Genomic DNA, 288,358 nt, shown 5'->3' with positions numbered 1-288,358 from the left:
TTGTGAGCCTGGGAAAGACACAAGGAACTCCATGGAGGCAGCCAGTAGCTGTTGGAGAAGCGCTGACAACGTTGAGCGGAATTGAAAAGACGCGCCATTATTGCTGAGGGGAAGCCGCGGCTCTAAATCAGCCGCGGCGCATCCCAAAATGGTGGCGTTCCGATATCAGGTCAGAAACGAGGAGTATTATGCTGCCGAAATGAACCCACGGCTCACCGCGAGTTCCAGAGCGCAGGGACAGCAAAACCACACAGAAACCGCTCCCGTAGCATGAAGACAGCTGTGAGGAGGTTTGTTGGTGCGGTGGAGCTCCGCTGCTAGCCGGCCATCTTGCGCGGCATCCAAGCCACGCCCCCCAGGGTCAATTGCTATTTCTAATAAAGGGTTTTGTCACTAGGGGCCATATGTAGGTAATAAGTGTTTTGCGATTCTTAAATTGCAATTTTTAGGGAATCGCAACTAGAGAATCGCAAAACGCAATGTAGGTAGGATTAGCAAAATATTTAGCGAATCCCACCTATTCCTTATTTGCGAATCGCAAATTGCGATTTGCAAATAAGGAACCCCTTCCCATTCATTCCTATGGGCTAGAAGGCCCATAGGAATGAATGGGAAGACATTCTCAATTTGTGATTCTCAATTGAAGAATCGCAAATTGAGAATGCAATTACAAGATTGCAAGGTGCCCCTGAAATAAACATGTGTGCACATGTGGCACACATACATGTGCTAAGGGCATGTATGTGCGCCACATGGCACTTTGAAAAATGCAAACAAGTGCATTTTTCAAAGAAATCACAAATTAACACCAACCTGAAGTAATTTGAGATTCCATAGGCCAAAATCCCACAACTTGGGTGCTTCCTACATTGCATTTAAGGAATCGTAATTTGGGATTCCTTAAATGCATTTGCAAAATAAGGAATCGCAAATTGTGCGATTCCTTATTTTGTGTGCGGGTTTATGTGTGCTACATAGCACACTGCCCTAATTGCGATCGCAAACGCTGAAATTCTGTGAATTTCTGCATTTTCAATCGCAATTGGGCTACCTACATATGGCACAAGGTTTGTTGAGTCTTTGCTATCTCAAATTGCTTGGCGATGGCACTTTGTTATTCAGGTTGAGCAGATGTTTTGAGGGTGGAGGCCAGCGATGTCCAGTCAGCTCGCATATCTTGCATAATGTCCAATATCACATTTATAAGTGAAAGAAATCATAGTTTAGTTGCATTGGTGAAGACTGAGGGCGTAGTGTAAATCCTGTTTTTTTAACCAAGCGTGGTTCCACATGAAAAATAATTGTATCTTTTTTCGAGTACTCACAGTAGCAGTTACAAAGGTATTTGTGACCCTAGGGTTGCACAAAGGATGGTAGCAAATTTTGATTCCCTCAGGTAGCAGAACATAACATTGATAGACATCGCACAATCTGTCCAAGCAATCACTAGCTGCCACTCTCGCACACAAATAGCACTTGCCCAACCCATTTATGTAAAATACATTTACATATCTAGGTACAGTGGCGAGTGCTTGTGGGCGGAGATGTGATTGTAAACAGAATTAACGATTGAGAGACACAAGAAGCAGTTCATCTTTGTCATCAAGGTGCGCATATGCTCAAAATGTGCGCCTCCTGCCCCACATACAGTAGCAGTTCCACTGACAGCCAGATACAGTCTGTAATTGGTATTCTCTGGAGGGATGTCTTCTTAAGCCAGATCCCCTCTGGTTACAGGCACCCTCCCCCTGCACCTCAAAAGAACCTATATTTCCATAATCCCTAGACGATCATTCTCTAGTGCGGCATATTATAAAGGCTCCCCGGGCCTGCCCCCGTAGACGCAAGCAGTCATTAGAATCAGTTTCAAGCCTGGTTTCTGCTGAAGGCAGCCCACACTCTCCAGAGCTCCAAGCTACTCTGATGACAGCACTTACTGAGGTAAGCAAGGAGGAAGCTAGGCATCGATAGGGCTTAACGTGCTCTCTGGGCCCCGGGTCAAGCCACTAGCCTTCGTCTGGAGCAGATGCACGGTATATACCACGCTGGGTTTGAAAGCTGGGGGTTTACACACCTCACTGCTAGGCAAAGCTGGACATGGTTTAGTATTCAAGTAGGTGGAACTTCGCAGTATCTTGCCGAGTTGTTATATAACTCCATGGAGTAATACTGCGCGAGTTCCACCCACCCATACTGATAATATACCAAGAGTCTCACTTCACATCACACTTTTGGACGAAGCTGTGTGAATCCCTGAATATAGATGCTAGATTATCAACCATACCAATTGTCGTGTTCTTGTGGTGGGGCGATACATACACGACACATCACTCAGGTTAGTTGCTTTATTGTCTTAGTTACAATAGACCTCTGAGATGGCGTCCTTGCTCCTCCTGGTCACCCCATGTTCTGTGTGTTCCCCCGCCCCGATGACCGGATGTCCTGAATCTCTGGATTAGGCTTAGAAGCAGAATAGGGCTTCAATGTTTGAAACGGGCTAGCGAGGTTTACTTGTATTTCCCCTTACTAGTGGTGTAGATCTTAAACCAACCGCAAAAAACTCCTTGCTACACCTCGAAAGCTTTCATCCTAGACCATTGAGGGGAAACTTACCTTATGAGCAACTGCAGCGAAGTAAAGGTTTTTAAATCACAATCCTAATCACTCACTTCAAAACTTAGAAATAGAGGTTACCCCAATCATATCATCAAAAGAGCCAGAAATCAGAATCGGAAAGCCTACTAGAAAGCGGAGAGCAAACAGAATCCATGCCCCATCGAACTTGTGTGACTACATACAACTCTATTTCAGACTAAGTCGCCAAATTGATCCTGAGCAATTGGAAAAATGTAACATCTGGTAAACTCCAATGAGAAAAACCACTATTCTCTTACAGAAGGTCACAAAACTTAAGAGATAGTTTGGTATCCACACGCCCCAAAATGCAGACTCCACAAATAACACTGTGCTGAATGCCTGGGGTCTACCAAATGTCACCAGCCATTTTCCATGTGGCAACTGCAGCGTCTGCCACTCAACCAAAACTACCAAAGTCCTACACCTGGAACAAGGAAAAATATGGAGAATCAGAAGACACACCAATTGCAATTCAGAAAAAGTGGTCTATCTAATCACATGCCCATGTCAACTGAGAAATGTAGGCACGACTAGCCGGAAAATAAAGACCAGAATATGCGAACATCATAGCAACATCCCCTGTCAGCGTAACACCACAAAACTGACAGACCATTTTCTAACTGCAGGACACGCCACCAATGACATGACCTGGGTGGTTATTGAACAACTAGACGCACAAACAAGAAACATGAAAGATTTATTGCTGGAAAAGGAGCAAAGTTGGGTATGCAGACTGTCAACACACACCAATGGGCTACGTGATAATGTGCCATGAAAGAGCATACAGCGGAGATAGTCACGTTATTTTACATGAAAAATAACAGGTTATTTATGAGTTAGATCTAACTGTTGGTCCCCAAAAAATACTTTTGTCTTAAAAATCAGGATTCACCAGATATTACGTAGAAACATCACTACATTTAATACAAACTATGGAGGTGGTGCTGAGAGATAACTACTCTGGAAGCACCTGTTGCCATTACATTATAACCCAAGGTGCCCAAATACAAAAACACCCTAGTAACACCAACCACTATTTACTGCTATTATATGACTTACTGTAGGGAGTGCTTAAAACACTTCTCTTAAGAACACTCAGCTCCCATACCCCCACAAGAACCCCTTCTGAATATTAGCCTTGAAAAGAAGCGCTATCGCGTCCACAGGCTTAGCAGTATGGTCTACTTCGATAAACGGAAATGCACATGTGCGTCCAGTCACAAGGCGATTAAGGTCAGCATACCAGTTCCAAAGCAAGCCTGCCACACAGCCTTGACATAATGATTACCGAAATACGCATGTAACCCTTTTTCTCACTAGGCCATTGAGAGAGGGAGGTTAGCGCACTAGTTCCCGGGAACGTGACCACAACTTCCTGCTTGTATCATTCAGACCAGCCGCATCCCACAAGCGGCGAGATCCAGTCTACAACATAGGTGACAATGCTTTATAGCCCAAGACAAACGTGAGTAAAATCAAGCGCAAGCCACAGGCAGAAAACAGCGAATCCTTGTTGTCCTTTTTTCTGATTCCCACTACCTCTTCCTTGGCATTCTATTCTTTTTCGTCTCTTAGGGTCAGAAATGGACATAACATTGTAAAATCGGATCCATGAGGCAGCTTGCTAACAGAGTCAAAGTGAGACCGCTTATTTTTCTGTTGTCAGTCAGTGCGTCCTGTGTGTCTCTCCTTGTTAAGCGTGTTCTTGGGATATACAACTCGCAACCACAAGAAACTTAATTTCAATTTTAACAATCACCTGATGTGCCTTAACAGTAACACATTATGTGAGTCACAACGCGAATGCAGTTTGATAAAATATTGACAAAGAAAGACGGTTTACCACTGCACAATCCGCATACCGTCTAAAATATATTTCAAATGCCAGTATGATAGTCTTACATTCAACTAGACACTACTGGGGCACATTCTAGCCACGATTGGTTATTTTTAGATAGCCATTATGCATGTACTCACGAAGGCACATGCATGATGCTTTCTTCCAGTTAGTCTTCACTACTCTATGCACCGAGGAGCGCTACTAAGTAAAACATGCATGATATACATGTAGATAAATGAAAATGTGACAATGTAGTTGTACTATGTATTTTCTCCTTCACAGGTACTCGCTGCATAGGATCTGTAAGTAACAAGATCCCAGCACACTCACAGCACACTTTAAGGTGTGTGCTGATATTCACACTTAAGAGGCCACTTTTTTGGTCACGTACTTTAATTTGGTCATGAAGAAAGCCTCTTGAACATTTCTGAAGGCTGAAACTAGTTGACCTATAATTTTAAAAGAGATACAGAGCTTCATTGCAAAACCTCAAAGGTATCCCAATGATGTTTTTACCCTTATCCTAGGACCCTTCCATTAAAACTTTCACAAGGGTGTTTCCTAGAGATATTTTTAGCTCATAATTGCACTTCACATAGCACTTTGCAGTTTCCACATGACAACCCGCTCCGCTGTAGTTCAGGTGTTGAAGCACATCTGGAATGTACTCGGTAATCCAGCTGGGCCCCGATGATGAAGCATGCCACCTACTAGGTAGGTGGTTGAGGGGTTTCCTTAAACAACAAGTGTTTGTTTGTGCTCCTTCTGCGTAGGTACAGGTCAAGAATTACGACCGTTACACCTACCAAGGACTTGTCCACTTTGTTTATTTGATTACTACCCAGGGAAAAGGACAAGTAGCCTTTCGATTTTATCCTTACTCTCTAATTGTTCTGAGATCTTAGAGTATGCTCAGGATGATGCTAAAGAGATGCAGAACTCAGTTTTACAGAGATCCTATCAGTAGAAGTCACATAAGACGAGGATATTTCGGTGGCCACTGAAACTCAGGAGGTAATAAAAACCACTCCCTTTGACTGCACCCTTTCTAAGCAATGTGTGCCTTCATCAAAGACGGTCCATTGTGTCTCTTATAACGACGCCTAGCAAAGCTAAAGAGACTCAGCTTACTTGAATGTTCCTGATGGAGCAATAACACACCATGGTCCCGTCTACCGTGAATCTCTGACACAGTGGCTGTTGGCTCTTGAACCTGAAGGAAAGAACAAACAAAGCAAAGTACAAAAGCCTGAAAAAGCATGCACACACATGGACAAATGTTTGCTAACGTGTGCCTTTGTACTTCAATAATGGTGCTTTAACGCTAGCTGGCAAGAGCTCGAAAGCCTCACATATGGTTTGGCAATCTGGATAACAGACTTGGATCTTATTCAGCAGTGTTGAGAAGTTATGCGATCCAAAGTGAACTGGGTATATTGAGCAAGCGTCTAACCCACAGAAACTGTTGCTTAATACTTTCAGTTCTTTATCCCATTGAACTGTTGAACTCCACCCTCTGAGAATTAAAGAGACTGATTTGCTAGAACTGAAGTCAAGCAAAAACAGGCCTTAAGTTTGAGTGAGTTGATGTGTTGGATGAGTGTCATAAACTGGTTGTAGGTGGGAGTGTTAATTATGTGGAAGTTCTTAAAACCCTTATCTTTGTGCAGAATACAGATGGTAATCCTCCTGACTCTGACCCTACCAGTCCCAAGTTGCTTTCCGGAGGAGAATCTTGTTGGAAAATCCAGGAGAGATCTAAACCAGTTTGCGGATTACCAGTCGGCTGTTTTATTATTTTATCTACACCACCATGCCCTTGGGTGACCTCCCTGAAGAGCAGTATTCCTGTTCCTATGTGAAAAACCTTAGGGAAGTGGATGGACTGTCATCAACCATCGCTCCTCCTGGGCTGGAAACACAGGTTAGTGAAAATGTGTGTGCCTTGGTTTCTGACAGAAGGCCCCAGGGATATACTCCCACCAGTGCACTCACCTGTAATAAATAGAGGCCCTGTGGGATGGGGTCTCCGGGCCTGAGATGTTTTGAAGTGGGGGCCGAGCAGCCACACTCCACTTTTTTATTTGAATTTAGCCCTGAGGTATGAGGTCACAAGGGCCTATTAAGGCTTGCGGAGTGAACTGCATGCCATCTCCCCTTAATATTTGTGTTTTGGCCCCAGAGAATGGGGTCCCTGGGGACCGAAGACCAACTCTAATCCACACATGCCAAAGGCTGTGCATGACGCGAGGTTGGCAGCCTACAGGGGGGTTGGGCACAGGGCCTTCTGCATGGCCCTCTGGATCGGATCCCTGGGGACTGATAAAGGCTGTGGGAGGTGGGTGAAGCATGGAGAGGCTAAAGGTCATGCGCATTGTGGGGTTTGCTGCATGCTGGCCTGTGACCAGCCCCTTGTTGTGCATGGTCAAAGGCTGTGCACATTATGGGTTTGACATTCTACAGCCAGCCCCACGCTGTGAATGACCAGAGGATTTGCGTAGCATGGGGATGGCCGAACTGATGCTGGCAGGGAAACAGAACTTAAGTCTGCTTCTAGCTGGTGGAAGCATTTTTTAAAACCCTGCCGGATGGGAACAAACACATGTTTCCCTCCCTACAGTAGTCTGGGTAGGGATCAACAGGACACAATAAATGAGCCAGCCTCAAGGGATGGCATCCCTGGGTCCAGTAAAGGCTTAGGAAGGGAAATTGCATGCCCCAACTCCTCTTTTTTTTAAAGTAATCCGCCCCTGGGATAGAGTCTTGGGGTACTTTAAAGACTCAGGGGGGCTTGTGACCGCTATCGCATTTATTAAACATTTCAGTCCAGCAAGATGGGCACCTCAGGATCTATAATGGCCCAGGAATGGGGCCAGTGTGCCCCATCCCCTTAATAAAAAAGTGCATAAATGAAACCCGAGCAAAAAGGCTTAAGTTAGGAGAGAGGTATGTAAAGCATTTAAAAACAGAGCTACGGTAAATAAGTAAGACACAGCACACAATAAAAATCTCACGCCAATATATAAAAGAAGAAAACATTTTTATTGGTAAAAATTACACCAAAACCATAACAGTCCAATGTAGGGAACTGAAGATATGAATTTTTAATGAATAAACACTCTCTAGTGCTTAGAAACCAACATCACTATTCTGGACATCTGGTAGCGCTTAACCGGGACAAAGTCAGAGTTTGAGGCTCACTGTGATAGAGGCCTGCTTGGATATCTCAAGCAGTAGGCTTCGGTCAAAATTTAATTTCTAACTTAAAAACTTTTCTGGAGCTTTTTCCGCCGAGGACCCTTACTTCTCTCCACCATTTAAGATTCAGTGAGGGTTTGCCGGGTTGCATTTCAGAAAGCTCTTGATGAAACTCTGGAAGTCAGACCTCTGTTGCTCTTCAGGTGGATGAACCTAGAATTCGGGCCGTGTTGCGGTTGAAGGTGGCCGGATTGGCTCTCGCAAAGGGTTGGTCACTTCCTGGAGCTTTTTCCAAAAAGGTTTCCAAACATCTGGAGGTCGTTCCAGAAGGGTCCCGGTGGGTTCCAAAGGTCTAAAACACAAATCCAAGGGTGTTGAATCTCCTAGATGGTCCTTGGCAGACCTGGACTTCACTTCTCACAATGCATTGGTCTACCCCTTAAAACTCCACTGGACGCACTACAGGGGGGGGACTCCGGCTGGAGCAGAGTCTGTTAAGCTTGCAGCTGTAGGGAGTCTGCTCCTTTCTCCTTCTTGAAACAAGGCAAAGTCCTTAGAGCTTGAGTCCCAGATAGTGCAGCAGGCACAGTCTTCACCAGTCACACCCTTGGGTGCAGATCAGGATTCCAGCAGGACAATCCTCCTTCTTCTTGTACTTTCAGGCAGCAGAACTGAAAGCCTCTGCACCTCTCACATATTTATCCAGTGTTCTTTGGTGACAAGCAGGGGAGCACACCTGCGCAATGAGTTTCCAGGGCAATACCTCAAAGCATGACAACTTCCTCCAAAGTGTGGCATAGTCTTGCCCTAGAAAGGGGTATTCTCTCAAAATCCATCATGGCTGAAATTTCAGCAGAACAGCAAGCACTAACTAAACCAAACTCAGTGTAAGGCTTATTTCCATAACCTCTTCCTATTCAAGTCTGTGAATTCTATCCTTAAGCCTCTCAACTGGCTGGAAGAGGAGGTGGCCCTGGCTGACAGGCTTGTTTGACCTGTTCTTCCTTTGTAGCTGATGCTTTATTGCTCAACCCCCTGCTCTGGAATTCCTGTGCCCCACAGAACTCTCTCCATCAGATAGCCTTATCAACTAATCAAGGCAACCTGACTAATTGCCACTGGGTTGACCAATCAGTTATGAGTGCTAGATTTTGGCTTAAAAAAAGAAAGTCATATAACGTCTTTTCTGTACAAGTTATGATAAATACAACAATGACAAGTTGCTGGATTTATCAATACTATTTTGTTCAGTCTTTGAATTATACTTTCTCACTCTCCTAGCAATAGTTATGCATCCATAACATATTGCCATGTTCGCCTATAAGGCCAGCTATCTTCAAGGGTAAAACATTAAATCTGCAATTTCATCCTCACCAGGGTTTATAAAAACTTTTTTATAAAGCCCCTGCTCATAATTACAGCCCGCCGCCCCTGGAAGACCTAGAGGAGACCAGAGGGGTACTTCATATGCAAAAACAATTGTGGGTATTATTTCACAGTGACCACAGCACTAAAGTTGAATTTGTTGTGAATTTACTACACTGGTGAAAAATAAAATGGGCAGCTTTTACTCACCAGGGTTTCTAAAGCCTCATTTATATGGACCCTGCCTAAAGTTACATCCCTCACTCCTCCCCGGAGCACTTAGTGGAGACCTTTGGGGTACCCACAATGTACAAATAAGGTAGATTATCACTTTTAGAGGGCCCATACCAACAAAGTCGAGTTTGCAGTGCAACACAGCTCTGCTTTTAAAATGACCTCAGGTTCTTAGCAGTGCGCACATGCAAGTGCAGCAAAGGCTGCTGGCCTCTAATCTGCCATGTCTTATTATATACTAGGGACGTATGGGTAGTTTCCATCCCCTGGCCCTATTATCTACTAGGGACTTGTAGGGTTAGTCATGCCAATCATAAGTGTACCTCAATGTATGTGTTTGTATTTAACATAGCACTGGCCCTGGGCCTGACTAGCAGAGCCCAAGACACAGTCGGAGTCAGCTACCACCAGTCCCCCTCAGTACCAAAAAATGGGGGTGAACAGGTCAAAAAGGGTAACTTTCAAACAACCACCCTGCGCACAAAGGAGGACACAGGAAGAGGTGGCATGAACTGAGGAAGAGGGTGAAAAACCGGGCCTCCAGGCACCACCTGGCGGCTGAGAAGACTAGTGGTGGTCCTCCAGCCCACCATTATTACTCACACCCTGGGAGGAGAAGGCGCATGCCATCCTGCATTGACAGGAATTCCTGGGAGAAAGAAGAGACTGGTAAGTAACACCTCACCAACTATCACAACATATCAATGTTCTGTTTGCCACATCTCAGATCTTGGAATGGTGTTTCTCATCCACTTTCCCCATATGCAGTAGCCAAAGTATTAAAGAAGTGTGATTGCCAGTTATAATCAGTAGCACTGCACATACGATCAAATGTATCAACCTCCATTACATCGCACATGTGGTAATGCTGTCTGTAAGTACATTACCATCAAATCATCAATCCCAGGACACATAATATGTGCAAATATCTAATAGTATGGCCCAGCACGACTGCATTTTGCAAACAGTAATATTACATAAGCTAGTGTTGCTAATGTTGACAATTGGAAACTGTACCAACTACAACTAGCATGAGGCTCTGTTGCTTTAACACATAACAGGAGGCCAGTGTTGTTAGTCCATAACCACTTGTCAGCCATGTGACTACTGAGGTTCACCTCACATGCAGTTAGCCATTCATTAAGTGTGGGGTATGAGAGAATGAAATGACTGCAACTACCATGAGGACCTGTACCTCTAATTCTGAACAAGAGGCCCCACTATTGTTTGTCTATACTCACTTGTCAGCCATGTCACTATTGATGTTTACCTCATATGCAATTAGCCATTCATCAAGTGTGAAGTATGAGAGAATGAAATGATTAAAACTACAATGGGGCCCTGTACTTCTTATTCTGAACAAGAGGCACCAGTGTTGTTTGGCCATACTCACTGTCAGCGATGTGACTACTATTAATCACCAAACTTGCAGTTAGCCATTCATCAAGTGTGTGGTGAGAGAGATTGAAACAATTAAACTACCATGAGGCCCTATATGTACCTCTAACTCTGAACAAGAGGCACTACTGTTGTTTATCCATACTCACTTGTCAGTCATGTGACTACTGATGTTCAACTCACATGCACTTAGCCAATGGTCAATTGTGGGGTATGAGACCACTACGACTACCATAGGGCATTGTACCTCTAACTCTGAACAAGAGGGAACAGTGGTGTTTGCCCTTGCTCACCTGCCAGCCATGTGACCACTGATGTTCACCTCACATTCAGTTAGCAATTCATTAAATATGGGGTACGAGAGAGTGAAATGCCTACTGCTACCATGAGGTCCTGCTCTTCAAACTATGAACAAGAGGCACTAGTGTTGTTTGCCCATATTCACTTGACTATTGAAGTTCACCTCACATGCAGTTAGCCATTGGTCAAGATTGAGGTATGAGATAATGCAATGAATACAACTACCATGAGGTTTTGTACCTCTAGCTCTGAACATGAGGTACCACTGTCTGTTGTCAGCCATGTCACCGCTGATCCCTAGGTCACATGGACTGAGCACTTTACACACAATGCTCTGCTCAGACACATGTCTGCAAACTCAACCTTAAATGCCCCTGTCTCCATAACTGAAAAGAATGAGACCATGAGTGACGCCATATCAAGTGTGTACCTAAAATATCAGTAACACATGAAAGTAGGCAAGCTAGTTTGAAATGGCTGGTGACCCATTGACACTGCACAGCACACATGATAATCAATGCTAAATGTACTTCCAAGTTGTGTGTATGCCTGTATTGGACATACCTAGGACTTTAAATGTACTAATACACATGTAACGTCTACCCTGTGTTGGGTTCAAGTTGTTTGGAGATGACATGTCCAGTTCTCATATCAACATGAAGGGGCAGATTTACAAGGACTGGCGCATCCCTGCATATCAGCAGGGATGCACCAGTAAAGATGCAACACACAATTCTACCCTTGCGCCACCACATATGCGCCACATTTACAATGCAGTGTACTGTGGAGCAGGCATAGACAGATGCTTGTCCCATCTGATGGTGTAAGGGCAACGCATTACTGGAGTCGTGTCGCAAGAGTCATACAACTCTAGCAATTGTCAGGGGCACCCTATGTCGAACATGCTGCGTCACTCCGTACACCTGCTTCAAGCAGGCGCAGGGTTTTCATGCAGCATGGATGTAAACGTGACTCAGTGAAATCTTTTAGATTTCACTGCGTCACATTTATGGGGAATCCTTGCGACTGAAGCCCCACCCTGCATACATTAAGCATGACACAGGTTTAATGTGGCGCAGATCTTTACAACGCAACACATCTCCCTAGATGCGTCACTTTGTAAATAAGTCGCAACGTGGCCCATGATTTACGCCGCCGCTGCATCACAGAAGTGACACAATGGCAGCGTAAATGTGTCGCAAGGGGCTTTTAAATCTTCCCCTCAGTATATCAGTACAGAAAATGATCAGGTCAATACCACATTATGTAATGAATGTCTCCTAATGTCTTGCAAACAAGTCAAACTCAACAATGATAGTTCACAATGTTAATATACCCCCTTTTGTGCCTCTCAGGCCTGAATTCACTGTGTACCAAATGATATGGATTTACATACCACACTTACAGCAAAAACAATCTACTCTATGTCTGAACAGGTTAATCGGGCACAACATCTGTCCAGAGTCAGGACACCGCCCATAGTCCTCCTCTTCCCCTAGATTATGCCTCCAGGGATGCAGAATCTACTGGACACATGGACGTGAAGGACCAGCCTAGCACATCTTGTCAGCCTCGGTAGACGGCAAAAATGAGTCTCACTGTGCCCACAACTACACCTCCCACCTCAGCTGCAAAATCTCTGCTGACCTCCGACCCAACAACAGATGGACCTAGCACAGGCAGCAACATCTCCTGTACACCGGTCCCACTTCTGGAGGGAAAGAAAAGTCAACCCTCTTACTGAGGATGGAGGGGGCAGGATGGCCCAAGGACACTGGCCCATGGGGTCAGGGGTGGTGGAAGGGTAACTGTGGGCCCACAAAGTGAGGCCACTGGTGTCACTGACACTCAGGCCAACATTGCCCGAGTCAAGAGAGCCTATGATGGCTCCAAAGGAGTGATGGTCAGGTACTTGAGGAACTCCGGGAGAAGAAGCAGATGTAGATATCCATAGACCAGACATAGGACACTCACAATGACAACATGGCCCAGCTCATAGGGGTGCTGAAGGACATGAACAGCGTAGTCTGCTGGGCTTACCCCCCCAACTACCCCTTCATGTGGTCCAGGGTGAGCCTGTTCGAGGATAGCTCCTCAGACACCCCTGACCCAGCAGAGGCAAATCACCCCTCACCTGTTGGGAAATCCAGGAGGTTTGGTTGGCAAGGCACGCACCACGCCCAGGAAGAAATGTTGCTCCTGATGTTATCCTTTGTGTGCAACATGTTAACTTTGTGACGTTGACTATTCCTGTACACTTTGCCATTTTTACTAGGAGTACGGTGGACTTGGACTTCAGACAATGTGGCTCCTAGAACAAGGGGTTTATCCACCAAAACTAACTACACTACACTCAATTTCAATTTATAGTCTTTATTCGGTACTTAAAAAGACACCATAAAAGCACATATACAATATACACACAATAATACATATAAATTTAGTTTAAAAGAAGATATCAATAAAATTTAGCTAAAAATATATTTCATTAGACTAGTGGGAAAGGAGTACATTTTAAGGGGTTGAGTGATATTAAGGTCCATTTTCTCTGGTGTCCCTTAGCCGCATTGCTACCCGGATAAAGTTTACAGTGCAAAATAGAGTGTGGGCATCTTCAGCGTCCTGTAAAAACTTTAGAGCCAGTTTTGCATGTCTAAGTTTTGATTCTTTCAAAATCCCCACTAAGAACTTACGTCTTGGGACAGAGTAAAAAGGGCATAATAAAACAAAGTGAAGGGTATCCTGCGGAGACCTAGAGTCGCAGCCGCAGGTACCCTTCGCCTCCACTGTAAGGGTGAACCCTGAAGGAACCGCAAGTAAGTGATGAAGCATATTGAGTCTGAAGCGGGTCATGTAGTAGCGATCCTGCGCATTATACATGACCCTCAGATATGGTTCCATTCCTTGCTTTGCTGTAAGTTGACAGTAGGATGAAACAGTGGGCTTATGTCTTTCACTCTCTGCCCTAATCGTCCGTAACCATTCTAAGAAAAGTCTTTTTACCATCGTTTTACTCTCAACAGTTATGGATTCTGGGGATGTGAAGAAGTTTATACAGTCAATCTCTTCTAACGAGTCCTTGATATACTTCAACCACGGAATATGGTGTCCTTTATCCCGTTTGAGGCAGTCTGTTATGATTTGTCTCGTTAGATCCGCCTCGGGGTTAGTCCATATTTTAACCCAGGCCAGAAGGGGTTTAACTTTAATCCGGTCTTCGATAAAGAGCTCTCCCGTTTCCTCGTGGATAATGTAGGCCGGGACACTCTGCGGTAGTTTCAGGATTCTTCTCAGGAATTTGTTTTCTTCCACCTGTATTTGTTGTAGTTTATTGTCTATACAACCCCATACTTCCGCACCGTAGGTGACCTTCGCACAGCAAATCGATCTGTACAGATTTAATATTTGTTCTGGAGACCACCTTCCCAGTCTTTGACCATACCCCATGATGGCTCCTGATGACGCCGCCAGTTTAGTTGCATGTTTCTCCACCAGGGGTTTAAAGTTCAAGTGGTTATCAAAGAGTACACCCAGATATGAGAAGGTCTTAACCTGGCCAATCTTGTGTGATCCGATGGTATAAGTGAAGTTCCCCTTTTTCTTTGCTCCTGTTGCCATGATATAAGATTTTTCAAGGTTTGTCGATAGATCAAGTTTGGCCATGAAATCGACAAAGCCATCAATCAACTTTTGTAGGCCTATGGGAGTTCTGGCCAAAAGTACCGCGTCATCGGCATAAAGTAATACCGGCACTGCGCGTTGGCCAATTTGCGGGGAGTCCACCCTTAGCTTTAATAGCTCTTTTTCCAGGAGATTAATATATATGGAGAAAAGGAAGGGCGCTAGGATGCAGCCCTGCCTCACTCCACTGGTGCAGCAAAAGGGGTCGGTCTTACTTCCCTCTTGGTTATACCTCACACTTGCATATGTATTCCAGTGTAGGGTTTGTAGGGTGTCCACAAGGGGTTGATCCACTCCTAGATTTATCAATAATGACCAAAGTTTTCCTCTGTTTACGCGGTCAAAAGCCGCCGATAGGTCCATGAATCCCATAAATACATTCCCATTGCCAGCGATGGTATATTTTGCTGCCAGAAGATACAGGTTCAAACATTGATCAGTGGTGGATCTACCTTCCCTGAAACCGTATTGGACGTCTGAAAAAACCTGATGCTCCTCGGCCCAATCCTGCAGACGGTGTAAGATGACTCGCCCCAGTACTTTCACTGTCACATCTATGAGAGAAATGGGGCGATAGCATTGAGGGTCGTCACGGTTCCCCTTCTTGTAAATCGGTACTATGGTTGCTGTTGACCAAGAACGGGGCAATCCTGCCACCACTGCCTCGTTCAAAACCCTCGTTAGTAGCGGGGCCCACAGTTCAATTTTACTCAGGTAGAGATCAGGTGGTATTCCGTCCGGGCCTGGTGCTTTGTTTTTACTGAGCCCTACTATTCCCAAATCCACTTCTTTCAGGGAAAAGTCCAGTTTTGAGGGCTGTGTTGGTCTTATCTCTTCCCCCTGGATTAAATGTCCTATGTGGTTGTAAAGGCTCTTGAAGTGATTCTGCCATTGGTCGGGTAAAATAGTGTTCATTATTTTTGGTGCTCCTTGATCCTGGAAGCATGGGGTGTTAATGACCTTCCAGAAGCCTGATATGTCTCGCCTTTCTGCAGCGTCCCTTAAATCCTCCCAGGCTTGATTTTGTAAGCTCTTTTTACGATTGTTCAGTGCTTTTTTATATTCAGCTCTATTCTGTGCGATCATGAGCTTATCCCTGGGTACGGCATGAAGGCTAAGTTTCAGTTTTTTATGCGCCTTAGTACAAAGGTAGTCGAGCCAGCGAGGGGTAGAGGGCACTTTACTTGATTTGGAGGTCGTCAGCAGATTGTTTACATGGCATGCGATTTCTTCGAATGCGCTAACCACTAGAGCTCCCTCCACCCTAAGATCAAGGCATGTGTTTATTGCGTTTAGACCCTCTGCGATCAATTTTTTGTAAAATCTATCCCCGTCAGTCTTAGCCCACTTAATTCTCCTTCCTTGATCCACTGCCTTTTCTATCACATCTGTTCTGTTTGGGACTGTTTTAAAATCAAACCCTTTTAGTGTGAGTGTCACAGGGTTGTGATCACTAAAGATGCTTGCATCTATGGCCATATTACTGATGTTTCTTTTTAAAAGAGGCGAGACTAGAATATAGTCAAAGTAGGACTGGCAACCTCTGCCTCTAAATGTTGGGTTGAGGTCTCCGTTGTCACCCAGTTTGGCAAGGTCCAAGGTGTGGACCAAGTTATGCCTTTTGGTTAATTTCTCGAGATCCCATCCCTCTCTTACATGAGCAAAATGTGGCCCTTTCATTATGGTGCATCTAGACCAGTCTATATTAAATGGTTTTAATTTGTCACAAAGGTGACAGTTAAAATCCCCTAAAAGTATTAAACTTAGAAGATTTGGTGTCTTATTTAAAGAAAGCAATTTTTCTAGACAGGAGTCCAATTCATTAACAGCGGCTCCCGTTGCCATCGCGCTGACAGCGTTATACCAATTGAGTAAGAAGAGGTTTAATCTTTTAGAACGAAACCTTACAACTTGTAAGTTATGTGAGTCCTTATTAAATTTTGACCATACTACCTGGATATGTAAATTTACGTAAATTGTAAGTCCCCCACTAGCTCTCCCAGATGATACCTTTGTGGCCGGGACAGAAAAAGATTTGTATCCCTCAAGACTATAGTCATTTGGCTCAACCACCCATGTTTCTTGCAAGCATACAATTTGAAATTTATTTATATAGTCGTGCCACTCTTGAGATTCAAATTTGGCTGCTAAGCCTGCGATATTCCAGGATACAATGCGAAGATTTTCGTGGGTATCCACTCTAGGTTGTTCTGATAAACCTCTTAATGGGGGAGCCTCCTGGACTACTTCTATGGTTGGTGTATTAGTGCGGGGTTGTGGGCTGATGTTGCTAGTCGGTGTACTTTGTTCGGTGGTTATCCTATGATCTAGGTGTTTTGACAATTTGCATCTTCGCTTTTGAGTTTTTAAACTCTTTTTACCACCCCCTTTCATGTCTATGAGTCCTATACTATTCTTAGTACCCATTTCTGTTGTCTTCGGCCCTTCCTCCCTTGATCTTATGGGTGTATAGAAAAGGTATCCCCGTGCATGTCAATCCACCTCTTCGAGTGTACTGAACCTATTCCAATGTGCATGCTGCATTAAAAAAGAATCATAATTTGGGGTCGCATGGTATGGCATTTGCCACTGGGCCGATCTATATTGGGGTTCCATCTGATAGAACCTGTTCATCGGGATTTTATTTCTCTGCACAGGTCTTTGAGGGGCGTAAGGGTAAAAATATGATAAGTGTACAGGGTGGATTTGTGAGTGAGCAGTGCTAGGGGGTGCATTGCAAATAAAGTTTACTGCTGCAATGTCTCTATAGTTCACTGTTATTATGTCCCCTGCTATTGTTTTTGTTCCTCTCCCAATCCAATCCCCCCTTCTTACTGAGAGAATTTCTCCATGGATGTTAGGGGGTAGCGGTCTATGTATTTGTAGCCACTGTGCACATATATTTTTTTAATTCCACTTGTGTTTCCCTTTTGCCCTCTATTAGGGGTGGCACTCCTGTCAACACGACTACAAAGGGCAGAGCTTCAGGGGGTAGATTAATAGTCCTGAATCGAGATGAAGTTTTGTTTTCTGTAGCCTTTGCTGGTGGGGTGGGATTTTCCTTAGATTTATCTTTTGAGTTTTGATCTTTGTTTCCGTGTGGTGTTTGGGCAGTTCCTTGGCATGATTGTTTTGTTTGGGCGTTTGATTGCCCACTATTATTGCCAGTACTTTGTGATGTTGTGACGTTTTGTGCATCTTTTATATTTGTTTGTGGGGCTTTCGGGGGGTTGTTTGATGCCAGTTCAGTTGTTGGGCTTGCCTTGTCTTTTGTTGATTTTTTGGTTGGACCCCCGTCCTGTCTAGCTTTTGTAGAAGCATTATCTTGTGCAAGTTGGCTTTTTGGGCTAACACCCTTATTATTTATCAGGGAGGTTAGCCTATCAATTTTGGCCATGAGGGGTTTAATCGATGCAGTGATGGTCTCTTCTAGATCCGCTTTTAAGTCAGCTACCATATTGGTAATCCAACAGGGTATTCCAGGTGTGGGTGGATTTGTAGGTGTCACCAAGTTGTGATTTTTGGTGTTACTTTGGCTTTTTTTCCCCCCGCGTTTTGAGCATTCTTTAGGCCATTTGTTCTCCATGGTGTTTGACATCGTCTTTTTTGTGTGTGTGTCCATTGACTCCCTCCTGTTTTCGGTGGGGGCCTGGGCGCACGGAAGATCAACAAAGGAAGAAGAGGTGACAGCCAGACTAGTATCGAGATCCTCTGTGGGGTCTATGGTGACTACCGAGAGGTTGATAGCGGCTTCCTGTGTATCTTGAACAATAGTCATGGGAGGTAAAGACATCCTTCTCTCCGTATTAGCTATAGCGTTAGTTACAGCCCCTATTGTTTGCTTCAACATAATGTCAATGGCAGTTAGTGTAGGTACTGGTTGTGGGGGGTCTGATTTAGGTTTTGTGCTTGATCTTAATGTGGGCATCTTTGACTTTTTAGCCGGTTTCCTCATACTATAGCACTAGGCAATGCAATATGAATAGTTTTAATGCACAATGAATTTTGTTGCACAAGCAGTTACCTTGTGAGCTTGATGGTTTGATGGTTGTGCTGCCTTTAGGGGGGTGGCCCAGCCCAGCCTCTTCTGGCCACTGAGGGCCGTAGGGGGCCCGCCCTTTGCCCGGGCTTCGCCCGGTGTCCCGCTCGCGTCCCGCTGCGCGTTGGACTAAGCGTTATATAGGCGGCGTTGCAAGCGTGGGGCGTGTCTCCCAGGGGGCGCGTCCAACAGCAACACCTGGTCAGGCGCAGGGACTCCTGGTCTAGAGAGTCCCTGCTCGCGCTCCGCCTCCCAGGCTCCTCCGGTCTTCCTTACACCACGAAGGCAGCGTCTGCCCCTCACCGCTAGCCGCGAATTTTGGCCATGAGGGGTTTAATCGATGCAGTGATGGTCTCTTCTAGATCCGCTTTTAAGTTAGCTACCATATTGGTAATCCAACAGGGTATTCCAGGTGTGGGTGGATTTGTAGGTGTCACCAAGTTGTGATTTTTGGTGTTACTTTGGCTTTTTTTCCCCCCGCGTTTCGAGCATTCTTTAGGCCATTTGTTCTCCATGGTGTTTGACATCTTTTTTGTGTGTGTGTCCATTGACTCCCTCCTGTTTTCGGTGGGGGCCTGGGCGCACGGAAGATCAACAAAGGAAGAAGAGGTGACAGCCAGACTAGTATCGAGATCCTCTGTGGGGTCTATGGTGACTACCGAGAGGTTGATAGCGGCTTCCTGTGTATCTTGAACAATAGTCATGGGAGGTAAAAACATCCTTCTCTCCGTATTAGCTATAGCGTTAGTTACAGCCCCTATTGTTTGCTTCAACATAATGTCAATGGCAGTTAGTGTAGGTACTGGTTGTGGGGGGTCTGATTTAGGTTTTGTGCTTGATCTTAATGTGGGCATCTTTGACTTTTTAGGCGGTTTCCTCATACTATAGCACTAGGCAATGCAATATGAATAGTTTTAATGCACAATGAATTTTGTTGCACAAGCAGTTACCTTGTGAGCTCGATGGTTTGATGGTTGTGCTGCCTTTAGGGGGGTGGCCCAGCCCAGCCTCTTCTGGCCACTGAGGGCCGTAGGGGGCCCGCCCTTTGCCCGGGCTTCGCCCGGCGTCCCGCTGCGCGTTGGACTAAGCGTTATATAGGCGGCGTTGCAAGCGTGGGTCGTGTCTCCCAGGGGGCGCGTCCAACAGCAACACCTGGTCAGGCGCAGGGACTCCTGGTCTAGAGAGTCCCTGCTCGCGCTCCGCCTCCCAGGCTCCTCCGGTCTTCCTTACACTACGAAGGCAGCGTCTGCCCCTCACCGCTAGCCGCGAAGCAGCACCCGCGAAGCGGGTGCTGCGAGTTGTAGCGCGGAAGCGGCGGTGTCCCCCAGCAAGGGGGAGAGGGCAGGCTGCAAATATTCAGTTCCTCCAACTGCAAAAAGGTATCAGCGTCTCAGCGTTTGGTCGTTTAGTGTCCCGCTGAGCTCTGAGTGCTCCCGCCTTTTGGTCAAGCGTGGGGCGTGTCTCCCAGGGGGCGCGTCCAACAGCAACACCTGGTCAGGCGCAGGGACTCCTGGTCTAGAGAGTCCCTGCTCGCGCTCCGCCTCCCAGGCTCCTCCGGTCTTCCTTACACTACGAAGGCAGCGTCTGCCCCTCACCGCTAGCCGCGAAGCAGCACCCGCGAAGCGGGTGCTGCGAGTTGTAGCGCGGAAGCGGCGGTGTCCCCCAGCAAGGGGGAGAGGGCAGGCTGCAAGGATTCAGTTCCTCCAACTGCAAAAAGGTATCAGCGTCTCAGCGTTTGGTCGTTTAGTGTCGTATGTTGTCACTGTTTGTCTGTATATTTTTTTCTTCACACTGTGCACTGCATTAAATTCAATTCTCACAAACTCATTAGCTCATGTAGTATCATTCACATCTAGCAAGTTATGAAAGTATCCCCTTCTGAAAGACCAAATGTAGGTAGAAGCTACTTGTATAAGCATGGACATGTGAAATGTCAACAATGTGCAACTGTGTATAACAACCATGTCACCCCAAAGCACATTGATCATTTATTTTAACCGTTGCTCTTTTTTCTACTTTTTGTAATGTTTTTACTAACTATACAATAAAGTCTATTCATATTCATGTCACCCCAAAGCAGACATACAAGTGTAAAGTCTCAATACATCTTTATTCCATAGTTCAAACCTTAGGCTGGCAAAATGCCAAAGAAAGAGATAATTAATACATCACTGCAATGATCTGTGTCAGAGACCACAAATGTCAAGTTCAGACCTGAACAACATGGTTGGAGGGGATACATCTGACATTGCCAAATAGAACCAACAAATGACACTTGGTTCATGGAATCAGCTGGAGCCATATCGACACCCTCAGAAAAGGAATCCCACATTATTGAAAATAAGAAACCAAAACATGGCAGTACAACAGTTTCTGAGCACAGATTCATTTTAATTCAGTGTTTTTGTTTCTGGTGGAATGTCACACACATATGAGTGATGTGCCACAAGCAATGTGGCATCCATTGATGAGACAATTCAACAGCTACAACCAGTTCATATACAACGTGAAGGGAGGTTAGCATGATTTGACCCATCAACAACTTTGTGTTGGAAAACATGATGGCTCACAAATTGCAAAAGGACCACCACATGATAGGGAACAAGTCTAATGGAGTCTTAGCAACTTCCATTCTATCGCTGTGCAAGCTGGCTTAGTACCAGAGAAGTGCACCCAACGTCTGTGCCAGACATTCCCAGGAACAAATCATGCCCACTTCGTACTTCAAAACAACATCATATACCAGCTGATGTTACCACTCTGAAATGTCCAAATGAAGATGGTATGGTGAAGATACCTACAACAGACTAATACAGATGAGCTAGGAAGCCATATATATGACACCAGTCACAGTCAACCTCTGGAGTACGCAATACATGGCTAAATGTCACCTACACAAAGCAAAATCAACAAAGTATGCCTGCGTTAAGACCTTCCTCCACAAACAGTCGTGCATAGAGTTACCCACAGCTGTACATACCTAATGTGTATCCATGAACTTCCTCCTCACGGCATCACAACGGTCAATGTAACAGTCAAAGTCATGACATCTTCCAGTATACCTACACTCATGAGATGTTGTTGCTGAGCTATTGACACATGTCATGTCCCTCCTCTTCACCACTTTCATCATCATTTGGCATTTCAGGATCCTCACCCAGCGGCTCCTGCAAGTCTCCATCCTTTGGGATGTAAGGGATGTTTTGTTGCAGTGACAGGTTGTGGGGCATGCATCAGGCTACAGTGATCTGACACACCTACCCAGTTGAGGAGGGGAGGGCTCCCCCAGTCCTCTCCAGACATTTGATTCTGGCCTTCAGGAGCCCAAAAGTCTGCTTCACTGTCCACCTTATTCTTCAATGGGCCTCATTGAAGCGGATGTCCCGTGGTGTTGTTGAATTCCGCAACAATGGCAACAACCTTAGGTGATTGAGATACGTTGAGTCATGGAAGACAGACAGAAGTGCAATAATGAGTCACAAACTGTCAGAAGAGACAACCTGCTATCACACACACAAAGGTTGGATGCATCATATTCACCAACAATTCAGTCCCTCTGCAGTAGTAGTTGTGACATCATCTGGGGTATGGTGCTGTTCTATGGTATGAAGGAGTCATGGACAGATCCTGGGATTCTGGCACAGATTTATGGATTGTATAAATCCAGTAAACAAACCACTTGTGCGTTGATAGGTTGGAAGTGCCTCCTGTTCCTGTAAACCTGTTCTCTGAATTACGTTGGTACTAAGGCAATATGTGTGCTATCAATTACTCCAACCACATGTGGGATGCAACCTGGTCAGGGGAGGAGACAAGATGGCGGATTGACGCCGTCTCTGAGCACCAGCAAACGGAGGAGCTCCTGAGGCTCATGAACTAGAGACTGGCGTTGACACGCAAAAATACAAGAAATACACAAAAACACGAGAAGTACTATGAATTGAAAACGCTATTGAAAAAGAAAACCGGAGATGTTTTCAGCAAATGAGCAAAGGAGCAAAGGAGCAAAGGAACAAAGGAAAGCACTTAATTCCAGGGTTACTGGCTATCCGTTACTACCTGCTATCAGCTGATGGTTATTGGTGGTCATTGCCACATTGTTGTACTGAATGCAGGCAGTTACACGAATTGGCCTCCAGGGCTTGCCGTCCACAGGGGTGGCTGTGTGTTTGGCAGCTCGGCTGACTTTTCCGGGATCATATTATCGGCCCACACCCCGCCTGCAATCGTGTGGTATCCTGGCACCGCCAAAGAGCATGGTAAGGAACACTCAGGCAACAAATCGCCTGTTGGTAAGTGCTGCTGGCAGTATGGAGGGTGACTCAGGTGCAGAGGGTCAGAAGGAGGATGTCTCAGGACAAACTATAGGCACAGGGAGGCTCGGAAAACCAATAATGCGCTTCCTGCAATCAAAGCAATCAGCTGAGTTATTTACAACAGAAGGCGCAATTGAAGCACATGCTGGCAACAGATTAGCAGAGATTGTGACATACGCTATAGGAGAGCAACAAAGTATCGCAGCACCCACGCGTTCTGGCCTCAGCAAAATAAATAGCCTGATGGGAGCTCATCGGGCTACGTACCAGCTTTAGGATCCACAAATAAACAGCCTTGGCGGTTATGGGAACCGAGACGGGGCACTCAAGGACTGGGTGATTAGTGCTCCTAATAACCCTAGAGATAGTCCTGGAAACAGCCCTAGAAAGCTTAATGAGAAGTTGGAAACAGTAATAGAGTCTGTACCAGATTCCGTACCAGATTCAGAGCCCGAAGAAGCTAATAAAGCGAACCAACATTTGGTGTCCTTAGAGGGAGACTTGCTGGGACTGTGTCATACGAATAATCAATCATCTACCGCTACATTATTAAAATCAACAGCCGCAGCATTTAACTTAATAACAGACGTGACAGAAGGGCTGAGTTTAACAGGGAGCAGCGCATATGCTGTAGAGGGCAGCATTTTATCTACTTCAGAGGCAAATGGTATTGTCTCTACCACTCCCATTAATGACTCCCTCAGTGATTCTGTATTGGATAAGTACGATGTGACTCCTATATCAGGGAGGCCGGAGGTGGACCAGATATATAAAAAAGTGCAAAGAACGGTTACACCGCAAAACCCAATGGCGACAAAGCAAAAGTAAACTTCAAGCTTAGTGGATGGCAGGAAGAAAAACTCAAAGTTCAAGTCTAATATTCCGAGGAGTGCGGGGAAAAAAGTATCAATTGGATCAGGCCAGCAGTCTAGTAGCCAGAGATTGACTCAGAAGTTGTCAGCCCTATACCACGATGGGTACAAGCAAAGGGGGGGGGTAAAAACCCTGATCTCTAGGCTATCGGATGCCGGCTTGGTGGATGATGTTTGTAGGACACTCAGACTATCAAAGGGTGTGTCGCCTGAGGAAATTCCTGAGGAAACATGCTTCCATCAAGCTCCCTGTACACCAGTAGAGGAGGGAGATCTTCATGGTAAAGATGCCCAAGTGGGCGAAGCATCAATGCATTCATTAATTTTGCAATTCCTCAAAGATCAAAGAGAGGAAACACAGGAGCTTTTTGCCCAAGTCAGGGCAGACAACCAGGGTATACAGCAAAGTCTGAAGGAAGTAACCTTCGATAGTTGAGACTCTCACAAATGAAATAACAGATTTACAGTCAAGAGTCGCCGGCACTGAAGAAAAAAAGACTAAAAAACTGGGATGGTTCCACAGCGTGATGATCTGCTTGGGAAAATGCAACTTAAAATAGAGGATTTGGAAAATTGTCAGAGGAGACAGAACCGGAAATTGTTTGGTATTCCAGAAGGGCAAGAAGGGCCAGACCCTAGGGCTTATGTAGTACATGTATTGAAGAAAGCTTTTCCGGACTTAGGGGACTAGGACAGGGATTGTCAGATACAAAGAGCTCATAGACTACCATATGTGCAACGTAGGCAAGATGCACATTATCCATGTCCTTTCCTCATCAATTTCGGAAACCTTTTACTCCGACAAGCTGGTTCTCTGAATGCAGGACCCAGATCATCCGTTTCGGTTGAATCTTTCTCCATTTTTTTGATCAGATTTTTGTAAAGCAACAATGGACAGGTGCTGGCAGCTCAGACAACTGATTGATCCACTTAAAAGTTGAGGGGCACAAGTGTATTTGCAGGAACTGGCACGCTTAAAAGCAGTGCAAGAGGGGCAGTCATGTTTTTTTTTTTTTTTGTCCGAACGTGAAGCGAAGAAAGCACTTCACATATGGCAGAAGGTGGGGGGCACTGACTAAAGGGGGGAGCCCTGGGGGGATGATGCAGACATGGCTAACACCAATCTATGTAAGCGCATCAATGAGGCGCTAGATTGCACAGCCCCACTTTCAAAAGCCAAATGGCGAGGCCGTATTAAAAAAACTGCTCCATGGTTCAGTGATGAACTACGAGTCATGAAAGCCGCACTGAAGTGAGTCAAAAGACAGTGGCATGGGGCTCTTTCCAAAGAAACCAGAGAGGCCTACTTGATTGAGAGGCACATTTATCATGGGCTAATTAGGAAGTCCAAAGCAGCATATTACAGTACTAGAATTAGCGAAGCTGGTAACTCGATGAAGGAGCTTTTTTCGCTCTACAAAACTCTCTCGAGTGGAAAGCCAGCCATTGCTCCAGATGACTGCTTGGCCGAATCCTGTAATAGGATCGCAGACTTCTTTGCCGATAAGATAGCCAAAATTTACTCGGCATTTCCGATTCAACCCATTAATGGGACAGAATTTGTGGAAAGCCCCAGGGAATGGGGGGATAGACATAGATTGTCCAACTTTGTCACCCCGCCCCCAGAAGACCTCCTAAAAATCTGAAGATCTGTGAAGTCGGGATCTCCGTGGGACCCTACTACACCAAAATGTCTAGCTGATAGCTTAGTGGTGCTGGAACCATATATCAGACACCTACTAGACGTGTCTTTCAGCACTAAGGCCGTGCCCAAAGACTGGAAAAAGGCGGGGGTTCTACCACTCAGGAAGAAACTTAACATCGGCTTTGATAAGCTAGAGAATCTCCGGCCTATCTCCCTTCTCCCCTACCTGGCCAAAGTGGCTGAAAAAACGGTCAATTTGCAATTGATGGATTTCGTGGAAGAGGCTGCCCTACTACACGATACCCAGTTTGGCTTCCGCCCCCACCACTCAACGGAATCTGCGCTCCTAATGGCGGTGGAGACCCTACGTCAGGGGGTGGATGAGGGTCATACTATGGCCCTCATCCTATTGGACCTGAGTGCAGCATTCAACACTGTAGCTCATACCACCTTGCTGCAGTGTCTGAACAGTGGAGGAATATCTGGAGCTGCACTCGAATGGATCCAATCCTTCCTGACTGGGAGAAGCTTCCAGGTCCGCCAGGGCGATTATTATTCCAGGGATATCGGATTGGGCCAGGGCGTTACCCAGGGATCGTCCCTGAGCCCCACCCTATTTAATCTTTATGTTTCCCCAGCGGCCCTGATCGCTGAGGGCCATGGTTTGCAAATTGTGTCCTACGCTGATGACACGCAGCTGGTTATCTCCCTTTCACGTGCGCCCGGTCTTGCTATGGACAGTTTCAGAGCTTGCATGCAAGACATTGCAGCCTGGATGTCCATTAACTGCCTCAAATTAAATGGCAGCAAGACCGAGGTGCTCGTGGTGGGGGGGAACCCATCTGTCTGGTCGTCGGCGTGGTGGCCCCCATGCTTAAGTGAGGTTCCAACACCTCGTCAGGAAGTTAGGAACCTTGGAGTCTGGCTTGACATTGACCTGTCCTTTGGACCCCAGATAGGCCGTGGGGCGGGTGTCTGTTTCAGCGTTCTAAAAAACCAACCCAAGGTTCTAGATCTCCTTCCTACGTCTGTGCTTAGAACGTTGGTACATGCCCTCGTCACATCGTGCCTAGACTACGGCAATTTGCTGTATCTGGGAGCAACCTGTAAAGCAATAAATCGCCTCCAGGTGTTGCAGAATGGGGCAGCTCGCCTCATTTTATAATTTCCCAAAAGATCGGCCTCCAAGGCTGCCCTGCAGACCCTCCACTGGCTGCCAGTAAGGAGCAGAGTCGAATTCAAGGCCCTTTGTACTTGTCATCGCATCCTTGCTGGGAAGACACCAGCACCACTCCAGAATCTAGTCACCAGGTACGTACCCACACGCGCTCTGCGCTTCTCCCATGGAGGCCTATTAAAGCTACCTAGGATAAGGAGGGCTCGCATGGGAGGAAGATCATTCCACTACCTGGTGGCGAAGAGCTGGAATGCCCTACCTCTTAACCTTCGCCTGGAGTCATCTGAATCCAGCTTCCGGAAGAAGCTAAAAACATATCTATTTTCACGATAATCGGGCATACTCCACACTCCTGTCCATTTGAGTTCTTCGGTTTCAGCGGGGGGACACGCCACCTGAGCGTACCAGGCGCTTTATAAAATTCCCTTATTATTATTATATATTACATAGTACATGGATGAAGGGATAGGCTCGTTTGTTGTTAAGGATAAATCAGGGTTAATATTTTTTCTTTAAAGAGGCATTTTCTTGATTCATGTTTAAACTAATGAAGGGAAAAGTAGTCTTGGGAGTTGCTGTGGAGACTGGATCTCAGGTGGCTGCCAAAACAAACAGCAGCTTTGGAAGAGGATGATTCCTCCTTCTAGATGCAGGGGGGTAGGCCAGCCTCCAGTGGAGGTAAGGGCTGTGGGTGAGGGTGGTGGTGAATGGGGGCCAAAAATGTAAGAACTCAAAGGGAGGCTAATAAAAAATAACAAAGATAATAAAGTAAATGAAAGAAATATTGAAACAATAAAGTTAGACGTTACAGGTAGCAGAGTATTATTTTTGACATGGAATGGTTTAAGTCTCTAGAATGGATTGTGGCTGGGTTGAACACTAATATAAAGAGGCAATTAGTGGCAGGAGAATTGAAAAAGTATAACCCTCAAATAGTTATGTTAACGGAAACGCACCTCGCTTATAAGGATCGTGGCTTGTTAAAGCAATTGGGATTTGAAGTAATAATCTGTATATCACAAAGTGTCTCTATAAGGGGTGTTCGCCATTATAAAGCATAAAAGGTTTATGGGGGTAATATGTAAGACAATGGTTGATAAAAATGGGAGGTGGGCTATAGCTCAGACGATGATTGAAAGGGAAGAAATATGTACTTTGTGCAGTGTATGGCCTAACACAGATGACCCCTCTATTTTTGATGTGATAAATATTGAAATGCTGAACTGGGAGTGGGAACAGGTGGTAATGGCTGATTTTAATTGTGTTATGGATTATGGAATTGACACAACTCGACGGGGAGCATTTCATAGAATGCAAAGTATAAGAGCTGCAATCAAGGAGTTAGGGCGACTACAGGCTCTGAGGGATATGTGGAGGACATTATACCCAAATATTCCAGGTTATACTTACTATCGTGCTCCACACAAATCATATTCATGAATAGACATGGCTTGGGCTACAGTTCCTATTCTATGGTCAATGGATATGGAATTTTGCCCGAAAGTTACCTCAGATCATAACACTATCCTTTTACCACTTAAAATCCCTGATGACAACAAGGTACCTGGGGGCATATTATCAAGGGGGTTTATCTCCGCTTTTTTGCTTTAAAAGCCAAGAAAGCGGAGATAAAATTATCTCCCTATTACCTAGCTGTCGCTACCACCAGTTAGCGACAGCTAGTAGGAGATAGCGACCATCTTGGGCCCCACTTTGCATGTCAGTGATATTTATCAGTAATGACATGCAAAGTGGGCGTGCCAAGATGTTAGCGACTGAAAACCAACTTTTGGAGATATTCGCGCTAAGCGCGAATATCTCCAAAAGCAAACACCTGCCCTGAGCAGTTCTTAACCATGTTATCCAATGGGAGGTGGATAACTTGGCTAAGAGCATTAGCTCGGTAATGCATGAATATCGCTGACTTTTCAGCGATTTTCATGCTTTGCGGCGATTTTTATCGCATTTGCGATAAACCTTGGTAATACCAAGGTTTATTTGCGGTAAAAATCGCCGCACCTCAGCGGTAAATGTTTGTCTCTAACCAAGCAATAGCGATAATTATCGCTTTTGCTTGGTAATATGCCCCCAGGAATCTTCTTGTTTCCTAGGTATCAATTATCAGATGATGAGTATGTGGTTAGGACCAGAGGGCAATTGGAAGCTTTTTTTAGGGAAAATGCAGGATCTGCCTCTCCCATAGCGATATGGGACACATGCATGGCCGTTATCAGAGGCCATATACAACAGTATATTTGGCGGCAAAATAAGGACCAAAGAAATGCAATTAACGAGACTATCCAAGCAATACGCAGAGGCTCCTTTGAAGGTGGCCAACGATTTGGAACAACTAGAACAACTGGGGTATGTTTTAATAGATCTCAGATCACAGTTGAAGAGTAAATTCAGGGAGAAAAGTATGGGAATCTATAATAAATATCGTCTGTCGTAATACGAATTTGGGGAAAAAAATGGTAAGATTCTTGCTTTCAAAGTTGCAGACAACAGGGCTAATACTCATATAAAGTCAGTTAAGGGGAAGAATTGTAACTTGTATGAGCAGCCACAACAGATACTCAAACAGTTTGTTTTGTATTATCAAGCGTTGTACACTCCAACGATTCGACCAAAGCAAGAAGACATTCTTAGTTTTATCCAGAATAGCTCTCTGAAAAATATGGTGAGTGAGATATCTGATATTCTGGATGAGGGCATTTCAGGTGAAGAGCTAGAAATGGCAATTTGTGCTCTACCATCGGGCAAGGCTGCAGAGGAAGATTCTGTTCCCCTGGAATTTGATTAAACTTTTTAAAGATGTCTCGTTGAAGCCCCTTAGCTAGGTAATAGAGTTTGTTGGAATTAGCCGTGAAATCCCTGAATCATGGAATAAAACACAAATTATTTGTTTTTTAAAAACAGCAGAGGAGTGTGGGTTGTATTAGCCAATTTTACTCATAAACACTGATGCAAAAATATATGAAAAAAGTCTTGCAAATCACCTATAATGCCTAGTTTGGTCTCACTGAATCAGCATGGGTTCATCCAAGGAAGGGATACAACAGCCCATGTTAGGCTGGCAGTGACAGCCTTTGATTTGTCAGATATAAGATCTACCTCACTCTGTATGATAGTGTTAGACGCAGAGAAAGAGTTTGACCAAGTGGGGTGGAAATGTCTTTGGGTCTCACATTCAGCTTTTGGGATTAAGGGTCAATTTAAAAGGCAAATACAAGCTCTTATGATAAACCTTGTGGTAAATTAACATTCTCAGGACTGCAATCCTCAATCTTTCCAGTACTCTGTGGCACTTGTCAGGTGTGCCCTCTTTCACCTTTCTTATTTGCTCTTTATATAGAGCCATTCATTCAAGCTTTGCAAAATATTCCCCAAATATGTCTTTTTATGTCTGGAACAAAATGTCTTGCTTAACGTATAACGCGCCACCACAGATCTCCATTGGACAGACCACTGTTGTGTTCACTTCAGCTACAAAACCACCTCGACCCACAATCCCCCAAAACCTATTCCCCGAAGAAAATGGAACAAAATCACCACCGACCAACTCCTCACATCGCTCAACCAAAACCCACCCGAACTCTCATCGGACCCAAACCAAGCTGCCATCAAATTCAAACAATGGATCACTCACAGCGCTGACGAATTAGCACCCTTGAAAAACCATCACACCAAACAAGACCGCAAAAAGGCCCCCTGGTTCAACGATGACCTTAAGAAATCCAAGAAGCTATGCCATACTCTCGAAGAAACATGGAGAAAAAACCCAACCACCGACAACATGACCACCTTCAAGGCAGCCACCCGCAAACACCACCAGCTGATTCGATCCACCAAGAAATCAGCATTCAAGAATCGACGCGACAACAATGCCCATAACAGCAAGGAACTATTCAACATCGTCAAAGAATTGACCAACCCCACCGCAGCCTCAAACCACATCACTCCCTCCCAGGACCTCTGTGATTCGTTATCCTCCTTCTTCTACAACAAAATTGGCGACATACATAACAGCTTCGAAAACAGTTCCAACGAACAATCCTCTCCACCCCCCTCAGAACCTAAACCGCCCTCTAACAACCTCAGCGCCTGGAACCCAATCACCACTGAAGACACCATCCGCCTAATGAATTCCATCCACTCTGGCTCGCCAACCGACCCATGTCCCCACCACATCTTCAACAAAGCAGACTCCATCATCGCACCCCATCTCCGTGATGTCATCAACTGCTCCTTCAACTCTGCTACCTTCCCAGAAAGCTGGAAACATGCCGAAGTCAGCGCCCTCCTGAAGAAACCCACAGCAGACCCCTCTGAACTTAAAAACTACCGCCCCATATCCCTCCTCCCATTCCCGGCCAAAGTCATTGAGAAAGCCGTCAATAGCCAACTCGCCGCCTTCCTCGAATCCAACAACTCCCTCGATCCCTCACAGTCTGGCTTTCGAGCCAAACACAGCACCGAAACTGCCCTCATCGCAGCAACAGACGACAGCCGAACACTACTGGACAACGGAGAAACAGTGGCCCGCATTCTACTCGACCTTTCCGCCGCCTTCGACACGGTCTGTCACAGCACCCTCATACAACGCCTCAGCAACATCGGCATATAAGGAAAAGCCTTGGACTGAATCATCTCGTTCCTAGCTGGGAGAACTCAGAGAGTCCGACTTCCCCCATTTAAATCAGAGGCCACCGAAGTCATCTGCGGTGTACCACAAGGATCATCACTCAGTCCCACCCTCTTCAACGTTTACATGAGTCCACTCGGTTCCATCGCGCGTCAACAGAACCTTAACATCATCTCCTACGCTGACGACACCCAGCTGATCCTTTCCCTCACCAAAGACCCCAACACCGCCAAAACCAATCTTCACGAAGGCATGAAAGAAGTAGCCATATGGATGAAAAACAGCCGCCTAAAACTTAACTCAGACAAAACGGAAGTGCTTATCCTAGGATCATCCCCCTCTGCCTGGGACAACTCATGGTGGCCTTCGGATCTGGGCTCAGCACCCACGCACTGGTTACGAGTCAACTAGACTACGGAAACACCCTCTACGCCGGAATTACAGCCAAATTACAGAAAAAACTCCAACGCATCCAAAACGCATCAGCAAGACTCATTTTGGACATCCCTCGCCAAGATCACATTACCGGCCACCTGAAAAACCTCCACTGGCTTCCCGTCAACAAGAGAATAACATTCCGTCTCCTCACCCACGCACACAAGGCCCTCTACAAACTAGAGCCCGAATGCCTCAACACTCGACTATCCTTCTACACACCCACCCGCCAACTAAGATCCTCCAATCAAGGCCTCGCCGCAGTTCCGCGTATCCAAAGATCCACCATGGGAGGTAGATCCTTCTCCTACTTGGCGACCAAGACCTGGAACTCACTCCCCACTCACCTCCGCCTTACACAGAACCACATCTCCTTCAGAAAAAAACTTAAAACCAGGCTATTCGATAAATAATGAACCCCCTCCCCAAGCGCCTTGAGACCCTCTGGGTGAGTAGTGCGCTATACAAATTCTTGAACTTGAACTTGAACTTGAACAGATGACATAGCGTTTTTTTCACCAGAACCAGGAGAAGAGCTAAAAGTGATAACAGATATAGCTGGTAAGTTCGGTTCGAACTCAGCCTAACGTTAAATGTCAATAAGACCAGAGTCCTTCCAAATTACGAATCCTCTGCTGCTGTACAGGGAGTTTGTTCAGTGGTCACTTATTTAGGGGTCAGGATAACAGCACAAATAGACAGAATGTTTTCATTAAATTATGAAGCCTTGTTGAAGGAGGTGGCTAAGTCTTTAAAACAAGTTGCCTGTTGGTATCATTGGTTGAATTAATATTATAAAAGTGAAGATCCTGCCCAAGTTTCTTTATCTTTTTCGTTCTATTCCGCTATGTGTTCCGAATTTATCTTTTAAGCGGTTAGACAGAACGTTAAGCAGTTTTATATGGGGATATAAGAAAGCAAGGCGAGCGATAGATCAGTTGAAAATTCCTTCAGCCAAGGGGGTCTAGAGTTTCCAAATTTTAAAACATATTTCTGGTCAGCCTGTTTTATCCGTTTCCATAGTCTTATTAATCCTGCCAGTACCCTCTTTTGTCATGAGTTTATGCTAGCAGCCGAGAGCAAGATGTTTCTGTATAGAATCCACGACCCATATTACTTCAAAAGGGTTACATTTAAGACTATACGGGATGATATATATACATGGCATGCTATTTTGCTTAGCAATAATATCTCTCTTTATCATGATAAATTCCTGTTATGGCATAATCTAGGATTTCCAGAGATATTTCAGGATGATGTGGGTAATAAATGGGCAAGCTGTGGAGTTACAAGTTTAGGGGATCTGTATGACTACAGCGGTTTTGTCTCATTTGGGAGACTACAGATTAAGCATAAATTGCCCAACTATATGCTATTTAAATACTACCAGATTCAGGATTATTTTCTAATAGACATAAACTTGGTAAATATAACTAATTCTGAGATATGTGATTTCCTGTATGCAGTAGAATTGAAAAAAACGGATCAGTAGGGTGTACAAATGATTAAGTTGCTACAGAACAGATGACTGTGGAAGATTAGTGGATCGATGGAGCAAGGTGTTGGGGCACCAGTAGGGGCTAAAACCATATAACAAGCTCTTAGCACAAAAGATAAGGTTGTCCACTCTACTAACTTGCGACTGCAGCAACATCTTATGTTGTGTCTCTTATGTTACACTCCCGAAAGAATAGCTAAGTGGTCATCTGACAATACCATGACTAGTGATCGGACAAAATGCCCCAGATGTAACATATACGGGGCTGACATAAAACATATGTTTGCAACATGTCCGGTATTGGCCATATTCTGGCAGGATGTTGGGAGCGTCCTCTCTCAGAAGTTGGGAATAGGGGCACCTTTGTCAATTAATGTAATCATGATGGAAAATAGTTCTGAGCACCTTAAGAGCAATAGTTTGCTTGCTATTTTATTAGTCTCCGCAAGATTAACTATAGCCAGGGAGTGGATACTCCCAAACCCCCATCTGTTATAGATTGGTGGCTGTTAGTAAGGCAAGCATACAATATGGAACAGGCACTGGCTAAGGCAAGCGGTATCCGCTCAATAGCTACATTTACTGCAATCTGGGGATTTTTGTTTTGGCGGAATAAATGCTATGTGTTTAAGTGTATAATTACAAAATTAGGTAATGTTATCTGCATATTTTCAATATTGTGTATATTATTTTGTATATGTGTATTAACCTCCAGTTGACAAATAAAACAAAAAAAGGGATGCAACCTGATCCATAGAAGTCACCCTTCACATTGCCAAATCTTCACGTCTGGGGAACTGAATGTAGCTGTGCATGTTTATTTTGATTGCCGAAAGCACGTCACATAGTATGCCACTGAGTATAGGTTGTCACATACCATCAGATATTGCCACAGTGTACTGAAAGGTGGGATTGTTTCTTCAAGGACATAAAGGAGGCTTCAAACAGCCATATACATCTTTTAATGTCTGCCTATTAAGGCAAAACTTCCTGATAATGTCTCTTTCTTCTATAGCTTGAAGTTCTGGAAGTGGCCAGTATATCGGAGTCTGTCGTCTACTCCCTCTGCCAAGGTACCTGTGTGTGTAGTGCACAGGCATATGGATATTGGTCACAGTGAACACGCTAACATTTACCAAGAAACACCCAAAAGTCATGTGACCACACATATCACCATATGTTAGAAGTACACAGCAATTCAGATCATGATTGCATAAGAAACAATTGCATACATATCAACTTTTGGGATGAGGAAAGTCGAAGAGATGCCGGACAATGATCTGCAGGAGAGATTTCCCTACCTTGACCACTGTTGTAGGAGAGGCAAATCCAAGCGGAATATAGCCAAAAGTAAGACATTAATTGTCCTAAGAAATACGGGAGTCACCCACATGAATCTGATCAATTGTCATTACTGACATTTCCATCTAATATCCCCAATCTGGACTCCACATGTGTCTGTAACAGCACTGTGCACATCATACAAAGTACCATTGTATGATGGACACCGTCATATGGTGGACTCAACACACATTACTACCACACTGCTGGTGTAGAGTGCACAATGGTAATTTGGTGTTCATGCACAGTAATGCTCTACACTGATGTTTGAGGATGGTTATAGGCAGATGAATGGTGTAATACATAAGGTGGCATGTTCCAACATATTTTTAGTAATGGAGACGTACTTAGTAGATCATTTGTTAATGTGATTTTAAGAACAAACATGGCGGATGCCTGACCTCACTAATGGGACATGCACAGTTGCCCACTGCCTACGGAAGTCTACCGTGCGGTAGGTGGCTTCATCCACAGCAGTCACAGCCGTAGGTTAACATAGGATAATGTGACAGTCGTGGTCCAATGGTTGTGTCTATGACCCCCTATGTGGCTGAAGTGTACGTTGCTGTTTGAAAATCAACCTCACTTGTGTCCACACACTGATGCTTACACTACCTCCTCAACTGTAGCTGCTGTTTGCTCTATGAGCAGTAATGGCATGTACAGGGAGTAAGGCTCCTACCTTCACTCCAGAGGAGCTGGTGATCCTGGTGAATGAGGTCCCTTCCCTGTATCGCCAGCACTATGGCTCACCAGAGGAGCAGGTGAGCACCTGTCCAATCCCATAGGCCTCAATGTTCCTCTGAGTCCCCGAATGACATCACAGTTATGTATTTCAGATAGTGTGGCCCCTATATAGGACAATTATGACATGGTTCATGTCGCACTGTGCTTTGTGGACTACACATCACAATAGAGATGCGTAATTAGTCCTATATCCTACACCGGTTGTATGCATATATCTATGCATGTTTAGATTTGATGTTGCCTATGATGCATTTGCTATTCAGTTCATGGCAAATATGCTAACAAATGTATAGCCTTACACCCTAACTTGTGTATGTTTCCTGTAAGTAGCATTTGAGGCTAATTAGAAATATGTGTACAGTCCCACATATCACTCAGCACACATGAGGCCTCACCAAACTATTGTCTGTGAGATACCAACACCTCACAGGCCTCTTCAGAGTGACACACAATTGTCATATCATATATAGGATGGCCACAAGATGTACTGTTGGGTATGGAAAATGTAGGCATATGATGGTCATGTGGAAACTGTATGCTCAGCCTGCAGAGACCAAAAACTGACACTGAGTTGTGCCCGGTAAACATCGTTTACCACAATGTTTTTACAACGCGGTACCTTTACCACGCGGCCGTGACAACGCAAGTCGTTACCACGACTTGCGCTGGAGGGCGCTAAAGGATTACAAATAGTTAATTTACTATCCCAACACCTTCCCTAGGGTCCATGGGGACTGGTGTTAGAATAGTAAATTATACTATTTGAAATCTGCGCCCCCAACGCAAGTCGTGGTAATGACTTGCGTTGTCACGGCCACGTGGTAAAGGTATGCGTTGTGACGGTACGCGTTGTACCGTCATACATCCGTTGTGCCCAGTATGGTCCATGGCCCAGGCTGTAGTAGAGTTACTGTGGCTATGGAACTGATGCACAAAGTACTTTCCCTGTTGATCTGCTGATCCTCAGATGCAACCTAAATTAGTGCAACAGGACCATGAGTTTACCTAAATGCACCTACTATTATTAAATTTTGAATAGTGCATGATGAGACCCCCAGACACGAGACAACTGTCCATATTGCCAGGGTGTGTCGTTGCCCCTTACTCCCACATGTCTAGGTTTATACTGTCATATGAGTGATGCTAGTATTGTACAGCAACATTGCTCATGTGAAACATGTACACTGCAGAAAGTTGGTTACCTCTGCAGTTCAGAAGTGCATCACCAGCTAAATAAGAATGACCAATATAATCATGCAGTATGTACAACAGTATGTTGATGTCGTCCCATATACACTGCCACATATGGCATACTGTGTGTCCTGTGATGCCGGGACTTCCCACACAAACACTTTCAGACAACGTATGACGTCCAAATGAGTAAATAACATGAACACTGATCCTCAGAGGGGGAGCTCTCAGTGATACACATGCCAGCCCTTTCAATGTGACCCAAACCCTAGAACCATGAATGCAAAAGTAGCAGTGATGTCTTGGACTGTATGAATCAAGTCACTTGTCCAGACTGTTCAGGTATCTGTACTGTGATGAACTAGTAATGTACCCTTCAGGAGGACACAATGGTGTTCTGTGTTGCATGTTACATTTCAGAGCATATGTGGTATGGTCCAGGGCTACATGATGTCAGTGGGCTGGCCTAATCAGTATAGGCATGATGAGGATTGTCAGTGGTCCTCAGATGACTTCAACTGTGTAAGGTAATGTTTTGTATTACTCTGCATGAGCACATTACACCGTAGTGTGTACACTATTGATTGATGGTTATGATAGCTGTCTACAACCTCTGTGTCACCCAACCAGATAACCTATATCTTGCATGTCTGGCCAATCTCTTCATCCATTGCATCTATACAGGTCAACAGCCATCAGAAGGTGTCTACGTGGAAAGTCATTGCCCAGAAGGTGCGAACCCTGGGGTTTTCTCATCGGCGCAGTGTTCACTGCAGGTAAAGGTGGGAGGATCTGAGACGCTGGAACTAGAAGATCATGGCGGTCCAGTTGGGGGCGTCCTCCCAAGGCAAAAGGGGCATGCACTGGACCATGACCTCCCCTAATGGCCTGCATACTGGTGGTGGCCTACCCAGAGCTTGCTGGACAGTTGAGAACCCAACAGCAGCTAGGAGGTGGTGAGTATTGGCCTGAGTAAAATATTCTGCATGACCATCTATCTTTTGTTATAGGCAGCTATTTTCCCATCCAGCTTGAAGGTGACTCTTCTCACGCAATATGAGAGCTGTTGCATGTGTAGATCTGTCAATAGTTGCACGGTGATAACCATAGACTAGTGTTCGTGTGACCAGGAAATAAGCAGGGTCCAGTCAAATGTCAGTTTCCAGAGTTGAACAGCCACTTACCTTCCTAATGTCACAGATAACCTACATTATGTTTTGATGTCATGTGTGACAGTGGTCCCAAACAGGTAACTTGTCATTCTTTGGTCTGCAGTTAGGCTGCCTCACTACTGTGTCTCATGTTATGGGGGACCGCATACTTGTTGCACGGCTTACAATGCAGTCTGGATGCAGAAATTGTACACTACTTCTCCTTGGTAAGTGGGAAATGTACAGTATCATGAGGTGGCTAACACTGCTGGTACCACTTGTATTGATGTCTACATGCTGGCATGTGTACCTTTATTTATTGTATTGCCATATGTACAAATGTTCCATATATGATATGAGGGTCTACAAGGTTTCCATTCTGATTCAGTCATATTTACATGTGTTGCCTAATGTGTACATGACAATAGTATTCTGTGATGGGTTTACAGAGTAGATGTAACCACATACAGGGGTGTGTAGACATGGGTGGGTGAGCCACACATACCCATTGACATTGATGGATGAAATGAATGAAATGAAAACAGATTTATATAGCGCTACTAAGCCCAATGGGCATCAAGGCGCCTAACCAAAAGAAACTAGCTATTACAAATATACTCTCACTGTGGGTAGGCCTTGATAAAGCACCAGGTTTTGAGCGCATTTTTAAAAAGGGACAAAGAAGGTTGGATCTTGATCTCCAGAGGGAGAGAGTTCCACAGTCTAGGGGCAACAATGGAAAATGCTCTACTACCCCAGCGTACCTTTCTAGCAAGAGGGACCACAAGCAGATTCATCTCCGATGATCTGAGGGATCTACTAGGCATGTAGCGAGTTAGAAGGGTGCCTAGGGGGTCCAAAGGACCATCTGAAAGAGCTCTGTAGGCCAAGCATAAGATCGCAAAAGATATCCTCAGTTGTATGGGGAGCCAATGCAGGCTCCTTCTGGCCATTGTGGCAGAGGATGCATTAGGAAGAGCCAGAACAAATCGAGCAGCCGCATTCTGTACGACCTGAAGGCGTTGAATGAGTCCCTTGTTGGAGTCTGCATAAAGTGCATTGCAGTAGTCCAACCTGGAACCCACTAATGCAACCACCGTCTGCTTGCGTGCTATAGGAGAGAGATAGTGAAGAATTCTTTTGAGGATTTTAATGACCGCCCCAACAAGTGGCCACTGTTCGATTGACCTGTAGAGTCATGGACAATGATGTGTCAAATATTACGCTGAGGTTTCTGGCTGACTGGGAAGGAGATGGACAAGTTCCCAAAGCTGAGGGCCACCACTCACTGGACCAAACATCCTGGTCTTTCCCAAAGACAAGAATCTCAGTTTTATCGCCATTCAACTTTAGGGAGTTCTGGATCATCCATTCCGAGACTGTCTGCATGCAGATCCTAAAGTTGGTGGCGGAGGTGGAAACAGAGTGGGCCAGAGACACCATGATATGGGTGTCATCGGCGTATGAGACAACCTCCAACCCCTGCGATTTTACTAGCCTCGCAAGGGGGGCCACATAGATGTTAAATAGGGTTGGACTCAAGGCTGACCCTTGTGACACCCCATACTGCAAGGATTTAGCAGGGGAGAGGAACTTGCCAAGCATGACTCTCTGCTCTCTAAGATGTAAAAAAGAGTGCAGAAGGTTCAAGGCCGGACCCGCAATCCCTGCCTCCCTCAAGCGTGATGTTAGCGTAGAGGGAGACAGGGTGTCAAACGTGGTTTGACCCGAATCCACTTTCAGGCGGATATTGTTCACCACCATAGTGAGTGCTGACTCCGTACTATGGGCCTTTCTGAATCCATGCTGGGAACTATCTAGGAAGCCAGACGAGTCCAGAAAGGTAGAGAGATGTAAATTTAGGTGAGATTCGAGCATTTTGCGGGAGCGGGTAACAGGGAAATGGGTCTAAAGTTCTTCAGCTGTTCCGGGTCCAGGGTGGGCTTCTTCAGAAGAGGCTTCACTAGTGCCCTTTTCCAAGCTGAAGGAAAGATGCCTTGAGTAAGCATGGGCGAATTTTGCAAATCTCGCGTTCACAAATTTTGCGGATTTGCGAACTCGCAATCCGCAAAATCCGCGAATTCTCGCGAATTTGCAGATTTTTTTTTTGTGTTCGCGCGGGTTTCTGCCAGTTCGCAAGGGTTTTGTACAATTTCGCAAACGCGAACTTACCTGTCGGGTCGCAAGTTTTGCGAACTTGTTGTTTCTACGTGTCCAGCCTGTTTGGGACACTCTTCTTCATCACTGCCACTCTCTGTCACCACTGCCACTCTCTGACTACTCATGCCACCCTCTGGCCTACCCATGCCACCCTCTGTTTCATCACAGCACCCTCTGGTTGTCCAGTGTACATTATTGTGGCAAAGCAAAGCACACCTTCCCTGCCTCAAGTGACCTGAATTAATTTGGGGCTGATTAATGTGTCACAGAATATTTTTTTAGCTGGCACCTGCTTCCTTAGTGCTTCCTGATTAGTGATCTTTTGCACTTGCTAAGTGCTTTCATTGTTGCAAAATTAGTTACAACACCTGCCCTGCCCCAACTGACAATAATGAATTAGGGGCTGATTAATGTGTCACTGGATTTGAACTTCCAGCCTGGCTCCTGCTTGTCTGCCTTAGCTATAATTCAGGACCTTTGTGTAACTATTCTGAGGGTCAGAGCAGGGTCACATAATAGTTGCAAGTAGGCAACTGAACTCTGGAGGGGCCCCTCAGGAAGCACTACAGGAAATGGCTACTAATGATGAGCTTGAACTTTTGAACCTGGTAAGTAGTTTCAGTTTTGCTAAGATCGTATTTCTGCAATTTAGCGCTTATTCGCGGCGCGCGAAGTTGAACTGGGAAGCCGCAAACTCACGCGAACAGTGCGAGCAAGCCATAAAATCCGCTGCTCGCGGATTTGCGGATTTTGCGGGAAATTCGCGAATCTCGCGGATTGCGAATTTACCGAAAATCCGCAAAATCCGCGAGCGGAACGGATTTTCCGCCCATACTTAGCCTTGAGTTATGGCCCCGTTCATCAATTCAAGGAGGGGCGGAAGAAGTGTAAGCCTACAGTCCTTCAGAGTCTTCAGAGGACATGGGTCAAGAGGCGATGACAATTTAGTCCGATCCAACAGGAGCTCAAGCCCTTCAAGGATAAGTAGCGGGAAATAAGTAAGACTCTTGGAAGGGTCTCTCGGCCAAGATTCTAGATTGACCAGAGTTTGTAGAGCGAGATCCCCCAGGGTGTTCCTCTGAGTTTCCAAAGCACGATATACATCTTCAATTTTCTTATGGAAAAACTCCCAGATATTGTTACATAGCTCCTGCGAGCCCACAACTGGATCAGGCACCTGAAGGGAGCAGAGGGAGTCAACGATCTTAAAGAGCTCCCTAGAAGAGGTAAGGGAGGTGGTGAGATTAGAGAAATACTCCTGTTTTCCCTGATGACACTGGCTTTGTAATCTCTTAACAGACACTTGTGTGCCTCCCTTTCAGTAGGATCCCAGGTCTTCCTCCATCTTCTTTCTTGTCTTCTATAACTTTGTCTCAGAAGTCTTAGTGATTCTGTGAACCATGGGGCAGAGGGTTTGCGACGAGCTGAGTATCGATAAGATAAAGGGGCCAGTTCATCAACAGCTTTGGTGATGGACTTAGCAAGCCCATCGGCGGCCTCGTCCAGATCTCTCAAAGGAGAGTGCTTACTGGTCTCTATATATGGAACAAGGGCTTCATTGGTAATGTTTCTGAAACTCCTTTTCGGACCACTGGTGCTGGTGGTTAGGACAGATAGTTCTGCCGGGCCATATACTAGTGAAAGAGGTAGGGCCATATGATCTGACCAAACTAGAGGCACCGTAGTACCCACTGAAAGTCTAGAATCATTAGTGAATACGCCGTCTAAGATGTGACCCGCCCGGTGGGTCGGGCTATTCACCAGTTGGGTACACTCACAGGCTCCAAGGGAGTCCACCAACATAGCGGTGTCAGTGTCCCTTGAGTTTTCCAAATGAAAATTAAAATCCCCTAGTATTGTCAGATGGGGTTTACCAAAATAAGGTTCAAGAATCCTCAGAAGGTCCCAGCTGAAGGCAGCTCTAGGACCAGGAGGTCTATAGATAAGGATTCCAGAAAAAGAAACCGAGGGGGCACATAAAATGGAAAAATAAAGTGCCTCAAAAGGATCCAAGGCCACTGACAAGGATTTTATCGTACAGGGCAAAGAAGATTTACATAGAACGGCAAGTCCCCCCCCTCTACGTTTAAATCTATCCTGTCTGAGCAATTTGAAGCCTTCGGGAATGGCCAGCAGTAAATCGTGACCCGACGACTCAGAAGCCCATGTTTCCTTCACAAACATCCATTCCGGTTGTCTGTCTGACACGAACTCATGAAATGCGATATTGTTTTTGATGAGAGACCTAGCGTTAACCAGGGATCCTGTCCCCAGATGATATTGAGGCATTCAAAGAACTCCTTTTAGAAGAAACAGATGGTAGAAGAACCGATTTACAGGTGTGACAGAGAGGGGAGTGTATTACACCCTCCGGAGAGAACCTGTGGGTACAGGGCAAGTGAGATGGTTTAAGAGATAATATCTCCTATAGTAATGATAGGTTACCTGCGGTAGTATACGAGAGTGTCCAGCGTCCAGTCCGTCCTCAGCGCGGACGGGCGCAGACGGGCTGAACTCAGGCGTAACTCCGGCGGAAATCCGGCGTCCCCGCTGCGCGTGACCGCTGCGCGTCAGCATGACCTCCTTTTAAAGCCAATTAATCAAAAATTGGGGAGTAGGGTAAATGGTCCATTCATCACCCCGGTAACAGTTATTAGGTAATCAAAAAGAAGAATGGACACTTGTTACCACTTTAACCATTGGTTAAAATTGGACACTCTCATAAACGCGGTGTTATTCGTGCGGTGTATGTTTTTCTTCCGCCCCTCACACGCGTTATGGCATTTATCATCGAGTGCACCAATGACGTGCTGTATGCCTAGCCTCAACCCGAGGCAACCTCTGGCATTAGTGGCAGTGTCCAGAGATAAGGGAGGTAGGGCACCCAAAAAAATGAAGGAAGTTAAGAAACTAATACTACACCGGTGAAAGTTTTATTAAAAGGGGAAGGTGAAGTATTGCTAATAAAAATAGATTGCGGTATAATGGGAGACCGAGTTATTGGATCTCTTTATACCTTTATGATAGCGTCAACATGTTTCTGCTCCATATCGCCCAGCCGGGTCTACGGAGCATTCGTCAGGACAAGTACACAATACAAACAACAATTAAAAAGTTTACTTGCACTATTTGTGTAGTAACGTTATATATCGAATTCTCGCCTTTTCAGGAATTTCTATGGAAAAAGAAATAATTCTGCATTTAGAAATTAATTCTCGTGGGTGCAACTATAGCATACAAACAAATCTCTCACCAATTTGTGGAGAATGGCTTGAATTAAACTGAAAGCCAAATTTTTTAAAAAGAAAAAGGTGAACTGGTATAGTGCTTAGAGGCAGAACGTGGTGTTTATGGCTTTTTAGGCGAATCTTTAGTTAATTGCTGCATGGTGCCTCGCATGTTTGTAAAGAACTGGCAATGTGGTTAGCTCAGTTTAACACACTCAAGGCTGAAGAAATAGGTGCAGCGTTCAATTTAAAAGTATCACACGGAAGGTGTGGGTTTTACAAAGCAAGGCGTGCGCATATTAGGAAACGCAGCGGTCTTACCTAATGTATTTGCTGAATAAAGCTCCAGTCAGGTGGCAACGGGACTCTCTGGTCCCAGACTGAAACGGAAAGATAGAAGGGGCCTTCAGGTGGAGTTCTTAGCTCATGATCCTTACAAGTTTGCCTGGAAGCGGCCACCATTCTTACCAGCGTGTGGGGAGTTCCCGGCGCTTGTGCTGTCTCTGCCCCCGGATGTTAGATGCCGGTTTCCTGTTCCAATTGTAGGTTGGGGATGTAATAGAGCTAGAGGACAGACTTCCCATTTATTAGAGCAATCGGCAAGTTCAAATTAGAGAACCCCCATCGAATAATACAAATCTTTATGTTGGAAGGCAATATTCGTAAATAAATGAACATACTGCAAGTTACAATGTAATTATGTAATTATTAATGTTTTGGGTTTTCTGCCAAAAGCAAGGAAAAAACGGCTTATCTGATTTTTTGGGGAGAGGTTTTGACAACATCACAAATTAATGATTAATCAAGCATGGATGTTCTGGGTTATTTTACGAGAACTGGCACCAGGGAATATTATCATTGAGCCCAAAGAGGTGGGTTTTCAATCGATCTACCCATCGTTGCTCTTTTTCGAATAGGATCCGTGTGGCATTCCACGGTCTATCTGTTAGCTTTTCAAGGACTGTCCACCTCATTTCTTCGCAATCATGGTTTTGGTCAACGAAGTGGGAACACAGTTTCGTGTTGTTCTTTTTTAATCGGATATTACTTTTGTGTTCCCCTATGCGGGTCTTGACTTTTCTACAGGTCATACCGATATATTTCTTTTCACATGGGCACTGGATCATATAGACCACATGGGTCGAATTACAATTTGTATGTTGTTTTTGTGTCCAGGTGATGGAATCGGTAAGTTGTAGTGATTGTGTGATGGTTGTTAATTTGCACACTTGACAGGAGCCGCAAGGATAGTGTCCTGTGACTGGTGACATTTCTAGACTTCTTAGATCGGTGGGTTTGATTTTGGGTGCGATTGGGCGGGTGTGGACAAGTAGATCTTTTAAATTCTTTGTCCGTTTGTTTGCAAAGCGGGGCTTTGGCCAGGTTTGTTTTCCCGTACACAGAATAGACAATTTGATAATTTGAACTTGCCGATTGCTCTAATAAATGGGAAGTCTGTCCTCTAGCTCTATTACATCCCCAACCTACAATTGGAACAGGAAACCGGCATCTAACATCCGGGGGCAGAGACAGCACAAGCGCCGGGAACTCCCCACACGCTGGTAAGAATGGTGGCCGCTTCCAGGCAAACTTGTAAGGATCATGAGGTAAGAACTCCACCTGAAGGCCCCTTCTATCTTTCCGTTTCAGTCTGGGACCAGAGAGTCCCGTTGCCACCTGACTGGAGCTTTATTCAGCAAATACATTAGGTAAGACCGCTGCGTTTCCTAATATGCGCACGCCTTGCTTTGTAAAACCCACACCTTCCGTGTGATACTTTTAAATTGAACGCTGCACCTATTTCTTCAGCCTTGAGTGTGTTAAACTGAGCTAACCACATTGCCAGTTCTTTACAAACATGCGAGGCACCATGCAGCAATTAACTAAAGATTCGCCTAAAAAGCCATAAACACCACGTTCTGCCTCTAAGCACTATACCAGTTCACCTTTTTCTTTTTAAAAAATTTGGCTTTCAGTTTAATTCAAGCCATTCTCCACAAATTGGTGAGAGATTTGTTTGTATGCTATAGTTGCACCCACGAGAATTAATTTCTAAATGCAGAATTATTTCTTTTTCCATAGAAATTCCTGAAAAGGCGAGAATTCGATATATAACGTTACTACACAAATAGTGCAAGTAAACTTTTTAATTGTTGTTTGTATTGTGTACTTGTCCTGACGAATGCTCCGTAGACCCGGCTGGGCGATATGGAGCAGAAACATGTTGACGCTATCATAAAGGTATAAAGAGATCCAATAACTCGGTCTCCCATTATACCGCAATCTATTTTTATTAGCAATACTTCACCTTCCCCTTTTAATAAAACTTTCACCGGTGTAGTATTAGTTTCTTAACTTCCTTCATTTTTTTGGGTGCCCTACCTCCCTTATCTCTGGACACTGCCACTAATGCCAGAGGTTGCCTCGGGTTGAGGCTAGGCATACAGCACGTCATTGGTGCACTCGATGATAAATGCCATAACGCGTGTGAGGGGCGGAAGAAAAACATACACCGCACGAATAACACCGCGTTTATGAGAGTGTCCAATTTTAACCAATGGTTAAAGTGGTAACAAGTGTCCATTCTTCTTTTTGATTACCTAATAACTGTTACCGGGGTGATGAATGGACCATTTACCCTACTCCCCAATTTTTGATTAATTGTCTCTGAAGCAGCGCACAGCTGCGGGAGTCCTTGACTAACAGTGTGACACTCAGCATAGTGTAACTCCACTGTTGTAGAACTGGTATATCAAAAAACGAAATGGAGGATAACGTGGGATTGAGCTTTACTGGAGAAGACATCAACGAAATACTGGCAGGCCAATCCTTACTGCAAAACACAGACCTAACGCAAGCCTTGGCTCAAACAGACGACTGGGAAAGCCTGAGTGAAAAGAAGAGAGAACAGATTCGCACTGCCATCCATGGCATAATTATGACAGAGTATCTGAGGTCCAAATCAGCCCCAAGAGGACTATGGGTTAATAATGCCCCGAGAATTTTCCTGCACGACTTAGCATTTCGTCGTGATTGGTCATCAATTTCTTGGAAATGTACTCTAGATTACCTGGTTTTAATAGTAAAAACGGCAAAGAGACTGTCTGATGCTCTATTGATTCAGATACAAGCATGCGAGGATGAACTGAAAAAAGCAATCAACCCAGCGATATATCAAAAGAGGTTGGAGGAGATAACGAAAGAAATGAATGACACCCATGAATACCTCATGCAAAATAAACTTCAAAAACTCGCTAAAGATCTTAAAAAGTTCAGCCAAGAACGCATGCATCCATACACAAAAGAGGAATACACAGGCCCTAATACAGGATCAGATAACGAATCTTCAGATAGAAACACCTCAGAAGGTTCAGAATCAGGATCTGAAGATTCCATACCCAGAAGAGGGCGTTACAATTACCGGAATCAGAGACCCAGGAGAAGCAATAGATGGCAGAGACCTTACTATCAGGGGAACCAAATGCCATACTTTCAACCGTTCATCCCCCCATATGGAGGCTGGATGAACCCCTATAATCACAGCATGCAACCATTGCCTCAACAAATGGGAAATCAACATCCTGCCGGAAATGAAAACCCTCATCCTCAACAGCCTTTTTTAGGGAGAGGCCAGAATCAATCCCGCGGAAGAAAAAAGAACATAAATTGGCAAGACCAGCAACGCAACATACAAACGAGGAGCATGGCAACGGCCAAACCGAGTACGAGCAAGAACAACTGATCGTCAACTTGACCAATGTAGTCTTAACAGATGACCTAACAAGAGTCTTGAACAAAGGCCTGGGATTTGTCCCTACCCCCCCATTAGACACTTTCAAACTCAAGTGCGAACTCTCTGAGTTCTGTAGAACCCTAAAATTGAAATCATATTTCATGGGCACAGAATACCGGAATGAGGGAGACACATCCTTACGGAACAAATCCAAATTTAATCCACCAAATAGTGCAATACCTGTAGAAATACAGACCTTTGAACAAGCGTTGCTAAAAGGCATAGACGACCTTGACAAAACCAAAAAACACACTTTTCAAAACCTGTCTAAAAAAGAACGTCTAGCCTTAGAAGAACTGCAACAGAATACAGAAATTATCTTGAAACCTGCAGATAAAGGGGGAGGAATCGTTATCCTAAGCAAACAAGGATATGACGAACAATGTCTAAACCTCTTGGCAGATACAAAATTCTACCAACGTATACTATCGGACCCTACCCCGAGACTCCAGAATACAATTTCAATAATGGTCTATGAGGCTGAAATCAACTCTTGGATATCCAAAAAAGAAGCAGAATACTTGATAACCAAAGAACCAAAAATACCGTTCTTTTACTCCCTTCCCAAGACTCATAAAAACAGAGTCCCTCCTCCAGGACGCCCCATAGTTTCGGGGATTGGTTCTCTATTAGAACCATTATCTAAATTCGCTGATGAGTACTTAAAACCCATGGTACAAAAGACACCCACCTACCTTAAAGACACCCGGGATTTACTCATCCAATTATCCAACAAAACATTTGACCCAGACACTATGGTACTGGTAGGACTGGATGTGGAACAACTATACACCAGCCTCCCACAGAAGGAAACCCTCCAAATGTTAGAAGACCAACTATATATGGAGGAGTGGACCCACAGGACACCCAGACATTTTGTCTTGGAGTGCTGTCGTTTAGCACTCACGGAAATTTTTTTTGAATATAACGGTGACTTATACCTCCAATCCCATGGAACATCTATGGGCAGTTCCTTTGCCCCCTCGGTGGCGGGTCTTTATGTGAGCCAGTTTGAGAACAACTTTGTCCTCAATGAAATTAACCCATACGTTTCCAGTATTTTATACTGGAAACGTTATATAGATGACATTCTATTGATCTGGCACACCAACCAAGACCTAAAACTCTTTATGAATTGGCTTAACGAGAGGGACAAGTGGTTGAACTTCACCTACACCGTGAGCAAAACCCATTTGGATTTCCTAGATCTCACGATCTTTGTAGAAAACGGAAAGCTGGAAACAAAAACATACACGAAACCCACAGCAAAAAACAGCCTTTTATCCTACAAAAGCTATCACCCAAAAGCCCTCAGGGACAATCTACCTTACAGCCAATTTTTAAGACTCAAAAGAAATTGTAGTAAAAAAACGGACTACGAAACACAATCAAAGGAACTGTGCAGAAAACTGAAATCAAGAGATTATACCCCAGCAACCATCACAAAGTGCTGCAAAAGAGCTAAAAACCAGCCAAGGGATTGCCTCCTTCAAATCAACAACAAAGAACCCAACCAGGATCTATTAACATGTGTGACAACCTTCTGTCCTGCGACATATGATGTGCAAAAACTCATCAATAAAAACTGGTCTATTCTGTGTACGGGAAAACAAACCTGGCCAAAGCCCCGCTTTGCAAACAAACGGACAAAGAATTTAAAAGATCTACTTGTCCACACCCGCCCAATCGCACCCAAAATCAAACCCACCGATCTAAGAAGTCTAGAAATGTCACCAGTCACAGGACACTATCCTTGCGGCTCCTGTCAAGTGTGCAAATTAACAACCATCACACAATCACTACAACTTACCGATTCCATCACCTGGACACAAAAACAACATACAAATTGTAATTCGACCCATGTGGTCTATATGATCCAGTGCCCATGTGAAAAGAAATATATCGGTATGACCTGTAGAAAAGTCAAGACCCGCATAGGGGAACACAAAAGTAATATCCGATTAAAAAAGAACAACACGAAACTGTGTTCCCACTTCGTTGACCAAAACCATGATTGCGAAGAAATGAGGTGGACAGTCCTTGAAAAGCTAACAGATAGACCGTGGAATGCCACACGGATCCTATTCGAAAAAGAGCAACGATGGGTAGATCGATTGAAAACCCACCTCTTTGGGCTCAATGATAATATTCCCTGGTGCCAGTTCTCGTAAAATAACCCAGAACATCCATGCTTGATTAATCATTAATTTGTGATGTTGTCAAAACCTCTCCCCAAAAAATCAGATAAGCCGTTTTTTCCTTGCTTTTGGCAGAAAACCCAAAACATTAATAATTACATAATTACATTGTAACTTGCAGTATGTTCATTTATTTACGAATATTGCCTTCCAACATAAAGATTTGTATTATTCGATGGGGGTTCTCTAATTTGAACTTGCCGATTGCTCTAATAAATGGGAAGTCTGTCCTCTAGCTCTATTACATCCCCAACCTACAATTGGAACAGGAAACCGGCATCTAACATCCGGGGGCAGAGACAGCACAAGCGCCGGGAACTCCCCACACGCTGGTAAGAATGGTGGCCGCTTCCAGGCAAACTTGTAAGGATCATGAGGTAAGAACTCCACCTGAAGGCCCCTTCTATCTTTCCGTTTCAGTCTGGGACCAGAGAGTCCCGTTGCCACCTGACTGGAGCTTTATTCAGCAAATACATTAGGTAAGACCGCTGCGTTTCCTAATATGCGCACGCCTTGCTTTGTAAAACCCACACCTTCCGTGTGATACTTTTAAATTGAACGCTGCACCTATTTCTTCAGCCTTGAGTGTGTTAAACTGAGCTAACCACATTGCCAGTTCTTTACAAACATGCGAGGCACCATGCAGCAATTAACTAAAGATTCGCCTAAAAAGCCATAAACACCACGTTCTGCCTCTAAGCACTATACCAGTTCACCTTTTTCTTTTTAAAAAATTTGGCTTTCAGTTTAATTCAAGCCATTCTCCACAAATTGGTGAGAGATTTGTTTGTATGCTATAGTTGCACCCACGAGAATTAATTTCTAAATGCAGAATTATTTCTTTTTCCATAGAAATTCCTGAAAAGGCGAGAATTCGATATATAACGTTACTACACAAATAGTGCAAGTAAACTTTTTAATTGTTGTTTGTATTGTGTACTTGTCCTGACGAATGCTCCGTAGACCCGGCTGGGCGATATGGAGCAGAAACATGTTGACGCTATCATAAAGGTATAAAGAGATCCAATAACTCGGTCTCCCATTATACCGCAATCTATTTTTATTAGCAATACTTCACCTTCCCCTTTTAATAAAACTTTCACCGGTGTAGTATTAGTTTCTTAACTTCCTTCATTTTTTTGGGTGCCCTACCTCCCTTATCTCTGGACACTGCCACTAATGCCAGAGGTTGCCTCGGGTTGAGGCTAGGCATACAGCACGTCATTGGTGCACTCGATGATAAATGCCATAACGCGTGTGAGGGGCGGAAGAAAAACATACACCGCACGAATAACACCGCGTTTATGAGAGTGTCCAATTTTAACCAATGGTTAAAGTGGTAACAAGTGTCCATTCTTCTTTTTGATCTCCTTTTAAAGCCTTCTAGCGTCCTTATGACGACTAGAACGAGCGAGGTCCCAAATGGCACCGGCAGGCGTCCCCAGGTTCGCCCAATATGGCCGCCACGGAACGATCAGAAGCCGGGAAGAGGGCCCGCTCAACAGCGGTGGGTTTCAAACATTTAGGCAGACTTGTGTATAATGTTTTTTAGCTGAAATTATACACCACTTAGATCCACATTGTCTCCATTGAAATCTTCTGTACTACATGTAACACCTAGCTATGCTACACATGTGCAGCTTTCAACTGCATCATCTGGCAGTGGACCGATGGGAAAGTGCCACTTGGGACGTGTGAACAGTGTGGAATGGGCACTTCCATGTCACCTTATTTATGGTAGTCACATATTGCTGCAACTTCTCTGTAACAGCTACCCAGCAGTTCCACATGCTGTGGGTTAGGGACACTTGGCCATTTTCTGATTGCTTGTGTGGATAGGTAGGAAAGCATTCCATGTGGACATCCCATTTCATGGCATCAGGTAACTATGGTATACTACAAGGACCGAGGTTGACAGGGTGATGATATATCCTGCTACACGCATGGGGTGGATTTAGGACATGGTCACACATGCAGTTGGAGCAACATGTTGTTATGACACCATTATGTGTGACTATGCACAGGTCATGTAGCATTCATGCGTGTGCTCATGCCAATGTTGGAGCCAATGTAGTCATCCATGTACGTGTTGGCATCTGTGCAATCATGTAATATGTTGTGCTAGGATCTGTTTGCCTAGTGTGTTCACGCAATTGCAACAAACCGATTTCTCCAATTATTTCAGCATCACCCCAGGCAGAGGAGGAGACATAGCCGAGACTGTTGGGGAAGCAGCTGGCCAGAGTGGTTCCTGTTGTGGCAGTGACACAGAGGGACCGGTGGCCCAAAGGGTGACAGGAGTGCCATGGAGGAGCCAGACGACACATCATCATCATCAGAGTTGAACTGCAGTGGCCTCTCCCTGGTGTTGGTGGACCTTCCTTTATCTGCATTTGCAATATGCCTGTCCACCCCCCGTTTCATCTCCACCATCCCTGCCCTTCCCGAACCAGCTGTCTGGACCAGCACCCCTAAGAAGGAAGGAATTAGTGTGGCTGGAGTGAAGTAGTGTGGCTCACTGGTTAGAGGCGGCAGACCCGAGAGCAAAGGACGGCCCGGGACCAGGGTTCGATTCCCGGCGCGGCAGGTTTCTGGACCAGGGTCAGCGGACTCGATAATTCTCTCGCCTCGGTGCCCACTCTGATCAGCGATCACACTCGGCAACTCTGGGCATTAGCTTGCCTCATCTTCACTAACGGCCCCACCAGACCGCCGGGGATGCCTGGTCTCACCCTGGAGATACCCATTAAGGGACCATCTCTCAGGGAAGCCAGGAAGGGTTTCGCAGCGGTCGAAGCGCCTTGGGACCCTCCGGGTAAGTAGTGCGCTATATAAATGCCTATACATTTACATACATTTACATTTACAATCTCCTTTGCCCCAGGCACCTCACCCCCTACCAATGTCTCCTCTGCTGCCCTGAGTGCAGTGGCAATTCATATCTTGAGACAAATCTATGTGTGTTAGACTACAGTTTTGAATACCATCCGGGTGCAAAGTCCCCAGCTAGAGCAGATGATATTGTACCTGGAAGACATTCAGGCTGATATGTCTGCCCTACAAAGATCTTTTCAGGCTCTGGCTTCCACACTCATGTCAGCCTTCCACCAATTCCAGCTTTCCATCCTCCTGCCTCTTCCCCATCCAGAATCCTACCTGCCCAATGCACATGCATGCATCCACCTCAACATCCACATGCAGCACCTAAAAACAGAAACATATGACAAAAGACAGGTCCAAAACAACTCACCAGGCACTCAAGTCCCACACCACTGAATCCAATGTCATACACCTAGACACCACATATATCCACTAACTATACCCATAGATCCAGACACCAATCCAGAAGACACAGCCACTACCCACATACAAAAAGACAGCGCACAAACAGACACAGCCAGTACACACAGACATTCAGATACCACACCTCCAGACCCAACCACTATGGACATCACACACCCAGACACCATACCCACACCACCAGACAAATCACACATTGACAATGAACAGAAACATTAATCAACCAAACACCATCAGACACAAAGAGACATGTATGAACAGCACACTTCTCACACTTCTCATCACTCTATCTTCGACCGCCCAACACCTTGTCTTATCTTCTTTTCAGTCTCCCAAAGAACTTACCCTGTTTGCCCATGACCTCTTCCTTGCCAAAGCTGTCTGCCCTCATCCAAAGCCAAAAGGTCTTCTTTTCTACCCTTTCCCATTACTTCCACTTCAGAGTCCACCTAAAAAAACACCAGTCTCCCCTCCTAAACCATTCACTACCCCTGTCAAAACACAAGGCTGTTAAAAAAAGAAAAAAAAAACATCCAGGAACTCACCCAGCCCCTCCCAAAACCCAAAGGACCTCTTCCCCACCCAACCCAGATTTTCTCAGGCTAAAAAAACCCTGCAAAATCTGAAGTACCGTGCAGCCCCTAACCGATCAATGAGCTAATCAGCTCTGGGGATGGGGTGTTTGTCAGTCCTGTTGACTGAATTGAGTCATCTGTATTCCACTCAGAACCGCAGTTCAGGTGTGGCATCCGGTGTGGCAGCCTTGGGGACCAAAACCACTGGGCTTGCCCAAGGACTGTTTGAGCACTCAATTACCCCTAAAGCAAAAATCTTAGAGATGTCCCCTCAATGTAAGCCCTGACCTTGTCAATCACACTGTAAGCCTTGTGCTTCACAGGAGGACTGTCTCCAGTGTCCACATCATGGACGCACAACTCTGTGACAACAGGAACCAAGGAAAATAGATCATAGAATGTACCCAACAGTTGGCGACAATCTTGCTGATGATCAGGGATCAGTGTGGCAGAGAGGCTGACACCATCCACTGACCCATCTTGCTCTGTTGCAGACAGGAGGTCAGGAAGAGGCTCTGTCTCCTCTTCCATTCCATCATCTGTTGCTAGGAGCATGCCCACTTCGAACCTATCTAAGTGGGGCTTCAAGCGCCCGCAAGGGGTTCCTGGTAGACTGCAAGTTCACCAAATAGGTGACATCCCTCTTGCGCTCCACCACCTCATATGGACCGGTCCACCTGTCCTGGAGCGCAAAAGCCTCCAGGACATGGGGCCATGACCAAAATTTTCTGTCCAGGCTGAAGCTCAATCAGAGTGGCATTCTGATCGTACCACCGCTTCATTTTTTCCTGGTTGGCTTCCAGATTCGCCTGAGCGAGATCTCTGAATCGCCGAGTCTGGTTCCTGAAGGCCAGCATGTTAATATATACATCCTGGAAGGTTTCCTGGGATATTGCTCCCAGCCTTCCTTGACCAAACTCAAAGGTCCTCTTACCGGGTGTCCATACAAAAGTTCAAAGGGGCTGAACACTAGGGACTTTTGTGGCACCTCATGGTAGGCAAACAAAAGGCATGGCAAGAGGACATCCCACTTACACCTCATTGGTTCCTCAAGACCCATGCTCATGCCTTTGAGGGTCCGGTTCAATTGTTCTACCAGCCCATTACCTTGTGGGTTGTAAGGAGTGGTGAACTTGTAGGTAACACCACACTCATTCCACAGAGACTTCATATAATTAGAAATTAAGTTTGTACCTCGGTCAGACACTGGGTAAACCCACACGGGACAAGATCACCATCAGTGCGCGTCCCACCACGGGGCCGCCACTGTCCTGAGCAGAATGGCTCCAGGGTACCGGGTAGCATGGTCCACCAAGAACAGGATAAACCTGTTGCCCATGGCTGTCTTGGGGTCCAGTTGCCCCACAAAGTCAATTCCCACCCGTTTAAAGGGGGTACTGACTACAGGGAAAGGTTGGAAAGGGGCCTGGTGCCTCCTTCCACTTTTCCCACTTGCCTGGCAAGTTTGACAGGTCCTATAATGAGTATCTGAACTCTTCCACATCTGGGACCAATAAAAGTGGGAGACAAGCCTTTCAATGGTCTTGTTCCGCCCCAGATGACCAGCTAAAGGAACATCATGACCCAAACCCAGTAGGAAGGTTCTGAAGCGCTGTGGTACAATCAGCATACGGGCTGACCGAGGCTCAGCAACCTCAGGCTCGCTATACAGGAGACCGTTCTCCCAGTAGATCCAATGTGATCCAGACTGATCACCATCTGCCTGGTTTGTGGCCTGTTGCCCAAAATAGAAGGGCACTTTTGCTGCTATTCACAAAATTCCTCCCTGGTGGGACCCTCTTCTTGCTGCCAATGGTCAGCTCAGATAGGTTCCCCTGTTCAGAAACTTGCTCCTCTGTAAGTTCCAGGGCATCCCCCTCAAGGTCTGCCTCCTTCTGGACCGTGAGAACAATGGGGGCTGGTGTCCCGTGCCCCCTACCTCTTCTCTTTAAGGCAAGTCTCTGGGCCATTCTTTCAGGCTCCAGGGTCTCTTGAACACCCTTAGCTGCCATAGACCGAGTGGTCACACACGCCCACTCAGGCAGACCCAACATCTCTAAATGAGCCTTATTCTCCACCTTAACCAAAGGGGATCTTTCCAAATCCTTTCCCAACAGACAATCAACAGGCATGGCTGGCCTCACTGCTACATGAAGAGTACCAGAGACACCCCCCCCCTCAAAGGAAACTTGAGCCACTTTGCAATGGCTCTCTGTGTTGTCAGCGGCAACAACTGGGAAGAATGCATTGGGGACCACCTGCTCTTCAGACACCAAGTGACACTTGACAGCTGTCACAATTGCTCCGGTGTCTCTCGGAGTCTCCACTCTATGGTCATTGATGGTCACCCACTGCCTGTATTTTTTAGTGTTATCAGGCAGCTGAGTTCTAGGGACCATCTCAAATTATCCTAATGAGACAAGGGACATTTCTGCGGACCCCGCCCACCTTGGGCACCCATCTCCTCCTCACCCAGGGCTACACTGGCCATCTGATGGGGTGGTGCACAGGGTGGCACATATTGACCCTTTCTGGGACACTGGGGATCCTACCAACAGTGTCCCACCTGCTTACACTGAAAGCAGGTAACAGGTCCCCTATGAACAGGTTTACCTGTCGGGGGCCCTGACTTCTTCTCAGGGGATGGCTTGGAACCCTTACCTTAATTCCCTTGGGAATTATTTTGGGGCCCTTTCCTGAACTCCCTCTGTTTACACTTGCCCCCCACTCTTCTGCTGGGGACCCTGCCCACGTTTGGCAGAGTCTCCCACAAGACCCTTGTGGACCCTGGTACTGACACAGCGGTCCGCCTCTTCAGCAAGCTTTCTAGGGTTAGTCAACGTGCTATCACTAAGGTGCTGGTGTAGCTCTGGAAAACAATTAGCAGACAAGTGCTCCCTAGCAATCAAATCATCGAGCACTTGAAAATTATTCACATTGCTACCCCTCACCCAACCATCCATAGCTCTGCAAAAGAAAGACACATATTCTACACAAGACGTTCCCTCCAACTTCTTACAATTCCTGAACATCTTTCTATAGAGTTCTGGAGTTAAACCATACCTTGTCATCAGTGCTTCTTTCATGTGGATGGGTATAAGACATCATATGATCACTGGGCATGTCCAACAAAGTATCCCTACCTTCAGTTAACAAGCGTCCCCACAACCCCGCTCCCCAATCCTTCTCAGGGACCCAGTGGGCCAACATTGCTATCTCATAGGCTGCAAACCACTGCCCAATATCTTCACTTTTGGAGAAATATTTGATGACATCCTTGGGAATATGTACCCTGGCTTCTGAAGGCACAGATGGTGTGCTGCCACCAGAGGGATTGATCTCTAAGCCCTTGGCCTTGATTTCTAACTCCCTTAACAACGTTACATGTTCCATTCTCATTCTCTCTCTTCCCTTCGACAACCGGTTATTCTCTGTTTCCCTCTGACTCTACATCTTTAGCTTAGCCAACTCCAGCTTGAGTGCCCTATTTCTCTCCCCGCCTTCCAATTCTCTGGGGGACAGATCTTTGGAAGAAATACTACTACCAGGTGGAGAGAGTCCCCCTCCCCAGCTGAAAAAACTGGCCTCTCAATGGGCCCATCTGCATCCACAACTGGCTCCACCACAAGCTCAGGGGCATTTTTTGCTTCTACCCAGGCCCTCAGCGCCTTCTGGTAGTCATCCTTTTTAGAAATGCCTGGGGTAGCAACTTTCAATTTCCTGCACAGATGTTTGAGCTGTTTCACAGTGTAGGTATCCAACCTCTCTTCCTCAAATTCAAGACCCATAGATGCAACAGATGCCGGTTTTCTCATGGTATTAAAAATTGGGAGTTATCAGGAAAAACTAACAGTCCAAGGAAAAAGATTCTAAAAAAAAGTATGTGGCCGCATTTGGTCTGCACTCACTAGTAGTGTACACCAATCACTGTATAGGAAACATGAATGCAAAGTCCAGATCCTCACCGCTGACCACCAATGTTAGTTCTGGGTGTCTCTAGTTGGCATGTTATTCACCTTTGTCCAAATAGAGACCCTTCCTTCTAAGTCAGGATAAGGGGATTACACTCCTTAATACCCCTGCTCACCCCCTTGGTAGCTTGGCACGAACAGACAGGCTTATCTCCGTGGCAGTGTGTTAAGCATTTGTGAATATACACAATAATACAGTGAAAACACTACAGATGGACACAACACAGGTTTTATAAAAATAAGTATTCTTTGGATAGTCTTAAACACAAGACCACAAATGACAAAAATCCACAATACTACACTTAAGATTGCTTTAAAGATGATCAAAGTTACTTAGTTCAAGTTGAGGATAAATGCGACAAAGTTCTCAACAAAGTACCTGGATGCGTAATTCAAAGTAAATAAATGGCTTGCAAAAGGGAAGTTGCGTTGGTTCAGTGATCCGGGGGAGATGATATGTCGTGCCTCAATGCTTCCGCAGAGTAGGGGATACATCGTAATCCTTACCGGTGAGGAGGTCATGCGTAGATTCTCGGCCTGCGGGCCCGTGGCTGTGCACAAGATGATGCTTTAATGCAATGCGATGATCCGGTTGCGATGCAAGAAGATGGAGTTTTTGATATGATGATGCAATGACAATGCGTAGATGCCCTGGCAGGATTGCGACGACTCTGTATGTTGGAGCCGCGACAGGCCCTGTGACACGCTTCTACGGTGATGCGATGGAGACTCTCTCAATGGCGTCATGCTTCTCCGGTGATGCGACAGCAGGCAGCTTCGATGAACACATGCTTCCAGGGAGATGCAGCGAAGGCTCGCTTCTACAGCGATGCGATGATTTCAGCTGCGGCAGCGACACGCTTCCTCTTGAAGCATCGCGCTCCCAGTGACACGCAAATGTCTGTAGTCAGAATTCCCAGCAAGGAAATTCAGAGGGGAGCTGGAGATTAAGTCTTTTGTCCCTGAGACTTCAGCAGGAGGCAAGCACAGTTCAAGCCCTTGGAGAATATTCTGTAAATGATGAAAGTCCTTCTCCTTTCCTTGACACTGAAGCAACCACTGCAGGCCAACCCAGCGAACAGCACACTGGTAGAGGGGCAGTCAAATTCCTGCAGCTTTCTTGGTTCTTCTCCTTGGCAAAAGGTTCTTTGTTCCAGAAGCGATCTAATTTCTTGGGATCAGGGTCCAAATATTTATAACACAAAATACTTTGTTTTCTGAAGGCAGAGAGGCCTCTGCCTAGTCCAAACCAGTTCCTGAGCAGTTTGTTTACATGACTCCTTCCTTCCTTTCACTGTTCCGGGCAGAGACATCGGATGCCCCACAGGAGGTGGAGCCAGCACAGGGGAGGGAAGATACAGCTCAGGAGCACTTTGTTGACATGATTGCTCCTCTCCTTTCACAGTGTAAGGCAGATACATCAGACAAGCCACAGGAGGTGGAGACAGCATTGTAAAGGAAAGGTCTAGCCCTATGCAAGTCCCAGGTGCAACTCCCTCCCATCAAGATTCAGATCCCTCTATTCACCACTGGGCTGCCCCAGACTGTCTCCTGGGATCCCCCAGCCCTGTCACTCACAAACCCAGACAAGGATAACACAACCTAGCAGAGGCAGGCCTGGACAGTTAGGCAAGAAAATACCTACTTTCTAAAAGTGGTATTTTCAAACACAGAATATTCAAACCAACTTTACTAAAAGATGTATTTTATTATTCTGCGTTCAGGCGTAATACATTCCAATTTCTACCATGTTCCCTGAGGCAGTTAGGATTATAAGAATGTAATAATCTAAGTGCTCATTCTAGCCTATGGAGAACAGGTAGCCTTAAATAGTGAAAAACAAAAATGGCTTGGGATTACAATTAGGACATGTTACACACACCAGAGCATGTCCTACCTTGTACTTACAAGGCACCCTGCCCTTGGGCCTACCATAGGGGTGTCTAACATGAAGCAAAGGGAAGGTTTAGGGACTGGCAAGTGGGTGCACTAGCCAAGTTGACATGGCTGTACTAGACTGCACACAGGCCTTGCAATGGCAGGCCTGAGACACACTTTACAAGCCGCTTCTGTGGGTGGCACAACCAGTGCTGCAAGCCCACCCGCAGCATTTGATTTACAAGCCCTGGGCACACATGGTGAACTGTACTAGAGGCTGACAGGTAAATCAAATAACCCAATCATGGAATCATCAATTAGTACATCAATTTAACATAGGGAGCACTTACACTGTAGCACTGAATAGTAGTGGCACAGTGTCTAAAGCATAAAACCAGCAAAAACATATCAAAACAGAGGAGGCAATCTGTCAAAATGGAAAGGAGACTCACGGCAATGATGCCAGGTCTAACACATATGCTCTCTGTCTTCTATATTGTGGTGGACTTGTACAGTGTTGTGATTTCTGTGTTTCATTGTGTTTTTCCTGGTCCCCACATTAGGACTTTTAGTGGGATGACTGTACTGGGAGGGTCTCTCACAGGGGCATGGCTGATGTACATGAGGGGCTGGCTTACAAAAATGTAAGCTATACATCTGTGCTCTCCACACCACTGGAGTCAAGCTATCCTGGCTGATGATGGCTGATAGCCAGAAACCGGTCCTAGGATGCTTGATTCTGGTCCAGGAAAGACATGGCTTGGCAGTTCGGACTGGACTGTTCCCATGAGGCACAGGGTCAAGGCAGATTTGCACATCGCCATGTATGAACTGGGGTGGTGTGGAGTGCAAAAGAACTATGGATTTAGGCCCAGATTTCTGTACTGGGGTGAATGTAGGACATTGTTCTGCATTCTGTCCATCAATTGTTGTTTTTACATCTGTGAGTGGCACATTATCCCACACTAATGATAGATTACTACTTCTGTCATTGGACAACATCTATTTATCTGATACGAGTTACTTTGCACCTACAAAAAGCCAGAACTATTGGATTTACCAATGGTTGTTAGGTGCATTAGATATTGGAGCTATCACTGTGGCTTCATTGCATAGGATTAAGACAATGCTTCAGTTCTCTCTGGAAAAAACTGTGAGTACACTATTAAGAGTACAGTATTACGAGTCTCTTTGCAGTTACATCTGTGGTTGTATAAGGTAGTACTGCTGCAGAGCTGAATTTAATTCACACCCTGAGGGTGAGGGAACATATGGAGAGTCCAAGGGGACCTGCCTCTGCATCTGCTTTTTCAAACTGCCAGTGGTAACCACCCGCAGACTCCAGACCACTTCAATCCATGCTACACAACTTGCATTACTCATTCTTTTCACTGTCCCTTAAGACCCCCTCATGCCCTGCTTTTTCATTAACTATGTATTGGCAAGATGTTCCAGCGTAATTACTTGGAAATACGTTGCTCACACACCGCTACTTATACTGACCAAGCTATGCCCCTGCTTTTCCATGGTAGTGCATCGATTTGCAGAGCTGCCCAGGTACAGGTGAGAGACTTAAAGGTGTTGGCGTCATCGAGCAGGTAGAGCTGCGGCAGGATGTGTGTGATTAGCTCCATGTCAGCACCGAATGTGAGGAGCTGTGTATAGCTGCTTTTCAGCCTTATAATGAGGTATTTGGACCATCATGATCAACTCGTCGAAAGGGGCAACGTATTTGGATGGGCAGCTCATAAGGTGGTCCCCTCTCCGACGAGCTCCATTGGTCCTTTTTGACACCACAGCACTCAAAATTTCTTGGTGGAGTTAGAGGGATCACAGCGGTCATAATTCTATGTATGAGCATGCATTGTAATCTGGCAATTGAAGCAATCACCTCAGATTGTAGCTCAGCAGTTTGACTGCCTCTGACAGGAACACGGAAACCGGTAAACCAACATCGTAAGGAGGACAAAGTCTTTAGGCCTCTTCTGATGAGAAGACAGCAGGGATTCAACTCAAAGGTATATTGGCAGTGAGTCCCTGGTTTTAACTGCTGCAACCAGGGAGGTACTACCATGCTTAATTTGTAAGAAAAACTAAGTCCCAGGTCCTCATCACAAGGCCACTGTAGCTTGCACCACCCATTGCCCCAGACAGCACTGCCAATGACAGCACCAACACAACTACCAACAACCACACTCCTACAAGTGTGAAAATACGGACTATTCCAGGCTCCTAAAGGTATGAGCATGGCTTGGGCAGAATGTATTAGTCATTTTTAAAGTACAAGGAGAAGGTCCTCTCTCCTTAAAGGAAGCAAGGCACACTTCAAGCAGCAGGGTAGTCCCAGGGCCGGACTGGCCATAGTGGGCACCGGGCGATTCCCCGGTGCGCAGCACGGGAGGGGGATGGTTTTGGGCCCCTGGGGACCGTTTTTGTCACAGGTCCGTTTTTTCAGCATAGCTGCAAAATCGGCCCTGTACCAAAATCGGCCAAAAACCGGCCCCGGCAAAGAGCTCGGTGGCACCTCCAACCCCCCCGAGTGGGGATGGTAGGGGGGCGGGAGGGTGCGGCCGAGCACTTTGCCAGGGCCGGTTGTGGTCCCAGTCCGGCCCTAGTTCCAGCCTTTGAAGTGGGGGATACTAACCCAACATCTGGTTCTATAAATGTCCTTCCTCCCCCTGTCCAGGCTCCAAGTGGTCTAGTTGACAGAAAGCTGGTGTCAAGTTCCTTTGTGAGGGTGCTGTAGGTAGGCCTTTGAAATATAAGTCGGACAGGTAGTAGTTCGACCCCACCCATCCTGGCTAGATGGCCCATCCATCCATCATCTAGTCCCCCTTTGTATCACTGTCTTTGAGGAATACACAAAGACCAAATGCCAATTGTTCATAGTAAGACACAGACACTGGCTGCAGGCTCCAAATGGTTAGGACAAGAAAATTCAACTTTCTAACAATTTCAGTTTCAGAATTGTGACCTAAATCCGACTTGGTCATTTAAAATTATTATAAATTACAATTGTTTTGAGACCAAACATGACATTTCTACCTGTTCTCAATCAGACATTGGCATTTAATGAATGTAAGAATGTAGACCTCACAGTAGTGAAAAACGAATGTGGTTTTTTCTCACTACAAGGACATATGAAACTTAAAAATGCATGTCCTGCCTATTAAATTCAATGCACTCTGCCTTATGGGCTGTTTGATGCCTACCTTAGGGGTGACATATGTATTTAAAAGGAGCTTTAGGCCTGGCAAAAGGTTTATTTTTCCAGATCTAATTGGCCGTTTATGAGTGCTCACAGGCTGCAATGGCAGGCCTGAGACATTTTTAAAGAGCTACTTCAGTAAATGTTCTACTCCAATAGGGACGAATAATTAAAGTAAATGTGTCAATCAGGTTTAGGCTATTTTTATCATGTTTTAAGGTGTGAGCACTGCCTCTTCAGCACTCGTTAGCAGTAGTAAAATGCACAGATTCCTAACCCCAACAAAAATTACATTTCAGCATACAGGAATGAAGAACAGGAAAAGTGTGGGGAAGACCGCACCAAATGCTGTCAGCTCTAACAGTTATCAGAAGCTGTTTTTACACGTATTAAATAAATGTGTTTAACCCCTTAATTTTTACATTATTATTGGCCCTTTTCTTGCTCATTGCACTTAACTTCTAATCTTCCTACTTGCCCTCAATCGCCTGTCCATTGTATGCAAAACATACACACAAGATGTGTAACACAATAGGACAAAATATTTAGTAAAGTCTTTAGTCAACATTAAACGTATGTTCCAAAACATTTCAAACCAACCAACTACACATTGGCTGGAAAAAGAAATATTAAAAGATAAATAATACTTCTATGTCCTATTTCAGTTTACTGTCTCGGACTCGAAAAAATATTAGCTTAACAGTATAAATAATGGTTGAGATTCACTGTATCCATCTCAGCATGTATTATTTCCATTCCAGTGTATACAATATAAGATATAATATTGATATAAATATAGACTTAATTTAAATTCTTAATGGGTTTCAATTCACGTGCTACTGTATTTCAATAAACTATATGCTAGCAGAATGCATTTACAATATGAGACTGTCTCTTTTTCAAGTCATCCATATAATAGCAAAATTTATGATCATTATTTTAGAAGCCTGCTGAGCTATTTACATATTGTAGGATTTCTATTTTTCTCGGCTCTTATTACTTGCCAGGTAAGGCCCAGAATATGACAAATTAATTCTGCTCTTCAACTTTGTGAAAAGGGTAACCAGGCAGGGAAAGAAAGCAATTCCTTTCGCATTTCTTGCCAATTTGCTTCATTCTGTGACCTGGGGAGACTGATATCTAACAGGTTTCATTTTTCATGTTTATGCACCCTTGCACAGAACACATTTACCAGATAAACTGAATGATATGAGGCACTGGGCCGTTGTAGAAATGTATGTGCAGCTCAGAAAAGTGCAATAATATAAGCTGCACATTGTAAGCCAAGACAGAAGTAATGTATTGCCTTATGCTCTTTTTCGATGTGCGACTCATGAAACGAAAGAATATATAAGATATACTACAGACAAGGTTGGATAGCATTTTTTAGATAACAAGCCTTTATTTTTTTTAAATTAGACTCGCGTCATTCTGCAGTGATAGTACTGTAAATACAAAAGCGCCAATCCCCCAAATGATTTATTGAGAGCCTGAACAAGGAGGGGGTTTACGCAAGTCACTGCAGCTCTACTACTGCCAGAGGCTCTGATCATCCCTGCTACGCCCCTCCTATGTCTCTAAAAGTAACAAGGAAGGGGCTAGCATACACACCATTAGGTTGCAACAGTCCTTCTTTTATTTCCAATGTGATTTGTGGAAATAGAAGTAGGGTTGTCAATATACTGAGTGGTGATACTTAACTGTTATATTGAAAAGGAATTATAGACTTGAATTAGATATGGTTTGATTTCTAGATCTCATATCTTGTGTGTAGCCCTCTGAACAACCCCATTCCACTTTGATTGACAGATAATATTCCTACCTGCAGAAATAATATCAAACCTGGTAAGACTTAGGAAATGTCAGGGGATGATACTTAATCTGCGTTACTCCTCTCATTTATGTGAAACTTAGTGGCAAAAGTAACGGCCACACTAAACACCTCCCAGGGCTCGGCGCCAACTGCAGTCAGACCAAAATGTGGCAAAACTAGATAATGATTCACCCCTGGAGCGTGTAGCGTCTTCCCTAGCCCGGGTACCCAACACTGACTACATCACACATGGAGCTTAGTGCAAGTCTTTATTCTTCTGCGTGTGACTGCGAACTCAGCATTCTAAACATGTCTTTAATTCATTACGTTCTAATGGTTACATCACAGTTCTACTGAGTCCATCAGGAGCCACAAAGGTTCCATCATTACAGACTCACAAGAATCTACATCTCCCGCTTTGTAGAATAGTTCCTTTTTTACAAATATATATGGCACATGGATCACACATCCCAACCGTGTCTGCGGACACTGGAGACTGGCAGGTGAAATTCCATGACTGGTGTTAGTGATGGAGAGATAGCAGCAGTCAGGGGCTCTTCACTTCTGTTTTCAGACCCACTCTCTTCAATGACATGAGTGCCTAATGAGGGATGAGCCACACATCTTAAATACAAGGAATCTTATGTAATGGACTTTCCAGGTGTTGGGCAGTCACCATGTGTCCTTTGCTAGTCACAATATGAAATGGATCAGCATCCAAAGGAGCATCAGACTTTTATTTTCTTTGCTGACTAACAAGAACTCAATCTCCTTTCATAAAGGTGACATCTCCTGCATGTTGACGCTTGCCTGCGTAAGCTTTCATTTTCCTCTTACAACCCATGTCTTTTATGTCCGTTTCTTTCTCAATATTAGCTATTCTGTTGGTCCATTGAGGTAACTTAGTCGTAATGACTCTCCAGAATATCAAGGAAGCAGAGCTTTCACCTGTGGTCGTGTGAGGGGTTGAGCGGTAAGCTCAAAGAAAGGAATTTAGAACATCTTTAAATTTGAGTTTTTCTAGTACAGCACGCTAGACAACTTTATTTAGAGTACTAATGAAACATTAAACAAGGCCTTTGGACTGTGAGAGGAGTACTCTTCTGATGCTCACATTAGATGACTAAGAAAGTCTTTGAATTCCAAGTTGTTGAAAGGTGGACTATTGTCAGACTTTCAAATCACAGGAACACCTCTGGTCATGAAGATGCATGATCTCTAATTGACACGTTCTTAAGTGAAAGACAAAAGAACTTCGACCAAGGGAAAACGGGAATGTTCAGCAATGATCATCATCAGGTGATGTCAGTTGCCAAAGGGGACAGAAGAAGCCCACTGCAGTTCTTTGCCATGCATGCCTTGGCAACTCCTCCGCTAAGGTGGAGGAACGATGCTCCACTGCTCTTAGAGCAGTGAAAAGGGAAAAAATAAAACAATAATAACAAGGTTATTATTGTTTTATTTTTGGTTGCTTTGGGCTAGGTTAGAATGGGGTGCTGGTGGCTCAAGGTGGGAAGAGGAGTGGACAGTGCACACTAAGGGACTCATTATGATTGCGGATGGACTTGCGTCCGTCTGCGACCTCTGAGTACGAGGAAACGTCCGCATCGGCTGCGGTGTTGACTCGAGTGCAATTAAGATGTGACCGCCACCCTGGCCCGGGGAATGTGGAAAATCCTCCATCATAATCAACCCCATAGTGCGCATGACTGCTTGACCGGCAGTTTTGGATAGCCAAGTAGTCATGCGCACTTTGTATATTCTCCACCAAGCTGTAATGGACAGCCTGCTGGGGAATATTCATAGGCTCCCTGTCCTGAAGTTAGTGCTGATCCACGGGGCTCAGACCAATCACAACACTGCATTACAGCATTGTGATTTGCTTGGGGAGCCTGTGTGCTGGGTCCTTCCTGCAGCCTCTGCCACACTGGAGTCAGGAAGAGCAGAGAAGTGGAGGAGAGGCATGCTCATTGGAAAAGGTAAGTGTTCTTTTTCAAAAAAAGTCAACTGCCTTCTGCTCCGCACCCGTTTCCTACAAACCGCCACTGGTTTAATTCCCTTTCAACCCTCGCGTTGAGAAGTGGAAACCACACTTGATCTTGGAAAGCTTGTTTGTTGGCAATAATGCCACAATGTCCTCATGGGCCACTTCAATTTTCTGTTGGCGCAGACTCTCCAGAATGACAAATCTCAACCCTTGTAGAAGAATACCTTGCAGAATAATGGACACTTCATATTTGATATTCTTAAAACTTTGATATTTACTGTTGCTGGTTGGAAGTCAAGAGTGCTGGCATCAAGACTGATGTGTAATAATGTCTTTCAGTTTCAGCATGTCAGTATCTTGATTTGTGGCAGTGACAACTTGTTCTATTGAAATGGCAGCTGGGGTTCATGATTTCATTAGGTAATTTATGTAGACTTCAGCCATCTTAGAATGGGTGCCAGGGCTTTGTAGACGCATTTGTTAAAAGTGGTCTGCAGGGTTCAGATTTTTTCTTGGATGGTGTAGTTGAACTATTGCAATCGCTGACCCCTACGTCCAGTTCAGGACCTCCAAGGATAGTTAATAATGATTGAAAATCGGCCACAAGCATGAAGGGCTTCCCATACAATAATTCATGAACATTTTCTCAGGTCCACTACACAGCTAAGTTCTCTTTTTAAGTTTGTGGGTAAGCACTTTCAGTTTGGGAAGCCCTTCAGCTGGCATGCACCACAATAAGTCTTTGTTATTGAAAGTGCAGGTACCCCTATATCATCGATCTTGGGTGTTTTTTCACACAGATATGTTAACCAACCATTTCTCCTATTATAACTAAAGACCTCTGTAAATGTATACCTTTTAGCAGGGTCGCGTGTACGGGATGTTTCATTTGTATCATCATGGGGGATGTCTTTATGGCACCCGAGAAAGATGTGAGAACCACTTGTTGTGGGGACCGGCATACACGAAAGACATAGAGACATCCCCCATTGATGAGGAACTGAACCTAAAGAACCCGAGGAAAACACTCCCTGAAAACTTCAATCTGCCAGACAACTAAAGCAGCCATATGCAGAGAGATGTGGGTTAGGTCTGGAGTAGTGTGGCTCACTGATTAGAGCGGCAGACCCTGATGTAGCGGTCTGGCCCGGGACCAGGGTTCAATTCCAGACGCGGCAGGGTCCTGAGCCCAATAATGTCCACGGACTCGATAATTCTCGCCTCGGTGCCTACTCTAATCATGGGGTCCCACGCTGCAACTCTGGGCAATAGCTTGCTTAATCTCCACTACGGCGGCCCACCCGCTGCGGGATGCCTGGCTTTCACCTTGGGGATGCCCAGTAGGGGTTATCTCACAGGAAAAAGCCAGGACGGGTTCCCAAGGCAAGCGCCTTGATGCCTTCGGGTGATGCGTGCGCTATATAAGTCGCAATACATTTACATTTACCTCCCCACTGGATTAAAGGCACCACAATGGGATCTATTCACCAGACAAAATATTTCCTGTACACGCAATACTACTAGCCCTGAAGTAGACCTTACTTTTTAAAAATGTAATTCTCTGACCCCAGAAGAATTATTTAAAGAAACTATATACTATTTGCCTGTAACAAGCAACTGAGTGTTGATGTTTTGAAGAGTATAAAACAAGACAGATGACAAACAGAACAAGTAAATGTCATGTCTTCTCTCTATTTTGTGATATACACTGGGTGCATAAACTAATTTCAATAATAAACATGTGGTAACTGTATGCTTAAGGATAAAAGGTATAAATGTATAGAGGTCATTTATTTTATTTATTTATTTATTTGCTTATATAGTGCAGGAATTCGACCCCCGAAGGGGTATCTCCGCGCTTGTGTTCTTACCAAATCTATATCCAGAAAGAAAAACCATCAGGCACTGAAAAGATATCTACATGGTCAGGAACAGGTAAGTCTTTAAGCATTTCCTAAAGGTGGCCAAATTAGGATTTTGCCTAGGGGTAAGAGGCAGGGAGTTCCAGAGGGTGGGGCCTCGGTAGGAGAGGGCTCGGCCTCCCTGTCTTTCCTTTTTAATCCGTGGTACTTGGAGCAGAGATTGGGTCTGAGAGCGCAGAGAACGACCAGGCTCATAAGGTCTGAAAATTTCTGATAGGTACTTAGGACCAGCACCAGACAGGCATTTGTGAATTGTACAGCATATCTTGAACTTCACCCTCTGGCGAATAGGCAGCCAGTGTAATTTGTTAAATAGAGGGTGTGAGGGGGATCTGGATGGAACATTCAAGATCAGTCTAGCCGCTGTATTTTGGGCTACCTGTAGTCTACCAAGTTGTTCCTCATTGGCAGAGATGAGCAGCCCATTACAGTAGTCTAGTCCACTGATTACCAATTCCTGGACTAAAGTTTTCCTATGGCAGTCCGCTAGATAAGGGAAAACCCTTCTCAGAAGTCCAATGACCCTAAAGCAAGATCCAGTCACCTGATTGACCTGATCTTTAAGTGTCAAGGATTGATCAAGTCGAACCCCCAAGTTTTTTACTACCTCTTTGGGAGTAGGGACAGAGCCTAGTTCGAGAGGCCACCATTCAGGTGACCATAGGAGCGGGGCCTCTCCAAAGAGCATGACCTCCGTCTTGCCTACGTTACATTGCAGGCAATTAGAGGTCATCCAGTGGGCTACAGCTCTCATCCCAGCAGCAAAGGAGTTTTTAACTGCTGGCATCATTGTCTGAAAGGGAAACAGCAGCTTAGTGTCATCTGGGTATGATATTGGTGTGAACCCATATTCTCTCACAATTTCAGCCAAAGGGGCCACATACACATTAAACAATGTGGGGCTTAGGTGGGAGCCCTGTGGAACCCCCTTGGGGTGCATCAAGGTAGAATTTTGCAAGTCCCTCATTGCGATAATTAAGGACTCGCAAAAGCCTGTGCATGTATGAATCGCTGTAAAAAGAGCAATTCCAACAAATTCCTTATTTGCGAGTCTCAAATAAGGAATAGCTTCCCATTCATTCCCATGGGCCTACAGGCCTACAAGCCCATAGGAATGAATGGGAAATTGCATGCACAATTTGCGAGTACCAATGGGTCCTTGCAAATTGTGCATGAAATATCAGGGTGCAAGGGTGTCAAAAGGACACCCTGTTGAACCCCTAAAATTGATCTGTGGACATATGTTGTGCACACACATGCCCTTAGGGCATGTGTTTGCGCGACATGAAACTTTGAAAAATGCACAAAAGTTAATTTTTCAAAGTTTTTGCAAATTACCATGAAGTTCAACTTCATGGTAATTTGCGCACCCTATTAGCGAAATTGCTATTTTTTTTTACTGTAATGCATTGCATTTAAGGAATCTCAATTTGCGATTCTTTAAATGCAATCGCATTTTAAGTAATCATCATTTAGAGATTACTTAAATTGCAATTTTTGCATTTGGCTGATGCATCCCAAATGCAAAAATACTGGTCGCAAAGGAGCAGATTCTGAGAATCTGTCCATTTGCGACTGGTTTTTCTTTTGATGCATGTGCCTGTATAAGAGATACAATTAGTTAATGTATCTTTGTGTGAAAAAACACCCAAGAATAATGGTATAGGGGGTCCTCTCCCTTTTCAATAACAATTGACTGATCCCAGACCCCTAGCTCCATAGCAGGATCACTCCCCATTTTGACAAACACAATACGTCTTTGAGAATTTTGGTGTCTGCCATGCTATGCAAGGATGACGCCTAACTCAACAGTGGTAGCATCAATGACAAGCTCAATATGAAACTTCCGAGCAAAATATGCCATTTCAGTATGGTTCTGAATAGCTTTCTTGATTTTCCAGGAGCTCTGCTTGCATTCATTTGACCAAAGAATACAAACATTCTTATTAGTCAAATCTCTTAATGGCACACTGACAGTGGCAACTTCTTGTATGTATCTAGAGCAATAGCTGGCCCTGCCAAGGAATGAACGCAATATGGAAACATCTTGTGAAGGAATGGCAGTTGACAACTCTTGCACTTTAGCAGGATTAGGTGTCATGCCCAATCAGAAAATATATGGCCAAAGAATTTTAACATCTGTCTTATGGAACTCACATGTCTCAGCTTCAAACTTTAACTGGCATCTGTAAGCAACTGACACACTTGATTGAGAGCTTTGTCATGCTGCTTTTGTGCAGCTCCAAAAACCAATATGTCATTGGTGGAATTGAAAGCAATCATGACAGGCTGTATGATACATCAAATGACATCTAAAATGTAAAATCTAAATCAGTTATTTGTAAAGCGTGAACTACTTGCCCCTAAGGGTCTTACTGTGCTAGGGGCCATTGAGGAGATTAAGTGGGCTATGCCCAGAGTCACATGGTGCTCAGCTTAGATGCTGCCAGTGATCGATTTATGAGCCCTGCTCTCCAGAGACAGCCACCCTTGCAGCTGCTCCACACCTCTCCCCATCCTGGAATAGCTCTGCAGCCGATGACACATTAAAACCTAGGGACAGATTTAGGTCTTGGCAGATGGGATATCCATCACCGTTGTGATGGAGTAAACCATCTGTCAAGATCTAAATTAGGCCCTTAGACTCTTGTAACCGAACAGACTAACATGTGTAGAAAAGGTTGTGATGTACCTGCACCTCTCCCGAGTTCCAACTGATGATATTGTTTCTTCAGATCCAGGTAAGAGAATGCCTGTGCTCCATTTAATTGAGTTATCATATTAACAATGTGTGGATCTGGATGTTGTTCTGTTTCAATGGCCTTGTTCTTTTTATGCATATCCACACCACTGTGTAGAGGTCCTTCACTGTCCTTTTTGGGTACTATCACTATGGGAGAAAGCCATGAGTTTGGACCCGTAGAACGCACAGGGATATTGTGCTTGAGTAAAGAATCAAGCTCCTTTTCAACAGCTTCTTGTAAGTGAAAGGCAATTCGTCTGTGTCTTTGAGCAATAGGTCGGACGTTCTCATTAATGTGCAAATGGACTTTCATAGTCTTGAGTTTTCCCAACCCATGAAACAAGGAAGGGAATTGACTTAGTATTTCGTGATGAGCATTCAGGTTATAGTTCACAGATATCAGTCCCAAATCTGCGGCTGTGCTGCAGCTAAATAAACAGGTGCTTGATGCCGTACTCTGAAGTACATAAATAGGTGCTTTTACTTTTGTTTTCCTATGCTTCATCAATGCCACAAATTAACTTTGACTGTTTAGTTGCATTGATGCAGTCCACGTACACACATTAATTTTCAAGGGTGTAAGTTGGGACACTGGAGGCAGTTCATTATATTTCTCCTCAGGCATAGTATTTATTGATGCACCATTATCGATAATGAAAGGTATTGAATAACCATTGACCTTTATTGTGATCTTCAGACAATGTTTGAAGAACTTTGGTGCTTTGTCATGTCACTTTCTCTTGGACCAATGTTTTTCTTCACAGGCAGCCAGTCCCACATGTGCATGCTTCTCTGAGGTGAACATCGACATGGCACAACCATCTTCTTCTCTTTCACTTGATATTGATGAAGATTTAGATGTCAATTAACTTCTTTTGGTGTTGATTTGCCTCAGCTGATGTGATTGCTTGGCCTTATGGGCGTATGTCGAACGTCGCTTCTGGAACATTCAATCAGCCATTTTGTCTTTGCGGCATGACACACCTACTTTTTCTTTCCCCCAATCACTAAATGGTTCTCCTTTCCACAACCATTGCAGACCTGCAAAAAGGTGGGTCATTTACTTTTGTGTGGGAAGAAAAATCCACACCTGACACACACCTTATTTTTTCTGTGAGAATTTACTTTGTGTCCTTCAGCCTTGTGTTTTGGCTTCTTTCTCATATTTGTGACTGACTCATTCTAGCACCTCCGGCCTCCAGTCTCGAAGAATGTGTCAATGGTCTCACCAGCTTTCTGTCTTTCTTGACTGAAGATGTATCTTTAGTAATCTACATCTGGGATTGGATTGTACTTGAGATACTAGGCTGCTTTGATTTGACTGCATGTAAAATGCATCAGCTCAAGGCATTTTCTCTATGAATTCCTGACATCTGCACAAGGAGGATTTTTAAGGTACTTTATAATTTTCTTGTTATCTGCTTCTTCAATCACATCAATGAAATCATCAAATGACACTATCCAGGAAGTTTACCTGATGCCAATATTCAACTTTTTTGCGGTATCGAATAGCGGTGGTGGTTTCAAGAAAACGACAGCATTGTAACCATTGGTGGAACTTACTGACGTGGAGAGTATAGTTCTTGCCACTGCTGCATGGTAATCGTGTCCATGTGAACCAACGCTGCGGACTTCCAACATACTGGCCTCTGGACCATCTTTGATAATGCTAGGAAACAGGACCCCTTTCTTAGTCTCCATTGGAGAAGCAAACAGTCACAATTCTGCTCTCAGCTCTGTGCACTTCAGAAAACTTTGGAGTTATTCTGAGCCCCAATCAACAACTTTGTTGGGGTGCCGCTTTGGATTTGGGCAGCTCTGCAAGCACAACTCCGGGTTCTTTCTTTGGGGCACTCACTCCAGCTCTGTGGGAAGATGACTCTCTTCACTCAGAAATGGTAAGCAGATGACTATTGCTGGTGTCACTTTGTTTTTAAGTATCTTTTTGTGTTGTCTGACATCTGGTTGACCTCTGCTTCGAAGGGCTTCTGTTCACAATGTTATATTGCACTTTACTGCTCTTGCAAACCCTCCTTGCAACTTTGCAGAGCTATGGTTATTAGATTGGGCACGCTGGGCCAAGCAGATAGACAGACGCTGTCCTGCTCCATAGCTGTCCAGATGCAGGCACATTTGTACTGGTGATCAAACGAGACCCTCTACTGGAATAAAATAATTACTTGCAAGATTTACAGCCGCCCAGCGTGCCTAATCTAATCATCGTAGCTCTGCAAAGTTGCAAGGAGCCTACTGACTCGGTGAGCAAACACACCCATTGGGAATACACTTACCATTCCTTCCAAATCCTAGACGAGGAACCTTTCCAGTTGTGCCAAATTGAAACTTGCCAGCCTTCCTCTACCCTCACAGGGTGCCCAGCTGGGTACCATGTGAGTACTACTTTCTTCACTACACGCACGCTGTCACACTATCTTCACCAGGCTGCACGAACTATCCTTCAGGTGTCCCCTCATTCTAAGGTCCTGAAGAAACCTTGTATTGCACACAGGGTCGAAACGCTGTCAACAGTTTTCAAAAGCGAACCATCAAACACCAGCACTTATTACTGTATTAAGTTTGGTTCATACAATATAAACCTGCAAATGGTAATTTTTTATGAAGTAAGTCACGAATATGTCACTAGTATTTTAGGTTCCGCTGTTTCACTGGGACACCACTCACTAAAGAATGATGATTATTTAATTATCATTTATGTATATTTTTGTCTAAAACTATATAAATAATTGTTTTTGAAATACTATGTGTATTTGACTCCTCATTTGGACATCAAATTAACCCATTGCATTGCCATTGTGCATTGATACATTGAGATTATTTCGCCATTAGTCCACAGGAGCCATTGTAAAGAGAGTGATAGCACAAGGGGTCGAAGGGAGTGGGGCTGGATTGTGCATTTTTTGCTAGACCTGGTTTTTTGTTCTCCAGTCCACCCATAGTCCGGCCCTGCAGTGCGGGATCAATGAAACCGAGGACAAGCACCACAATTTGCCTAAAAAATACATTTGAACAGTGGTAGAGTGTCTGCTGAGGACCCGATTCAGTGAGTGGGTGCGGTACGTCCTGCAGGGTAATAAGACTGTGTTGGTGCATTCTGTAGAACCTCTCAGAAGGTTACAAGACTGCTGTGGTGAATTTATTACAAACAACGTTGATGGAGTGGCTTCTACTCGAAGATCCTAAAAAGAAACAGAATGAAAACATGTACATGGTGTTAAACCAGAAAGTGCCAGCTTACGAATAATATTAATGAAATACTGTCAGTGCAAGAGTGCAAGTAACAAGTGACAAGCATAATCAGACAATATAAGGGCAGGTACTAAATGGCAAAAAGAGCAAGGCTCTGACAGAGGCAGTAAAACGAGAAAAGTGCAAGAACATGTGTAGAGGCAGTCATTTTATGTGTTTTTGTTTTATTGCTCTAACGCAGTCATGAAGTACAACGTTCACCCAAAGTTTTTCTTCACAGGAAAGGTGTAGAAAATAAGGCAATTTGTGGAGCGGCCGTGAAAATGCAAATTACATAATCCTTAAAAAAAATGGGCCTTTTCACAAACCGTATTCTGGAGTACGTTTAGTAGTAGTATAATAGTACTACCAGGGACAGTTGGGGAACTTTGAACTAGAGGGGGGGGGGTGTCGTAAACAAATAGTGCCTTGCTCACAAGCCTGACCAGCTAGCTGGGTGGGACATTGCTAATTTATTCTGATTATATGAACGATCAGCTTATCGTGTTCAAGTTTCTGTTTGCATTTTTATATTCCTGTTGGTGAATTATAAAATATCCCCTACAAGTCCCCGAATGAAAAGAACTACATGTATTCAATTAACTACTCACGCATAAACCCAGAATACCTATAGTTTTCCCTATGGGTGGTGGAAGTGCTGTAGACTCTAGTTAGGCACTCAGAGGCAACTTTACGAGAAAGTGACTCAGTGCATCCGGCAAGCCATTTGGCTGCGCAGCACTGAGTCACTTTCAGAGCACAGGAATGCAACACATTTACAATGATATGTCATATTCCTGTGCTCTCCCCTGCGCTGGTGCACAAACAGCTGCCATGCCCCGGCGCAGGCACCCTTGCACCGTGGTCATGGGGACATTGTTTTCGTGAAGGAAGGGACACATTGCTGCACTAAAACAATCACTACAGGCATTTTCCACTTTTAATGCGTGCTGTAGAATGCAGCATGCATTGAGAGAGTAAACAACGAGGAGAAATGAAAACATTTCTCCTCATTGCGTTTTCCTACGCATTCACATACATTTCCAGATTTAAGATTCCTTGTAAAACTGGAAATGTGTCTGGCTCCATGGGTGTTGCGTGGGAAAACCCATGCAAAGTGCTGCATGTAAAGGAACCATATTTACAAGGACAGGAAAAGCCACGCCATGGACCAGTGAAAGACGCCACCAGTACGTCACAAAAAGGACCTACTGGTGGCGCAGGGGGCTTGTAAATCTGCCCCTCAGTTCTTTCATTTTATTGCCACTACCAACATTCTAAAATATGCTTGACCGCTGTGAATTATTTGTATAAAATGTTTTATGATCTGGCATGGAGACAGCGTTAGCTGTGTTGTCAGCTTCATGCTTTTTTAAAAGAATCCTAATAATACATTTATTATATGCACAAATGCAGGGGTTTTCAGTAGCACTCTTCAGCCAATAGCCTGTTCAATAGTCATTCACATGGAGCTCCCTCCCTCTACAGCATAGCACGCAGGGCTGTGGGGCAGCCCACTCCAGCCATTGGTTTTCTTAGCTAATGGTATTTTGTTTGTGCACATCTGCCTAAAAGGTACTTCAGTGCCAGTGCTGATGGGCCAATCTCTGTTATGAGTTCATGGGTATTTGTGTAATGGGTCATTTTTTTTTGGGGGGGGGGGGGGCAAACATTGATGTCATCTTTAGACAGCATATATATATATATATATATATATATATATATATATATATATATATATTTTTTTTTTTTTTTTTTATTCATAATGCCTACAGCATCTGTTCTCAAACAGCTATGTACATAAAAACGTGCATGCTTGTGAAGGTCAATCTATTGGCTTTGCCACTGCTTGCTCAAAACTGCTTTTAGTGAACATTGGTACGATTCACAATTTGAAATGCTTTATACATGGAAGAAGAATTTCATGTAGTAGTTATTTCTAGATATTTCAAGTTTCAACTTATGCTACGTTCTACAACATTCCCAGACTATGGGTCTGAACAAGGTTTTGCATCTTAATATGACAATAGAAGTTGTAATGACACGCATAATGATTTCATATGCATATAACAATGCAAGGTTGTTCACAAACGAGACGTGGTCAGTAGCAGCAGTGCTGGTGTGCAGTGTCCTTAGATTTGGTAGGCAGCAATGTGTACTGGTGAACACTATTGAACGTTGATTAGCAGTGCACAAACACTGGTGGACAGTGCACTTGGCATCGGTGGACAGTTTTAAGCATTGGAGGGTAATGCACATAGCAGTGGTGAGCAAAGTACTATGCACAGGTGAACAGTATTGAACAGTGAAGAGCACCAAACTTAGAAATAGTGAGCAGTGCAATCATCAAAGGTGGAAACTGCACGTCTCTCTGGACCGGTGAGTAAGGGACCACCCCGCATACACCAACATTTGGTAAAAGTGCTGATTCATAGCTAACAGAACTAGATAAGGTGAAGAAATGTGGAAGGTCATAAAGCCGTTCCAACCCCGGAGGTAATGAGACAATCTCAGGGTCACAAAGCCTTCTGGAGCTTCCAGTTTTAAGTTAGCTGGCACCTTTGGCTCCAAGTCTATTGTGGTGTTTAAACTGCAGGTATAACGTTATAAGAGCAATATGAGTCAGAGGGAACAATTCCAAGGTATCAGCACCCTCCACGCAACAGACATGTCAAATACCACGATCTTGTGGACAGAATAGGGAGGTAGACAAAAATAAACTGAAAATGCCTCTGTTAACAATAGGCTTAACCTAAAAGAGCTAAACCTGTAGCTAAACCCCACCTTCTCCTTTTCTGCTCGGGTTTACTTTCACAGTCGGAAATAGGATTATATTAGAACAAAAACAACATTCAACCACCAACCTTTCACTTTACAACGTCAAAACACAGACACTTAAAAAGAAAAAAAATGAACATTAATTTTGCAAGTTTTTGGAGCCCTTGGTGAATTATGGAAACACACTATTGAAAATTTACTAATTACATTTTTCATTTGTCATAGCCAAACTCTGTATTTGACATTACTTTTTACAAGGTCATTTCTAGGGATGGGCAGAGTAAGCGGAATTCCGCAGAGTCGAAAAAAAGTCAGCCGCGATACGTGGAATTCCGCTTGCGGGAGGAGATGGCTGGCACAACTGTTCGCATTGTGTTGAGAATGCAGACTGCATCCTTGTGCACCAAATCACGTGAGAATGTCACGTTATGGTACTCAAGGGTGCTCTTGTATTCTGAATCATGCACAAACTGCGCTACATAGTCGGCATGGGTGCAGGCATCTTGATTTTCTGCTCTCTGTTATGGTGCTGGGCCTAAATGATCTCTCTTTAATATCGCTAATCCCCCCTCCTTTATTACTTATCTACTCCTAATTTTGATTTTTTATAATAGTGTGTGTCTCTGTGTTTGTGGATTTTATATATTTGGGAAACATTGTTCGTGTTTTTTATGACTTTTTTACTTTATTTCCCCATACTCCCTTATTTCTTTCTTCTTTACTTTACTTACCCTTCCTTTTCCTTCTTTTAGTCTACCCCACACATGTCCAAGACAGAGGGACGATGGTGGGTTGCAGCCTTGGGAAATCCTTGGAGAGGAGGAGGTGGCAGCACCAGATTTTTTTGTGCAGCCCCATCTCCCATCTATGCTGGCAGCAGGCGGCAGGCCCGGTAGCAGATTCCCAATGCGGCATCGTCAGTGGTGCAGGAGGGGCGGTGCGCTGGTTCATGCGGTGCAGCAGCCAGATTCGGCACACCACCCAGCAGCTGAGGCACCACTGGGCAGTCATTCTGGACTGCAAACAGGACTTTCTTGACCTGCTAGGCAGCGAGATTCCAAGGCTCAGTGAGTAATAATTATTTGTTGTGTTTGTGTTCGACAATGCTATTTTGTTTCCAAAGAGCATTCAGCTAACACTCAGAGGTAAGTTACATTTGGTGTACGCTGATATATTATTGTGTGATCCAGTTTCTAGTTTCTGCTAGGTAGGTGCTCAGAGTTACCTAACCATTGGTGCTCGCTTTGGCCTAATAATTAAGAAGCCATTGCAGACTGTTCTCCGGTGACCCTATTGAGTAATGCATTCTCTGTGACAGTGTTTATATAGAACTTACAGTTCCAAGTTAGTTATTTTTTTCACAGCGATGTATAGTATGCATCTACGTATTGCAAAAAAGGGACACTAAGTTGGTCAATCAAGGGCATTAAGAAACGGAAATAGAATCAAAGGTCATTCAATGAAAAGCATTTGTTCCAAATTTAGTTTTTATTAAGGCAATTTGGAATGAGAATGTATGGGCACCTCAATGACTGTCGATAGATTTGAATCAAAACTAGTAGTACTATAGGCGATCTGTATTAGTGAACTACAATGCGACTGTGATTGCTTGTCATATTAAAAGTTTGTGGATCATATTAACTGAGTCATTAATCTATTTTTTTTAATCTGTTCACTTCTTTCACCATCAACCAAGGGCAAGAAGAGGGACATTTCTGAGGGTCTTGTTGAAGCTGCTCAGCCGGCGCCGACCACCAGCGCTGCTGCCGCGGACTCTGCTGATCTCAATAAGTCCTTTTATGATTGTTGTGTACTTCTTAGGGTAGGATACTGGGGTACCGGAATGTTTGCGCTTCATAACATGAGGATTCAGATAGCAGTCCCAAGTAAGCTAGTATTATCAATTAAATTTGCCATGTATGTTTGTTGAGAAGACTTTCCTTTTCCTATTCAAGCCTAACTCTAATACAGTTTAGCTCATGAGAGAATGTCCATGGTCAATATGGACCACACCCACCCCCCAATGCAGTGTGCCGCTATCTCATTCATTTATATTTACAGTATACCAGCAGTTTCCCATGACAGTGGAGAGAGGCTGGAAAAAAATATGAGGTCCCAATCCCATTTGATTTGCCTACCAACACCATATGTCTTTCATTGACCATTATTCCACCTCTGGCTAGTCTAACATTGTGAACCAAAAAATCAAATGCCCAGAGTGAAGATACTGCAGTGCTAACTGAGCTGTAGTGCTGTATTGAGGTTGTATTTGGGGTTGTGTATGTGGCATCTAAATTGTGCATAATGTTTTATTCTAGCCACACAGAACATCGGTGATGCCTGCTCCATTGTCGCTGCTGGAGGAGATGGGTAAGTGCGAGGGGGAGAAGCAACAGCAGGGACGGGAACTGGTAAGTCATATACTTTCTTACAATTACTATGCTCACTAGCTACTGCCATGATGTTGTCATCAAAATATGACCAAGAAGTGCATTCCCCCAGTCCCAGCTTTTCTAGCCACAGTGATGGTTGAGTTATTATTATAGTCTCTTCTATCTGCAACTCAGCAAAAGTTCATATAATAAGTGTTGCTGACTTGAGGGAGACATAAAGAATGGATGGTTAAAAGAAAGTAAATGTTATATGAGTGAAGGGGTGCTGGGTAATTTAAAGTGATGGATGGACAAAAGGATGGTTGAAAGACAGGGTGGCTTTTGAATGGATGGCTAATGGATTGGAATTTTGGTGAAAGACTGGAGGAGAGAAAGTAAAGCTTAATCATGGTGGCTGTGGGTGAATTCGAATGAAAGAATGAATAAATATTTGGATTGTTTGAATGAATAAGCAAAGCAGCTGTTCTCATGAGGAGCATGCAGCTAACCTACTTTGCTTACTTGGGTTATGTAGGGTTATCATCATTGAAAGCTATGGTTGTAACTGGGGGGTATTTTATATTTGTTGTTCTACTTCCTTGACTCACTGCATTTAAGTCAGCCAGATGAATACCATCCATCATTCATCATCTCCCTCTCCACCCATCGCATTTTTGCCAAATATGACCAAAGTGGGTCAATTTGTGACTGCAGTTTTGGCTGGACAATGTCCGTCTGCATCAGGTAATGCGTCATTTCAAATGTTTTCAAAGCATTTCAAAATTTCAAATCGAACACACAAGGTGTGTTGTTTCCCTTCACCCACGTACTTAGTCACCTCTTAGTACTTCACTTGTTTATTTTTGCCAAAGTTCTACCATCCCAGTCTACCAAATTGGAAAATCCATTCTGGGCATCTGCCACATTTGATTCTATAACCATGTGAAGTGACTTACTGCCCAGCGAGTGAATATGTTGGAAATTCATGGTGGTGGGCAAGGCCACAAAATAAAGTGGGAGTAAGTGCATGATTGGATGTCAAGATTGGTGTATGAGATACACAGTGACAAGTGTGCCAAACAAAATCTATAAAGTTTGTTCTTTTCCCTGTAGTGCAGTCCATTAGATTAATTTTCCTCAATGTCTACTTATGGCAGGATAATATATTAATATCCCGTTTCATACATGAGGACCGGTTTGGAGACCCTTGATGTAGACCTATCACACACAGATACATATGGTCATAATTAACCTTTAACTGTATCTACACATCATTTTTAACAGTGTCCAGTAGTCTTAAAATAACATTTTTTGCATAAGTCATACCAGAAATTTTTTTAACATTTTTTGCACCACTCACATGAATACCAGCTCCACTGTAATCCAGGTGTTGAAGCACACCCTGATGGCACTCGGCTATCAGGGTGGACCCCGATGATGAAGCACGTCAACAACCAGGCTGGTGAGTGAGGGGTTTATAAAAACAAAAGAAAGACTTTTTCCAGTTGTAGTCATCCTACTAAGATCGCTCTTTGAGCTCATTCTGGTGGTACTCCTTACATGTTATTTTGATTCATTATTTTAGCACAATACACAACTTGTACTCAATATAGTGAATAATGTCGTACTCATTATTGAGAGGTATTTCATTTTTCAACTCAAAGTGTCTGACTCAGTCTGTTTAGAGTTGCTAGAAAATTTTTAGAAGAAAACAATAATCAAATCACAGTGTTTTTTTTAATTTACTGATGTGATTCTGCCATTTAATACTTTTCTGCCACATGGTCAGTGCGTTTTTATATGCTGGCATGGGTGGGTAAAAAATAGCATTGGCGTTGTGACTCTCCTAATCATAATCCCATCAAAATATTCTAATGGCCCCAGGTACCAGCAATATACTGCTAATGTGCCATCAGTAATTAAAAAAATTATTTTGCAGAGAGAATAATTTACAATATGTCTTTTTTGTTTTTCTCAATAAAGCTGCTCCTGCTACTCCAGTCAGACAACCCACCAGGCGGGAGATAGCTGGAGTACTGGTGGCAGGTGGTCCTGGAAGAGGAGGAAATTAAAGCACAACTGCTGGGACCCAGTGCAGCCAGTCCAGCTAGTCCCCCTCAGCCTTCAGCCTCCCGGACATCCCATGTCCGCCAGTCAACTGATTCCATCCCTACCACATCGATAACAAGCCATTGCTACGCCACAGCCTGCAGCATCTGAACACCACTGAAGGCCCGCTCACCACGATGGAGCAGAGTCGGGACAAGCCCTGGACTGATAGCCATAATGCCCTCTCCTAATCCTTTTTCAAATGTTTTTTTTTTTGGTGGGAGAGACCTGTTTGTTGGTGCAGAGTGGAGAGAGTGGTAAGCTAGTTGGGACAGGTGAGACTTTTTCATTGTACATTTTGAGTTTTGCGACTTGGGTCAGGTTTGTTTGGCGAGAGCGGTGGGCATGTTGTTTTGGTGGACTGGGTGGGTTTCTGTCAGGAAGGCTATTGCCCAAGATGCACAGAAACAGAATGACAACAGTTCCCAATGCCCCACTACAGTTTCCTTGCCAACATGTTTACCAAGCATGTGAATCGCTAGGACCCCACAGGGTGAAAAGGGGATGGAACAGAGATGAGACAGTCACACCTTGTAACTCTGGTTCCTCTTTTGATTCTACTCCTCAATTGACATCTTCAGTTCTTACAAGGTTGAATATTTACATTGGAACTGCAATAAATGTTAGTATTATACCTATCACCTTTATTCACTGAACATGGTTATTCGTATTATCTTTATTAACTACATTCACATACAACTACCCACGTTGGGGGTGACTTATTCCTCTCTTCTTTTTTCTTATTAAGTTGTCTGTCTTGTCTGTAACTGAAAAAGCAATGTATAGTCATGTAAGCTCAACTAGGTTTATCTCTTATTGTATGTAAATATTCCTTCTTTTTCTCTCACCGTAAGCTGGTACAGGAGGCACATAGTAAATATCAATCTTTTACTGGTAAGTATAAACTTCTTTCTGTCCTATATGTCTTTCTTTTTTATGATTCTTAAGTGAGTGTAACTTCCAACTAATTGCTGTGCACCCTTGCGCCTAAAAGCGCCTTCTTAATAGGAAGAGTATAGGGAAGCTCTTCCCAATGTAAATAACTAAAATATTGTAGCGATTCTGTGGTAGTATTAACAATACTGAGCGTAGACTTGTCTGCAAAAAACAAAGTTATGTGCTTCAAAAAAGTTGAGTGATCCTCATCTGAGAACCAAAGCAAATAGCTACTCCAAATATTTACTAAACTCCTTGTGCTTGTTCTGGCGCACTACTCTTTGAAGCATGAGCATAAATGCAAGTTAGAGAGCATGCACAAGTCGAAATACCCAGCCACTACTTCAAAACTCCATGCCTCCTAAATTCCAAGAGAAAACAAAACTAAGCTTTTTGACCTGCACAAAGCTAAATACTTCTCCGCCCGACAGAAATCAGTGATTGGGACCAGAGCAACGTCGAAGAAAGGTGCGACGAAGAGTCCCTGTCTAACGTTCGCTCTGCAATCCTCTGCAGCTGCTACCTCCTCGAATTCTTCAAGTGAAGTGCGTTCTTTGGCAGGCACTTCACCTGGACCTTCCTGATTGTTTTCGATCTCAGAAACACTGGTCTGCTGATTCAAAGGTCGCTCCTGAGTGGCCATCTTGGATTTCTTCAGTACGGTAATCCTACTTAAATAACAACCATTGCTCCTTCTTGCTGGACCCCTTAACCTAATCAAATCAATGGGAAGGCTCTTAATTCTAGGGGGGGGGGGAAGTTATTGGTTCTGACATTTTCTTTTTAAATATGGGGAAAACTATTTTATTCAATCTAAATGTATGCCTGAAGTACTTTCTTTTACTTTTAGTTTGCACTGCTGACTTCAAATAGTTTTACACAGCCAGTTTATATGCTTGTAACTTTAGAGAAAGCGTAGCACTTAGTTATAGAATTCAAGTATTTGGCATAGGATTTTGCTTGTTAACTAAAGTGACTGTTCTGTTCTCTGAAGAATCAGAAAAAAGAGAGCACCCTGCAATTAAATCTGGCAAAGTGTGAAAGGGCTGATCACCTTCAGGGAAAAATACATGATTGCACATCACTCAAGCCCCAAACATTGTAAATCAATGATCATCTCAAGAAATTCCCCATATTTCAGTTCAACACACCCTCCCTCACGGTCAGCCTCCGTATCAATCATCACTCACAGTCACTGGATAATCTGATCACTAACTGCTGCAATAGTTGCCAGTGCCACTCAAAGCACGATGATAGGTGTACTATCTCCCCTTAAATGCAAGCAAAAAATTGGAATTTGGAAGTCTTGTAAATTAAACAATTGACTGGGGCAGCCTTTACAGATGATGAAATAAATTGAAGGATTATAGGAGTGGATGATACAGGTTAATTTATATTCGCTAAGTAAGTTTGTGAAAGCCAATCTCCTCCAAGGAAAAAATGATTGCCCATCACTCAGGCCCCAAACATTGCAAATCAGTCATCTCAGGCAAGTTCCCACATTACAGTTCAACAGCCTCCCTCGAAGTCTGCCACCATATGAATCATCAATGATCATCATCACTCACCCAACTAGTCACTCACTGTTGCAATAGTTGAAGTTATCTCTTCCAATCTAAGAACAAGTAGTTTAGATATTAGGTATTCAATCATCTTTGATGCAGGCAGCACATTGGAATTTTGGTATAGGCAGGCAGTCTTGTAGATAATAAATTATTTTATGAGGCAGGCCTAGTGCTAAGTGATGCAAGAATGGATAGGCATTAGGCAGTAGGCATGTGTGGGGGCAGGCATTATCCCCAATGTCATGAAGGAATAGTGGAGGTTTCTTCAATGCAGACTGGTCCAAATGCAATCTGGCAATATATGAGACTAAACAAAAGGTGGGGCAGCGTAAATCTGTCAAAAAATATTAATGTTCCTCTGGCAACTTTTTTTTTGCAAAGAAAGAACAAAGTTTCCCCAGGATATTGTTGAAAGTTCTTTGTGGCACTGGCATATTTAGTCCGGAAAATAGAGTTCATCCTCAAACTCAGGTGGTTCACCCAGAAGTTCATCAGCTACACATTTGATTCAGTTTCGGACCAATCCCCCTCCTCCTCCTCCTGTGCTACTGTTTCAGGAACTGTGTAATTCTGTGATATAAAATGTTGTTAATTTTCATCATAGTCAATCTCTCCATGTTTTGAAGTGAGAGACTGTTCCTTATCAATGTAACAACTGCACCAGCTGCACTGAACACATAATCAGCAGACACACTGGTGACAGGGCAAGCCAGAAACCGTATTTCCAGCCTCTGAGCTCTGGCCATTGGCGTATCTTTCCATGCCAATACATCAATGTATTTTGATTCACATAGACTACTTTTGGATTATCCAGATACTCTGGTAACATCCCATGGATGGTCACTGGTGCTGCCTATTGCTCAACCTGTTTTGCCATTGCCTCTGCACTAGACTTGAGCCCTGCCAATTGAAACCAATACAATGTAGAGGTTGGGTCCGGTCCTTCTGTTGCTGCTGTTGCCTGTGTTCTAGTTGATGGTATTGTTGGCTGCTGTGAGATAAGACTGCAACCTCTGGAAGTTAAAGGTGGCACCCGAGAACTGTCGGGTGGAATCAAAGGTCCCGTCATTTTTTTTTCAAGTCTCTGGCTTGCTCTACAATCCACCTCATGTATTTTAAAACATCCCCTTCAGAAAAAGAAATTAAAGTGGGTAGCATTGTTTTGTACCATGGATCAAGCAGTGTGGCACATATGTATTCTTTAGACTCATGTTGCAGCCTTGTATTACTAGCCAAGCGAAGGACTAAGATCTCAACTAAGGCATGTGCTTCTCTGTTTTCATTCACGCCCGCAGGGGCAAACCTTTCAGACACTTTCTTAACCTGGTCTTGTAGGAGATGCAACAATGGGATAGCTTGGCCCATCATACTATCCTCGTTGTTAACGTTCAGTGAAAAAATCTCAAAAGGGATTAGTATCTGTGTCAGGCATTTGACTAGGCCCAATTTGCTCGCATCCATGGTCATAGTTTTTCCAACTGCATCACCTCCTCCTTGAATGACTTAGTCATTGAGCTGTTTGTACTGCTCAAACAGATGTTGCAACATGTAAAGGGTGGAGTTCTAGCGTGTTGGCACCTCCTGTATCAGGACTTTAACTGATTCTCTATTATTACACTGAATAATCCTCAACTGCTTCCAGGATTTAAAAGAATGTCTGAAATGAATGCAGATTCTTCTTCAAGTGGTCAGTATGTTGCTGACTATGTCTTCATTTTTGGGGAATTCTTGCACCACCAGCTTGGTGCAATGGGCCAAACCCAGGTCCCTAAAATAAAATCCATCGGACATGGCCTTGACTATGTTACTCCCATTGTCCATTGCAACAAATCCAATTTTGAGACCTCTGGGTCTCAGCCATTGATACACCTTGCTGTTACATTCCTCCAAGATGTTTACAGCTCTATGTGATTTCCCCATGGCGAACATGACCACTGTTGAATGCAGCTATACGCTATAAAACTTTCTTCAGGGCCAAGACTTGAAGATGTATTTTACTTTACCCCAGCAAAAGAGGTTCAGTGTGTTGTGATGTAAATGTCATCAGTTGCCTGACAACTGGTACACATGTCTGTCTTCAGGTGGATGGTTTAAACAATACTTTGCTTCAAAGCTTGTCTAACCAACTGCAGCACACCACAATGCAGCGCTGTAACAGCAACTCTGGCAAAATAGGTCCTACTTAATACCTTCTATTTTGGGCAGATGGCTGCCAGAAATAGTAAGAATCCCACTCCTTCCCCAAAAGAAAAAGGGAGGCTGTCCAGTGCAAACATATTTTCCGGCTTCCCCTTGGACAAACGTGCAGTTGGTTGGTTTCTCTCATAGGGCCTCTTCTGCCTAAACATGCCCCATAATACTAGCCTGGATTTTCTTCTTTTCTTGGGGCACTGACACAGGTTTATTTTGAGAAGTAGATGGAAGTGGTAGACTCAATGTGCATCGTGATGGGGCTCCCACTGTACGCCATAGTGTCTCCATCTCACTCCAAGTCTTCTTGTGCCATTATGAAGTCGCTGAGGTGGGTGAATCTGCTGGCACACTGCTGGGGACAGGGCTGCTTTGCATGAAGATGTCACCCTTTTCTTCCTCATCTTCATCCTCACCTTCCACCTTGAGTAGACTTGTAGCTGATCTTCCCCAACTCTCCTCAACCCCACAACTACGTTCAGCAAATTTTTTAAGGTGCTCCTCCCACTTGATTTTGTGGTGTTTTTTTGATTTGAGTTGTCTGCCCCCTCTAGTACCATAATGTGTACCATGCTTACCTCGATGAACATTTTGTGGTTAATGGTGTATACTGCAATGTGCTCCCCCTCTTTGTTAACCATAAAAACATTCCAAACTGGGGAGGAGTACTTTTTAGGTCGAGCCTGAACAGTGCAGCTGTCAGGTGATCTATTGTATGTATTTTGTGGGGTCTGACCCATCCCACTGGTTTGATTGGCTTACGTCTGTGTCATTCCAAAATCATAGCCTGTAAATCGCTAAAAGTTGACGCATGCCCACCTTTTTCTTATGCTAACTCTCATGGAGTATTGCCTACCACGTTGCTTGTTTTCCTTCCCTTGCCCTTAAAGCACACCCCTCCCACCTCAGAAACTGCATTGAACAGACTTGCTGTGCACCTTTATTTATTTGCTTATTTACAGAGCCCTTATGTTATGGTTACTATTTTCTTGTATTGCCTCTAAAGTGGACGCCTCCCACCTATCACACAATCAAACAGCACTGACAATGAGCCTTTATTTATTTATTAACATCACCCATCTGCTTTCATGGCATAGTAACCATGTGGCACAGAGACACAGCATGAAGCTGATTCCAGGTGCAGCAAGGCAGCATGAGAGCTGAGTCCAGCATGCATGTTGGCAGAGCAGGGAAGTACTTAAACCATTGCTGATGTAATTGGTTCAATATGTGATTTCACCTGCTGAACATTTCAATGTGTGTCCCTTATTTAACTCCTTTATGTGTTTTGCCTTTTGTTAAAGTTTCTGTTTCTTTTCATGCACAGTCGGAATAAGCTTCGTGCCCCAGGGGATTTAAAATCAGCTCCACAGCAATATGGGCACATTGTGGGCCATTTGTGAAACCAGAAGCATACTGCATATCCTCTTTAACGCATGCTTTACTGTGTTGCCAGCTCATGAGAATTATTGAGTTGCAGTGTTGGAGCAGAGAATTGGATGCACAGCTTCTGGACCTCTCTGTAGGGTGGTGGGAGTGATAGGTGGTTCGGCTCAATACTTCACTTCTTGCAGCCATGTCAAATCACGGGTCTGGCGAGGGGAACCTGAGGAATGGCTGAAGGTAAAAAATAAATTAGATTCTGTTGTACTTTTTTTGTTTTTTAAACATGTCGCAGGATGGCAGAAATAGCCAAGGCCTAAAGATAAGGCTTGGCATTTGTGGTTGTTCAGGGACAGGTGTGTGGGCAGAGAAGGAAAAGGACTCTGTCTGTTCCTTCTTGCCCATAGAAGGTAAGGACAGTGTCCACTTCTGCTCTGCTACTGGCAGCTGCCCCCTCTCTTTCTTCCACTTATTCCCTCTCTTTATGACTAGCTCCTCCTCACTTACTGCAAACTATGCCTTCAAGAAATAGTTCTCACCCTCTCTTTCCTCCTTTTGTTTATTTGTTCCCCTGTGAAACTGCTCCAAAAAATAAAAACACTTTGTTGTCTTTTTCTGACATTTTTCTTTTCCACAGTGCAGTCTCGGGAATATAGGGTTCAAAATATGAAAAATTTTAAAAAATGAAATAAAGCAAGACAAGTGGTCGCAAAGTGGCCAGATTGATTTTTTTTCACCCCAAATACATTAGTGCCGCTTTAGAGAGTTTGCCACAGAAGCCCTACTTTTTTTTCAAGTCTTTCTTTGAACAGTCTTGTTTTCCCCAAGTGGGGAAGTGCACTGATCCTGGAGGCACTACAATGCCTGATTGATGGGTGGATTGGTAAACAAAATGTTTACCACAGCTCTGTGTTCACTGATGTGGTCATTTTAAACCATACTGTAAGGATATAAGCAATGGACTTTGAAATGAAATGGGTATCTTCCGGGCCCTGTAGACTTGTTCTTAACTTTTCAGGCAAAAACACTCACTAATTTCTGAATAGTGAGTGTAAAAGTGTTAAGGTAACCATGTTGTTCCTGCCTACATTTCACGTGCCTATAAGTGCTTGCTATTTCCAGGATGTTGGTACTTTTTTTTTAGGCAGCATATTGTTCTTGTCTAGTACGTAATTGGAATTGAGTCTCATCCAGTTGAAGGCAGTGCGAGTTTCTTCCAGTGGGTCAGTATGGTATTCAGTGGGGGAGAGGAAGTGGCACTACAGTCAGAGCTGCCGAATTTGGAACTGGGGAACCAGGTTCAGCCTTCATGACCAGTCGCCCAGACCACTCTCCTGAGGGAGTACATTCCCATGCTAAACCTTAGAAGGCCCCGCAAGACCTCAGAAGCCCTGGTGTCTTAGCACCAGCAGGTGAACCTTATCAATGGCAAGTGTGGGATATCCTTAAAGGCCTGTCCACCGCAATCCATGCTGAAGTTCACCTCCATTGTCGCGGGCAGCCTTACGAAGCAGCACACCCTAGAGCGACAGTGACTCTATCACTGAGTTTACAGGAACCTTGAGCAGGGTGGCTCTCTTTAGGGCGGTGCGGCTGGTGTGACCACACCGGTAGCTGACTTTGGGTGGGGGCGTCGTATTTGCACGTATATTATGGTTTTACAAGCACTTGCTGCCCCCTTCCTGGCCTCCAGGAATTTTCGGAAACAATAGAAATGTCATGATAATTCTGGCTATTAATGTTCAACCTAGAGAGAGAGAGAGATCAGAGTTTTGTCTAGTGGAAGTTTTGACTCATGGAAAGGTAGCGCAGAGGGATAATGTGCCAGCTGCATAGAACATGTAAAATGCAGAAAACAAAGTGCACATAATGTAAACAGGTCAGTGGGTTGCGAAACTTAACCCCTTCCCTGCTGGGAGGGGGGTCGCGCGCAGCGCCTCATGCAGCACAGTGCTCGTGTGCTCATGAAGAGCTCAGCTCGTCATAACCACACCTGTTTCTTTAGAATGTTCGCACAGCAGAGAAATTTGCCCAGCGTGCGAGTGTTCTAAAGGTCATGACGAGCTGAGCTTGTCATGAGGACACGAGAACCGTGGCTCATTACGAGCTGAGCTCGTCATGAGCATGGGAGGGCTTAACACCATCACAGGGTAAATGCAAGGCTGCAACATATCCTTGAGAATAAGGTGCAGCTTCGCGTTTCCCTAGGAGGCTAACGCCTGCCTCAGCCACTACCTAGAGAATATGGCCCTAAGTTTACAAACTTCACAGTCTCTCTGCTTCATGCACAAGTACTTTTAACATGTGCTACCTGCTTTGGGGCCACTGGAATTATGCAGCAAAGGAGGACATAATTATGCCGCAGTTTTGACTAAATTATGTAGCAAAAAAAAGGCTGCAGCATATGCGTTTCCCAAGGAGGCTTCGCGTTTAGCCAAGGAGGCTAACGCCTGTCTCAGCCACTACCTAGAGAATATGGCCCTAAGTTTACAAACTTCACAGTCTCTCTGCTTCATGCACAAGTACTTTTAACATGTGCTACCTGCTTTGGGGCCACTGGAATTATGCAGCAAAGGAGGACATAATTATGCCGCAGTTTTGACTAAATTATGTAGCAAACAAAAGGCTGCAGCATAATGCAGTATATTTTCTGATACTTTATTATTTTGGCATTTTACAAATGGTACCAGTCTCTGGAAAGATTTTCCCTTATTAGTACCAGTGTAACACACAAATACAGAAATAAGAAACGTTTTCAGTCAACCTTTGGGAAGGGCTGTCCACTTCGCAGCAACACAAGGCACATTATTTTTGTAACTTTTGTTCCGTTTGAGCTTTGACATTTGACAATAAAGTCACATAAATTGACATCTGAGACTGGCATGGTTGGCGTGCCTGGGACCTGGTGATGTCGACCTTGTGGAACCCGTATCATGGAGATGGTGTTAATGTATCTGATCACCATCCTACAACACGGTGGGTGAGATGGCACAGTCATTGATGGAAATATATTCCCCGGTGGCCGTATGCATATTAAATTGATGACAAGAAGGACTGAACCCCGTAGGTCCGTGTAGCACTATTCAGGCATTTAGATGGGGATGGGTACAGGGTTTGAAGATCATCCCTGTAGAGCCTCTTAGTTTTGAAATAATATGTGTCCATTAAGCTCTGGAAATGTGGCCCCAGCTAATGTTTGATAACTTATACACGAGGAAGTATTGCCAGTGATAATCCTGTAGAAACTAAATGTGGTGAAGCTTTGCAATAATAAAGCACTGAACTGTAGAGGGCAAGTACAGATCCCCGTCGATGTTATATAGATGTGCTATGGGTAATAAACAGTATGTAAAGGGAGAACATCAGCATATCCAGGGTCGAGGTATACACATTAGACCAGTCTAAGATGGCCGGCACAGTAGCTGACCTATTGACTGGAGGTTATGCGAACTGGAAGGGTGTTCCCAGCCTCCCCTGGCATAGTTTCAAATATGCCGTGGAGGAGGAGGAGAGATAGCGGTGAGCTTTTACATCGAATGGCAGCGTCAGAGGTCTGGTAAGCAACAGCATGAGTATCAGGGCGGCTGTGGGCAGATAGAGGTAATCGTTGTTCCCTTAAAAAAATACTCCAGTACAGCAATTGAGCAGCTGAGGGAAGCAGACTAATGTGGGGAACAGGGTAGAGAAAAATCTCCAAGAACAGAGTGAAGCAATGCACCAGACCGAGAATGACCGGTTACTCACCGGTAATATTCATTACTCCGAGTCGTAGCCCTCCCCGTCCCAGTCCTAACTACATGAGCATAGCTCCTCCCACCAGAAACTCCCAAGCAACTTGAAACCCATCCCTTCCCTCCAGGCCACACCCATACCCTGAGGCATATAACCCCAAGACCTGCCAATCAACAACCTGTACCCAACAAGCACAAGAAGCCGAAACAGGGAGGGAGGGATGGGAACCTGGACTGGGACGGGGAGGGCTACGACTCGGAGTAATGAATATTACCGGTGAGTATCCGGTCATTACCTCCTCGTCAGCCCTCCCCGTCCCAGTCCTAACTACATGAGCAGATACCAAAGCAATAATCGGCTTCACTCAGTAGCAAAAACAGACTTTATTAAAGCACAGAAAGTCACACCACCGGAATAGAACGCAACACAGCGTCCCCAAACCCAGCAGAATCAGTCCCCCCAACCACCAAACGATAATGGGACATAAAGGTGTGCAGAGAACTCCAGGTAGCAGCCCTGCAGATTTCAGCCATGGAAGCCCCCTGAAAACAAGCCCAGGAAGCCGCCACCCCCCGAGTCGACCTTCCCTGAACAGACCCCGGAGCCAACACACCACAGGCCTCATACGCAGCACCCACAGCCCATCGTAGCCAACGACTGAGGGTAGCCCCCGAAGGCTTAAGACCCTGACCAGCCAGGCCAAAGGTCACAAAAAGGGATTCCACCTTAAGAAACGGCCCAGTACGCAACAAATAGATCTCAAGAGCCCTCCGAACGTCCAAACAGTGCAGCCGCACCTCAACCTCTGAAAGAGGATCAGGACATAAAACAGGCAAAACCAGATCCGCAGAGCAGTGAAAAGAGGAAGGGACCTTGGGAACAAAGGAAGGATCAGGCCGCAGTACCACCCGATCAGGAAAGAAACGTAAAAAAGGAGCCGAACAAAGCAAGGAGCCCAACTCCCCAATCCGCCTAGCCGACGTAATAGCCACCAGGAACAGCACCTTGATCATCAGAAACCTCAAAGACACCTCCAGTAGAGGCTCAAAAGGAGCCCCCTGCAAAGCCCCCAAAACCAGAGGCAGATCCCAACTAGGAGCAAAGGACCGAATGACAGGCTTCTGAAGGAAGCAACTCCGCAACAAACGGGACACCAGGGGAACCACCGGGTCACAGACCGAACCCCGAAAGGCCCGAACAGCAGCCCACTGAGCCCTCAGGGAGGACACAGCCAGACCCAAGTCAAAGCCGTCCTTCAAAAAGTCCAAGACCAGTACCCGATCCACCTCCAATGCAGACCACCCACGCGCCGTACACCAAGACTGAAAAGAAACCCAATGCCGGGCATAGGATTTGAGAGTCGAAGGGCGCCTGGACCTCTGAATAAATTCCGCCACAGAAGGAGAACACCCCAACGCCACAAGGTTCATCCTCTCAACAGCCAACCCGCCAGTCTCAGGCGGACCAGACACTCCAGAGACAGAGGGGGAAATGACAAGGGACAAGGGACCACCGGCAACCTCCAGCAAGGCCCCACTGCCAACTTCAATAACAGAGGGAACCAAGGCCGCCTGGACCAATCCGGAGCCACCAGGATCACCGAAGCCCGATCCAATTTGACCTTCAGCAGAACACGCGGCAGCAGGGCAATAGGGGGAAAGGCATACATCAGGCCCCCCTCCCACCGGAAGGACAGGGCATCCACCCTCCAAACCTCGGCAGAGCGAACCAGAGAACAAAACGTCTCCCTCAAGGTGTTCCCCGGGGCCGCAAAAAGGTCCACCACCGGGACCCCGAACCGGGCCATCAAGCAACGAAAGACTTCCTGAGACAGGCACATGTCCGACAGGGAGGGAAACACCCTGCTCAGGCGATCCGCCTCCGAGTTCAAAATCCCAGGCAGATGTAAAGCCCTCAGAGACAACAAGTGAGACTCCGCCCACAGGCCTATACTTTGAGCCAACAAATTGAGGGAAGCCATCCTCGCGCTCCCCTGGCGGTTGATATAACACACCACCACCGTGTTGTCCGACCGCACCATCACATCCCTCTGGAGGACCCAAGGCAGAAAATGAGACAACGCCAACTGAAACGCCTTCAATTCCCGCCAATTTGAGGACATCTCCGCTTCCGGCACAGACCAAACGCCCTGCACAGTCTCCTGACCCAAGACCGCACCCCAACCCAGTTCGCTGGCGTCGGTCGTCAGGACCAACCTCACTTGGGACACAAAGGGCGAGCCCTGTAAGAGGTTCCGATCCACCAGCCACCAGGACAACTCCCGGGCGATGGACACACTCCCCGGAACCAACAGCTCGTAATTCAGAGAGACCGGATCCCAATGGTCCAGAAGATGATTCACAAGGGGGTATAAGTGTAAGCGGGCCCAAGGAACAATCATCAAAGTTGCTGACATCAGCCCCTGAACACGCAACCACTGGCGAGCCGTGGAAGACCGAGCCCCCAACACCTTCTTCAGTTCGTGCACAAGAGTCAGTCTGCGGGGCTCCGACAGGAAGACCTTCCCCAACCTGGTGTTGAACACCCCCCCCAATGAACAACAGTTCCTGAGTGGGGCGAAGATGGGATTTCTCCAAGTTCAGAATCCACCCGAACCGTTGAAGGAGACTGCACACCTCCCGGGAATGTGACTGAGCCTGAAGGAAAGAAGAGGCAGAAATCAACCAATCGTCCAAGTAAGGGAAAACCTGTATACCCTTAGAATGCAACAAACCCACCAAGGGCGCCAACACTTTAGTAAACACCCTTGGAGAGGCAGACAGGCCAAAGGGCAATACCTGGAACAGGTAGTGATCCACCCCTACACAGAAACGCAGGAACCTCTGTGAATCTGCGTGCACTGGTACATGAAAATAGGCGTCCCGTAGATCGAGAGAAGCCAGGAAATCTCCCACGGACAGGAAGGGAAGAATCAACTGCAGAGTCACCATTTTGAAGGACCGATGAGGGATACACAAGTTCACCGCCTTCAGATCCAGGACCGGACGGAAGTCCCCATTTTGCTTTTGGATCAAAAACAGGATTGAGTAAACCCCCCGACCCTGTTGACTCACAGGCACCCTCACCACAGCACCCTTTGACACCAAGTCCCGAACTCCGTCCAATAGAGCACGACATCTTGCCAGAGACCTGGGAACAGGGGTAGCTTTGAACACATCCACCGGAGGAGTCCCAAATTCTATTCTGTAGCCCAGCCGTACAACCTGTAGAACCCACAGATCCCGAACGAACTCCTCCCAGACAGGTAAAAAAGAGGTGAGGCGACCCCCAACCGGCACCTCCAAGGAATCCATCACATAGTCACGACTTGGAGGGACCTGCAGAAGAGGAAGCACCTTGTTGACCCCGGGACTTGTGGAAGGAAGGGACACCCCGGCCACGTCCCCTACCACGAAAGGGCTGAGCAGCCATCTTAGATTGAAACGCCTGCCCAAAAGCCCGCTTATAACCCGCAAACTTCCCTTTCTGAGAAGAGCGGACCGGAGCCAACTATTTTTTGTCCTCAGCTGTCTTTTTAATCAAAGCTTCCAACGGCTCCCCAAACAGCTTAGAGCTCGTGAAGGGAATCTTCATCACGGCCGCCTTCTGAGCAGCTTCCGCCTTCCAAGACTTAAGCCACAACTGCCTCCTAGCAGCAACCGAGGCACCAGCAGCTGCCGCCGCAGCACTAAGGGAGTCGAAGGACAAGTCAGCCATGAAACGCAACTGCTGTTCCAACATGGACAAAGACTCTGCGCAGAAATACCCTGACAGTCCTTAAGAAGCGACTGAACAAGATAGCTGGTGTAAGCAGCAGACCGAACAGCCAGATTGGAGGCTGCAAAGGACCGCTTCAAGGCCCCCTCGACAGGCTTGTCCCCAGGATCAGAAGGCACCGCATCTTCAGATACCACCAGGCTCTGAGACGCCATACCAGCCAGCAGAGAATCTACTTTCACCACAGCCGGAAACTCCACCGCGAAGCCCTGCAAGGGATACCTCTTAGCCAGAAACCGGGGAAAGGCATGTCTGTCAACATCCTTCCACTCCCCCTCCAGCACTTTCCTCACAGACGTATGAATGGGGAGGCTTTCTGGATCTTTCTTCAGGTAATTGGCGAAGAAGTCTTCAGACTCTCCACCCTCCACAGGATCAGGGAATCCCATATTGTCTCGAACATGCTGCATAACACAGCGAAGGTCAGCCCCTTGGACAAAATGACCCTTCACCTCCTCATCAGAGTCAACGTCCGGATCTACCTCAGCTGAGGCATCCAATTTCTGTCTCTTAGGACCCTTGGGATCACGAGCCACAAAGGCCGCCGCCACAGCAGCCTCAATCATTTTCTGAATATCCGCCATGGAAGGAGAAGTGGAAGAACCAGCGACCACCTCCCCATCCTCACAGCCGAGCTCACGCACGTCTGCACCTCTACCCTCCATGCTGCAAACAGGAGAACAGACACCCAGACCCCAAGATATACCCAGACCAATCAAAGCAAAAATCCCCAAGGGCCAACCAGGGAATGCCACCTAGATCGGGAGCCAATCCCTACACAGGACCGAAGGCTATCAGAGAAGACTACCATCCCAGGAGTCAAAGTCGGACTGAACCTAAACATCGGGCCCCCACGGACCAAACAAAGGCAGTCCCCCCCCCCACCCCGCAACCCCAGACTCCACCAAGGATTGCAGGAAGCAAATAAAAAGGGGGGAAACACGGGCTCGAAGAAACGAGCACCGAGAGTAAAGAGACAGAGAAGCCAAACCGGCACGCCCTCGGCGCGCAGAAAAAGCCAGCCACACACCCCCCCTCCCTCCCCGGGTGTACCCGCTAGAGCAGGGAACGAAACCGGAAGAGGGGAGGCTGCAGCAGGGAGTCACCACCCCACACCAGGCAGTCCGGACCCCCAACCCCACAGTCCCGCTACAGCAGGGACTCAAAGCAAATGCCCACAAGGTAAAATAAAAACGGGCACAATAGGGGTTAAAAACGGGCGCTTAACATCCCGTCTCACACTTACCAGACAGGAGGCCAATTCCAGTGCCCCCCTCGATGAAGTCCGCTCGGAAGTGATTCCGCAGAAAAAACAAACAGGTTGTTGATTGGCAGGTCTTGGGGTTATATGCCTCAGGGTATGGGTGTGGCCTGGAGGGAAGGGATGGGTTTCAAGTTGCTTGGGAGTTTCTGGTGGGAGGAGCTATGCTCATGTAGTTAGGACTGGGACGGGGAGGGCTGACGAGGAGGTAATGGCTGATTTCACACATACGGGAGGTGACATGGGTTTCTTCTGCCATATTTAGAGAGAAATATAAGGGCAGTGAAGTGGCCATACATTTACTGTGGCAGGTGGTAGTTAAACTGATGATGAGAGAAACATTATTTGTTGCTAATGGACTAATAAAGGTGTATTTTTGCTTGAAGGTTGACGTAGAGCAATTGAGACTTAAAGACCTGGGAAACGTGGATGCACACGCGTTCTCAGCACTGGTGGCTGTAGGGATGCCAGTAGTCGGCAACCACCAGGTAAATGAAAATGTCCCATGAGTAGTTACTTAAGGAATGGATGGCTGTTCATAGAGCAATTGCTGATAGATGTCACTCTGTGTGTGTTTATGTTTGTGTTGTCTGTGTCTGTGTTCTACAGGGAATAAGCTGTGAAGTCACAGTGTGGTGCGGATTGACCCTGAGCCCTGAAGAAGTTGCCGTTAAAGAGTGTTAGGCAATGAAACCTGTTGGATTCAAAAAAATGTAAACGAAGTATGACAGTAGTTCTTTGTTTTTAATGTGAGCAACAGACACCCAGCAGTGAATAAAACTGATTGTAGTGTAAGGGTTTGGTCTAGCTCGTTATTAGCAGGTTAGAACCATACAATTCATGTAGGGAGTTCCAATCGTAGGGGTTGAGTTTTTCAGTTTTTTCTAGATTGTTGTACTAATTTAGTTGGGCACATTATCCGCACATTTGTTTTTTAAGTGGATTGGTACCAATGAAGATTAGTGGAACACACTGAAGAGTACCTGTCAGTAGTTCCCTGGCGGGTGTTTCTCTGAGGCACCTTCCCACTTCGCACACACTTTTTATGTTGAAACGGTGTTAGTAATTGGTGGTGGCACTACAGTCACAGACAGTATTGTGTTTTTTTAGGAAAGAGATAGGAACACACTGGGAGTACAGCAGAAGTACCGTGTGTACTATAAGTATCCTCACCAGGAAGGGAGGCAGTTGATGTTCAGGACACTCTATCTAACAGATATAGAGCAGGTTTTTTGTGATAAATAAGTGTGAGTGGAGGGCAACCTGCGTCTTTACCCTCTGAGCTCCTGTTTGTAATGGCCGTTTGAGCTACAAACAATTCTTAAGTTAAAATTGTCAGAATATGTAGCAGATGTTGTGTTATGTGTCAAATATGGCAGAACCATTGTTGTATTTAGCCTGTCTCTTTTCTGCCTGTGGGATGCCATGATTGTATAAAAAAACATTTGCAAACTAAGATATGTTGCTATTCATGTTTGAACTGCTCTTGTGGAAAAAAGAGGATAAGTGCTAATGACAGAAACGCCATGGCTAGTAGACAAATGGCTTATGCTTCCACTTTTAAGCGTATTTGGGACATTCTGGATTGGACACATTTGTGTATTTATTTTAATGTAAATAACTCACATTAAACCTTAAATAATCATGTGTATCCATTGGTTGAATTACATCACATAATAAGCTGTAACTGCTCAGAGGAATGTTACAAAAATGCAAAAAATTGGGATGTTTTGTGCATTCAGGTCACACCTCTGACTTTGCCCGCTGACCCAATACTCAGATTATTCCTCTCCTCTGATTCTCTGCCCCCAGTTCCCCTACTTTTTTCCCCCACTTCAACAACTGCTCCTTTCCATTGTTGCCTGCTGTTGGTTCTTTCTAATGGGGGCTCCGCTAAAGAACTGGACAGATTGCACATGAAGAGTGCTTCTTTACTGATAAAATGGGTCAGCTCTCTGACCCTCTCTAGACCCCGGGAATGCTCTGGTCTAACTAGTGGCACTTCTTTGGGCATTTTTTTGCCCATTTCCTTTTTTTTATGGGATTGCATGTTCACTGAGCATGGCAGCTCAATTGACTAAATGCACTTGCATCCATCATCAGTGTTTTACCCCGAGGGCACAGTTTTGAATCCTGGGTTCCTCTCACCTTTCAGTAAAATGGGTACCATTGAATGGGATAGCACTGAACGGCTGTTATATTGTGCCAAGAGGCTCCATTAGGGTGAAGATATTTTCTTTTTTTTTTTTTTAAATACACAGGTTCAGTTTAAATGTGGTTCCTTTTAGATGCATTGATAAAACACACAATTGCGATCACTTCAGTCTAAAACACCGACGTTAAAAACATTTACATTACAATGCCAATATCGCTAATTCTAATAAATGCGAGACCTACTGCTTGGCAAGTTTACTATGCCACTGCCAATGCCTGAAGAAGAACTGGAGTAAGGTGGGTGTGCCGTTGATTGCCTCTCTGCTTCCCCCGAGGAAGGAGTTGGTGCAGGTCTCAGCTAGGGCTTTGCAAATATACTAGCTGGTGGCAGTGCTATCTCTTCCACATCCCTAGGAGCACGTTAAATAGCAATGTCAGACTCCTCTGTGTCACCGTCCACCATGACTACCTTGTCATCGTCATCCTCCTCATTATCCCCTTCCATAGGTTTAAGTATTTTGGGAACTTTTTTTTTCCTTTGCCTCCCCTGTCTATTCTGGGATCTGCTCCATGTACCTGTAATCATCATCAGAAGTGGTGCTTGGAGAGGATGGCCCAGTAGTACCATTACTTTTCCTTGCCGGAGTTCTGGGAGCCAATTATTCTAAAAGAGGAAGTTCAACTTCTTGTTGGGAAGGAAGCTCAACCTCCTGTTCTGTTCCAACATCAGGCGAATGTACTATTGCTGACTGTGTCTGCTATCCACTTTGCTCTGTTTTCTGAAAGGTTTGTGCACTACTTTATGAAAGGGACACATCCAATTTGACAACACTACTCGTTGGCAACGACATGATTGCACTGACTGCTTCACTATGGGCATGGGCCTGGGTTTAGGTTTGGGGGTGGTGCTGTTGATGCAGGAGTGCTGTTCTCAGCTTGGTCGCCCAAGGCCAGTGCGGAAAGCACAATTATGCTGAAGAAGGTTCTGGTCATCACGCCATTGGTAGAAATCTGCTTTTTCTCCACCCCGCTAGTCACTTTGTCCAGGGCACTTTTCTTTGGGGCCATCTTAAAGCTGTCAGTTGGTGTGAGACTTAGCTTCACAAGCTGAATAGATGCCCGTGTTTAGTTGTCACATGTCACGCTGTGCACAGGCCTTCTGTCTGGCAGTACTGTGGGTGATTTATTTTATTTATTCATTTATTTTAAAGTTTTGTAGAGCCCAAACCAAACCCGTGAGGGTATCAGAGCGCTTTACAGTATTAAGGGTGGTGTACAGAGCGTACTGAAGGGAGGGATCAATTAGGTAAAAAAAGGGGATACATAATGCAAGGAAACAAGTAGTCAAAGTCCCAGCTACATTTGGAAAGGAAATTGCAACAGGTAGATACATTGTACAGGAAAGTACATAGTCTCAAAACTTGGGGGAATGCCCAGTATCCATAGAAGGATAATAATGTAACGTGCTCGTTAGGTGAGGTATTTACCCATTAAGAAGGCTTTTGTCTCCTTCTTAAAATTTGCCAAGGACGGAAGTCTTCTGATTACAGGTGGGCGAGAGTTCCAACTCCTTGGCGCAGCCCCAGTGAAGGCCCGATTGTAGGTTTTCTTTTTCCGGTAGCGTGCAGGTTGCAGCAGTAGGTCATTGGCAGAGCGGGAATTTCTGGGTCTACCTGATACCACGAGTTTTTGTGCCAGTAATTCAGGGGAGTTGTTATAAAGAGCTTTGTGAGTAATGCAGGCCAGTTTAAATTGGATTCTGGCCTCTACGGGAAGCCAGTTCAGCGCTTTGAGGTGGGGAGAGATGTGGTTGAATTTCTTTGAGCCGGTTAGTAATCTGGCAGCGGTTTTGAGGCAGGCTTTCAATGGGGCCAGAGATTTTTGGGTAGCCCTTGCCCTGCAAGGGTATAGCATCCATATTCTAATCTAGAAATGACTAGTGCCTGTACTGCCATTTTAAGGTTGGACACATAGAGGAAGGGTTTCAGGTTTCTTAGGTAGTTCAGGTGGAATCTAGCCATTTTGGCCATCGAGTTTATATAGCAAGGATTTTCTGGCTGCCGTCTATGGTTATTTCAAGGGATTTCGCCAAGTTAACAATGGTAAGAGGGCAGTTTTAGTGCTGAGATGGCTTCGATCCATCCCTGGATGTCTGGATTGGGTTTCAGTGGAGAGATCAAAAGGAATTTAGTTTTATTTGTGTTGAGTTTAAGCTGGTTGGCGGTGAGCCAGTGGACTGTTAGCTTCAAGGCCTCATTCAGGGAAAAAATTTCGTCAGGGGAAGAGATTGTTATGTAGATTTGAGTATCGTCGGTGTATATATGGTAGAAGATGTTAGAGGCACGTTGAACCTCAGTGAGAGGTTCAAGGTAAAGGTTGAAGAGGGTAGGTGAGAGGATTGATCCTTGGGGAACTCCAACTGTGACCAGAGATGGGGCGGATAGATTACCATTGATGAGGACTCTCTGTGTGCGTTTTAGAGGAAGGATCTAAACCATTCAAGGACGGTGCCCTCCATCCCCATCCTGAACTTGAGGCGTTCCAGGAGAAATTGATGGTTAACCATGTCGAAGTCAGAGGAAAGGTCTAGGAGGATTAGGGGACCGGTTTTGCCTTGGTCGAGGGCTTAGAGAGCGTCATCTACAATGTGGAAGAGGGTGGTTTCTGTGCTGTGGCCTTTGGAAGTCATCTAACAAGTAATATTTGTTGATGTGTAGGCTCAGTTGCTGTTGTATGTTTTAGGAAGAGTTGGGGGCCCCTGCCTCAAAGAATGAACCCTGGCAAGGAAAAATCGTTTTTTATAAGAAAAGCACCCGGTGCTAACTGTGCTTTTCTTATAAAAATCAGTTGCTGTTGTACACATTTTTCCAGAACTTTGGCCAGGAGTGGGATGTTACAAATGCGTCTATAGTTCTCAGCAGGAGCAGGGTCCAACATGGGCTTTTTTAGGATGGGGACAACTTGGCCAGTCTTGAGTGAGTCAGGAATTGAACCTTGGAGGAGGGAGGCGTTGATTACTGCGGATCTGGAAGGGATGATGGCTTGAGAGGCTGCAGCTAGGCAGTTAGATGGGAGAGGATCGTTGAAGTGATTGTGGGGATTTAAGGAGGCAAGAATTCTTTAGATAGAGTGTTTGTCATAGATTTTAAAAATGGACCATTGTGCTAGGTTTTTGGGTGAGTTTTGGGAGGACAACGTGGGGAGAAGAGGTAGAGCTGGCAGATTTTGATTTTGGTGTTGAGTTGCGGATTTGAGTTTGTTACCTAGGGCAGAGATTTTGTCGCAGAAGAAGGAAGAAAATTCTTCACTTGTTATTAGGGGTTTAGGTATTTCTTTGGAGGTTTTCGCTTGTTTGTTGAATTGGTGTTTGACCAAGTCGAACAGCTTGCAAGGTCGATTTTTGGCGTTCTTCAGTTCCATTCTGAAGAATTCTTTTTTGGAGTTGAGAATTTTCTTATTGTAGGCATTTCTAGCCTGGCGGAGGATGTCTCTTCGCTTGTGCACCTAAAATCAAATAAGCAAGAAAAAATCAGTTAAACATGGCATTTTTGTAGTTTAAGTAGTAGTACAAACAAACAATATAATGTATTGTGGCTACTTAAGTTATTTTGAATAACTAGCAATACAGTCTAACAATTCATTTGTAAAACCACACTAACAGAAGTTATTATTCTGTGCAGTACACTCAGGCAGGATCATAAAGAACAACAACAACATACAGATGTAACTTTTTGATTTATGTGCATCACGTTGGGATGTGACACTCAGGAAGGTGCAGATGACAATGAAATAATCCTATAACAATGAATGTTGCTGTGCAGTGCACCTATAGCAGTCATGACGTTAAATTAAAACTTTTAAAAACATTTTTTTAAATGTTTTTAACAAATATTTCTTTTTTTAACATAAATGTTAATAAAAAATAATATTTTAAAAATGTTACATTAAAAAACTAAAATTAAAAATCGCAATAAAAAAATTAGAGATAAGTGAATTTATCTACAAGCATATTAATTTATTAAAGTGTTATCTTTCTCAACCATCCATGCACAATGGCTGCCAGCCAGTGCCACATGGTCAACAACAACTCATTCTGAGCAAGGAGGCATGGCCATAACCAAATAAAACATGCAGGCCTATGGAAAAAAGCACACTCGCTCGCTACACAAAATGGCCACAAACCACATGGTCAGAATAACAACAACCAGCAAGAAGGCATGGCCCCTCAAAGAGGACATGCAGGCCTATGGCAAAAGCACACTGGTTGGCTACAAAAATAGCCACCAGCCAGATGGCAATATAACAAGCAGGAGGTCTGGAATACAAAGAACACATGCAGGCCTTTGAACACTGACATATTCAAAATGGCTCCTGGCCACCTGCCATTGGGAACACACAGCTAGATTCATCAAAGACCCGTTTTGCGAGTCTTTTATAGCGAATCATAAGGAATCGCTTTTAAGGACTTGCAAAACGGGATTCATGTAGGAATTGCAAAAAATATTGCGATTCCTACATCTTCCTTATTTGCGATTAGCAAATTGCTAATCGCAAATAAGGAATAACTCCCTAAAGGCCCATAGGAATGAATGGGGAGTTATTCCTTATTTGCGATTAGCAATTTGCTAATCGCAAATAAGGATGCGATTTCAAGGGTGCCATGGGTGTCCAAAGGACACCCATGTAGCACCCCTGAAATGCAAATTTACACAGGTGTTGCGCACACACATGCCCAAAGGACATATGTGTGTGTAACTGAGAAAAATGCACTAAAGTGCTTTTTTCTACTTTTTTCACTATTTACCACGAAGTCTGACTTCGTGGTAAGTAGCGGCCAGAAATTGCGAATTCGCAATTTAAAATTGGTTAATGAATTGCATTTAAGGAATCTCAAATAGAGATTCCTTAAATGCAATTCCTCGCAAATATGCAATTTCGCAAATAGCGATTTTTGCATTTGGGATGATGAATCCCAAATGCAAAAATTGCGCTCACAATGGGCCAGATTCTCAGAATCTGGCCCTTTGCAAGCGCAATTACCTTTCATGAATCACAGCATTAATTCAGCAATGCTGAAAATGAAAAATAACAGGTCTACAAATGTTCACCACAACACATATCCTCCAAAGGCATTACTCCACCTATACAATGTTTGCAGGGAAAAAAGGCATGACATACCACAAAAACTGACTTTGTATTTTAATACAATGCCATCAATGGCCTAAATGACATATTTAAATTTAACAGACACGACAGAAACAGTTGTTTCATACACCCATGACTGGTACAGGGCCTACAGGCTGGAAGGCCATTTGGCAGACTAGGCCACATAGTGAATGAAATCAATATTGCAAATGTATTTTGAAATGTGAAGAAAATGTAGTAAACTGTGCACCACTTCTCCTTTACAAAAGGAGAAACATTTAATGCAAAAAAATAACCAGGCCCTTACTGAAACTGCAGGCCACGAACCACAACAATTTAAAAAAATCGACTAAAACTTCAAATAAATCCAGGCGAATTCTCCTAATCAAACACACAACAACGTTATACACCAGTTTTCAACTAACTAGTGAAATCTCAAACATGAAGTCCTGAAATCTAGTGGTATATATGCAGCAGCCAAGGTGAGTGATCCTTCCAGCTCCAAATCCCTATGAAAAATTACCAGGAGAATGGCAAAGCACTGAGAGGAACCTGCTGGAAACAATTAGAACGTTGGAAGTCTCTAGGGCACTTCCATCCTGTTTGAAAAGAAAAGTTTTAAAAATGGCTTCTCGCACACCCAAAAAAATTTTAGCGCCCAATTTGAGAAGAAAATCCACTCCAAATGCTTCTCAGCTGCATCTCCAGCAGAAAAGCTGCTCAACCAATCTGTTTGTGATCGGCACTAAGAATAATACTAAATTGGTGCCGTCACAGCTAGGAGGTGTAAGAGTGAGCTCAAAGTCATGCGGTTGTGCGCCAAAAAAAAATGTGAGCACACAAATAAAAAAAAAATCTCACTTTCGAGCCCAAATGGAGAAATTCAGGAACTCTGCACTCCTCCACAGAGTGCCTGAATTCTGCAAACTCTGTGAGCAGAGCAGAGTTTACCGCCCGGGCTTAGTCATTTCAAATGATTTGAATCAAGGCACATCACAATTCCAGGCTTTCCTTTCATGAAACACTCTACTTTTATGTAGCACTTTACACTGTTTGGTAGCTTTTAGATGGTATTAAGAGTTCTAACTCTATCCATCCTTTCCTTTCAGCTAACCGCCCCAAGTGCATCAGTACTCCAGTTTGTCTGAATTCAGCTGGGGTGAACCTTTCTTTACCTATTCCGATGTCCCTTCTAATAGGTGCTGAGGAGAGTTTACAAAAAAACTGTTAGTGCCTGAGGAGCTCCTTTCCTCAGGCATGCTGCACTCTTGTGTGCACCGTGTGTATGCTGTGTTAATGTGAGAGGTGGCTGTAAAAGAATAATGTCTCCTGAACATGAGCTATCCACGGAGCTAAGCACTAACCAACTACCCCGGCCCCATGGTGCCTTCTGTACAAAGACCTAGGACAGAAACAGCTGAACTGGCAACCATGTTACTTTGTCTCTATACATCATTTCTGCTGCTGGAAGAGCAGCTTTCCAGTCTTTGCTTGCTGCTGGCTCAACAATAACCCAGTGCCCTCTACGCACCAGCTGTCTCTGAGTACCAGTGATGTATTACAAAATGCTATTCACTAACCTAGGTGAAGATGTCTCAGCCTCTCTTACGATTTACGTTCGGAGATTATTTGAAAGGTACGTCTAATTGGTAGGATGAATTTTAAATGCAGTTTTTTTCACAAAGCTGACCCAATAATCAACAATGGGACAACCAAGTAACATTGAATACCTGAAATAGCCTTTGTTGTAGCATCCTCCTTTTGTGCCTATTGCAACTGCACCAACAATTTACATGAGAAATCGAGTTGCATTCTTGCTCCATTACGTCTTTTACCCAAGAAGTGTTTCTAATCTTTTGAAGTTTAGGGATATGGCAAAGATTAGACTGTTTCTGCATATTGCTGAGTTTACAGAATCACCCACAATTCTTCTGGTACAATGTTATGTTATGTTATGTTCTGTTATGTTATGTTACATTTGATTTCTATAGCGCACGGCTACTCCACTGGAGTGTCCCGGCGCTTTATATTGGCAGCTCATAAGACAGAAGAACATAACAACTAAAAACATCCTAAACAGCAGAGTGACATAAACTAAAGGGTAAAAAGCCAAGTTTTCACTCCCTTCCTGAACAGCAGAAGATTAGCAGTACTCCGTAAGGCCAGAGGCAGAGTGTTCCAGAGCTGTGGTGCCCTCAAACTAAAGGAGCGCCCCCCAATACGTGCCCTCTTCACTCGGGGAACCACCGCGAGAGCCAGAGATTCAGATCGCAGAGATCTGGCCGGTCGGTAAAAAGCAAGCCTGCGCTGAAGATATTTTGCTCCCGAGCCAAAAAGCGCTTTATGAGCCAGGGTCAGCGCCTTGAAAACTATCCGCTTCCAGATAGGCAGCCAATGGAGCGACTGCAGAAGGCCGGACACTCTGACTCGCCTGCGAAGGCCAAAAATTGCACGTGCAGCAGAATTCTGCACGACCTGCAGCCGCTGTACAAGATAGTCCGGAAGGCCCAGATAAAGGACGTTGGCATAGTTCAATCTGGAGCCAATCAAGGCTTGTACCGTGATCCTCCTGTGCTCTTCTGTAAGCAGAGGAAGAAACTTCCGGAGCATCTTAAGAATGCCGAAACATGTGCCTATAAGACCGAAGATCTAGGATCTCAGTGTCAGACCATTGTCGATCTTGACTCCCAGATTTTTTTGCCAACTGGGATGCCTGTGCTGGGGGGAACATGTCAATCGGCCACCATGCCTGCCAGTCAAGGTCTGAGGTACAGCCAAAGAACAGCACCTCCGACTTGTCAGAGTTACATTTGAGGCTGTTCTGCTGAAACCAGTTGAAGACAGCCCGAGATATTCCCGAATGCTCTATCCATCGAAATCCTCACCTTTCCTACACGTGAAGAGGAGCTGGGTGTCATCAGCATAAGAAACGATCTGGGCCCCAAAAGACTCCACCAGTGCCGCCAAAGGGGTCATAAACATGTTAAAGAGAGTCGGGCTCAACACAGAGCCCTGTGGAACACCGACTCCCAATGGTGGCATCTCAGCGGAGCTAGCGGGGGCCCAGATCGTTTGTCGGCGGCCAGCTAAAAAAGATGTAAACCAGCTGAGCACCGTCCCCCTCAGACCGATGTTATAAAGTCTGGCGAGGAGCCCCTCATGGGGGACGGTGTCAAAGGCTGCCGACAGATCAAGCATGACCAGCATGGCTTTGCCTCCAGAGTCCAGAACCTCCTTGATGGCCTCAGACACCTCCAGCAGCGCCGTTTCGGTACTCAAATTAGGGCGAAAGCCAGATTGAGTGAAGTGGAGCAGGTCGTTGGTTTCTAAAAAAGCGGAGAGCACGCTATGCACGTGCTTCTCTGTAATTTTAGCCAGCGCTGGAAGGAGCGATATAGGCTTATAATTGGCCAGCACCTCGGGGTCTAGGCTGGCTTCTTAAGGAGAGGGATCAACATTGCCCGCTTCCAAGCCTGCGGGACCGTCCCCTCCCTCAAAGAGAGGTTCAAGAGTGGATTAACCAAAGGGTTTACCACATCCGCCATCCTCGCTGGAAATTTGGCTGGGCAAGGGTCTAACGGCGACCCCGATTTCAGGTTGGCCAGAAGCGCCAGTGACGCCGAAGGAGAGATAGGCGGAAAACAGACAAAACAGAATCCAGGGTAGGCGATGGAACTGACCCAACCCCACTGCAGGGAGGCGCTTCAACCGACCTCCCCGGGAAGGAGTCCTGGATCAGTTTAATCTTGTCCGTAAAAAACTTAGCAAGATCACAGGCCCACGACTCAGAGGGAGCAGTTTGAGAGAGATTAGATCTGGGCGCCGTGATCTCCCTCACAACAGTAAAGATCTCCTTGCAAGAATTGGAGGCTGCCTCTATCCTCCTAGCCAGGTAATCCTTTTTCTTGCGAAGGATATCACGATGATAAGCTTTGATTGCGGTCCTGTATGCGAGTCTGGCCATCGGGTCATACTGAGTGCGCCAGGCCCTCTCCGCCACCTTACACTGGCGACCAGAGGCAGACAGCGCCTCCGTAAACCACGGAGCGGAAACCCGCTTTGATGTCCCCCGGGAAGCCAACACAGGGGCTAGATCATTCAGCCTCTCCGTTAGCCACAGCTGCAGAGAGTCCACATCCTGCTCAAGGTCACCTGAGAGGGGACACAGATGGTCAAGAGAAAGCCTGAGCTAGCATCTCAGGAGTCACACGATGGAGTGCCCTAGAAACAGGTCCATGCTGTCTAGACGCATTGCTAGACAGTTTCTCCCTGCCTGGAAATTAGAACCTGGCCAGCCTGTGGTCTGACCAGAGCACCGGAACGAGCTCTATGTCCTCTAGAGGGGCCGTGGAAAAAACTTGATCCAGCGTGTGACCCTTGTCGTGTGTGGGGCCAGAGAGAAAAGGCACAAGGCAGAGGGGAGCCGTAATATCGAGTAACTTGTTCATATCTGGATCCTCACCGTCATCCATGTGGAAGTTGAAGTTTCCCGCCAACACACAGTGCTCAGCCCTCAAAGCTAACCCTGCAATAGCTGCCTGAAGTTCATCAAAAAAGGATCCCGCCGGTCCAGGAGGTCTATAGACCAGCAGCCCTTTAAGAGCTTGATGGGCAGCCAAAGTAATGGAGAAGGCTAGGGACTCCGAACCCGTGATCATGTCCAATGGGATAATAGAACAAGCAACACGCTTATCCACCACAATAGCCACCCCTCCTCCCCTCCCTTTCACTCTATCCTGCCGAAAGATATTATATTCTGGTGGAATGGCCGTCATGATGTTGGGATTGGACAATTCCCCCAACCATGTTTCTGTCAGCATCAGACATAATGGTTTTTCCGCAACAAGGAGATCAAAGATCTCCAGGGCATGTCTGCACACTGATCTGGTATTTAGGAACAGACAGAGATGTTTCGCCCTAGCCTCTCCCCTCTGCGATGAAGCAGCAGGGGTATAACCGGGTATCCATCCGCAACCAGGACATTGCCTCTTACCCTTATAGCGACCAGGAAAAACAGTCCGACAGGCACAAGATACCTTTTGCAAGGAGCGAAGTTCCAGCGACGAATAAAACACCATCCTCCCAACAGCAACAGAAAGCGCTACAGAGCCGAGCCCACCTGCCACTCCGCCACCTCCGGGACGCTGATGGGCGCAGACGGGCAGGACTCTGGCAAGACTCAGGCACAGTGAAGGCATGACCGCTGCGCGTTACCGCTGCACGGTCGGGGGAGATTTAAGTAGGCGTCCCTCTGGCTGTCCGGAGCGCTAGAGCGCTCTCAACTGGCGTCCCCTGCAACTCTGCACCACTCCAACATGGCGCCCGAACTTCCCCACCACCACCCAGAAACCGGACCCGCCAAACAGCGGTGCTAGAGCGATTAAAGTGCAGGTAAGGGGCCACGAAAGTTCCAGTTAAAAACAAGGGCTAAAGATTGAAAATAAAACTAAATATCCAAAAGGGTACAGTTTAAAATAGTAGCACGATGGTCAGAGCGCCCAGCGCAATAAGGTCTGCAAAATCTTACAATGCAGTGCTGCCGTATTTGCATCATTATTATACCATTCTAATACCTTACATGTTCTCAGTCATCCAGCTAAGAGCATTTTTAATACCTACGCAGACTGACACTGCATTAATGCAAGAATCTCACACGGGCCATTAAGAAGCCAATGTAATGCAGAAAGAGTAGGCATAGAGAGAATACATTGCTAAGGTTGGGATTAAAATGAATGAATGAATCAATCAATCAATAAATCCGTTTTTATTAAGCGCTGCGCTGTCACCCCTAGGGCTATCCTAGGGGTGCTGAGGATGCCAGAGCTCAGTCAGAAGCCAGGTTTTGAGTCTCTTCCTGAAGGCTTTCAGGGTGGGTGCTTCCAGGTAGTGGAGAGGCAGGCCATTCCAAGTCTTGGAGACAATGTAGGAGAATGAGTGCTCCCCGCAGCAGCAGATGCGGGTATGTGTCCAAGGGCGAGTGAAGTGGAGCGAAAGTGTCTTGTGTGTTGGTGGAAGTTCAGATGATGGTTGATGTAGGATGGTCCCTGATTGTGTAGGGCTTTGTAGGCATGTGTGAGGATCTTGAACTGGCATCTTTTCTGGATCGGGAGCCAGTGGAGGTTTCTGAGGTGGGGATGTTATGGGTCCATTTGGGGAGGTCCAGGAGGAGGCTGGCTGCTATGTTCTGTATGGTCTGAAGTCATCTGAAGAGATGGGTGAAAATTCCAGCATAAAGGGGGTTGCCATAGCTGAGGCTGGTGGTGAGGAGTGCCTAAGTGAAAGACTTTCCGGTGTTGAGTGGGATCCACCTGAAGATTCTGCTGGGCATGCAGAGGGTGTGGCAGCAGGAGGAGGCGACTGCGCTGACTTGGCCTTTAATGGTCAGTTGGCTGTTGGTGATGATGTACAGAGTGCCAGCATTGGTCTGTCTGTGTGGGTTTTGGTCCAAGTTGAGTTTGAGGCAGTTGTCACTCATCCATTTAGCTACATTGTGTTGCAGTTGTTTCTGGCATTGCAGAGGTCTTCGGAGAGTGAGAGGATTAGCTGGGTGTCATCTGCATAGGAGATTATGGTAGGTCCATGAGATCTGACAATGTCTGCAAGGGGGTCATGTAGATGTTGAAGAGGGTGGGCCTGAGGGAGGATCCTTGGGGTACGCCGTTGATTGCGTACTTGAGGGCAGAGGTGAAGAGTCATCTTTATTTCACATAAAGGCAGTATCTAAGTTTACAAATATTTAGTTTACCATCTTAGTTTTGCTTTCTAATTTTCTTTTCTCTTACTCATTTAATAAGGTATTCATTTAATTGATTTTGTGCAACACTGGACCAGGCTACCCACACCTTCCACAGTCTTCTGGATACAATGCAGGAATTATCTCCCCTTTGTCCAGAATTTAGGCGTTTATACTAAGGGCTCCATTATGATGTCGGGCGAATCGCCACCGCCATGGTGGCGGTGGCGATCCGCCCGACAGAAATGCCCGCCCGCCACCCTTTTCCCCCCCGCCACATTACAATGGTGGGGGGGACCGCTGCGAAGCCAAACACCGCCCGGCACTTTTCCGCCCCGGTCGCCTTGCGGCCGGGGCGGAAAACGAGTAACATGCAGGCGGTGTCTGGCAGACACCGCCCGCAATATTACAATGGGCTTCTGTCAATGCCTTTCTGTGGCGGCAATGCCGCCACGGAAAGGCATGCGGTATTCACTCTGGGGGCCCCCTGTGGGCCCCCAAAGTGAAGGCCAAAGGGGGGTGGCACACAGGGGGTTTCTGTGGTAGCCCCCTGCCTTTGCATACTCGAAGAGGCAGGCAACGCGCGGTGCCTGCCGCTTCGAATATGCAAATGCGTGCTTCTGTTTTTAACATTGTGGCGGGCGGAGCAGTGAGCACCGCCCGCCACAATGTTAAATTGAGGAATGCGCCCGCCACTGTGGCGGGCGCATCCTAATGGCAATGTTGGGACCCCCGCCCTTTAGGTCCCGAGTTCCACTAGGGTGGCGGGAGGGTAAAGCCCGCCCGCCATCCTAATGAGCCCCTAAGTGCATTGCTATTGTAAGTGTGTACCATGCTTGACACTCGGAGCTGACTAGTTCCTTTCATAGTAGGATTTAAAAAAAACTGTGAAATATTTGACGCCACATTAGATTATGAGTCACATTAACATCATTCTACATTGCACAAAGATCTACTTGATCCAAGTTGATTAGACAGCAGACCTTGAAGATTCATTAGGAGATAGAGGCTTCACAGTTGAGTATTGATAAATACAGAGAACTATACAGCAAGTTACACTGTAATATTAAGCAGTGGAATGCAAAAAGCATTGAGGGGCATATTTACGAGTCCCTTGCGGGTCAGTTGTGTCAGTTCTTGTGATGCAACGATGACACAAATCATGTTTAGGAGGCAACGCAAAGCCATTTGCGTGGCTTTGAATGGGCTCATACATTTGAAGTAAGGCAAGGCAGCACAAATTGCTGCGTTGCCTTACTCTGTGCCAGGGTGTGGTTTCATGGGTGTTGCATTGGTTGTTCACATGCAACACCCCTGGATTTTGACACATCCCCAGATATACAAGATCATGTAAACCTGAGGATGCAACAAAATCTTATGCCTTCGTGTGGAGATGTAACGAGTTGAAATAACTTTACCTCTCCTCGTTTTGGCCTCTCTATATGTGTGCTGTATTCTGCAATACACATAGAAAGAGGAAAAAGTCTCCTAGGATTGTTTTTGTGCAGGAAGGTGCCCCTTCCTCCACAAAAAGAATCCTGCAAGCAGGCACCCTTGCACCATAGTGCAAGGGTGCCCGCCTTGGTGCTAAGCTGCGGAGATGAGAGCAGCACAGGGGGAAAGTTCAGGAATGTGCTGTATGACATAGATACAGAACATTCCTGCCCTTTCACTTTGACGCAGAGCAGCGCAGCAAGGTGACTTGCTGCACTGCCCTGCACCAAATTTCGATAAAAATTCTCCTAAGTATATTTGGAAGCAAGTACTCTCTCAGTTACAGTAACTATTTGCTAGATTCCTGGTGTGAGTGTACCTTTTATTCATGCCATCCTGACAAAATACAAGCTATTTAAGTCATATATATATCAAATGATTTCTGCAGACATCCATTAAGTGTCAATGTGGTCCTCAGATGGATTCAATTTTGATCTATTCCTGTTCCATCCTATAGGCCTACCCACACATGTGTGGTAACATTTTCATTGGAAGAAATGTGGGAAAGCAGGATGGTAGAAATTGTGTCATTGCCTGGAAGTTCAAGAGCTTCTGTTACATAAAAATCAAGAAATGAATATGTCTTATCCATACCGGTGTTGCTGTTATGGAAAAGTGATGGAATTTATGCAAATCAAACCAAACCTGGGTTTTCTTGGGTCTTTAGTTTTTCAAAATGCATGAGTTTGGCATGGGTCTCTTGATGCCAGCCAACTTTGTGATGAACATTGCAATGATTTCCCTTTGAAAATGAGGGTTCATTTTTTGATACTTAGGCGATGTTCTAGTAAACATGCTAGGATCCAGACAAGTATGTATATATGTATGTATGTATTGGTATATTTATATAGCGCAATGACTGTCACCCGACGGGTATCCTGGCGCTTAGACTTTGATGATACAAACACGGTGTTTAAGCAGCTGCACAGCTTACATAATTCTTGGAAAAAGATATGTTTTCAGAGCTTTCTTGAAGGAAGTAAGATCTCCCATGCTTCGTGAGCATAGTGGTAAGGAATTCTACAGTCTCGCTGCGCTACACGACACCGAATTTCCCTGGAGCTCTACCTTTTTAAAGGGTTCGGTGTTGACAAGTCTCCTGAATGCTGGTTGAACCCTCACCCCGATTTTGCAGCTGTGTCCATAAAAGTCAAGAGAAATTAGTTTTTCCGGCACCATTTTGAGGTTTGAGGGGCACTCTGAATGAGGAAATGTCCTGGCATGTATGCATGCCACTCATAAATGCATGGAAACTTATCAATCTCAGTTTGCCCTGCAGTCATTACAATTCGGTGGTAGTAATATATTTTTCTCAAACCTTTATGTCAGAAAGTTTCAACATTTGTAAAAAATGGCAAGCACCCTACAATACAGAATTCCCGCATGTCTCTAGATGTGTTGGTAGGTCATTCTCACATGACAGGAAAGGTCCAAGAAAGGGAGCAATGAAAAGCCTTCAAAGTTCCTTTTCAGAAACGTTCTTTCAGGATATGGCTAAATGCCATATTTGGGCAAGGAGTTGGCCGCACAGACGAAAACCTACAAATCCAGATAATTCAGAAAAGAGGATCTCTGGGGGAGTGCAGGATCACGTGGAGGCCATCACATTTTCTTTTCTATAGTGTCAAGAAATCATCACACTTTATTGACAACAATAATGTACTCTCACTTCTGTGATAAAAAGATTCGGATGTTGTTGGAGTGGCAAAGTCCTATTGTCCACACCTCTTACAAAAAAATATTATCCCATAAGTAAGGGAAGCCATTTATCTAGGACAGAAACTGCTAAAAAATATGAGCATGGGAAGGCCTTTAAAGTTTCCTTTGAAAAGCCTTATTATTGGATATGGCTATCTGCATTATTTGGGTCCTTTGTTGTCTGGTGTATATAAAAATCCACATTTGTAAAGCGCAAACAATCCCCTGTAAGGGTCTCTAGGCGCTGTCGGGAAGATTAAGCAAGCTATTACACACAGTCACGTGGTGCTGGGTTAATCTGCCTCCAGAGCAGGGGATCGAACCGTGAGCCCCCAGGTTCTGGAATCAGTCACCCTGGCCGCTGTGCCACACCTCTTCCTCACAATCAGGGGAGTCCAACCGTGGACATTTCTGTAAACTAGTGATATAGGTAATTAGGAGTCCTGTATAAATCCAACCACCTTGCATTACCTAGAATTCCCTGCAAATGCCAAAGTGGAAAAGCTATAGTTACATAAGGACAACTCCATAACCTCCACCCAACAACACATATTTTACCATTTCATATTTCTATGCTTTACCCAATAAAAACAATTAACTCACAAGTGTGAGTGGGCTCGCCCTAACAGGTCATAATTTGGACTTTAAAAAGCTGAGTGTGTGAATGTGATCTTTAGGTCACATTTTGGTCGATTCCTGGTATGTTTAATGAGCTCTTTCACACACGTGAGATATTGTTTTTTTAGAAACACTAAGGGATGATATAAATTTTGAAATTTCCTGTCGCATAAACAGGAGGAAAGTTAGTTTCTTCATCATTCTATGATGTTTGTTAGGTATCCTGGGTTTAGAAAACAGGCTGGGATCCAGAATTAGGGTTCTCAGAGTGTGGGCAGACCCTTTCTCTGAATATTGCTGCCATAGACCATGTAAAAAGAGAGAACATTTGATTTTCCAAGCACAATTTTTATATTTGATTTTAAAATGTATATAGCGCACATATGCCCAAGGGCGTCTAGGCGCTGTGGGGAAAGGTTTGCCGGTATTTAAAGTAACTAGTGACTTTAGTTGGAAAACAGACAGGTTTTTACTGATTTTCTAAAGGAGAGTAATGTGGGGCTGTTTTTGATGTCTATCGGAGTGAGTTCCATAGTTTCACTGTGCCCAGAACAAAGCTTCTACCTCCCCAACGAGCTTGATTAAATTTGGGGGTTTGGAGGAGTTTGCTCTGCGATGATCTTAAGTTTCTAGCAGGATGGTACCAAGTGAAGTGTTGTTTCAGGAACAAGCGACTGGTCCCGTATATAGCTTTGTAAGCTAAGCATAGGGATTTGAAATCTATTCTCTTTTTCACTGGGAGCCAGTGAAGTTTTCTTAAGCCTTGGGAAATAGAATGGAATTTGGGAATGTCTAACAGCAATCTGGCAGCAGCGTTCTGCACCCGCTGGAGTTTGAGCGTATGCTGTTTTTGAAGGCCTGCATACAAGGCATTTCCGTAATCGAGTCTAGCCAAGGCTAGAATGATCACCAGTGTTTTTATTGCTTTTGGGGGGACAAAAGTGCAAACTTTCCTGATTGTCTTTAGCCTCAGGAAGACCAAAGATAAGACCTTATTAATTTGATGATGAAAAGTCAGTTTATCATCAAAGATGATACCCAAATTCCTTACCTTACTAACTGAGACTGGAAGAACGCCCATACTGGGAGGCCACAAGTTCTACAACCAAAAAGATGTATCAGATCCCAGCAGGAGAACCTCAGTTTACCTCCGTTTAGCTTTAGGCAGTTCGCACTCATCCATTGGTCTACACATGACATGCATTGGCTAAAACGGTCCGCAGTTTTTGGAGGGCATTATGGATTATTTAATTTGCTCGGATTCAGGCAAGCCACATCAACATGGATCTCTGCAAGGGGCAGATTTACAAAGTTGCTGCGCTGCATTGTCTGAGAGGGGCAGAGCAGGGCAGTGCTGCACCTAGAGAGATAGGGTGCTTCTGCTTTCTTTCCTAGCTCAGGTGCTCAATTAGGTTGCCTAGCTCCATTTGCACATCTATGCACCAAGGTGCAAAGATGTCTGCATGATGCCTAGTATTCTTTTTGTTGTATGGGAAGGATACCATTCAAATACTAAATACTATGCTTAGATAAACTGTATTAGTTTTCCCACTTTGGATGTGTGATGTAGAGTTATTGAAATAATAAACAACTGTTGTTGTACGCATCTCTCAAATAAACTGAACCACCATTTGGCAGACTGGCATAAGTGCCTGTGTTAACAATTAAGGATCAGAGCTGAGCACCAGAAAACACAGGCACAAATTAAGCACTGGTAAGAAAAGGCTTAAGCAGTGGGAGACAATTTTAAGGGACAATGGATAGAGGAATACAAGACTGATATTAGAGAATCAAGAAAATAAGAAAAAAAGAGCAATATTCACGATGGGATTGGATAAGAAATGCAGTAAGACAGTAGGTGACCTGGAAATCTTTCAAAATTGCATAGTTAAAAACAAATGAGAAATGGTATATATACGTGAGAAGAATAATAGCATGGATAGTACATGGCATGTCAAGATCCACCACTCAGTTCCCTGTGAAGATGGCAAATTACATATTTAGAAGTTAGTCTATATAAAGGTTATCTATTATTCATTTTTTATTGTTGGTTATTTTAACAAGATTGTGTAGTTACAAACAACTGCCTAAAAACGTACCAATGTTTGTTTGTAAAGAATTAGGGGCAGATTTACAAGCCCCTTGCGCCACTGTTGCGTCACTTTTCCCATGTTAAAACTGACGCAAAAGTGGCACAAGGGCCATGTAAATCTGGCCCTTAGTATTCATATGGTTTAGCAGAGATATGCTTTACCAAAATGTAGACTACGTTTTGTCTGAGTAGCTTTAAAATAGACATCTGGTAACTGATCACTGTGTATAAAACAAAAAAATAGTGTCCGGGCACACAGTTAAAAGACTGGCTAAATAAATGTGATTCAATCTTTTTTATATAAGTATACTAGGAAGTCTTCATTATTTATAAGACTTTTACATTAAACAAGTTCTATTGTTGCCGTCTTAGAATTCAGCTCAACTGAATCTTTACTGGAGGTCAGCTAAAATTGTCGTAAAAGATAAATGAGTGGCTTTCTATTCACATGAAATACAATTGGCTACGTAACATAAGAAACTTACTGTAGTAGTTCTGGTAAATTAATATATTTGATAAAACACATGCATTGATTTCACATTTTTAGGACCTGGCCTTCTTGCTTTTATTTTCAGTAAATATATTGTAAATTGATCATGTTAAGCATTTGCTGCTTGTTAAATTATTTACAACGAAGTAGGTTACATTTGACTCGAATTCGATGTCCATTACTGCTTTTAGTTTATTGGAAAAGGAAAGAGAGCTTCTATGGAGATTAGAAATATTAATATTGCACAATTAAAGTTGTGCAATTGGAGGTAGAATTACGCAGCCAAGGTCACAAAACTATCCAGAGTGTACATTGAATATGGCAACAACCACACTGAAAAATAGAAGAAACAGGGCCAATTGAACAGCCTGCTGTTGTCATATAGTGGTTTTATCTAGTGCCATATTAAATTGTAATACATCATGAACAGTCCACCTGATAACAGTGGCCGCTTTTCTGCTAAAGCAGAGTAGCACAGCCCCACTGCTTTAAAGCAGTGCAATGGGAAAAAAAAATATGATAATAATGGAAGGTATAATTATTTTTTTTAGTATTCCAGTTGCCGTCTGGTTAGGGTGGGGTGGGCGGGGCTGGGCTCCCTGCGTCACAGGGAGGAGGAGTGGCTGGTGCTGCACCTAAAGTGCGCATGACTATTTGGCCGGCCATCTCGGGTCTGCCAAACAGTCATGGGCACTTTGCATGTTCTCCACTCAGGCATGGGTGGAGAACATGCCCAGACTCCCACGCCTTCTCTGAGCGCCAAACCTGTCACAAGTGCAGTGAAATTTGCCAGTAGTAAATCCCACGCAAATAGTGATAAAGGTTCACTCAAGGGATTCAAGTTTGGAAATGCAAACGTTATATGTTCTGAATTCCCAAAAATCAACTTGATCTTTTAATATCCTTGAAATGTTTGAAGATGTACTCAACCTTCAGAAGGGATGTGAAACGGATCATCCCAGATTTCCATGGGATGTAAGGGAATACCTTTCTCCATGTGGAACAATGCTTTTTCTGTGGAGAAACAAATATAATGTTCATATGAGCTTCATTTCCCTACTAATCTGCTCAATGTAAATGTGTGTGTCTTGTAAAGCGCACTGCTACCCGGAGGCATCCTGGTGCAATAGACCTCTGGGGAACCTGTCCTGGCTTTCCCTGTGAGATGTTCCCTCCTGGGTATCTCCAAGGTGAAACCAGACATCCCCGGTGTTGGTGGGGGGCCGTTGTGGAGATGAGGCAAGCTAATGCCCAGAGTTGCCAAGTGTGATCCCTGGTTAGAGTAGGCACAGAGAGTGAGAATTATCAAGGGTGAGAATTATCGAGCCGCTGACCCTGGTTCACGACCCTGCCGCGTCAGGAATGAACCCTGGTCCTGAGCCATCCTCTGCTTCCAGGTATGCCGACTCTAACCAGTGAGCCACACCACTCATAGGAACAGGCCCCTTTATGAAATGGCATATGACGTTCCCAGTAATTGACATGGAAACTGGAAACCTGTGTCTGACGCAGCTTTCCAAGTATGCTGCTGAGAATCAGAAGAAAGTAAAATATAAGTACCCACCCTGATTTTTGCTTTTTTTAAAAAAAATATAGGCTCTTACCTTTTCAAAACATCTGCAGTATCCTAAGACACTAGTTAGAAAAAAGTTAGAAACACCTTGTTTTTCTCTGTCTTATTTTTTCTGCTTTTCTATTTTTAGGGTATAAGTGTGATGAATTAAAAAACCATATGTATTTCACAAAAGTAAGTACTGGCTGCTATCTAGTCAAGAGTATTCAGTTTTGAAGGGAAATATATGTTTTAACCCATCACACAAACATCTACTAAAAAAATATAACTCACAGAAAAGAAAATAGTGAGCTCACTACTCAAGAGCTTAAATCAATGTACTATTCTATTTTATACGCATTCAAGAAGTTTCAAATCAAAGTTTATAATTTAAAAGTATTTAAATGAACGTGTCTTGTGCTCACCCTTCGTGAGAGTAAGTAGTTACATTTCATTTACATTTTATTGAGTATTCCTTTATTGTTAATGAACTGAACAAATGGAATTTTACACGCGTATGCAACACTTTAACTGGAGGTGTTTATATTGCACTCCCTGTCCTGTGAAATCTGCATAAGAACTGCGCGAGAGATAAATATAGGAAGACACATTACAGTTCGCATGGGTTCCCCATCAGGAACCCTGTCAGGAATTGCCTGAAGGCAGGCTTGTCATGGTTTGAGAAGCTTGTGACTCTAAAATAGTCGAAACAGATAATAAACATAAGTTTACACAAGCTTTGCTATTCGGATTAAGCTTGCAGCCTCCTGCGTACGCCTTAAGGTAAAATCCTACATATTTTCAAGTGGCATTGATTGAAAAGAAGAGAAGTAAATGAAAACATACATTAATAATGCATGCAGATTTCATAAAACCTAGATTCCACACGTGAATAAACCCTCAGGTAGACACTAGTATTGCTAGAGAACACAGAGAAACAGCAGATGTAAGAGCAATAGCCTCAGAGTGAGGCAGAAGCAATATCACTGTACAACAGAGCACCAGGCAGAGAAAGGATCCCTAGTACAATCCCCTTTTTAATAGAGTCTGGATGTTGAATCATCCTTTGAACTTTTATCATAATTCCCGGTTACCATCTTTTGAATAGCTTAAATTCTGAAATTTCTGAATTCATTACTTCAACAAGAAGAATGAACTAAAGAGTACAGAAAGAGAAATGGAGCAAGACGGTGGAAGGAGAGAAATTGAGAGGAATTGGATTGAAAGAGCACGTGTTGAACTTTGATACAGCACATTTTGAAGTCGACTTCATCTAAAACAATGCACTTGTAGACTGGTAATATTCAGAAAGTATATTAGTTTTTAAATGCATGCTGCTAAGAATACACGATATGTTTAGTGATAACATCATTAAATAAGTCACACTATATGTGGCTCATCCAAGAATGAACACTTAAACACACACACACACACACACACACAGACACATACACAAACTCATCCTGTGCACCTTTAAGTCATTTCTACTGATTAATATATACACTGCAAAAATATCTCTGTACCTCTATGAACCGAGATTTTTGTGGTGTATATATTGATCAGTAGAAATGTCTTAAAGGTGTACATGATGGGTTTGTGTGTGTGTGTGTTCATGCTGTAGCCTTAGCCCATCACAGCATCAAAAACCCTTTGCCTGTGAACTATCTGCCACAGGACCTCTGACCTTTGAGCGTATGAGACCCACACAGTTTAGAGTGACAGCCTTGAGGTGTATGGTGTTTGTGAACACTAAAACATTTCGTTTCGTGATAATTTTATTTCGGTCAACGACCATAAAAGCCCAAGCAAAGTATGTAAATACAATAAAATACATAAATAATGAAGAACCAGCAGTTAAAACATTATTAAACAATCAGTTATCCACGAAAAATGGCTATCATTAAAAATTAGTCACAATTAATCAAAGTGGACCTTCTGCGCCACATACCGTACAAAAAGCGGGAGACCGAGAACACAATAAGGGGGGATGTATCATATTTTAAAATTCTAACGGCTTGAGCACAATGTTTTAGTCCCAGATTTCTACATAGTGGTACCGGCCAGGCTCTCCGGATTACGCTATAAGTAGGGCAAAAAAACAAAACATGGGCAATGTCTTCTTTGCCATTGTTGCAGACAGGGCAGATTCCCTCCTCTTGACCTGCCCATTTGCAGGTCAGTGTCCCAAGTGACAGGCAGGCGTGCCTTAATTGTGTATATAGTTTTCTTGCAGGGTGAGGTTCTATTTGATGCAGAAATTCCTCCCTACTGGGCACGAGTTTTACCTGCAAAAATTCCGAAGACAACCCGCCCATACTTGGCGAACGGTGCAGCAGACTTAGGTTGTAGTGCCTCAGAGAGACCAGCAGCACAGTTCTCCTCAGCACTGGACAACTCTCCGCCGGGGTCTCCCATATTTGGGGCATTCTTATTCGATAGGCAATAGTTTTAATATGGAGCAACCAGGGTATTTTCTTGCTCTTCAACGTCCCCCAGACAGCAGCGAACTTAGCTCTATAATCTGCAAGCTCCGGTACTGTCCAGAGCCTTCTCCAGTACAGGAGGGGCCGGGCCGATAATAGTTCAGAGATGGGCTCCACACCTAGGTCAAATCTCAGTATGAGCAGGGTGCTTTGGGGTAGACCAATCAAATTCCTCATAAAGGCCCGTTCAACCCTGAGAAGGCTTGCTGTACTCGAATGTCCCCAAAGTTCTGCACCATAAGTTACAGCAGGTCTAACTTGAACACTGTAGATTTCAAGCGCTGGGGAGACTGGCTTAAATTGCGTTGTCCGCTGAAACTTGCCTATGCCCTCTAAAATCTGTGAGAGCTTTAGGGTACATTTGGATACCTGAGGGCCCCAACCAAAGGCCTCAGTCAAAGTGACCCCCAGGTATACAAAAGTTCTCACTCTTTCGAGCGGGATGCCGTTTAATGTGGGGTTAGGGCGAGTGCGTTTCGGGGGACCGAAGATCATAAATTTAGTTTTCTCTAAATTGATCTCGAGTTCCCCGAGGCGCAGAATGAAACAAAACCGTCCAGAACCCGCTGGATGCCTGTTGATGTTCGCGACAACAATAGAGTGTCGTCTGCGAACATTAGAGCAGGCACCCGACCTGACGCCAACCAAGGGGCATTGCTATCCCTGGCTCTCTCAAGTTCCCCCACCAGGCCATTTATATAGAGACTAAAGAGCGTGGGAGCCAGGGCGCAGCCCTAGCGTACGCCTCTAGTTACAGGGAAACGTGCAGATAGTTCCCCGTTCTTCCCGCTCCTCACCCGGGCATAGTTCACTGCATGAAACCGCTTCAAGACCTCCAATAGATAGGGAGGAATGCCAAGATCTTTTAAGACCCTCCATAAACTCTCCCTCGGCACAAGGTCGAAAGCGGCCCGCAGGTCTACGAAGACCAGGTAGAGGCTGCCACCCTCGACACTTACGGTCTTCCAGAAAAGGACCTGCAGCCTAAAGAGTTGGTCCGTGGTCGAGATCCCTGATCTAAAACCGGCCTGGAGGGTAGTCATTACTTAATGCTCCTCCGCCCATCCCAGTAGTCTATCCAGGAGTATCCGGCCCATCAGTTTCTGGGTAGTATCCAAGAGACTGATTGGTCTATAGTTTGACGGCTCCAAAAGGCACCCCTTCTTGAAAATGGGGACGATTTTGGCCCCCGCCCAGGTGTCAGGTATCTTTGCCCCCAGTAAGACCGCATTAAACAATACGGTTAGGTACGGAGCCCAGATCTTTGGCTGAGAACGAAAAAGGTCACCCGGTACCCTATCCAGGCCTGGTGCTTTGTTAGGGAGTTGTCTGGTAATTGCAGTCTCCACCTCCTTTGCTGAAATACTCTCACCACTTCTCGGGGCCATCCTCACCTCGATGTCCCTATGGTCTACCTGGTGTTACATGCTCGAGGCCCCCCGCAGTCGATACTCGTGCGGGGGGTCTTGGGCAGGAGAGACCCAGGAGGGACCTTCTAACTCTGGCATCCCAGACCTATCTAAATGGTCACTGTAGCTGGGCACAGGGCTAGTATAGAGTGCAGAGAAATGCGCCTCCCACACTGAGGGGGGGTATTTGGTAGAGGGGTCCCCCACCATCATTTGTACTGGAATTTACTAATGCCTAGAATAGTTTGGCATCTTTTGTCACAAAGGCACCTCTGAGTTCCTCCCACCTGGCTTCTTCCCACTCTCTTTTGCCCCTGGTCAGCTCCTTTTTATAGATCAGTCTAGCTGCCCTAATGTTCTCTCTGTCTTTTGCATTGATTGCCGCAAGGAGCTCCTTTTTTGAGTTCCTGCATGCAATATTAAACCAGGGGTGAGTTTTTGGAGCATGCTTCTTAATTCTACTTATGGGGTAGAACACATCCCCTAGTACCTCAACTAGCTGTTTATGCGTATCTAATGCCTGCTGCCAGCCAGGCGAGTCACCCATCTGCGCTATAAAAGGGATAGCGAGTTGGTAGATTTTGGCAAGCTTCGAGGTTGAATCTACAAGGTGGGGCCCCTTAACCCTCCTTCTGATATTAGTCAGCCTGAGGGGAAGTGTCATCGTGGCAGGTATGTGGTCAGGGGTGGTTAGTCCAAATGACCCTGGTTTGAAAGTTACTACCAGGGCATTGTGATCACTGTCCTGTCTTTGGATGACCCTAAATTCTTTCAGCTTATGCCAGTTTTTGGCATCCACCATTAGGTAGTCAATGATGGTTGTTTTATTTGCCCGATTAAAGGTTGCCATTGCTGGGCGGTCAGGGTCCAATCTCCCATTGCATGCCCGCAGGGATGTTGCAAGGGAGAAACATTTTATTTGGAGCACAAGGGGTGTTCATGCCCTGACGGGGGTAATATTCGGGTCCGGGATATGCCATAGTGCATCTACCTCGTCTTGGTCACCCAGTTCTAGACTACCCAGAAGTTCAAATTGGCAGTTGAAATCCCCTCTGAGGATTATTTAGATAGAGGGGTCTAGCCCTTGAATGAAGGAATTCAGGGCTCTAACTGTAGCTGATTCCTGACCATTCCTTGATGGTCTTGAGTAGGTGTTTATTATTGCTACGGTTGGCTTGGGGGTTCTATTAAGACACACCGGATGTCCGGGGAATTTGTTTGAATCTTGGTTGCTTGGATTCCCAGGTGAGTTCCTATCCAAATTGATAGCCCGCCCGACGGGCGCCCTCTACCTGTGGATACTGCCAAGATATCAAACATTGCAAAGGTCGCACTTGAGGTCTCTTCTAGTGCCCAGGTCTCTTGCTTCAGGCAGATGTCGTATGCTGCCATAAAGGTGGCCCACTCGGGAGTAAGCAGCTTGTTTTTTAGCCCGGCTATATTCCAGGAAACCAATTTTAGGCATCCTTCTTCTGAGCTATCTGATCCTTCGACTTCCCTAATCCCCCTATTGCTAGTCCTTTCCCTAACTATATTGACAGCTTTTGGAACCTCCCTCGGCATTGGTGTCAGGATATTTTCCTCTATTGCCCCTGAACTTCTGTGTACTACATTTGTGGCTTCTGAGGGTGACATTCCTCCTTGACTAAGTCAATCTACATTTTCCAAAACACTGAACCAATTCCAATGTGGCTGTATCGGGAGTAGTGGACCGTAGGAAGACATGCCCTCCCTAAATACCCCCCCATTTAAAGTTCTATGTGATGTGTGAATCTAGGGCGACATGGTTCCAAGCTAGGAGTGGGGTAAAAATATGAGAGGTGCAGCGGACATATTTGCGTGTCTGAACAATAGTGCAGGGCATTACAAATATACCCTACAGCAGAGGCATCCCTAAAATTCTGAATTATCACGTCACCAGCCACTGTTTTTGGGCTCCTCCCAATCCAACCCACTCTTCTGGCTGACAGGATTTCCCCTGAGACATTCCCCGGGAGGGGTCTATTTACACTAAGCCACTGGATGCACTTATTTTTCAGCTCAGTCTCCCTTTCTCTTTTCCGCTCAGTTAACGGAGGAACTCCTGCGAGTGCCACCACATAGGATTGGGGTTTGGGGGGTAGGTTAATTGTTGGTGGCTGTCGAGAAAAGGATCTTGATGTTTGGCTTTGTTTTGGTGGCGAACTAGTTTTGTTAATTCCCTTATCTCCCTCTTTTGTCTTTGGCATATCTTTCGCTATGGCATTTGCCAAGTTTCCTGCTGCTTGACAGATCTGCTCCTGAGTGTTGGTCCTTGGCAAGTATTGTGGTGGATCGTGCGTGGGCTTTTGGGAAGTAGGTGTAGCTACGACATTAGCGGTCTGTACTAGATGTTTTTTGCTTTCTACTACTCTAGTTCTTGGAACACTTTGGGATGGAGTATCAATAAAATGGGGTGCAGAGTTTCTCACTTGTTTGGCTTGTTCAATTTTCCCTCCCCCCTTTGTATTTGTGGCAGCAATGAGTTTATCAAGTTTTGAAAGCAGAGGCTTAAGTTGGGCAACAATAGTCCGCTCCAAGGATGCTTGTAAATCGGCAACCATGTTTGTGACCCAGCATGGTATTCCTAGCGTTGGGCCAGTTGTACTGGTAGTTGGTGTCACAAGGTCATGGTTTGCCAATTTATTATTACCCAATTTATTTAGGATATTTCCTTTCTTTTTCCTCATACATGGTTTACGTACTGCTGTCCTTTTCTCCGGGGAAGGGGAAGACAGGGTGATTGGATGCTCCTGCACGTCTGTAGAAGTCTCAACGGGCTTCTGACTGCAGGGCAAGTCTACATATGATGGCGCCAAAAATGAGCTAGTGTCCAAGACATCAGTCGTGGTAGCTGAGATGTCTCTTCCCGGGTTTTGCATACCTAGTGTTGGGGTTATCGATAGCCTTCTCTCGGTATTCTCAATAGCATTAACCACAACATCGATAGTCTGTTGCAGCATCTTATCGATAGCCGTCAAAGTTGGTAGGGGTTGTGGTTCGGCTGCCAACAGCTTGGTGTGAGATCGTGTCGCGGGGGTTATGGTTTTATTTCCCCATTTGTTCATTTTGGAAGAGGGATGTTACGAGGTCAGTAGCTGGTAGAATATATCTAACAGTCAGATGCCCCACCTCAGGGTCTCCCACTACGTTGCTAGGGCGCTATATACATCTAAGAACTTTAATCCAAATGGAAACAGTACCTTTGTAACTTCAATGGATGAAAGGGGGTGGCCCAGCCCAGCCACCTTCAGCCCCTGATAGCCACAGACGGCCCGCCCTCTGCCCGGCGGCGCCCGCGCGCGTCCCGCGGGGTGGTAGTCTCCTCTCTCTTTTCTGCATCTCCGGGCGCGCTTGCCGGTGGGCGTGTCACCGCCGAGCCTCCTAGGGGCTGTAGTCTCCTGCCGCGTGATGGACAAAGCGGCACTCAGGGAGACAACAGCGGGAGACCAGCGAGAGCCCCCAAATGTCCATCGTTTCGCAAGAGGCCCCCGCTTGTCAGGAGTCTCCTCTCCCTTTTCTGCACCCCCGGGCGCGCTTGCCGGTGGGTGTGTCACCGCCGAGCCTCCTGGGGGCTGTAGTCTCCTGCCGCGTGATGGACAAAGCGGCGCTCAGGGAGACAACAGCGGGAGACCAGCGAGAGCCCCCAAATGTCCGTCGTTTCGCAAGAGGCCCCCACTTGTCAGGAGTCTCCTCTCCCTTTTCTGCGCCTCCGGGCGCACTTGCCGGTGGGCGTGTCACCGCCGAGCCTCCTGGGGGCTGTAGTCTCCTGCCGCGTGATGGACAAAGCGGCGCTCAGGGAGACAACTGCGGGAGACCAGCGAGAGCCCCCAAAAGTCCGTTGTTTCGCAAGACATTTCACATTTCTTGTTTGGATTTTCAGAGACAGCCTCCCAGTGTTCCTCTGCACATAGATAGGAAAATTAACATCTACGGAAGTATTTTTTACATCCACTTCAAAGTCTTCTTTTCGTTTGAATCTGTTTATTAAAGTTTTCCATTTACACATTACTGTGTCAGAACAAGCAACGGGTAGTAGTGTAGACAGTGGATAATGCAAGGGCATATAGGGCAAGAAGGGTATTTCAATAACCATGGTTTATCCACATCACAGTTCAGTCAAAATATGAGCTGACATCAGGGATCACATATTATTTGACAAGCTGTAGGGCTGAGCACCACACCGGAATTGCTATTTTGCCGGTGCACAGCTGTGAAGGACGCTTGCTTCTAGAGAACATCTCTTGCATTGGAGTGGTGGAGTAGGCGATACACCAGGTCAATCACAACTAGCAGTAGATTCGGATTCATGCATTATGATCAACAGGTAACAAAACATCCAAAAACAGGGAATTACATGTATCATTATACTGAATCACATGTGTATCCATAAGGTAGAGAGAGTACATAATAACAGTAAACGATTAAGCAAGCACTTCACCACCCGCCAGCCTCATTGGCACCGTCCAGATTATCATGTAACTTTATATCCCCCAGCACAGAAGAAAATAGAGCCAGCAAGAACAATGCACAAATGTAAATGCCAGCATTTGTAAAGCACACAGCTACCTCCGACTGAGTTGTCCCGGCGCTAGGGGCCGTCGGGAAGATTAAGCAAGCTATTGCCCAGAGTCACATGGTGCTGGGCTAACCTGCCGCTGAAGCCGGGGTTTGAATCGTGAACCCTGTGGTCCGGAGTCAGGCACCTTGGCCGCTGCGCCACACCTCTTCGGTGTGGGTGGGGAGCGACTCAGGAGATGGCAGGTGAATCCATGTGCCGGTAAGTAACCGGGAGAAGCGGCCCGCCAATAGCGGCTCATTAAGTAGACCCTCATGCACAAAAGTGATATGTCGTCTATCCCATTAACTGTATAAAGTTCGGGAAGTGGATGGGAGAAGGTGTAGGACAAATCATAAACAGAAGGACATATCTTGCCCCTATCCACGTTTGCCCACCTATTTGCCAGATGACTAGATTATCTGCCAACAGATGGCAACTGACCCCTTCTGACTGATGAGGCGCGCAAAGCTCACCTGGCTGATGAAGCATGCAAAATCCACGTCTCCACTGGGGTTCTGCCCGTGCGGATAAGCCACTGGGGGAGGGGTCCCCATCACACCCACCACCCATCTCTGCCAACCACTCTGCACCACTCGAGGGACTCTGCTCCACCGAGGATTCCTCCTAAAAGTCCATCAGTATTTGTGCCCTAGACAAATAGGGTTCCTTCTCTGTGTAGGGCGATGCTCTCAGCTTTAGCCCATACCACGAGCAAGTGTTGCCAAATACTAGTGGAGGAGGATCAGGAGACTTCCACTGCCTCGTGACCAGGTGCTTAGCTATTAGCAGCCCGTGATCCATGAAGCGTGAGGTTACCCTTTGTCGTTTACACCTGGAGAAAAGGTGTAATGTACATTCTTCCCAGGTATGGGCCATGCTGCGCTCATTACACGGTCCCAATGAGGCTGTGACTAACCGCCAGTACGACTCAAGCCGGGAACAGGACCACACCATGTGGAGTAAATCCACAACTACAAAATGACATTTGGGGCAAACTGCATCAGTGCAATGGAAATATTAGATAATCTTCTCTGGGTAAGGTATGCTTTCTGTGGAATAAAGTATTGGATTAGATGAAAACTGGCATTGCGGGAAATTGTGGTAGGACTTTCCAGGATTGCAGCCCACTCCTTGTCGGAGCAAGGGTGAGTCACATTTGATCCCAGCATCTCCTCAGGCAAGGCTGCAAACCACCTGGTTTCCAACATGTGCAAATATTGAATGATAAGGAGGGTTTGTTGTTCGCCTGACATGTCACTCACCCTGCCTCCCAAGGTAGCAAGCACGGAGGTCTACAGTAAGAATTGCCCAGGGTGCAGCCCATCCTCCTCAATTAATGTATCCAAAGGTATCAGGGCTTCATCTCAGTAAAGATCGCCTACTGTGTGGAGGTCAGCTTTCCACCACACGGACAGTTCAGGCAGCAAAGTGACCACTATGCCCCAAGAGGTGCGCTATAGGGGTAGTGGAAGAGTTTAAGGGAACATCTGCCAAGTGAGATACAAGCTCCTGTGATAGGTACGGTATGCAACCCAAAGAAATAGGGAGGGTCAGCGGACAACCACGAGCGCAAGGACAAAACAATGTATGCAACGCCTGGAGCAACCAAGGAGGTGAGTTTGTATCTGTGTCTGGAAGGTGCAATCCCACCAACGACCTAGCCACTCACTATAGTTGAGAAGCAAGATAATAACAGTTCTGTATTGAGAACAGCCAGGCCTCCCTGATCCGTGGGTAGATAGAACTGGGAGAGCGCCACTCTGCAGCGGGAGCCTTTCGAAAGAAACTCACTCAGGGTGCGCTCAAATGCATGAAAAAATGGGGTGCAACATAGTGCAGAAGGTTAGTGAAATAGTACAACAACCGTGGTAGGACCACTATTTTCAGCAGTGCTACTAATCCCATGTCCTTAGAGGGAGTGTGCCCCAGAAAATCACCTGAGAGCGAATGGCCGACACAGCCCTGACAAGATTACCATTGAACAGGTTGGCAGGTGTACGGTAGATCCTAATCCCAAGGTATCCGAATTGGTCTTGTTGCCATGCAATGGGAACACCGCAGAGCATCAGGGCAGGATCAGGACTTGTGGGCTGGAATGGAAACAAAGAGGACTTCACCCAGTTCCCTCTCAAACCAGAGACATCAGCAAATTCAGTGAGTATGCGAGTATGCGAGTCACCCTATCGGAAGTCAACCTCACATCCTGAAGGTAAGGGGATGCCCCAATCAACGTCCCACACATGAAGCATAGCTGCCCATGACTCCATGGCCAGGGAGAAAAGAAAGCAGGGGGGATAACAGACATCCCTGACAAGTGCCATGACACACGAAGATTGGATCCGATATGTAAGGGTCAGCCTTCTTCACCCTGGCCACTGATGCAGTGTAGAGTAGACGCACCAGGTGAATGAACCGGGCCCTACGGCCATTGCGGGTCAGGTTTGCGAAAAGGAAATCCCACTCCAGAGAGACAAAAGCCTTCTCCAGGTCTTGGACAAGACAACCCAAGGAATGCTAGAGAAGTGTGGAGTAAGCGACAACACAGAAGAAGTGTTGCAGATTAAGGGGTGTGCTTCAGGCTGGGACAAACCCATTCCGATCATAGTGTATCTGCGACGGGACTATATGCACCCGCCAGTCAGAGAGTAATTTAGCCAAAATCTTGTAGTCTGTGTTGAGTAAAGCTAAAGGGCGATAGGAGCCTAGGACATTGGGACCCTGTCTGGCTTAGTAAGTGAAATAAAGAGCACCTGCCATATTGACGTGGGGAGAATAGAAGCCTCTGGAGCATCCGTAAATAAAGTGTGAAAGTATGGAATCAAGACCGAAAGGTATGCTTCCTAGTATTCAATGGGGTGCGTGCCTGACCCGGGGGTTTGGCCCGACCCTTGAGACTTATTGACCTCAGTGACCTCCGAGAGCGAAACAGGCACATTGGAGAAACAGTGAGCAAAGTGCTCTAAGGTAAGTGAAACAGCAGATTTATACAGCATTGTGTATGAAGGAGATTACCCTCTTGGGCTCGTAGGTAGAGAATCGGGTGTCAGGGTTGTTCCTGATGTATTAGCCACACAAACAGCCTCGCAGCATGGTCTAAAACAGCATGAAATCTCACAGAATGTGTATGGTAATTGAGGCAGTGCAGCTGCTCCAACAGTCTGACATGCTTGCAGCGGACCCTGTCGAAGTAGGCTTGTAGAGTCAGGGCATGTAACAGAGCACAGCTCAAGAGACAGAAGTGGGTTCCTTGCTCACTTTGCCACTGGATTCAAGCTAGTCTGGCTGATGACGGCTGATTAGCCGGAAACCGGTCCCAGGATGCTTGTTTCAGGTCCAAGGAAGACATGGCTTGGCAGTTCGGGCTGGACTGTTCCCATGAGGCACAGGGTCAGAGTGATTTACATATGATCATGTCTGAACTGGGGTGGTGGAGTGAGCTAAAGAATGATGATGGATTAAACCCAGATCAGTTGACTGGGGGGGGGGGAGTGTTTGATTTGCTCCAACCCTCCATCCATCTTCCCCTTTGGTATCGCTTTGTTCGCCCTAAGTCGGCAGGGTATGCCCCGGCATGGGTCCCTTGCTCACTTTGCCACTGGATTCCAGCTAGCCTGGCTGATGATGGCTGATTAGCCAGAAACCCGTCCCAAGCTGCTTGTTTCCGTTTCAGGGAAGACATGGCTTGGCAGTTTGGGGCTGGAATGTTCCCATGAGGCACAGGGTCAGACTGATTTGCATATGCATATGCTTGTTTCAGGTCCAGGGAAGACATGACTTGGCAGTTCGGGCTGGACTGTTCCCATGAGGCACAGGTCAGACTGATTTACATATGGTCATATCTGAACTGGGGTGGTGGAGTGAGCTAAAGAATGCTGATGGATTATTCCCAGATCAGTTGAATGGGGGTGAGTGATTGATTTGATCCATCATCCCCTTTGGCATCGCTTTGTTGGCCCTAAATTGGCAGGGTATGCCCAGATGTGGATCCCTTGCTCACTTTGCCACAGGATTCAAGCTAGCCTTGCTGATGATGTTAGTATATGTGTGAAAAGTGTATATTTTTTTGTAATTTATTTTAAGTAATGAATTTTATGTCATTTAATTGTTGCGTAATTTAATTCTGTAGCGGGTTGTGGGTTTATAGGGGAATAGGGTGGGAAGTATTTTAATTATATTAAATAAAATATAAAGTTTTAGAAATTATTAAATATTTTTAATTTAAATTTGAGTTTTAGTTATGCAGCGGGTTGTGGGTCTATATAGGGGAATAGGGTGGGAAGTAATTTAATTGTAATAATAAATATTTGTATTTATTCATTGGTATTTATGTTAAATACATTGGTAATTAATTTTTAGTTGATAATTAATTAATTTTTTATTAGTAATTCATTTTTATTATTTGATTGATTGATAATTATGTGAATTTTAATAATTTATTTTCCATAGCGGGTTGTGGGTTTGTAGGGGAATAGGGTGGAAAGTTACTTAATTGTAATTAATTAAATGTTTTTATTAATTATTGGGATTTATTTTGAATTAATTGGTAAATAAATTGTATTTGTTAATTAATTAATTGTAAATTGGTAATTACTTTGTTTTAATAGTTAATTAATTTTCATAAATAATATATTTTTTAATTGATTAATTATTATATTATATTGAATTGGTATTTACTTTTAATTCATTTTTTATTGGTATTGGTATTTAATTTATTTTTATTAATATATTTAATATTTACTTTCCCTACTGTTAAGCTCACTAGAGTGGGAATAGTAATTTTTAACCCTACGCTATCCAACGCTTTCCCTACTGTTGCATTCTCTTAAGTGTGAAAAGTAATTTTAACCCCTACGCTATCCAACGCTTTCCCTACTGTTGAACTCTCTGGAGTGGGAATAGTAATTTTTACCCTCCAGCTATCCAACGCTTTCCATACTGTTGCACTCACTGGAGTGGGAATAGTAATTGTTACCCCTACGCTATCAAACTCTTTCCCTACTGTTGCACACTCTGGAGTGGGAATAGTAATTTTTACCTGGACGCTATCCAAGGCTTTCCCTACTGTTGCACTCTCTGGACTGGGAATAGTAATTTTTACCCCTACGCTATCCAACACATTCCCTACTGTTGCACTCTCTGGAGTGGAAATAGTAATTTTTACCCTCCCGCTATTTAACGCTTTCCCTACTGTTGCACTCACTGGAGTGGGAATAGTAATTTTTACCCCTATGCTATCCAACTCTTTCCCTACTGTTGCACTCTCTGGATTGGGAATAGTAAATTTTACCCCTACGCTATCCAACGCTTTCCCTACTGTTGCACTCACTGGAGTGGGAATAGTAATTTTAAACCCTACGCTATCCAACTCTTTCCTTACTGTTGTACTCTCTGGAGTGAAAATAGTAATTTTTTCCCCTACGCTATCCAAGGCTTTCCCTACTGTTGCACTCACTGGAGTGGGAATAGTAATTTTTACCCCTATGCTATCCAACGCTTTCCCTACTGTTGCACTCACTGGAATGGTAATATTAAATTTTACACTCCCGCTATTCTATGGTAAAAATGTTGTATTTTTTTTTATTGATATCATGTGAATATATATATATATATATAAACAGCTTCCAGACACCAACCGGCTGCACACACGAGTGGGTGCACACAAAACGGGGGTGTACCCGTGTATTCAATAACGCTCCAAACATTCCAGGATCATCGGTCCTTCAGGAAAGTAGCACACACAGGGGAGGTTCCACAGAGATTTTATTGTAGGAACCAACAGCAACGACGCGTTTCGCCTTGGGGCTTCGTCAAGTTGGCACAACTCTGTGGAACCTCCCCTGTGTGTGCTACTTTCCTGAAGGACCGATGATCCTGGAATGTTTGGAGCATTATTATATATATATATATGTTTAAAAAAATAAAATGTTATCTTTTTTTTAGCTTAAATTAATTATTTTATAATTTTAAGGCTATTTAAGTATTTTTAAGTATTTTTTGGGAAATTATTTTTAATATTTCATTTATTTTAAATTAATTGTAAGACATTTACAAAAATTCGATATTTTGACTAACTATATTATTTTTAAACAATATTTTTGATTCGATATTTTTGTACTTACCTGTTTGAAGATAGGATTTCGATATTTTTGTAGTCGATATTTTATCCTCGATATTTTTGTATGTCTATATTTTTGTATTCGATAATATTTCAGTGATCCAGGTTTAATGTCTCTTGCATGGGTAGAGTCTGCTGGTGACGGATAAGAGATCTGAAAAAGTGGCTGGAAGGGTTAGGTTGGGGACAGCAGGCCCGGCTCTTCTGATAAGAGAAGTAAATAGGTCCAGTGAAAGGGGTCGTCTCTTCAAACAAGTGTTAGCTGCCATCTCTTATTGGCTCTTCAGTTAAAGGACAGACCCCCACCTCATAACAAAGTTAACAGCCTCCTTATATTTATTTATGTAATATCTTTTGTAGCATCGACTCCACCCAGCGGGGCTTCATAGCGCAGTACGACGCACTCTTAAAGATGGCCGATCAATCATTTTGTGACAGCTGTAAACACGCTCCTACTGCAGTTAAAATCTGTTTTGCCTTTCTTTTAAGAAATACGTCCTAAACGCTGGCAGTGTGCTCGTTTTTTTATGTCTCAAAACTATATCTAAATACCTTTAAAGTGTATATGAGAGCAAGCGATAATCTAAAATATTTTAAACATTTATATATTTCTAACTGTAATGAACTTATATAATGGTAAATATATTTTCTCAAAATCGTGTTGGGTGCCGCCTTCTTGCGCGCTGGGTGCGCGATTGCGATGTGACCTTTAAAAAAAGCATTTGATTAGTTCATAACATTTCCCATTGTAGCAGTTGGAGAACACCACCCATTTTAGTCATTCTCTCTACAGCATTTGATGAGACACACCTCTTCTCCTTAAAGAGCTTTTTTGAAAACTTTTTGCTATGTTCACATATCTTACACTACACACAACATGCAACCATCATCTTCATCAATATTCATGGTCTGTAAAGTAGCCTTCCACCTGTGATAGCCATGCACCTAAAAGTTACATAACCAAAGTTTTCCCCACTGCCAGAGGTAACATGGTTGGATATGCTGTCCACAGCACAATTTAATGTGGTACGGCCCAGGGGCAGTATCATGCATAGATAATAAACACACAGACACAGATAGATAGTGGAAGTGGGTATGTGCACGTGCGCTCAACTCCTTTTTGTTACCAGGGTCACATATCCAGTGACGTCTGTGCTGAATGCGTGTGGGGTGAGTGTAAACCAGCCCTCAGGGAATGGTTGCTGCTAGCATCAACTACAACAGTAATCATTGGATCACATACAGAGATTCAATATTGAAAGGGTCAATAGTTTGTGATGCAATAAGGTAGGGACAGTAGATGTGAAATAATACACAAAAGATTCTATCGTAAAAGAACCATAAGTTGTGGTACACTGAGATACAGGCTGTAGATCTGAAATAATACACAAAAAGATTGTATCATAAAAGGACTATAAGTTGTAGTGCACTCAGATAGCCACATCAAAAGTATTCATCATGTGCACAGCCACGATGATACGTGCTGCGGGGGCCATACTAGGAGCAATGTCTGTTGCCTACAGGACTGCATCATCTGCAATAGTGACTTGATCTGACTCGTGAACACTGCTATCTGCAGAGTAGGCCAGAGAGAGCGGTCAGCAAGGGCCCACTGCCACATTGCGTTTACTTGAGCTGCCCAGTTTGCAATACACAAAGCAACTAAAAATGTGTGAGGAGCCTGCCATGATGAGTATGCGTGGTGCGGACAGGGCGCACTGGAGCAATGTCTTTTGCCTACAGGACTGCGTCATCTACAACAGGAACAGGTTACCACAGAGGCCCTGAATGAATTGGCCCCAGTACAGACCCGCCGCCGAGCCAGAAAGAGACCATCTGCCCCATGGTTCTCTGATTCCCTTAGACTCCTCAGGCAAGAAGTGAGGAGGAAGGAGAGGCTCTGGCACGCTAGCTGGGACCTTAAGAACAAGGAAGCCCATAAACTCCTTGTCAGGAAATATAAAGCTGAGATTGTGCAGGCCAAACAAGACTACTATGTAGCCCTGACAACCTCGCTCTCCTCGCCGAAGGAGCTCTTTAAAATCGTTGACTCTTTAGTCAACCTGCAAGCCCCTGATCCTGTTATTTCATCTCAAGTCCTATGTGATAAGATTGCCTCCTTTTTCCACACTAAAATACAGTATATTCACTTGGCTCTTGAGGAACAAAGAGCTTGTATTAGTGAGCCCACTGTTCGGGTTGAGATGAATTTGACCACTACTGACACCTCCCCATTGTGCACCCTGGACTCCTTTCCCCCGCTGGCCTTGCATGATCTGGAGATCTTGCTTAACAAGACCAAGTCTGGCTCTCCCCTGGATACCTGCCCACTGAAAATCATCAAGCAGTGTAGGGAGACCCTCCTACTACCGCTGTTAGAAATAATGAATCTAGCCATCAGAGACGGCACCTTCCCTCTGGAGTGGAAGAAGGCAGTAGTGAAACCCCTGTTAAAGAAGGCCTCTCTAGATCCAGAGGTCCTAAAAAACTTCCGCCCTATCTCGCTGCTTCCGGCTCCAGCGAAGATGCTTGAGGCACAATTTAAAACAAGCATCTCGCTGTCTTTGTGGAGAGCTCGGGCTGCTTGGACTCCTCCCAGCATGGATTCAGGAGGGAACACAGCACCGAGTCAGCCCTCACCATCGTGCTCGATAAGATCCGCACAACAGTGGATGGGGGCCAGACCACCCTCCTGGTCCTACTAGACCTAACTGCTGCCTTCGATACCCTCTCTCCCTCAGTACTTACATCGCGTCTGAGAGATGTGGGGGTGAAGGACGCAGCCCTAGATCTACTGACCTCTTTCCTTGAGGGGAGGGAACAAAGAGTCAAGCTGGGGGAGTTCCTATCTCCATCCCGACCTGTGCTATGTGGGGTTCCCCAAGGGTCGGCGCTTAGCCCGACCCTATTCAACATCTATGTGACCCCACCAGCCAGACTAATAAGAACTTTCGGGATGGAGGTAGTCTCTTATGCAGATGACACCCAAATACTCGTCTCTCTCTCCCATTCAGATGTGCAAATCGCCTCCAAGTTTAGATCTTGTATGGAGGCGGTTGGTCACTGGATGATTCAGAACTCTCTTAAACTGAATGGGGAGAAGACTAAGGTGATGGTGTTTGGGGGGAAAGAAAACATCTGGTCAGCCAATTGGTGGCCTGACTCGCTGGGAATGTGTCCTTCCCCCACAACTTCTGCTAAGAATCTCGGGGTGATGATAGACCCTGCCCTTGACATGGGCTGTCAGGTGAGTAGAACCATCTCCACCTGCTGGGGCCTGATCCACACTCTGCGAAGGATCAGGAAATACCTCTCCTTGCAGTCCAGAAAGCAAATAGCTGTCGCACTCATTGGTTCACGCTTGGACTACTGTAATGCGCTGTATGTGGGGCTAAACAGGAGCCTCCTGCAGCGCTTACAGGTAGTTCAAAATGCCACAGCCAGATTTGTTCTGGATATTCCCAGACGCTCCTCGGCCACGGCGGCCAGGAAAACGCTGCATTGGCTACCGGTAGAACACCGAATACGGTTCAAAGTCTTATGCATGATATACAGAGCCATTGCAAAAAACAGCGACACAGGAGTTGGTTCCATCATCTCTCACTATACTCCTGGAAGGAACTTGCGTTCCTCCGGGAAATCGTTTCTGACAGCCCCCCGCATACGAAGAGCTAAGTGGGGTGGCAGGGCCTTCTCCACTTTGGCCCCCAAATGGTGGAATGATCTTCCTTTAGACCTTAGATCCCTACCCTCCCTACAGAAATTCCGCAGTGCCCTCAAAACTCGCCTCTTTCGGCAAGCCTATATGTAAGGATGTGAGCTTCAATTTTTGATCGTATTGTTAGGCGCCTTGATACCTGCGGGTTATTGTCTTTTTTGCGTTATAAATTTTTATCAATCAATCAGTCAATCAACAGCGACTCAATCTGAGTTGTGAACACTGCTGTCTGCAGTGTAAATTTAAGGCAGTATTCAGCACAGACATCTGTGAATACTTTTTCTCACTTTCTCTTCACAAAATACAACAACATGAATTACGAAAAACTCTGCAAAAAGTAAATCAAAAAATTCGAATTGCGATCCCTGCTGTCCACAGTGTAGACTGTTATTCAGTGTTCTTTTCCAATATCCAAGAAGATTTTGGTCATTGTACTAAACCTATAAATCATCTAAAAAAAGTTCTTTAAGCAAGTATACTAAAAGGATATTGTGTATATTTCAATAGACGTTGTAGTTAGTTTCTTACTGCATTCTGTAATTAAACAATCACCACTCAATCTCAATTGTAAGCCCAGCTGACTGCAGTTTAGGCCAGAGGCAGTGGTCATTAACGCCTCACAGCCACGTGCCGTTTGATTCAGAAGCACGGAGTTGGTTGCACCTGATCGTATCATCCTCAATCATAGAATCAAGACCCCGTTTCACTGTTTGGACCTGCTGTACCGTGGTGTACTCCACCGACTGCTATCAAACAAGCACAATAATCATGTGTAGCTGTTAGTTACGGAAGCACAGAGTCTGATTCACCTCAATGGAGGGAGTTGTGCAAAACCAGCAGCAAGTAATATCGGACAGCACCCATTGTGGGATCAAGACACCGTTCCACTGTTGGCACCTAGAGTTGGTTGCACCTGGTTGAAAAGAGTACCTTCATATCGACTCTCAGATGCAGTTCTAACATCGTTCATTGTGGGATCAAGACACCGTTCCACTGTTGGAACCTAGAGTTGGTTGCACCTGGTCGAAGGGCCTACCTTTTATTCACACCATACGCTAGCCTTGCGTATGCCGAGCCAGCCCACTACGCTAAAGATTTGGGGGAGGGGGCACGTTCGAATCTTCCCTACTCACTGTACTATCATGGTTGCGCCCACTGTCCAATTCACTCAATAAATCATCAGTGTATGTTGACATGTACATGCCTGTGCTCTGCATACTCAAGTCTGTTCGGCACATCCCCTCAACACTTTGCATTGTATATTTTTATAATCGAGAATCACTTGCCTTATTTGCACATACTTTGCTCCCATCTCTCCCATCTCTCCCTGTATTCTGCATTGTGTGGCACAGGTGCCATGCCATGTTTGGTTTGTGTACATGGCTAGCCATGGTTCCCACAGTATGTAGTGTTGTTGTGTCTGCTAGGTGCACATGTTGTTTGTCATGCTGTATGTGATTATTCCCACCCACACAAAGTAACTCCCAAAGTTCAACTTGGCCTTCAATACCTACTTTGAAAACAGATTTCAATAAACTGAGCAAACTGAAAGCCCTTTTGTTTCAAAATAAATGTATCGACTGCAGATAGCACAAACTTCAAGTAAAATACAGTCCCTTTTAAATACGAACCTCCCACTACACTTTCTGAATTGTTAGAGAAGGCTACAGGTCCAAAGGGTAAACAAAATTACCCCAGATTTGGCAGGGAGGAGGGTTGCAGTGCTCCTGCCCCCTTCTTTCCTACTTTTTCACCCTTTTTTACCCTAACTCGCTTCAACAGCTTTTTTAAATACGAACCTCCCAATACACTTTGAGAATTCATAGACAAGGCTACACGTCGAATGGGTGAATGGAATTACCCCACATTTGGCAGGGAGAAGGGTTACAGTGCTCCTACCCTCCTCTTTCCTACTTTTTTGCCCTTTCCCCCCCCCCCCTCACTTGCTTCAACTGAATCACAAAATGGCTGCCAACACTTCCTAGTTGCAACCGCTTGCACCGCTTGCAGCCAATTTGCAGCAAGCTCTTGCTCGTAACACCTCAGCCAATCAGATGACAGAATTCCCAGTTGACTAACTCTCACAACAATTTCAAATCTAGTTAGCCACCCACTTCAGCTACTGTCTTGAACATTTTGGGGAGATCTGTGAAGCAGGGACAGAGCAAAAAAGGGGTCCCAAAACACATTTTTTCCCTGTTGATTTAGACAAGGCTACAGCCCGAACTGCTGAACCGAATTACACCAGATCTGGCAGAAAGGTAGATATTGGTCCAGGGAAGTGCCTTTTTGTTTGGTGCAAATCTGTTTGGTAGTTACAGAGTTATTTGAAAACATTTCCAATTGTATATATAGGGATGTGGAGGATCCGCAACCCCTCCCAATCTCGTGCTAAGATCAGATTGACAGCCAAAACGTCAAACCAGGAAGTGTTGACAGCTATCTTGGAACTCTGCTTGAGCCGAGTTCCAGAAAAAAAGTTTTTTTTAAAAAGAAAAGGGGGCAAGGTAGAAATATCCTGAACCTTAGACCTCTTGGGGGGTTGGGTTCTAAAGGGCCCAAAAAGCATTTTTTAAAAAAAAAAATTCAGCATGAGTTTTGCTTGATCTACAATCCTGCCAAAAAAAACAGAAGTGCAGTCTCCTCCACTTCTGTAATCTTGAGCCCCCAGGTGGGTCAGGTCTCGGGACATGCATATTATATGTAGGAAGGGACACACAGAGATTATACTAGTTTCTATTTTATGGTGTTGGTTGCTTGCTTGGCAACCTCATGCCCTGTAGACTGCCAACTCCCCAGAGCAAATGCGCAATTAATGTGGGGGGCGTGCGTGGCCCCCACGTAGACCCAGGAACAGCTATCTCGCAGGGCTGAATATAACATTAATGCTGGGGTACAGCATGGCCCCCTCTGCCCAGGGACCACCACCTCCTCGTGGCTAAAAGGAAATTAATGCGGCGTGCCCTTTGGGTACCCCTGCAGCCCCAGGGACCACCACTTTCACGGGGCAAATGCTGACAAGTCAAGGGGGCCGCCCAGCCTGCCCCAGCCCTGGGGACCACCAACTCCATGGGGCTGGTAACACAGTAGAGCGGGCTGTGTGGCTCCCATATTGGAGCCATGGTTAGCCCTGGGGACACCACCCTGAGGGCCGGCTCCTGCTTTTCTCTGACTTTGTGGGAGCTATAATGCTCCTGACAAGCCATATTATACATTCTGCTTCCAGCAAGTGAGAGCATTAAAAATGCTCTCACATGCTGGAAGGGGAGCAGAATTGCTTTCACAGAGAGCGCGCTCCCTCTCTGTGAAAGCAGTGCCGGCTCCATCAGGAGGTTAGGAGCTGGCAGGGACTGTTGGGACCTTCAGGCTCCCCGAGGTCCCACTGGAGAGTGGGTGCCCTGAGTGTACCCACAACAAATGGACAGGCCTGAGTGTTGGTGTTCCCAGGGCCAAAATTACCCCATGGAGTGGGGCGTGCGGCCCCCTCCCCTAGTATTATTCTCCCAAAATAGTTTAAGAAGAAGGGCCCTGTGGGATGTGGTCCCTGGGACCAAAATCAGCCCAGGAAAGGGGGCCACATGGGGTCCCCAGGGTCTGAAATGGGGGGTGTCTATGGATAAATGAGTGGTTGTGTAAGTACTTGTGTAGGCCTGAGAATGGATATGTGCGTGGTATGGTGTTTGGGTATAGGTATGAGAGGTTGTATTTGGGTGTGAGTGGGTGTGTGAGTGGTTCCGTGGATGATTTCATCAATGATGTCTTCAGCGATGTCATTTGAGATGTCATCAATGCTGACCATGTCATGAGTGATGAAATATGTTAGTGCATAAGCAATGTATTGTGGGGACAAAATTTATAGTTTGCTCAGGTAACTATAACTGCTGGATTTCACTGGTTTTGTATGAGTGAAATCTGAGCCTAACTATAACATCCCTGTAACCTTTGCATTGTTTCATGAATTTCTAAGTTAAAAAAAAATTATTTCCTAAATATAACATCCCTGTAACCTTTGTTTTTTATTTCCTGACTGTAACCACTAACCTTTGATTACGCTGTTGGTCGGAAAGCATTCCGACTGAATTAGTCTCGGAATGATTTCCCACCAAATCGGAACCGGGGAGTCCGGCCAAGGGATTGATATTCATTCGGATGATTCCGGATATGATTCGGTCAGACTTCCGTTGACTTCAATGGGAGCCTGTGCCCCACCGAATACATAGGCTGCCATTGAAGAAAGGCGTGGCTGGGGAAAATCATGCATCCTGTGCCGGGCCCCCTTTGGTGCCTTCCACACTGTGCATGGTTGAAAAAGAGGGTCCATTGGGTTCCCCCCAGGCCCTATTCCGAAGGTCCCGGTGGAACAAGGGCCGCTACGGGCCCCCTAAAGTCAGTTTCCGACAGCTAATCTGAATCGAACAACCGATTTAGAATGGCAGTCCAAATCTAACATCGTAATCGCTCGGTTGGAAAGCTTCCAAGTTGTTCAGAAATATGGCACATAGACACACATGATTCGGCTCTGAAAGACTTGGACCTTCCGAATGCCGTTCACTTTGGATTCTGATCCGATTCGGAGAGTCTCACATCGTTATAGGTAATTCAGAAAGGTTTCTGAATTGGTCGGAAACAAGGCTTCCAAATCCTATTCAGCAGACCCAAATCTGATTCAGAGCCTTTCCGAACGGTATAGTAATCGACCACTAAGTGTGTGAGTGAGTGCCTGAGAGTGTCAGAGTGGGTGTATGAGTGTCTGAGTAGAGTTATAAGTGGTTGTGAGAGACTTTGAGTGGGGCTGCAAGTGGTTATATGAGTGTCTGGGTAGGCCTGTGAGTGGGTGTGTCCGTCTCTGATAGGGGTGGGCATTAAACTCCACTTTGCTGGAAGAGTTTGAGAGTTTTCCATTCTACTTTGCTTTGAAACACAGAGTTTGTTGAAAGCTCCTCCAACTGCTAGTGAAGTGGTGGTTACCTGCATGCTCATCCCCCAACCAGTAGTGCATCAGAAGGCACCTTTCAAGAGTGGTTGAGGAAGAGGGTGTTGCCTTAATGAAGGTCAGAAAAATCCTGCTGTGGGGGACTTACCTGTGGAAACAATAGAGGTTCTTGGCCATACCATTACCATAATACAGCCAAGTAGCCACCCCCAGTCACATCCAGTCTTCTCATTTGCCACTGCCAGTCAAGCAAAAGAGTGGGGAGAAGTTAGTTCTACGACTAGTATGGAGACTGGAGAAGTGATAAGACACGGGACCGGAGGAGATGCCTGGTAAGATTTATTTATTTTATTCATTAAAATAAATGCCTCCCCCACGCGTACACCCCCCGGGCAGAGGTTGAAGGGTCAGTCAGTCCACATACAAGGAGGGTGAGTTTTAGAGCAGTTTCTGAAATGAAGCCCTTGCTGGGCAGTAGTTATTGTATAAAATGCACGCTGTTGTATTTCCCTTCTAACTTTGCGACCTCTTAGTCACTTTTTTGCAGAAGCTCGTCGTGGTCACGCCTGTTTCCTCCATGAACATGATTCTGCTACTAGAAAGCGTGGCTGTGGGAACTTGGGGGGGCACTTTCTGGTAGAATGTCGTATAGTATCTCATTGGATGCTGTCTGGCAGACACGGCCAGGGTGCTCAGACAAATCTCTGCTACTTTCGAAGGGCTGGGGTCACAATACCTCCATTAGTGTCTGAGACTCCCTCCCCTGCTATGTGCGCTGCCTTTAGGGGCGTCCATGGCCAAAGCACTTTCACCAGGAGTCATGCACTTTCCAAAACTCTATTCACAAGAGTTCACTCTGAGCCTAGCTCTCCCCTCCCCCACACAAACAAGGAGGAGGGGCTTGAGCGTGTCTGCTGCCTCCGATTCCTTGCTGACCCCTCCCAACCCTTACTCTGGCTGACCTCGTCCTTCTCTCCAAGTGTCTCTGCCCTCCACCCTCATTGTTTCACTCTACCCATTCACTCTCCCCTGCTACACGAAAGTCCGTCTTTAGCTCCCACCTCTTATACTCTGGTAACAGGGCTCGAGTCGGGGTACCACGCAGGTGGACGGCGTCCCCCCATTTATTTTACTGGGGGGACGCCGTCCCCCTTGCCAAAGAGCTGGACGTCACTTCCGGTAACAGCGTCCCCCCACTTCTTTTTTTAGGAATTGTGCCCTGTCTGGTAACCCACCCCATGCACTCTCTCTGGGGATCTGCCCTCTCCACGCCCAAACAACTGCCCGGGCACTTGTGGCACACTCTGCCGTCTCCAGTATTTCTCTCAGGCTCATCTTTATACCCAAAGCTCCTGGGTCTTTCTCTATTTTCCCTGGCTTACATTTTGTCCTGTTACTTTATCTCTCCATTGTCTACACCTCTCTTGCCCTTTATACTCTGTACCCCCACCCAGTTCTGCCGTCTCTCCTATCACTTTATCCTCATGCCCTTCTCCTCGGCTGTCCCCCCGCCTCCCCCCTCACTGGACCATCTCACCTGTGTTCAGTCACTGGCTTTCTGGGGATCAGCCTATGAGGAGAGTTAGCTACATCGTTTGGATTAGGCTGAGTTGTTGTCAGTGCTCTGTGCATTGTGCTCTATCTACTATCTGTGATGTTAAGTAACACAACTTATGTACTGCACTCATACTAGGCCAGTATTGGTAATGCCCTTGCATGGAAAGCAACAACTCCGGCTCAGTGTACAAAAAGCACCAGTATGTAAGACCTATCCCCAGGTGAGGATGCTACCCCATCAACATATGGAGCCAGCCTGTCGCACTAGCGTTTGCGAAAATAACAATGGTGTTGGGTTGGTATTTGCTTCACAATGTTTCTAATAATGTGTTTGGCACTAGTCTTTATTGCTGCTCCCTATTAGAGGTATGGGTAATTCCCAATACACCAAAAACAAGCATGTATTAGCCTTTCCTCCTCTGGATTTAAGTTTTAATCAGTAGGTGTATTGCAGCCTTTTATGCTGCCTTAGTATTTCTCTTGTTAGCTGATCCCATTTGCTAGGTACGGGGTGCTTATTACTAACATATTTAAACATCCTATATCTTTACTTAAAACGGATATGGTCCTTTGCCTGCAACCTGTCAGTGCCTCTCGTGCATACTAGAAGATTTTTTTTCACTCAGCCCTAGCATAAATGTCTTCTTTATTTAATTAGTTCCTATATTTCTGTACTAAGATCCTGTTTGTAGTTTGTAATTCGTTTTTTTGTAACTATAGACAGTCTTAAACAAGTGTTAATGTGGTACCACAAAACATTTGTTGACTTTTGTAAAGGTTAATGGATGCATTTGGAAACATTGGAACTTGTAAACCTTGTTTGTACAGCAACTCTTTGGTAATTTTAATAGTGTTTTTGAATATCGGCAAGAACCTGCAATGGCTGCTGTGGAGGTGCACAATACGGGTTTGTTGCAATCCCTGTATGTATAGTTCCTATTCACTGTAATGTTTTGGATTATTTAACGTTTTCAAATAATGGAAATATTTTTGTTGTATAATAAAATCAGTGTGTCATACATTTATGTTTCTAAATGTTATTAGGCAACTCCCCACCACAATTTAGGTACCCCATAGGTATTTATTAGAATAACATGATTATTTACATGGTGGTCTGAAAGGTGTCTGTCTTGGTGGTTTTGCGTTTGTGCAGGGCCACTGGCATGTGACTTCTTCACTTGCCTTTACCGTCTCACAATTACCCCTGGCATTATACTATTAAAGGAAATAGGGTAGACATTTACACCAAAGGCTCAGTGATCATCTCTGAGGGTTCAGAATTGTTCCCTTTCCTTACTTGACCTGTGCTTGGTGTCATCGTTGAAACTCAATAGATTTTCTGTTTCATTATCATCTCCTTCAATAGGGAGCAGAGATGACTTAGAACCATCTACCCCGCTCTGGATTCAATCAAAGCCATGAACCATTCTGTGGAGGCCTTGAGAAGAAGCACAAATTACCCTCTGGGGCATCTGCTATTTTAACAACAAAGGCTTGTGTCTAGTGTGACAGGTAAAATACTGTCAAATCTAAGGCCAAATCGAGTAGGCAAATTATTTTAAAAGAACAAAGGGCAAGCTTTGGTCTTGCATTTCACTTTCTATCAGATATTGAAAGAGGATGAGGAAAGTCATCATGATATGCTGGTAGAGTTAAAGAAACCCAGGTAATTTGTCCTTTGATTTAGGGAAAAACCTACTACTTTCAAGTGAAGGGCAATTTTTTTATCCAGTGTATCCCAATATTAATTTGGTAAATTCCTCTGTACAATTTTCTGAATGTAGCTTGGACCCAAAGAGTTTTTTTAACAGTCAAATAATTCAACAACTGCAAGTGTTGTAGTATGAATCTCTACCCTGGAAGAAACCTTGCACTTATTTATTTATGCAGGTATATATTTAGCTAATGAAGCACTGGTTGTTCTCACCGCTGGAGGCTGACAGGGCAGCCTCATGGAATGGATTCCCTGCAAGACGGATTGTCCAAGGCTGGCACAAGCTGTGATTTTTGTGAACACATCAGAGACCAGCTTATGGGAAGAGCCGGCCTTAACCTAAGCATCCACTTAAGTTACTGGTTAACGGAACTTCACGTGCCCCCCTCACATGCCCTTGCCTTCGCCTTGGGCCTATAGCGGCAGAGGAGGCAACAGTTACAGGTGTTAACACCCTAATTATAAGCTCCGAAAACAGTTTCCCCCACAAATTGGCATCAGAATATTGAAAACAGAAGAAGTCTAACAAGTAAGTAGCAAAATTAAAAGTGTTGAAGTCAGGTCCCGTAAATTCCCACTCACTTCTTCATTTTTGTGAATGAACCTGCCTCTGGGTAGGTGTTGGCACTACACTGGAGTGGCAGACATGGTTTGAGAGGGGTACGACTTCCTCCAGTTGCAGACAAGGGAACGGTGGGAAGAGAGGTAAAGAAACCTCCATCTCCACTGAGAAACAAAAGAAGCTATGAGACCCGAACAGTCGCCTTCACTACGAGACACATGCAGCTGTGGGATGGAAAGGAAAGCTCCAGTCACCTTCTGTGTCAGACACAGGAAGCTCTGCTATGGAAAGAGAAGAAATCACCACCTTAAGTGTCAGACAAACGGAGCTCTGTGATGGGAGAAATTGAGACCGTCACCTACAGTGTTAGGCGACTGGTTTTAATGACTGATTGAATAAAAGAAGTACTTTTGGAATTACTATTTATGTGTCTGACTTTGCTACAAGTGCACCTTCCACCTTCTCTTGAAAAAATGTGACCATGACTTGCATCTCTGGACGACGGGTGCAGGAAGTGTGTTGCACCACTCCGAAATTGATTGTATATGTGTATTAGTTGAGCTGGACCTTGGTATGTTGTTCCTTTTTGCTAAATAATTGTCATATAATTGATTTACTGGCAAGCCCCTAGTAAAGTGCACTGAGTGTGCCAGGGCCTGTAAATCAAATACTACTAGTGGGACTGCAGCACTGATTGTGCCTCCCACATGAGTAACCCTGAAAATGTATCTCAGACCTGCCACTGTAGTGTCTGTGCACAGTTTGTAAACTGCCATGACGATGTGGGAAGTGCACCCACTTGCCAAGCCCTAACATTCCCTTTACTTACATGTAAGGCACCCCTCTGGTAGGCCCAAGGTACCCCAATGGGCAGGGTGCAGTGTATACGAAAGGTAGGACATGCACTGACGTCTATGGCATGTCCGGATAGTGAAATACTGCCAATTTCGTTTTTCACTTTTGAAAGGCTATCTTGCCCCATAGAATAGAATGGGAAATACTTTGTAACATCTTACAAGTATAACTTCCCATTGGGACAAGATAGAGAAATGCATTTTAGGCTCTGTTAACTCAGAATTTAATACATTTGATACATATTTTAGTAAAGATGTTTTTTAAACTGTGTGTTTGAAAATGCCACTTTTATAAAGTAGACATTTTCTTGATTAACAATTCAGTCTACCTCGGCCTGTTTGCGGATTGACTGTCTGGTTTTGGAGTGACAGGGGTTGGGGCTGTGCATTTAATGTAATGCCACTGAGGGGGTTGAGGTGTGCCTGGCCCTTCCCGTATGACTCAGAGCAGAGCTGAATGGGGCTTGGCTGTATTTAGAGTAGTGGGAGGAGATTTCCTTGCACCTACATAGGGCCTGTCTCCCTTGTACACTGCTGTCTCCAACTGTGGACATTCTGCACCAGTGAGGACAGAACTGGTTTGGACTGGGCTCAGAGACTCTTGAACAAAGAGAACAAAGACATTTTGGGGTATAAGTATTAGACCTAAAACCCAAGAACTTTAGATTACTTCTGGGCTCAAGAGGAACCTTTGCAGGGGAGGTGGAGTACTGGTGGAGTACTGCCCCTTTGTTGTGTGCTGTGTGGGGTTGGCCTGCCGTTGCTGTTTCTGTCAAGGAGAGGACAAAGACTGGAATATTTGCTTTGAGACTGCTTGAAGAAGATCTCCAAGGGCCTGCGTGTGCTAGCCTTCTGCTCTGAAGTCTCAGGGACACAAAGACTTCACCCTCAGCTCCACTGAACTCTGCTGCTAAGAGGTCTGAACGGTTAGGAGGTGCATGTTCCAGTTATGGGCCTCTGGAAGTTTTTCCTGCTGTTGAGAGCTGGAAGAAACCTAAAGAACTGAAGAAATCGCTGCATCAATTTACTTGCGGCTGCTTTTCCTATGTAGCACCACTGTCCGAGAAGAATGTCCATGCATTACCGCGGCAGCTTCCGAACCAATGCAATGCCTGTTGCCATTGCAAGAAACTGGCGCATCGCCGCTTAATGCCACTGCATCGATCGCCGACGCATCCCGGATTTCCACGCATCGTACCTGTGCATGAACTTTTACAAACGCATCAATCGTGGACTAGAATCCTCTTGGAGTCGACTCATCACTTCCCCCTACAGACCAGATTTGATGCACCACTTCTCCTGTATGCAGCAGAACTGTTGAATTGTCTCCCTAAGGTCTCAGGAACTTTGTTTCCCAATGCTTCCCATCTATGCAGCTGTTTGGTATTGTGAATTCTGACACATCTACAGGTACTGTGTGAGAAATCTCACATCCAAAGTTTTCAATAGACCCAGTTATTTGAAACCTTTGAAAAGTCATATTCTTATTACATGTATGTTGGATTTTTGTCATTTTGGTCTTGTTGAGTTTAGATAAAGAAAGTGTATTTTTCTAAATTAATGCGGTGTTCATTTGTGGTGTTATCACTATATTACTGTGTGTTTTGAGTGTAAATACTTTGCACATTGCTTTTGGGATAAGTCTGAATGCTGGTGCCAAGCAACCCATGGGGCGAGCAGCGGTTATCTAAAGTGTGTACACCCCTTACCCTGACTAGAAGCAACGGCCCTTATTTGGACAACTGTACCTACCTCTGCCAACAAGAGACCCCCATTTCTAACAATTAGTGTTAGAAATTTTGCACAAATACTTTACATATTGCCTTTAACTTAAGTTTGACTGTTCTGTGCCAAACTACCAGGGGACTGAGCAAAGTTTAATGTGGGCTTTGCTTATGACTTCACCCTGGAATGAATTATGGTTTCTGCTTCACTCAGTTTTTTAGTAACTTACCCGGAGTTGTGCAAAATTCACAAACTTTGCATTCACCATCAAATATCTGCAATGCAGCTTTCTGTATCCAACTTACTGTTTGTGATTTCCTGTGTGTTATCTTTGGGGTTTGGCTCAAGTGCAGTGTCTCCCCCTGAGTGCGGAGGATCTGCACTCGAGGAGGAAAAACTTAAAAGACACAGGAAGTCACATACAGCAAAGAAAATACAGGAAGTTGAATACAAAAAGTTCTGGGCAGCATTTTATGGTCATTATGTTCCATCTTCACCTCAAAGCAACATCCTGCTGGTATGTGTCTCAAACCTGCCTCCAAAATGGCTGAGGGACTTGAAGACAAGGCAGCTCCATTTATTAAGACTGAATTGAGCATCCAAATTAAGGGTGGGCGGAGCTCGTGGAGTTGAACATCACAGAACTTCGCTTAGTCACTTAAAAACTCTGAGAGACTCCACAGAGTTCTGCCCACTAGCGGAATAACATGTGGCTAGGGAGCATCAATCAGATAATTAAATGCACAGACAGACCTGTAAAAGTGGAGACCAGAGCCCCAGCCTTAACTTGGTGGTGGTAGGCTACGTGAATCATTCCAGGATGGGGCCTGGAGCTGTGCAGCTGAGGGCCTGAGGCTTCATGTGTAGCTCAGCCTCGGTGGAAGCGCCAGCACACTAACTCTATCTGAGGAAGAGAGCCTTCACCCTTCCTCACAGGAGATGGCAGGTGTAGACTGCAATCCCAATAATTCTCTACATAATGACGCTACCAGGAATGCAAGCATGAGGCTATGATCAAATCTAACTTGCTGAACCAATCGGCATGAATTGAAATTATAGTTCATTCATAATTGGTTCAGCAAGTACAAGTTATCTTTGATTAGGCTATTATCAAAGCTAACTTGTAATTGCTGAACCAATCATGTATGAACTACAATTTCAATTCATGCTGATTGGTTGAGCAAGTACAGGTTAGCTTGATCATAGCCTCACGTTTGCATTTCCAGCGCCGCTTATATTTTTAATTTTGGAGAAGAAGGTACTGGGGTAAAGCCGTTATAGTGTGGCGGTGACTTGGGACTTCAATTTCATTGCCAGGAGTTGACCCTTCTTTGTATTTCATTGGGTGGGTGGTAAACTCTGCCTCACTGCTGAATTAGTGGAGTCTTTGGCCAACTTCACACTCCAAATGGGGAGCAGAGTGGGGAAAACTCTGAACTCCACTGGCAGAGCGGAGTTCACCACCCATGCTTAATCTTAACCGATGGGGTTTAAAATAAGTACCATCAATTTTATAGTGGCCCTGATGACCAGCTGAGTAATGCAAAAAGAAAAATTGATGGACAGGATGCTGCACAGTGGCAATCATTCACTCCAGTACAGAGATCTGGGCCTAGACCCATCTTTTTTTTGCTCCCCGTGCCATTCCAGTTCAGTCCCAGTCATATGCAAATCAGTCTTGACCCTGTTCCCCATGGGAACAGTCCAGCCCGAACTGCCATGCCGATTCCTTCACGTGTGTGTCTTTTGATTTCTCGCCCTAAGTTTGCCGGGTATGCCCAAACGTGGGTCCCGGGCTCACCAGGCCACTGGATTCAAGCAGCCTGGCTGATGAGGGATGAAACCCTGAAACCAGTCCTATGATGCTTGTTTCCGGTCCAGGGAGGACCTGGCTTGGCAACTCAGGCTTGGCTCTTCCCATGAGGAACTTGGGCAAGACTGATTTGCATATAGCTGGGTCTAAACTGGGGTGGCGTGGTGAGCAAAAGAACGATGGATTTAACCCAGATCTCTTGACTGGCAGCAAATGTTTTGCTCTGCATTTCTTCCATCACTTGTGAATTTTATTGCTTTCTTGCCCTAAGTGTGCCGGATATGCCCAGAAATAGGTCCCGGGCTCACTGTGCCACTGGATCCAAGCTAGCCTGGCTGATGAGGGTTTCTGCATTCTGTCCATCACTTGTTTGTCCTCAGCTGAGTAATGCAGCGTTCACCCATATTTGGTGAGATATTGCTGTGTGCTGCATTGAAGTGGGTGTCTTTCAGCGGCGGGGCAAGATGTGTTGTAAGCATTGGGAGTATGCTTTATTTCACCATTAGCATCTCAAACAGTGCCAGCCACTCCTTCCCAAATATCTCACATGGTATTTTAAAGTATAATAATAGGTGAACATTTGACCTGTGTATGTGATGCATTCAGTATTACGCACACAAAACTAAATTAAATACTGTTTAGTTGAACACATACAGGGGTCTCTTTTTGATCACAAACAATCCAGGTCGTTACACAGGTTCATTTGAACCATGGTGTATGTATGACAGACATACACACATATAGCCACACTGCCACATAAGTAGCAGAATGCACAAATAGAAGGTATTTTCAATACCTGTACATTCATATGTTTAATGTTACACATTATAAACACAGCTAAACAGCTGCTTACCATTATGCATTCAGTAATTTCCTATTACATATGGTAATCTTCATTACTCCGGGTCCCGTAGTCCTCGACACCTTCATAATAAACATGTGGAGATGTCCATCTCCCGACAGAAAAAAACAACAAGAGGCATGCTGGGACACTAATACTGCCCCTCCCCCCGGGAGTACATAAGCAGTACTTACCCAGCAGACCTCCTGTACTAACAAGCCCAGACAGGAAGGCCGGCCGCCCGGGAGGTAGGGAGGGGCGTATGAAGGTGTCGAGGACTATGGGACCCGGAGTAATGAAGATTACCATATGTAATAGGACATTACCCCCAGGTCCCTCCGTCCTCGACACCTTCATAATAAACATGTGGAAAATACCAAAGCAGAAACCCGGCCTTCCGCACGCAAAAGCACACCCAGGAAACCACAACAAAGCAGCCACCCAAGGGAGCACCGAGAAGGAGGAAAGGAAGACCGCAGGCAACACCCGGCCCGCAACCCCGAACAAGACAGCAGGGACAAGGACCGGGGAGAAAGAAACAAGGCCAGGGCACCAAAGAAAGGAGGCCGCCAACCCGAGAAACAGGCAACCGGCACCGGGACCAGGACTAGGACACCAAGACCAGCCAAAACAACCCACCGGAGAAGACCGCCCAGGACAGAACCAGTAGGAAGGACACACAGGGCCAGGCAGACCCACCAGGAAGACGAGACAACCCGGAAGAAGCCAAAGAAGGAACGGCCAACAGAGCGCAGGCACAAGCACCCAGCCCAAAAAGGAAGGAGAAGCACAGGCTAGAAATACGGCCAAACTCGGAAAAGAAAGGACTCGAGCCCAAGAGAACCGATGAGGAAACCCCCCCCCGAGGAGGCCCAGGAGGCAACAAGCACCCAGGAGCCGAACAGGACCGATAACCTGACCCAAAGACAGGGACAGGACGGAACCCCAGAACCCAGCAGAAAGCCCACCAAACAAGGAGAGGCCAACAAGACCGGAAACCAGCAACAAAGAAAACACAACCAGGTCGGGAACAAAGAAACCGACCTCTAGCCCAGAAAACACCAACCCCAAAGGGAAGGAACACAAGGCAGGAGGGGAGCACAGAGCAACCGGGAAACCCCAGCAGCCGGCCAACGAGGCACAGAGGGCAGCACAAAGAAGGCGCCCAAAAGACACAGGAATCCCACACCCAGGCCAGGCAAGCAGCAAGGGCAGGAGCAGTGGAAAAAAGAAAGCCCAGGGAGCACAGCACCCAGACCACAACCACAAGGCCCCAACCCAGCAATGCCGGAGAGGAGCCAAGCAAACCGCAAAAGAGGCCAACAAAGCCCAACAGAACCGTGAAGCCAGGACCAGAGCCAAGCAACCCGACCACGCAGGAGGAACAGCAGGCCCAAGCAAACTCCAGAAGAAGAGCAGAGGACCAAGCAGCAGGAAACCACAGACAACCCGCAGCCAGGAGGGAGGGACCCGCAGAGGCACGAGCACCACAGAACAGCACCCCAACCACAGAAGGAGGGGCAACCAAACAGACCCACACCGGGAATAAAGCCCGGGAAAGCAAGGGAGGAAGGAGCGAGCCAGGACCACAGAACCAGGAAACAACCCGGAAAGGCCGGCAACAAACCCCCAGAGCAGGCCAAAAAGGGACAGCACAGCCCGAAAACCCAGAAGGCACAGCCCGAAACCACACACAACCAGCAAGAAGCCGGCAGAACTGTAGCCACAGAACCCCACACAGGCTCACAACACCGGGAAAACAAGCCCGGGAAGAGAACCAACAGCAGGAGAAGGGCCAGAAGGAACCACCAGGAAGCGAACCCAACGCAGAACACCCCGCCAGGACCCAAAGGGGCACCAGCAGGGAAGCAGAGCCCAAAAAGGATCCCAACAAGCAGGAGCGGCACGCCCCAGCCAAAACCTCAGCCAGGCACCCACCAAGGGAACCAGACGAGACCAGAACAACACAGGGAGCAAAGACCCCCAACAGGAGACGGACCTGGAAGCCAAACGCCCCCAGCAGCCCCAGAAGACCAGGCAGGGACCAACCCGGCCTGACCAAGCCAACACAGAGCAGACAGCGGAGCACGGGGACAGCACACCAACCCGGAGAACAGGAGGCATGACAGGAACCGGCAGCAGCCCGGAGGCCCCAAACAGGAACAAACCCGTCAGGCACCCCGGCAGAAACAGGAGGGGCAGACAGCCAAAAGCCAGCCCAGGGGGAGCCAGCGCAGAAGCATCCAGGCCAAGTACACAGAAAAGCCCCCGGACAACACCAGAAGCCCCAAGCGGGAGCAAGGGAAGCCCACACCAACAGGAAGACCCAGGCAGGCACCACAAACAGGCACCAAGCAGGGAACAGACGAGGACAGGAGCAGGCAGGGCCGAATCAGAACAGTCGCGCCCAAGGCAGCACAAGCCACCCAATCGCGGGCAGAGGGGACAGACCACCCCAAAGAGCCCCCAGCAAGACACAGGCAAGCACCAGGAACGGAACCAGGCACAGCCCTAGGGACGGGAGGAACAGGACCAGGAACCAGGAGCCCCAAAGGCGACCAACCACACAGAGGCCAGGAAGCGAAGAACCAGGACACCCAAGCAGAGCAGAGGCACCACACCCCCGCAGTGGTCCGAGGAGCCGGAACACCGGCTCACCACCAGGTGGGGCAGGCAGCCCGAAGAAGAGGGGGAACAGAACGCACCCCTCACAGGCCGTCGCCGAAGAAGAGAGGAACGCCATACAGAAGAGAGCAAGGCGCAAGCAAGCACGCAGGAAAAACCCCAACAACACAGGGAACCCCAGGAGCAAGCAAAAGCAGAGCAGCGAAAAGGAACCAGCCATCACAGAGGCGACAGGAACCCACGCCAACCCCAGGCAGACCACAAACAGAAGAGCGAAAGCCAACAGCACAGGGAACCAGCAAACAACTCACTGGAGAGGAAACCCCTCAACAGAGCCCGAAAGGAAATCACAGGCACGAGCGGCCAAGAGCAGGGGTACCACCCGAAGGGCACCAAAAGGGAGAAGACCCCGGCAAGCCCCAACCCAGAAACAGACGAGAGCCGGGGCAAGCGGCAAGGCAGCAGGCCCGGAACAGAAATCCGAACCACACAGGCCAAGAAGAGGAGCACAGGAACCACAGCGCCCGACCGCCCAGCACCAACCAGACACCCCCGCATCACAGGTGGGGAGGGCGCGGACTGGGAGCCCCAGAGAGCACCAGGACGTCCGAGCGACCAAAGGCACACAGAAGCATCCGCCCCCCATTCCAGACAGGAAGCAAGCAGCGCGGGGCACCCAGAGGCAGCAGGACACCCCTAAGGAAGAAGGGACGAAGCACAGCATGAACACAGGCACCCCAAGCAAGAGGCCCCAGCACAAACCTCGGCACCCCCAGGAGGCACCCGACGCAGGAACAAGGCATGGAACAGAAGGTTTGCCCGTCACCACTCCGGGACAGACACCAGCAGGCCAACAGGGTCCACCGAGAAGAAAAAAAGGGGTGAAAACAACCAGAGCGGGGGGCAATCAGCTCAACAAGGCCCCCGCCGCAACATGGAGGGAAAAAACAAGACATACACCACAGACCCCACAAGACACTGCAGTAAAGAAACAGGGCACCCAGCGCACAAGACTACAGCACGCCAGAAAAATGTAGAAACAACATTGCACCAAAACAAATGCAAGTGGAAAGCGCACGTTCACTCCAGCACCGGGGAACTAGGCGCCGAAAAACAAATGCATCATGTTACCCAAGGACACCAAACCGAGGGAACAGGCACAAACACTCAGCAATCTCCAACCACACAGACAGAAAGCGAAAAACACGAGCACATCTGCAAGGCGGGGAAAAGAACAGCCAACAGTGGGCAGGGAACAGGTAATGGCCCAGCACATCGAACCAGATGGATGAAAGGCCGAGTGGAGCCGCTGGGAATTGAACCTGAGACCAAGAACCCAACACAGGACCCAGCAGTGGAAGCATCAGTCCACTGAGTCATCAGACCCCGAAAAAAAGGAACGTCCCCCACACAGCTCCCATGGATCCACAGGGAATGAAGAAACACAGCCCCGGACCCCAGGCACAATCCCTACATCGAGATGACAGGAATGAAGCAGAGGACACCAGAGGCGGCCCCCGAACCAGACAGCAGAGGCCCCCGCATGCCAGCAACAGGAAACACACCAGCGCTGCCACCTGCGCTGTGTGGGAAGCCTTAATAGGCCTGTGGGCGTCAACAATCCACAAAGTTAAAGCACGTTCTGGTAGCGCATTGAACCGAATGCAGGGCACTCTCGCAAGTGAGGACAGTAAATCAACACAGACATCCACATGCCAATTACGTCACTGTCTCAATGAGAAATCACCGTCTTGGAACGAGACTCCCAGAGTAAGAATCGCAAACACCGCAGATGACACCAGAGGCAGAGCGGGGGACCCCGCAGCCCCCCCCCGCCCTCCTGGGCAGGAAGAGAAGTGCAGCGAACTGAGAGCCCAAGAAGCGAGGCAAGGAGCCTGCTGCAGCCAGCGCCGGGCCCCTGAAAAAGAAAGAAAACAGGACAAGAGCGCCAGGCAGAAGAAAAAAGGGATCCCGAAATCGGGACTCACCAGGAGTGGGGGCCAACCCCAGGAACAAGGCCCCCACAGCACCGCCGAGCAGAAGTCCATCAGGAGCCCATCCAGCAAGGCAGGGCTCCCCGGCCAGGCTCGGGAAGCCCAGCCCGCGACCCGGAAGCAACCGGGAACTCCAGCACCAGCCACAAAGGGCCGGCAGGTGCAGGGTCACACAGCAAAGCACCGGCTCCAGAGAAAGACTGACTCCAAGCAAGCCCGGCAGGCCAGGAGGCAGTCCAGGGAACACCACGCCCACACAGCCAGGCAGCAGGGCAGGGGGGAAGAATAGAAGCCACTCAAGCCCAGCAGGAGCAGCACCAGCACACCATCCATTCTGTCGACAGACAGAAAAAAAGAACAGGAGGTCTGCTGGGTAAGTACTGCTTATGTACTCCCGGGGGGAGGGGCAGTATTAGTGTCCCAGCATGCCTCTTGTTGTTTTTTTCTGTCGGGAGATGGACATCTCCACATGTTTATTATGAAGGTGTCGAGGACGGAGGGACCTGGGGGTAATGTCTGAGTATGTCACATATGCAACATGGAGCTAGAAGGAGTGAGTTGTATGTTACTAAGGCATCTTGCTAACCATCATGATACAACATGAGTAAACAGTAGATCATGGGCAACTAAGTTTAGAAAATTCCTAGCCTCACTATGTCAGCACCACAACTACTGCATCTCAAACACCAACATGAAATTCCAATGGTAATTAACAGTATATCATTTGTTACATTTTGATTATTATGTTTCCAAAACATGGCCAGTGAGTGGACCGATAAGTTTCCAATAATGCCTGTCACCCCGTGTCACATATTTTTGTAAGTAGCATTGTCCAAAGTACAGTGTACCACATGGCAAGCCACAGATAATCAATGGGGAAGGTGTGATTGTTTGTTGTATGGGTAACCTAAAATTCTTAAATTGACTCTTAACTGTAAGCTCAACTGTTTCACATATACCTAGAGGTTTCCAACTTGTACACAATGCTAATCCTCATTGACTCTACGCTTAGATCTACGTCATTGTGACACTTAGGGCTAGATGCAGGTAAATAAGTTTTACCGATTCTTAAATACCGAATTTTACCGATTCGGTATTTAAGAATCGGTAAAACCTATGTAGGTAAAAAATCGGTAAAAAATACCAATTCGGTAAGATTCGGTATTTACCGAATCGGTAATTACCGAATCGGTATTTGCCATTGATTCCTATGGGCCGTGAAGCCCATAGGAATCAATAGCAAATACCGATTTGGTAATTACCGAACCGGTAAATTTACCGAATTGACAGGGGGAACAGGGTGTCACTTTGACACCCTGTTGCACCCCTGTTTCAGGCTTGTGTGCCATGTGACACACAGACATGCCCTTAGGGCATGTCTGTGTGCCACATGGCACAGGTGTACATGCACAGATGTGCATGTACACAGGAATTCGTTATTTACCATGTAATAGTATTACATGGTAAATACCGAATCCTGAATGGCCTGTAGCACTGTTAACAGTGCTACCTACATAGCAAATTACAGATTCGGTATTTTTACCGATCGGTAATTTTACCGAATCTGTAAAATTTACAGAATCGGTAAATTTACCGATTCTGTAATGATACCGATCCGGTAAAGTTACCGAATCTGTAAGTTTTTCAAACCCCTACATACCAATGTCAAAATACCGGTTGGAAACGGCCGAAAATCGGTATTTTCAGCCATTTCCGACAGGTATTTTGACACCTACATCTGGCCCTTGGTCCTGACAGATTTGTCAGATGTCCACTGTCTGGGGAGGTCTCACGCATGTAGTGTAATTTTTTGCCCTAAGCCCATGGGATCCTGTGAGACTTTGTCCACTCTAATCATTAACATGTGCAAGAAATGTTTTGAAATGCCTATCTTTTGACTCTTGACAACAGCTGTTTTTTTACATACATTATGAATGGCTTACAGAGTAGTCTCAGGATGTAATTCATAGACAGAGTGTTAAATTCCCACCAATCATCATTGACAACAGACTGTGAAACCGCATAAATACTGTAAGGCAACTGGTTGCTCAATTGAAAAATGTGGCAACCAGCCGGTCAAGCACCAGCATTTCCTGCCCTCTGTTTTGGACAAAGGCCTTGTTTTCTGGGTTCAGACCTAGGTGAGGGTCCAGAGGTATGTGTAAGATTTGATGTAGTGCAATGTTGTGCAAGACAAAACAGGCTACTATTATCTTGCATGCAACTTTAGGGGAGTACAGCAGCACCTCATGTATGGTGAAAACATCTGAATAAGGACTTTAGAACACTAAAAGTCTCTCTATGATGGCTGTGTAGGTATATGTGCCCTATTGTACCTATGCTGCGGTATTGTGATTGCATGTCTGTATGATGTGAAGAGATGAGGAAAAAATAATCACCTGAGGAGTTAAATGAGGAACTATTTGTACATGTCCCTCTTGCAATTGTAGTGGTTATAAAAGTATGAAATGGTACAAGAAGTGTCTGTTGGGGTCATGTATGTGTCATGAGAATGTTAAATGTGTAATGGGTGTGTACATTTAAACAACATTCCTACATATCAGACTTTTTTGGTAGTTGTGTACTTATCCAGAAGCCACATGTTGTCAAAATCCCTTGCTGCCAGCTTCAGGACAAGAGGTGACCTTCAGTATATGTAGCTGTCATGTGTACTGCCTGTGAACACTGCATGCATATCGGTAAAGCAGCTGCAGGTATCACACAGACCGTGTATGTTGGTGGAGTGCCAGCATTGTTGGCAAGCTGGCTGAAGTGCAGCACAAGTGCAATCAATTGCACACACCACACTTGTGAAGCAGAAATAGAGGTAGAAATCCCTAGCAGCCATTTTCCTTCCAGCCCGAGTGTATGTGGCATATATATTTAGAGATGCAATCTCCAATGTATGCATCTTAGTACCTGACACAGGCATTGGGACTGTCTTTCCTGAGAAATGACCACAATGTCATTGGATACGCTCTTGAAAGACCAAGTAACAAAGAAAATGAGAGCTGCTAGGATCTTGACTTAGACTGGGATGATGGAGGAGGGGCATGTCTCAAGTTTCTGCTCCGACTTAGAAACCATGTCCATGATGACATCAGGGGGAAAACGGAATCTGGAGATGGCTTCTTGGCTTGACATCCCATAGATTTTAATCCTTTATCTGAAGATCCACTCTGCTTTCCTACACCTTCTCCGCAGGTCATTCTGTCCCCTCACAAAGGGTAAACCGACAAACACATTCAGCAACATGTTTTAAGGTCTGAAAGGGTTTGCGTGTGGCAGCTCTGATTTTCTGGTGAATCCTGGCTGGTATTTGGCTAACGGCGTTGGGCTATTGAATTTCAGCTGGAGCTGGGATTGGGCAAACAACAATTTATGTTGAGCTAATGACTTTCAGCTGGAGCTGGGATTGGGCAAACAACAACTTATGTTGAGCTAATGACTTTCAGCTTGAGCTGGGTGGGGGGAATGCAAGAACTGACACAGCTGTGTGTGGTGTGCTTGGGCGAAACCTTGAAATATGCCGTTTGATCCGAGGTTTGGACTTGTATATTACATTCACATTTGGGTTGTTTCTGAAAGACATTAGATGACCTATAACTAATAAACATAAATGTGCAACTGAGGCAGGGATGTTGCATAATTCATGTTCTCGGTACCACTTGAAGAGTCACATGTATAGGCTTTTGCTACTGTTTCTTACATGCTATTTCTAGACTGTTGTAATTCTGTGTGCTTTTGCCATCACATTTACCCCTCCAATATACTCCCTACGCATATACATGTAACAGCCCAGTGCCTACATGTGGCTCGTTTCTGGTTTCAGTGAAGTACTTTCTGAAATGTTGGTTGTTTAACTATGTGTCATAGATCTCATGATGTGTGTATCTAGGCATATGTGTTGGGGCATACTCCAATGAATACGCTCTTCTTCCATAATGTGTTCCGCCCGATGCTAGGTCTGCACCCCGAGTGCAGAGATTCAGCTCAGAAAGCGGAGATTCCGCACTCAAGTGGAGATTCTACTCTTAAGTCCATTTGTGAATACTTAGAGTAGTATAGTTGGACTTTTGGTCTAAACGTAGACTGCTGGTCTAGCTTTATCCTTCATTAATCGAGCTCTCTGTACAGATTTTACGCGAGAACATCATCCTGCATTTGTTGTTAATATTTAATACAATGAGAGGCAATATTAACCACCATGAAGACCATTAAGATCTAAATGACAAAAGCATCAGGTAAAGTCAGACCAATGATTCATTGTGCAGATAGATTGAAACCCTAAGAAGGTAAACAAGGTTGCTACAGCATGGTGTCGACTGAAAGGACTATAATTAAAGACACATACGGCTTCCAGGATATGCATGCAAATTGATGAAGATAACATCAAGCACTAGCCAATGACATGGACACCAGTGAATGTAGAACAGATATAAGTATGATAAGGTGGTCTTGTGGCCAGATCACCGGCTGTCTGTTATCCTGGAATTGTGAGTTCAGTGCAACTGTTGGAAGCAGTGATCAAACTAGGTGACTTACAGAATAAGATTTCAGTTTTGCAACACATCTTTGTATTCTGCTGACTTGCAGCACTTACACATATTACTAGTGCCATGAAAAGTGGAAGAGGTGAAAACATGAGATGGCCCTATATATATTCTCCTCACACTGTATCAGTATTTACCACCTAAGAAATAGAAGTCTATATGTTTTCTATCGTTCTGCAAAGTGACCTCCTCACTTTTCGATCACAGTTTAAATATTGAAAAATTTCAAATATATTATACTTGCATTTAAAGAGTGTGGCATTAAAATTGTTTCTGAACTAAATGAGGTCATGTCTATGCAAATGATTAAGTGTAGTGTTTTCTAATTGTGTTTCTGCATTGTCATTATTATGTAGTAGAGGATTAATACAAAACTATTTATTTCCCATCAACGTACATACATCTTTCCAATTAACTTGAGAAGCCTCATTAGTTGAGGCAATAGTCACAGCGTCAAAGTTCATTTGAGTTTCTAATGCAAAGGGATAGCAAAAAAGAAAATGCCCTCGAAGTGTAACAAAAGAAGATGTAGCTGCCTGTGTGAGCATGCATTATGGCGTGGTTGTGTTTTCATTTAGATTAGAGAATAGATAGGGTTAGGCTTTTTTGCTTCTCGACTACATATTGTTCTTTGAATATATTATTCAATATCCCATGGATGTCTTGAAATAAGCAATTGCGTAGCAATCTTTAGTGCCGCACGTGCAGTGGCGCAGGGCCCCAGTGCCCTGAGGAACTCATTGAACCATAATAATTGCTGTACCCCAACATTCAAAAGGACACTTTTCCTTGATTGCACTACGGTCTATGACACCCTTGCTAGACTATTGGAAATAAGTAGAGTTTTACCTTTGACATACCAAGAAAGAAACTCTGTGTTAAAACTGGGGATCTCTAGTTGCAGAGGTAGGTATCACTGTCCAAATAGGGACCCTTGCTTCTAGTCAGGGTAAGAAGGATGCACTCTTTAGATAACCCCTGCTCATCCCCTTGGTAGCTTGGCACGAGCAGTCAGGCTTATCGAAGGCAATGTGCAAAGTATTTGTACCAACACTCACAGTAACACAGGGAAAACACAACAATCTGACTCCACATCAGTTTAGAAAAATAAAGGTATGTAATCTAAACTACACAGGACCAAAACGACAAAAATCCAACATACACAATTCAAGAATATGGTTTCTAATTAGTTCTTAATGTTGGGTTAGAATAATCCACAGTTTCGTCACATTTTAGCCAACAGTACCTTTAGATGCGACAAAAGTGAAAGCTGTAGAGTTGAAAATCAAGAGATGCGTCACTCCTGAAACCCTGGGGAGGTGATGCGACAACCCACTGGATGCAGCAGGCGTGTTGTGGTGACTCCTGTCTGTATGGGGAGGGATGTGTGGATTCTGGTGCACAGGTTTCGGTGAGAGCGGCTCGCAAAAGGTACGAATTGACGATCTACGCGGCGGCCACGATCTACGGCGCGGCGACGATGCGCGGCTCCGCAGCGATCTTCTCCTCTCTCGGCCCCTCGATGCAATGGTTCTGCGAAGACTCTCGCAGCTATGCGATGCGGTACGCAAGCAAGCGGTGAGCCGATCTCACCCAGTGACAACAAGCTTTGCGACGATACTCACAGTGATGGTAATCTTCTCACATCGGACTGGTGTGTCCCGCAAATGAAGGATGCAACCACTCTGGCTGCGGCAACAGGCGCAGCAACGATCTCGTACTTCGTAGCGGAGGGAATTTCCTCGCCCTGACGGGGATGCGCTACGCGAGCGAGCGATGCATTAAAACTTGCAGAAAGTCCTAATAATCTTGGTTTCCAGCTTCCCAACACAGGTACAACTTCCAGAGGCAGCACAACTGGTCATAGCACTCTAGGAAGGACAGAACCCTCTCAGTAGAGTTCAGGGAAGCTGGGGGAATAGTCCCTTTGTTCCTGGGACTTCTTAACAGGGAGCCAGCTCTTCTTCAGGCCTTTGGAGATTCCTTCAAGCAAGGGGACACGGCTCAAAGCAAAGTCCATTCCCTCTCCTTGGCAGCAAAGCAACTGCAGGTCAGTTCAGCAAAGCAACAGCAGAACAGTCGCCCTTCTTCAGTCTTCCAGCTTTCTCCTTGGCAGAGGTTCCTTCTTGATTCCAGGATGATCTAAAGTTCAGTGGTCCTGAATTTATACCTCAAAAAGTATTTGTTCCCTTTGTGCAGGAGGGCTCTGAGCCCGGTCCAAACAAGTTCTGGGGTACTCTGTTTATATGACTACTTCTTTCCTTTCACAGTGCAGAGCAGAAACATCAGATGCCCCACAAAAGGTGGAGCCAGGATTGTGGAGGTAAAGCACAGCCCTGGAGCACTTTGTTGACATGATTCATTCTCTCCTTTTACAGTGCAGGGCAGCAACATCAGACGCACCACAGGGGGTGGAGCCAGCACTGTTGGGGGCAGGCACAGTCTTATTCAGGTCCCAGGTGCAACACCTCTCTCCCATCTAGATGCAGATCTCTCTATTCACCACTGGGCGGACTCCTTCTGTCTCCTGGAATCCCCAGCCATGTCGCTCGCAAACCAGACAGCCAATTCACAAACAGGCCAAGGCACACAGAAAGGTCAGACAAGAGAACAGCCACTTACTAAAAGTGCTGTTCTCAAACACAGGATTTAAAAAACACCTTTCCTAAAAGATGTGTTATTAAGTTCAGGGATACCTGACTTTTATGTCCTATCTTGCTCCTATGGGAAGATATGCTGGTAGCCACTGTAGGCAGCATTCCCCATGAAAGCCTATGGGCAAGATAGCCTTACAACAGTCAAAAACAAAAATGTCTGTAATTCACTACCAGAGCATGTCACCTGCACTAGTACGTGCTCTACCTTTCACATACACCACAGCCTGCACAAGGGGGTACCTTGGGCCTTCCATAGGGGTGACTAATGTGTACAGAAAGGGAAGGGTTAGGCAGGAGGACATGGCAGTGTACAGAATGCACACAGGGACTGCGGTGGTAGGCCTGAGACATCGTTTTAGGTCTACTCATGTGGGTGGCACAATCAGTGCTGCAGGCCCACTAGTAGCATTTGTATCACCAGCCCTGGCACACTCAGTGCTCTTTACTAGGGGCTTCTTGGTGATACAAATATGCCAATCATGGATAACCAATTACAATAACAATTTACACAGAGAGCATATGCACTTTAGCACTGATCAGTAGTGGTAAAGCGCCCAGAGTCCTATTGCCAACAACCACAGGTCAGGAAAAAAAAAGGAGGAAGAAGCAAAAAGTTTGGGGATAACCCTGCAAAAAGGCCATTTTCAACAATCTGTTTGCAGTTTTTTTTCACAAAGTGTTAAGGATGACAGCAGCATCAGAGGTTTAATTAATTTTGAACTTTTGGTGGCATTTTTAGCTGGTTAGTTGTAGAGAATTTAGTGATTGTCTTGATTTAATGTTTTGTGCAATGAAACCCAGAAAATATTTGGGGGGGTCTTTACAATTGCGGTGAACCTGGCATCGACATGCTGTTAGTCGCGGTTCACCGCCATTGTGAGGCCATTTTCCGCCTGCCATAATATGATGGCAGGCAGTACAGTGGCCGTTGGAAACACAGACTGCCATGTATCCGACGGGCTCCTTTAGCCCACTGGTGCTACAGAGGCCCTCAGCAGGTAATGTATGCTGCCGGTCAGATTACGATGCTGGCTCACCACCCCCCTTTCCATTGCGGTTTACACACCATGGAAAGCCTGGCGGGAATGGCCTTTGGAGGGATTTTTTGGAAAACATGCCTTTTGCGGCCGCCATGGTGGCAGCCGCTGTAATAACATATGTGGGACTGCCACCTTATAGGTGGGCTGTCCCCATCCCTGGGATGATGGTGGGTGGACAGAAGTCAGTCCGCCGTCGTTATCAGGCGCTTTGTGTTTAATTTCTATAATAACAGGCTTTTTATACCACAATTTCACAAGGTCAAGGTCTCCAATAATTGAATTCTTTCTGGCAAACATTTGTCTGATACAATTACAACATTGGTCTTATCTTTTACACCTATGTCCTTGTCACTAAGATCCTGCTCAGGCTTCAGGGGACAGCCTAATATTCACAGTAAAACTAAGGAGCTATCGTGAAATGGTCGGCCAGTAAATGGCTTCCTTTATGAAATCTTCTTACATTTAATAATTATATTCAGGGCTGTGCTTTTGTTTCTTTTTGTCAAATAAATATTTATTGACTGGTGAATTTAAAACAACATATATGACCCATTTTATGCCACTGATTCTTTATCTATTCCAAGAAACATTATCTAGACGTTCCTACCATCTCCCCTGTTCTGGCTCAGGTAAAAGTCCAGTGCTGTTAATGAATATCGTGGGATGTTGAGGTTGCACATGCTTGGGAGCCAGGCCCTGGCAGCAGCTTTTGTTCCGTGACAGCAGGAGCAATGAAACAAGACACAACAATACTTCTGCAGCCCCAGCCTCTCCATACAGTCTGCTAAATTGGTTTTACTCATGCAGCTTGTCAGGCCAGCAGGAGAGACAAGCTCTGGACACTTTCCACTTTGATTCTCCAGTACCTCTTGCTATCACTTCATGGCACTGACAGCAAACAATGGGGGTGATGAATGGGAAATCTCACCTGCCATTCAGTGGCCGTACCATCTAATACTTGCTTGCACTTCCCTGAAAGGAACAGTCAGAACGTCCACATCAGAACAGTGATTGTGAGAAAGTGGATTAATAGTTAGGGTGGATGGTAGTCCACCACAAGTAATAATGTCACCATTCATGTTAGGTCCAGGAACATTTTCAGTAATCGCTCGCAGGAGGGACTGTTGCTGTTGTGGCTGCAAGGAACTACGAGGACCAGGAGCAGGGGGCTCTAACACACCTGAGCCGCCACGCCCCCAGCGCTACTAAACTCCTCGCGGCCCCCTCTTCGGGGGGCTGCTCGCAGGAGGGACTGTTGCTGTTTTGGCTGCAAAGAACTACGAGGACCAGGAGCAGTGGACTCTAACACATCTGTGCTGCCACGCCCCCAGCCCGCAGCACTACTAAACTCAACGGGGCTCCCGCTACGCGGGACGCACGCGGGCACGCGCTGGGAAAAGCCTGGGCCAAGGGCGGGCCCATCTGAGCCCCTCCGAGCACGATCAAGGACGAGACGGGCCACCCTCTTTACATCTCCATCGGAGCAACATAAGAAGGTCAGTGATCTATTGCTGGATTATTTAGATCTCTGTCCGTATTTTTGCTATTTCGAGCACCTGGAGCAGTGGCTTTATCATAAAGGTAGAAATGGCTACAGCTAATGTGGGAAAGGGGAGAATATCTTTATCTGGAAGAACGATTGTGGGCACATTGGATCAATTTTTAACCAGGGCGTCCAATATGCTTGCGCATGAAATCAAATTGACTGAAAAAAGGCTATCCATGGAACCGGTTTTTGATAAAAGGTCATCAATGGGCGGGTTCGCTTTGGCATCGTCACCAGTGCCCTTACAAATAACCAACACCGTGTCTTCAGGCCAAGAAGGAGAGGGCATGCAGCCAGCGAATGCACCTGGCAGTATGTCTAGCCTCCCAGAGACCGTGGACACTGTTGTAGTTGATTCATGTATTCCCCTACAAAATCATGAGCTTACAGGAGTAGCGAAACCGAGACTGTTAACCCGGTCCTCATCCAGGGGCGTAACGGACACCCCCGCAGCCCCTGCAGTGCGGGGGGGCCACACTCTTCCATACATGAATGGGGGGCCCCTCAGCTGGTTCCTCCAGGGTGTGTGTCAGACACAGTGTCTCCTGTAGAGCAGATGGCATTTTCTGCCTGCTTTGAGCTGCTCTGCGCTGCGGGCTGACTCAGAAGTGAAGAGAAAAAAACATAACTTTGTTTCTCTTTCACTCTGAGCGAGCCTGCCAGGCCCCTCACAAGAGCAGATCCCCCCTCCCACTCCTCCTCACAGAAAGCGTCTTCCACTGCTAGTCTGAGAGAGGAAGACAGGGGCGTAACACAGGCCCCCGCAGTCCCAGGGTGGGGGGGGGGGGGGGGCTCATGCTGCAGGGGACATGGGGGGCCCCCTCACTTCAGCGGAAAGGTGTGCACGCCCGCACGCCCAGCCTCCTCGCCTTGGTAAAATATATTTAATTTATACCAGTGCTGCAAGTGCGTGGAGCACAGAATAAAAAGTCACCCTGTTCATTTTAAAACTGTACCTCCGCAGTCAACAACTTTTCCAATAATCTAGACTCTAGTCTAGAGGCAACTGTAAACAGGAGCAGCTCGGTGCACAAAACCAGCCTGGAGAAACGCGTGACATCACTGCCTTGTGCCTTCGAGCGCTGCTGAAGGGGTCCAGTCCAGAAGAATGTAAGAAACAAACTTTATTGCAATTTGTAAAAGCGGCTGCTGGTAGGCGTAGGTCATGATTTCAGAGTGACGTGATCTGCTGTTAATGGGGTTAAGGGTGCGCCTCAGTGCCTGCCAGTCACAGAACTCGTTCGGATTATTGCCTGTGCCCCTCTCAGTCAAACAGTATGTCTGCTTTGTTTTACTGTTGCGTTACTGCTCAGGTCCCTGGCAGCAGTTGAGTGAGACTGCGAGTCACAGCTGAGTATAATGACATATTGAACCTCTTGGAAGCTGCTTTTCTCATTTCTGCATTTTTAGCTAGAGTCTGATAAATGAAAGTCGTTTATATTTCTTACGTTTTGCAGCAGTTAACTTAGTTTATCGTTCCTCTAATGTGTGCAATTTCTCATATTATTGTTTCCCTCCTCTTCATTGCTTAATTTTGCTCGTGAGAGTGTCACTCATAGTCATTGAAATATCACTCATAATTGCTCTAAAATTATTAAAATGTCACACATAGCAATCTGAAACCTTGGCAGCTATGAGAGAGCTGTTATTATTTGTTTAAATTATGTAGTTGAATGAGGTCAGTCCGCTGCTCCATGTATGCAGCTGCTGGTTTCCAACTGCTGCACTCTGCAATGGCTAATACTTCACGCTGGTTTTTGTCCTTCTGTTGTGGCCTGGGACCCATGTGCGACAGAGAGGCCCTGAAATCTACACTAATTCTCTGCATGCTGACTTGCTTTATTGATTGCCGGTAGTAAGGAGGACCAGTGTGGGCGAGGCTGCTAGGGCATCTGTGTTTTAGCAGGTAAGCTAACTTGCTATGGATGCTCTTGATAAAGAACATTGAAGTTTCAATCAATCTGAGTTACCTTCGCCCCTGTCCTGTGGTGTACTGGGTCTGAAAATTTTGTAGTCATGCAGCCTGACACTGCTCTGGTCAGTTTTCAGCTGCCTGCCATTACTACACTTTAGTTCAATGACTTCTTACTTTCTCGTTGCTCAAATGGGTATAATTTCTGATATTATTTGTATGTCTAAATTGCTTATTACTCTTGTGAAAAAGTGTCACTCATAGTCGTTAAAATGTCACTCATAACTACACTAAAATTGTGAAAATGTCACACTTAGCAATCTGAAACCTTGGCAGGTATGTCTGAGGCTCCTTATTAATTATGATGCACAGTGTGTCCCCTCGTCTGCGCGTCTTCAGGGTGGGGCATAGGGTGGGGCTGGTGACCAATCCCATATAGTCATGCGCATTGCGCAGCAGCGTAATTAAAAGTGCGCATGAGCATGACAAGTGAGATGAGGCATCCCAGGACCCAGCCAGACTACTGAGAAAGACGGTCACCCTGCGGCACCGCCGGGCATAATAATTTAATTATTACTAGCCCCTGCCTGGCTAGCCGTGCCCTTGCCCTCTTTAGCTGCCCGCTCGCGCCTGCCACTGAAGCTGCAAGCCAGTCCTCAGGTGAGTATGTTCGAGCCGAGGCAGGAGTGGTCCGTGGTGGCGAGGAGTCTCAGTGGGTGATCCGATGGTGACTGACGCTGACTTTGAGCTGGGTTAGGTGTCACTACGAACAGTGGATGACCTGTGAGACCGTACTCTGTAAAATTGTTAACTGTGATCCCTAATCTGGCCAGTGAGTCTTGAACACGTTGAAGTGGAGTGTGTGGTGAGAGTAGGGCAACAAGCTGTAGAATTCGGATGAGTATTAAGGCGCCGACCTAGGAAATACTCTAGAAAATTGGACCTAGGAAAATTGGTTCTGACAGCCGAATGTGGCTAGTAAATCGTACCCCTTGGGATGGGAATAATAGAGGCAGTGAGTTTGTCTGGAGGCAATCCTGGAAGGGGGTTGGGGTTGTTAGACATCTGACTGGAGAGAGGAAGGGGGATCCGGAATGGAGCTTCGGTGTGATACCTGATACATGGGTGGGTCAGATCTCATGCCTTGCTTTGGCGTGTAAATCCTGACACCCTCCTATAATGAAGATGAGCAGCATTATGAACTAGCAGTGACGCTTAATACCACTTTCATATGGATGGTGACTCTAGTGTCAGCATCTGGCAGTCAGCAGAGACAGAGATTGGAGCTAGTTAGGAGGTGACTCCTGATGTCCACCACCAATTTAAGGGGCAGTGTCATCAGGCCAGGAGTGCCTCGTAGCGCCACTCTCGAAGGAAGGTTTATCCTAACTGCTTGACTCTTATTGCAGCTCTCGGCAACCATTTACTATGTCGGGGTCCCTGGCCCCTGTTGGGCTTCATGCCATCTATTCTTTGAGGTTTCTCTCAACTTCTTTGCTGCCATGAAGTACAACACTTGCCGCATTTCCATAGATGTGATGGTTGACAAACCTCTTTCATGGATGGTGGCTCGGATACATGACTCGGGGTAGTGTTGGGGGAGTGGATAGATTGAGTGACTTCTTGACTTTGTGAAGAGGATCAGATTGTGGGACACTCTAATCATTAATTCTCCCTGTGTGAAGGGGGAGTGGCAAATTTGGCAACAGAGGGGACACAGAAATATACTTTGTGCTTGTCTTTTCCCCGATCTTTAACTAAAGTATGAGCATAATTGGACTAGTACCCTCCTTCCAAAAGTAGAACATTTCTGGGGTAATGGCCAATACTGCGGACAGCAGGACGTCTGATCTATTTAACATTCCTCGCTGGCTCACTGCCAGCTTCTAAATCTGCCTTTGTTACTTTCTCCTCTAGCTGTGCTTGAGGGGCCATCACAGGTTTTGCCATGAACTAACACTGCAGCAAGTCTGGTATCGATTTTTCAAGTTTTGACCCCAAGTCATAAAATGACTGCCGTTACCGGTGAGAATCTATGGAGCACCTGTCGCATTGTAGTGCTCCAATTGGGTGAATATTTTTCCTGTCAAATCTACCGTGAGAAAGTAATCTACATAAAATACAGGCATTGTTACTCTGCCTGTGGACTCTGGCACAACCTTGTCAGCTGCTCCTTGGGTAATATTATGACAACTAACAGGTTCAACATTCCATGGAATAAGTTAACTAACGTCCTCTAGCCTTTCAAGGTTCTTCATCAAGAGTATTTGATCAAATAAAATATAGTTGCATAAACAAGAGGCTAGTATGATGGTCTTTTAAAACATTAACTCATGTTCCATATTTGGAATATGGTCTTACAGTGCACTCCCAGCTAAAATGAATATACATGGTTTTGGTGCAATGGATTGGTAAATTGGGTAAGGTTATCTTGGAGCCAGTAGGGATAGAGGTATGGCTCTACCTTTCAGCTTTTGGGTTATATGTATGGACATCAATATCAAAGGTTTCTGTATCTTACTAGTTCTATTGGGTCTTGGAGAATTGTTTGGTGCTCACCATGGAGGATGCATTTTGTGCTTTGTAGGGGGTGGGAGGGCGGGGTTGGTTGTTTAGGAATTCAATGAATCTGAGAAGAGAAAGGTAGCTTATTAGTGGGCCCATTGGAGCCAGGTGGTTTCTGTCTGAAAAGTTTTTGAGATGGGCGTCGTGGCTTTGTTTTGGATACGATGGGTTGAATCTGAAGCTCTGTGTCAGGGTTGACATTTGGTCTAGAGTTTTCAGTGTAGTTCAAGTGGTATGTTGGTTTCCATGATAGACCTAATTGTGTTTGGATATGACCATTGATGTCAGAGATGATCTTGTGACTGTGGCTCTACGAAAGCAATTTTTGAGTCTTGCCTCTTTTTCAGAGCTAGAGTTGATGTCTGGGGCTCAGTCTGGAGCTAGTGACTATTGCTCGTCTTTGCAGCTCTTGTTCAGTTTAAGAGTCATGTTTGTGGATCTCCCTTCTGCAGATTTTATAGCCAATTCCCAAAGTCAAGTACGAGTGAGGGAGAAGACACAGGTCTGCTTCAGCCATATACTCATCACATTCCTCCATCCCAGATAATTGTCACTGAGGTGAATATTCACAGGCAGCGATTTCTGGAAGGAGACTGTAAAGATCCAAAAGTATTCGCCAACCCTGCTAACTTTCTGACTTCTGGGATCTCAGATCACGCCTTTGATGTCCTAACGGGGTGAGGCTGATGTTGGTATTTCTTTTTTGCCAGAAGATCCTCACTCAGTAAGACCGCCCTGGACTATGTGCAATGTTTCATATCTAATTGTAGCACCAGCTGATTAGAAAAATATTGTTTGTGATTTTTGCACCACAGAAGTCAACCTTAAAGAAACACTTTGTTCACCATTAACATTGCTAATATGCCGCAACATTAGGCCATGTGCTGAAAAATCCTGACCGTGTATTACAGCCTAAAGGTGCACAGGGTTTGACAGTTTGGTGTCCGTTCTTGTGCCCATTGGCCATGTCCGGAGAACCTCTCAAATAATGTGATGTCATCTGAAAGCTTTTACCTTACCTTTTAGATAGCAGCCTTCTTCATACACTTATGTAAGATTACTCCACATTTCTACTCTTGATTACCAGCACTTTGAATTCAAGGTTGTATCTGCTGACCCTTTCTAGAACAAACAAAAAAAAAAAAAATTTTTTATTTGATAAAACTACTAAACTTTCTGATAGCAACATGTCTAAATCAGTGGTTCTTCAACTTTTGACTTCTTTGGAACCCCACTGGGCCTGTGTACGCCGCTGTTTGAATGTCTATGTCTGACGACCAGTAGAGAACACAGCTACAGCTGTCCCTGCAGACATTGGGAGCTCTTCAGTGTAGCCAGCCCTGCCTGTATCCATATATACAGACAGAGCAGTTTATATGTATAAGTGTGTCACTGTGTTTCCATGTGTTTGTGTGTCATTGTATGTGTGTATCCGCCGCTGCGCGCAGTGCTTAATTTGTGAAAAGATAAGGGTCCAAAGTTTTTATTAGGTGCCCGATGCTTCTGAATGCTCGGGTTTCCAAATACCAAGGCAGTCTCATCTTGATTCGACATCTTGCTTCTTTCTTTCATCACCCTACACTACCTCTCTCTGTGTCACTCTTACAGGTTTTCCTCCTTCCTCTTGGTTGTAGGGAGGCTTTGCTTTCTCCTTTTGTCAGTTTACCTCCATTTTCTCCATTTTCTGCGTTCCTTTCTCTGTTATTGTTCAAAATCTATTAGTCAATAACAAATCACGGTACCCAAAAATGAACGCTAGTGTCGACCAGGGGCCCACATTAAGTAATGCCTGTTTGAATGAATGAATTTAATGCATAATTACTTAAAATCATTGCAAAACTGCGATACTGTATCTAAGTTAATATTTAAAAACATTTCTCACAGGATACTGAGTTATATCTTGTGTACTTCTCATGTATATTGTCAGTCGAGTATTTATGGAACTGCAGGTTTGGGGTTGTCTTTCAAAGTTTCAAGTTATTGTCCATAATGTCAATTCTAATTCAGTTCCTTCATAGTTCTTTGTTCTTCCGCCAGAGGCAGTTCCAGAGACAATAGGATCACTCCTTGGCATTGTTCTCATTGCTGCCTCAGTTAAATAATCTGCTTTTGACAGTATTGTTACAAATTGCTTAGCTTATATGTTAAGGGTGTTTCCCACTTTCTCATTAGAACTTAGAGAGACAATATAGAGGCATTTCATTTAAATGTTGGCGGTTTCAAATCAAAATATACTAGATTTCTGGGTCGTATCGCAAAGTGGTAGGTGGTGAGCCGGATCGCGGGGCCCCCTCCATGTGCTTTGCAGGGGGGCCCCCTCAAGTTTTGTTACGCCACTGTCCTCATCTAGCACTAAATTGGGGACCATCTACTCGGCACCGGATCCAGTAGTTAAAAGAAAGCGCGGTGGTGACACACTGAAGAATAGGAAAGCAAAAATTCAAAAATGTAGTAACCTGGAGACAATTCAATCAACAAAGGCCACATCCAGCCCTGATACACCTCAGTCTTTTGCACATAGATCTATGATAAACCCAGGTATCGGTGATATGTTTCCCACTGATTTAGGAGAAGACTTTTAGGTTAAACTGGAACTTATTTTCACTGAGACCTGCCTTCCCATATATGATAGATTGAACTCTATAGAAGAAAGACTCTCCAATCTTGAATCATTGTTTGTTCCTGCACAGGTAGAGGTTGGTACACAGGCTGAATGTGGTACAGGAAATATGGAGGGGCTGTCTAGGACAACAAATACAGTCTGCAACCTTGTAACCGCGCAGGCCCCTAATGCTATAGTGGAATCATCTGCTCCAATTGTATCCAAAAACCAACACCAAAATTGACCAGGGAATAATGCTGTGTGCAATGATTCAGAAATATCTAAAAGAGTGGAGGAGGTGGGGGATAGAGGTGTTGGAAGACATTATACTCCCGTAAATACGGTAAAGACCTCTGATGTACCAAAGAGTGTGCTACCACGATTAGACCTTCCTCCAGAGTCTATACCATATGTGGTAGTTTTAGCAGGGGTTCCTGTTCTGAGCCAGGGAAAAAAGGAAGCTTATAGTGACCTTAAAAATAAATGCATTCACTGGCTGAGATACAACAGGCCCCTTGCAAATCAGGTATCGGGTGAAATTCTCTTTGCCAGACGTGTGGATTGGGTGGGATCCCGGATGAAAATCATTCAGAGTGATTGTGTTGTCATTAACTTCAGGAATAGAAAGGCTGTCGAGCACATTTGTAACTGGGCGATAGGATGTTCAGCAACACAAATAAAAATCTCTTCCTTTAACCTACTTCTACCTGGCTGCATCTATTACTCCAAACTTTGATACTGTTACAAGAAGGCAGCCCTGGGCGGCTGGGACAAGTTGGGCTATATTGCGCAGGCAGGGCATGATAACTGGATGGGACCCCAAATTATTCTTCTGCTCTGGCTATGTTCAGCCAAAATAATAGATTCAGCATTCTGGACCTTGTAGACTGATGGTCGAGGTGCAGTTTGTCCCCACCTGCCATTATTGACAAAAATGGGTCTCACCGAAGCGTGAGAGGGTTCGGTAGGAACTGATAGTTACACTATACAATATGGTCCGCAGGGAAGTGAGAGTAGCTTGGCGGTAACCAGAAGTAAAAGCGGTGGCAGGCGGAGAAATAGGAGTAACCACGTTGGTGCATTGGTTGGTGCCCCGTCTCCAGTAATACAGGAGGGTGTAAGTAGTTTGAGAACAAATACGGATGTGGGAAGGACTAGAGATAGAGCTCAAATGGAGAAGGGGAACGTAGTGCCATTAAACCCAGGGATGGGGGACCGGTATCAGGATGGATTACCATCTGGGTCAGTCAGTTGCAGCATGGCACAAAAGAAGCCTAAATTGCGAGAGGCAAATGGCAATATCCAAATCCTTTCATGGAATTTGGCGGGGATTAAAAACAAATTATTGTGTCCAGACTGGGCCTTGTTTGTAGAAAAACATGATATCTGTTTAATGCAGGAAACATGGGCTTTAGAAAATAACCAACAAAGTGGCTTTGCAACTTTTGACATACTGGCCACAAAGAGGGGTAGGGGTAGACCATTGGGAGGTCTAAGCATCTGGGTGGGTACGCACCTGGGTGAAAAAGCAGAGCAATTGGTTACAAATTCATTGGATATACAGTGCGTCCTCCTAACCCTCCCCACTAATAAACAAATAGCCTTAATTAAATCTGCTCAAGGCCGATTCAGAGTGGGCAAGAGTCCAGAATTTTTGAGCAACTGAGAGATTATATGGTGACTCTCGGCCCTGAGATTATCCTAATAATTGGGGGTGATTTTAATTGCCAGTTTGAACCTCTTAATAATGTGAGCTTAGATGATCAAGATAGTGAGAACCAGTACTGGAATATCTTGGAACCGCAGAATCCATCCATTAGAGCATGGACGCTGCTGATTCTCTAAATTAATTTGTTTACTCTTTCTTTCTCTTTGAGGGCCTGCATTGAGAGACTAAAGTCAGATAGACCTGGCCTACTAGAGAAGGGCAAACTTCGACCATAGACTATATTATGGTCGAATCTAGATCCTGGGATAGGGTCCTGGATTTTCAGATTTTTAAGCGGAAAGATAGTGACTATAACGTCCTAGTTATGACACTCAAGCCAGGAAGTTGGGGCCTGTCGAACTATCTAGTAGCGCCCATTTTAGTACAACAACCTCTCTTGCTACATAACAACAGGCGGAGAGTAAAATGGCCCCATATACAAGATTCCCCAAATAAGCAGGCACACATATACCAACAGGTTGTGCCACACCTTAGGGAAATGGCTAAGGTTGGGTCAACAGATTCTCAAGCAGGGCAGGATACTAGGCCGTCAGAAATTCATAACCAGCTGACTGCCAAGCTGTTGGGGGTATTCTATCCGGAAGCTAGTATCTAGGAAAAAACGTTCCCATCTCATCCCTGGTATAATTCATCTTGCTGTAAAATTAAAAGTGAGGTATTGAAAGCTATAAAGACGAGGGATAAGCCAAGTATAAAGAAACTTTGGCTACACTATAAGCGGGATATCCACTCTGCGAAGAAGGACTGGGAAGCCAATAATTGGGACGAACTGAGAATTGCTCTACAGAATAAGGATCTGAAATCCTTTTGGACAATAGTTAGTGGCGGGGGAGGGATGGCAAAGCAGCAATAGAACCAAACATAGCACCAACAATATGGGGGGCCCATTTTGGAATGCTGTATGCTTGTTCAGGTGAAGATGCCATAGCACTTTCAACTTCTTGCCTCCCCCATGAGTATCGAGTGGGGTGGGAACAGGAAATTATTCCTGCCGAAGTTGAATCTGCCATCGCTAAGCTATTACCAAATAAGGCGCCCGGTCTTGACAAGCTTCCTGGGGACCTATTTAGGTCAAAACCAAAAATATGGGCTCCCTATCTCTGTGTCCTGTTTAATTCCATCTTAAGGGGAATGGACCCGCCGGATACCTGGTGTGGTGCAGAGATAGTTCCCATTTACAAAAAAGGCTGCCCCCTACTACCGTCCAACTATAGGCCCATCAGCCTGATAGATAACACCCAGAAGCTGATGGGATGAATTATCCTGGAAAGAGTCCAGGCCTGGGTTGAGGAAAATCAGATCTTGAGTCCTTTCCAGGCCGGTTTTAGAGCAAGTACGTCGACCACTGACCAGATATTTAGACTTCAGGTCCTGTATTGGAAAACTGTGAGTGTGGAGGGTGGCAGTCTCTACCTCATCTTTGTTGACCTGAGGTCTGCATTTGCTCCGGTCCCCCGGGGAAAACTGTGGAGTGTGCTCCTGGACTTAGGAATCTCATCTTACCTCTTGGATGTGTTAATAAGGCTCCACACAGAAACCTATGCCCAAGTGAGGTGCGGGAAGCATGGAGAATTGTCATCACGCTTCCTGGTAAAAAAGGGTGTATGCCAGGGGTGCGTCCTGGCCCCTACCCTTTTTAGTATATAATCATAAATGGCCTTATAGATCACTTATAAGGCCTAAAGAATATTGATGCCCCAAGGCTAGTCTCAGGACGGGTACCCGCATTGATGTTCGCGGACGACACTTTGTTGTTGACCAAGACATCAATGGGGATCCAACGTACCTTGGACGGTTTTGCCAATTTTTGTGCATTGAGAGACTTGGAGATAAATTTAGCCAAAACTAAATTTATGATTTTTAAACCACCCAGGCAGACCCGCCAAAACCCAGTACTGGATGGTATTCCTTTGGAGCGGGTAAAAACTTTGAGTACTTAGGCATTCTCATTTAGGAACATCTGGAATGGGATACTCAGGTATCAAAGGCAGCTCTTAAGATGACTCAAAAAGCGGGAGGGATATCAAAAATGCACAGACTTTCTGAGTACAAGCCTGCTGCTCCCATCATAGAAATTTACAAAGTCCAGGTTAGAGCGGCCTCCATGTACGGGGCATAGATATGAGCTAACTAGCCTTACAAGGGTAGAGCACACATTTATGAGGACTTTGTTGGGATTGCCAGCTAGCACTCCTTTAGTACCCCTCCGATTGGACCTAGGGCTGCTCCCAATTGAGGAGGAAGCAGCGCTAAGGCCACTTACAGTCTGGAGAAGATTGTGGACGGTCCCTGAATTAACTCCCTGTAAGAATGAGTTTAGGGATGTGTGGGCTGAAATTAGAACAAAAAAAAATCCTGTGGCTAATTCACATTAAGAAACATTGTAGTAGGATTGGCCTACCTGAGTTATGGGTAACACCAGAAGTAGCATGCCCGGCACTATCTAGGGCCGATCTGGTGTACCATTATAGGCACTACAATCTAATTTCTCTACATTTGAGTTCTACAGTGGATAGGCTGACATCTCAGTTCCTCCAAGTTAAAGTGGATTATAAATTGGAAGATTTCCTTGAATTGATCTATCCAGCTTTGGCAAGGAAATTGTATATGCAATTCAGATTGGGTAGTCTGCCGCTTATATCATTTACTAGCAAATGGGACATAAATAAAAATACTGAGTGTCCAGCGTGCAAACACCATCTTGAAGTACAATTCATGTCCTTTTCTTTTGCTCCAAATACCAGGCTGCATGCAGATGTTGGGTGAAACCAATCTGTAGGAACCTTGGCTTCAGAGAATGCTTTAAGGCCTTTCGAGTATTAAAATATGATAGGCACCCCCTATTGTTTTTGCTGTTTCTCGCTTTTTAAACCTGATGTGGCACAAACGTCGAAACCTTCTAATGAAAGGATTCATTGATTTAAATATTTGAAGACAATTTTAAATGCATAACTTCGATTACTACTTTGAATGGTTTAATATGATTTTACTATCGGATACTAAGGAAATGGTTTTACATTTTGTAAAGTAGTTGTATATATATATAATTGTGCCTGTTTTGTGAATGTTCTGTGTTATTTATTCTTCGCATTGTAATGTCTGTATATATTTTATTATGTACTTTTATGGTCCTTGGTGACCGAAATAAAGTTATCGATGATGGTGATGGTAACTCAAAACTGAGCCTAACGCTGGTAGCAATTGCATGGAGCAAGCTGGCTTAACCTATGAACATGTGAAAAGCATTTAGAAGTACCAAAACAGTTAAAAGGTCAAAAACACAACACAATACAGATCCTACTCTAATTTCTAAAAATAGAGAATAATTTAATGAAAAAAGTGACAAAAAATTTCAAAACTCCATTATGGAGAACCAGACATATGCATTTTAAAAGCTGTAAACGAAAATAGTGCCAAAAAGCATTAAACAACAACTACTGTCATTTGGTTAAGCTTGACCGCGGCAAGGGTGATAGATCGAAGGTCCGCTATATGGATCATGTTTGTACCACTAGTAAAGGTATTTCCCGATATTAGCAGACTTCTGTGAAAGTAGGATGTAGGCTAGCGCTGAGAGAAGGGGCTCAACAGTACCTGACATCGAGATGGGGAGCCTTAGAAAAACCGTTGGTTTGGGGAGAAAATCTCCTTTGGGACAAGTTTCCATGAAGTTTCTGGCATCAATCGGGTCTTCTTCAACAGTGATTGAGATGAAACTGGATTCGGAAACAAGGAGGACTCAGTGTCTACGGATTCTGACATTGAGAGAAAAACATAGCGGGAGCTGCAGCCAAGTCAGTCTCAGCAGGACCCTCAGAGGATCAGCTGGCAGGTTTGTTTCCATCCTTTGATGGTTCTCCAGGCAAAAAGTTCTCAAAAGTCTCTAAGTCCCAGGTTTTGCCAGGATATTAGGAAGAGTACACTCTGACACCAGCTGAGGTGTCCAGGATCTCTGGAATAGCACTTAGGGGTCAGGTATCACTTCAACAAATTCCACAACCAGGCTTTAGGGCAGGTCCAGTTGAAACTTGGCTCTTCCAAGGAAGTAAGCTTCTTGAAGCTTCTGCATACCTCTAGCTTAACAGGAGGTCAGTCAACTGACCCTTGGAGTCCAGTACAATGTCCTGATTACAAGATGGAGCAGGTCCAGTTCTTAGGGTTCACATCAGAGGTCTTAACAGCAGGTGCAGTCCTTCTGTCTATCACAGGTTCAGCAGTGTTGTGTCCTTTACTGTTTCAGCCAAAATAGCTATACAATAAAAACATGCATTTTCATTTGTAAAGGGCAAATAGCTGTAAGAGTTGTCGCAATTCAAATGTGTGAAATCAATTCAAAACTGTACTCAAAACAATTATGTAAATACAGTTCATAAAACATCTAGTAAGGCAATTTAAATGTAAAAACCCAAGTTCATATTGTGACCTCCTGACAGATACAACACAGTAGCATTAACTAAATTTCTCATAGTTTAACTGAGACAATCATACTGTTTCCTAGGAGGCCAGCGTCGGAAAAAACTGTTTGAAACCTGAAACAGCCAGGTAATCCTGACTCATCTCACATGTGATCTTCTTACTTCCCATGCTGAGTAAATGTATGCTGCTACTGCAAGATATATTTGCCTTGAGTCTGTCCTATACCAGAGTTTGAGGGCTTCCTAGCAGGTCTGTGTGCTATATTTTAAAAACAAGGGATGTAAAAAGTACCTCCTGTGCTGCAAGGCATTAGTACATAAAAGCATGAAGTGAGCTATTGTCTCTGGACCTCCCAGGGCACAGCTGCAGGTGTCTGAAACGTTGTCCACAGTCTACGACCATTTTTTGGTGAAGTTCACACTCAATTAGGGCAAAAGTGTTCTTAATGTGTACAAACTATGGTAGGGAGGCATATTTCATGCTTCTTTGTAAGTCCTGGAAAGCTTTCCGTAACACTGTGAGAGTAAGGCTGGCCCACACACAAATAGAATAATGACCTGGGCTAAGGGCTATGTGATCTAGTTTAGCCATGCCCAGTTCAAATCTCAGTGCTGCAAATGGTGTTCCTAGGCCTACACTGAGCATTCATCGCAAAACTGTATTCTCAGTAGTTTTTAAATCAGGCATTTTGTCAAGCCCCATATTTCTGCGCCCTACATACTTGCTGCTGATGCCTTTGATTTGGTCGTCAGACAAAAAAATCGATTTAGAAATGTCGACTTACACAAATATTGAGTTGTAAATATTGTGACACAGAAATATCAACAGAAAGAATATTGTGGTCAAGAATATCGATTTTAAGGTAAGGAATATCCCTTTTTATAAATCGAAAAGTCATTAATTTCATTAAAAAAATATAGTTGTAAAAGTATTGTTTATGTTTTTTAATATCACTCTCGGCATAATTAATTTCAGCGTAACAAGCCTTCCTCAGAGGCATTAACACAGAGGTTACACTCCGGCCCTGATATATAAGTCCTGTGGCACTCCCATTGGTGGGAGGTCAGCTGGCTCCACCTCGTTGTTTAAAGCCACAGCTGTAGTCCAGGTCCATCGACTACAGCTCCCAGCATACCGTGCGGCCGGGTAAGAGCTAGTGGCGGGCCCAATATCCCCTAAATGGGCGCTGTTTGTTCCAAGCATAGTAGGGCTCTGTGTCAATGGTATATATATATTTGTAAATTTTTATATAATTTTAAAACTATAAATTAAATTAAAAGTAACAGTTTATTATTTGTTTTAATGTAAATATATATATAAATTAATTTTTATATATGTGCGTATTACTTTTTTCATTAAGTTTATTTGTTATATTTGTTAAAATGTACATTACATCTAATTTTTTTTAATTAATGTTATTATTTAATATGTATTATTTTATTATATATATACAAATTTATATTTTGTACAATTATATGTTTACATCAATATTTTCCCCCCAATATTTGTGAAAATACCATTATAAATATAGGATGTTGATATTTTTACATCAATATTTATAACTCGATATGGGGATATTTTCTGTGTCGATATTCTGTCAGTGAACCCTTTCATTTATAGGTGGTTAGTGCTGGTTTCATTTAAGCGATTCTGAAGAAATTTTTTTGAGAGGGACCCCTAGTGCAACCAAGGGAATAGAGGTACTATACCAGACTTAAAAAGAGGATTCCCTTAGAACATCAGTGGTGAATTACAATTCTACCATATATTCTGCAGTGCTGCAAGATACAATCCAGAAACACTACTACGTAAAGACTAAATTAAAAAACACATGTATTTTATTCAGCCAATATCCTGGCACATTTGTTAAAAACACAGTTATTGCACAATATACAGTATATTATCCTACACTCACAAGTACAATGAATATTTCTATTCGTTGAGTGTACTCGTTGTTGTACAGTAAATAAAATATCATAAACACATTTCTTAGCATCAAATTATCAAAACATCTTATTTATACATTGTACATCGATTATGGCCTGCATAATCCAAACGTAGAGACAACATAAAAGAAAAGACCTCAACCTTGTCTAATTGCTTTGCACATTGACATTAACAGCCTGTGGTCAATATATGACATTTATTATTGTACCCTCCATTTGGCTAATATTCAATTGTGCTTCTTTTGCGTCGACGCTGTCTGCCACCGTACCCTAGTGCAGCGCCTCAGCAACGTCGGAATCCAGGAGAAGGCACTGGAATGGATCATCTCCTTCCTCGCCGGAAGGACACAGAGAGTCCGCCTCCCCCCGTTCAGATCAGAAGCCACCGAAGTCATCTGCGGCATTCCTCGAGGCTCCTCGCTCAGTCCAACCCTCTTCAGCGTCTACATGAGCCCCCTCGCAGCCATCGCACGACAACACAACCTCAACATCATCTCCTACGCTGACGACACCCAGCTGATCCTCTCCCTCACCAACGACCCCGCCACCGCCAGAGCCAACCTACACGAAGAGATGACAGACGTAGCCAAGTGGATGATGAACAGCCGCCTGAAACTGAACTCGGACAAGACGGAAGTCCTCATCCTGGGATCTTCACCCTCCGCCTGGGACGACTCCTGGTGGCCCCCCGCCCTGGGCAGCGCACCCAAACCAACAGACCACGCACGCAACCTGGGCTTCATCCTGGACTCCTCCCTCTCCATGACCAGACAAATCAACGCCGTCTCCTCGTCGTGCTTCAACATCCTGCGCATGCTACGTAAGATCTTCCGGTGGATCCCCACCGAGACCAGGAAGACGGTCACCCAGGCCCTCCCCCTCCACTAGCGCCTTGAGACCCTCCGGGTGAGTAGTGCGCTATATAAATGCTTTGATTGATTGATTGATTGATTGACGCGTTTCGGCGGTTTCACATCAATTATTGCCGCCTTTTTCAAGACCAAAATTGGTTGTCTCTCAGTTTTGCAACAATTCAAGTCTTCTTTTTACTGTGGTGTGGACCCTGTTTCTTTCATGAAGTGGATCCCTTTTTCCATGGTGAAATGGTTCGATGTTGTTAAAATCCTATGTACTTATTGTCACCCTTTATTACCAGCTTTCATCAATTCGCTGGTCTCACAATGGCCTGTCCGGACTGGCTTGCATATTCTGTACTCTCCCGGATGTACCTAGTGCGGAACCTCAGGGCTGTTTCCTTTTGTTCTTTGCATCTAATCCTGCTTCGTGGCTGCTGCTGTGCGTGGTTACAGGGATGGTCTGTTACTCTTATTTTCCATTTCCAAAAAGTTCCTGCACGCCAGCCTACCGTATCGCCAAATGTCGGTTTAACAGTTTTATTTTGAACTCATAAAACTGCACCTCCATGTTGGCTCAGGGTCGATTTGCTTTTTGTTAATAGTTTTGCCCAGTTAAGGTTGTCATTAATGCTGATATCCAAGAAATTATAGAAGCGTTCTCGTTCAAGTGGTTTCCATGTATTTTAAAAGTGGCAGTGAACTTTACTTTTGGATTAATAATCCTAAACTTTTTTTGTATTAATGGTTATTTCCTTATTACAGCAGAAGCGATTGAAGCCTGACAGTAAACCATGCATTGAGTTTTGTGTTCGTGCGAGGATTACAGCATCATCTGCGAAAAGGCGACTTGGTATAGAATCTTCCTTTATATTTGGCACATCGAGATTAAAATCAATGTGGGATTGACATGTCCCAATTATATAGATGTTAAATAATGTCAAAGCAAGAACACAGCCTTGTCTTACTTCAGTATGTATTTCTAATTCACCTGTACATTCTCCGTTTGTTCCGTTCTTTACTCTAGCCTTACTACAATTGTGCAATCCAACAGTAATGTTAGGTATTTAGCTGGTAAACTTTGTTTTTCTGGATATTCCACAATGTATATCTGTCAACATTGTCAAAAGCAGACTTTAATTTAATAACGTCTATGTAGAATGTAGATCTTCGCAGGACCACATACTTTAGGCATATCAAGTACAGCCTCATCACCTGTTCCACTGTACCTTGCCCTTTGCAAAATCCTGACTGTAGGTGGGATATACTATGTTTGTCATCCATCCAGTCCTCTAGACATTGCAGGAGCAATTTTCTGAAAAGTTTACTCACTCCATCCAGGAGCGAGATGGGACCATAGTTCCCTGGTTCATCTTGCCTCGCTTTCTTGTGATTTGGCACTATGATGGAGGTCTTCCTTGAGTCAAGAACCATTTATTTGGAAAGATTGCAATAAGTCAGCTGTAAATTCTTTTAGCCACATATCTCGATGTTCTTAAACACCTCAATGGGGATGATTCTTTTTGGGTTTGGGGCTTAATTTTATTTTTCAGACTATGTTAGCTCCAGCTACCTCTCTTTCATGAAATTCTTCTTCAGTGTCGTTTGCCACCATGTTCCCAGGTTTTGCTTGTTTTCTACAGTCCAACTTCTCAGCGACATCCAGGTTCATGGAGGTGAGTTCGGTGGATTTTGGTACATGGCAAAGAAGTGCTGGACCCTTATTGGTGGACCTATATTTTTTTGCAGGTATTTGGCCATGCTTTAGCTGCCCTAGTCTTTGATTTCCCAAAATGTCCTGATGTTTTTCCCATCAATTGCTGTTTGTAGGACTTGTCATACCATGAGACATTGATTTCGTTTTTTAATTTTGAACAGATGTTCATAAGTTCTTCTGGATTTTCAGGCTTCAAGGTTCAGTATTGCATAGTTAAAATGGTTTCCCCTGTTCCTCATCCTAAATCTGAGTTTTTGAGGAATGTCTGATTATATGCGCCATTCAAGGGTCTAAGCGATGTGTCAACTAATATATTACATAGGTGCGTCCCTGTGCCATTTGCTTGTAAATTAGCTGCATTGGTGGCAGAAGACCCCCTCCATTATCTTCATCTGATACTGATTATTGCAGCAAGAGCAGGTGCAGGCTGGTATTGAAGCATCTGCAAATCATGATGGGTCTGTTGGAAGATGACTTCTGTTTTAAAGGTTTCCGTCAGCTCTAAATATTTTCTGTTTCTACTTGGATGATCTCCAATGTTAATTCAAGAGTGTTAAGAACCCTGTGAATCTATTTTCGGCCTCAAAGGTGTTAGTAGATGCTGAAGAAATCCACTTCCCATTTTTTGTTTCCCGGGTCTTAAATACTGGATATTGGTATTTAGTTTGAGAAAGGTGGTTTCTGCTTGATCTTGATTACATCTCCCTCTGACCAGGTATGCCTCTGTGAAGTTGATTGAGCTCATGGGCACTGCACAGACGGTCAGTCTGTCAGAGGAACAGAACACACCTCACCACGCCCAACGCCTTTGTCTCAGCACTCAGAGCACGTTTGCACCTCATCCAATGGGCTATTCAGCTCCTGGGTGACAGTTGCAATTTCATACAAATGGGCTTCAACAGGTTTTAGGAAGAGAAAAGGTGTCTTTTTAAGGGTACCTTTTGCAAAATGTTTATTACGAATCTGACTTATATCCTTGCAATAAATATTTTTAAAAGTCCAAGAATAAATTTAGTAGGTATTTACTAAGCAGATACAACATTGTTTAATATTATATCCCAGTGCTTTCCTATGAAACAGCTAACCTCACTATAGCACATTGAAAACAGCTTTTGCAGGGTTCTCACTGTAAGGGCATGTTTTACATTAAACCTTTACATGCTCTAATCTAAAGCACCATGCACTCTGCATTATGAGGCATTAAGGCCCACTGAGGGTGACTTATTATTTTTAAAAGGTCGACGTATGCTCAGCAAAATGGGTAAACTTTACAGGTCGGATTTCCAGTTTTAAAACTGCACAGAGAGGCTACTGTAGTAGGCCTGTAGTCATGCTTTGCACTTTCACTCTAGTGGTGGCATAATGGGTGTTGCAGACCACTAGTAAAACTTTAATTACAAGCTCTTGGTACACGTTCACCCTATATAATAGGAACGTGAAGGTAAGTTACAAATGTCAATTAGGTATATAGTCAATTCAACATGGTTTAGGGGTCAGAACACATTCACTGAGACGTGATTATTAGTGTCCCAGCACACAGAATCAAATGTTGCAGCATTAGTCAAAAAAATGGGGGTCATCATGCAAAAAGAGGCAATTGGTAAGTTTGCGTTCACTCATTTGTTTCCATAGTATTCTGAACATCCCAATGTTCTAATTCATGTTGAATTATCCAATGCTTGCTAAACATCCTAAACAATCATTCCTGGTCTAATATACAACCCATAAATCTTGACTGAACCCATGAATCAGGTGAGTGAAAAGAGGATTTATAATCTTGATTTAGAATCTCATCACCATAGTTGATTGATTAAATATTATTATTTTTGATGGAGTATCCCAAACAGTAAAATTTAAAGCAGAACCATAGTAGGGATCACCCCAACATCCCGCCTATTACTCAGTACATACAAAAAATAAGTCATTAAAAGTCACATTAGGTGTAAAAGTTGTGCATCATATTTGGTTAACAGCACTTACAGCACTTGAGGTATAAAATCATCCATGGTGAAAAATGAGCAAGGATGTTTGAAATGTTTGGGAGCACAAATTACATTTAGGTACACAATTACATTTAGGTGCAAAATCAGTCTTGCTTGACTTATCACAGGTGAATAGAAATAACTTCAAGGGAACAGATAGAAGTTATGAGTAAAAACACATGTAGGTTATTAATGAAACATCAAGAGATGTGTAAAAATACTTTGAGGAGCAAAAATAAACCTAGATAGGAAAATCATCCATGGTGCAAAGCCAGCAAAAGTGTGAAATCACTCATTGCACAATCATTCGATACAGAGAGAAAATGTGTGTTTTAAAAAGCATGTTCATTTTAGAGGGTGCTCATCACTATGACTGGATACTGAGGTGCAAAATCATTCTTAGACTAACTTCATAACTTCATCATTAGTGTGGTAAAACATTGAGAGGCACACATCAATTTAGGTGTATAATCATGTTTAGTTCCAAATAAAGATACACGTAAAGTCACTTGATGCAAAGTAAGAATAATTATGATGTTATGTGTAGAAGCAAAGTTACATTTAGTGCAACATTGAACCCTCTTAGAGGCAAAATTCACATTTGCCAGCAGAATCACACTTAGGTGCAAAATTATAGTTTATGAATGATCAGTAAGAGCGTGGAAACATGTTATAGCATAAATGTTCCTCCATAGCAGTTTATGGATGTTTTGCTTTAATGTCCATGCATTGCAATGGAAGTCACTATTAAGGCAAGAACATTAACACCCCTTTCCTTCGATTAGGGGTTGCATGCTGAAGGGGTTTCAAAGTTGCTGCATTAGGTATCAAATATTCCGACTAGCAATTGAACCCCTGTACCATGCAATTATGAGTTATTGCCCCAGGAACCAGGAATAATGGTATATTATGTTATGATATGTCATATTATGTTAGAGTCCTTTGTGAAGTGAACATACACTGTAGTATCATGGTGCTAGATACCCACAGAAACACATAAGGGCTGCCTGCTAAAAGTTCAAAAGATGGGTAGGTAATAATTCCCTAAAATGATTCAAAGAGGATTCCACAAATGTATGGGGAGGAATTCCATGTTTTCAAACAAAAAATGGAAAAAGAGTGGCTCCAAAATAAGCATTTTTCACTGTAGCTTTTTCTGAGAGATCTGTGTATCAGTTGAGGTGGTACCTACCTACCCACCTCAAGTAATAATCACAGCCCTTATTAGGGTGAACCACTAAAGGCACTAAATAAACTTGAACTCGGATCCCTGGTGGCTATGGCACATAGCAGAGAGTCTTAACATAGAGGTAATGTGTAAAGTATGTATGCAGGACCAAAAATAGTATAAAATCAAAACACAACATATAAAAAACTAATTTGTCCCCTTAAACTTTGCTGAAGTAGCTAAGGTGGCTCGAAGATCGATGAGATTATGGTCTGCTCTCCCTATTTCCCTAATAGGCAGGTCTAACCTGGTCAAAATGACCATTTTGCCCAAGATCACATACCTATTCAATACAATCCCTCTTTTTTTTGATCCATCCTTGATTGCCAAACTTCAAACCGAAATAAATAGATTCATATGGAACAGTCATACGCCTAGACTATCTTGGAAGAAGATTAGACGTCGTCGAGAAAAAGGAGGCCTTGCAGCACCAGGCTTGCAATTTTATGGATGGGCCTTCCAACTCTCACATATCAGGATGCTCTTAAAGGCCCCTAATAATAATGCTGGCTGTGGGAAATTATTTTCAGCACTTCTAAGGGGGGAAAAAACCGGGCCGACGAATTTTCTAATAAAATTTGGCGACCCTAAGTATTTCAAGAAGGTCAAACTAAAGGTTTTAAGAGACCTGGCTAGAACATGGGCTAGTCTAAGACGAACACTCAAATTGGATTACTATTCTAGTAGGACCCCACTTTGGGATTCCCCAGGAGCACCGTCTTGGCTCTTAGATAGTTTAGCTCTCCCAATTAGGGCAGCCGGACTTTCATCATGGGGGGATCTATTTGTTGAAGGAACTTTACTCACATGGGAGACGCTGAGCCTAACTATAGGAACTCGTTTTTCACGATTTAAATATCTCCAAATTCAGAGTTGGTCACAGGCCTATAGCCAAGGAAGGGGTAGGTTTAAAATAGGTATCGAGAGTAATTTAGTAACTCACCTGATGGATAAACCACCCTTCAAAAAAGAGATTACATTTTGGTACAATCTTATTCTGGATGAGACTGATGGTGAGTTTCTGTTACCCCTTTCGCTTTGGAAAACCTTTATCTCCGACACCGACGTGGAAGGCCTGTGGATAAAATCATTTAGGATTTTGGGTGAGATTGTTAAACCATCTTGGCTCCGTCGCAACCACTTGTTTACTCTGCATAGGGTGTATTACTCTCCATTGCGTCTATCAAAGTTCCCCAATAATGATCAGGTGGCATGCCCTAGATGTGGCTTGGTAGCAGCATCAGATATCCATATGTTTTTTGAGTGTCCGTTTATATCAATATTTTGGAATGAAATCTGTGCTTCTCTCTCGTTAGCAATAGGCTCGCAAGTTAACCCTAGTCCCATGTTAATTTTCTTTGGTATTATACCAGAGCTCGACGGCATGTGTAAAAAATTGGTCTTCTATAGTTGTTTGCTAGCCAGAAGAGAAATATGCAGACGGTGGAAAGATTAGACACCCCCTCTTTTTACCGACTGGCGTGCAGCAATGCTACAGATGTCTAAATTAGACATGGCTAGAGAAGGTAACCAACACAAGAGAAGATTTTGGCTACTTTTGAATTGGTAATGGTTTTTTTTTTTTTTTTTTTTTTCCCATGTCCTATGATTTCGCTGCCTGTTGGGTTGTTTAATCGATCCTCGCCTTTTATACATACCCAACTAGGGCGACATCGGTTACAATCTCGGTTGTATTGAGCAGTACGCTAGTCCAGTTGGTACCATTCTTCGATCATTGAGGTGTTGACGCTTGGCACTGCGGGATACCCCGGTAGGATCCAAGAAAGTCCCCCTCAGTTAATCTGGGTCAGTGTCTTAGTTATCCCCTCTAACTGATCGTTATTGTTTGGTTTCCAAGGGCAAATATGAGGACAAAAAAAAAAAAAAACAAAAAAAAAAAAAAACTAATTTAGAAAAATAGAGCACATGTACTAAATAACATTTCAATAAATGAAATTATAACAACAATCCAATTAACGAACAGGAGATTTGAATGTGTTAAATAAATAAAAAACTACCAAAAAGCATAAAGCATCAATTGCGGGCAACTGGTCATGGTAGACCGGGACCTGGATGCAATTTAAGGCCCACCGCTATAGAGCAAGGGTTGGCTAGAGAAACCCAACAAAAAATGGAAGTTTTACCTTCAAACTTAGGGGCCGATTAGGATGGTAATGACCGGGACCGTTTGCAATACATTTGGCGGTCCTGCACACCCAATTAGGATGCAACCGCTACCATGGCGGTCGCATTTAGCACTTTAACATTGCGGTGGGTGCTGCTTACTGCAGCACCCGCCGCGATGTTCAAAATGCCGGAAGTGCATTTCACTGCACTACATGGCAGGCACCACACGGTGCATGCCACTTGGTGCATTGAAATGTAGGGGGTACCATGATACCCCCCTCAGTGCACCCACACCTCCCCCAACATAAGGGAGGCCGACAACAGGCCCCTAAAGCCAATCTCCACCAGCCTTTCAATGGCGGTTTTGGCGTCACGGAAAGGCGGGCTGAAGACAGCATCCTAATTTGGCGGACGATGCCTGCTAGGCACCACCACCATTTTATGGATGCAGACCACTCCACCAGGCAATCGGTACGATTGCCTGTGGTGGTACCGTGACAGATGGTCTTTGCGTCCGCCACAGTCCCAGTCTGGATCCCCCCCCCATTGTAATGTGAAGGGGGGGAAATTGTGGATCGATGGCGGAAGGACAGCCACCTCTTGGCTGGCGGTGGCAGTCCTTCCCCCATTGTAATCGGCCCCGTAGTTTCTTGAATGGAAGTGCAACATCTTTAGCATGTCAAGCCAGCAGACTATGGCCAAGGAGGGCTCCACAAGGTTGGATAGTCGTCGGATGAGGTCCTGGTGAAATCATTGACTTTTGGCTGGAAAAGATCAAGCATAGAAAATTCAAATGTTGCTCCCAACGAAGGTCCCTTGCTGGCTATATACCTTTGGTGTTGTTGAGCAGTGAAATTTCTATATTCTCTTATAGTCACTGTTTTGGACCTCAAAGTCCTCATGAACGCCAAGACTGTAGCTGAAGAAGACTCCAAGAGGCCAGGTACCTTCTCTGCGAAATTTTATTATAACATACCTTCGTCAGATTACCTTGGGAGGTTGTTCCCTCTCTCCTGGGGGTCATTGGAGTGAAAACAATTGTAAGTACCAGGTTTTTCGGGAAGCTAGAAGGAGTGTACATTGGCAAAGCACAGTGTTCAAAGACCTCAGAAACAGCACTTGGGGTAGCAGAAGACAACATCAGGATCCAGTTCTGGCCTACTTGAATATGATCAGTTTAGCATGTGCAGGCAATTACTTCTGCAGCTTGTTATGTCGCTTTAGATTGAACAGGAGGTAGGCTTTATTTCCCTTCGGGGTACACTTCTTTGCCGTAGGTACAAGAGGGAAAGTAGGTTTATTCCTTTATGGCTCTTCTCTAGTCTAACACAACAGGTTCAGTCATTTTGTGACCTTTCTCGGGTCCTGTAGTGTTCTAAGGAGAGTTCTTTGGGTGTCATAAGTATGCCTTGGATTAGCAGCTGGTTGGGGCTCACCTTTGGCCTCTTACTAACTAGTAGAGTAAAAGACTCCAAAGGTAACCCTACCCACATTTGCAGCATTCCTCTGTGCCATACAGCGTACAATCTCAGTGTCATCTCTGTCTACATCAAGGATAGATGGTGAAAAACCATTCTTCCCTTATACAGAGTCTGTGTTCCCACTCCAGTGATGGGGCCAGGGAACAGAGCAGCTCCTCCACAGGGATCACTTCAAATTAGTTCTAAGGGCAGCTCCTTCCCCATGTGATTGAAGCCTAGCTGACTGGTGGAACAAAGAAGTGGCCAATGCAGGTGTCATCTGACAAATGGTCATACTGCCTCCCCACACCCAAATTGTAGTCTCTGTACCGGGAGCAGCTCTTCACACCTCATTCAGGGTAAGCACTCTGAAGGCTACAGCAGGAGTCTAATGGAAATTTGCCTCCAAAGGCTTTTTGAAATGAAAATATAACTTTTTAAAAGTACTGTGTCCCTAATATTTTTAGAAAATCTTACTTGACCAGCTAATCGCACTGTTATTAAATATTACAAAGAGTCCAAGAATAAAATTTCTAGTGGTATCCTATCCTCAGCTACCATTATTAAATGTAATATTGTATCCCAGTGTTTTCCTCTGTAACAGCCATCCTTGCTACAGTGAAATAAATATGCCGGAGGGGCCTTTTTACTCTAAGGCATAGGTATTCTAACTGTGGTATGTGATCCCCAGGGGGGGCTTGGAGTGTTGGGAAGGGTGTTGTGCATTTCCAGGCCTCGCTTCTGCCTGGAATCCAGAACAAGTGCTCACTGTCTGGGACGCTTCATTCTGATCTTTAAAATGCTTCAGCTTAAGTTAATTGAGGCTTCTGTGCTATGAAGTTAATAGTCCTGGCAGACAGGTAAAACAGTCTTTCATGCCAGGTTGCCTGCCTTCCTGAATAAAATGCAAACCTTTGCTATGAGTTAATCTCCAAGTGTAAAAGGTGCTTGGGAGCAGTTCTGGCTTTAATTGCTCGATTCACTCCAAGCATTGTGATGGCAAAGGTTTGTGTTTTTGGAGTGGTAGTACAACAGGGCTGTGAAGTGCATGCTCTTAATTGTAATTGTATTTACACAGAGCTTAGTACAACTGAGGAGGTGTTGAAGGGACAGTTATGCATCAAAAAAATGCATTACTTACGGTCATGTGTTACTAAAATCTGCATTTTGGAAGCTCCATTTTATCCTGAAATAATTTGCACAGTTTGTAGCAGAATATCTTATAATGTGTGTAATGCAAGCTTAAAATAATTACTTACACATTCAAAGTGCTTTCTGTCACAGGCTGTGACCTCGTAGCACTAAAAATACACAAATCACTATTCTTCTCTGCGGCAACCAAATTTAATTTTGTGGCTCTCTGGTTATACACAGACCTCTCAATCAATCAATAAATCAATCAATCAATCATAGTACTTGTAGAGCGCGCTACTTACCCGTGAGGGTCTCAAGGCACTGAGGGGAGGGGGGTGCTGCTAATGCTCGAAGAGCCAGTTCTTGAGGAGTCTTCTGAAGGCGGGTAGGTCTTGGGTCTGCCGTATGTGGGTAGGGAGTGTGTTCCAGGTCTTGGCGACAAGGTAGGAGAATGATCTGCTGCCGGAGTTTGTTTGTTGGATGCAGGAGACAGCAGCGAGGGCGAGACTGGAGGAGCGGAGCTGGCAGGTGGGGGTGTAGAAGCTGAGTTTGCTGTTTAGGTAGGTTGGTCCGGCGTTGTGGAGTGCTTTGTGTGCGTGGGTGAGGAGCTTGAAGTTGATCCTCTTGTCGACGGGGAGCCAGTGTAGGTCTCTCAGGTGGAGGGTAATGTGGCTGCGGCGGGTAACGTTGACGATAAGTCGGGCGAAGGCGATTTTGGATGCTTTGTAGTCGTTGTAGGTTTTTGGCTGGGATTCCTGCATAGAGTGCGTTGCCATAGTCCAGTCTGCTGCTGATGAGGGCCTGTGTCACTATTCTTCTTGTTTCAGTCGGGATCCACTTTTAGATCCTGTGGAGCATGCAGAGGGTGTTGTAGCAGGAGGAGGAGACAGCGTTGACCTGCTTAGACATGGAGAGGGAGGGAGAGGGAGGAGTTGAGGATGAATCCTAGGTTACGAGCATGGTCGGTGGATGTTGGTGCTGTTCCCAGTGTGGTTGGCCACCAGGAGTCGTCCCTGGCGGAGGGGGTGAGTCCGAGGATGAGTACCTCCGTCTTGTCCGAGTTCAGCTTCAGACAGCTGCTCCTCATCAAGTCGGCGACAGCCTTCATTCCCTCGTGGATGATGGTTTTGATGGTGTGTGGGTCCTTGGTGAGGGAGAGGATGAGCTGGGTGTCACCGGTGTAGGAGAGATGTTGAGGTTGTGATGGCAGGCCACTTGTGCGAGCGGGGCCATGTACACAGGTCCAGGAGGATGATGTTTCGCTGTTGTCTGGTTGGCGTCTGATGTTGTCTGTGGCGGCGATGAGGGCTCTCTCGGTCCTGTGGTTTCGTCTGAATCTGGACTGGGACGGGTCCAGGATGTTGTTGTCTTCCAGGTGGCGGGCCAATTGCCTGTTGGCGATTTTCTCAATGACCTTTGCCGGGAGATGGGCCGGAAGTTCTTGAGGTCCTTGGGGTCCGCCTTGTGCTTCTTGAGTAGGGCATTGATTTCGGCGTGCTTCCAGCTTTCCGGGAATGTTGCTGTTTCGAAGGAGATGTTGATGACCTTCTGTAGTTGGGGTGCGTTGGCTGCGTCTGCTTTGTTGAATACGTGGTGAGGGCACTGGTCTGATGGAGATCCTGAGTGGATGGAGTTCATGACCTTGCGAGTCTCGTCGTCGTTGACGTTGTACCAGGAGGTCAGGCGGATGGCGCTGGTAGTGTTCACAGGGGAGGTGGATTCTGGCGTAGTCAGGGTGGTCGCGGTGTTGAAGCTGTCGTGGATGTCAGCGATCTTGCGGTGGAAGAAGATTGCTAGTGAGTCGCACAGTTCTTGTGAGGGCAGCATGTCATTGGCGTTGGCGCTGGGGTTGGAAAGTTTCTTTACGATGCTCAATAGCTCTTTGCTGTCGTGTACATTGTTATCCAAGCGGTCTTTGAAGGAGGATCTCTTGGCTAATCTGATGAGGTGGTGATGTCTGCGGGTGGCGTCCTCGTGGGCTGCGTGGTTGTCCGGTGTGCGTTCGTGGAGCCATATTTTCTCCAGTTTCTGGCATGCGCGTTTGGAGGTCTGGAGCTCGTCGGTGAACCAGGTGGCTCTCTTGCTGGCGTGGCTGTTGCAGGGTTTCTTGAGCGGGGCGAGGGTGTTGGTGCAGTCGTCGATCCACTGTATGAGGTTGCAGGCTGCGGCATCTGGGTTGGTAGGGTCGGTGGGTGGGTTCTGGGCGTGGGTGGTGATAAGCTGGTCTTCGGTGACATTGCTCCAGCAGCACTGAGGTAGCTGTTGGGTGTGGTGGTGCGTGGTTGGTTTCTTCAAGGTTAAATGTTGGTTGGTCCAGTGGAGTTCGGTGGTGTGGTTGAAGGCGATGTGGGTGCCTGTGGAGAAGAGGGGGTCCAGTGTTGGCCGGCGGCGTGGGTGGGTGAGGTGACAAGTTGTCTGAGGCCGAGGTTGGCAAGGTTTCAATCAGGGTGCCAGAGTTGGCGTTGTTGTTGTTCTTGAGGTGAAAGTTCAGGTCCCTATGGAGGATGTAGTCCGTGGAGGCGAGTGCGTGGGTGCTGGCGAGGTCGGCGAATGAGTCGCTGAACTGAGCCCGGGGTCCAGGGGGTCTGTAGATGAGTGTTCCTCTGAGGGTAGTGTTGGGTTCGGTGTGGATCCGGAAGTGCCGGTGTTCGGCGGTGTTGAGTGTGTCGTCTGCGTGGGTGGCGACCTTGAGGGTGGACTTGTGGACAATTCCATGTTTTCAAACAAACAATGGAAAAAGAGTGGCTCCAAAATAAGCATTTTTCACTGTAGCTTTTTCTGAGAGATCTGTGTATCAGTTGAGGTGGGACCTACCTACCCACCTCAAGTAATAATCACAGCCCTTATTAGGGTGAACCACTAAAGGCACTAAATAAACTTGAACTCGGATCCCTGGTGGCTATGGCACATAGCAGAGAGGCTTAACATAGAGGTAATGTGTAAAGTATGTATGCAGGACCAAAAATAGTATAAAGTCAAAACACAACATATAAAAAACTAATTTAGAAAAATAGAGCACATGTACTAAATAACATTTCAATAAATGAAATTATAACAACAATCCAATTAACGAACAGGAGATTTGAATGTGTTAAATAAATAAAAAACTACCAAAAAGCATAAAGCATCAATTGCGGGCAACTGGTCATGGTAGACCGGGACCTGGATGCAATTTAAGGCCCACCGCTATAGAGCAAGGGTTGGCTAGAGAAACCCAACAAAAAATTGAAGTTTTACCTTCAAACTTAGGGGCCGATTAGGATGGTAATGACCGGGACCGTCCGCAATACATTTGGCGGTCCTGCACACCCAATTAGGATGCAACCGCTACCATGGCGGTTGCATTTAGCACTTTAACATTGCGGTGGGTGCTGCTTACTGCAGCACCCGCCGCGATGTTCAAAATGCCGGATGTGCATTTCACTGCACTACATGGCAGGCACCACACGGTGCATGCCACTTGGTGCATTGAAATGTAGGGGGTACCATGATACCCCCTCAGTGCACCCACACCCCCCCAACATAAGGGGGGCCAACAACAGGCTCCTAAAGCCAATCTCCACCAGCCTTTCAATGACGGTTTTGGCATCACGGAAAGGCGGGCTGAAGACAGCATCCTAATTTGGCAGACGATGCTTGCTAGGCACCACCACCATTTTATGGATGCAGCCCACTCCACCAGGCAATCGGTACGATTGCCTGTGGTGGTACCGTGACAGATGTTCTTTGTGTCTGCCACAGTCCCAGTCTGGATCCCCCCATTGTAATGTGAAGGGGGGAAATTGTGGATCGATGGCGGAAGGACCGCCGCCACTTGGCTGGCGGTGGCAGTCATTCCCCCATTGTAATCGGCCCGTAGTTTCTTGAATGGAAGTGCAACATCTTTAGCATGTCAAGCCAGCAGGCTATGGCCAAGGAGGGCTCCACAAGGTTGGATAGTCGTCGGATGAGGTCCTGGTGAAATCATTGACTTTTGGCTGGAAAAGATCAAGCATAGAAAATTCTAATTTTGCTCTCAACGAAGGTCCCTTGCTGGCCATATGCCTTTGGTGTTGTTCAGCAGTGAAATCTCTATATTCTCTTATAGTCACTTTTTTGGACCTCATAGTCCTCACGTACGCCAAGACTGTAGCTGAAAAAGACTCCAAGAGGCCAGGTACCTTCTCTGCAAACTTTTATTAAAACATACCTTCGTCAGATTACCTTGGGAGATTGTTCCCTCTCTCCTGGGGGTCATTGGAGTGAAAACAATTGTAAGTCCCAGGTTTTTCGGGAAGCTAGAAGGAGTGTACATTGGCACAACACAGTGTTCAAGGACCTCAGGAACAGCACTTGGGGTAGCAGAAGACAACATCAGGATCCAGTTCTGGCCTACTTGAATATGATCAGTTTAGCATGTGCAGGCAATTACTTCTGCAGCTTGTTATGTCGCTTTAGATTGAACAGGACGTAAGCTTTATTTCCCTTCGGGGTACACTTCTTTGCCCTAGGTACAAGAGGGAAAGTAGGTTTATTCCTTTAGGGCTCTTCTCTAGTCTAACACAACAGGTTCAGTCATTTTGTGACCTTTCTCGGGTCCTGTAGTGTTCTAAGGAGAGTTCTTTGGGTGTCATAAGTATGCCTTGGATTAGCAGCTGGTTGGGGCTCACCTTTGGCCTCTTACTAACTAGTAGAGTAAAAGACTCCAAAGGTAACCCTACCCACATTTGCAGCATTCCTCTGTGCCATACAGCGTACAATCTCAGTGTCATCTCTGTCTACATCAAGGATAGATGGTGAAAAACCATTCTTCCCTTATACAGAGTCTGTGTTCCCACTCCAGTGATGGGGCCAGGGAACAGAGCAGCTCCTCCATAGGGATCACTTCAAATTAGTTCTAAGGGCAGCTCCTTCCCCATGTGATTGAAGCCTAGCTGACTGGTGGAACAAAGAAGTGGCCAATGCAGGTGTCATCTGACAAATGGTCATACTGCCTCCCCACACCCAAACTGTAGTCTCTGTACCGGGAGCAGCTCTTCACACCTCATTCAGGGTAAGCACTCCGAAGGCTACAGCAGGAGTCTAATGGAAATTTACCTCCAAAGGCTTTTTGAAATGAAAATATAACTTTTTAAAAGTACTGTGTCCCTAATATTTTTAGAAAATCTTACTTGACCAGCTAATCGCACTGTTATTAAATATTACAAAGAGTCCAAGAATAACATTTCTAGGGGTATCCTAACCTCAGCTACCATTATTAAATTTAATATTGCATCCCAGTGTTTTCCTCTGTAACAGCCATCCTTGCTACAGTGAAATAAATATGCCGGAGGGGCCTTTTTACTCTAAGGCAGAGGTATTCTAACTGTGGTATGTAATCCCCAGGGGGGGCTTGGAGTGTTGGGAAGGGTGTTGTGCATTTCCAGGCCTCATTTCTGCCTGGAATCCAGAACAAGTGCTCACTGTCTGGGACGCTTTATTCTGATCTTTAAAATGCTTCAGCTTAAGTTAATTGAGGCTTCTGTGCTATGAAGTTATTAGTCCTGGCAGACAGGTAAAACAGTCTTTCATGCCAGGTTGCCTGCCTTCCTGAATAAAATGCAAACCTTTGCTATGAGTTAATCTGCAAATGTAAAAGGTGCTTGGGAGCAGTTCTGCCTTTAATTGCTCGATTCACTCCAAGCATTGTGATGGCAAAGGTTTGTGTTTTTGGAGTGGTAGTACAGCAGGGCTGTGAAGTGCATGCTCCTAATTGTAATTGTATTTACACAGAGCTTAGTACAACTGAGGAGGTGTTGAAGGGACAGTTATGCATCAAAAAAATGCATTACTTACGGTCATGTGTTACTAAAATCTGCATTTTGGAAGCTCCATTTTATCCTGAAATAATTTGCACAGTTTGTAGCAGAATATCTTATAATGTGTGTAATGCAAGCATAAAATAATTACTAACACATTCAAAGTGCTTTCTGTCACAGGCTGTGACCTCGTAGCACTAAAAATACACAAATCACTATTCTTCTCTGCGGCAACCAAATTTAATTTTTTGGCTCTCTGGTTATACACAGACCTCTCAATCAATCAATCAATCAATCAATCAATCAATCATAGTACTTGTGTAGCGCGCTACTTACCCGTGAGGGTCTCAAGGCACTGAGGGGAGGGGGGTGCTGCTAATGCTCGAAGAGCCAGGTCTTGAGGAGTTTCCTGAAGGCGAGTAGGTCTTGGGTCTGCCGTATGTGGGTAGGGAGTGTGTTCCAGGTCTTGGCAACAAGGTAGGAGAATGATCTGCCGCCGGAGTTTGTTTGTTGGATGCAGGGGACAGCAGTGAGGGCGAGACTGGCGGAGCGGAGCTGGCAGGTGGGGGTGTAGAAGCTGAGTTTGCTGTTCAGGTAGGCTGGTCCGGCGTTGTGGAGTGCTTTGTGTGCATGGGTGAGGAGCTTGAAGTTGATCCTCTTGTCGACGGGGAGCAAGTGTAGGTCTCTCAGGTGGAGGGTAATGTGGCTGTGGCGGGTAACGTTGACGATCAGTCGGGCGAAGGCGATTTTGGATGCGTTGTAGTCGTCGTAGGTTTTTGGCTGGGATTCCTGCGTAGAGTGCGTTGCCGTAGTCCAGTCTGCTGCTGATGAGGGCCTGTGTCACCATTCTTCTTGTTTCAGTCGGGATCCACTATTAGATCCTGTGGAGCATGCAGAGGGTGTTGTAGCAGGAGGAGGAGACGGAGTTGACCTGCTTAGACATGGAGAGGGAGGAGTTGAGGATTAATCCTAGGTTACGAGTATGGTCGGTGGGTGTTGGTGCTGTTCCCAGTGTGGTTGGCCACCAGGAGTCGTCCCAGGTGAAGGGGGTGAGTCCGAGGATGAGTACCTCCGTCTTGTCCGAGTTCAGCTTCAGACAGCTGCTCCTCATCAAATCGGCGACAGCCTTCATTACCTCGTGGATGATGGTTTTGATGGTGTGTGGGTCCTTGGTGAGGGAGAGGATGAGCTGGGTGTCACCGGTGTAGGAGATGATGTTGAGGTTGTGATGGCAGGCCACTTGTGCGAGCGGGGCCATGTACACAGGTCCAGGAGGATGATGTTTCGTCGTTGTCTGGTTGGCGCCTGATGTCGTCTGTGGCGGCGATGAGGGCTCTCTCGGTGCTGTGGTTTCGTCTGAATCTGGACTGGGACGGGTCCAGGATGTTGTTGTCTTCCAGGTGGCGGGCCAATTGCCTGTTGGCGATTTTCTCAATGACCTTTACCGGGAAATGGGCCGGAAGTTCTTGAGGTCCTTGGGGTTCGCCTTGTGCTTCTTGAGTAGGGCGTTGATTTCGGCGTGCTTTCAACTTTCCGGGAATGTTGCTGTTTCGAAGGAGATGTTGATGAACTTCCGTGGTTGGGGTGCGATGGCTGCGTCTGCTTTGTTGAATACGTTGTGAGGGCACTGGTCTGATGGAGATCCTGAGTGGATAGAGTTCATGACCTTGCGAGTCTCGTCGTCGTTGACGTTGTACCAGGAGGTCAGGCGGATGGCGCTGGTAGTGTTCACAGGGGAGGTGGATTCTGGCGTAGTCGGGGTGGTCGCTGTGTTGAAGCTGTCGTGGATGTCAGCGATCTTGCGGTGGAAGAAGATTGCTAGTGAGTCGCACAGTTCTTGTGAGGGCAGCATGTCATTGGCGTTGGCGCTGGGGTTGGAGAGTTTCTTTACGATGCTCAATAGCACTTTGCTGTCGTGTGCATTGTTATCCAAGCGGTCTTTGAAGGAGGATCTCTTGGCTAATCTGATGAGGTGGTGATGTCTGCGGGTGGCGTCCTTGTGGGCTGCGTGGTTGTCCGGTGTGCGTTCGTGGAGCCATATTTTCTCCAGTTTCTGGCATGCGCATTTGGAGGTCTGGAGCTTGTCGGTGAACCAGGTGGCTCTCTTGCTGGCGTGGCTGTTGCAGCGTTTCTTGAGCGGGGCGAGGGTGTTGGTGCAGTCGTCGATCCACTGTATGAGGTTGCGGGCTGCGGCATCTGGGTTGGTAGGGTCGGTGGGTGGGTTCTGGGCGTGGGTGGTGATAAGCTGGTCTTCGGTGACATTGCTCCAGCAGCACTGAGGTAGCTGTTGGGTGTGGTGGTGCGTGGTTGGTTTCTTCAAGGTTAAATGGACGCAGCGTTGGTTGGTCCAGTGGAGTTCGGTGGTGTGGTTGAAGGCGATGTGGGTGCCTGTGGAGAAGAGGGGGTCCAGTGTGTGGTCGGCGGCGTGGGTGGGTGAGGTGACAAGTTTTCCGAGGCCGAGGTTGGCAAGGTTTCAATCAGGGTGCCAGAGTTGGCGTTGTTGTTGTTCTTGAGGTGGAAGTTCAGGTCCCTGTGGAGGATGTAGTCCGTGGAGGCGAGTGCGTGGGTGCTGGCGAGGTCGGCGATTGAGTCGCTGAACTGAGCCCGGGGTCCAGGGGGTCTGTAGATGAGTGTTCCTCTGAGGGTAGTGTTGGGTTCGGTGTGGATCCGGAAGTGCCGGTGTTCGGCGGTGTTGAGGATGTCGTCTGTGTGGGTGGCGACCTTGAGGGTGGACTTGTGGACAATGGCAATTCCTCGGTGTCGTCTGCGTGGGTGGCGACCTTGAGGGTGGACTTGTGGACAATGGCAATTCCTCCTCCAATTTCGTTGGCGCGATCCCTGCGGGTGATCTTGTAGCCGTCCGGGATGGCGATGTCGGGCGCCTAGGAGTTGTTCCACAAGGTCTTGGTCAGGAAGGCCACGTCTGGGCCGGAGGTGTCGAGCAGATCTCAGAGCTCGACGGCGTGTTTGCGTACGGAGCGGGTGTTGAGGAGTATGCAGTGGAGGTGGTTGGGTCCAGTCCTTGGAGGTTTAGTGGTTCTGCCGCAGGTAAAGCTGCAGGTGCGGCAGGAGAAGGGTCCGTGGGTCCGTTTCGGGGTAGCCTGGAAGCAGGTGTGATTTCGTCCGGCATTGAGTGCGTGGAGGGTGCTGGTGTTGTAGTTGAGTCTGGTGTTGTGGCGTTCGCGGGTTCCAGGGGTTCTTCGTTGGGCGCAGTCCAGGCGCGGACGGGCGCAGACAGGCTTACCTTAGGCACGCCCGCTGGGCACGTCCGCTGCGCTGCCACGCAGCATCCTGCATATATGGAGAGGTGGGAGGGAGGAGCAGCTGGGAGGCGGGAGCAGCGAGTGGGCAGGGGGCAGGGTCGCAGGGGGCACAGCGACAGGGAAACAAAGGTACAGGAGGGAAAATGGGGCACAAGGGGGGGAAAAACTGAGTGACACAGAGGAGAAATTGTGGCACAAAGAAGGGGAGACAGTGGCAAAAAGGGACAGAGGATACTTACCAGTGGCAGTGGCAGCGGCAGCAGGGGCACACAGTCGGAGCTGCGTGGAGAGGGAGCGACCTACCAGGAGGGTCAGGGGTCGCTCACCTCACCGCGCAGCGTCTGGCATATTTGGGGAGGTGGGAGGGATGAGCATCTGGGAGGAGGGAGGCGGGAGCAGCGAGTGGGCAGTGGGCAGGCCGCAAGGGGCACAGCGGTGGGGAAACAAAGGTACAGGAGGCAAAATGGGGCACAAGGGGGGGAAAAACTGAGTGACACAGAGGAGAAATTGCGGCACAAAGAAGGGGAGACAGTGGCAAAAAGGGACAGAGGATACTTACCAGTGGCAGTGGCAGCGGCAGCAGGGGCACACAGTCGGAGCTGCGTTGAGGGGGAGCGACCAACCAGGAGGGTCAGGGGTCGCTCACCTCACCGCGTAGCGTCTGGCATATTTGGGGAGGTGGGAGGGATGAGCATCTGGGAGGAGGGAGGCGGGAGCAGCGAGTGGGCAGGGGCAGGCCGCAGGGGGCACAGCGGTGGGGAAACAAAGGTACAGGAGGCAAAATGGGGCACAAGAGGGGGGGAAACCGAGTGGCACAGAGGAGAAAATGGGGCACAAAGAGGGGGAGACAGTGGCAAAAAGGGACATAGGACACTTACCATCAGCAGTGGCAGTGGCAGCAGGGGCACACATTCGGAGCTGCGTGGAGGGGGAGCGACCTACCAGGAGGGTCAGGGGTGCAGTGCATTAACTAAAAGCTGTTTCATAATGTACTGCAGTGCATTTCCCTCTGAGTAGCAACTTTTAAAAATGTCTTTCTCATTTAAACTACCCATTATTTTATATGTAGCTACCTCATGGTGAAGACCTAAAGAACTAACAAAATATTTTGGGACTAATTTTTGAGAGGCCTGAACAACCGGAGTTGCTTTTTTTGATGCTCCGGCGGCACAAGCATCTCAATCATATTTATGAAGCAGTGCAAAGTCACTCTGCATGGCTTTGCATGGCCTCATAGATATGGAGCAAGAAAAAGCAGTGCAACTCGCTGCGTTGCTTCACTCTGTGTCAAGAAGGCATTCCATGGACATTGCAATGGGTGTTCCCATGCAACACCAATGGATTTTGACTCTGCCCCAATTTACAAAACCATGTAAACCTGGGGCAGCGACAAAACATTACTATTCCCCATAGCTGTCGAAATGAAGAGAAATGTTTCATTTCTCCACGTTATTTCCTCTTTCCCTGCAGCACACAGAAAGAGGAAAACCCCTCTCTGCATTGGCATTAGACAACAATTTGTGCACCAACACAGGGGGAAAGGACAGGAAAGCACCATAATTCATAAATAAGGTGCATTCCTGACCTTTCACATTGGCGGAGGGTAGCACCACAAGAAGACTTGTGGTGCTGCCCTATGCCAATTCCTCATAAATGAGGCCCTTTATTTTTAGCCACACCTTTGACTATGCCCCCAAGCTCACTGACCTTTGTTTTGCTAAACACTGTTTAATATTATTTCCCCATTGTAAAAGGGATTTGCTGGTGGAATTGGGAGTGTCTATGGTTGTTGATAGTTGTTAATGAAGAGGAGTACCAAGTTCTAGAAATTTTTGTCAGGTGGGGGTCCTTAAGCCTAAACGTATTTTACAGGGGGGTATCGGCATCAAAATGTTTGAAGACCTCTGCTCTAAGGACATGTTTATTATGACATTTCTACATGTCCTGCTTTTAAATATTTTAAATACTATGTACCCTGCATTATGGACAATAAGGCCTACTTAGGGGAGACCTATTAATATCTAAAAGGAAGGTTTAGAGTTGGCAAAAGTATTTATTTCAACAGGTCGAATTGCAGTTTAATAGCTGCATTAGTCAAGCTATTTTTACACTGGCACAATAGGTGCTGCAGTCCACTAGCGACATTTAACATACAGTTACACTTTGTATCATATACTAGGGACTTTTAGGTAAGGTAAATATGCCAATTAGAAGTGTGTGAGAAACAAATCTTTCTTGGGTTCCTAGAAAATTGACACCACTCGTATTCGATCACCCAATACACAAGAGTCAAAACCAGTCACAATTTGTAGGATAAAACTATACTAAACAGTAGATCAAAAAATGCGTAAGTAGTAGAAAATGTACAGATTGTATTGTATAAAATAGTTATTTTTTTAAACAGAAAGGAAATTTCTTCCTACTGACATAAAAAAGTTAAAAATAGAAGAATTTGCAAGACAAAAATTTTGTACACATTATAACAATATCACATCATCATAATAACAGGAGCCACAGGAGTATTATTTAATGTCAACACAAAAAAAGCTGAGAGAAGAAAAAGACAGTACACTTTGTCAATAAATAAAACACAGTATATAGACTGAAACTCAATACTTAGACACTCGTGTTGGTATCTGCAGTTCCAGCCAACTACCCAACTTGTGTGACAGATGCGTCAACGCATTTCACTGGTGTTGTCCAACTTTATACCATCTTTATCAAGGCATTGATAAGACTCCCGGGGTTAATCATTTAGTTGACCTTAATCATAGTCCTGTACACTTTTTCTATTGGTTATATGGCGGGAAGGCAAACATGCTCTTGATAGCAGAAACAGTCATCTGGTTTCTTATATCTGGTTAACACGGTTCGTTAAATAATCTCGTCAATAGTGAATCCAATGTTGCATATATGTTTTTTGTATTGTAAATGTCTGTACTTTTTAACAACAGATTTACACTAGGTATATCTAACTTACGAATGTGCAAGTGTTTTTAATGTTTAATTAAAATGGTTACCACTACCATGATGCCTTATTTTTGTTTTGTGAAAATAATATTGCAATGTGTTCTTGCGTATTACCTCTTTCCTATTACATTTTCACATGTAAAAGAGTTATGTATTAATCAATCTCTATATCGTACTGCTTTCAAATGTTTTTGTGTTTATTTTTCTGTGCTGTACCATCCCTGTTATTTGATGACATTGCTGTTCTTTGTTTCACAAATCAGAATTTATTTACTAACTGATTTAAAAATATTTAGTTTGGTATGCTGAAAATAAGTGATTTTTGTTTGTGAAAATGTACTCTGCAATGTTCATATGATGAGTAATGCTATATATCCTTCTAAGTTGTATAAATGTCAGAATATGCCAGTGTCTACAACCAGTCCATTACAAGCTACAAGTAGCTGGCAGGAACTTTCAGAGAAGCTCCTGGCCTTAAAACTGCAAATAATAAGTGAATTGTGTTCCATTTCAAGTTATGGAATGGCTATGTTTATTCTACAATATTATCAGGCTGTAGAAAGCAGAGTCTGATAAGAGCAGTGCTCAGTCAAATGTATTGCCCATGCTGGTCACAGAGGCTGAGATATTTAACTCTTCAGTAAAAGTTGTTCTCAATTCAATATTGAAACATGAAAACTAAATGGATTTCTGAATGCTTTTAAATGAGAAAATTAAAAGGATGAGATACATTTATGATTAAGTTAACTCTTTATTTACATGTTCTCCCTTTCAAAGTGTCACATTTACAAACAGCAGGCATCTTGCTCCCAGTGGTAGGCACTGGTAGACACAGTGCCATATTTATATTTGAAAAATACAGTCACTTTATTTTAAATGGGAGCAATTAAAGTGAAGTAACATTTTCTATGAAACATTGGCAGTATTTTACTCTACTTTAGATTAAGCCTATGAAGTCCTAATGTGTTATGAAGCATGTTTCTTCACTTTAAATTCCTTACATTTAAACAAATGACTGTATTTTCCGTTCATAAATATGGTGCCATGTATACAGGTCATTGGGAGTAATATGCATGCTGTTTGTAAATAACCTGAACTCCGATTTCGGCTCCACCACCAGCAAGAGACACAGAACCTAATTTAATGCAGTTTGTGACTACCGTTCACTCTGAGGACTATTTTCTGGACTCATTTACCTTTCTGGTGCCAGTTGTATTTTGGACATTGAACTTCAAACGATATTGGCTCTGCAATAATAGATTCAGTCACCATGAATGACTGTTTTACATTTTTGGTTTCGTTTTTTGATTTCATCCTGTGTTGTTATTTTTTGGGTTATGTCAAATATAACAAAACTGACAAAGTCAAATACTGTTGTTTTCATTTCTCAATTGGTTCATTGTTTTCTTTACATCATATATTTTGTAAATAAATTCCATGTTGGTAATATGTCTCACATTTGTCAAAAATGAACAAAAATAACAAAAAAACATAGATAGTTAATCAGTAGTTTATTAAATTGGAAGACATACATTTTTGACATTTTTTTCTTATACATTGCAACTCATGTATGAATAACCCAAATGCATAGTGCTTTTTTCTCATTTACAGACCCAGACCTTGCCACCATGGAAGAACTGCATATGATAAAATACATTGGATTAAATTGGCTAACTATTATTGATTTATGTCAACAGATGGAGCCAGATCTTCTGGCCCACAATAGGAATCCCACATCAATAACACCAATAGTCTAAACCATCGCAGTACGCCATTTAGTGGCCAAGGGATCATTACAATACAGGGTTGCAGTATCTAGTGCAATGTCACAAACATTGTTAAGTGTTGTGCGACATGTAGCTCTTTATAGAATAATAACACACATCAATGGCCTCAGAGACTTAGCACAAAGTAAATATTTTGCAAATGTGAAGGGAGATTAGTATGCTTTGTGTCAACTACTGTGTGTGGTCGGAGGAATTTAGGCAGGACAAATTGGCACAGAAAACAAATGTAACACAATCTTAGAAACTTCAATTCAATCACTGTGCAAGTTATCTTTGCAAAAGATTTGCAGCCTGATTCATCATTCTCCCGTTTTGCGAGCCCCTAATAGCGATTCATAGCGAATCGCTATTAAGGACTCGCAAAACGGGATTCATGTAGAAATTGCATAAAGAAATGCGATTTCTACATATTCCTTATTTGCGATTAGCAAATTGCTAATCGCAAATAAGGAATAACTCGCCATTCATTCCTTTTTTTTTTTTTTAATTTTTTTTTATTGAAAGTTCATGACAATAGCATATAAAATACATAAGAAAAACACAAGTTGAAATAACGATACCATATAAATATACATACAAGAATATAAATATGCATATTAGAGTTTCAACTTATAATAAATATGTTCCAACAAATTAGAACCAATTAATACAAGAGGAGATACAAAAGATATGTTAAAAACGAGAGGGAAAAATCTATATGGGTATTGAAAAACCTATAAGCCCAGGGTTTTTGCCCGTCTCCATGATGCCACGGGTGACCAGAGCCTTAGTCCCATTTCCCTGGATTTCGCTCCCTTTAATGCGTACAGCTCCGACTCTATATTGTGGATCCCGAGTAGCCTACAGATCCACATCTGAAAGGTTGGAGCCTCAGTGTCCTTCCATGCAGCGGCTATTAATATTCTAAAAACTGCCGTTGTTATAAAAACAAGTGCCTCTGACTCTATGCTCAGCCCCAACTTGGCGTCAAGCCCAATTATTAAAAGTGTAGGGGATAGGTCGATCCTGACATCTAGCAGCCCCTCTAAAAACTTTACAATTTCTTTTTTAATTGGCCCTAGTTTCTCGCAGCCATAAAACATGTGAAGGAGATCAGCAGGGCCCTTACAACATCTAGGGCAATTGTTATCTGCTCTCTTTCCCCACTCAAACAGTTTTGCCGGTGTGTGATATAAGTTAAATAGAGTTTTAAAATGCTGCGCTCTAAGATTCGAGGATCGTAAGAACCTTTTATCCATAAGGATGGCTTTGTCTAGATCGATATCAGGGTCACTCAGTTTCCCGGCCCAGGTAGCTTCTGTATTAAGCATATCATCTGGCAATGTCCCCAAGAATAATGCATATATTTTCCTTATGCGACGACCGCCTCCCTTCATATAATCTAAGAGTGTGCATTCTTTTGATACATCTATGGAAGGTCTCTTAGATTTAATTGTGTTGAGCAATTGTGTGTATTTAAACTCTTGGGAACCCTGGAGTGCAAACCGTGACTTCAGAAGATCGAGGGGCCTCACGGCATCCTTTACCATCACTTGGCCCAATGTGGTGATTCCCTGTCTTTCCCAGTGTCTCCAGGAACCATCACTACTTAAGTAAGGGAATAGCCCTGAATTCCAAAGTGGAGTATGCTTATTAAACTTCGGGATGCTCTGGTTCTTCTGAATTGCCAACCATACCGCCCTGGTATCTTCCAATATTTTATACCCTGGGGACTTGAAAAAGCGTTTGTCATAGTTCCTTAGCAGAATCCCATAAGCTTCGTTCCCTAATACTAACTGGTATATAGAAGGTATATCGCATTGGTAATATATCATATCAGCAGGGAAGAAAAGTATAGCCATATCTGTAAGGAGAGAAGACCAGTGATAACATTTTAGGTTAGGTATACCCAATCCGCCCTGTTCCTGAGGTAGAGACATAAACTTAATTGATCTCCTGACCCTGCCATACTGCCAAACAAAGTTCATAAAAATTGCCTCCATTTCCCTGATCAAAGTATCATCTATTTTAAATGGAATAGACCTAAATTTATATAATATTTTCGGAAACATTGTCATTTTGATGACATTGGCCCTGCCTATAATTGATAGATGAAGAGTATCAATTCGCTTTAAATCTTGTTTCATTTTCGTCAGTAACAGTGAGAAATTATCTTTAATAATTTCCTGTGTCTGGGCGTTAATTGTAATTCCTAAATAGACAGCTGAGTCCACATATCTATCGTCCAGTTTGACTGTTTTACTTGAACATAGTACCTGTGTTTTTGCCACATTTAATCTATAGCCAGAAGCACTCCCAAAATCAGAGGTGATGTTAATTAATTCCCTCATGGCACTAGCAGGATCCACAGTGGTGATAGCTATGTCGTCCGCGTATGCAAGAATTTTCGTTTCTATTCCTTTTGTAATAATTGGTTTTATGTTGGTATTGCCCATAATGTGACAGATCAGGGGGTCAATATACAGTGCAAATAGGATAGGCGAGCACGGGCACCCTTGTCTTGTCCCTCTTGAAATATGGATCGGGTTGGAGCCCTCGCCCATTAGCTGGATACTGGCTAATGGATTGTGGTACATGGCCTTGATTGCTTGCAGAAATCGAGGACCGAATCCTTTACCTGCCATCACTTTCCAAAGAAAGCTCCACCTAACCCGGTCAAAAGCCTTTTCGGCATCTAGGAGAATCATCGCGATCCCCCCCCCCTCCCCAGCATGCATATCGAACAAAGTTATGGCTCTTTTTATATGGTCGGTGGTACCCCTTCCGGGGATAAAACCATGCTGCCAGGGAGAGACGAGGCCCGCAATGATCCTCCCCATCCGTGAGGCCAGTATTTTAGCGTAGAGTTTGTTGTCGGTATTATTAATGAAATCGGCCGATAAGAGCCTGGGCTTTCCTTCGGTTTGTCTTTTTTGTGAAAGACCACAATATTGGTTTTAGTCCAGGATTCTGGTATAATGCCTGTATTAATGACCCCGTTAAACAAATCTAGTAGGAGAGGGGTCGTCTCTTCCCTCAGGCATTTATAAACTTCCAGGGGTATAAGATCAGGCCCTGCTGCCTTTCCTGCTGACAGATCTTTCAGTGCCTGTAGGAGTTCCTCCATGGTAATATCCTGTTCTAGGGAGTCCCTCTCATTGGGTGTCAAATTAATACCTGTATCCTGCCAATTTGTACCCTGGTAGGTTGTATCTGCCTCCTCCTTGTAAAGAGCCTGATAGAATCGCCTAAAGACCTCTAAAATTTCTGTTGGTTTTTTATACATCTGCTCGCCATCTTTAATTTCAGTGATAATATTTTTTGAGGTGGCTTGTCTTATCCGAAGCGCTAGGGCCTTGCCTGCGTTCTCCCCTGTTTCATACATACCCAGTCTGCGGGTCTGATATTCTGCCGCAGCTTTCTTTGTTAATTGCCGCTGAATATCTGCTTTTATAGTATTTAAGCTATCTAAGCTCATAGACCCCTGGATCCCGCTACAAACGTCTCTCCTATGTTGTTCCTCCGCCTTCGCCAACCTAGCCAAAAGACGTTCCCTATCTTCCTTCGTATTTTTCCACAGCCGTGCAGAGAAGCTAATTGTCTCCCCTCTTAAGCCAGCCTTGAAACTATCCCACACCATCACTCGGGAAGCACTATATCTGTTTGCGTCAAAGAAAGATTGGGACCACCCTTTTATATGGGCTATATAATTGCTATCCACTAAAAGTTTCCTATCAAAAGACCACGGTCTCATTTTTTCCCTTGGTTTAATGATAGACATGTTCAAAACAAGTGGATTGTGATCAGAAATTAGCTTTGGGAGCATTGAAATTTCGACATTGCTGAGTTGTGAGGCTGATACTAAAAAATAGTCCAATTTTGTATATTTATTGAATGGATGTGAAAAGTATGTAAACCCAGGTTCATCTTCTTTAAGGTTACCCCAGACATCCTTCAGGCCATACGAATGGATTATAGAGGAAACCGCCCTGAATACCCGGGGCTTTCGACCATTGTATAGAGTTTTACCTGTAAAATCTGCTGAAATGTTTAGATCACCGCAAAATACCAAAGGTGCTGGCCAGTTAGTGAGCTCCTTTTCGATGTAATCCATGACCCCTGGGTCGTCCAGATTGGAACCATACACTGAGCAGAGGGTGATACCTAATTTCAATTCACATATAGCCCATCTTCCCAACGGGTCGGCTTTTGATTTTTTGACCCCCAGTCCCACCCGGGCTATGATAGCTACCCCCCTTACAGTTGAGGTCTGTGAGGAACAGGACAATATTTCATACCCCCTTATGTTTAACCAATGTTTCTTTTTCCATGGTAGGTGGGTCTCTTGTAAGCAGATGATATCAGGCCTTATTAATTTAACATACTCCTCGAACTTTTCCCTCTTTTTCCAGTCGTTCAGTCCTCCTATATTGAGGCTGATTATCTTAATCCTTGACATAGCCCTGAAGAGAAACCAACCAACAATCTAACCAGTCACATTTTATCCTGTATCTAGCATTGACAGGTATAACCATTTTCAACATCTCAGGTATATCAAGGAACATCATTATTGCATGAACTTTCTTTTTACTTCTTTTTCCCACACCCCCCCCCTCCCGCGAGAGACCCCCCCTCCCCACCCCCCTGACCCCAACTCACTCCCCGGTGAGGTGCGCAGACTTAGTCTGTGCGTATGATGGGTGCGGCGATGAACACAGTGCAATCAATACATCTGACTTCGACCTCAACTTTATGTGTACCCACAAATTTCCCCACCAATCTCCCGCGAATCTCCCCGCAAGTCTCCCTGACGTGACACTCTTCCCTATGTAATATTCAAACTTAACCTTAGCAAAGCTAACCCTAAGACTTCAACCAATAACAAAAATAGGGATCTTTGCCTTTGTTGGGTTATATGAATAATGGACATGTTATAGGGAGTCTAGAAACTCCTGAGCCTTGATTTCCGAGGAAAAGTATATGGTCTTGCCTAGGTGAATAATCTTTAACTGGGCATGATTGATGAGGTAGACCTGTACTCTTTTGTCCTGGAAAGGTTTAATTAATTGCCTTAATCTCCATCTTCGTTCCACAGTGGAATGACAAAAATCCGGCCTAACAAAGAAGGATCCTCCTTCAAAGGTTCTTTTAGAGTCAGGTCGGGCTTTTTCTGAAATAGACTGGCGCAGAAGAAAGTTGCCTATATAGATTAAGATTGCTCTAGGCTTATCACCCTCTCTGGCATTTTTCCTCAGTCTGAAGGGTGTCCTATGTGCTCTCTGTATTTCAGTGGCCCAGTTCCAACCGGCAATGTCTGGAAAGGCTTTCTCGAATGTTTTGACGATAAACAATTTAACATCCTGGCCCTCAGCCCCTTCCGGAATACCCAGGACCCTGAGGTTGTTCCTTCTTTGCCTGTTCTCAAGGTCCTCCAGCTTCCACTGGACATCAATTGCTTGGGCTCCCAGAGTATCCACTTTGTTTGTGGCTGCAGCCACCTCAGCTTCGGTGACGACTATCCTCTCTTCTAGATTTGACACCCTATCTCCCACATTTGCCCAGGCTTTAGAAAGCTTCCTGACCACTGCTTTCATCTTTCTCATCGCAGCCTGGGATTTGAGACTGTCTGCCCGGGTCTCTTCTCTGTGAGCGGTTATTCCTTGGTGAATTGATTCCATCATCGTCATCATTGACAGCTGTGAAGGCTCATTGTGCCTTACGTTGCCCGACACCGGGTTAGGGTTCCCTTGGAGGGCTGTTGTAGGAGAGTGGTCCCAAGTCAGTGCTACGTGGTCTCTTTGAGGGGGCGCGTTTTTATAATAGATGAAGGTAGCCCCGCCTCACTATCGCTCTCTGTTTCCGGGTTGCTGCCATCAATATCTGAACTATGTAGCTCGTCATCCTCCTCTAACCAGTTGGCCTCCTCTGTGACAGAAAAGAAGCACTCGCTGGGGGTCTTTTCCTTTTCCCTCTCACCATGAGTGGCCCCGAGGTAGTTTGTATTAGCTTTAGAGTTGGCTAGTAGGCCCCTGTGACTCTCTGAGGCCGTGGTAAGGGTAAGGGTGATGCTCTCTTTGAGTATTTCAGTTGTAGATAGGCCTTCTTGAGGACCCTCATTGTTAGTTAGTAGGGCTATTGACCCTTCAGTTGGAGATATCAGCACATCTTGAAGGGATAACGACAAGGGCATTGAGGCGGTGCACTCCTTGTTGTTGGAGGTATCGCCCGATCCTAGTCCGACCGCTAGAGATTCTGGATATAACAATGAAGACGTGCCCCCGCCTGCGTTGTCATCACTGGCTTCCTCTGACTGACATGACTGAGGAATCTGTGTCTGCAGGCTAGACTGCTGCGACTTCTGTAGATTTGCATCCGATACTGCTGCTATTTGCAGTGCTGGATCCGTGCCAGGGATCTCAGGTGAAATGGTGGTCGATAATGGTGGAACGGGTAGCTCAGAAGGCACAAAAGGCACAGGTGGCACGGATGGCTCAGGTAGTGCAGGCAACCCTGGTAGTCCTGAATTCGCGATTGCTGAGACTTGCTCAAAATCCTTCAATTTCCTTTTCTTTTCATTCCTATTCAACATTTCCACCACACTGACAGTCGCGGTGGCTGTAGCTTGTCGAGTCCTGACCTTAGGGGAGCACTGGACTGTGGCCGGTTGCAGCTTTGCCCGGGCTGACAATACTTCTGATGCTGACCCCTCCATCCCGTTGTTTGTCATAGGGTCTGCACTCAGGGTGGTGTCCGTGATACCAGGTACAGAAATGCCATCAGTTGTGCCTTTTTTTTTTGCCTTTCCCCCAGTGTTGATTTTAGGGGCCATAGTAAATGTAAATGCTATTGACAGAGAAATCCCCTGCCTTGTCTTGACTGAGCCGCTGCAGCACCGTTCCTCTCTGCCTCCTTGCGCTGTCCTGTCGGGTCTGTCAGATCTGCCGGGTCTGCTGGGGTTACTGCCGTTTCCGCTCGGCTTTGCGTGGCTCCGCCTCCAGGCTCCGCGAACTCCGTGAGCTCCTGCTCTAGACAGGGCTGTGGCTGTTACCAGGAACCTCCATAGCCCCATGCGGGGCAACCTGCTGCCAGAAGCACCGACGAACATCAGGAGACCCCCGAGATACGGTGAGATAACCATCCGTCGCTATGGCCGCAGCTGCCGCTATACCACTGTGGCGTTTTTTTTTTTTTGTTCTTAGCAAAACGCTAGCCGCATATCAGCGCCGTAATCTGCTGCTGTTTAGAGCTCCCGTGCGTGTGGTAGACACTGGTAGACACAGTGCCATATTTATATTTGAAAAATACAGTCACTTTATTTTAAATGGGAGCAATTAAAGTGAAGTAACATTTTCTATGAAACATTGGCAGTATTTTACTCTACTTTAGATTAAGCCTATGAAGTCCTAATGTGTTATGAAGCATGTTTCTTCACTTTAAATTCCTTACATTTAAACAAATGACTGTATTTTCCGTTCATAAATATGGTGCTATGTATACAGGTCATTGGGAGTAATATGCATGCTGTTTGTAAATAACCTGAACTCCGATTTCGGCTCCACCACCAGCAAGAGACACAGAACCTAATTTAATGCAGTTTGTGACTACCGTTCACTCTGAGGACTATTTTCTGGACTCATTTACCTTTCTGGTGCCAGTTGTATTTTGGACATTGAACTTCAAACGATATTGGCTCTGCAATAATAGATTCAGTCACCATGAATGACTGTTTTACATTTTTGGTTTCGTTTTTTTATTTCATCCTGTGTTGTTATTTTTTGGGTTATGTCAAATAAAACAAAACTGACAAAGTCAAATACTGTTGTTTTCATTTCTCAATTGGTTCATTGTTTTCTTTACATCATATATTTGTAAATAAATTCCATGTTGGTAATATGTCTCACATTTGTCAAAAATGAACAAAAATAACAAAAAAACATAGATAGTTAATCAGTAGTTTATTAAATTGGAAGACATACATTTTTGACATTTTTTTCTTATACATTGCAACTCATGTATGAATAACCCAAATGCATAGTGCTTTTTTCTCATTTACAGACCCAGACCTTGCCACCATGGAAGAACTGCATATGATAAAATACATTGGATTAAATTGGCTAACTATTATTGATTTATGTCAACAGATGGAGCCAGATCTTCTGGCCCACAATAGGAATCCCACATCAATAACACCAATAGTCTAAACCATCGCAGTACGCCATTTAGTGGCCAAGGGATCATTACAATACAGGGTTGCAGTATCTAGTGCAATGTCACAAACATTGTTAAGTGTTGTGCGACATGTAGCTCTTTATAGAATAATAACTAACCCTGGGCGGAGTTCGCGGAGTGGGGCTTCGCGGAGCTACGCGAAGTGGGCGAGAAACTACGCCCACCTCCGCACTCCGCGTAGCCCCACTCCGCAAAAACACTGGCCGCCAGCCCCGCCACCCGCCTCCCTCCCGCCCTCCCTAAATACTTTAAAATAAAGGAACGCGATAATTTTAAAAGCACTTACCTTGCCGCCGCTGGCCGCCGCGTTCCCCGGGGCTCGTTATCTTCCGTCTTACGTATTTTGCAGTAATGCGCATGCGCGGGCGGCCGCGCATGCGCATTACTGCAAAATACGGAAGACGGAAGATAACGAGCCCCGGGGAACGCGGCGGCCAGCGGCGGCAAGGTAAGTGCTTTTAAAATGATTGCGTTCCTTTATTTTAAAGTATTTAGGGAGGGCGGGAGGGAGGCGGGTGGCGGCCAGCTACGCTCCGTCTGCGGAGAGTGCGTAGTGCCGCCTGGCTCCGCCAGCTCCGCAAAATGCGGAGTGGGCGGCACTACGCACACTCCGCAGACGGAGCGTAGCTGGCCGCCCACCCCTATTAATAACACACATCAATGGCCTCAGAGACTTAGCACAAAGTAAATATTTTGCAAATGTGAAGGGAGATTAGTATGCTTTGTGTCAACTACTGTGTGTGGTCAGAGGAATTTAGGCAGGACAAATTGGCACAGAAAACAAATGTAACACAATCTTAGAAACTTCAATTCAATCACTGTGCAAGTTATCTTTGCAAAAGATTTGCAGCCTGATTCATCATTCTCCCGTTTTGCGAGCCCCTAATAGCGATTCATAGCGAATCGCTATTAAGGACTCGCAAAACGGGATTCATGTAGAAATTGCATAAAGAAATGCGATTTCTACATATTCCTTATTTGCGATTAGCAAATTGCTAATCGCAAATAAGGAATAACTCGCCATTCATTCCTATGGGCCATAAGGCCCATAGGAATGAATGGGGAGTATTCCTTATTTGCGATTAGCAATTTGCTAATCCCAAATAAGATAGCGATTTGAAGTGTGCCAGCGGTGTCCAAAGGACACCCTGTAGCACCCCTCAAATTAAATTTTACACAGGTGTTGCACACACACATGTCCAAAGGACATGTGTGTGTGTAACATGCAACTCAGAAAAATGCATTTAAATGCATTTTTCTGAGTTTTCGCAATTTACCACGAGGTCTGACCTCCCGGTAAATTGCGGCCAGAAATTGCGAATTCGCAAAAAAAAATTGAATGATGATTTGCATTTAAGGAATCTCAAATAGAGATTCCTTAAATGTAATTCCTCGCAAAATTTCGAGATCGCAATTAGCGATTTTTGCATTTGGGATGCTGAATCCTAAATGCAAAAATCGCACTCGCAAAGGGCCAGATTCTCAGAATCTGGCCCTTTGCGAGCGCAATTTTCTTTGATGAATCGGGCAGATGTACACCCAAAATCTGTGTGTGTCTTTCACAGGATCAACCCATGTTCCCTTTTTCCTTTGCAATAGCAGCATATAAATGAACTTGTCACAACTTTGAAAGGTCCAAATAAAAATCACATGGTGAAGGAACCTAAAACAGATTAAAAAACAAAACCAATTCATTGATTACATTACAAAAGTTTCACATAACAAATTAAATATTTTGAGGATTTTTATTTTTAAATAAACAATGTAAATGAACAGAGTACTCAAGTGTCAAAACTTTGATCAACAAAATCTTGCACTGTATTTTCCTTAACTTGTCCTTTCAAAAACATTTCCTGCATAGACTGTCATCCTCATCAGATTAAAATTTGGTGTGACATGTAATATAATAAAGTTTAAAAATATACTCACACTCATGTGAAGAAGTTATTAATAACATCTTGTCATAAGTCAATTTCTTACTCTTCACCACTATCATCTTCATTTGGCATTTCAACATCCTGCCTCAGTGGCAAGGTAATGCTGTGTAACATGCAGCAGGCCATGGTGATGTGGCACATTTTATCAGGGTGAGTAGAGCAGGGCTCCACCAGTCTTATACAGTCTTCAAAATCTGGCCTTTAGGAACCCAAAAGCTTACCAACAAGCCAGGCGCTCTCAGTTCTAAGTTGTGACATTTGCAGGGGTATGCTACTGTTCCGTAGTACAAACAAGTCATGGGTTGATCCTGGGAAACACGCACACACGCTTGTGATTTACAAATCTGGTAAGCAGACAACTTTCACATTGGTTGAATGGAAGTTCTTTCAATTGCAATAGACTTGTTATTTGGCATGTGGTAACACTTGGGCAATATGTGTGCCATCAATTCGTCCACCCACATGTGGCAGCCGACGCAAAGCATAAGAATCTCCCTTCACATTGGCAAAATCCTTGTATCGTGGAAACTGGATGAAGCTGTTGGTGTGTCTCATTATTCAAGAAAGAAAGTCTTGTAAAACACCACTGAAAGTTGATTGTGGCATTCCACCAGATACTGCGAAAGTGTATTGGAATGATCATGTGGCCACAAAATGTAGCACTGCCTTGATTTTGACTATAGCTGTTAATGCTGTGGTTTTCCTATTGTGAGGCAGAAGATCTGGTCCCAGCTGATGACATAAATCAAGAATTGTTTCCCTATTGTTGACCAGGTAGTGGGTGTGATACTCCACGACGGAGCCTGAAATAGGGAACATGTGTGATAGCAATGTACGAAAAGCAAAGGATGTATATCTGTCTCCATTGACAATCATGTACATCATGTACATGTATGTGGCATTTCAAAAAAAGCTCACCTAGCCTCTAACACTGCAGCCAGCAACACCTTCTCAACTTTTGCCAATGTCTCTGGCCTCTGGGAGACACAATATCTGGGAAAGTAGGTGACAGACCCCTGACTTCTTACCAAAGGAGCTGGAGTTGCTGGCTATGGAGGTCCTGTCCCTGTACATCCAGCTGTAAGGCTCACCAGAACAACCAATACATATTGATAGTGAATATGTAATGCTGACTAACTTTTGTTTTTTTTAAAAGCACCGGCTAGACTGTCCCTTCATTTCCTGAGTGAAGTGTAATGATTGAAGTGAAGTTTCAGTTCTTTTAAAATTACCTAGAAATAGGATGATGTGTATTTTTGTACACACTATTATTACAGACCACAAACTTAGTATGTGTTGTGTGTTTCATGCTGTACATTTAATATACATATATATATATATATATATATATATATATTTTAAAAAAATATATATTTTTTATTTTTCAACAATGGCCCGAAAGCTTAGGAAGGAACACGCAGGTCACCCACTATGCGGTGTATCTTTGTTGCCACTCGTGCAGATTCGCTGGATAATTTTGCCAACGCGTTTCGAGATCAACAGCCTGATTCATCATACTCCCGTTTTGCGAGCCCCTAATAGCGATTCATAGCGAATCGCTATTAAGGACTCGCAAAAACGGGATTCATGTAGGAATATGCAAAAAAAATGCGATTCCTACTAATTCCTTATTTGCGATTAGCAAATTGCTAATCGCAAATAAGGAATAACTCCCCATTCATTCCTATGGGCCAAAAGGGGAATGGGGAGTATTCCTTATTTGCGATTAGCAATTAGCTAATCGCAAATAAGATAGCGATTGAAAGGGTGCCAGGGGTGTCCAAAGGACACCCTGTAGCACCCCTTAAATGCTAATATGAACAGGGGTTGCGCACACACATGTCCAAAGGACCGAAATTGCGGCCCGAAATTGCGATTTCTCAATTTTTAAATGGATGATGAATTGCATTTAAGGAATCTCAAATAGAGATTCCTTAAATGTAATCCATCGCAAATTTGCGCAAACGCAATTACCGATTTTTGCATTTGGGATGATGAATCCCAAATGCAAAATTCTCACTCGCAAAGGGCCAGATTCTCAGAATCTGGCCCTTTGCGAGCCGAATTCAGCTTCATGAATTAGGCTGTATATCTCTTCTTCTGGGCTGTTCAAAAACATGAGCATTACGTCTCGCTTTGTTTTACTCTTTTATTTATTTCATCGCCCCCTGGTGGGCTGTGCTCCCTTGTTAATTTCCATTAACATATTATGGAACATGTAGTCTTCAAAGCGAGTAACAGTCTTCCCTATGTAGGTGCAATGCCATAATGTCTTTTAAGAACTTTAAAATCCTTTAGTAAGGTCCAGCACCTCTGAGCGAGTGTAATTGTTTCTTAGTTCGCCGCACAGCGTCTGGTTACGAACTAGTTTCGATCCGCAGCCTCCCACTGCATTGAAGGGAGGGTTCTCCTCCTCAGGGCAGGGCAGCCGTGTTTGATATTTTCAACAATGGCCCGAAAGCTTAGGAAGGAACATGCAGGCCACCCTCCATGCGGTGTATCTTTGTTGCCACTCGTCCAGATTCACTGGATAATTTTGCCAACGCATTTCGAGATCAAATCTCTTCTTCTGGGCTGTTCAAAAACATGAGCATTACGTCTCGCTTTATTTCACTCTTTTATTTATTTCATCACCCCCTGGTGGGCTGTTCTCCCTTGTTAATTTCCATTAACGTATTATGGGGCATGTAGTCCTCAAAGCGAGTAACAGTCTTCCCTTTGTAGGTGCAATGCCATAATGTCTTTTAAGAACTTTAAAATCCTTTAGTAAGGTCCAGCACCTCTGAGTGAGTGTAATTGTTTCTTAGTTCGCCGCACTGCGTCTGGTTACGAACTAGTTTCGATCCGCAGCCTCCCATTGCATTGAAGGGACGGTTTTCCTCCTCAAGGCAGGGCAGCCGTGTTTGATATTTTCAACAATGGCCCGAAAGCTTAGGAAGGAACACGCAGGTCACCCACCATGTGGTGTATCTTTGTTGCCACGCGTGCAGATTCGCTGGATAATTTTGCCAACGCGTTTTGAGATTAAATCTCTTCTTCTGGGCTGTTCAAAAACATGAGCATTATGTCTCGCTTTGTTTTACTCTTTTTGTTTAAAGTTCCCTAAACCTTTTGATTTCTCCCTAGACCGTTTTCCTGACCTGGAGATGCCAATTTAGATGCTTTAGGTACTTTGCCACTGCTGTTAAGTGTCAAAGTACAGGAGTTCCCTAGGTGAAATGTAATGGTGATTGTTGGCCATAATTGGTATGTTGCCTTACTAGTAAAAGTCACTTGTGATGTGCACTGTGTGTGCAAGGACTAGTAATGCAAGGGCGCTCAGAGAAGGGAACTCAGGCCTTCAGTGTAAGGCCTGCTCGCAGAATGCTAAGTTAACATGTAGTCCTGACAAGTGCAACCACTTGTCAGGCCTGACCTTCCCCTTTACATACACATGGGGCACCCCTGTGGTAAGTAACAGGTAACCCATGGGCAGGGTACAGTGTAGGTAAAAGGCAGAACATAAACTGAGGTTGTGTTATGTTCTGACATTGAAAAACTCACCATTTCGTTTTTCACTGCTGAAAGGCCATTCTGCCCATAGGACAGAATGGGAGAGGCTGGGTGTTGTGTTTTTTTGCCTAGGTTCCTGGTTATAATGGAGACGTGAAGTTTAGTATGTATGGACTCACAGTGGCATAATGCATCTTTCTGTGAAGATGGTTTTGTCACTGTGTGTTTATAAAGCACTCTTTTAAAAAGTGGCTGAGTTCTGTGCTCTGAGCATTTCTGTGTGTCTCTGAAATGTGGATTGTCTGTCTGTAACTGAAAGGTGAGAGGAGCTGGGAGAGGTCTTGACCCAGGGAAGGGTTGAAATCGCACCAGGCTGCCCTGCATCGGGAGAGTAGGGGGAGGAGAAGCCCGAGAGGTGAAATGGCCTGGGTTGGTGCTGTAAACCAATTGACCCATCTCCAGCTGAGTGATTAATGATCCAGACCCCCAGTATTATAGGGAGAGAGGTGACACTGGAACGGAGACTCTCAGAAATGATTTATGTAGGGGTCAGGGACCCCTGAGCACATACAAACTTCAGAAACAATAAGGGGTATAACTATGAGAGCTGAGGCCCCTGAACGCGGGAATGAAACAGATATGGATTGAGACTAAAAAGGTTTGGACCCATTCTGTGGGTCAGAGGAACCTCTGCTAAAGAAGGAGTAACTGAAGAGACTGCCGTCGATAGATCAATCCTTGCTTTGTGATCTAGGGCTTGTCTGCAGTTTGCTGTTCTAACTAAGGAAGAGGTTGTTGGGACTGTGCTTGGTGGCGCTGGGTCCCTCTGCTTGAAGAAGACTGTGCTTTGTGCTGTGTCTTGAAAATTCGAGGGCCCAAGGTGACCTGGCTCCCTGTTTTCAAAACACAGGAACATAAAAGTTTCTAGAGAAGACTCTCAGATACACTGTGGGTGCATGTGCAGTTTCTAGAGAAGAATCTCAGATACACTGTGGGAAATGGTTAGAAGTAAGCTTAACTGTTCGTTAGAAGCAGTGGTTGGGATTAGAACCTATCAACCCACCAGAAAGAATACTATCCATTCTTTTATCTTGATTGCGTATCGTGTGATTGTATCGTATAATTACTTATATAAAGATTATACTCACTTTATCAATACTTGTGTGGAGTCTATTTGTGTTGACATCATGGGGTTACTGTGAGCATGGTTGCACATACTGAACACTCGTGCCTTGGAGATAAGCCTGGCTGCTCGTGTAAAACTACTAAGGGGAGAGCAGGGCTATCTCAGAATTTCCCCTTACTTAGCCTAGCGTTGAAGTGAGTGGTCGGGATGCACGCCTCTAGCATTTGGTGGCAGCGGTAAGCGACAGGGACTTCCAATTACAACACTCCCATTGAGAACGACAATGGTTTTGTATGCCACTTCAGCCCTATGCACCCAGCTTCCCCGGGATAGGTAACTCTGGTACTTCAGTATCCACGGGTGGGGTGGCTCTCCAACCTTCTATGTTCAAAAGGGTTTCCTCATAATCCACTGGGAAGAGTCCTTAAACACTAAAAGTGCAACCGCTACTCTCCTATTAATTTGTACATTGCACGTGGTGGTGTTTTCACACTGCACCCGTTCTCCGTGGGGTCTGTCCTTACTCAACTTGGTTGTTTCCTTGGGGTCCCAGCTATTCTACAACCTCTAGACACTATCTTGACTCAAGTCGTGGTTCTTATACCACTGTTTTATTATATGGTTTGGTCTCCCCCGGAGCCCACTAAGTATTATTGCTACTTACTTTTATTTCTGTGCTACAGTATTGTGTGCTTTGTGTTTATCTGCATGTAGCAGATATTGTGTGTTATAGCAATAACTACATATTTGTATAACTACTGTGTGGTTCTCCTTTCATTTAACCAATACAATAAGATTGTATTCTGGTAAAACAAGCTGCTTATCATTCCTTCAAGACTAAGCCTGAAGGCTGCTCTCCACAGCTACCACTTGGATAGCTTTCTAAGGTTATCTTTTACCCCTTAAATCACCATAAGGGTTGTTTGGACTGGTGCAAGGTGCCAACTTAAATTAGGGGACATCATATACCAGGCCAACTTCTCACAGCACAGTGTTCCATCTTATTATTGTTAAGCAATATTTTCATCTAGACTTTTACAAACACAACACGTGTGTCACTGCCCACATTAACATCCAGGAAGTAGTGCTTGTTCAATGCTTGGAATACTGTCTCTCGCTATCTAACAAAGGTCTTGTGCAGTGTTGCAGCTGGATTCATTTAATTGCCGGTATTTGAGTGCATAGTCATTTTCTGGCTGGCAGTGGTCTCTTTGCATCTATATGTAGACCTCAAATATTGCTTACCACAACGAGCATTACTGAAGATCAGGAACAATTAATTTTTGCAGACATGTCCTTCATTCTAAAGAAATGTTATTATCTAATCTTGAATATTGACAACTGTTTGTACTTTATTGTCCGCTAAATTGTGAAAGAAACTGAGCAACACAATTAAATTGCATGATGTAAAAATCTAAAAATCTTTGGTGTGAATTTAAAGTCAGCAGGACATTAAAGGGCGGCAAGGCGAACTCCAAGCGTGGCCGCCTCGGGCTCCTGGCAGAACAGAAGGAAGGTAGCGGTGCTGAGCTGCCTTGGAAAAGACTGTCAGCGGCAGCAAAATAAAACGACCCCCGCTCCTCCGCCTCGCGTCTCCTGCATTGGCCCATATTGCTGAGGGTGAGTGCAGCAGCAGACAGCATCACTGCTGCAAGCACGCTTATTGGGGAGACGTTCGGCCCAGGAGGGCTTCATCTGCAATCAACAAGGAGGCAGGGGAGGGCAGTAATAATAATTCGGGCTGCCTGGTCGCCCAGGCCACGTTGGGTGATTGTAATTTGGTTGTGCTCTCGCAATTTAGCAAGGCTCTCGCTAAACCCCGGGATTGAAGCCTGACCCCAGAATGGTGCCCGCCATCAGGCAGCCGCGGGAGGCTTAGCGGTACACTCTGAGGGGTCCCCCATACACAGTACAGCTCAGCTCACTTTACTTTACTCCCTACAAAGACTACTCGGTTGATGGCATGGCGAGTCGCTGCTCACCTTCCTGCAGCACATCCATGAATTCGACCCTGTTCTCCAGGGAAAGATGAAGTCCCGCTACATCTATCCCACAGGTCTCACCAACAGCCTGGCGTCTGGGCCATCTGTGGTCTCACACGAGCAGGACTTCATCGTGGTGGAGACCAACTAACGCATCTATGCCTAGAAAGGGATCTACATAGCCCGGCCGTGTCCTGCCAGCAGCAGCTGTGCGTGAGGGCGCAAGCAGTGGTTGGTCAGCGTGAGGGTGCAAGCAGCTGCGCACCTGGAATCTGCACCCTGACCGAGGGTGCCTGGCTGCTTGCCCCTCCTTCTGTGGTTACTGAAAATCTAAGCTGTAAGCAACATATAGAAAACTTACACTGAAATAAAAAAGCGACAAAGACTCCCATCTACCCAGTGGATATTGCAGCGTGATAACAACCAGTGCAACTGCCTGCCTGTAGCAGTCAATGCATAGCCAATGCGGGGTGCACCGGTAGGAGACCTCTGATGTTGGTGTTTGGGGACTCCCACTGACGCCGAAGAGTGTGTGCCTTGGAAGATACCCTGACTCCGGTGGATTCAGCACAGGCCAACCAGATCCCAGCTGCCTGACCCTAAGATGGCGGCCATTGTGCCCAGGGTTCATTGTGCCCAGACTTCAATTTATGACTATGAGACCCCATCTAAGCGTAGGGACCGTTTACTCTACCGTCTTGGGACCCAAGAGGTTTTTTCACTCCCACTGCTGATCTGCCAGATCTGACCAGCTTCCCAGCCCCCTGCCCCCTCTTCCCCCTTTCTTCTCCTGTGGACTTGTTTCTTCTGTCTTGGTCTTTTGCAACTCTAACTATTGTAACCATGTGCCCTTTACAAAAGCCCTCCTTCTCCCCTTGTTAGGGAGGGATCCAACTTTTATACCATGGAATCTCAGAGCCCCCTCTGAGAGTGTCCAAAGCGTCAAGGGAGCCACACACAGCGGAGGAGTGGGAATGGCGCCCCTTGCCAAAGTACTCCCTCTCCCCTTGTTAGAGAGGGATCCAGTATGTATACCCTGGAGTCTCAGAGACCCCTCTGAGAAAGTCTACAGTGTAAAGGGAGCCACACACAGTGGAGGTGTGAGAATGAGACCATTTCCACTGGGATCACAACACACCGGTCGTTGAACACTGTTTTTCCTCATCTCCCGGTTGCGTTTCTTTCACCCTCCCCCACCTCTTTCCCGCTTTCATTCTTTGTCTATCTCCCCCACTCGTATCCCCTCTCCCCTGAATTTCTCCCCTTACCTGCTTTTTACCTTACGTTGGTTTTTTAATGCATGTATCTACGCTCCAGCAACTTGTAACAATGCTCTGAAACTGTGTAACTATGTAACCTGTAACCATGCTCTGAAACAATGCTTGTCCTCATGTAAAGTGCTCTGATACCTCAGGATCTAGCCAGCGCTGTATAAAACTTTTCAAATGAATAAATAAAAAGCACCACAACCACCTCAACAGCAAACTCATCTAAAAGCACACACAAAACAACACCAACCAAAAACAAACACCCACTCACCCAAATACAAACCAACTGAGAAACCGCACACATCCAAACATACACCAGACCCATGTGTAAGTGCAACACATACACCCACAGACACCACAACCACACCAACAACCTCAACAGCAGAATTATCCAAACACACACCTATACACAAACCAAATCCCACCAAACACAAATGCAGACACTCACCCAAATACAAAACACCTGAGAACCAACACACATCCAAACATACACCAGATCCATATGCAACTGCAGAACATACCCCCACAACCATACCAACTACCTCAACAGCAGACTCATCCAAACCAACACCCTCACACACAAGCACAGCTACAACCAATACAACACTCACCAAACACAAATGCACATACTCACCCACCTGCCAGGAAACAAACACCCAAACATACACAACATACACCAGACCCACATGCAACTGCAAAACCAATAGGCACACACATATCATGCACTGCAGCTCCCCAAACCCAATCCTCTTCCACCACTCTTTCCCATACTCCTCCTCCTGAATTCATCTCACCTGGCCATAACCCCTGTCGAACCCAAACACCATCCATTCCAATAAAAGATACTTGCGGTGCCTGTTCTGTGCCCACTAGTTGACTCTTTCTGGGGTGGTTTCCTTTGGTTGTCTCTTTAGGAGCAATTTAGGTGCAACACCCCAACCTCATGTGATGACTTTGTGACAATCAGTTTTTGTTTACTGTTTTCTGTTTTCCAATAAAATATATTGATTTTAGAGGAGTATCTCATTTCTTAATAAAACATATTTTAACTTGTCCTGACATTATTTTTCATTTACAATTCTTTGATTCCTAGAACTGATAATAATTAAAATGTGATTTACATAATTCAATTTAGAATCATGACATAAACTGCAAACGTTTTTTTAAATGTCTAATTTGTAAAGTCCATTCATTAGTTAAAAAAAGTATTTGATGAGCATTTACATTTTGGTGCAAGCATTCTTCATCATGATAGCCACGTAGACCAATAAATGGATTTGTCATTTCTCAATTTAAGTGTTAATACAGATGTGTTTATTTGTACTTGATAATTGATGAAAATAAAGCTATCCCACCCATCACCTCCAGTCACAGCCCATAGCATTTCGCCACCTAAAACTGCAGCGCAGTTTTATTTGGTGCTGCAGTGCAAGTAGTGAAATGTGTGTCTGCTCTGGCATGCAAACCAAAGAATTGGTGTGTTTCCCACTGCCCACTCAGACACCTACTAGTACTTCACGTAAGCATTCTTTTTTTGCTATCCCAGCCTCCCCATAATGTAAATTCAATCTCAGCATGTGACACATTTTTCTGCCCAAGTGACTTATATTTCATGGCTTATATTAAGGATTTAGGGTTCCACATGTTTTCTTCTGTCAACCAATGTGACTAAACAAAAGCATAGTACATGATCAGTGACAACCAACCATTCTATAGTTAAACTTCTACCTATCCCAATCTCTGTAACTTACTTCCCTGTAGACTAACGTTCCCCACTGCAAAGTGAAGGCAGTGACAAGTTCAAACATGTTAGCACATCCTGTATGAAAGCTTTAACTGGTACCCTATTAGCATGCTGAATGATCCCCAACTGCAACAAGGCTTTAAAAGAATTACTGAAATGAGTGTAGGTGGCCAGTGAGTTTCTGACTATGCCTTCTTTTTTAAGAAAGTGTGCCACAATCAGGTTGATGCAATGTGCCAAACATATCACCCTGAAATATCGTCCATCTGCCATAGCCATTACTACATTACTATCATTGTCTGTGGCAAATAAACCAATCCAGAGACTTTGGAGTCTACGTCATTCAAACACCTTGCTGTTAAAGTCTTCCAAGATGTTTGCAGCTGTATGGGATTTCTACATAGTGCAAAAAACAAGGATATCCACGGGTCTGTAACCTTCCCTTTGGCTCTTGTTAAGTCAGAGATACAGACGGAGAGAGCGGGCCTCATTATCCTGAGGTGCTGCCAGGAGAGGTGAAGTGTCTTCCTCATGGTATATGGGTATTTACAGTATTCCTGGTACACATGAGGAGCTGGAAACCTACCAATACAGGTTACATGGTTGTGGTTGATCCAACCATGACACTATTTACAATGTATTCATTGTTTATGTTATTTTGTTAAGCACATTTTCCGCAGTAGCAATTGATTGAGTGTTTCTGGTCCTGAAGAAAGTCGTGGAGTTAGTTAATCCAATAGGCTGAAACATGTAGACCATTTTTCTTCCTTTTGACACTGACAGTTATTATGTTAAAACTGTTGTTGCACTGTTTTTAACTTGGACATTAGGAGATATTTAACAAATGTTCCTTCTCCTGGTGTTCATTTTAGTTCACTTGCTTACCCACATGCACTGCGTCCATCACTCTTCTACAACATCTTTTTCACATTTAGTGGTACCCCAGTAGTGCGCTGTCTCACATTTTCCAATTAGCTTGGAAAACATCCGTGAGCTCCCCTTCATAGTGTAAGGGTTGTAGCCCTTGGCATCACTAGAGTGACGCTAAAAGGAGACCCAGATGATGAAGCATGTCACCTTGGTGAGTGATGAGAATCCGTCCTACTAATAGGTATGCCTTTTTTACGTTGTTGTGTTCTACTTAGCCAGCTGCAGTTGCAGACTAGTGGATATCCTTGTTATTTGTATCCATTGGATTTGGGGATATATCCATGCTTGGTCTTAAAATAGTTCCCAAGTACCCCCTTTTTCCCTGTGTTTATTATTATTTCTCCATGGTGAACATTGCTACTGTTGCATGCCTCCGAACTCCCTTAAAACTTTCCTCAGTGCTGAGACCTGCAGATATCTGTTGTATAACCCCCAACAAAAGAGAGCCTGTGTGCACTGATACACACATAATCAGTTGCTTGACATCTGGTCCACATGTCTGTCATCAGTTGGATAGTGTGAACAGCACTCTGCTGCAAAGCTTGGCCAACCAATTGCAGAATGTCATAATGGAGTGCTGGAACAGCAATTCTGGCAAAATAGGTTAGTCTGGGAAGCTTCCATTTCAGGCAGATGGCCGCCACATGGTCTAAAAATCTCACTCCTTTGACAAAAGAAAACAGCACTCGGTCCAGTGCTAACTAATTAGCCAGCTTCCTGTCCTAAAAACATGCCATTAGGTGGTTGTGTTTGTTGGGCCTCTCCTGCCTAAACATTCCTGTAATAGTGCTTGGATTTTCTTCTTTTGTGGTGCCACTGACACAGTCGACTTCTGGAGACAACCAGGAGGTGGTATACTCAATTTTCATCTTGGGGAATCAGTGTATGTGGTGGTATCTGCATCTGAGCCTTTTGAAGGTTGGTGATGGAGGTGTAGCAGGCACATTACAGGGGACAGGGCTGATTTGTGTAATTCTGTCACCTTCTTATTCTATTACTGTGCACTCAGCTGTTTCCCGTCTCTGATCACCACCGCCACCACCACCTATCTTTCTAAGGTACTCCTCCCACCAAACTGTGTGCTGTTTTTCAGATGGAACAGTAGGCCTCCAGTACCATAGTGCAAACATGGCTTATTCAACTAGCACTCACATGTCAAATGGAGCATATTGCAATGTTATCCTCCTACTTGCTAATCATAAAGAAGTCACAAACTGGGGTTGGTTGCATTTTTAGTGTACTACTGGCAATGCTCGATGAATTGGAGGTATTTGGATGTGTTGTTTATCTTGCTGTAGTGCAAACTTCTACTGTGGTAGTGGTGGATGCAGGTCTTGAAGGGAGTCTTACAAATATGGAAGCACGCAGTGATGGTGGTGGAAACACATCTCTCTGTGGAGGTTGATTAGGAGCAGTCATCTTCGTGTCCTCAGAGCCCCTCTCCATACAGACTATCACTGGCTCGTCATCATCACCATTACTTTCCATGATTCTAAGGCTTTCAGGAACTTTCCTTTCCCTTGTCTCTCAGACAGCCGCATCTGCTCAGGGAAGAGAGGTGGGGATTTCGAGAGACGACCACAAGGAAAAATTAAATAAACAATTCATTTTCCCTCGTGGTCATCTCTCAAAATCGCCCCCAGCTGGCCCCACTGGTCTTACCTGCAGCTGCCACAGCAGCTCCCATGACGGGTCTCGGTCTCAGTTGGGGTCAAATCCATGCCCAAATCAGTAGAAAGGGGGCTTGGAGAAGATGATGGAGTACACTTTCTCTTTCTTGCTGGAGATTGTGAAGCTAATGATTGAGGAGTAACATCTTGCTAGGCAAACAGCTCAACCTCCTGTTCTGCTTTAACTTTAGGGAGAACTGTTGCTGGCTGTGGCTGCTGTTGCTCCACTTGCATATGATGATTGGGTAATAGTTTGTGGCTGAATAAAATCTAGTTCAGACTCACCGCTCGTCAGCATGATTGCAGCGGTTACATCTCTCAGAGACATGGGCTTGGTCTTAGCCTTAGTTTGGGGTAGTGCTGTTGATGATACATGAGTGCTGCTCCCAGCCTTTTGCTGCAGAGAAGAGGGTGCAGCTGCAGCAGTTACACCACATAGACTAAAAAAGGTTAAGGCCAGAATAGCAGCGGTGGCATTATCCTTCTTCTTCTCCTCCTCACTGGTTACTTTCTTGGCAGGAATACCCTTCTTTGAAGCCATATTCAAGTTCTTTATGTGGCAGCTACCAAGTAGCTGAACAACTGGAAGCAGAAGAAGAATCAGTTGGTGTGCTCGATTTATGTGTGGCTATACTGTGTGTGATGATATCCCTTGTCCCAAAAGTGAACACACAAGAAATTCAGTGAAATGTGGTATTTGCAGTTTGAACCTTTACATAATATAATTTAATGAGATAACATCACAAATAATGAACAATTGTGTATCAATTCCAAACCCTATTAACGTAATATTTCAATATTATAAAGATTGAAAACTAGTGAAGAGAGAAAATTGAATATTCCTAAAAATATTATTACTGATTTGTGCCTATGGCAGGCGACAGGTGAAGGCCATGGGAAACTGGAGTTATTCATAAAATAATTATTGCTGACGTGCGCCTATGGCAGGAGGCGGGTGCAGGCTAGGGGAAAATTGAATAATCCTTAAACAAATTATTGCTGGTGTGTGCCTATGAAATGTAGAAGAAAAAGAACACACTAGGTAAGCAAAATGGCCACACTAGCACATGTCTACTAAAGGTGAAGGCATAGACAACAAAGAACACATGCATGCCTATGGCAAAAACAAAGCACACTAACTGCAAAATGGCTTCCGGCAACTTGGACACCAAGGGCAAAAGCATAGAAAACAAAGAACACATGCAGGACTATGGAAAAAGCAAAGCAGACAGCCTACAAAATGACGGCAGGCCGCATAGCCACCAAGGGCAAAAGCATAGACAACAAAAAACACATGCAAGCCAGTGGCAAAAGCAAAGCACACTGACTACAAAATGGCCACCTGCCACATGGCCCCCAATTGGAAAAGCCATGGAAAACAAATAGCACATGCAAGGTCTATGTCTATAGCAAAAAGGTTATGTGAGTTGACTGGGACAAGTGAGCATATTCATGAAATTCTAGCAAATCCAAATTAGTGATGAATAATATTGCATATGATGTAGTGATGAGGTCTTAATTTAGTAAAATAAATCAAGTCTCATGGGTGATTCTTTTTGAATCACAATCACTGAGTCCAAATCAAACAGAAGCACAGCCGTATTATATTTTAATATAGTTCATTCTCCCTGCTGCGTAGTTTGAGTTCTTGGTATCAGCCACATTGATTTCTGCGTATGATCTCAATACCGATGAAAGTATATCATTTCTTGTGGGGATGTATCTTGTGGAAATGGTCTGGTAATGGATACCCTGAGGAGTATATGTTAATGTTCCTACAGTGTTCTTGAATTCTAGTACGTAAAGGCCTTATAGAACTGCCTATATAGGGTCGACTAAATGGGCAAAAAATTATGTAAATCACAAACTGACTATTGCAATATTCCATTCTGTTATTTTGATGGGTGGTCCAGTGATCATCGTAATCTCAGTTGTTTTATTGAGGCCCAGTTTGCATGTATTACAATTATGACATGTGTGGAAGCCGTCTGGTCTGTCAAGAAATGTACTTGTTGTGTTCCTTTTGTCCACAATCTCTGATTTGCACAATTGTTGTTTTAAGTTAGGCCCCCAACAAAAACTTATTTTAATATAGTCTTTAATCTTTTCTGAAATGCATGGTGTACTTTTGAGGAGGTGCCACTGGCATTTCAAAACTGTCTTGTTTTGTGAAGTCCATTATGATAATTTGTATTGCAACGCATTTGGTCAATATCATGTGTAGCTGACTTCGGTTTAGTGAGAAGGGTGGCTGGTCTTTCAGTTTGGGGAATTGTACTCATAATCCTGAAATGCTGTGCCTTATAACCCGCATTTTTAAGGTGTATGATTAGTTCTTGTCCTTTCTCTAGGAAAACTGCCTCTTCGCTACAGTCCCATTTGATTTTCAGAAATTCACCTTTCAGTATGTTACAAATGTTATGTTTCGAGTGACAGCTGTCAGCACGAAGGATGGAATTCACAGATTGTTTTACCTGAAAGATTTTGGTATGGAGTTGATCATTTGTTATGTAGATTGTGAGATCCAGGAAATTGACCTTGGATTTTGATAAGTGGTTAGTGGTTTTGAGGTGCCAAGGGTTGTTATTCAGTTGATTAAAAAATTGCTTTGATGATCTATACCTCCAGAGGATATTGTCTATGTAACATCCCCCAAAAATATTTGAGAAGTAAAATCAGAGAAACTTTCATCCCAAAGCCAGAATCTCTCCCCCAGTAACAGGAATCACAATTCATTATGGCAATAAATCAATGCACATAAACCTTTTTCTGCCTTCTGTACAGTGGTAAGTAAATTAAACTCACCATATAAAGAAATAGTACCGTTTAGCACTATCAATCACCCCAACATAGATTTTCAAGTATCTGTAATTCACCCTTAGAATCAGCATATCTGTTCTTGTGCATAGGATAAACACCTCTAATCAGGATTTGTTCTCAATCACAACTAGAATATTAAGGATCTCATAAACATCAGGGTACAACCTGAGGCCACAACTCTCCATAGATTTGCAAGCATTACATATAATTCACAAAACCTACATTAGTTCATCAAAAAAATCATGTAACATTTCAATGTCTCTTCATCAAAATACATAACCTAATACACCTTTGTAGGTTGTAACACACTATACATTACAATACAATACAATACAATACATTACACTACTGTTTGAATCACTTCTTTCAACTAGCCACAAAAGCGTGGCACTCACACGTGAAAAGAATAAGTGCTAATAACAACCACCTTGAATTGAAGAGGATTCTGAAGATTTTCCCCACTTGAAGCCACTAGATTAAGACTTAGATCATTCACGTTCCAATAAGGATAAGTGCCATAGTGCCCTACTTAAACAGCAATAAGGAACATGGAACATACTCTCTTCATCCTTATAATTATCTAGCACACATGATGGAACAGGCTACAATGAATCACATTCCTCAATCCTGATGTAAAGCAGGGTCATCTCCAGTCATAGCTGCTTGACTGTAAGTAACAGCTTCAAATAGATGACAAGAAAAAAAGTACCTCATCACAAGCCTTACCCCGTTTTTGTATGCAACAAGTGTCTTTCTCATTAGGCAATTGTGAATTATTTACACACATTTTGCATTTTCTTGAACATTGCATGTCTGATCTTCATTTATAAATGTTGTAGGGAAGAAGGAAGAACATAAGAGAGAGAGAATCACATAACTGAAAGTATCTGATAAGAAATGGATGAAGCAATTTGAAGAGACATATTAAATACAACTCTAAGAAATAAAGGAAAAATCCCTTACCTTATTCTTTTTTGTGATCCTAACCTCGCCTAAGCAAATGACAAAGGACTGTGGAGATTTGTATATATAGGGTCTGTTTTATTAATCTCCGCTTTCTGTTTATGCTGCATGGTGGAGTTTTTTCTTGCGTGCCACTCACCAATGTGCTAGGACGGCACCCAGCGAGATTTTCTCAATGAGGGGGTCACGGCCATTCACAAAGAGAAATCTGCCACTGTAGTAGAACATGAATTTGAGAGGCAGCAACAAAGCAAAAACCTCTGGTGTGCCACATGGTGTCGTTCATGCTGATTTTGCAGCAAGAAACAAGTGGCCATATTATCAAGCAAGGGCAATACATTATCGCCGCTATTATCGGCAGGAATCTGCCGCTAAAGCAGCAATAATGGGCTTGATATTATGTCCTTGTGAATTCCCATAGATGTCCAGGTTCTGGTATTTACCTGGGCTTCTATGTGAATTCACAAGGGCATAATATCAAGCCCATTATCGCCGCTTTAACAGCAGTTTCCAGCCGATAAAAGCGGTGATAATGTATCGACCTTGCTTGATTATATGGCCCAATCTCCCTTTGCTAAAAGTCAGCCAAAGTGAAACTCTGTGACTTCCTTTCACCCTTAATTTTCACTCAAGGATACAGTGCAAGCAACCCAGAATGAAATTACCCAGTTCTATATTCAGTTTACAAGCCTCATTCAGCAAAATACATACGATTGTTTTATGGATACAAAACATGATTAATCATTTTGAATCACATTTAAAACATGATAAAAGTGCTGTAGAACTTTAAAAACAAATGCCAGTATGTCATCCTGGCCAAAAGTCCTTACAAGTAATGTTGCTAACAAAACACAATTCTCCTTCTGTGAAATGTCAAGCTTCTTTCTTAATGGTCAAATACCATGCTTGAAAACCTCTACATCATAAAGTAAGCTTCCTTTAATGGACTGTTGTTTCCTAATTTAAGGAACCAATGCACAATGAAATAAAATTATAATATGTCTGTCTGTTGTGTGCAGCCTAAAAAACGTTTTCACTCTGGATTGGAAAAGTAACTTCAAACATATTATTCAAGGCACAACATTACATTTGAGTCTGGAAAGATGTACTTAATTATGTGTCCACTCAACACATCACTAAGGTGTTCTACAAGTTCTGATCAAGAGGGTATTAGATTTTGAATCAAAACATTCATCTCTAAATCAATAGAAAACAGAGTTATACAATAGGGCACATTGCATGATATTTCCAACTCATTTGAGATTAAATGACATTTAGATTTCATGTATTTCAAAAACACGTGGAACACGAGGGTATGCGGCTGGTTTGCTTTATTTATTTATTTGACATATAAGGAATAGGGTTTTCAAGATAAACAGTTGGGTATGCGGCTGGTTTGCTTTATTTATTTATTTGACATATAAGGAATAGGGTTTTCAAGATAATCAGTTTTTAAGCCATGGGTAGATTGGGCAATTACCCGGGCCCCTGCCTTCCAAGGATATTGCTGGTCCCTACCTATCTGACCTCTTTCTTTATCTCATCCTCTTTCATTTGTCTCTCCTTACCTCTACCCTTGAATCTATCTCTTTTTACCCAGTGTGATCTTAAAGATTTTTGGGGCTCAGAAAAAACATATTTCAAATCTTTGTGTGTAACCCCATTTCTGAAATGTTATTATTCATGATAGGAGCTTGAATTACCAGAGTCATGAGAAGAAGAATAAATAATACATCTTTGACAGGCTCTCTTCAAGTAAACTATTCCATGTATCCTCCTTTAAAAAAAATATGTTGCTTGATGGCCATATTACATGCGGATCTACATTCCCGTACCTCCAAGACCTGTTGCTGCTTTCTAGCCAAGGCAAGTTTTAGCAAAATCTGCGTTTTAGAACATGCCGCATCAAACCAGGGTGTCCTAGTTTTGCTCTGTGTAACAAAAAGCCCTTCGCCAATGTTCTTTTTTTTATCAGATTGAACTCTTGGATGAACTCATGTGCCTCAGTGTTCTCATCAAGGCATTTTTAAAAAACCTCCCTTTTTTCTCGAATTAGTTTCACTAGAAAATTGGATGGATCCACCAGGGACCATCTTAAAGCGGACCCATTGCTACGGGAGATATATACAATCTTCAAGTCTATGTGTGTCCCCCCTCTGAGTCAGAAGATTGATATTCAAGGTAACACTTTGGGGAAGTGACGCTGATAGCGATATCATGTATAGAAAACCCTAGGACTAGCCCAGAATGACACTGAGAGAAAAGTAGAAAATATTTCACGCTGTTTCACCTCTGCCATTATAGGTACAACGCACTGGGACCGGGGTGCTAATGAGCTCATTACAGAAAGACAAATGATATTTAAAAAGCATGTCATTTAAGGAATCCCCATAACCTGAAAGAAAAAGTAGGTAATATCACTATTGTCAGAAGACGTCATGCCACAAATCTTGTTAGATGGATATGGGCATGCGCATATGTTAAAATCGCCACCCCAGAGGATTAGTGAGTTCTTGCAGTTGACTGGGAAGGCTGACTCTAAATCAGGGTCTAGATAATTAAGAGCTGTAATAATTTCCTGACTACAAGCATTGTTATAAACATTTACAATAGCAAATGAACCAGTAGCAATGACAGTTGTGTTCAAAGGAGACAACACATTTGATACATAAAAACTCAAGCCCCCTTTGTGGACTTCCACTGTTGGATTGAATCGCTGGACAATGATATGTTTTAAAACCAGTTAAAAATTAGGTGTCCGAACAGAGGAGGGCTTGCGGGACTTTCAAGCATCGTCGGTGTCCAAGAAGGGAACTCCTACGCGTTCTATGGGTGTACTGGGTCCACACAATTTGCCATTGCTAGACTGGTTAGAGTTCCTAAGTCAATCCACACCACAAAGGGTTGAGAGAGGATCACACCTATTGTAAAATTTAATCGGGGAAAATTGTATTGCAGGAAAATACACCTGATTTTGCGGGTGGACTTCTGGTAGGGACGGGACTGGTGGCTGGTAGAAAAACTAAGAAGTAGAACAAAAACTTGCTCAGTCCAGGGAAGGCATGGCTTGGCAGTTCGGGCTGGACTGTTCCCATGATTTACAAAAAGGGGGTGGTGATGAACAGAGTGTCTGAGTTAAACAGACCACTCTTACCCAGTCCAAAGATCAGGGCTTGATCCATCACCGTTATTTATCTCACTGCCCCATCCCAGCTCAGAACCTGGCTATATGCAAATCAGTCTGTCCCTGGCCCAGTGCATCATGGGAACAGGGCAGACTGAACTACCAAGCCAATTCTTCACCAGAAAGGAGACAAGCTACCAGGGTCAGACTGATTTGCATATGGCCATGTCTGAACTGGGGTGGCAGAGTGGGCTAAAGAACGGTGATGGATTATACCCAGATCTGTTGACTGGGTATGAGTGTTTGATTGGTTCAGAGGCTCCGTCCATCACCACCCCCTTTTGTACCACTTTGTTCGCCATAAGTTGGCAGGGTATGCTCAGAGGTGAGTCTCTTGCTCACTTTGCCACTGGATTCAAGCAAGCCGGGCTGAAGACGGCTGAAATGCCAAAAATCAGTCCTCAGAAGCTTTTTTCCAGTCCAGGGAAGGCATGGCTTGGCAGTTCGGGCTGGACTGTTCCCATGAGGCACAGGGTCAAACTGATTTGCATATGGCCATGTCTGAACTGGGGTGGCAGAGTGGGCTAAAGAACGGTGATGGATTAAACCCAGATCTGTTGACTGGGTGTGAGTGTTTGATTGGTTCAGATGCTCCGTCCATCACCACCCCCTTTTGTACCACTTTGTTCGCCAAAAGTTGGCAGGGTATGCTCAGAGGTGAGTCCCTTGCTCACTTTGCCACTGGATTCAAGCAAGCCGGGCTGAAGACGGCTGAAATGCCAGAAATCGGTCCTCGGAAGCTTGTTTCCGGTCCAGGGAGTCATGGCTTAGCAGTTCGGGCTGGACTGTCCTCATGAGGCACAGGGTCTGACTGATTTGCATATGGCCATGTCTGAACTGGGGTGGCAGAGTGGGCTAAAGAACGGTGATGGATTATACCCAGATCTGTTGACTGGGTATGAGTGTTTGATTGGTTCAAATGCTCCGTCCATCACCACCCCCTTTTGTACCACTTTGTTCGCCAAAAGTTGGCAAGGTATGCTCAGAGGTGAGTCCCTTGCTCACTTTGCCACTGGATTCAAGCAAGCCGGGCTGAAGACGGCTGAAATGCCAGAAATCGGTCTCCAGAAGCTTTTTTCCAGTCCAGGGAAGGCATGGCTTGGCAGTTCGGGCTGGACTGTTCCCATGAGGCACAGGGTCAAACTGATTTGCATATGGCCATGTCTGAACTGGGGTAGCAGAGTGGGCTAAAGAACGGTGATGGATTAAACCCAGATCTGTTGACTGGGTGTGAGTGTTTGATTGGTTCAGATGCTCCGTCCATCACCACCCCCTTTTGTACCACTTTGTTCGCCAAAAGTTGGCAGAGTATGCTCAGAGGTGAGTCCCTTGCTCACTTTGCCACTGGATTCAAGCAAGCCGGGCTGAAGACGGCTGAAATGCCAGAAATCGGTCCTCGGAAGCTTGTTTCCTGTCCAGGGAGGCATGGCTTAGCAGTTCGGGCTGGACTGTTCCCATGAGGCACAGGGTCAGACTGATTTGCATATGGCCATGTCTGAACTGGGGTGGCAGAGTGGGCTAAAGAACGGTGATGGATTATACCCAGATCTGTTGACTGGGTATGAGTGTTTGATTGGTTCAGAGGCTCCGTCCATCACCACCCCCTTTTGTACCACTTTGTTCGCCATAAGTTGGCAGGGTATGCTCAGAGGTGAGTCTCTTGCTCACTTTGCCACTGGATTCAAGCAAGCCGGGCTGAAGACGGCTGAAATGCCAAAAATCAGTCCTCAGAAGCTTTTTTCCAGTCCAGGGAAGGCATGGCTTGGCAGTTCGGGCTGGACTGTTCCCATGAGGCACAGGGTCAAACTGATTTGCATATGGCCATGTCTGAACTGGGGTGGCAGAGTGGGCTAAAGAACGGTGATGGATTAAACCCAGATCTGTTGACTGGGTGTGAGTGTTTGATTGGTTCAGATGCTCCGTCCATCACCACCCCCTTTTGTACCACTTTGTTCGCCATAAGTTGGCAGGGTATGCTCAGACGTGAGTCCCTTGCTCACTTTGCCACTGGATTCAAGCAAGTCGGGCTGAATACGGCTGAAATGCCAGAAATCGGTCCTCGGAAGCTTGTTTCTGGTCCAGGGAAGACATGGCTTGGCAGTTCGGGCTGGACTGTTCCCATGAGGCACAGGGTCAGACTGATTTGCATATGGCCATGTCTGAACTGGGGTGGCTGAGTGAGCTAAAGAATGGTGATGGATTAAGCCCAGATCAGTTGACTGGGGGCGAGTGTTTGATTTGCTCAAACGCCCTGTCTATCATCCCCTTTTGTATCGCTTTGTTCGCCCTAAGTTGGCAGGTTATGCTCAGACGTGAGTCCCTTGCTCACTTGGCCACTGGGTTCAAGATAGCCTGGCTGATGAGGATTATGAATCCGCAACCGGTCCCAAGATGCTTGTTTCCGGTCCAGGGAAGACATGGCTTGGCAGTTTGGGCTGGACTGTTCCCATGAGGCACAGGGTCAGACTGATTTGCATATGGCCATGTCTGAACTGGGGTGGCTGAGTGGGCTAAAGAATGGTGATGGATTAAACCCAGATCAGTTGACTGGGGGTGAGTGTTTGATTTGCCCAAACCCTCCGTCCATCATCCCCTTTTGTATCGCTTTGTTCGCCCTAAGTTGGCAGGGTCTGCTCAGACGTGAGTCCCTTGCTCACTTGGCCACTGGATTCAAGATAGCCTGGCTGATGAGGATTAATAATCCGAAACTGGTCCCAGGATGCTTGTTTCCTGTCCAGGGAAGACATGGCTTGGCAGTTCGGGCTGGACTGTTCCCATGAGGCACAGGGTCAGACTGATTTGCATATGGCCATGTCTGAACTGGGGTGGCTGAGTGAGCTAAAGAATGGTGATGGATTAAACCCAGATCAGTTGACTGGGGGTGAGTGTTTGATTTGCTCAAACGCTCCGTCCATCATCCCCTTTTGTATCGCCCGGCGCATTTGATGTCACACAAAATCCTTGCCTTTGAGAGTGTGGTACTCTGTGACGTCCTTAAAGTATGCTCTACCAAGCTATACACCAAACATAATGTTACCAAGGGAGAAAGTGATGCCCTGGACAGTCTGAAAAATACCAAGATGATAGTGATCAAGCCAGCAGTTAGGGGCAGATAAGGGCAGAGCGATTGTAGTTCAGCATACCCCAGACTACAAAGCCAAGATCTACTCACAACTCCATGATGGAATAAGCTATTCCACCCTTAATGCAGATCCGACTAAGGAAGTAAGGAAATTGATCATGACCATTATGGAAAAAGGCAAGCAAGCTGGTTTTCTATCAGACCACAAATTTGAATACCTCAACACCAAACAACCCTGGAGAAGCGTGGCTCAATGGTTAGAGCGGCAGACCCTGATGCAGAGGTCTGGCCCGGGACCAGGGTTCAATTCCTGCCTCGGCGGCTCTTGGACTCAATCTCCCCGGACCTGATAATTCTCACCTCGGTGCCCAGTCTAATCATGGGTCCCACTCTGTGACTCTGGGCAACAGATTGCTTAATCTCCACAACGGCTCCAGCATCGCTTGGATGCCTGGCTTCACCTTGGGGATGCCCAGGAGTGAACATCTCACAGGAAAGCAAGGAAGGGTTCCACGGCGGTATGAATACAGCGCTAGGAGACCTCTGGGTAGAAGGCGCTATATAAATACAAAAACATTTACATTTACATTTAACCCTGCCTTCCAACGATTTATACACTACTGAAGGTGCACAAAAACTTGCAGCACCCTCATGGACAGCCCGTCAATTCGGGTTGTGGCTCCTTCCTCGAACCGATATGCAAATACATTGATTTCCTTCTAAAACAGCTTGCAGAATCAACTAAATGACACCATGCAAGTGATTAATCTGATTGACAACATGCTGTTTTACCCAGAGACCCAAATATTGGTAACACTCGATATAAGGTCCCTGTATATGAGCATTCCACAGCGACCAGCTTTGGAAGCAATGACGCACGTCGAACAATACCTCATCCAGTGTTTTTTCCATCTCAATTCATAGTGGAGCTACTGGAGGTAGCTATGATGAAGAACTTTTTATTTTTTCAAAACCAGTTCTTTCTACAAGTAAAGGGAGTGGCGATGGGGGCAGCGTTCAGACCTGATCTGGCAATCCTCTTCATGGATGATTTTGAGGTGCAATTAATTTTTAACAATACAAACCCTTACAAAAATAACGTGACACACTGGCGACACTATATAGATGATGTGCTCCTGATCTGGACAGGTGATGCGACCTAACTGCAAGGTTTTTTTGAATGGTTGGATTCCAGATCACAGGACATCAAATTTACCTTCCATTGGGATGAGAACACCATTGACTTGTTGGATGTCTCCATAAAAACAGTGAATGATCATTTTTGCATCACGCTATACAGAAAACCAGCCGAAGGCAACATGCTGCTGAGATATTCCAGCCACCATATGAGAGACCTTTCGGGAAATTACTTTGTATCCGGAGGAATTGTTCCTGTAAAGATGAGTATTTCAGAGAATCAGAAGCCTGTATCAACTGCCTTGTGGAACGCTGATATCCAAAAAGGATGGTAAAGCGAGCAAGGAACAGGGCCTGGTACTATGACATTGAGGCATTACTAACACAAAAACAACCCCCAACAGGCACTGTAAGGATGATATGTGTGACCACGGACTGCACTTGCAGTAACGAAATCAAGAGGATTATTGATGGACATTGCAAACTAATCTCAGATGACCTAGACTTGAGACTCTAGATCCACCTACGCACTCTTTCAAAAAAGCGAGAAACATCAGAGACCATGTGGTCCGATCCCTCCTTGACACACCTCCTCAGCCCACTATTCAGACACTATGGAAATGGCCTGAGATCGTGGGCCATTTCAAATGCACACAGTGCAAAACATGTAAACTTAACATTGAAACTAAGAAATTCTGCTACAAGCAACACACCATAGGCCTAAAGATACATACTAATTGCAACTCAACAGATGTGATCTATGCTACCTTATGTCCATGTAGTGAGTAGTACATAGGTCAAACGAGGCAAAAAGTGAAGACCAGGATCTAGAAACACTGTAGCAGGGTATGATGTGGCACGGTGGGAGCACACCTGGTTGAACATTTCCAAGCAAAAACATACCAACTGGAGTCAATTAGGTGGTTGGTCCTGGAAAAGGTGTCCCTGGGAGTAAGGGGTGGTGACATTAATTCCATTCTGAATATATGAGAATGGTAATGGATGTACAGTATGGACACAGTGAATAATGGCCTCAATGAACTTGATGCTACTAATGTATAACTTTTTACTCTGAATACTGAATAGTGTCCTTTAACTACTATGTAATTGTCCTCACTCATGTTTTATGAATACCAGGATGTTGTATTTGTACAAAATAGATTCTGCTACTGTATCAAAATGTTTAAATATATTTCACATATAATGTTAATTTGTTATTTGTGGCAAACATAATACACTTCGCCGTTTTAAATGCCCCCCTGTGTTAAACACTATTGTGGTATTTGATCACACTGTAATATGTAAATAGAGTACACTTTGCCGCTGTGAATGTCCCACTGTGATAGGAACTATGCTGTTATCTAGCCACACTGTATTACATGGTATACATGTAGGAGTTTATAGATTTACCATGTGCTCATCTCCACTGTCATTTAAGCCTTTAATCTTATGTCAACCAACATGGGCCTATTATAGAAGAGCATGTGAACCATAAAGGTTTTCCTGCCTCTGGTATTCGCTACCACTACCGTGAATACTGCACATTACCTGCAAGGTTTGTCCAAAAAAGCCTTGCTGTTGCATTAGCTGTTTCCGTCAGCTCCAAGCAATGAACCCTTGACTGGTCCACAGCAATCATGGATCACGGCTCGATATGTGCTGGCAGCGAGGGGCTGCACCTAACGTGCATGTAACCACTCACGCCTTTATCTCACGCAGTGAATGGGCACGGTCGCACTTTCATTTGGTGAATGTAGATGGAGATTTGAAGTTAGAGGTATGAGTAACTTTGGCTACTGCTGTAGTTCATATCAGCGGGTACCCGATGCCAGCTGCCTTATTTAATTACTTTATTTACTCTAGTATAGCAGCACTCACAATGCTCTCTCCGAATACTTTTATAGTGTAGTCATGAAATAATGATTTTGGATTACAAACGAGGTGGGGTGAATAATACAACTCATTATTAATGGGGGTGGACCATTTTGTCAAGTTACACTCCTGTATAGAACGTCACCACTGCGGCAGTGCAGTGTTGCACTCAGGGGCCCATTTTGACCGCATAGGCTTTTAGATCAATTTCAGTGCTACTGCACTCAAGACACTCTCCCCTCAGTCACTTTGTGGATGATCAGGAAATAAGTATTTCTACCAGCATAAACTGTGAGGCCTGAATCAAAAGCTTAGCACATTCCTACAAGATAAGTGTTTTATCTTCTCATTTAATGCGCTATATTATGGGCATTGATTTGGCAGAACAACCAGACTTACCAGTCTCTTACGTATTTAATGTGTGATTGCTTCCCAGACCTTTGCATAGTCACCCATTGAGGGCCACACCAAGCACGATCCTACTGGATCAGTGCCCTATCATTTGGCTTTTGTGCTACATTAAATCTCTGCTGTCTCGCGCTAGTTGGGACCACATGCAGGGGATTAGTTCAATAACGTAGGGTTAGAGCATCGTCTTCCTGCTTCACATGATTGTATAGAATCAGGGATTTATCTTTATGTTGTTCGACAAGAACATGGTCTTTGATTTGGTCAATTACATACCAGGCCTGTCTGGGTCTGGTGTACCACCTAGACTACAGCACTGTCCTTTCCTTTGTTTGATAGGTTTGCCATTTGACTGTGAGGGATCTGCTGACCCACAGTCTGACTACGGATGTTTGTACGTGTGCTTTTGACCATACAGTTTCCTGTTAATTAGTAAGTGATGGCTCTGCGGTTGTACAGGCATTTATTGTCTCAGTAGGATCAATTTAGGTTTCGTTCTCTCTAACATAGAAGCTCTTTTCTCTTTGACTGCACAGCCTGGTTCTATTGGCTGTTTACTAGATTAGGTAATTAATATCTTTCAGTATTAGCATTCACATCCTGGCATGATGAGCCCCTTTTGATATGAAGTATTCAATTGTTTTCAGGTGCTCCTTTTGCACTGTCCTGATGAAGACCACATTCTAAGAATCAAATCACCTTGAATACTTAAGGGGTCACAACTTTGACTACTACATACAATCATACAAGCTCTGATGACTGAGATTCATTATCAGTGTCCTTTAATGCTACGTATATTTACTGAAAGTTTTGGCCTGTGATAGGCCGGACAGGTTTCACCATGTAAATTTAATGTATATATGTCACATTAACTCTCCCTTGCCAAATACCCTCACTCACTCACTTTGATCCAGAACACCCCTACCCTTCCTTTCCCCACACTAGAGCACCTTTGTTGCAAATGTATATATGATTCTAGATGCATGAACATCACTCCACCGCCCACTTCACTCCACCGAGGCGGTCATTGTGGCTGTGATGGACACCCTCAGAAGGGGCGCCGACAATAACATCTCCCAAGCTCTTGTCTTGCTGGACCTGTCGGCGGCCTTTGACACGGTCGATCATGCAATATTGATCGACCGTGTCAAAAATGCCGGCATTCAGGGCGTAGCCCTCGATTGGGAGAGATCTTTTCTGGATAAGCGTTCCCAGGCAGTGCACCTGTCTACCTTCTCCGCCTCCTATTCCCCCCTATCCTGCGGAGTCCCACAGGGCTTCGCTCTATCCCCTTTGTTATTTAATTTGTACATGCAGACCCTAATAGCTTCCCTCCGTAAATCCGCGGCTACAATTTTTAATTACGCGGATGACTTGCAGTTAATTTTCCCTATTGACACCTCCCTTTCCTCCTGCACTAGCTTCCAATCTACCATGCTTGAGATATCGGAATGGATGTACCACAGCCAGCTTAAATTAAATCCCACCAAGACCGAGTTTGTGCTGGTGGGCGGGCAGCCAACCCATGGAATGACAGCTTTTGGCCTCCCTCACTAGGGCTTCCTGATTGCCCTGTCAACTCTGTGAAGAGTCTTGGCGTAGTCATCTCCAGCGACCTATCTATGAGGTCCCAGATTAGTGCTGTCACGTCATCCTGATTTTTCCATCTGCGCAGGATACGTAAAATCAGCAGATTCCTCACCAGAGATGCACTTATTCTTGTCATCATGGCCCTCGTTACGTCGAGAATTGACTATGCCAACACTCTGTATGTGGGAATTCCCGCATACCATCTTCACAGGTTGCAGTTGGTGCAAAATCAGGCAGCTTGCTTGGTTTACCATCAGCCTAGGCATCAGCACGTTTCACCGCTGTTGCGGAGCCTGCATTGGCTCCCGGTGGCTAAGCGCTGCACTTTCAAACTTGGCTGCACGATATTTAAAGCTCTGTCTGATTTAGCTCCTGTTTTTACTTCTTCTAGCCTGAAGCGATATGTTCCCTCAAGAGATCTCCGCTCCACATCACACAACCTTTTAGTTATCCCCAAAATTAAACGCAAAAAACACGGTGGTCTCTGTTTTTCTTTTTTGGCCCCCAAAACCTGGAATTCCCTTCCGTCTGCCTTCCGACACTGCCGTACCTACAACTGCTTTCGTAGGATGTTGAAAAGTTCCTCTTCCAATCAGCATTTTAGTAATCCCCGTTCCTGCCCTCCACTTTTGTTATGAGCGCCATGAAACCGTCCGGTGACCGAGCGCGGTATAAATAATTTTAACATAACATAACATAACAACTACGTTGCCTATGAGAAGTGATTAATGCTTAGGAAATAAATCACATCTACTGCGAATTTTGCAAATTTGGTGGTGTGAATGCCACTTTTTCTTTTCTTTTGTTAAATTGTTGCTCCAGTGACTAATTGTTTATTGTACTGCAGCCTTGTAAGATAGACAGGGGGCACTGTTCAACCCTTGCTAGAACTGTAGGAGGAGGATTGTAAATGCCATAGGAGGTCTGTGCAGGTTCCAACGGAGGGGGAAGTAATGTCAGAGCTGAGGAATCCCTGGAATGTGAGGGACAAACTGATGTTGTCTGAATCGTTCCCAACTTATCGAAACAAGATAATACATTCCTCTCAAACCCTTTTTATTTGCTCTGTTAGAGAGCTAAGTGCAGTCGTAAGTGTAGCAGAAAAGGTTTGTACAAGGGCAGTTAAAGCAGTGTGTGCTGAATACTGTTGATTAACTAGAATTTTAGTGTATGTGGTGGGCGAGGTTTCCTTTATGTACGATATTTTTTAGGACATTTACCTCCCCCTCCCATACCCCTAGGTAGAGAACAAGGAATCTGGAAAATGGTGGCTGAAGGCGTTTTGAAGGGTTTTCTAGGCAGTTGGGTATCTGATATTGCAATAAGTGGGAATTTATATTCGCGCTTGTCAAGCTCCCTAATTTCCAGCTGGCCATTTGCAGGTGGACTACCAGGGGTATCAATAGGAGTTGCAACAGGGGCAACAGGGACATTTGAAGTCATGCCAAAGCTACCAGTGCTACCAGAGATTTTATTGGCACAGTTGGTTAAGGATTCTTCAACACTTGTCATTTGCTTTTCCAGTGTCCCCATTGCGCCCGTGATATAGCTCAAGATGGAAGAGGATGACAGGGTATCCCTTGGTGATTTTGTTGCTGCCCCCGGATGCTTCCTTTTAACCATTCCCACTATAATCAGAAATTACCCCACACATATCATTAATGAGGAAGATTTTCAAATACAGTGGATGATCTACTACAGCTTAAAAATAAATAAATGAGATAAAACAGTAGGCAATAGACAATAGTCACAATACTGGTTCTCAGTCCCTCAGATCACATGAGCAAAAGTCAGCTTCAACGGTAATTGGAAAGCACAGGTTGGTATTAAGCAGTAGAAGCAAAAAAAGTCAGATCAGGCAGACAAACCTTGGCTGCAGAGTCAGTACACATTAAAAAATTTAAATCCTCAAGACGCTGGATCCAGATGAAGAGCAGAGGGGGTAGGCCTGCCCTGCCTCTTCCTGTTGCTAATGGGCTCAGATGGGCCCACCATGGCCCGGGCTTAACCAGGGCGTGGCACAGGATTTGCCAAGGCATGACCTGGTCACGCCTGCGCGCGTCACACAATGCAGGATGCCCCTGGTCTTTAAGAGCACCTCCAGGCACGTGCAGACCGCGTCTTTGGCAGCACGCTGGCCACAAGGTGTTCTGGGGTTTGTGGTCTCCACCACCAGCATCTAAGTGGCAAAAAGTGGTCTCCCGTGCTGCAGGAGGCCCCGGTCCTTAAAAGCACCTCCAGGTGCGTGCAAACTGCATTGTTGGCGGCACCCCGGCCGCAAGTTGTTCTGGGGATTGTGGTCTCCCCCATCGGCACCCAAGTGGTAAAAGTGGTCTCCTGTGCTGTGTGAGGCCCAAAGTCCTTAAGAGCACCTCCAGGCATGTGCAGACCGCCTCCTTGGTGGCATGCCCGCCGCAAGGTGTTCTGGGGATTGTTGTCTTCCCCACCAGCACCCAAGTGGTAAAAGTGGTCTCCCGTGCTACGGGAGGCCCCCGGTCCTTAAGAGTATCTCCAGATGTGTGTAGAGACCGCGTCATTGGTGACACGCCAGCTAGGAGGTGTTCTGGGGATTGTGGTCTCCTCTACCTGCACCCAAGTGGCAAAAGCGGTTGAATTACCAACAAATGGGTAACACATTCGAAGTTGCTCTGAACAGAGGTCCCTAAAATATGCTTTGCCCATGGCCTCAAAAATTCTTAAGGTGACAATGCATGTGAATCATCCTTAGGTCCACAAGAAATGACCATTTGGTGGTCAGACATGTGTGTGGGGGGATGGGCTGGGTATGAATAAATCTATTGTTCAACACAAAAGGGGCCGCTCCCAGTAAAGTGACCTAAGGTACTCTAAGACTAAATTGTGAGTGTGAACAATCCCACAAAAAGTGATTGACTGGCCTCACACACCACCAGGTGTCATGTTTCATCATTGGCAGTCAGCGCCCTCTAGAAACTCGGTTTGGTAGAGGACGGGCCTTCACCTGACAACAGGGAGGTACTTATAGCCTAAGTGCAGGCCCCTGAAAAGTGAGTGAAGTTTAAAAACCATGATAGTTACCAAACTTAATTTCTAATAGGGCAGGTAGCTATATTGTATTAACACCTTGGCTGCTAGGCGTTTCCCCCCCCTGTGCTGGAAATTGCTTTTTTACTTTATTTATGACGAGCTCAGCTCGTCATCAGCACAGCTCAACTGTGCATCATGACGAGCTGAGCTCGTCATGAGCATCGAAAGGGTTAAAAGAGTTAGACGGTGAAATGGGGGAACGTATTGTCCCCTCACCGTATTGGATGTGGTCAACATGTTTCTGCCATTTGGACCGGATTGGTCCGTGGCATTCATCAGGAAAAATAAAAAAGGTGGCTCCGTTCTTACCAACTTCGTGGTAAGAAGGTACCAATTGGTGGGATGACCTATGTCACACACCACAGGAGAGAAGAGCTCTTAGTAAGCCCTAGGAACATACCCTACATGTCCCAGGGGAGGAGGATGGAGGGGAGACCCCTGTAGTCAAACTTGCCTCAAGGTGCTTCTCCCGTGATTGCACCTAGTTGTGTCCGTCTGCCCTACCCGATGGTCAATAAATCTACCCTATTGAACTATGTTATTGGAAAATCAAGCAAGGTATTAAGTATTAAACTGATATGTCACAAGGAAGCTCAGATTATAATATCAATCCATCTGTATCATGTCATTTTGGATGTGAGGATGCATTTTGAAAATAGCTCAAAATGCAGGGTTACACTCCTAACATAATCCCATGTAATCCCTTGTAATTTACTGTAATTCTGGCAGACTTAAATTACAGTAAATTACGCGAGTTAGATCCATCACCGCCCATATAATTTATCATTTACAAAAAACATACATTTTGTATGTATTGCATTTCTGATTGATTAGGATTGGATTATTTTACTATCTACGTTTTTCATATATGTTTATGTTAATAGTCTATTTTACATAAGAGTAAATATATGATTCTTCAGTTCACCTAGTATTATTTTTCTCTGAAACAGAAATGTTAGTTCATGGATACACATTTTGTCATTATATGCAGACCTGTAAAATATCTACATAGGGTAATTTGCTGTCTTGCAAAGCATAATCACATGATCCTTGTTGCAACTGGATTATGCCCATTCAATACACCTGGATATTTTGCTTTTTGGATCACCCGGTTTTGGACATTAACTGTGCTTGAGACTCACTACATGTGTCTCACTGATAGTAATCGCATGGTAAATGGACTTGGAATCATTACCACCAGTTTCCACCTTTTAAGATAAGGCTGCTCCAACGGAGTTATTGTAAGGTGCATTTGGAAGGCTACGCGTGAACAAGTGTGCACATGCATGTGTACCTGCTCTGAGTGTGAGACTACCATTGTGGGTGGACCGGTATCTGCACACAGGTAGCCTGGTGCAGAGGGAACTCTGCAGGTTTAGATATTGACCTGAGGTAGGCCTTAAAATGTTAGTGTACACTAGCGGGGAAATTCAATGTGATTTACTGTTTTGTCTGTTTTGACACTTTATTATACACACTGGGAAAATCTGCCTTACAGTGCAGTTGTGCTTCGCTTTGGCTTACAAAGTCCAGTGAAATAACCTAATGAGATGCAACCTGTGTGAGAAATTAAAGTCTGCTAGTTACAAAAAGAAATCCATATGAACCTATGGGTTATCCAGAATTGTACTAATACTCAGGCTCACCTAAGGATTAGAGCCCAGGCCTCTTGTCAGCACGCTGCGTTAGGTTAATTATATTTCTCTCCAGCAGTAGGAAAAAAGGTCTCCCAATTTAAAGGGAGCAATTAACAGTGCTTCACTTAGCTCCAGAGAAGGAGAGAGGTGGAGCTGATGGATCTGCATCAATCAATCAGCTGTCACATTGTACTCTGCCCAAGCCTTCTTAACAAAGGAGGGAGCCCAGATCTCTGGCGCCGTCAGTACAAGAGGGGGACTCCCCTTTGAAGATTTGGCGAGAACGCCCTGACAGTCATGTCAACAGAGGTTGGAACTGAGACCCCAGAAGAGATGTGACTAGTGACTCTTGGATGAGACCATAGTCAACTGACCAAGCATGCTGCGCAAGAGGGTTGGAACCGGGGTAGAGATGTGATGCGGCAACCTAGGAATGGCCAGGAGTACCTGGGTTCTGGAACCTTCCACTCCCCTTTAAAAACTCTTGTACACGTTGGAGACTATTTATTGGTTGGTGTTTTTCTGTTCGCTGCTGCTGGACCCTGGTGCTGCCATGGATAACTGGAAGGAGCAACTGTCTGATGCCCAGAAAGGACTAAGGACTCTGCACAGTTGACCCCAGGAGAAGTGGATCTCCTCAAGAGCCAGTGATGCTTGCTCCTTACACCACCTGAGAACCAGTTGGGGATTGGTGGAAAGATTTGGACTTCTTCACCCAGAGACAAAGACTAGGAGGAAGGCTGCCACAGGTTGCCAGGAGAAAGAGCTCTCTGCGGATTACACCTATTTGAAGGTGAGGAGGTTGGCTTAAACTGCTCCTTGCGGCTAGGGTTACCCCCCAGGAGCTGTCAGACATCACAAGGCCTCAGCAGCGGCCCGTGGAGGAAGTTTCAATGGGGCAGGAAGGTGGGGCAGGGGAGGGGCAGGGTGGGGGGTGCTAAAAATCATAATATGGATAATTGGAGGTAAGTAAATAATTCAATTAATAAAACGAATTTCGTAGCGCGCCCTCCATCAAAAAATGCTCGAAACTCCACGCATATTAATCCTCCCCTCATCCAGTCACCCTTATACAGAAATGTAACTGATGTCCTTCCACACTCCCCATCCACCCTCTGGAATACTCTTTCCTTATCCTTTTTTATTTTAGTTTAGAAAGCTTTATTAAATAACATATGTCAAGTAAAACATCAGTACAAAACCAGTGTCAACAAAAAGAGATAGGGGAATGTGAAAATGGAACTGAATACAATGCAATCCCCAAAATGGAAATATAAACTGTACTAAGGAAAAAAGCTTTTATAATTTGTGTTTTGTGGAAGGGAGAGGAGCAAGAGAAAGTTCCCTCATCCTTTTTTACAATTCAAAATAAGTATCAGTCATATTGCTAAGCTTACTTACCACCCTCTGCTCCTACCCTTCCTTTCCCTCTCAAAGTAAGGCTTTTCACTCTTTTTGTGAGATGGGGACACAGCACCACACTGTCAGTGTTAGTGGTGCATGTCACTGTATCCTGTTTTTCTCTGTCAGCAAAGACATGCACAGAGTAACTTCGACAAATGCAAAAATTAGTAACATTAAGCTTGAAAAATGCCCTCTGAGTGATTAAAACATATTCCATATTAAGAGCACATAATATACAAATTTAGGGCTGGTTATATTTTAATTACCAGATTGTTTTCCACTAAAGGATTCCAAATGACATCAAACAGAGAAAGGTGAAACTTGACTTGCCTATGACATCACGTATAACAATGCGGTGAAAACAACAGGTCTTGGAAATGGCCCTTTCTGCAGTGTCATACCCTAACGTTTGCCTTCTCTTTTGTTAGATGTAGGACTCTGCACTTTATCACTCCTAACCAGTGCTAACATGCTTGTGCTCTCTCCTTAAAAGATGGTAGAGTTGGCTTATACCCAGTTCACATAATTAATAGGTTCCTAGTAAAATGTCACTACATGTGCCCAGGGCCCTTAAGTTAAATGCTATTAGTAGACCTGCAGCACTGATTGTGCCACCCAATTACATTACCCTTCAAACATGTCTCAGGCCTGCCATTGCAGAGCCTGCATGTGCAGGTTAAACAGCCATGAGGAAGTGGCTTGATAAAACGTGTACCAGGTGCAAAGTTTATTTTTTAATATGTATAAGTCACCCCTAAGGCAGGCCCTGGACAGCCCACGGGGCAAGGTGCCGTGTGTTTAAAAAAGTTGGTCATGTACATTTCAGTTTTTCATGTGCTGGTAGTGAAAAACTCTTAAACTCATTTTCTAAATACTGCAAGGCACATATCTCCCATAGGGTAACATTAGGATTACCTTATAACATGTTATAAGTGTAATTTCTAAAGGGAAAGATATGACTGGTTCATGTTTGGGGTCTCTAGAATCCTAGTTTAGAATCCTAACTTATAGGGAAGTCAGATTTTAATTACAAATTATACATTACCACTTTTAGAAAGGTGACATTTTTTTGCCTTAGCTATTTGGTGCCTACAACCTGTCTCTGGTCACATGACCTGGTATAGTTGTCAGTTGGGCTTTCTGTATTCCTCCTAGACAGCCATACACAATGGGAAATTAGATGTGACTAAATGGGCCATCATTGACAGGATGGGAGGGAGGAGCTGGACCCTGCCTCCCTTACACCTAAATGGGATATGTCCTGTCCTAACACCAAGGGCTGCATACCCCCTGTAGTTAGTCAGGAACCAGGGTTGGCAGAGCAGGGCATCTGTGCACTTCAAATGCATTTCTTCCCATTTGAAAAGCACAGCTGTGCATAAAAGAAGGACCTCATACACTACCACTTCATTATTCTTCTGGATCTGTTGATTCTCTGCTAGAAAGAAGGACTGTGGTGCTGCTGAAAGGACTGCCACTTTGCTGAACTCCTTTTTTGTTGTGTGCTGACCAGCTGCTTACTGCACTCTTGCCTGGGTGAGAAGGACTGGACCTACATCTCTTGAACCCAGAACCCAGAGTGACTTCAAGCGCTAGATGGCTGACCTCATCATCTGCAGCCTCAGGGACATAACAGGCTTCCAACAACCTTTCACCTGCATTTGCACGTGGTGCCACCCTAGTCTTGGACCCTCGGAAGAGGGCCTAAGGTGCGTACCACTGGAACTGATGCATCTTCTCTGCTGAGCAGCCCATCCCTGAGTAGAACCGATGCATCTCCTTGGCTGAGTGGCGCACCACCACTGCTGTGTGGATTAGGCTTGGTGCAGAAGGCCTGCATAACTCTTGCAGTCCCCCTAAATGATGCACGCTGACGGCAAGCCGCATCTCCAGCGCAGGTCTTTGCATCTTTCGTCGACAGCAATCTTGATGATGATGCCGGCCTCTTCATCGCAGCCTAGCAGCGTTTTGGAACCAAAGCATCACCAGCTGCGCGCCACATCCCTGATTATTTATTTCTTTTTTTTACAGTTTTAAATAGCACGAACTTGACCCGAATCGAGTATCAGAGTGCTTTACATAGCACCAGTTACGCTACATGAGAACACACATTCATTGTTGTTAGGCATGGGGAGATTAAGTGATTTGCCCAGAATCACAGGATGTTTTGGCGTTGTTACCGAGACCGAAACCCAGATCCCTAGGTCCGAGGTCGAGCGCCCTAGCCATTAGATCAACTCCTCTCTGATGCCTAGACTTTGTTTTGCAAGCCCTGTTTCCGGGATCCATGATGAGAAAAAGGACCTCACATCGCAGCCGCGCCACAACTCAGAACCGATGCATTGCTTTGAATACGCAGTGCTTTTTTAATCTGGCCACCAAGAAATGCTTTGCAACCAGGATTTAAAGTACAGTGTTCAGCTGGGTCTAATAAAGGGAGGCACTTAGAGCCCATCAAGTTACAACATATGTAGTACAAATAATTTAATAAATGTATGTGGGGTATGCCGTTCCTAAAGACGAATGAGTGTCTATGTGGGTCAATGACTATTCTGTAGGATACACACTGGCCATGACCCTGCAAGAATCACATGTCCTCACACACCTACATAGATGTCATGCTTCATCATAGGGCGTTTGCTCCTCATCGGGATGGTGCTGCAATGCTCGACGGACACCTTCAATGGGGGCTCTTGGCAGGAAATCTTCTTGTCTGCTGTTTGGTGACATGTGGGTGTGGGGGCTTAATGAGTAGATTGGTGTTGAGATGTGAAGGTGTGAGGTTAAATAGAGGGAAAGAGATTCCCCTCAGGAAACACTTTAATGAACAAGTTCTCTTACCTATATTAAAAATGTGTGGTCTTTCTATTAGACTTTAGTTATCTTAGATAACTATAGTTCAACTTGTTTCTAGCTTTCATGTAGTCATAATAATGATCTAGAAGCTATTCATCAGGACCAATATCAACGTTATCTAATTAGTGATTGGAGTTTTAATCTACGGGTTCACTGATTTTTTCCCATCACACTTGGTTACGGTATTGATTTGTGATTTATTTAGCGATGAACCAAAATGGGTAAAAATGTGTGCTTTCTCGAGTTGTGCACAAAAACACGCCGTTTGTGTGAGTTTGGTCAGGGCCGGCTCTCTGGATGACCTAGCCTTGTGCCTTGACTCGGATGTTCAGCTGACCTAACTAGGTACCTGTAGCCAGCCTGCTCTCTATTGGGTTGGGCAGAACTTGTGACCTTGTCTATCTCCAGCCTGACCATATTTGGCGCTTTGCGGTTTTTGCAACTAATTTAACGCCAACAAATTAAATTCGATATAACTGGTTTTACTGATTGAACTTTTGTCATTATTGTTCTTGTTTTGTTTTTAAAAATCTACTCTATTTTTCTAAATCTGCAGTGGGGTCTTTTTGTGTGGTGTTTTTTACTGTTCAGATGTTTGAAGTGCTGCACAAATACACAATGCCTTCAAGCTTAACTTGACTGCTCTGTGCAAAGCTACCATGATGAGCAAAAGTTAATGTGGGGTTGACTTCTGCCATACCCTGACCAGGGCTCACACCCGAGTTAACCAGTACCCAATTTCTAACAACAGGTTATTGAAAAACACATATCTATAATTCTATTTTATAATCACCCCCTAAAACCTCTTTCCCTGCTCCGATAGCAGCGCAGCAATGTAGGAGTGCTGGGAGTCATGGAGAACGCAGCCTCAGTCTGCTTTAATAGTACCTGGTGCCCTGCCACTCACCACCAACACGTCTCTTCGCTCTTCCTCGTCAACATTTAAACAGGAAATATCTGGCATCCTCCCAGTGAAACCCTTCACTCTCCACAGAACTCTTCTCTTTCATACTCAATCCTAAAATATATTTACTTGGTGTCCCTCTACTCTGCCGATACATTCCATGTAGACGCCCTCCATTCATCCACATTCACCCATTACAAACAAAAGTACATCATGTTGTGCCACCTTTCTGATTTTCCCTCGTGAATACCCTGTCCTTACTCAGTCCAAATACAAACACGTACTAAGGATCCAGTCACTCTAGCTCGTCACCATCTGCACCCTCCCATCCCCGGTCCGACAAAGAAGAGGGAGAGCCAGTGTTTCCCTGACACCATAACTGTCAAAGCTACACATCAGCAAGACCTGCTTTTCTTTCGCAGCATGGGCCAGCTAAGTCCTGTAGCTGAGAGGAGAGAGTGTGGTTGATGGTACAAGAGTGTGATTTACACCTATGATCCTCCACCAACATTTGGTCTGCAGAGACCAACTGGCTTCAGCGAATCACCATATGAGAGAGCACTGGCTGCAGAGGCCAGCCCTTTTATACTTTGCTTCCAAGAAATTATAATTAAAAACTTGTTTTAATGCTCTGACTGTAGGGCAATACATTACCAGGTTTTGAAAATACTGTTCATACTAATAGTTCAGAATGAGCATAATACATTTTCGAAGGAACTAATGCAATGCTCCCTCTATTGAGAGAGAGCGCCTCTGAGCACAACGATGGGGACCAACTGGTCTTGTTCCATAACACAATAGGTAAGCCAAAGGTTAATGGCAGAAAGCACCAAACTGTTCTTTCAGCATTCAGAATTTATTGAGCTTATGTTAAAGTTGCAGCTTCATGATTCAATGAAAGAAAAGTATTCAATAACATATCTCCATCATTGGAAAAGTTTTTTAAACAAATGATCACACATCCCGATGCATTTTGGGCCACGCCCTTCTTCAGGGGGTAGTCTACAAAAAAATCCAAAAGAAACAATTCAATCACATGTCTATCTGTTAATGAGCAAACAAAATATGCGTAGTGTTCCTGAGAAACCGGAAAAAAGTGACAAAGAAAAATGAGCAGTCAACATAGACCCTAACCCGAATTTCAAGTCCCAACCAAATGCGTGATAGATGTAGATGAATCAAAATAAAATAAGAATCATGCGGTATATAAAGCACCAAATGGCAATCACCGTGTGTAGAGTAAAGTACTCTGAAAGGAGACGAATGAATGAGCGCAAGGTACGTGCAAAAAATAATCACGCGTGCAAATGAGGATAATAAGAAAGTGCAGGATCAAGTAAACTATCGAACAAAAACGGAGCCGTCGGCTCCACGAGCAGTTAAACCTCTACGGTTCTAACGGAGTCCCAAGTCGGGTACTTACGCCCGTGTGATGTTGCTCAAACTTCGCAGAGTTCCGCTGAAAGAATGATCAGTCGGGTAAGCCGCTGGTCGACTAGGTGGTGGCGTGTAGGTGCAACCGACATAGAAAGAGGACTGAAAGCCTGATAGTAAACAAACAGTGAATGAATAGAATGTGCATAGTGTCGCCATGTTGGAACAGAATACAAAAGAACAAGAGGAACACATGAACCAGAAAACAAGAAAGTTGGAAAATGAAAGACATGTAGTATCAGATGAAACAATGAACACTACGCATATTTTGTTTGCTCATTAACAGATAGATATGTGATTGTATTGTTTCTTTTGGATTGTTTTGTAGAGTAAGCCCCTGAAGAAGGGCGTGGCCCGAAATGCATCGGCATGTGTGATCATTTGTTTAAAAAACTTTTCCAATGATGGAGATATGTTATTGAATACTTTTCTTTCATTGAATCATGAAGCTGCAACTTTAACATCAGCTCAATAAATTCTGAATGCTGAAAGAACAGTTTGGTGCTTTCTGCCATTAACCTTTGGCTTACCTATTGTGTTATGGAACAAGACCAGTTGGTCCCCATCGTTGTGCTCAGAGGCGCTCTCTCTCAATAGAGGGAGCATTGCATTAGTTCCTTCGGATTTTGCACTGCTAGGCCAGACAGTGTTTTCCTCTTGCAGCACACTATACCTCTTTACAATCCATCACCTTTTGCATAACCAGCTGTGCGAGTTCCTTTCCGTTGAAGTCCATAATACATTTTCGTCAATAACATTTCTAAGTCAATTGCGTTCTGTGTTTATCTGGCAAAGAAATAGGCTCTGTCTGATGATTAGTTAAGAGCAGGGTGCTGAAGAAGCAACATAAGCGCGTGAAATGTGTTACCTGTAAGTAGTGAGAATCGGATTAAGTTGTAAATGATCAAATGTGTCTGCCTTTCTCTGATCAGATGTCTGCAGTTCATGAATAACGCAGAGAAATTCAGAATTAGGTGTAAGCACTTTAAACAGTAAAAGGGCATAAAACCGGTGCTGAACTCTTTTCTGAGCCAGGCCAACTTTTCCAAATGTTGCGCCCGACAACCAAATGTTACTGGATTTCTAAATATAGATAACTTGCTTTGTTTTTCAGTAGGCTGTGCACACCAGGCATGCTCTTAATCTGAAATCTAGAGAAAACAAGATCACTGGCAAGGGTGCTTAGTAGCCTAATTCTAATGTTTGCCAAATAGGATTTTACATGATGAAGGAAGAATGTGGGTCTGTTGGGTCAGGCTGTCTCTGAAGGGTCACCCCGAATGTTTTGCCTTTACCTCTTTTGATTTCTGAATTCTTTTTAGTTGGGATTAGAACTCTGCTGACCAGTGCTAAAGTGCTTGTGCTCAATCCCTTAAAAAATTCGCCTGCATCCGTTTGACAAATTAAATGTACTTGTAAGCACCAAGTAAGGTGGTACTACATTTACCCAGCGCCTCCAAATTAAGTGCTACTAGTGAGCTTGCATATTAAAAAGACAGCAGTTCATGTGGACAATGTACAGGATAATTAATATTGTTGGTGCACCATGGCAGCTATCATTGCTATACGGAAGTTGGAGAAGAAGACCAATCACTCATAATGCAGTACATAAGCCAATAATATTAGTGCAAATAGTATATTTGTATTGTAGTACTGCAGAAACAAAAGTGCTCGGTGTCCTAAGTGAACTAGAACCTATATCCCCAGAGTGACAATTTTAAACATATATTGAGGTTTCACCAACAATAAAAACGAGCATTTTTTCAATGATAGTCATTTTTCCTAGCCTTCTACCACATTTGTGAGGGCTGTTAAATGGTTTGTTTAAATATGTGTCGATGGCATTTCGATATCACCTCCAGTAAGGGGTCTCATCAGCACCTAACAGTGAGGGACACCTTAAATTTGATGGACAATACATTGTCAGAAAATTGTGTACACCAGTCATGTGATTAAAAACAAATGAGGTGATTACTCTCATGAGACCAAATCGGGCGCCCAGTGAAGGGAAGCCTGACAATTTGTATGGTATGTTCTACAATTGTACACTGACAAAAAGTTGATAATTGTAATCCTCTTCACATCACGAGCGATGGAAACAATAATGAATCCTCTTTGGAATCCAAGGAAAAGAGCTGCAATTAGCTACTTGCCGTGGAAGTGTGATCCATCTAATAACCACATTGACGAGAGAGCCTCTGAGGTCAGCATCTTACATTTGGCTGTCGGACAGAAGACGCGAAAAGGAGCCTTCATCAGTGCTGCTACAATTATCAACTTTTTGGCAGTGTACAATTGTAGAAAATTCTGTGTGATTGGTCTTCTTCTCCGACATCCGTATACTGTAACTGCCATTGTGCACCAACAATATTAATTATCCTTTACATTCTCCACATGAACTGCTTTCTCTTTAATTTGTCTTAATTGCCCTGGTTCAGAGTGAGTAGGGTTGCCCTTGTTTTGTAGAAACAACACTAGTGAGCCTCCAGCACTCACCATGCCATCCACTAAAGTAGCACTTAAAACATGTCTCAGACTTCCATTGTAGCCTGCAATGTAGTTTTAAACTGGCATTCTGTCCTGGCAAAATAAACCTAAAGTAGGCCCTGAAGGCCCATAGGGCTGGGTACATTGTAAAAAGTAAAATTAAGGACATGTGTTTTTAAGTTGTACATGTCCTAATAGTGAAACATTCCTAAAAGCAGTTTTCATTCATGTAATGTCTATCTCTACCATTTGATAACAGTGGGTTATCCTATTACATTTATTAAGTGTTAACTTTTGATTGGGAGCAGATAGAAATTTCATGTTTAGGTTCAAATTAATTGTAATTTAAAATCTTTTCAATGGAAAAGTTGCAATTTAGGTCACAATTCTGAATATAAATGTGGCATGTTCCTGTCTTAGACACTTGTGCCCACTGCCAGTGTCCAGGGTCACATGATTTTGAAGGGCTCTGCTTTTGGGGTTTTATATTGCTGGCAGATAGCAAGACAAAGGTATAACAGGCCATCCTGCCAGGCAGAATGGGTGGGTTTGGAGCTGTGCCCTGCCCAAGTTATATAAAGGGATTGTCTCCAGCACTAACTGAGGGCCCGATTCACAAACAGTCTTGGCACTTGTTGCATGCACAGAGGTTCCCATTGCGGTGCCTACTTTATATGCACCGCCGTGGGAACCCCAATGACTTCAAAAGTTATAAACGGGTGGGCGGTCTTCACACGGGTTTGGCAGGGCTATCCCGCCGCACTGTCACACTGGTAATAGGGCCCCTAGAAGTGTTGAGCAGTATGCAGCATGCTTTAGCAATATATGATCTCATCTCATGTTGTATATTCCACCTGCCTAATGTAGGTGGACTTTGTGATTGGAAAACTGGTGGGCTTTCCAGTGCGGTACTACCTGGTGCATGAATGACAATCATTGATTTCAATTTTTCGTTTTCAAATGATATATAAATTCAATGTAATCATACTGAATTCTGTACAGCAAAACCATTTACTGCAATATGCAATATACAAAATAGTATGCAAAAGAAACAGTAGTTTTACCTTTCCCACCAGTGAAACTTTACAAACTTCAAGGACGTTTTAACCTTTCATTTGCAGTAACCTGATATGGAAACTTGGGCCTTTAGTTGGAGATGATGAATGATATCTTGCAAATATGCTTAAAGTTAAGAGGATGCATGATATTACTATGCAAACATTTAATTTCATTGTTTTTGTCTTCAGAGTGCAGCTATATTCAGAGACACATTAATAAATTAATGTACTTGTTAATGAGGCTTACAGGTTCTTGAAGTATTACACAACCAGTGTGTACAATCATTGATAGCTAAACCATTAAAAGCATGCAGATAAAATATGTTCATCTACTCACTTCAGAAACAGCCCGGTCTGCCATGCATTGTACGCGGGATCATTTATCAAATGAATTCTTGTGAACAAATATGTACACAATGAGCTTGCTGTGGTGATAAGTAGAAATCTGTTCCTCCGTAAACAAATTCTGGCAAAAAGACAGCAAGAACAGACAATGGCATACATAATAAGAACATCCCTGAAAAGCTGGAAGTCTCTCTTTATTTGCAGTGCATCAATCAGTGTGCATTGGAAGGAAAGCCAGAGACACGAGGTGGCCATGAAACAACAGGACAGATGGATAAAGCATGTGTTTTATACAATCTCACTTGTTTGAGTAACACATAATGAAAGGATGTGTTCTGACAGGCATCTAAATAAAACAATGAAGATGGGAATGCAGGCTTTCTTTTGAGACCGATGAGAATGAATTGATTGATTAAAAGCGTTTAGGAAGAATGCCTTTCTTTTGTTATACTGTTCCAAAATCCTTTGACTATATGGGCCGTATCACATAAAATGAGCACTTGCAATGCAAATTTAAGACAGGTCTCTCACTGGTTTGGGATGATTGATACCTTAAATAGTTGAAAAGCTTGAGCTGTGCTATTTTACCACTTCAGACAGTGCAAAATAGTTGTTTGTCACAGGAACGTTTAAGGGATGTGGTGCATTTAGCCAGAAATGTTAAAGTAAATAACAACACATAACATAATATAAAAAAAGCGCAATTAAAGCATAATAGGGCACAACACAACATAGTGGTCAAACCGAACGCAACACAACAACCACAGGTCAACACAATAACATTGTGTTGTAATAATGAAGCATAAAAGCACTGCATCACAGAAACAGAACATGTTACCACCACAGCCAAATGCCACAGAACAAAGATGCACAAATGATCTTGTCACACACTACCAACTCCAGCAACCTGTTCCTATATTATGGTGGTGAAAGGTGTTTTACCAGGAACAGCTATAACTTACCACCATGGTCATGATACAGAACCATTCAAAGATATTTTGTGATAAGACCCTAGGGTACAGATTTCAGTAGATTTTTTGATGTCGCACCAGCCCAATTTGCCTTATCACATGTACCAACCCTATTTTGCAATTCGGTAACCTATTATCGAATCACAAAATGGGTTAGCAATTCGGTTTTAGGAAAATGCGTGTTAAGGGTGACCCTTCTTAATAGCATCTTGCAGTGGTATGTGTAAATGTTTTGTGACTGAAATGCGGTCGCAAAACATTCACATTTTACTGCCTACTTTAAGTAGGCCGTAACCCATTCACAAACAGGAAGGGGTACTACTTCCCCTTCAGGAATGTATTCGAAAATACATTTTGAGAGCAGGCAGTGGTCCCACAGACCACTGCCTACTGGTAATAAATGAAAAAAACTGTTCATTTTTTTTTTTAAACACATCCCGTTTTCCTTTAAGGGCTGCTTTAAAAAAAAGTTTACTTATTTGAAAGCACACACAGCCATGGTGGTCTGTGTCCTCAGCAGTCCTCTGTTGTTAGTGATTCCTAATGTATCGCACATTATGGTTTACCTCATGAATATTAATGAGGTAGGTTAATTGCCACCCACTGGGAATCGCAAACAGTGTAAAACACACTATTGTACATAGCTGTTTGCTATTTTATAATAGCAAATTGCAAAGATTCACTAGAGGAAATCACAAACGGAAGTCTATGGACCTCTGTCCCTAGATGTTTTTTTATGCAAAAAATGAAAGGGACCCCCTTTAAAGGTACAGGACAAGGTCCGGGAGAAGATGGGAAAATAGTCAAACCTAAGAAATAATCTCCCTCATGACCAAAAAAATGTATACAACGGAATTAATCCCAGTAGCCAACTGTGAGCGCCCAAGCAAATGTGTAAGCGTACTCAGAGAAAATGATAACAACATAGCTGAAAAATATACATTTTTTATTTTATTTCATATTATCAGAATACTTTTTCATAACTTATACCTAGCCTAGATGTTTTCTTGGCATTACTCTTGCATTTTTGCTTCTGTCCAATGGCTGATGTATTGGAAAAACATCCAGAACATGGAGTGGTGAGAGATATACAAGCACTACATCATTGTAGTCTGAAATATGTAGGTTAATTTCCCCAGGGACGGGAAACCTATTTAAAGTTATAATATTTGTAGGTTTATGAAAAACTGCATTGCACTAAAGGCTATAAGCACTAACAGCCGGGGGCGCTAGGTGGTGCACGACCAAGATGGCCGCACCTCTGTGAGGCTCCAGCCCTGCCGAGTTGGAAAATATATATATATCCTGAGTTGACTCTACAAACTTTGAACCTCACCGCGTGAAACCCACTTTCTAGCTGATGCCAGAGATACCATTTTCTTATGCAAAGCCTGGAGTGTGGCAGAGGTGGAGACCGCTAAAGCTGGGGGCGGATAGTGCTGAGCTGAGCCTGGTGTTGCACAGTGGGCGAAACTGCCAGGAAACACCGAGGCTGTGTGGGACTCCGGACCGGAGGTGCGGAAAACTGCCGGCAGAGGAGCGTCGCTTTTATTGTACACTGGCTGCGCGCAGTGGGCGCCAACGTTCGGAACCGTGAGTGTACTGACGCTGCAGCAGCCTGCACTGGGCCCCATTGAACTGCATTAACGAAGATGCTGTGACGCGGGAGTACACCTCGCCCCGCCAGACTCGATTTGCGCGACCGCCCAGCTGCGTGAGACATCTGGGGGCTACGGATGGGTGGTGATTATATTTCTTGAGCTTCGAGGTGCTCCCCGACCCACCACCCACTACATGCACTCTGCTGACTGAATTGTGTGCTGACATCTCCATTATACTTTAACCGCTGAGCGGTGCTGCTGCCATTTTGACTCTTCGCGGCACTGCCATGGGCGGTGGATGGGTTCGCGCAATGCCGCTGTCTGCCTCATACGCTGCCTGAAAGGACTAGAGCTCGGCTGATAACTGCGCATAAAGTCCTACACAGAGGGGGACGTACTGCTCGCACCCTGCCCTTGAAGCCCACGGACACTGCCGAGGACGGCCATTTTAGGTGAGCTAGGTGAAGCTCTTCAGTTGCGGAGGCCATTAATGGCTGGAAATGGGATTTGTGCTCTTCCGATTGTGGCGGTGGGCCCGGTAATGCCTAGTTAAGCATTGCGCATTGTGATACTTATTTGGCTGCCTCTTGACGCTTCCTGTGCTGCTCTTGGTGCTTAGCACTCTGGTTGTGGAGTACTCCCAAAGTGAGAAAAATCCTAACTTTATAACTTTCGGTTTTCACAAAAGGCATTTAGGAGTAGTGAAGTTAGGAATCCTAACTTAACTACTCCTAAATTACTTTTGTGAATACCGAAAGTTGTAAAGGCATTTAGGAGTAGTAAAGTTAGGAATCTTAACTTTACTACTCCTAAATGCCTTTTGTAAATTCCGAAAATGTAAAGTTAGGATATTTCTCAGATTAGGAGTAGTAACGTTAGGAATCCTAACTTTACTACTCCTAAATGCCTTTTGTGAATACCAAAAGTTGTGAAGTTAGGATTTTTCTCAGTTTAGGAGTAGTAAAGTTAGGAATCCTAACTTTGCTATTCTTAAATGTCTTTAGTGAATACCAAAAATCGTAAAGTTAGTATTTTTCCCAGTTTAGGAGTAGTAATGTTAAGAATCCTAATTTTGCTACTCCTAAATGCCTTTCGTGAATACAAAGTCGTAAAGTTAGGGTTTTGTCTCAGATTACTTCGTTTTTTACAACAGTTTGAATGTTTTTGAAGAATAAAAATCAACAAAAATGATACACTTTAATAAAAATTTTCTTTTTAGAATCATCATTGATGCAAATAAAAAGTTATGTTTAGTTTTGTTATTGTTTTTGAGTACTTTGCTATGTATTTTTATAGGTCACTTTGAGTGTATTAGTATATTAGTGATTCCCAGGTGGTATGGTTATATGTACGAGTGAGTATATGTGCGTATCAGTGTATGTTTCAGTGAGTCCTAGGGTATCCCACAGTATGTATGAGTAGGTGTGTGAATATGAAAGTATCACTGTGTCCATTGGAGTGTCAATGTTTGTATTAGTGAGTCCTTTGGTGTCACAGTTTCTGTATGAGTGAGTGGGTGAGTATGTCAGTGAATACATCACTGTGTCCATGAGTGTTTGAGTGTATCAGTGAGGCCAAGGGTATCTTAGGGTGTTTCTGAGTGAGTATGCTAATGTGTTAATGAATGGATTTGCCTATCCATGGGCATGTCAGTGTATATATCAATGAGTTCTAGAGTGTCTCAGAGTGTGTATGAGTGTGTGGATATGCCAGTTAATGCATCAGTATGTCCATGGGTGTGTCAGTGTATGTATTAGTGAGACCTAGGGTGACTAAGGGTGTATATGAGTAAGTGTTTGTGATTCCGTTAATCTATCCATTGTGTGTCAGTGTATTTCCCAGTGAGTCCTACGGTGTCTTAGGGTGTGCATGAGTGATTTTGTCTCTCTTTTAGTGAATGGATTGGTGAGTTCATGAGTGTGTCAATGTATGTATAGGTGATTCCCAGAGTGTCTCAGAGCGCGTATGATTGAGTGACTAGTTTTGACAGTGAGTGCATCAGTGTCTCCATGATTGTATCAGTGTATGTATCAGTGAGTCCTACGGTGTCTCAGATTGTGCTTGAATGAGTGGGTGAATATGTCAGTTAATGTATCAGTGTTTTCATGGGTGTGACAAGGTATGTATTAGTGAGTCCTAGGGTATCCAAGGCTGTGTATGAATAAGTGTGTGTGTGTGTCTGTGAATCCATTAGTGGCTGCATTTGTGTGTCAATTTATATATCAAGTGTCCTATGGTGTTTTAGGTTGTGCATGAATGAGTGTGTGAATATGTTACTGAATGGATTGGTGTGTCAATGGGTGTATCAATGTATGTATCAATGTGTCCTAGGGTGTCTCAGATTGTGTACAATGGAGTGTCTAAATATGTCAGTTAATGCATCAGTGTGTCCATTGGAGTTCAGTATATGTATTAGTGACTGAGTCATAGGGTGTCTCGTGGTGTGTATGAGTAAGTGTGTGAGTGTATTAGTAGATCCATTAGTGTGTTCATGGGTGTGTCAGTGTCTGTATTAGTTAGTTCCAGGGTGTCTGCATGTGTGTATGAATGCCTGTGTGAAATGGACAGTGGGTGGATTTGTGTGTTCATGGGTGTGACACTGTATGTATGAGTGAGTCCCAGAGTGTTTCAGTGAATGAGCATGAATGAGTGGGTGATTTTGTAAGGGAATACATGAGTCTGTTCATGGGTGTATCAATGTAGGTATCGGTAAGTCCTACAGTGTCTCAAAGTGTGTATAAGGAAGTATGAAAGTATATTAGTTAATGCATCAATGTGTCCATGGGTGTGTCATTGTATGTATTAGTGAATCCTATGGTGGTTCAGAGTGTGCAGGAGTAGCTTTGTGTTTGTGTTAGTGAATCCATTAGTGTATCCATGGGTGTGTCAGTGTATGTAATAGGTAGTCCTAGGGTGTCTCAGGGTGTGTAGAAGTAACAATGTGATTCTCAATCAATCAATCATTCACTGGTAAAGTGTGACTACTCACCTGTGAGGGTCTCAGGATGCTGGGAGGAGGTGGGGAGCAGACTAGTCTAAGCGCTGGGGTCATTGAAAGAGCCAGGTCTTGAGGTCCTTCCTGAACTGGGGTAGCGTGGGAGATAATCTGCGATACAGGGGTAGGGTGTTCCATTTCTTGGCAACGAGGAAGGAGAAGGACTTTCCTCTTGTTCTGGTCTTGGGGATCTGTGGGACGGTGGCAAGGGGGAGCTGGAAGGTGTCTTTTGGGTGCATGGAAAAGAAGGTGGTTGTTCAGGTATTCTGGTTTGGGTTTGTGAAGAGCCTTGTAAGTGTGGGTGAGGAGTTTGAAGGTTATTTTTCTGTTTAATGGGAGACATTAGAGTTTGCAGAGGTGCTGTGTGATGTTGCTGTGCCGTGGGATGACAGTAACCAGTCTGGCTGTAGCAATCTGGACATTCGGAAGCTTGCAGACGTTTTTGTGGGCAATGCCGGCATAGAGAGCGTTGCCATAATCAAGTCTGCTGCTGATGGGTGCATGAGTGATGGTCTTTCTGGATTCAATGAGAATCCATCTGAAGGTCGTTTGCAGCTGGCAAAGGGTATTGTAACAAGCAGAGGATACTGGATTGATCTGGCGGTCCATATTGAGCAATGTGTCTAGTATGATGCTGAGGTTTCATGAGTGGTCCTTCTGGGTGGGAAGAGTTTCTAGTGCAGTGGGCCACTCAGTTTCATTTAATGTGGAGGAGGTGGATCCCATGATGAAGACTTCTGTCTTGTATGAGTTGAGCTGAAAGCAGCTGTTCTTCATCCAGGTGGCGGCGGCTTTCATTCCTGTTTGGAAGTTGTTCCTGGTGATGTTGGTGAGGGAGAGAATCAGCTGTGTGTTGTCAGCATAGGCTACGATGTTGAGGTTGTGGTTCCTGACGATGGTTGCAAGGTGGGCCATGTAGACATTGAAAAGGGTGGGGCTGAGAGAGGAGCCCTGGGAGACAACCTCAGTTGGTCTCTATTGGTTCTGAGATGTAAGGTGGAAGTCTGACTTGTGTTCTGCATGTGAGAAAGGATTGGATCCAGTTGAGGGCCTTTTCATGGATGTCAGCGTCATGGAGTGTAGTGGTTAGAGTGCGGTGGGAGATAGCGTCAAATGCTGCTGAGAGGTCCAGTAGGATGAGGGCAGCAGTTTTGCCCTGGTTGAGGAGGGAGCGGATATTATGGGTGGAGGCAAGGAGAGTGGTCTCAGTGCTGTGATTGCTTTAAAAAACCCTATTGGGAGATGTCTGGGATATCGTTTTTTTCAATGAAGTCGCTAGTTGGTTATTGACGGCTTTTTCAATGATTTTGGTTGTGAAGGGGAGCAGGGATATGGCCCTGAAGTTCTTAAGGTCTGTCGGGTCCACGGTATGTTTCTTCAGGAGTGGTTTGATTTTGGCATGTTTCCAATCATCAATGCAGGAGGCGGTTTTGAGGCAGCGGTTGATGGTTCAGCGTAGCTTGGGTGTGATGGCCGGGTCGCTCTGTGGAAGATACAGCTAGGGTCCAACGGTGCTCCGGAGTGGATGTTTTTAATGGTCTTTAAGGTGTTGTCTGTGGTGAGTGGGGTCCAACTGAGCAGGGTCTGATGAGGGTTGTCTGTTGAGGAAGTTGCTGATGTGGTGGGAAGGTCCTGGTTGTCGAAGTTGTCATCGATTATGTTGATCTTGTGATGGAAGAAGGTGCTGTTGCGGATGTCTTGGGAGGGTGGGACATCTGTGGTTTTATGGTTGGGTTTGGTGAATTCCTTGATGATGGTGAAGAGTTCTTTGCTGTTGTGTGCGTTGTTGTTTATTCTGTCTTGGAGGGTCTTCTTCCTTTTGTTTTTGATGAGGTGGTGGTGGTGTGCGTGGTGGCTACTTTGAAGGCAAGGTGGGCTTCAGGGATTTGTGGTTCCTCCATATCTTTTTGAGTCATCTGCAGGAGCATCTGGATTCTTGGAGGGCAGCTGTAAAGCAGCTTTCTTTCTTGATGTGTTTGCCGGTGTCCTTTTTTGGGGGGGCCAGGGTGTCGGCAAATTTGTGATCCATTGGAGAAGGTTGTGTGCTGCGGTGTTGGCATCGGAGGTTCATTATGGTGAGGTCCTGTTAAGGGCAGTGGTGAGCTGGTCCTCAGTGACCTTGTTCCAGATTCTGCTGGGGTAACAGTGAGCATGCTGGGATGCGGTGAGTTTGTTGAAGGAGAAGTGGATACAGTAGTGGTCCATCCAGAGACATTCCTGTGGGGAAGGTGGGGTCAAGTGTGTGCCCTGCTGTGTACGTTGGGGCGATGACTAGCTGTTTCAGTCCTAAATTGGCAAAGTTCTCAAGGAGGGAGGAGGTGCTTGGATTGTTATGGTTGTCCAGGTGGAAGTCGTGGTCTCCGAGTTGGATGTAGCCTGTGGATGTGAGTGTCTGAGGTGTGATGAGGTCAAAGATAGCAATGGAGCACAGGGTGGTCTGTAGATGAGGGTGCCACAGAGGGTGGTTTTCTGGTTGATTTGGATCTAGAAGTGCAGGTTCTCCATGTGGGTTGTGGGGCCATCTGGGTGGGTGGTCAGATGGAGGGTGCATTTGTGGATGATAGCAATGCCTCCTTCTCGCAAGGTGGGACAGACCTTGTGGATGATCTTGTAGCCATCTGGGATGGCGATGTCTGGTGCTGAGCTGGCAGTTGTCCAGGTTTCCGTTAAGAAGGCAACATCAGGTGAAGCGGCATAGAGGAAATCCCAGATCTCTGTGGCATATTTGTAGGTGGATCCTATGTTGAGGAGGATCCAGTTGAGCAGTTAGGTATGGTTAGGGTCGGGTGGTTGAGTGATGGAGCTGGGGTGCAGAGGTGGGTAAAAGTGCGGCGCCAGTGAAGGCAAGAGAGAGGGCTATGGACGGTGCCTGTGTCGAGAGCTGGCAGTTGTTTTTGCATCCGGAGTTGTGATCATGGAGGTTGCTGGATTCATATCAGAGGCATTTCAGGAGGCCAGGTTTCCTAAAGCTGGGCACAGTCAGGACGTGGACAGGCACAGAAGGGCTTTCAGTGGCCACCATTAAGTAGGTTGAGGGAGGAGGGAAGGTCAGATGGGAGGTGGAAAGCAGTGTCTTTTACAGCAATGAAAACTTTTGTAGCAGTTGTAGTCTCCAGATTATTCTGATTCAGCACACCAAGGTTAGAACAGTTTCAGAAGAGCAAAATACAAAACCTCTCTTCTGTCTGTAGTTTGGCAACTCAATTTTCTCTGGTTAATTAGGTTGTCTTTGCTCTGTCTGACGCAAACAACTGTCACATCTAAGTACTGCATATTTCACTTCCTCTATGTTTTCTGTCGGCGGGAGCGTGGGGGATTGGGGACCCGCTACGGTCCCCAATGGAGAGGGCCAGCCCTGGGGAATGGGGTCCCCGGGGCAACAAGTGGCCCGGGAGAGGGGTCACGGGCCCCCTTCCCCAAAACGTTTTAATAAAAAAAAACAAAGGCCGGTCTCTGGGGCCATAAGTGGCCTCAGGAGGGGGGCAACGCAGCTCCCCTCCAAAATAATTAAGACAAAATAGCCATGCCCTGAGATGGGGTCCCAGGGGCCAATTAAGGCCTTGGGAGGGGGCCAAGCGCCCCCCCCCCCTTCCAAATAAAAAATAAATAAATAGGGGGCAGGCCTTGGGGGATGGGGTCCCCAAGGCCAAAAAATTAGGAAAAGAAGGGGGGCCACGCAGCCCCTCTTCTTAATTTTTTTTTTTAAACCGGCATCGCACAGGAGGCTCCGCCCCCCTACTTGCAGCACTCTGCAAACACGCCCCCTGCGTTTGCAGATGGGAACTAATTCCCCTTGATTACTGGAGGTCCCTGGGGGCCAACTAGCCCACCAGAAGCCTCCAGTATGCGCCAGGGAGCTGCATTGCAAAGAGGAGTTCTGAGGCAACGCCTCATTTTACGCCTCTCTGCAACACAGCTCTGTGGAGCTTAATGGAAGTACCTGATGGGCTAATTGCACACCAGGGACCCTCATGATTCAAGGGAAGTTAATCCCCCAACTTTAAACGTGCCACGGGGTGGGTTTGCACAGTGGTGAAGGGAGGGTGGTGGAACCTGAGTTGACATGTGTGCAAACACACCCTGTGGCGTGGTTTAACTTGGGTAATTAATTCCTCTTCAATCCTGAGGGTCCCTGGGGGACAATAAGCTCACCAGGTACCTCCAGTAAGTGCCACGGAGCTGCGTTGCAGAGTGTTGTAAAAAAGAGGCATGGCCTTTGAACACCTCTCTGCAACGCAGCTCTCTAGCGCATACTAGAGGTACCTTATGGGCAAGTTGGCCCCCTGGTACCCTCAACATTGAAGAGGAATAAATTCCCCAACTTAAAATGCACCACAGGGCCTGTTTGCAGACATGTCACCTCAGGTCCGCCCCCTTTCTTCACCATTGTCGAATTGCTCTGACCTGGCGAGTTGTAAGTTGGGGAATTAATTCCGCTTCAAAAGTGAGGGTCCCTGAGTACCAATTAGCCAACCAGGTACCTCCAGTATGTGCCAAGGAGTTACATTGCAAGGAGGTGTTCAGAGGCCACGCCCCTTTTTACACCTCTCTGAAACGCAGCTCTATAGCGTTTACTGGAGGTACCTAGTGGGCTGCTTTGACCCTAGGAACCTTCAGGTTTCAAGGGGACTTAATCTCCCAACTTAAAACGGACACAGGGCGCGTTTACACAGGGGTGAAAGGAGGCGACGGGGCCTGAAGTGACGTGTGCAAACACGCACGGTGGCGTGTGTTCAGTTGGGGAATAATTCCCCTTCAACCCTGACGGCCCCTAGGGGCCAACTATCCCACCAGGTGCTTCCAGTAAACGCTACTGTGCTGCGTTGCAGAGAGGTGGTCCAGGCCGTGCCCCTTTTTATACCTCTCTGCAACACAGGTCTGTGGCGCTACCTGGAGATACCTGGTGGGCTGGTTGGACCCAATGGACACTCAGGATTCAAGGGGACTTTATCCTCCAAATTAACAAGGCCACAGGGTGTGTCTGCACACAGGTCACCTCAGGCCCCCCCTCCCTTCACCAGTGTGGCGCGTTTTAAGAGGTAGTTTTAATCCCCCTGCCCTATTATGTACTATGGGCCTACAGAGGAGGACATGGTAATCACAGGGATATCCCGACACAGAGTGTTCACAGTATTCGAAGTGTCTTTTAGCATAGCACTGACTCTAGGACTGGTTAGTCAGAGTCAGTTACCACCAGTATCCATCTGAAAAAGTTAAGGGTATAGGATGATTTTGCAACAAGGCCTCTTTCTGCTCCTCTGTTTGTTCTTTCTGCACGTATTCCTTCTTCATGCACTTTTCTTCGTATCTGAGGACTTTTGTTGCTTCTTTCTGCATTTCTCTTTGCTTATTTCTGTGTGTTCTTTCTTCTTTCTTCACATGTCGTACCTCTGTAGGCATTGTTAGAAACTAGCATTTAAAAAAACATAGAAATTCACTGAAAAAAACGTAGATTTCAGGCACATTATAGTTACAAATTAGCATTTAAAAAGCCTTTGGAGTTCAATGAAAAAAACATAGGTTTCAGGCACAACGTTATAGTTAGGAATTAGCATTTATAAAACCTTTGAAATTCACTGACCAAAACATAGGTTTCAGGGGTGTTATAGTTAGTTGGACATTTGACTCATACAAATCCATTCGAATTCCCCCATTATAGTTAGTTCAGTGAGCAAGGCGACTGCGTTCGCCAAAGCGCGTCTGGATCCTTTCCACAGCAGTTCACTTTAAAATATCTCTTGAATAAAATACCTGCTTCAAGGAGAAGAAAGCAAGTTTTCCGTTTCTCTGTCGTTGCGGAATGCAAACAAGGAGTGTTTGTTTCAACATATATATATATATATTCACTGAAAAAACCATTGGTTATAGACCATATATAGTTAGGGATTAGCCTTTTCAAAACCTTATTTTACTCACACAAAACCATTGAAATTTCATATATAGTTAGTTGCACTAACTATATATCGCGCACCCGCAATCCACTGCTGATGATGTCACATATTACATCATTCATGACATGGTTAGTGACATCACTGATGACATCACTGATGACATCTCAAATTACATCACTGATGACATCTCAAATGAAATTTCAATGGTTTTGTGTGAGTAAAATAAGGTTTTGAAAAGGCTAATCCCTAACTATATATGGTCTATAACCAATGGTTTTTTCAGTGAATTTTCAAGGTTTTGTAAATGCAAATTCCTAACTATATATGGCCTAAAACCTATGGTTTTTTCTGTGAATTTCAATGGTTTTTTAATAGCAAATATCAAAAGCTGTCAAATGTCAAGTACGTGATAGGTAAAAACTTTTTCGTGTTTATGCACGCTGATGTGCTTTGAACGCTGCCCCCCCCCTCTTTTCTCTTAGTAGTACTCTCTCTTTGCAGATAGTGAAGAGTAGTTAACGCAGGCCTTTACCCCCGTTGTAATCCGTCGTGCCTGCTTGTCTCTCCATTTGATTGATTGTTATCCAAGCATTTACTGTTTTACAATTGATTCTCTTTGGTTCATTCTCTATTTACAAACAAGCACAAAGTCGCAATACTCTGTTTAGTCTTTGCAGATAGTGAAAAATCGTGTAAAAAAATAAAATTAATCGAGCAAAATCAGTAGGCCACTAATTGGATCTCTTTTTGACCTCGCTAAAATAGAAATATTAGGAACAACCCTTCATGAGAAATACGAAAATAGTGAGATGAACTGAGCTCCACACCATGAGGGCTGCAAGACAGCTCGGCTCCGTCACCCACCCCGCCCAAAATAACGACAAACCCTATGCAAATATTAAAAATATATAGAACACACCAGCAAAGAAACAGGGTAAAACATTTTATTAAATAACTATTTACATAACTATTTTATACTTTTTATTGCCCGATCCGGCTAGCTCAATCGATCGAGCATGAAACTCATGCACTCTGATAGCAAGCGTTGCTACTGATGCTATGCAGACCAAAACTGGTTTTCAGTTTGTACATTTTTCTAGATTTTTCCATCCAAGGTTGGTTGAGTTTGTAGAGCGATGGCTTCAGATTTTCAACATACGGTGTGGTGGCGCGGACTGGGAGGGGGCGGTTCGCTCCTGCCCCCTCCCCAAGTAAGATTTTCATACGTGAAAGTACGTTAATGGTTTTGGTCCCTGAGTTGCTTCGATGTCACTGCCATTCTCAAATGGCATAAGTTCTGGATGTTGGGTGCCATAGTTCAGAGTTCTGAGCAGCGCTTGTAACACTGTCTGAAGCTTATTTCCACCTACTGCAGCTTCACTATTCTCAAAGTAAGTGAGGGTCGTTTGTGGACCTGACTGCATTTGAAAACAATGTGATATGGTACCTCCCTAAACCGCTTGACGGAGGCCCCTGAGGGGCGGTGTGATGGCACGGACTCGGAGAATACGCTTGGCTCCGACCCCCTCCCCAAGTCTTATAGCACCGGTTTAGCCTGAGATCGCCCCCGACATAGGCGGCCGGCTCCCGGGGTCCGGCGGAACTTTTTGCCTTTTGATGACTCTTCTATTCTGGACCTTGTCCCACAATCCGTTTGACCTGAAGACACGCTGTAGTGGGGCGCCCCTTTACCGTTTTAGTTGCCATTCCGCCCACTTTTGCTACACTGTGCCTCTTCCGCCATTCAGCTGTTTACCGCCCGCTCTTGCGACTACAGCGTCTCGCTCACCATGTAGTTGAGTTGCTCCCGCTCTTGCGATGCAACGATAAGCGACTGCCACAGGACTCTCAAAATGGCGGCCGGCTCTTCAGATTTGGGCGTGGTCCACTAAAATGGCCCTGGGACACCTTGGAACTCGGACGCTTCCCTGATAGGGCTTGGGTCCCATTCTCGAAAGCGTCCCCTCAGCCGTGAAGATTCTACAAAAGTCTTGGGGGCCCCCGACTCCCGCAGGCTTCTGGTGGGGAGCGGCTGCCATGTTTGCTCGTGGAATGGCCACGACGGACCTACGAGATGGTAGTGCTCTCATGCTGACGCCAGCTTTAGTCTGAAACATCCAGAAACACTGTAGACTACCAATTCGATCAGTTCCGGTATAGCCCCAACATGACCCGGTAGAGAAGAACTTGCCCTCCCCTCTTTGACTGATGGTTCTTGTTGCCTGTCCCCTCTGTTGTCTTTTAACTGAACTTTTTGGACTGCTGAAAGGGGTTGTGTTCCGAACGCTGGTTGGTGGAGACATTTTGACTATATTCTTGACCTACGTAGTCATGTAATGCGTTATATGACACGCCGCGTTAGCGCACCCGGAAGTGATCCGGGGCGCGGCGCGCAGCGCGTAACGTAAGCATAACAGGTCATGTGACTTGTTAATAAAACTTTTTATTGGTTCATTTTACTTTTGTTATTTTAATAATGAAAAGCTTGGTCATATGACCTAAAAAATACGCTTTTTATTGATTTCTAACTTTTTTTTTTAAACATATATATTATAAAATTCCAGGCTAATGTACTTTCCCGGAAAATTTACAACTGTCCTTCAAGTAAAATATATTCCTTTTTCGAGAAAAAGGGCGTTTCTTCGTTCCATGACGGAGCCGTTGAGTAAAAGAGACTCGGCCTGCTGTCTTAGTCGCCGATACGCCTGATTATCAGATTCTTATCGATCACTTTATGTTGCAGGAGTGGAAAACACAACTGCCCTTGACCATTTATCTTTACTGTGTTCCTACGTATTATACCTTTTATCCGTCATGTAATTGGACTGCTTTATTTCACTTGCCTTTTACTGATTCGAAAACAGTGACTAAAAGTAAAAACTTTACCAATGTAAATACTACTACCATGTTTTGTTTTAAAAACCTTTATTGTGAAAATGTCAGTATACAAATACGGGCCTATAACCACGTGGGCCGGCCACGGAGCAAACTGAAATCGTATATGATGAGGAGACATTTACATTATAGAGGAACGTAACGAGCGGGCCATTAGGTTGCAAGAACTAAGGTGTCTAACAGTTGCGGAATCGGTGGACGTACATTTTGTAATTAAATTACGACAGGGCCACTTACAAAAAAATCATCTAGATATACATTTGTGGGCAAGTACCATGGGTGACGTTAATTCGAACTTTCAATACTACAGTACACATCAGAACTTAATATCAATAGGGATGTCAAAATATTCAATCAATTCTCGTCCCCGCCCGCCATGAGCATCAAAACTGCATTCATATCTCGTGATATCAAAGTTGTTCAACCAGTACACAACAAGGAGTTACGAGTCCCATTTATACCGGCGCCATTTTGGGCGAGGCCGGGCAGGTCCAAGATATAGTCAAAATGTCTCCACCAACCATCGACCAGACCAGAACCCATTTCGGCCCTTTATGCTACAAGATGGTGTCTTCCATTCAGAAAATATTGTTGGCAGCATTTTGAAAGGAAAGATAAACAGCCGTTCTCCTAGTGAGTCTCACATTGTTACATTTAGGAAAAATGTTGAAGAGTAGTATGTGGAAAATCTGAAGCCATTTTTCTACAAACTCTCAATCAGCCTTGGATGGAAAAAAAAATCCTGAAGAATGTACAAACTGAAAACCAATTTTTGTCTGTATAGCATCAACAGCAACGCTTGAGTCAGCTTTGTGTGAAGCCGCCATTTTGATTCAATCAATAACGTCCCCCTGCACACATTCAGGGACCTGGTCGTGTCTTCAGTTGAAACGGATTGTGGGACAAGAAGCAAAAAGGAAAAGGAAAAAAGTTCCGCCGGACCTCGGGAGCCGGCCGCCTATGTCATGTGCGATCTTTGGCCACACCAGGGCAATAGTGAAGCTGCAGCAGGTGCAAATAAGCTTCAGACAGTCTTACAAGCACTGCTCAGAACTCTCAACTATGGCACTCAACATCCAGGACTTGCCATCCGGATCTCGGCGCGTTCGAGTCACTGTACCGCAAGAGCGGGAGAAACTCAGCTGGACACGCCGTCTTTCGGCGCAGCATTGTAGGATGGCCACACCAGTGCGGCAACTTGCTGGACACCACCTCGGTGCCATCCGGATCTCGGCGCGTTCGAGTCACTGTACCGCAAGAGCGGGAGAAACTCAGCTGGACACGCCGTCTTTCGGCGCAGCATTGTAGGATGGCCACACCAGTGCGGCAATTTGCTGGACACCACCTCGGTGCCATCCGGATCTCGGCGCGTTGTGATGCCTTCGGCCTACTGTAGCCGCAAGTGCGGACGCAACTCAGTTGGACGGCGAGTGAAAAGATAAGGGGCGCCCCACTGCAGCCGAGGAGCCTCCATCTTGGGGGAGACGCACAGCCCCCACTGACTGACGCGACCTCACAGGCCAACGGGGCGCCCCACGCCGACTTTCGGCGCAGCATTGTAGGATAGCCACACCAGTGCAGCAACTTGCTGGACACTAACTCGGTGCCATCCGGATCTCGGCGCATTGTGCTGCCTTCGGCCTATTCGCACATCGGTCCGCTACTGACGCCGCCTCACGTGCCAACGGATTTTCTACGCTTTTTGTAGCCCTATGCCGCATAACAGGTCATGTGACTTGTTTATAAAACTTTTCATTGGTTCATTTTACTTTTGGTTTCCTAAAGATGGAAGGCTTGGTCATATGACCTAAAAATAACACTTTTCATTGGTTTAGAACATTTTTTTCCCAAACGATGAAAGCCCCACCTTGTTTCTGGATGTTTCAGACTGAAGCTGGCGTCAGCATGAGAGCACCACCATCTCGTGGCTCCGTCGTGGTCATTCCGCGAGCAATCATGGCAGCCGCTCCCCACCGGAAGCCTGCAGGAGTCGAGGGCCCCCAAGACTTTTGTAGAATCTTCACGGCTGAGGGGACGCTTTCGAGAATGGAGCCCGAGCCCTAGCAGGCAAGCGTCCGAGTTCCAAGGTGTCCCAGGGCTATTTTAGTGGACCAGGCCCAAATCCGAAGAGCCGTCCGCCATTTTAAGAGTCCTGTGGCAGCCGCCTATCGCTGCACTGCAAGAGTGGGCGGAAGTCAACTACATGGTGAGCGAGACGCTGTAGCCGCAAGAGCGGGCGCAACTCAGCTGGATGGCCGCCACCTGGGGAGGCCCGTTCACGCCGCCTCCCCCACGCCCCCCCCGGGCCGCCCCACGCCAATTTTCGGAGCAGCATTGTAGGATACCAAAACTAGTGCGGCAGTTTACTGGACATCACCTGGGTGCCATCCACATCTCAGCGCGTTCTGCTGCCTTGGGACTATTCGCACAACAGACCGCTACTGACGAGCCCCCCCCCCGCACCACCCGGGACTCCCCACGCTGTTTTTCTGAGCTGCATTGTAGGAAACCAAAAACCAGTGCGGCACCCAGGTGACATCATCTGGGTGCCGTCCAGAACTCAGCACGTTGTGCTGCCTTGGGACTATTCGCACAAAAGACAGCTTCTGACCATTGTTGCTTTTTTTTGTCAAAAAATGTTTAAATGTATTTACAGTTTTTGTTGCGTTCGTTATATTTAAAAGTTAATAAAGTTTTATAATCCTACTTTGTTGGAGTGCTATATATTTTTAAAAAATCGGGTGAATGGGGCCTTGAATCGGGTTATTGTCATGTGTGGGCTTTGCAAGTGTACTGCTACAGGATCGGACATTTCAAACTCAAATGCACGTTCTTTTTCTTACCTTTCCGAAGCATGGAGCGCAATAGCAGGCAGAGAAAGGGTGATGCAAGTGTTGAACACTGCCTGGCCTGGCAAGTTGCTGGCAGTGCCCCCCCCCGCTCGCTCCTGAAAGAGGACACACACACACCGCCGCCCCGAATACTTCACAGATCTTTAAAAGACCATGCACTTGTTCATGAGGCTTAAATGGTTTATCACCCCTTCTAGAACCCCTGCATCGACCCTCTGATGTTTCCTGGAAGAATTACCACGTAACACAATACCAAGCCCTGTCACCTGAAACCCCCGAGGAATCGTGGGGCATATTATCAAGGGGGTTTATCTCCGCTTTTTTGGCTTTAAAAGCCAAGAAAGCGGAGATAAAATTATCTCCCTATTACCAAGCTGTCGCTAACACCAGTTAGTGACAGCTAAAAGGAGATAGCGACCATCTTGGGCCCCGCTTTGCATGTCAGTGATAGTTATCACTAATGACATGCAAAGTGGGCGTGCCAAGATGTTAGCGACTGGAAACAGTCCCTAACATCGCTATCTCCTATTACCAACTTTTGGAGATATTCACGCTAAGCGCGAATATCTCCAAAAGCTAACACCTGCCCTGAGCAGTTCTTAGCCATGTTATCCAATGGGAGGTGGATAACATGGCTAAGAGCATTTGCTCGATAATGCATGAATATCGCTGACTTTTCAGCGATATTCATGCATTGCGGCCGTTTTTTATCGCATTTGCGATAAACCTTGCTAATAGCAAGGTTTATCTGCGATAAAAATCGCCGATGTGCGGCGATAATTTTTGTCTCTAAACAAGTTAGAGACAAAAATTATCGCTAGTTGTTGGTAATATGCCCCCGGGTTTTTGCTTGCAGAAATCGGGAGGCGGGAGACTAGCACTGAAATCAGTAGTCTCACGCCTGAATCGGGAGGGTTGGCATGTCTGGATTCTCTACAGCTGGGGCCATAAACTACATCCGCAGGGCTAGGTGATAGCCTGGGACCGGCCTGGCATCTAAAATGGCTGCCGTGCACGACAAAATTGTGGCATTGGAAAAAAGGCAAGATGGCGCAGACAATGTTTATCAATAAGGATTCATTTATAACAAAATATTTTATTGCACTGACAAATTGGCGGTCAACACTTCCTGATTTCCATCGAATCGAACGTTAACAGACGTCATGCAGCAAAAAAAAAAAAAAAGCTCACGCACAGCCGCTGGAAGACATGTATCAACATATATGAGCCTCCTCAGCCACCCTCAGAAAACATAAGGGATCAGGATACGTCTCCCGCACCCCCTTATACCTAGTAATTTAATTAAAACAAAACACAAAATGGCGAATTCCCGTTTCGCTACCAGTTTGCGGCCCGGGAAGCGCTTCTACCGTGAAAAATCAATTTTTTTTTTCCCACGGGACCCTTTAATAACCCCAACATCATTCCTAGGGGGTCAAGAGGGGAATACCTTGCCCCCTTTCATTAAATTCCCCCTTTGTTTTTCACCTCTTCTTCTCTCTCGATCCTACCGAGAGACAAGATGGCGCACGCACAGCCGCTGGAAGACATATATCAACATATATGAGCCTCCTCAGCCACCCTCAGAAAACATAAGGGATTAGGATACGTCTCCCGCACCCCCTTATACCTAGTAATTTAATTAAAACGAAGCACAAAATGGCGAATTCCCGTTTCGCTACCAGTTTGCGGCCCAGTTCGCGGCCCGGGAAGCGCTTCTACCGTGAAAAATATATATTTTTTTATTTTCCCCACGGGACCCTTTAATAACCCCAACAACATTCCTAGGGGGTCAAGAGGGGTATACCTTGCCCCCTTTCATTAAATTCCCCCTTCGTTTTTCACCTCTTCTTCTCTCTCGATCCTACCGAGAGATAAGATGGCGGCCGCTCCAGACTGTTTAGAATGTTGACAGACACCGGGGAGCCAATCAGCTTCGCATCGCAAAGTTCCGTTTCGCGAAAAGTAAGCGGACCGGAGCGCAGCCCGGAGCGCTGTTACAGATATATATCTTGTTTTGAACGTTAATTTCTCAAAATCCACTGGAGCACATATATTGAGACCTAGCAAAGGCACATCGGGCTAACAGTCCCTACAATTTTGCCAAGTTTCGTGCAAATCCATTCAGCCGTTCGAGCTAAAAGTGAGGCCAACCGCCCTATGGAAATTAACATGGGGAAAACGTGTTTTGGGACCCCCCTTTTTTCTCGGCCCCCCCTTGAGGAAACCCCCCCAAATTTTTAGGGGCTGCTCAGAAACAAAATGTGCCATTTTCCTGAAAATTTCAGCCGATTCCGTCCACAAACGTCAAAGTTATTAGACATAGAATTTTCAAAAATCCCATAGGGAAAAAATCCTAACTATATATACCTACTGGCGACCGCCAGTAGGTAATATATATATATATATATATATATATATATATATATATATATATATATATATATGTTCTGCAAAGAACCCTCAATTTTCAGAAGCGCACACAACACTGCCTCATGCCATCCAGCGTGTTTAGCCTCGCTGTAGCTTGCTCATTGACAACCTTCTTTCATAGCCCATTTCTGATGCGTTTTGAGGCTGAAACGCCACGTAATCATGGAAGGCTCTGTAGAGGGATTGAAAGAAACAGTGCTTCGTCCGTAATGTATTCATTATATACAAACACCCTAAGTGGGCGTGGCATATTTTAGACTAGCATTTACATGCTGGTAGTTGAAGTCCAAACAGCGCTGTAACACAATTAAACCTTAAGTAGGCTCAGTCCCCCTGCAAATTCATTAAGCTCAGAGTTCTGTTCCTTAAGTAGGTGAAGGAGTCAATTTCACAAGCTTCATCGCCCTGGAGACAGCGTGCCTCACGAAAAGGATGTGTTCCTTTCCGAGGCCGTTTACCATACGACTTGCAGTCCTACTGGAAACTACTGCATCTTCTCACGTCCAGGGAAGCCTTGTAAGTAATTGTTCTGCAAAGAGCCCTCAAGCTTCAGAAGAGCACACAACACTGCCTCATGCCATCCAGTGTGTTTAGCCTCGCTGTAGCTTGCTCATTGACAACCTTCCTTAATTGCCCATTTCCGACGCGTTTCGAGACTGGAACGCCCCGTAATCATGGAAGGCTCTGTAGAGGGATTGAAAAAAACAGCACTTAGTCCGTAATTTATTCATTATATACAAACACCCTAAGTGGGCATGGCATATTTTAGACTAGCATTTGCACGCTGGTAGTTGAAGTCCAAACAGCACTGTAAAACAATTAAACCTTAAGTAGGCTCAGTCCCCCTGCAAATTCATTAAGCTCAAAGTTCTGTTCCTTAAGTAGGTGAAGGAGTCAATTTCACAAGCTTTATCGCCCTGAAGACAGCGTGCCTCATGAAAAAGATGAGTTCCTCTCCGAGGTAGTTTACCATTCGACTTGCAATCCTCCTGGAAACTGGTGCATCTTCTCAAGGCCAGGGCAGCCATGTAAGTAATTGTTCTGCAAGGAGCCCTAGAGCTTCAGAAGACCACAAAACATTGCCACATACATTCACTCTCCCATACAATTATTCACTTAACTAATTAAAAACTAATATTGAGTTTCAAATAGGTAGTAACTCACTTATGCAGTAGTTTACATACCAAAACACAGATTTATGCAGATATTCACACACTTTAATCACTATCCCATACATTTAGTGAGACACTTTAAATTAGACATTTAGACAGTCAAATACAATACTAGTAAATTCTTTATACAGACACTAATACTTCCACTTATTCTTACAAGCAGATTCCTATATACATAATACTTATTTAAACATCGAACCAAACCACATTCAGTGAATGATGTAATCAGTGATGTCATTTGAGATGTCATCTGAGATGTCATCAGTGATGTAACTGACCATGTCATGAATGAGGTAATATGTGACATCATCAGCAGTGAATTGCGAAAAAACTAACTATAACAGAGGAATTTCAATGGTTTTGAACGAGTGAAATGTCCAGCTAACTATAACACCCCTAAAACCTATGATTTTTTCATTTCAGTGAATAGTGAATATATATATATATATATATATATATATATATATATATATATATATATATATATATATAAATATATCTCAAACAAATTTCATCTTGTCTCTTCCTACTTGTAGGACACAAACGAATGCGAACTCCATTGGTATGGTGCAAATCAGAGATTTATTGTAGCCCTCACACCACCGCCATGACGCTTTTCAGCTTGAAAAGGCCTTGAACACATATGCCTAGATGCATCAGCCTATTTAGGAAGTGCAAACGGTGCGAATCGCAAAATTCGGCCGTTTGCACTTCCTAAATAGGTTTCTGGGATGCATCAAGCATTTTTAGAAAATCGCTATTTTTAGCGAATTCCAAAAATGCGATCGCTTTTAAGGAATCGCAAATTTGCGATTCCTTAAAAGCAATGCATGATTATTTTTAAAATTGCGATTTCCCAATTAGGGAGTGCAAATTACCACGAAATTGAACCTCGTGGTAATTTGCAAAAATGTGTCAAAATGCCCAAAGATGCATTTTAAAACACTGCCATGTTACAGACACACATGTCCTTAGGACATGTTTGTGTGTAACATGCACTTTACTATACATTTCAGGGGTGCAAGGGGGGTTCCTTTGGACCCCCCGCTGCACCCATGGAATGCATTAACATTTTGCGTATTCCAATTTGCGAATTCGCAATTCCCATTGATTCCTATGGGCCTTTTGGCCCATAGGAATCAATGGGAATTGCGAAATCGCAATTTGGAATTCGCTAAATATTTGCGATTCGGTAAAAATTGCGATTTTTACCGAATCGCAATTAAATTGCGAAAATAATGATGCATTGCCATTTGCGATTCCTTATTTGCGATTCCTTATTTTTCGCAAATAAGGAATCGCAAATGAAAACGTTGCTGCATCTACCCAATAGTTATATATTTACATATCTATATATACATATATATATTTATATATTTACACTTTTGCCCGTAATTATGCAAATGCCAGGGAGATAAGATTAAATGCCAAATCCAAACACTGTGCAGAATCTGCTGAAAAACATCAAACAGGCAGCGCGAAGGATCCCATGTTAATGTCAGTGGCAGATTCGCTCACTAGCGACACAGGCTCAGAAACCGGCACCCTTAGCTACACAAGTGGAACAGCAAAAGCAACATGACTAAATCTAGGTGAGGAAGTTGATTTTTTAGCTTTGGAACGCCGCAACACTCTGAGGCCATGGAAGCAAATGAAACAGCCAGAGTACGAAGAATTATCAGAAGAAAAGAAAGACGCAAAAAAAAAATTTTTAAAACACAAAAGAAAATATTGACACTAGTAACAAACATGGAAGATAACACTTACAAAAGCTGAAAAACAAACTCTGATGTTGGGACTATGCTATTGTCCACCTAAAGATTTAAATTACGCACAAACAAGAGTGGATATGTTTTGTTTTATTCGGAAACTCAAGTTAAAAAAATTCTTTAAGATCAAGAATGGTTTGGCAGTAAACAAAATTGAGCAAAACAAACAACAAGGCACTAAAAGTAATCTAAACGCTTCTCTACTCTCTTTATGACGAGACAAGTAATGACAATGAAAATCAGGCACTAATGGTCTCAACCCAAGAGCACCTTAAAGCAATGGACATTAGACAACAAGGAGAAAGAAGTCCCTTCAAAGCAAAGCTGACGTTCATTCCGATGATGCCTAAAGACTCTATAGATATCTTTCACGAGAAAGTGATAGATGACATTAAACAACTTTACTGCCAAGTAAAACGAAAAAACCAAACACAAAATATAAGGATATGGAGTAGGCCAAACTAATGAAGAAATTGCAGGATAATCATGAAATAGTAATTATGCAATCAGATAAAGGGGGCAATATTGTGATTTGACCTAAAACAGACTATGTGAAAGAGGCAATAAGGCAACAGTCTGATCCCAATTGCTATGAAAAATCAACAATACAATAAGGCAAAGGAATTCCTGACTAAAAATTTACACCAATGCAGAAGAGATGGATTAATATCAATAGATAAATTTAGATATCTGTGGGAGGAATATCGAATGGTGCCAACTATATATTTCATCCCTAAGACTCACAAAAATGTAAGCCCCATTCTGGGTCGACCGATCATCTCAGCTATTAACGGTAAGGGGGAGCACAGAACACAATATGTGGACTTCTTTTTGCAGCCCATGATCAAACATCTCCCCACATATGTTAAGGACACAGCAGATTTCCTAACCAAATTGAGTGACTTTGAATGGCCTGAGGATATGCTACTTATAACTCTTGATATAGAGTCCTTATACACATGCAGCGACGGCTCGTGGAGGGAGTTACGGTGGGGCAGGAGGGTGGGGAGGGGGAGGGGCAGGGTGGAGGTTGCTAAAAACCGGCATATAGATAATTGCAGGTAAGTAAACAATTTAATTAATAAAACGAATTTCGTAGTGCGCCTTGCATCGCAAAATGCAATGCAGTGCGAGCTACGAAATTCGTTTTATTAATTAAATTGTTTACTTACCTGCAATTATCCATATGCCGGTTTTTAGCAACCTCCACCCTGCCCCTCCCCCTCCCCACCCTCCTGCCCCACCGTAACTCCCTCCACGAGCCGTCGCTGTACACATGTATTGAACATTCTACAGGACTTTTAGCAATCAAACACTTTCCAGATACCAGACCACTTAAATGTTATGAACATAACAGGATCTTGATTGATCTAATATCATGGTGCCTTAATAACATTATTTTCATGTACAGCAATGATATGTACAGACAAGTGAGGGGGTGGCCATGGGAGCCTGCTTCTCTCCCAGTTATGCCTGTTTGATGGTTGGCTGGTGGAAGGAGTAGGCTCTCAGATTGGTACACTCAGAGGCATATGCTAAACATGTAAAACACTTTCTCAGATACATAGATGATGTATTAATTGTGTAGTTTGGTGATATAGACAGTGCTACCTCCTTTGTCAGCAGCATGAATGTTAACTCTGTGAACCTCAAATTTACATCTCACATTGATAAAGAAAGTGTAGAGTTCCTGGATGTAAAAGTACATATTAAGGATGGTGGCATAGTAATCACCTTACATAGGAAAGAGCTGGCAGGAAACTCTACCCTTCATGTGGATAGCACACATCCAAAACACCTTATTTTTTTGGGGTGGTGGAATTTCTTCTTCTCAAAAGAATATGGATGTATGCATAAAAGACGCTGTGATGTGATTCAGAAACAGAGGTTATAGTGACTTCATCCTCACAGAAGCAGTAGCAAAAGTAACAGCTAGATCCAGGGAATCCCTATTGAAACCTAACATTGAGAATACCCAAAAACAAATTGAAGATGACACACCTAGACTAATAACAACCTACAATCGGCAGGAGAGAAAAATAAGATCCATTATTAAATGTAACTGTAATAGTACGCACAGATGCAGTCCTAGCACGAAATCTTGCAAGAGTTCCTACAATAACCTTTATTAAAGGAGTGTCTATGAGATCTCAAATAGTTAGGAGTAGCCCAGAAATCCATTTGAAAAAGATGTGGCTGAAGCCAAGACAGGGTTCTTCAAATGCTCACCTTGTAGGGCCTGTAGATTTGGCGAAAACACTACCAAATACTCTACCCCGTTCCAGAGACTGAAATACCTATCAAAGGCAGCTACAATTGAAGAACAGAGTACACTGTCTATGTTCAAACATGCACCTGTGGCCTACGTTATGTGGGAAGCACTAAGCTGCAGGTGCATGTTAGAATATTGCAACATCTACAAGCAATAATAAAAATGATACAGCGTACTCTGTCGCTAGACATTTTAAGACAGCACACAATAACAACTTAGCCTGTCTTAAGTACTTTGTGATTACAGCAGTGCCAACCCCATGGAAAGGAGGTAACATGGAAAGAGCCTTGCGCCAATTGGAGTCCTGTATGATTCTTGAGCTCGATAGCAAGGCTCCCAATGGGCTCAACAATATGGAAGACCTCCATAACTTTCTGTGACATGCACTTTTCTTTATATCTATAAAACCAAAAATTCTGACAGTAATGTAGAGTCATCACTGACTTATACAAGGTTAGACCCACCTACTAATGCAGCAGTACAGAGAATACTATTGGGAGAAGGGAGAAGAAATTAGATAAATAATTATTGAATAAACAAAAACTACACTCTTGCTATTAGCAGAGTATCCCTTTCTCTAGAATGGTTAGTTATTTTGCTGCTAAATACATCCAAATTTTAACTCCACATTAAGTATTTTGTACGCACATAGAGTTTAAGTTTGCACTAGCACTTCATCAGATGGTTGGGCGGCTGGCCCACCATGAAAACAGAATTTTTTAAACACCTATTCTTGCACTCATACACCTTAGATTAAATATTGTTTGCAGCCGATTGCACAACAGTTATTATTAGCCAATTTTTGACACTTTATGAAATGTGACGGTTCAATAATAACAGAAAAACAGAAGGGTTTAAACCAATCAAGCATTCATGCAGGTATAAGGGCGATATGTCAGTAAGAGGTGACATTTTTTATTTAAGGGCCCCTTCCGAACAAGCCTTGTCCTAAGGCTTTTATGTAAATGTAGTGTATTTTGTAAAGTGCACAGCTGCCCCAATGGGGCGTCCCGGCGCTGTATAACGCTGTGGAACCCTTCCTGGCTCTCCCTGTGAGATGTCCCTCCTGGGCACCCCCAAGGTGAAGCCAGGCATCCCAGTGTTGTAGGGGCCGTTGTGGAGATTAAGCAAGCTATTGCCCAGAGTTGCAGCGTGGGACCCATGATTAGAGTAGGCGCCGAGGCAAGAATTATTGAGTCCACAGACATTGAGCCAAAGACCCTGCCGCATCGGGACTTGAACCCTGGTACCGGGCCCGATCTCTGCTTCAGAGTCTGCCGCTCTAACCAGTGAGCCACACTTCTGATTAAGCGAATTTTGCACAGGTGTGATAATCGGATTCAGTATAAATATCTGACTTTAACAAACCATAAATAATATATGCATTTACGCTGTTATATTGGTTTTGAAGTTCCCTTGTTTATTTAAAATAATATTTAAATATGAATGTATTTATCTATTTGAGATTCATAAATGGTTCTAACAATCTGAAAATGAGATTTAACAAATGTTAACTATGCATTTCGGTTTATTGTACATAAGAAAATGATGATTCTGAAGGTTCTATATACAATTATTGGAAACTTTATACATAAGGATCCTGTTAACCATCACTTTAAACAATTTTAAAGTTATTGTGCAAAGCGTTTAATGAATTGAATGAAGTCAGCACCTGGCAACAAGAAAACAGACTACTCTTGGTGCATTATCACAGTATGTTGTCTACATCTATGTATCACGTGACACAGGGGAGGTGATGTAAAACAGTATGAAAAGTGAAGCAGACTGCGTTTCAGTGTCCGAAACACATCATAACGGCTTTGTGTAGAAAATAAAAACCTTTTTTGCCACTTGGAGTCCGGATTTCTCTCATCAGCGGCAGCAAGTTGGGAGATCGAACGTTGTTCTCATATATATATAGATATATATAAAAACTAAAATATCTAACATAATTGAAAAATATTATGAACATGTAAAATTGTTGTATATAATACTTTAAATGAAATATACAATACAAATAGTAAACAGAGCCATACAGAATTGCAAAAATTAAATAACTAATAAAAATAATTTCAAAAACCATATATTAAAACAAATAATAATGATTAAATAAAATATGTCTGTTTCTAACAATAATATAAACATTTGAAAAAAAATATTAAAAAAATAAAAACAAAACAATTAACCAACCCTTCAAAAGTATTTAATATATCTCTAATGAAAATAAAAATGGAAAAGTGTTACACCTATTATACTTTACAGGCACTATTCTCAATACACAAAAGCAGAGAAAGTGTTGGGCTTTTGAGAAGTTAGAGAAAGTACATTTACTATTCAAACTACAGTGCAGCCATCAGAAAGGAGAGAGTTAGAATTCAGGAAAGATATATTTGCTATTCCTGCTCCAATTTAAGCAACAGTGTGGAAGGCATTTAACTTTGGAGGAGTTAGGTTTTTTTATTGCCATTTCATTCTATTTTAAGCAACAGTAAGGAAAGTGATTGCCTTTGAAGGCGTTAGAATTACTATTCCCACTTCAATTTATGAAACAGTAGGGAAAGTGTTGGACTTCAGAGTGCATGTACTTTTCACAACTCATAATCATTTTCTAGAAAATGTTTAGATACCTAACATAAAGTTAAATAAATATTACCTTATACAAAAATACTATATACTTTTAAAAAAGAGCATTTCAATCAAAGAAATACAAAATAAGTTTTCAAATAATCCAAAACTAAAATACATTTCACTTCCTTGACTACTGCCCAAGAAAACACAAACTCCCAAAAACTAGATAAAATAATAAATAAAACAATATTTCAATTAAAACAATACTTAAAACAAAGAAATAACACATTTTGCAACTATTAATATTAACCAACAAGTAAATTACGAAATAATTCTAATTATTTGCATAATCAGTTAAACATTACATGTCATTATCAGTTAAATACATAAATACGATTAATAATTATTTGAAGAAAAATTATTACTTCAATAACTTCCTGCCCCGTTCCCCTACAAAACCAACAATCTACTACTAAATTTCTAATGAAAGTATAACAATTAAAATATACATCAAAATGAGCCAATTAAACCTAATAGGTGCAATAACAACTGTTTACCTAATATTCATCAATTAAATAATTCATTTACAAAATTAAAATGAGTTAAAATTAAAATCAAATGAATTCTAATTTAATTAACTTCCCACCTTATTCCCTACAAAACTAACCACCACCTACTACATTATAAAACACTAACTACATTTAAAATAAAATTAAAAATTTTAAATTACAAACTATATTTTACAGAACTAAAAACAATCACACTAAATTAAATGATTTAAAATAGTTACACATATTTTTTAAAAATAGGATTTTATATGGGAGGATGTTCCAGTACCAGTGGTTGCCATGTGTAGTTTTGAACTTACTAGAACATTTGTAAGTTACTACAAAGTGCAGTTTGTGAATACTGAAAGGAAGTAAACTTACAAAAAATGCAAGTTACCTTTGTGAATCAGGTCCCAAGTATTTTTCTAAGATTGTGGGAAAGTATCTCCTTTGTCTTTCTCTTTTATGGAGCCAGCCGAGGTATGGGGGTATAGAGGGGAAATAAAGTGCAGATGCTAGGATGTCTCTAGTGCGCCCCTCGCCCCGACTACCTTTTGTTACAAAATGATATATGCAAGGTTTGTGCGACTTTACTTGATTTATGCTTTGAGAATTGTCACAGAATTGTTACAGAACATATATCCTAAAATGGCAGAAGTATTTCTTTCAGACAAGAGCTCTCCCTGAATAGTAAATAAATCCCCTTGACTTCCACACGATTTTGAACCTTCAAGAAACAAAACAGGGAGAATTTCTGCAGTAACCCCAGAAGCTACAGTGTCTAGGAGACTAAGCTAGAAAAAAGTAGAAGTGTAAGCGTTCCCTTGAGCACAGTTCCCAGAGCTCACATCTAAGGAATTAATGAAATTACCTTTGAAAATAGACTACTACCCCGGGTCCACCTTGCCCTCGTCCCTTTCATCACAAGTGGATATTTTGGGGGATTAAAGTACAGGGCATGCATTGACCTGAACATGCATTTTACTGAATACTTCTGGATATATTGCATGCGTTGCACATTCTATGTTCATACTTGCCATGAAAACAAATGACGTTTCTTGCATTCTTCTACTTGAGCATTGGATGACTGTTTTCATATTGAATCCCAATGTTTGCATATTTTACCAATGTGTCAGCAGATGTGTATCGTTGCATAGACATGCTTTTGACGTTTTATTTGTAAATTCACCACTCGCTGCGTTCTGTTTAATCATGTGAAATATTAGAAGTATTTCAGATATGAAAAATTCGTTTTCGTCACTGATGAAATAAACTACGCATGCTGTGATGCAAAGGCACCCGTCGACACATTTGGCATGTAAATGCCTAAACAAACAAGGCTTAAAAAGAGAACTCCTTCTATAAATGCTTTATAATTCTAGTTCAATATTATTTTTTTACTTTCAACGGCTTAAACATGTCAGAGAAAAAAAAACACGTATTTCCATAAATGGAAGCCCTGGGATACGACTGTCATACTCCAATCGAACAAAACCAGCAACTTCTTTGATCATTGTCATTATAGCATTGAAGCTGAGTTTAATTAAAAAGTTAAACTGCTTCCCTTAGCAGACTTTATAAACCCGCACAGGCATTTGCGCAGCTCCATCAGAATGAAAGGATTGTAAATTCCCGGGTTATATATAAAACAGTGACTTCGGGTTGCGTGTCTGCGGGCTACAGTGGCTCTCTCTGCTACAGCCCTCGAATGCTAAACAGCAAACTGTTCATTCTTCTCCATTCTGAAGTGAGATGCATTCGTCTGACTTCTAAAATACGGTAGGGATAAAATATTTATTTGTTTGCATCGTTGAAAAATAGGTGCCTGGATGCCTGGTGCATTATTTAGTCCTCTGTGTGCCTCTACAAACAAGGGGATCTTGCAAGAACACCTGGGCGCCTTACTAGCTCCTTGCTGGCAGCACAAGGGGCCTGTATTGATCATAACATCTCAAAGCAGTAATAGGAATGTAAATGCGCCTGTGTGCTGCCTTCCATCAGAGCAATGCAAATCCGGTTTTCTTCCCCGATAGATTAGCATTCATCTCTCCAGCTGTCAATATGTCCTGCCAGAGCTTTTAGACACTTATCAATATTTAACCACACAAGTATTGACTCAGCAATTACACAGTAATTGATTTAAGATTGATAATCTTCAGGCAAAATTTTCAACAAGCAACAGCTGCAATCAGTAACCAGGGAATCTAATAATTGTGCTTGTTAAGGTTTTTACACCACCTTACATAATGCGATTGAAATAACAATAAATTGTGTTAATATTGCAGCGAACATATTAGCATAGCTGGGATTTAGCCATGCACATTTCTGTGGCTATAAAACGAGACATGTGGGTTTTAAATTTTAACCCCCAAAGTAAAACATGTAAGAGTCAACAGTATAGGGCTTCAATCATGATTGACAATGTAAGGATCACCTGCTTCTGTTTCTAGATCTAGGGCAACTTGCTGGGCTCATTGCCCTGTCGTGCTGTGTGTTGTCAGGGCCGGCTCTAGGCTCATGGTGGCCCTGTGCAGAGAGTGTAGGTGGGGGCCCCGGAAGAGGGGGTCCGGACCGTAGTAGGGCTAAGATTGACGGCCCTGGAATCCAAACTGCTGGCTGGCTGGGCAAGCAAGTGAAACTGAAAACAACAACGCTGCTATTATTTGAAAAGAAGTGAGTCGCCGGCTCCGCCGTCACTGTTATTTCTCACTCAGCTTTATCCCCAGCACAGCATGCTCTCACTCGGGCAGGAAAACCAGCACCAAGCATCTGCTTCAGCTGCCTGCGTCACACCCCACACTAGTACCTTCTTCTCTCTGAAGTTATTTTTTGCATGTCGGACTCGGATTCAGAAGAAGGGCAAAAAGGACGGCGAGCACTTGAAAGATGTCCGAGAGACACGTAGTATTGCCGCTAATAGTTACCTCGGTCATGCAAGTTACATGCACATACATGACACGGTCAAAGGCTACACTGTTGAATACACCGGTGAGTGGCAGTACAAAAGAGAAGGTAACTCTCTGAGCCACAGGACGAGCAATGTGGTCACTGAAGCACCCATGTACACTGATGTTTTTCTGCTTTTCCCAGCAGCACCATGCCAAAAAACTATCCACATTGGTGCTTGGTTTGTGAAGTTAAACATTTGCTCTTGGTGTGACATGCAGATCAGAAGATTAAATTCCAACAGGGCAAACTCACCCTTAGGCAAAGTGTGCATTTGCCCAAGGCCCCTACCTTGGAAGGTCCCACTCCACCGGGAACATGATCTTTTTCTCTCCCCATCTCACATCTGGCTATTTATCTCAACCAACTTTCCTCTCTCTGCCTATCTTTACTGATCCCTCATTCTCTCTCTCTACGCAGTGTCATTCCAAGTCTTTTTGATACTACTGGAGCCACAGACTCAGCCACCCACCCCTCTGAACCTGCTGCTGCTCTCCTCTGACCTCTGACCTCTGACCTCTTACCTCACTCGCTCCATGCAGGGTCTCTACGGCAGGCAGGCAGGCAGGGGTGGTTCGGTTCGAACTTTGTTAACCCTAACTGGTGTAGCTAGGAGGGGGCGGGGGCGGTCCGCCCCAGGCGGCAATATTTTTGAGGCCGCCGCGCTGAAAATCCAAAACATTTCTCCTTCCTGCTCTTCCTTCCTAACATTGTGAACCCTACTTGGCCAATTCATCCTGCACCGCAAAACACCAGTAGGGCCGAATAGCAAGGTTTCTTATGCAATGTTAGACAAGGACCTCGGACTAATGTGGTTTTCATCTGGTGTCCTTAAGTTATTCTT

Source organism: Lissotriton vulgaris, chromosome 1_1 (genome assembly GCF_964263255.1).
Source record: "Lissotriton vulgaris chromosome 1_1, aLisVul1.2, whole genome shotgun sequence".
Lineage (NCBI taxonomy): Eukaryota > Metazoa > Chordata > Amphibia > Caudata > Salamandridae > Lissotriton > Lissotriton vulgaris.
Note: the sequence above shows the minus strand (reverse complement) of the source record.